Genomic DNA, 249188 nt, shown 5'->3' with positions numbered 1-249188 from the left:
CCAAATAAATGTAGGTCTAAACCTTCAGAGGGATACAGCAGGCTCACATATACAAAGAAGAGTGACTGACATCACACACACACACACACGCACACACACACACAATAACATCCCTTTTATTGGCAGCATCTATTCCTTTCTGACCCCAGAGGGAAGTGGTGGACTGGGCTGGAGATCCCTATCATCGCAGCCCCAGAGACACTGAGCTGATTGTGTGTGCGCGTGTGTGTGTGTGTGTGTCCAAGTTTGCTCGTGTGTTTGGGTGTGTGCGAGTGGAAGACAAGCTGTGTCCCTAGAGAGACGTGGATATAGAGGAGCCTGAGGCCACAGGAAATCCACAGAGACAGACAGACTGAGAGAGTGAAGCCTGTCAGAGTGAGTGCAGGAGACAGAGAGAGAGAGAGAGAGAGAGAGAGAGAGAGAGAGAGAGAGAGACAGAGAGAGGGGGAGAAAAGTGAGGGAAATAAAGGTAGAGAGAGTTTGTCTGCTGCTTTCTAATTAAATATACACAGGGTCAGTGTCAGGTTTGGTCCGTCTTCCAACATCAGTGAACAAATGGTAACAGTGATGTTGGATACTGAATGCTGGTGGAGCTGTTGATCTTCTGCATGTTCATACTGTCACAGCATTTTTTCTAGCAAACACAAAACTTGTCTGATGAAACTTGTCACATCTTTTAGATACAGACTCTTTGTCTGACCAGTTTACGTCATTCGTTTAGCTCTTTATGCTTCATTTTTCCTGTGCGCATGTGGACCTGAAGGCCGCAGTGGAAGCAGCAGGCTCCGATGACTCAAGGCCTTCTGCTTCTCAACACTCAGACCTGCCTTTTGCCTGTCCAGCTATTTAAATCTATTGAAACTTTATTGGGCGAAACGGCCAACCCATGTATGTTTCCCCTTGTGAAAGAGTTGCTTTGTAGAGCGGAGCAGCCAGGCCCATCCACGACCCCTCAGCACGTCTCGGCGGGACACTATTCCCCCCGTCTCTCGCTCTCTTTTTTTCATCCCGGCATATTGTGATTTCATTCAGGCTGCTCCTGCGGTCTTTAACAGTTGTAGAACCTCCATGGCCGTGCGCGCTTGTTTTAGAAGACCACCCACACACACGCATTCATCTGCTGTCTCATTCCCTCCTTTCGTCTGTCTCTTTTATATGAACGCACGCACACTATTAGACAGTGCACTATCCAAACAGAACAATCATCATTCTTGCATTTAGTCTCCATGGTGGAAAAAAATCATATAGAAGGGGAAAACAGGAAAATCTGAAAAAAAGAAAGAGGAAAGTTTGCGTGTAAGATACTTTTCTCTGTGTTTTTCCTTTCAAATTGAACTGGTGGATGTACGCCTTGTCAGTCTGATCAGTGTGGGGACATCAAGTCTCACTGGACTCCATTTGGTTCCTAATCCCTTGCAGTGTAATCTGTTTAAAATGTCTGGCTCTTCCATCTACACCCCTCGCTGCCCCAGGTCCTCACCACCATCACCTGGAGGCCTGAACAGAGATGAGCGCTAGCGGTGGTATGGTTAACGTAGGCAGACCACCACTTGTATTATAATAAAGATTCAGTTATTCAATAATGAATAGACCTCGCTGTGAGTGGGTTTCATCATTTTTTACCTTCAGTATAAAATGATCATTAACAAAAAAGACAGCTTCAAATAAGTTCAAGGCAAATTGTTTGTGTATCACAAATGAAATCCAGCATTCACCTGTATTTGGAATTTTTTTAATTCTTATTTTAGATGCTATGAAGGAAGAATTATGGAATAAACCAAGTGATGTTTCTTTTTCATGCCTTCTTTCTTCTATCTTATTTAGTTGATATCAGTCGTTTTTCTGAATCTACACTCTACATCATTACAACAGGATATAGTGATTTGAAATATAAAATATAGATTTTTATATTTATGTATTTGTGTTAATAGTAGTAGTGGTGAATATATAAATAAAGGGATCACTTCTCATTTCCTTATTCAGTAGGTTTTTTCCGCACATGGTCAAAACCCAGAGGAAACACGCAGCCACCCACCGAGGGGTTTTAGAGCCATGCTGGATATCAGATAGAGGGCAGATCCTCTAAAGCTCTAAAACCGAGCTTGCAAATTACCACCACCTCCTCCAGCCGTTCACATGCATACCCGTGCCTCCTCTCGTTCAATCCCCCTCTTTCCTCCTGCCTCTCCCTCCGTCTCTCTCTCTCTCTCGCTTACTCTGACATGTAGGCTATCATGTTACTTTGTGTAGCTTTCACATGGTTTACAAGACAGTTAAGTCTGGAGAAAGCCCTGCAACTACGACAGGAAGACCGGCGCTGTCCCTGAAAAGGCTTCTCAGTGTCATTGTTTTTCCTGTTGGTTGGAAGAAAAGAAATTCTGCTGATATAAAGCTTGCATTACAAAGGCATGTTTTACTAAGAATCCATTCCCTTTTGCACTGCTTTTTGGTTTTGATGGTGTTGATTTTTTATTTGTTTTGATTTTCAAGCAAAAATATATGAATAAATACAAAAAGACTGTAAATATTATATGATGACTTTATTTATAAAGTCATTATATATAAATATACTTCTATAGAGGAACCCCAACTTTTGGTGATGACCCACAAACCTTCTGTCTGTACAAAAGCAGTGATAGTAGGACAACATTATACGGCAGGATGTCATACTGTTTATAGCTATAAAGGTATCAGTTAACAAAGTGAGACAGACTGGTTGGTCAGATCAGTGTGAATATAAACTGATCCTCAACTTACAATATGACTTTACTCCAACAAATACTGCGACTCTGACAAATACTACTAAAAATATTGCAACTGTATTTCTGATAACTTGTCTGATTATCATTTCTTATTTACTGTTAAAGTTGAAAATTGAGAGGTCAGTGTAAATCATTTTCAGTTTCATAATATTTGATATACTATAGTAAAAGATATGAATAGTACACACTTATTTATATCAACTGTTGTAGGATGAGATGCTGTGGCCTCAGGATGACTCCAGTTCCCACGTACATATATGAAACTATTCACTTCCTGCTTCATTTAAACCCAATGACTCTGTTTGTGCACTTGTATGTGTTTGTGTGTGTGAGTGTTTTCTGGATAGACGTGTGTGTGCTTATAAGAGTCTTCAGGTGTTTCTAAGTGTGCATGATGATGCATGTGTGTATTTTATGTTTGTATGTGTGTGTGTGTGTGTATGTATGTGTGTGTGCGTGCATGCCCGTGCATGACGGACAGAAGACAGAGAGAGAGAGTACCTTGTTAGGTAAACTGTTTGACATTCACGTGGAAGATGTGATAAACAGGAAACAGCGAGACCCCCCGCATTGTCCCGCAGCCACACGCCAGGGTCATACCAAACATCCCCAATATAAACATGTGTGATACACGGACATTTATAGTTATCTGCACTGTCAAAACATCAAAGCTTTACATGGACATTGTCTCCTTGCACACAAAAAAACCCAGATTTTGTGATATGAGTCTGACCCACAAACCCTGACAGCTGCACACCTTCCAAAAACTTAGCAGGTCACATGAAATGAAACTGGATCCAGTGCTCGTGTGACCGGATACTGGGACTGAACTGATACTGAGTGGTCAGTGTTGGTGGGATTAACTGTTGGAGGCTTTAACTGTTTGAATATCAATTCATATTCAAAATAATTTCAGTATGTTAGACAAAATTTATTAGAGAAAATCCCTCCACCACTGTCTTCCAGTCGGTCCATCCTAGAGTCCCTAATTATGGTTGAGTCTCAGCTAAAGGAAAAGAAAAAGAGGAGAGGAGAATTTGTTCTCTACAGTGAAACCTGAGGGCTGAGTTAAAGAGCGAGGCATAAACGACCTGTTTCTGTGTGTGGTACATCACTGTGGCAGTCATGTGGTAAATATTGTGTTTCCTGTCTCCTCCTTAACTGTTTTGGTAATTGGCTTGTGTTAACCCTGTGACCCAGTGACTGCAGGCCCGGGCTCTCTCTCTCTCTCTCTCTCTCTCTCTCTCTCTCTCTCTCTCTCTTTCTCTCTCTCTCTCTCTCTCTCTCTCTGTCTGTGTGTGTGTGTTTGTGTGTGTGTCCATGAATGTTTTAGAGAAGAATAAATGACCATTGTTAACATTCACTAGTTCGCAATAATATAATAATAATTGGTTTGGTAATTGTATCATGCTTTTGTTTGAATTGATTCAATTCTTGCGATTTACTGATTTGCCCTTATTTTGAGATTTGTGTGTGCATCACATAAAAGAGCTTAATTTTGGTATGAACCCTGGTACTGTGTGTATTCTTACCAAAACAACAGCAATTATAAAAAATATAATCAGTACATTATCCATATAATTTTTTCACCGTAGCATTTACGAAATGTTGTCGCATTGCAACAATTCTCTGACACAGCAATAGAAAATGTGATGTGAAGGGTTGCTATATTGCAGTGATAAAATACGTAAGTGCCCGTAAACACACAGATTCAGTAAAGAGGAAAAAAATATACAAAAGCAATACATAAATATACGAGTGGTTTAGTGCCGAGGTTGAGGTCTCATTAAGCAGCAGTTGTGTGACAGTTGTGTTTTCCTGCCCAGTGGCTGCATCAGATCCTCCTCAGTGCTGAAGCTGCTGCCTCACTGTCCTGCCAGGTCCAGTTCAATCAGTCTCACTCTGCCCTTAACCATGTCAACTACTGACTGTGACACTAGTGTGGTGGTTAGTTAACCTTTTAATAAAACAAGTCAGGATAAATTCCCTACCAGCTCATTTTCTATAACAGTGTGAGCTAAGATGCAGATTTGTAATTCTATAACCCACACAGCAAAAATTGTACTCAGCTCAAAGGTCCCCGGTCTGCAATGATTTATATTTTCCATGTCATGTACTTGAGGAAATACGTTTTTGTAACTAAATACCATGATTACAAGTAAACATCTACTGTGTGGGCATCTGCGTGTGTGCATGCAGTTAGGGAGAGCACGGCAAAGCTCGGGGGCTGAGACTGTGGCCAGTTAGTGCTGCTGAGTGCTTGTGAGATACAGAACAAATGAGCAATTAGGGAGCTCCTCTGTTGCCCTCTTTTGTCCTGGGAGGCTGATTAGATTGGCTGTGACGTACTAACAGGCAGAGCTCTTTCAGGAAACCCTCTCGTATCTTCCTCAGCCCCATCTACTCTTCCTCTGGTGTCAAGTTATCAATGTGTGTGGTCAAAGAAGGTCCGTAAAACCAAATCCGACATAAAAGGATTAAAGATTTGGGGTATTTTAGCTAAACAGAGATTAGTCCGTGAAGAATTTTAAATGTTTAAGGGGTGAGAATCATTCATTGATCATATATATTGACAACTTTGAATGTCTTGAAAAGCACTATGTGAACAAAATGTGCAATTACTGCTATTATTTAATGGCACAGAAGTCAAACATGCACAATAACACAAATTCATTCAAATGCAAGCACATAAGTGATACTTAGTTAGACTTGGAGGTTCTCTGAGCTTTTCATGGGTTATCCTGTACATGAATTTTTACAGTTAGTGCACTAACATGTCTGTTATTTATTGAATTGTGCAGACATGCATGTATGTAAATGTTAAAACAATTCCCAACAGAAGAAAAAACTACATAAAGTTAAGTTAGTTAAAATCGCATCTGTTCATGTATCATTAAAGGTAATATATTATAAAATAAAAGGATTTTTTCTTATTCTTTGAAATATTCTTCTTGTCTGATAGCCATTAATAAATAAGGTTGTGTGGAAAAAAAACATGCCCTGCCTGTGCTCACCAGCCGTGCTCTCACATAAACTGCTGAAGCTGAGACAATAGTCACAGAGAAGTCGGCCTCTAGCAGTTGTCAGTCAGTGCGCGTTCATGTGTTTTGGGGGCGTAGCTTTAATGATAGGGCCAATGAGAGGGGGTGGGATGTATCGGTTGCATCTTTTTTTCAAAGTGTTTTAGTTTTTCCAGTAAAATAAACAAAGCTTTAAGTTAACTGATGAATTTCATGTAAAAACATTCGTGCAACTGCCACCTTGTAAATAGCATGCTGTAATTCAACCAACCCAAAAATATGCAATTAATTAAATACTTAATTAGTTCCTCCTCTCTGGGTAAAAGTGCATCATTGGTGAATTTAGTTCCTCCCCACATGTAGCTGGACTGAAAACCTGCAGAATCCTCCACATCATATGGTCGGGTTGTGGCTGAGAGAGAACATTGGTTTCATATGTTTTTTGCAGGCGAAACAGCACAAGCCCGAGCCAAGATGACATCACTAGGGGCCGGCAGTCCAATCGTGTGCCGTTTCAGTAGGTGTCCAATTAGGGCCGCCTGCACCTCCACTCATCCATCCGGCCCTATCGCAGTCAGACATGGAAGCCGGTCCAAAAACAGCACGTCTTTGTTTCCACTGGCACCGGCCACTCCACAGAGCTGGCCTCTCATCAGCTCTGATCGCTAACACCCGCCCCGTCCTCTAGAACTAATTTGAGATTGAGTCCATGTGTACGGGTGAGCGTTTGGTGTTGCATCTTGTGTGTTTGCGTTTACAGATGATTGAGCCTCATGTGATGCGCTCAACAAGTTTTCCACATTGAACGAGACAGGATGTTTCGCAATTGAGAGGAAAGTTTGGCCATGTCAGAAGGATCTGGCGATGTTAAGTACTCTAACTGTTCCCAGACGAATCAAAACACACTATCAGAGCAGCGTCAGATGACAAATGAGCCCGTCAGTCACTCTCCTCTGTGTGTGTGAGGTTTTTTGTCAATAAAGTGTCAGTCATGTCACACATGGAATCAAACCTCCCCAGGGAACAGATCTGATTCCCCCGGAGTCAAGCACTGAGTCATTCTTTGTGTGCCATGTATGGCGTTACCATGACTATTATGGTCAATCCTCAGGGGACATGACAGAGAGATATGAGCGGTATCTGTAACTACAGAGTCCATGACCCCAGTGTGTAAACAGCGGCTTGTGTTATAAGACAGAGAGGACGGAACAGGAGAGGGCTCACGCTCCTGCCAAAAAAATGCCACTCTCCTCTGCTTTTAAATATTGTTGGCTCAGAGAGAGAGAGAGAGAGAGAGAGAGAGAGAGAGAGAGAGAATTAGATGTATTTTTGCATAAAAGTGATCATGTAAGGGAAAGTGAGGATAGATTATACATTTTTAAACACATCAGAGGGACAGGACAGACATACAAAATATTAATTAAATGTTCAAGTGTATTTATTTCTACTATGAAAAAATATATTCTGAGGGGCTGCAATTCATGGTTATTTTGTTCATCTAATAAACTACCAATTATTTCCTCAAATGCCTGATCAATTGCTTTGTCAATAAAAAACTCAGAAAAATACAATTTCATATAAAAAAAAAGATTAACATCTTGTTCTAGCGAGAGAGACTGATTTAATTAATGAGAACATTTGAAAAAACAGGTGGCAGCCGAATACATTTTCTGCTGATCAACTAAACAATCATTTGTTTCAGCACCGATATCTTTTATCTGAGTCTTTTCTTGTACTGTATAGCAATTATTTTCCTTTATAACTTCACCAAAACACAGATACAGATACCTCACAGCTAACTGAGTACAAACTGTTTTTTCTTGCTATAAAACACACCTGAAGAGTAAAATCAGCAACACTTTGAGAAAGATTTCTCGCCTGCAGAATATGTATAAGAGAAAATCCTACTTTTCTTCTTGTATTTTCTGCCCATCTATGTGTCCATAGAAAACTGGTTACGATATTTGTCCCCTTGTGATAATGTATCGGCTTCTTTAAAAATGAATTACATCCAGTCACATGAAAGTTGGGCCCGGCGACACAGCTCTAACATTATTTGTTTTGAGAAAGAGAGAATGCCACTTCACCATTTCCAAAAGTTAAAAAAGAAAAAAGCGGGAATGAAAGAAGTAAATATGAGAGACTGAGAAAACATGAGAGCAGTTACCACTCCACCGCTCTCCTGGGTGGTCCCAGTTCGGAGGAGTATAGACGACAAGCAAACAGGCAGATGTAAACTGTAAACCAGTCCTGCGCTACAATGGCCCAAACTGCTGCGAGCACTGGCCACAGAAACAACATGAGACGACTGCACTGACATGTAGGGAAAGATGATGAGACAATGACAGGAAAAAATAAATAAATAAATAAATCAACCGAGCCGAGGAACATGCTGAACAATACAAATATGATGAGTCACCAGATGCCAGAAAGAAGGGCGGAGGGATGAACACAGTTTCTTGAAGAAAAGAAGAAAAGTTGCTGTTGTACAGATTTCACATACAAACGTTCTATAATTCCCTGGAAACCGTCGGCTGACTGAAGAGATCAGACAGCCACACACACACACAGGCACGCATGCAAACGCACGCGCACACACACACACACACACGTGCACACGCACGCATGCACACACATGCATGCTGAGAGCTAGAACAAGTAGGAAATGACACAATTTGCTTGTGATTCCAACTGTCAAACATGAGGACGTTGACCCCAGCTGAAAGGGAGCAGTGTAATCTCATAGCAATCAACTGTATGTTTAAATGGAGCCGCGGCCCAGCAGTTTACCTTGTAAGCAGCAGCACAGAGTCGTGTGGAGGCGGTGGGGTGGGGGGGGAGCTGGAGGGCTGGAGGGCTAGGGTCGCGCCAGTTAAACATGGGGGAGGGAGCCTCAAGGCTTCAGGGACTGTGTATGGTGACAAATCTTCTCCTGTGGATGACCTGTGGGGAAGCACGCATGTCTGATACTCTGAGAGGAGGAGGTATGTGGAGCTGGCTGGAGGAGACAGGAGAGCAGGCGCTCATCATCCTGCAACACAGGAAATTACAGCAAACAATCAGGACCTTCCTGTCCATGAGACCACACTATGCTCCTATCACTGTTTGTGTGTGTGTGTGTGTGTGTGTGTGTGTGTGTGTGTGTGTGTGTGTGTGTGTATTTGCATGTGCACCATGTGGACCAGCGTGCCCCAACCATTTCAGGATCATCATTTTAGGACAGATAAATAAACTTATAATAATATCCATCATAAATATGTATATGCTTATTCTATAGTACCAATGGGAAGTGCCCTTAGTAAGGATAATGTTCAATTATTTCAATCGATACATTTTTATTTGTTGTCTATTTTATTTCCCTCCTATAGTTTCCAAATGGTCTGATCAGCCAACTTATATTTCTCTCCTTTGTCTCATTTGTGAGGTCAGTTGTTTGACTTGATGTCCTGGTTTAGCTGATGGGTCCAGCTATTTACTTAATTTTCTTATTTTTCATTCCTTTGTATTTTTATATTTTTGGGTGGAATAAATCCCCGTCTTTTGAAAAGTGATCCTGTGCTCGTTTGTCCCTCGACTGCTTGGTCCCTGACATTGTTATTTTCATTATTAATTATTGTGGACAGCCACTGAATATCATTCCAAATGCTTTTAACTCTAAAGTTTAACTCTTAGTGTTCGATAAACTTCTGAATTCAAATATCAGATGCATTTTCTATTCTTGTTCGCTACTTTTCTTCACATATAGCCCGATGCTGCAGGAGTTCAGGTCATTTCCTACATTATTTGTCACTTTGCCAATAGTTTGGATCAAGTTCAACAGAATTAATTAATATAAATTAACAGAATTATAGAGTAAATGCTCACATCACAGTCACAGCTCCCTGCAGTATAATATGAATCTGCCAATATTCCAAAACTTGGTTAGCACAGTTTGTTGCTATTATAAACCCTAACACAAACCCCTTTGCCAACATGTGTATCGATTGGGAATTTTAATTTTCTTTGGTATTATTTGAGCAAATACAACCTAAACCAAATGCCTGTTTAGATACCACTTGGGGAGGAAGGAGAAAATGGGTAATCATTTGGGGGTTATATCCATTTAACAGAGCAAAGAGGGAAAAGAACCTCAGATTTTAATTACTGTCCTCTCCTCATCTCTTCCTCCTCACCTTCACGTCCTGCCCTCTTAATCCACCCACTTCCCCTGCCTTCTTCTGTCCTCCCTCCTTTCCTCGGCTCTTTCTCCCCTGCCTCGCCCTCGGGGGTTCTCAGGTTACCACGCGTCACTGGCCCAGACAAGCTGGGGATTCTTTCAACGAGCAAATTACAGGCAATTAGGAGCCCAAAGGATAACATTTAGTGTGCAGGGGAAGGCTGAAGCAGGAGCGCAGAGGGCCGTGCTGTGGAACACCCAGATCCTGGACGGAGTGGGGAGAGACGTGTGCATGAGTGTGTGTGTTTGTGTTGCATTAGATGTATGTATACATGTGTCGACTAAGTCCTGATAACCGGCTCCCCAGTCCCGAAGATATGGGAATCCAAATCTCTTCCTCCATAGGAGTACGCTGCACACAGAGACACATATGAGAAGAAAGCAAATCCTCAGTGAAGGGAACCAAAAGGACAGATAGGGTCACAATGGGAGTGCCACACATACAGGAGTGTTTATAGTAGCCGTATGGTTAAGTGAACCACAGCCGTATAAACTGCAGCATTCTTCAGGACCTCTGTAGACCCAAACCAATATGTCCCTCCGTTTTCTTTTGGTATACGTGTGTGTGAGTGTGTGTGAAGCAAAGAGAAAGAGAGAGTTAGTGTGTGGACGTCGCGCTGCCATCGTCCATTTACCACTGTGAGAGGAGAGTGAGGAGATTAGATCTGAGCTGGATGAACGAGGAGGAATGGAAAAATGTATCTCAGCATCTCCGCGTGATGGGGTTTGATTTCTCAGAGTATCTCCAATGAGTCTAATTTATGCTTGGGGAGCTTTGTGCTAAATGCACATTTGGTTTGTGTTCCGTTGGAGAGGGGTTCACAAGGTCAACCTCATCTCGCTGCTCACTGTTAGATGAGGTTTCACCAAAACAGTGAGGAGAATATCAGAAAGCCACTCCAGATGGCTGTTTGACCATTTATTGCAGAGCTTCATCCATCTATTAAATCTTCAGGGAAGCCTTTAAGATCTAAATCTTGGCTTATTTCTCATACAAACAGAATCCATGACAACTTTCTGCCCTGTCCAGTCTGGACCATCACATATGGACGCCACTCTCTTGGCTTCAGAGTCATGGTATGTCTTCAATCGGCTCATTTTTTTTTCCTTTCAAGCAGTGGAATTAGCAAACTATTACAGCAAATTATCCTTCATCATAATGAGGTGAAGGAAGAGAGAGAGAGCGAGAGAGCGAAGTGGAGGAGAGCAGAAAAGATGGTGCACTCTACAGCTGTGAACTAACCAGGGCCTGGAAGAGCCAACATCATAATTCCAGGCCTATCATTGTAATCACAGCTCCATCACAAAATGGATTTTGTCAGAGCACGCCAAGTCCACTAAGAGCTGCTCCAGTAAAACATTAAGCAGCTGGTTTCTCTCTCTCTCTTTCTCTCTCTCTCACACACACACACATACACACATGCTTACGTAAAAAATCCACACAAATAAATGGCCGTGCTTTGACTGTGTAGAATGTGAGTATACATGTGTGAGGGTGTATGTGTGTATATATGTGTGTGTGTGTGTGTGTGCGTGTGTGTGTGTGTGTGTGTGTGTTTCTGTGTGTGTGTCAACTGAAGCCTGGGGGCTGGTTTGGATTAGCTCTGTGTCTTGTTCAATCTGACAACAGTGAAGTGTGCCCCGGTGGCCTGCACTATGGCAGAGTGTACACCTTGAATGCCTCTGTGTGTGTGTGTGTGTGTGTGTGTGTGTGTGTGTGTGTGTGTGTGTGTGTGTGTGTGTGTGTGTGTGTGTGTGTGTGTGTGTGTGTGTTTGTGTGTGTGTGTGTGTGTGGTTCAGGTATTACTTATGCTGTGGTACTAGGGTGAAGAAATGTTTTAAGGTTAGGGTTAGGTTAAGGTTAGGTAAGTAGTAGCTATAGTTAAGGTTAGAGTGAGTCTCCAGGAAAACAATATAGGTCAATGTAATGTCCTCTGAAGTCATGGTGGTTGAGTTTGTGTTTGTGTGTGTGTGTGTGTGTGTGTGTGTGTGTGTGTGTGTGTGTGTGTGTGTGTGTGTGTGTGTGTGTGTGTGTGTGTGTGTCCGTGCGTCTACCTGCCGCCTCACGGTTGGCTGGGAATGCAGGGAATGCTCCCGGCTCTGACCCCACCCCTTATCCTGCTGGCCCGGCCCACTCCAGAGGGACACTGATGGGGAGTGATGGGGGATTGCTAGTCGGGGGTGGGGGTGGTTGTAGTGACAGTTCAGTAACACTCACCAGAGCCCGCCGTCCCCTGTCGCAGAGTGGCATCGCCCACCCTCAGTGCCAGAACGGGGAGTTTATTTTTTTAGCTCCTGCTCTCCCTAGCGCTGGCTGCAGAGGACCACCGAGCGCGGGGTCTCTCTCTCCCTCTGCCCTAAGCCTCTTCTCCCCCGGCCGGAAAGAGATTTATTGGGGTGGTGGTGGTGGGGGTATGACACAAAAAATGGTTGTGACCTCCACTTAGCTAGAAGTAAACACAGGGCTGTGGTAGTTTAATCAAAAGTGCACGCTCTTCTCTCTCTGTCGGAGCAGCAGGGTTATGGGAGTGCTGTAAACAGGTTGTTGGCTGTTTTAGGCCGGTGGATGGGAATGTAGGGAGGTCGAGGTATGGGCCTTTTACAATTTCTATAAAATGTGGAGGAAAAGAAAAAACTAAACTAAAACTGAAATTTTATAAAAAAAAAAAAAAAAAGTGAATTATTTAACTGGGGCTGGATGTGTCTCAATAATACCATCCACATTTACATCTGGTTCGAGTGGTGGAATTCTTCTTCATGACTGACTCAATACTTAGAGATGAGATTCCTGTATATCAGCTCACTTTATAATGTGTTTACTCAATGATTATAGATAGCCGGGTATAAAAGCACAACTCATCTTTGAGGATATCTCCGTCTGAAATCAGATCCAATCTTCCTGCTCAGCAATTAAAACACACACCACTAATAACCTACATGTGTTTCTCATCATATTTGTTTTACATGAAGGAAATCCCGAACACTCGTGTGGCTCATTCAGCTCAATGCGTTTAGAGCAAAGCTGCAGCTCTACTTGTTTTGACCAACTTTTGATTTTCAGCTAATTAATTTCCCCTGTTTTAGCATATTTAGGTCTGTACCCTAGTACTTCTAAAAAAAAAAGTAACAGCTAAATATGAATGTAAAAAATCTGTTCTTACTTTTGTGGAATTTCTAATTCCGTATTTTTTATCCTTTCATTTCTACTGAGTGCTGCCATTATGTATTCAAGACTTATCTGATTATAACCCAGTTTACTGTGATATAGCTAATTTGGTACCAAATAATATGCAATACTCAAACAATCAATTCTATACAACACATTATATTGTTGTTGTAAGTGTTGGTCAATTTATTCGTCACCAACTTCAAAACCTCCTGTTAAGCATCCAAAACTAATTTATAATCAGATAATACATTTGTTATAATATAATGCAGCATAGTTGTAATTATTAATAAATATGTCCACATGACTTTTAATCACATTTATATAATTCAAAATCTCAATTTTGTGTAGAGTTACATGATTTAATATATTTTTTTGTAAAAATCTAAGTTTCATTTTGCAGTGTTATAGCATTCGTTAACAGGCAGGGTTTCAAAAGAAGTTAGAATTGTTCACAAATGCAGTAATAAACACTGAGGTAAATATGCACACTATTTGAATGCGTTACAATGTGTTATAAACCTAAGTGTATATACTGATTTTAAATGGTGGCAAAAATGATTTTTGCATACTTAGTTTTGAATATTTAATATTTAAAATGTAAAGATCCTGTGTTATATATTGAGCAGGATTGTAATTAAATGTTACAAATGAATGTTATAGAACATTTCTGGTACAATTACAAAAACACGAATACGTAATTTAGATCTGCTTGGTTGTCCAGTAAACAGTCTGAAACACAGGTGCATGATTCTGCTGATACAGAGCAGGAGTGAAGCATCAGTGTTAAATGTCAGTGATTACACCACTGATCTCAGCACTGCCAACAATTACACAACGTTTTTCAGTGAATACGACAGGTTTTCCTCTGGGACCGCGCGGTAAACTCTTCTGTTTTTCCCTTCACAAACATTGTCACTGATCCCGATCCCACCCTCCATATCTCTACACCTTCCAGTCCACAAAAGAACTATTACAATAACTGTTTTTTCCTCCTCTCAGTTCCACCTCTCTGCTGTGTTTCGTACACTGGCCTTCCACTGACCTCCTCCTGTCTCCCTGTTTCTCCTCACTCCCTGACATTTTCTTGGTTATGGATTCACTCAGTACAGGGCGCAATGTGGACACACAGAGCGATGTCCTGTTCATCTGAAGACCGCACTGACCAATTTTACAGAAGAGGCCGTGAATAGACACTGCTGTAAACCACCAGCACAAAGTCAACAGACCCCTGCTCCTCCAGGGAGCCCGGATCCAGCCCTCGGACCGGCTCCCTTCACAGTGCAGTGGCTGTGTGCGGCCTGAGCCCGGCCTTCCTGTCTAGACCAGTGGAGATAGGGTCGGTGAAATGCTCAGCTCTGTCTGACAGCTGTCTGGACGTCGGCTGTGGCGTCCATCTTCAACTCGTTCCAGCCGAGGCGCACCATCACACCTCTGCATACACCTTTGTTTCTTCCATCCCACCCCCTCGGTCCCTTTCCCCCTCCACTGCCTGCCTCTTTTGCCTCCACCCTCCATCCTCCACCAATAACTTACATTGACTGTCACTGTGGAATCTGCGACCCCCTCCCTCCCTCCCTTGTCTCTTTTGCTCTGACGCATGCGCTCTGTCCTTCCGTGGAGAAGAAGCGTTTATGAGACAGTCCTACAATAAATGGTGGTCAGCAGTTCAGCATGTTGGCTCGTCCAGCTCTGTAAATATGGATGACTGGGCCCAGCCAGAGGGAAAATGTGTGAGCGTCTATAACTGCGGCCGGACGGCTCTGCCAACAAGAGCACCTGGATGGTGTTAATCACAGCTTAACATAAACACCGCTTCAAAATGAGTACACACACACATACGACCAAGTGCACATGCACAGTAACTATCTCCTTTGTGAGGACACATACATGCTAGCGGAGTGCCACACACACACTCGCTGATGTAATACACACTGCACCCACACAGGAGCATCCATCATTTCAGTTAGAGAGCCAAAAATACATGGAGCAGAGCACATCCCACTTACCTGTTGTTCATAAAGGTCATTTTTTTACCACTTCATTACTCAGTCTGGCTTTCAGACTTCTCATTAGCCATTCGCCGTGAGGTGAGGATTTATTTTTGTCCAAATCGCTCACTGGCGACTGGTGTTTGCAGCCACTCTGACATCATTTGATGATATTAAGGTTGCTTTAAACATTTAGCACAATTCAAAAGTACCTGCAGATAAATGGAAGGTTTTTACAATTCTCTTCTGATAAGGTACGTCAAAATGTTCTGATAAAGGATAGAAGCCAAGAAAGTTAAACTGACGCTTCTATTAGTGTTCTCCACCAAGTTCAATGACCTTCTCTCATGTTAAAAACAGATTCCTGACTAAATACGTCAATATTAAATATATCAAGTCTAGATGTTAAACATTTTTTTTCGTAGTATACAGTGCCAATTATTATGCAACAGTCAGCGCAAGTATAAGCTAAATATAGATCACACCGATAATTTAAAGGTAAAGTTTAATGAAACAGAAATAAAGGATCAGTCACAACATAGGATTTTGTTTTCTTCACAGTATTATTATGTATATAAGTTCTAATTTTTATCATTATGGACCAAACTAAATTTTCATTTTTGGTACAGCTACCTTTAGGCTAGATCAGCAGATATTCCTCGTTGCATTGAGGTTTTGCATTCAGTGCTCACGGACTCGACGCACAGCCTCGCACACAGACACACACAAAAAAGAACGGGAGGTATGATCACCACAGTCTGCTCTTCTCTCCACAAACTGAACGCTCTCATGGCACACGGCCATCCCCAGTATTTATCTCTCTGGGACCTCGACTCGACCATAATGGATCATCCTCATTGTCACTTAAGATACAGTCCGCTCTGTAATACATAAACACGCACTGTCACACGTCAGCCCGTCGGCCAAACCTCTCCAGGCTCTCCAGCGGAGGGGGCCCTTGGTCCAGCATCTCCATCCAGACTGGATCTGTGTTTGTCGGGCAAACAGAAGTACATGACTGGCCTGGGCGCTGACAGCAACCATGCTTTATTGTCCAGTGTCTGGGCTGAGATAAACACAGCCAGCATGCCACGAGAAGGTTGTGTGAGTGTGTACGTGTGTGTGCGCATCAGTCAAATAAGAAAGACGTATTATCTGTTTAAACTCCCTCAGTGCAGCCAGGCCACACAGCAGGCCCACTGCCTAGTTCAGCTTACACAATCTGGTCTTCCTCTCATATCTGTAATACTTAACATTTTTTTAAAGCTTACTTACAAATTTCCATCTCTGTGTCAAGTCTCCAGTCTGAAGTTGGACGACTTCAAACTGCCAAAAAGAGTCTGTTGTAGACTGTTGTGTTTCAGATCATACTGATACTCGTCGTATTGATGGTGCATCAGCTGTCAATTCTGTAACATTTTGGAATAAAAACCTTTAAATGTGTTTTCTTTTCTGTCTGTCAAGTTGATCTGTTCTGCCATGCTGTATATTTCCTATCAGACTGACCGTATGACAATCTCTGAAATGTTTGCTTATACCTCTGGTGTAATAAACACACAATCTGGCAAACGCAGTGTCCAAGTCTCAACCACAACAGGCCAGATCTTGGTTTTCAGGAACAGGTCTGGTTTTACTGGAGAAGGACATGATGATGGTGGGGTAAGCATAGCTGGACCAGTATTGAAAGCAGCGGTGGCAGAAGAATTCAGAGATCCACAGTGGAAAAATACTCCAGTAGAAGTTGTGTTATCACAGAAATATGCTAAAGAATCAGAAGTAAAAATACCAGTCCAGACTGGTCACTAGCAGAAACTTGAATTCACTAGATTCAGAGTTGTATTAGGATCTTCACCAAATTGCACACACTAATAAACATCCGTCCCCTAAATGGAAGATGGATTCTCTCCTGACTTATATCGCATCCTTCCACCAAGTTTCGCAGTAATCTGTCCGGTAGTTTTTGTATAATTGTGCTCACAAACCAACCAACCAGAAACAAACGGAGAGGGGTGAAAACACATCTTCCTCGGTGGACGTAAATATTGAATTATCAATAACATAACAAACTATTTTATATAATATTTTATTGTTGAATGTAAAACATAACATATTACAATATTCTACGAGGTACTCATACATTTTGTATGTGAAATATTGAGCTTTTAAAGTAACTGCTGACTATAGCTGCGCCATCAATTCAATCTTGAATCAAAAATAGAACTAAAGTAAAGAAAATAGGTATCAGAAAACCTTAACATAATACTTAAGTACAATAATGCAGAAGTTGTTGTTTCCTCCACTGTCTCTTTGCAAACTTTATAAAGAGAATATTATTTTTTATGTCAATTTTTTTTAATTAGGAGCATGTTAATCATACGCTTTTGCCCAAATTTTCTTAGATGACGTAATGAAAAGAATCTCATGGTCTCCTCTTTGCTCATTCCCACTGTTGCCTATATGTTTCCTCTTTAATTTATGTATGTTGCAGATCATCTTGCATTGCAGGGACTTATGTTTTATGCTCTTTCACAGAGAATGAACCTGTGACCTTCTCTTTGTGGGAGGCACTGCAGTGGTCTCCCTTCTCCTGCGGAGCCAGCTGGAGCCTCTTCGCCTTCAGCCCATTAGCACTCTGTACATCCAGCTGTGTCTCTGTCAGACAACAGGCCCGATGCACAGCACATTACCAGCTCCTCCTGCTCCACCTCTCACGAGAAGATCAACCACACACAGAGAGAGGTAGTAAACCAGGATCAACAAGTTATTCTCAGTGTTTCAGTCCTCACTTTTACCCTGGCGCATACACACACACACACACACCCTTGGCGACCTGTGTGGTTGTGAGGCCCTAGACCAGACCTCCCCCCGTCTGCTCACACATTGATTAACCCTGAGAGTGTTTGGCCATTAGAGCCCGATCTACAGAAATCAAACCAATATGTGAACTCTGTGATTAGTGTCAGAAGTATTACAACGCCTTTCACTCAGAAACCAGAGCGCTGTGCATTCCAGTCCCGCTCCCCATATCTCTGGCATGAAATACAAATACACTACGATGAGGGAGAGAAGCACAGGAGAGATGCGGGGTGGGGGTTATCGAGCAGCTACATTTTTTCCATGTCAATTTGAAGAACATGTCACCCCCGGTGCTCCCGCTCTCCCACCTTCTTTTTCTCTCCCTCTCTCGCAGACAATCAGCTATGAAAATATTTCTCGGTCGTCAAATGTCCAGGGGCCACTAAGGCAACACAGCTCTCCCCAGTGGGAGGCAGATCACAGGAGCCGTGTGCACTCTACCTGCTTTACTGACAGACCTCCCTGAAAAGCACCGGCTGCATTTCACCTGTAAAAGTCTGCCGCAGCGACGTGAATACAAGCCAATAACCCCACAGGGCGAAGGGCAGCAACACAACAGAGTCTTTCTACCCGGTGCAGACTGAGCCCTCGACTCTGAGCACCAGCCAGAGACATATAAATGTCTCCAGTAGCATTTACAGTGACCAAAAAAAAGCGAAGGACAGGAAAGAAGAGGAGACAGCGGGGCAACAGTACAATGGCAGGGGTGATGGAAGGATGGGGAGGCAACAGGAAGACGTTTCACCCCACACTGCGTTGGTGATGAGGACACAGAGGTGGTACAATGACATACGTGTATTTACACGAGGGGTGATTCCTCTGCCCCGACCCCCACCTCCAAGTCAGTGGCAATGTGCTGACTGGAAACTGCAGGACGGTCACTTTCCATTTTGACCAGTCCTGCAGTTTCTGTCCTCAAAATGTCTAATACACCTCAGTGTAGAGGAGTTTCTGACCTCGGGTTGAATATTTCCCCTGGAGACGGCACTTTCTTGTGCAGCATAATAATCTAAATTGCAGAGTCATGATTGAGATATGATATCATGTATCTCTCTCAGGGCTGGCTGGCATGAAGGCAGAGGCCAAGCAGGAAGTTAGCGATAGGAATAAATTGTTAAGAGGAAGGAAATGTTTAAGTCCAGAGGGATGATAGCTGCTGATTCTGCCGTAACACACCTCTTAGGACAGTTTAAGACGCTATCGTAGCTGTGCAAACTATGCTACCACTCTGGGACATGACATATTCAATCATGTTTCATCAACAAGAAAACTGTTGCTGTGTGTCACTTCAGGCAAGAATCAATGCTTGATTCTTCCTAATCCAGTTTTGCAGAATTCATTTACAGAACAGAGCGTCACACGTGTGTTCGGCTTTATGCTTAATTTACACTCAAGTACGCCTGGAGCAAGGACCTGGGACACATTATGGAGCCTCGACGAGTGACAGTGGCAGATCTAGGATTTTTCAAATTCATAGGCCACAATTTTCAGAGGGACCAATGTCCAACATCCACGCACAATTCCTGATTCAGTAATGTCCAAAGTAATTTCTTATTTGCTGTTAGCTCTATAGCTTTGGGCAAAGCAACACATCATTGGATATATTTAAAAAAAATGTTTCCTTGTTCAAGCACATTGAGTTCTTCAAAAAAGCTTAGAAAATAAAAATTCTTCACAAATTGTAACATTTATTGTTAATATTATTAGTAGGTGACTAGTTTATTGAAAAATTAAGACTATTGAGAGGACAGTGGCACCTCAGGGGCTAATCAGATTTCAGTTGGAGCCAGTGCCCCCCTGGTCTTGCTCCTGGATCCGCCCCTGACCAAAACACTTCACATGTGACTGAAATGAACATTCAGATGCACTCCTTCCTTCACACTGTAAAGGAAGGAGCCATGGCAGCTTGTGAATCTACTATGTGTCAGTTTATATGAAAGTGTATAAGGTTTATATGCATGAAAACTGTGAAATATACGGTGCTGTACGAAGAGGCTGGTTGAATGAGTAAACTCCCCCATGACGCTGAACAGGACATGGTTTCCAAAATAGATTGAGTGATGCCATTTGGAATTGTTACAGTGTAGAATACAGTATAAACAGATAGTTAGAGTGAACAGTTGCAGGTTTTATCTTAAGTGATGGCCATGGATTTGCATAACATACACGTCTGTGCCTGAATGACACAAAAACTTAAATTTCTGTGTTTAAAATGGTGCATTTTAATTTCTCCAACTGCAGCACCAAAATCAGTTGGAAAAAAAGACGAGTTAATTCTATGCTCTTTATGAGCTTAAGTGGAACACACTCCCAGAGGAGAACATATTTTTATAAAAAACTAAACTTTCTTTTATTTCTTAGGTCACCTCATTACTCAGATTTTATACAATGGAATTCTTGTAACCCATATTTTTATTTTATTATTATTTTATATTATTTGTACTATTCTATTCATTTATTTCTAAACACTATGAACATTTAACATAACATTTAAATTTACTGCTACTACTATAGTAATAATAACAATAATAATACATTTTGTCTTTGCGTCATGTTAGCTATTATTTTACCAACACAAGAAGGGGCTCACTTAACCAAACAGTCCGGTGGATCCTCACTCCACGCTGTCGTACACTTGATGCAACACACCGGCTTTAATGACAAGTTTCTGTTGTAAATGGGTGTGTAAGGCGGAGTGTGCTGCCCAGGCTGGAGGGTGCACATGTGGGACCCAGCCCTGCAGTGGAGAGCTGAGCCGGTGGAGGTCTGGAGCTCTTCTCTCCACAGGTTTAGTCTACGTGACTACAGGTCAACAGGCACCACATCTGGACTTGACCACCGTCAGCATTAACACAGTGCTGAGGCACGTGCACCACTGTGCCCATCCCAGAGAGTATTAGAGGACAGCACAAGCTCTTATAGGCCCAAGAGGAAGGATGGACAGAGGCTGTTATATGGTTTTCAGTTATAGCAGAGCTAGGATACACAACAAGCTATCTGTTATGTAAGGGTGTTCTGTACTATGTACATAAAGCTTCATATTTAACTTCACCACCACCCACATACAGGAGCACAAAACCTTTAGCTCACTACATGTGCCCCCCCGTGTCGGTGTGCATGTATGTGTGGGGTTTAGTGGGTTAGCAGCTATGATGTGAGGAGCCTCACTGGGGTGTTAGGGGGTAGTTAACAGATATGGAGCAGAGCGGACTCTTATGGTCTACCTACCAGCAGGCCACTCACAGTTCACTACACATAGCACACTGGGGTACACTTTTTCTTCCTCACTTACTGTCTGTCTCACACACACTGTCTTCACCTCTCTGTCCATATGCTTCACCTCACAGCAGGACGGCGTTTCACCGGTAAGAGACAAGTTTGTCCGAGTTCACCAGAATGCGCATTTAGCCGTTTTCAGACATGAACTCTGGAAAAAAACTTTTTGCCTTTCACATATGAGGAACGCAGAGGGAGATTGTCCGGGACAGACGTGTTCACAACAACAGGAAAATGTACGTAACATTCAGGGGAGGGGTGGTGCCTGGGTGGAGCATGCAGGAGGCAGCACATGGCGTATAAATTCTTCTGCTGAAAGCTCAGTGTTTTTGTTTACAGCACATTGACACCAGCATCAGCCCTTATCGCCAGACGCTCTCTGAGCTCTTTCCAGGATCACATCTTTGTTAGCATCTCCTAATTGTACGGCACCTCATTTCCATTCTGAGATATTAGTATTCTTCTAGTTTTACGTCTGTTGCATGTTAGAAAATTTGTCAACATCCCTAGTTGCTGGCTGTGAATTTTCTGGAAATGTTCCTTCAGTATTCTCAAATGGGCTCTCTCCGGAATTTTACTGGGGGTGGGGGGGTGGCTGGAAAAGTTCCAGAAAATGTCCAAACTTCAGTGCGTGTCTGAAAGCTGCTTTTGTAGCATGACAAATGATTATGTATTCTTCAAAGTCAGTAAAGCCTCTGACTCAAGCACTTCTTTTGTCGTACACAATCAAAAATGTAAGAGCCACTACATGGTTTTTCCATCACCTCTCTCTGTCCTTTTGTGACACACGTGGGAGAGCAGGAGCATCTGAAGTCGCATGTGATGGTAAAATTCCTAGCGGGCTCACTCGGATGTCCCCTCTTCCTGCTATTCTATATATGTCACCAGGCCTTTCGGAGGGGGGCGCTTATGGGAGCCGTGCTGCGAGAGATTTGTCTTTGCACACTCACGCACACTTGAATATACACAAGCATACACAGATGCCTGATACACACACACACACACACAGGCACATCCAGAGGGGATGAATGTGTGGGATCGGCTGCAGGGTCCGGGCATGACCATCAGGAATGCCAGCCGAGGGTTGTGGTCTGACACCTCTCGCCGTCTGTGTCGCTGTCAGCCATGGGAAACACTGTAGCCCAGGAGAGCTCTGGCCAGAGGGTGACGTGATGGGGCAGGATGTGTTTCCAGTGGTGAGGTTTAACCATGTATGTGGACATGCTCGGGGGCCTGTAGAGGAAATTCTCAGCACCCCTTGGCCTCCTCATTTAGTGGGTGTTAGTAGCGGTGTGGCCCAGCCGCAAAAAAATCAGCTCCTTCACCATGAAACTGTATACCTATATGTAATCTTCAGTTTCACCTTTTAACAAGAGAATTTTCCGCGACATATTTCTTGCCATTTGGCATTTAATGTACTTTTTCATGCTAAATAGACTCTGACAACCCAGAAGTACAGTGACAGGCCCCTTGGTGGCCATATAGTAGCTTAATAATACTACTTGGAGTGATTCTTCCAGTTCAGCTGTGGAAATTATGACTTCTTCCTGTTGCCCTCTATAAATCCAAGCCATTCATTGACGTTCAAAAGCAATCTGGAGTTTTAGTTGTTCTCGTTGAACCACGCGTTGATTTCCTCTGGCAGGAGTATAAATGGCTTCTGTGCTTAATGGACTGTGACAATCCTTCAGAGTCTCACTACACAGCCACACGTTTTTAATCACAAACTGTACCCTTCCACTCGTTCTGCCCTTTCTTTCTGCCGCTCACACGGTGTTTATATCTCGCTCCCTCTCTGTAACTTATCCCCGCTCTCTTCCCTGGCCCTGAAACCCAGTTTCTTGACCTCTGATAGAATTAGAGAGTCCTTGAACCATGGTGATCAAACTTCCTGAAGCAATTACTATTAAGCAGCGGTGGCCAGAGAGTGTGGCGCGGAGTGAGCTCCAGAGGCGGGAGGCTGTTTATACGGAGCCCAGCGAGGAGCGTGGTGACACCCACACTAGAAGCAGCCAGGGGTGATTTCAGTGGGATGGCAGAAAGAGGGTGGGGGCAGAGCGGTTTCTGGGGGAACCAAACAGTTTACCCGCATGGTATGAAATATTAGGAAATGTTCCATTATTGATTTACTTCAGCTTCACATGGAAAGTCGGAGGTGTAGTAACACAATGTAAATAGAAACACAAGGAAATGAGGTCAGATGAAGAGAGGCAGGTTGAGAAGTGATGCAATAAAAAACAGGGATCCTCACACCCACATCAGTTTGGAAGATTTTCTCCTTTTCACACACAATTTAAAAATGGGTCACACAAGTAAGAAACAACACAATCCAAGAAACATTTGTGTAGAAATTTGTGTTGTCTTGCAGTGTTGAATTATTCCACTCTATTTTGAGACTGTAATAATACCAATACATAACAAAGTTAAAGACTAAACATGACTTGTTTTTCGTCTCTCCTGTCAACAAGGCATCATCCTCCAGTTCATCAGCACATCACTTTTCAACAACATGGTTTTTGAGACAAATACAAGCATAAAGCAGCTGTTTATTTTTGGAATGGTCTGCGCTAAATCTAATTTGTGCAGGATGAGTGCTGGGAGACCCAGGAATCCCCTGCAGCCTTGGAGGAGGAATAAGAGGTATGTGACCCCTGGAGGTCAGCGGTCCCCTCTCCTGGGTTACAGGGGCTCATGCAAAAGGGCTGGGGCAGGGTCACAGGTCAGTGGGCTCGCTCATTCGGCTCTGCCCTGGCGCCTGCCGGCACAGCCCTCAATTTGTAAAGCGGTAGAGGGTGACCCCAGAGGGCCTCTTCTGGCTTCCCTGGCCAAACACAGGTCTTAAACACTACCAGCCTCCCCCTGGTTCGCTCGTCTCCCCTTGACTCCCCCAGCCTAGAACCAGTCTAACACACGTGCGTGCACACACTCAACACCAGTCCATCCTTAATAAGAGGAATTACCCCAGGCAGGGGCAGAAGACAAGGAGAGGCGGAAGCAGGTATGCCGCCATCTCCACCTCATTACTTAGTGGATTTATGTAGGATCATATGCCCTGTGCGCTGTGTGCACTAGGGTGCTTAACTCCTTGACCTCAACTATAAATAAGTAAATTAATAAATACAAAGTCACAGGGGGATAGAGGTGGATATGAGAAATTAAGAAGGGTTACAGCTACCCTCAATTAAGACGACTTGTGTAGCTTGTACTTTGGTAAAAATCCAGGTAGCCTCCAATGCCTGACTGTCTGCTTCTGAGTGACTTGTTTCTGATACTGAATGTTACAGAGAGGCCAATTATCCTGGCCAATGAGGACAGGCCTCTGACAGCATAATTACAGGCAGCCTTGTTGTGCAGCCTGGGTATGGCTCGCAGTCACCCAGCTTTCTGTAAAAGGAGATGAGTGGAAGGCAGAGTCGGAATAGGGGCTGGGTCTGAGGGTGTCTTAATCCACCAGGACCCAATGTCCTCTCTTGTCCCAGGCTCTGGGGCCTCTCCATGGGCTGCTGAGTGTCGGAGCTGGGGCCTGATTTGGCCCAGCTGGAGGAAGCGGGTGATCAGAGTTCAGTTGGTGCAGACAGAAGTAAAGTAAACAGCCGTGGTCACTGGGCAGGCCGTTAGCAGGCCTCGGACAGATGAGCAGGGGGCCGGGAAGACCACACACATACATGTACAGCCAGACCACACAGGGGCCGGGGCTCAGGGGCCTATGCACGCAAGCACACGCCCCATCGGCAGGGATCCCCTGTGGGCAAAAGCATGCTGCAGGTCAGGGCGGAGAAACACTGAGCATAGAGGGAGAACAGAGACTGGCATGGAGCTGGATCAGGACCCTCTGTGAGCCTGGATGAACCTTTACCTCAGTATGTGACAGAAACTGACAGGTCTGACCCAGTCACTGGACACATAATCCTCCTATAGAGCAGAGCGGCTGTAAGGGAGAGTAAACACAAACAGGAAGAGATTCATAAGTACGCTACTTTTCCACTGCCAAATTTTAAAGTGCAGTCTGGAAAGTGTGCGTGCCTCCATGTTGGAGGCACGCACACTCTTCTGGGGAAATAACACACGTACATTAGCTGGGAAATCACATCATGTTGATAAACCAAAAGTCACAGTGGTGACTAATAAACAATTGATGACAAGATTTATTTTTGGGACTTGGAGTTATTTGCTCCGAGTGAAATCAGCTTCATTAAAGGGAACTCGTTTATTATTTTATAAAGTTACATTGAGAGCTTGTTACATCGAGTATTATAAATGCTGTTATATTTATAACTCAATATAATGATTTACCGCAAATAAGTGGATGTGAGTTCAACTTTTCTGGTCTTAAATAGGTGTGAAGTAACATCAGATAACCTTGTGTTACAGTACATATACCTGAAATATCTCTAAATCTTCAACTTTATATTCAATTCACTGAAATGTTCTTTCCAATAAAAATAAGACAGTGTGTCTGTGTGGTGGGGGGGATAAAAAAAGACATTGTACCTGTGTATTAAAACAACACAAATACCTATCCATGCAAATACACTAGAAACATTCATGAGCGATCTAACAATGTTGTTTTTAATATATAATCCTTACATTTTTTTTAGATTAACTGGAAAAACAACCTTTTCTCTCTCTCCCACACAGACAGAGTTAGGACTTCGGCAAACACATTAGGCAAAACACAAATAAATATATACCTCACAAACACACTAAACATACTCTCTCTCTCTCTCTCTCTCTCTCTCTCACACCAACTCTCATTCCACCATTCCACATAACTATCAGTCTCTTTCTTTATCTGGACAGTGTCAGAATGACCCATGGGAGAGGCCGTGCATGTGTGTGTGCATGTGTGTGTGTGCGTGCGCGCTCCTGACATAGGGTGGAGTGTGGAGTAATGCTCTCAATCACAATTACTCCCCACTGCCACCAGTCATGCCGCCTGCCTCACATCACCTTACCTCGCACGCGCATTAACACACATTCGTACGCCTTCACACGGACACACACCAAAACACAAGGTCAGCGTTTCCACTGGAAAGACATGATGTACTCCGAGCTCGGCAGCAAGTCCAAGCTCACCTCCACCGAGGATCTAGTGCAGCTGTCAGGGGGATCAGGCAGAGCAGGGCCGGACTGCACCATCTGCCTGCTTACAACACACACCCTCCTGTGTATCAGTAATCCTCAGCACCCTGCCTCCCTCTTCTTTCATCGCTTATCTCCACATTTAATACCACATTTATGATAACGAATGACAGGTAGCTTGGGCTGTGATCCCTCCTCATCTGGCCTTCATCTCATAATGGTACGAGCTGCATTCTTCCCTCTTGCACGGGGCCGTGCAAGCCTTGATAAATCCCGATGGCAGGGTGGGCAAACCACTGGCTAAAAGTTTTTCTGGCTGTAAAAGAGGGTAGTTGAGAAATAAGTTTGATTTGAAATATATAGCTCACATGTTCTTTTTTTTTTAGTAAGATGCCATATAAGTGAGAGCATTGTGCATGTGAAAGAGAGGAGGCACAACCAGCAGCACTGCTGTATTGTCCCAAGAAGCATTGTTGAGCTGACCCAGAGATTCAAGGTCTTTTGGAGTAAAAGGAAAGACTCCTGAACAAAGTCTGAATTAATGCTGACGTTTGCTACACGGTGGATTTGAGTTACGCAGAAGTTGTCGGTTTATGTCTGGGGGTCTGACCTGACAAGGATATGGTTATGTGCTCGGTGTCTGGGCAGGAGGCCGGGGTCAGGGGGGGATAAGAAGTGGCGGTGATTTGAGGTCATGGATGCATGTTGGAGGAAACGGATTGGCCGTAGTCAGTAAAGATTGCAAATGCTGTTGTTGAGGCAGAAACATGATTTAATGTTGCGATGGTGAGGTTATGTCGGAGTTATGGGGAGTCCAGGGGGTTTGTGGCAATGAGGAGTGGGATTCCAGGGCAGCTGGACACTTGTCTGCAGTGTTAGGAGCTGGTGAAGGTCACAGAGCAGTAATATATGGCTGTCAGGTAGAGGGGAAGAATAACACAGACACTGTCCTTCCTGACTTGCCACAAGAGCGTCTGGGCCCTCACCGGGTGACATGGCGGGGTCACTCGCTGTGTGCAGACTGAGATGAGTCTCTCACACACGTAACTCGATACATGGGAGACACTTAAAGACACTTATTTTACAAAGACTAACTACACAACAAGTGTCTCTGAGACTATAAAAAAAAGGAGAAGACTTTCCTGTCAGAAAAACAGCAGTCATATAGCAATATATTTTTATAATAATAATACTAATAATAATGAGATAGATTATGTTGACAATTAATGTTTTGCATGATTGGAATATATCAATATATTTTCAATCACAAATTGACTTTGTGGCAAAAAGGAAAATTATTTGATTTGAATAAAACCTTTTTGGAAAAAATACCAGGGTATTACAAATATAATATTTCTTGTCTCTTTTTTCAGTTTTAACAGTGTCTTCTATTATCTCTTCAACTGAACTGATAAAATAAAATATTCAAGTTTTTATTGTGCCTATTAGCAGCCATTATGTCAGATTGTATGGGACAAAAATAGTGAGACTTGCAGAAGCCTTGGTCCAAATACCTCAGAGGACAAAACATTAATATAGCCCATAGTTTTCAGAGATCAGAGGCTGTGGTGAGACGGAGCCTGATTGAAAGAGTAAAGACTTTGGCTCTGACTCCTCTATTGTTTGATCGGAGTGGAGAGGTCCTCTGCTCTCTAATTTGGTCCTTAATGAGACTTGCACGTAGGCCACTTCCCTTTGACCCCCAACATCTCCAAGCTTGTCCCGTGGTTCCTCTTCGGAAAGGAGGACCAGCAGCTTGAGGAAACCTTGCTGAGAGAGTGAGAGGAAGAGAGAGACAGAAAGAGAGAGAGAGCTAGAGATTTTTCAAACATGGCCATTTGGTCCTGAAATGTAACAACACACTTCCCGTCAGAGCTGCTGCCAAGTGCTACGTCATTTAGGTAGGACAAACAATGTGTGTGTGTGTGTATGTGTGCAGATGGTGACCTCTGAAAAATCCCACATCTCTACATGATGATATAATTGTTTAAAATATTACAGCCAAGATGTTGTCTAGGTTTTAGAAGTTTGAAATTGGTATGATCCTATTATTATTATTATTATAATAATAATAATTATTATTATTATTATTATCTTACCTATTGCCTTTCTTTACATATAAAATCGATATTAATCTACAGGAAATAAGGCTATTATCGTAGTACAACTTACAATAATAAATTATTTTTCTGTTAGTATTGCTGTCGAACACGTCCAGCACTGTCGACTCTTTGCTCGGGTTATGACCAAACACATTACGCATGAAACCTTAAAGTCTGCTCCTAAAATAGCACCTGGAGCTGAGGAACAGACGGCACTATCGCTCTGTCTAAGAAATGAAGAAAGGAACGGGCCTGTGCATGTCTCATCCAGAATATAATAATTTTGTTATCATGAAAAATAATTGAACACAAGCAAATGTTTAGCCCATAAAGCTTATTTTTCTTATTTTATGTAATAACAGAATCAAACCCAAACAGGCTTAGAATTAATAACAATAATCATATTTTGTCAGATTGAGTAACTATAAAAGATTATATTTCTACTTCGCATTTTGGGGAAGATGGGTGATAAAACTTTGTTGGAAATTCTTTCAATCAACAAAGCATGTAAAAAAAAAAGTTTTTCTTTTTTTGAGGAACTTCTCTCTTTGGCTGTAAACACTGTGACAGACAAATAAGAAACACCCTCACAGTATATGACTGTTCACCATTTAACACCGTTTCAGTGTTAGAGAAAGGTTTACAAATATGACCCTCTAGATGGCGTTAACATGCTTTGAGGGTCTGGTATCTTAAAACAGACACTTGACAGAAACAGAAAAAAAAAATGCATTTAAATGAATTCACAGAAATACCAGAGTATCTTTATTTTACATCTTTATGTCGGCGTTGCACGTGAACATGTTTGTGTGCAGACTGTGGCTGGTTAGTTGCTACACTGACAAAAGTTGCAGTGTAGTATAAAAATATGATTAATAGAAATAAATGCTGTAACTCAGAAGAAACATGTTGTGAATGACATGAAGAAAAGAAAACATATCTATGAAAATAGAAAAATCTGCAACTTAGAGCATCTCATTCTCTCCCTCCCTCTTGTTCTCTCTCAAACAATACACACACACACACACACGCACACACACACACTGACCCGGTCATCATTCAGACACTTTGGTGTGCCTGTTGCCCTTTCACATATTTTCACATATCGGCTGCACTTAATGCTCATAATTGATGCATCTGTCTGTCAGCCGGCAGCACATGATTGGGCTAAAACAGTCCTGCGGAGAGAGAGAAAACGAGGGGGGGGGGTGGGGCGAGGTTGGGTTGGGTGCATGAGGCCGAGTCTCACAGACCCCTTATATCTAATGATTTGGAGTCTGAGGGTCCCAGGCTCCATGGCTGTGTGGTCCTGAGCACACACAGCAGGCTCAATGAAAAGCACCCCCCCCCCCCCTCTGGGACAGAAACAACATTCATTCTCTGGATCAAATAGCAGCACAACACTCGAGTCGACATCAGATCTCGCTGCGGCACAAAAGAACTGTTGTGTCACTCGGTATCAAACAGAGACAAGCATTTAGACAACTTACAAGGTCGGGGTCACCACAATGTGCAAACACCTTCACTGAGTGAAAGGTTTTCACACGTGACTCCAAGTTCCAAAGTTTTGTGTATAGAAAATAACACATTTTCAATACTTTATTTTTGTTATTATTAATTTTTTTTACAAAGGAATATTTTAATTGCTGACTTTTCTCATGTGCACAACTTTTTCCTCCGTCTATTTATAGAAACAGTGATGGAATACAATCCTGAGGCATCCAGAGATGGAATAAAAGCCAAGAGGATCTGAGTGATTGCTACTATAAAACGTCTCCCAGGCCTTGTAGAGCTGTAAAGGACAAAGAGAGATAGTTGGACAGGCCTGTTCTCAGGCTGCAAACAGGCGTCTGGCTGCCTTCAACACTGCTCTGCCTCTCTCCCTCTCTTTATTTATCTCACTTTCTCTTTGTTTCTCTTTTTGTCTTTTACTCTCTTTCTCTCTGCCTCTTTCCCCTCCATACATCTTTCAGCGGGGCTTCTCTGTGTCTGAACTTCTCTCCATATAATGAGCATCGAGCACTGGTCTGACAGGGCTATTTAAAGGTATGTGAGTGAGTGTGTGCGTGTGTGCGTGTGTGCGTGTGTTGTCTGGACTGGCAGTTGTTAAGGCTGAGGTCTGGGGGGAACAGAAACCAGTGTCCCTCAAGTGTTGGATGGGGTCACAGAGAATCAGGGGTCTTCTGTGACCCATCACGTAGAGCAGAGCCGTCGGCAGAGAGTTCTTATCACACCGCACTGTCATTCACAAATCAACTGCTCCACTCACACACACACATGCATAGGAATGACAGACTTTTCCTTGAGTTTCTGTTCAGCTGTTGGCAACACGTCATGAGCTATGGATAAAAAAATGCAACTATCCAACTTTATTTTGTATCCATCCAGTTGACCTTTACAAAAGACACAAACGTGCATGCATGTACAGGCCTACAAACAAAATCAAGTATTGATGTCACATTAACGTGCAATTAAAATTATGTTGAAACTAAAATATGTGCTGTTCACTATTAAGGTCAACAGATAAAAGTTTCTAAATCTGAGTTTTTCTTCACATGCAATCGCTCTAGTAGATTATGAATCATAGCCATTAAATTCAAATTTACCATCATTCCTTTGCACTCATTAGAGTGGAGCGGTGCTTATGTGGGTGATGTTCAAGCACTTCAACTCCAGTGTTCTGTTTGTGTTGCGTGTTCTGCCTCCCTCTCTATGGTTGTGTGAGCGTGTGTGCGCGCGGGTGGTTGGGGGAGCAGCACAATACGAGGAGAATTCATGTTAGTCAGCGCTCAGAGAGCAGGTCTCAAATGTCTGTTTTCCTGACGCGTGATCCATAAATATTTGAAGTGGAATGGGCTGTGCTGCGTTGTAGGACAAATCTAATTAACCCACAACTTCCTCAGGGTTCCTCCGTCTGCGGGGCTGCGTGGGTGTTTCTTACATCGCCAATTCACCTCCCTAAAGGGGTCTGACTCGTCAGTTAGGCCACTCAAACACTGATATATCAATCATTGACTCTGGTCCTGGTGAAGGAGATGAAGACTTGTATCTGTAAATGTTCATCCCACATTCTACAATTGGCTTTATAAGTGTCAAGGATGGACTGAAACTACAGAGTGTTAATATAAGAAATTGTTTAATTATGGTGCAGAGAAAGCATCATGTTGTATTTTGACACAGTAGCGTAAAAGATGATAGTCTGTGTTTGGAGAGTGTTGCCACTGCGGTGAGACAGAAAAGAAAGAAAGAGACAAACATCTGACCAGAGACAACCCTTTTTTCTGTCATTCTGTCCCGTTTCCCATCAGACGATCCTTATAAAGTTCAAATTACGACTTTTGGCATTGTCTTTTACTCCACCTCAGCCTGTGTGTTAAGTACATAACGACAGTAGCCTATGATTCAGTGCATTATACCTCTTTCCCCTCTCTGTTCTCAATCTGACCCAGGCAGGAAACACAGCGCCTCCAAAATACTAAAGTGCTGCTGATTCCAAGATAGTCTTCCATCCTTTTAGCCAGATGAGACATGAGGCCTCTTCTCCTTAAAAACCGACGCTGGAACGCCCAATTGAAAAGACGGCTTGGGTGAGGATGCAGGGAATGAAAAGCCGTGCATGGATCTCATTCCTGAGGCCTGGGGTTGCTGATTTCATTAGAGTGCACCACACTATTAGAGCCGCCTCAGTTTGCTTTGCACTCGCTCCGAGCCTCACATTTCCATAATGCAGCAGGGGATTCAGTTTCACACGAGAGGGCCACGCTCCAACCATTTCCACCGTAAACCGCTTGCTTAAGTTTTTATACTTCTTCACAATAAATATGAAGGGGAATGTGGCCAGCGTCTCGTTAGAGGAGGTTAGCTCAAAAGCCACGTCGACCCACATGGCGTGTTCCTGTTGGTACGGTGTCATGTGTTGACTTAGAAGATCTTGAACCATCTGTCTTTAGCATGTGTCACTATTTTCTTCGTTTCTTTTTTTTAAATCGGATTTTTATCCTCAACTCAATCCTCCGGGCAGGCATATGAGAAGTGTGTGCTCTTTGGCAGCTGCAAGAGTTTAAATAAGGTGAACAAAGGTACTGCGTTGTCAGTTATAGCAGGTAGGTATTCAATTCCATGAAATATCTGCAAACCTGCGAGGAGGAGTCCAGCCTCTTCGGACACCAATGAGCTCTGTTCGAGTCGGCGCTCTCTGCCAGCAGTTATTACAGTCACAGACAGAGGACTAACGCCTGCTCCAGATGTTCCGGCACAAGCAGCAACAGGGAATTGGATGAGACCTTGAATTAAAAAGCATCACACACAGAGCATATAGTTCACTTCCCCTGTGCCTCTTAGAAGTGCTATTCCATTTCACTGCATACCACCAACAGTGTAGTACTGAGGCAGGATAATGAGAAGGGCCAATTAGGAGCTGTTGGACGGGACGAGAAGTTTCAGAACAATACGGCCTTTATTGTAATTTCTCAGTAGTGTCAGCACAGCCAGCGTGTGGGTTCATTGCTAAAAATGTCTTTGGAATATCGGTTTTTATTATTGATGATAATGAAGGGGGAAATCCTATATTGGATCAGGGGGTTCCATTTTTCATCTGAATGTTTTGATTGTATGCATGTAGTACAGCTTTGTTAATTTTGCATGTATACCACATTGTAACAAAGACTAGTGTTACAATGCAGTCTGCTGTACATTTAATCAAGTGCCACAGAGTAAGGTTTTGATGTACGTTTTATATTTCTACTCGACTACATTTCAGAGGAAAACATTACTAAATACTGTGTATTTTACAGTCATAGACAAACAAAACATTTGATCAGAGTTTCTATAGATGAGATTTCTATATGTGATATTTCTTTATATAAAGTTTTTGAATTAAAAAATAAATGCTGCTCTAATTTAACATTAAATGCTGCTAATGAAAGATAAATACTTTGTAAGACATAAAACTTTTTTTTTTTACTTAAAAAAAACTTGTAGGCTTGATTTTAATTATGTAATGTGTCTAAATACGTCTTCCACCACTGGTCTGACAGGTTTAGTTTCTGTTCCTGTCTATCTGCCTCACATGAAAACATTCAAGCATATTCTGTATAAGGGAAACATTTGTATGCTTGACATATAAATTATTTGAGTGTCAGAGTTCACTGTGCACGCTTTCCCTTATAATTCATAATTATATGGATATTGTATGTGTTACGTTGCTTTTAAGCGTGTTTTAAACCAGAGTCCAAACCTGAGTCTGAACATTCTGCTCTACACACAACACATAATTTATGAATATAATGACAAAGACATAAGTGAGAGGCCATCTATTCTTTTTCTGAGCCACCATGCTAATGAAAGGCTACTTCACATAACAAATGAGACATTACAAAGAGTTGTTTAGTCTCAGAGGTTGTTTAGTGCAGACCACCTCAGGCCCTGAATGACAGACAAAGAGAGATTTGGTTGGGGTGAGTGTTTTCTTATGCCTGTACAATAATCAGCCTTGTCATATAAAAAGCAGTTTGATGGTGTGTCTCGTTTTTTTAAATCATTAATTCCATATGTGTTGTACAGTCAGAAAAAATGATGGTAATTCCTCAACATGTTGCATTTTGGTATTGTAAATGATGGATTAATATAAGTGTCTGTCACAGTTATAAATATATATCAACTATACCACAGGTGAAGTCACAATGTGAGTGGATAAATGTCCTGCTTCTCTCACAGATAAATCCTATTTGAGACGTTATTAACTTTTTGTGGGAAGGTGAAAAATCGCTTGGACAGTAATTCACAGCAACTGATTCATCAGCTACCACAATTAATACATCACCAAAATAGTTCATTCTAAGTGGTGCTGCATTTAACCTAATTTGTCAGATAACATAAGATTAAACATCATGTATGAACCGGACGAGCTGACAAGCATCAAAGAATGTCTTTGTAGATAGTCTAATTATTTAACTAGTTGGTGAGACTTGTACCCTAATGGATAAAAACACTGATGTGTGGAACTTGTAATAATAGCTCCCTCTTCCTCCTTTTGCCTCATTTGGTCTTATCTAGCTTGTAGTGCTTGGTGGTGAAACAGTGTCAGATCATGGAGGGAAATGGAGAACATGCTTGCCATGTCATCAAGTCAGATAAGACACGACTCGGAGTGTGTTTCTGTGTTTAAGTGCAAGTTTATGTGTGTGTGTGTGTGTGTGTGTGTGTGTTTGTGTGTGTGTTTGTGTGTGCGGCGTAGGAGAGTCTGGGTCTCAGATTGCCTTTGCCAGGCTTCCCACATTTAAGTGGCCTCTGCCCCGGGGAAGAGATTCCTGACTACATGGCAAAATTGAGAGGGGTGGAGAAAACGACAAGGAAAAGATATGAGAGAAGGGAGTGAAGAGGGAGAGTCGGGGCATTTAGGTGAAAAGGAGTTGCCAAAACAACTCCCAGGCTTCATCTGGCCTGCATCCAACTGTCCGACACACACTTGTAGGGTCTCTCTCTCTCTCTTTTTCCCTTACTAGCACACAAATACATACGGCTTCGCCCTCACCACATGTTCCTAAGTGCGGACCGCACAGGGGGTAGCCCCCTAACCTCCCTGCCCCCATATCCCGTTCCTCTCTTCCCCCTCTCAGCTTTAATTGAGAAGACAAATGGATCTTTCAGAGCCCACTACCACGCCACCATACATCAGTCATGACAATGTTAGCTTTATAACGTTGGGCTTGCTGTGAGCCGAACCATATGTCTGGCCCGCGCCACACGCACGAGCAAGCACCCCAATACCATGCTAATGGCGCCCCAGTAATTGCCTGTTGTTTTATTATTAAAGGTAATTTAGGCCCTAATGGAATTCATTCAACATTGTGCATCAGCCCCACCCAGGCGTCTCTGTGGAGAAACAACTCTTCCTGTGGCAGATATTAGGAAAGCATCTCATCTTTCCTTATGAGTTTATATTAAGAAAGATGCTGCTGAGTTAGATACCGCCTGTGTTCCACTTTAATCCCAGTAACACAGTTATTTTCCCATCACATCTTCTCTCCCTAGGGTTTTCTCTTCATGGTCTAAACTCAATTCATCGTCTTTACTATCAGTTTCTCTTAGTAGCAACAGCAGTTGAGTAGGGGAAAGTTAATAAATTAGTAATGGTTGTTGTCAAAATTACTTATTAGTTTCTACTCTACACTCAAGCAAAGTATGTATTTAGATTTGGTTCTATGGACAGAAAATTTCAATATTATAGTTGATAGTAAAAGATAAAGAATGGGGACATAAATTGACGATTGAAAAATATATTGACAACTGAAAACTTGTGAGAGCCAGAGGAGCACTGTCCTTCCATGATGGAGAAATGATAAATTCTGTAAATGTAAATTCAGACCTTGATTTTTGAACCACAGTTCAGATCACAACACATTCAAATGTTCTCACACTAACTTCTTACTATTACCGGAAGCGGGAACACTTGATCATGAGTGGTCACGAGACACATGCACATAGGAAATGAGAAGCGTAAAGCTTGCCCTAACTTTAATTTGAAAATTAAAATAAAATTTCTTGTTTAACATTTTGTTATTGGGTAAGCTGTGAAATGAAAAGTGAGTTATTCTTGAAACTTGTTTTCTTATAACATTAATAATGTAGTGTGAGCTGCAACTGCAGCAGTGGCAGCAGGTTGTGGTTGGAGTATAAGGATTCTGAGGTCCTGTATCAGGTTACAAGACTGTGGATGTGAGTGATGTAATATCTCAGTTTATTTATATTACTCATAAACAAAGACATTTATTTTATTATTTTGCATCCAAACTTTACACAGTAAGTATTCTTGTCTCCTTCAAGTGCAGTCTGCGTCTGTTTCTGGTGGTGCCACATCACTGCATTAAAGGTAATTTCCCAGATTAAACATTTCCTGTGTATTTCATACAGCTAATGTTAGCTACATTAGAAGTTCTTTACCTAGACTGTATAAAAATGGAGATCAGGAAAGTGAAGCCAATGCGCAAGTGCCTGAAATATGTATTATCTGGAATGACCAGCAGAGGGTGACTCTACTGGCTGTTCCAATAGAATTCTATGAGAAAATTACATAACTTCTCACTTGATTTGTAACAGTATCAGTAAACATTTTCTCATGTAGTTTGTGGTCTAAATCTCTAGTTTTCTAGACTTCTAATTATGGTCCCATTTAGAGTAAAATAGACGATAAAGCACGGTATGCATTGGGGCATGGATATATATGATTGACAGCTAGTGCCGTCCAGTGGGAACAGGTCGGGGGTGTAAATTGGCATGCAGTGACCCCTGCTCCTCTTAATATGCCAAAATGCCATCTCAAGACTTCAAAACGACAGTTCACAAACCAATGAGAGACGTCACAGTGGGTAGCCACTTGGTTCCTTGCCTGTCCTGTGTGGCTCTGCACACTTATTGATATTCAGACAAGTTTGGAGACACCAAAGCAAATGTGAAGAGTATATGTCTGTTTAGAAAGTTAGAAACACATTGTGTCAGAGATGAATTAGGGTAAATTCAAGCCAGTACAATAATGCATTTTGACCCCTTCTTTTCCATTTTGATCAGAAGGGGTGTAAGTAAAAGAATCAGATTAGAACATAGACAAGGACAAGACAGCAGCAACATTGCAGCATGGAACTAGTGCTTAACCAGTCATAAAATAATCATGTAAAACTTTGGCAGATGCACTTGCAGCTTTAACAACGTTGCCTAATGTGAATGTGCAGGTCACTGAGGCCTGATTTATTGAGGGCTAGATACAGAGTTATGCGAGTGTGATAACTCTAAATTACAGCATAGTTATAAAGGAAAGTGATGGATTGTCCGACAGTGGTTCATCTTAAAGAAAAGCAGATACACTCCGACATGTGAGAAAATGTCACACAGACATGAACCAACTGAGAATCTGCCATAAGATTAACTAATGTGCTGTCACACACTGGAGACCTTTTCACCCTCTGTGAGCGCGAGGTCACTTACACATACATACACAGCTCTGCGTGTCCTGCAGAGGCCTTATCAGGTCATCTTTCCCCTCCTTTCTCTCCCAACTGTAATCTCCAGTGAGTTTTCATGTCGTTTAGCTGATACTTTCCCTCACTTCATTTCCATTTTCTGTACCTTTTTCTCCACTTCTCACCCATTTCTAAATCAGGCTCTTTGTTTCCCAACACAGGAAGCCAGCATGGTACCCTGGGATCATCTGAGGCTGTGTGATCATCATCATTGCTCTTCTTCCTGGTCCCTGCTCCCATGGCTTTTCATGACTGGCGTCCAGCATGCCTGTCCTCTGACTGGACTCACTCTCATCTGAGGCCAAAAACACCAAAATAACAATCGCTCCTCCCCTCGTCCGCTCACTCTTACACTCTGGTCTCGTTTTTACTGTTGTTCAGCGACCCGCATGTGGCACACATCTCTGGGATTGTGTTCTCATGGGCTGTGTCACCACGACCTCACGTCACATTATTATCACATATATTTTAAGAATGTTAAGGGGCGTAGTCAGTATTTGCATGTTAGATTATTGTGTGATTCTGTTATTTTATGATTGTTAAAACTCTGTCTTCGCTCTCTCTCTCTCTCTCGCTCTCTCTCTCTCTCTCTCTTGTTCCCAGCAGCATGTGAACATTAGCCAGGGTTTTTTATCAGAGGAGCTTCCAGCAGAGCTCCAGCAAGACTTCCCAAGAGAGGAGGCTACAGGAAGTCGTAGGATGATAAAAACTGGGCCATTACTGGGCCAGCGCAGGACCCCAGGGTTCATTACCCCCCTGCTCATAATCTCAGTCCGCGTCAGCAGCACAACATAGTCCCCAACACACCTCAATATCTTAACGTTATCAAATCTAAAGTTTTGGGCTTGATTCATTCTGAAATTGTGCTTGTGATACTGGAGAGGAATTTGCCTTCCTGACTTTATATTTAGTTTAATTTAATTCACAAATTGAATCACAAAAAATCTGGTATGTGGGAAGGTTCTGATGTCTGGAATTAATTCAGACAAAAATAGCTGAAAGAAAATCCTCTTGCACAAATACATGACAGAGATTAAAAGCCTAGTTTCACCAAAATAATGTCATTCTTTTTTCTTACAAAAAGATAGTAGGGAAACGTAAAATCTAGTTTTAACAAGTAAAGACAACAGGAAAAGTTCCCAAACTATGACTCAGCACTCGGTCAGGCCCTGTGAGTGGGTGCGAGGAGGACATAAGAATAAAAACAGCTGCCTCTGAGATGACGTCACAGCCTTGAACGGCACTGATGTAGCTCCCAAGAATAGTACACAAAAAACATGGAGCTGCAGCTCTTGAATAGTGGCACGGGGAGGCGACACATTAATTGGCAGTGATGGTCATGTGGAAGTGATGACAGCTGATAGAGAGAGAGCAGCTGGAAATGACAGCAACAAGAAGCACTCAGCAGCAACACTGACACTGACAAGCAGAGAAACTACAGCGATGGTGGAAATAGAGGGAGAGAGAAGTATGTTAGTGATTATTACATGCAGGGGCAAGATTAAGTGATCTGAAGTAACTTTTATTTTTACGTTAAATAATTTGTTAGTGCTTTTTACTTTTTAATAAATTATTTAATTAGTTTGTTACCTCTGCCAAGGAGGCTACATTTTGTGTTAACATATCTTTTTTTTTCTAAAATGGAAAAAAAAATATTTTTTAATGTTGCATTTTCAGTAGAGTCACCCTTCTTCATAATGAGTATTCTAGCTCTATAAAATGTGTCTGGTTGTTTTTGACATTCCTTTGCCAATCCAGAGAGAGCAGCCAAATGACCCTGATGCTCTTGGGACCCCCCTGTTCCCCTCCCAGCTCATACCAGCAGATCAACCCAGCTACTATCCTTATCTGTTCACCACTCAATTTCCCTGTGCGGCTGAGGGCATTTGAAGCCTCAGACAAGTGGCCTGGAGGTTACAGTGGGCTGAACTGGGAGGAAGCTCAGGCTGCTGATGCCCTTTTAACCCTCCACACACAGAGATAACGAATGAAGGAATGGGACGTAGTGGCTCAGAGGTAGAAGGAGTTAAATCTACTTAACTTAATTGCAAAAAAGTGTTTAATAAGCAGAAACCGTTCCTCAAATTTCAAACCACACATTCAATGTTTTTTTCTGACTTTCATTGTCTCAAGTGGAGCTTTGGCACATGATGTTTTATAGAACTGGGTTTGTGAGTTTCAGTTAAAGTTTTGCGATATGTCACATATCTCATGTTACACATTACACTGACTCCTCCCTCAGACAATGATGGAATGCTGGCTGATTCTGAGTGAAGCCTGACTAATGGTGTTTAACACGTTTCTGTGAATATGGCCTACCAAATTAAAATTTTCAACTGACATACTTGAAAATTAGTAGGTCATCAACATTTAATAGTGAAGTGATCATATTTTGTGTATCTGACGATACAAATACTGAAAATAAAAAAATAAAGACATTTAAATAGATTTGGGTAAATTATATATTATGAAGTCGATTTGATTTGTTTCAAAATTATAAAATGCTTTCAAGATGGAGCTTCATATAGCGTCAGCAGCTTTTTTTTTTATCTCTTGCTTTCCTAAGTTAGTATTTTTTTAACATGTTGCTCTTGTAACATCTGTGCACTATGGACCAGCACATTTCCCCATTGTAATAATAAGGGATAATCTTATAATAAGATGGAATATTTCATCTTATATAATTATTGTACAATTGATAATTACAGTATAGCAATCCATGTATTTATTTTTATTATTATAAAATGACAAGGAGCAGATGATGGCTGCTCATAGGAGCAGCCATCATCTGTGATAACAACATAAAATAAGTACATCATCATTTTCCTGCTGTGTCCAGTGCAGGTCTGGACTAATAACCTTCCAAGTCAGCTTCCATATTACGTAAGGATTTGACTGGTAATTTCTTTGTACATGTTTTCTTTCATATTGCAGAGGAGCATACATGTGGTTTCTCAAACCTGCTCCTAAGCGCAGGTCTGCATGAATCAGCCTTTTAAACAGAGATAGTCAGAGATGGAAACAGAGGCAGACTGAGCATTAACAGAATGTGACTGTGGTGAATGGAGAGGGGAGGACAGCACAGAGCTTCCATCCCTTGTCACGTCTGTTTCCCTCCTTTTAAGGCTGCAGTGATGCTCTGCTTCGTCCAGTGACGCAGCAGCGGAAAATGAATAAGAACGTGAATAAGAGTTACAGCAGCGAAATGTTTTTTTAGTCATAACTTTTTTAAACAGTAATTTAGACGATTCCCATGCTTCTACACAAACAATTTCGTTCATCTCACCATCTGTCCGTACCTCTGACACCAGAGATCAGGTGTGACTTTGCCCTGTCATGTTATCTACCGTCCAGAGATAGAGACTTTATCTCTCTGTCAACACCCGGCTGCTTCATATAAGCTCTCACACGCTCTGCGACTGGGGTCTTCTCACCTGTCCATCCATCACAGCCAAGATGCTCGGTGGCATCAGTGGGCGTTTGCATGTTTATCAGTAATTAGAGTGGAGGTGTTGAAACCGAAAGCAGCTGTGGGCAATTTGAACTCTGCAGTCAGTCAGTCAGTCAGCTGACACGGGTTTGACCAGGCTTTGACAACAGTGAGTGAGTAGGGGCTCTTCAACATGTCTGCAGCTCACACTACCCAGTGTAATTCCACATGAGCGCTAAGATTATATTTTGCCTCTTAGAGTAATAATCATCGGAGCTAAGGCGATATGCACATGGGAAGTTTTTTATATGAAGCACATGGTCAGCTGGAGCTTGAGCTATCCGATACTGCGCTCAAGGACACTGCAGCAGGGCAGATTATTACTGACATGAGGGTTCGTACCAGAAGCCCTTTGGTTGAAGGGTGGTCTTTCCGCTTGCTGCACCACTCTGCCAGCCCGAATGCCATCAGTAGAGAGAGATTTAAGAAAGACTTTGTAGATTTGTGTATAAGTGCACACTTGGATGTGGGTCCTGTGTTCATGTGTGCAGAAATCCGACTGCAACAATGTTCTCCCCACTCTTTTTTCCTTCATGTGTGTTCCACGTGTTCCAGCCACATTTCTGCAAATATTTATACCGGGTGTAAAACGCTCTTGATCTCTCTCCCCTGTTTACTCTCCTGTTCTTTCTCTCGGCCGACTCACACTGACCTTTTTTCATCCTGACTGAGAGTGACAGGAGGGAGGGGACAAAGAGTCAGGGGTGGGGGGGGGGCAGAAAGAGAGCAAGTGAGCGTAGAGTGAGGTCAGGGGGAACAGAGAGGGAGCAAGGAGAAAGCCTTCGGTGGAGAAAGAGAGAAGTGAGCAAGGGAGCGTTCAACGTGATGGATGACTTGTCAACTTATAGAAATCAAAAGCCCAATCTGCCAAGCCCACTTCTAGCAAAAGCACACAATGCAGTCGTGCAAGGGGGCCCATTGGGCTAATTGTGGAGTAATTTGACATCTGTTGACGTCTGCGAATGAACGTGTTAGCTACTACAGAGGGAGAGAGAGATGCTGTAATGATCCCTGCTTGATTTCTAAATGAGGCACATGCCACTGACCAGGCAGGGTGTGCACGCCTCTGAAATGAGAACAAAAACACGGATCCAGTTACAGGACAAAGTATCACATTTGTGGTCTTTTGTCATCAGCTGAGCTGTGTTCAGAGCAGCAAGATCAATGGCGTTTGTGTAATGATATTTAGCCTGAAACATGAAGTAATGTGTTGCTGAAACTAATGAGCTTTGCAGCTGGGTGGCCCGTTGGACACTGTGAGCACACACGCACACACACACTGCTCATCTTTCTTGCATCCATTTGTGTTTTCTTACTTATGTCCAGTAAAAATGATCAGCTGAGTAAAACTGACTTTAAGCATGAATAAATAAATAAATCTAATGATTGCTTTTTGGGATCAGAAATCAATATTATTTTACAGCTATAAGAATAGTCATATGCAATGAAAGCCAACAAATCCATCATGTAATTCATGTATATTTTGATGAAACCTGTCATCAGATATAAGAGTCCATTCTCATTAAACTAACTGTTAAATCATTAAAATCTCAGTAACAGAGAAAACACGTCAGCTGTCAAGACTGCATTAGAAAAACCAATTTGTGGATTATTTTTCAACAATTGACATTTCATAGCCACTAACAGGGTGCTAACACGTCTCCAGCTGTGACGAGTCCTTCAACTCTACCTCCACATTCTTTCTAACGTGAAAAGGCGGCTGTTCTCCGCCCGTGGAAGGGAAACAGGGCTGGAAGCTGGATTCCTCTGCAGCGTGCTGGCAAAGGCTGTGGAAGAGGCCTTAGGATCATTAGTGAGGCTGGCATGAGAGGTTGAAGGAGATCTGCTAACACTCTGCCATTATTCAGCACAAACGAAGACAGGTTTGTCTGACTCTAATCACAGCGGCAGTTTTATTCTCTTTTAAATGGCAGCTGTCAAAATAGGTCTTTTAACACAGAATAGTCAGGAAGGCCACATATGTTTCAGGGCTCTGCCCAAAAATGAACTGCTGACCATGGCGTGCTGAGGACCTCTTTGCCCTCCCTGACACCCAGATCTGCCAGACTCGCTTCTGTGCAAAGTCGCGGTGAACACCTGACTTAAGCGAAGCAGAATAAATGAAGTTCTAGACAAACGGGGAAAGACAACATGAGCGAGAACAATGTTGTAAGCAGACAAGAGTGAAAACGAAGATTGTGAGGCACAGTGAAAGGATGAGGGAAGAAAGAAAAAAAACACGCTTTCCTCTCCACGCACCAGTACATGACATCACAGCACTCCCAGCTTCCATTAGGGCCTAATAAATGAAGGGCTAACGAGGCAGAGTGGGTGGGAAATATGGGAGGAGGAGGAGGGGAGTGGGGGGTCACCCTGCCACCCCGAGCCTCGGTCAGCACCATCAGGAACACTTGAAGGAGGGCCGGGTGGGAGTAGAGAGAGGTTTGTAGCAAAGCGAGGGTGGAAGGAGGCTAAAAAAACCTCTCGGCCCATTAGAGAAATCAGGCCGGGACTCTAAAAACACCCTGAGAGCAGAGAGGCCGAGTGGCCCTGGTGTAAACATACGGTGGGTGGCAGCCCCCGAGCGCTCTGACAGCCAACGGCGGCCATGATGGATCTATGGAGTTATCTCATTTTCCACTGTTTTAATTAGAGACCAGGCTGTGAGCCTCGGCAGCTGGCTCTGCTGTACTGACTCCTGCAGCCTGACAGAGAAAAATGTCCATCAATACTGCTGCCAAGTTCAGCCTGACCAGAGAAAAAGCTAAAAAATCCATCTGCTCGTGTCCATGCCTCTTTTTATTGAGCAGGTTGCACTTTGGTCAGTGTTCTTCGCTAATATTTTCGGCAGATTTTTTTTCCACATCCATTTTTTTTCTGACAATGTGTTTTTAATTTCTAACTCGATTCAAATGAGAGACGACCATGTGCATAATTTTGAGGAGAGAAAAAAATCACCTATATTTACAGCTAATTAGGGCCATGCATCTGAGATGACAATGAAAGGATGAGTTTTGGTATCAGGTATCCATCCACTAAACGGCCTAGAGTAGAAACCATGCTGCAACCTGTTATTAGGTGGCCCTGTCAAACCCTGTAATCCAGCAGAGCAGCACTGTGATGGGGTTAGACAGGATGAGAGACAAAAGAGAGAGAAAACCCACCTCACACAGTTTCTGAGCCGCTTTGTATCTGCAATTATGTAATCACAAGTGTGATGGGCACAAAGCATGTTTGGTAAAACGAAATAGCTATAAAAAAGAAAATTTGAAATTTCGTAAAAAGATATTAGAGAATATCAAAAACTTTATCAAAATTATCCAATGTAGGTAAACCTGAAATTATTTTTATAGTTCTGTATATTCAGTGGATTATGTTGCTGTTGTAATCTAGTAAAAAATAAATTATCTGCAGTTGTTTTTCCATTTAAACAGATTTAATATGAAACATTATTATGGATAAAGAGAATTAAAGACTTTGTGAAGAAAAGATTGACAATTGTTAATTTTAGCAAACCTACTTTAAAAATAAGTTAGAGCTGATTAGAATTTTTTTTTTTAATGAACTAACTGCAAAGATATAATCTTGTTTTGTTTTCTGCATGAAAATGAAATATCTCCAATGAAACATGTCATGAAGATTACATTTTGTCTGTGTTAGATGGACTTAATGTTGAGATTTTTTTGGTACCTGTGCACATTGATGTAGTAAGGGTGTCATTTAATTGTCAATATCTGAATTAATCTCTGTTTTTTCACACAAGAGCACAATCAGAGTGCTCTTGTATTTCTACAACATATTGCAGTAAAATGGGGAAAACAAGCTGAACATCCTTCTCGTCTTCCTACATTTTGAACTAGAAGTGGAAAGAAAACGCACAAGCGTGAAAGCAGTTTTGCTGAGTGCTGGGAAATAGGAAAATAACATCCTGACACTGTTGTTTACAGTGGACCCCCTCAACTGAAGGTCTGTGTGTGTTCCACCTTTTTCACTGTTTAGGCTGCGTGTTGTTGTGAGTCGGCCTCAAAGGAAATTTTTCAAATTCACCACCATCAGAGACCAATTTAGAGGTTCTTTGCTGTCAAGTATTCTTTGTGTCCAGTGTTCACAGACAAATTCACATGAGAATTTGTTTTTAAATTTTATGTCTTAAAGATGATGACAACATTTCAAGAATATGACATTTTAAAAGGATAAAATACAATAACTCACATACACAAATAAAAACAAATACTATGGTGCCAGCACAAATACAGATGCATATACGCTTGCAAGTAGACACACACACGTGCACGCGCACACGCACACACACACACACACACACACACACACACACACACACACACACACACACACACACACACACACACACACACACACACAGAGGTACATGCACCCACAAGCACACATAGATGCTTTATGACCCCTGCGAGTGACTTAACAATTTTCTCAGGCTCTATGCATGTGTCGAACTTCCTGTTGGCAAAGTTCGGGAACCGGCCTCCAGCTCACAATAGAAGAAAAAAAAACAGTTTTTTTTACACATGCTCAGTATCTCACTCCTACCTTATCTCTACCTTTTCCCGTTCACACTCTTATTGTGTCTCTCACCATGCTGCTGTTGCTCCCTCAGCCTCTCCTCGCTTCTCCAGCATTTCTCTGCCACTCTTCTTCTCTCTGCCTGTTTAGAATGAACAGCGGCCCCCATTGTAGAATGGCAGGGTGTTATGACAGCAGGCTACTGTTAACTGTGTTTGGTTTGGGAGAACAGGGGGAACACACACATACAGACGCCCTGCGATGCACACACATACAGTGGGACATTGACATCTTCATTTTCAGAACTGCCATTTTACAGGAGTATGCTAAAACACACACATACATTGCACACACTCATGCGTATCTGGCATCGGCTTCTCCAGATGGAGCTCATCCCCTGCCTGCCCAAAGCCATATTTTGACTGTTTACTCGGAATTTCTCCATATCTGGCCATTGTTAAGCCCGCTTGGCTCTGTGAGTATGTTCAGAAACATATTTGAAGTGGGAGTATAGTGTGTGCTTCATGTGCCAGTGGAGAAGCCCTGTGTGTGTGCGTGCGTGCGCTTTGGGTGAAAGCGAAATAAGAGATGGGTCATGAATGTGCAAGTGTTTGGTGTCCAAACATATCTGCGAGGCCTCTAAACTTGTGAACTGTTTGACCTGCGCAGGTGGGTGTCATTTCGCGAAGCGCGTCCTGCCTCCTTCGAGACATTTTGTTTGTACACATGATGAGTTAGTGTTAGCTGCAGCAGGATGTTTGGGACCTCGACATGTGTGAGAGTGCACATCAGTGTGTGGGTGGGAGGACGGTTGGTGTGTGCATTTGTTTGGACCCAGGCATTACCATGAGAACTAGCAATGCCCTTAAAAGTCAAAATTCAAGGCAAATTAAAGGCTTTCATCGAGGAGCTTGAAATCTGTCATTGTGTTAAATTACATGCCTCCTATAGTTGTGTAATATACAGTAAAGCATAGCTGCTGCAAAAGGAGGAAAGTAAACACGTTTGAATCTCAGAAAATAGTGGAAAAATGAAATGGTCGACAGAGCGGAGCCTCATTGCGCTATTGTCTTCCTCTTCACATTTTCCACATTTAGCATTGGCTGCTTTGATGCATGCTGAAGGAATGTAGGGTGAGTAATCACAGGGGGGGTGAGGGGGGAGAGAGGTGGATTACACTGATGAACTGAGAAGGTGATGGAGACAATTAAAGAGGCCACAGGGTGAGAAAAGATGGACATTTAAGAAGAAAGGAAGGGAGGACATAGAGGGAGAGCAGGAAGGAGAGGTAAAAAGAGAGTAACTGCAGGGGCCTCCCTGATCGTCATTATGCCGTGTGCGATCATTTGGGTTGATTTGGATTAATGCTTTAATTGGGAAACACACACACACACACACACACACACACACAGACCGCTAACATCTGTATTCCATAGCAGCGGAGTAGCCGCCAAGACAAACCAGCGCTGCGTCACACTGACAGATTCCCCCCAGTAACAAGAGTGCTCAGGCAAAGGCTCTGTGTCAGAGGAGGAACAGAGGTTTAATGGCAAAATAGCCCGGGCTTAAGGCCGGGGAGCTCAAGGTCATTAAACTGGCATTGCCAACCCTGAGCAAAGATCACACACACACACACACAAGGACACACACAAAGAGAGCTGGAGAATGAGTTCAACAGATTTAGATTTGGTGTTTTTATCTTATGATCCTAAAAGCATGAGCCTAAGCAGGAATCAAAACGTACTAAAAACGATCAAGGTTCACGTGTGAAAAAACCAGAGGCAACTCTTAATAATAATGTAATGCAGAGAATGAAGCTAAGTGCAATGTATCTTGATTGAGGTTGAATTTTTCAATCCACAGTTTTTGGAATGTACAGCCGGCCCTTGGCACCAGCAACAAGGAATTTGCAGGTCTTAAGAGGCAAATTGTTGACCTTCATGTTGTGTCAGCAAAAACTCAGTGATATCATGCACCCACCAAAGAAGATACAGTGGCAGTTTGATGGTTAATTCACAATTGCTGGCATCCCAGGTCCCTGCAGCCACATGAGACACAAGCCGTTATCAGACATGACCTCGGGTAAAATCTAGAAGTTTACCCGTAATCTGCCTTTCACACATGCACAACACACAGCGGGAGGTTCTCTGCACAGAAACGTTCACAACAGCATAAAATTCTCTGCTTTATTCAGACAAGAGGTGGAGCAGCCGGGTTCAGCAGACAGAGACAGGAATTAACTCAGCTGCATAGATCACGTGATTTTGTTTACAGCAGCCCGACACCAGCGTCAGCTCTTATCACCAGAAACTCTCTTGACATCTTTGTCGGTGTCTTGTACGTGTGTGTCCCTGCTTTTTCACCGGGAGATATTTGTTTTCCTTTTGTTTTTTTTTCATTTTTGCGTCTGTCGCTTCAACCCCCACTTGTCCGCAGAGAATCCAGCGGGGGATCCCTGCTGTGTTCACACATCGAATACTCCTGGATTTCTATGGACTTAACACTAGGAGGCCAAGGGGTTAAAGTCCGTAGAAAGTGCACAGCGTCTCACTCGGACATTTGCGTTCACACATACACCTCCTCTGGAGAAAATACGGAGGAACTGCTTTGTCAAGTGGATGTCTGAAAGCAGCTATACAGAGAAGCCAGTAAGCCAGTGTGAGGCCTGCTCCAAAGTACATTCATCCAAATGGAAACTGTAGCCTTATACTGTATATATGAAGTCCCAAAATAACAAATCACAAATGTGGATGAAAGGCTTTAGAGTGTGTGTCTTAAATATCGATGCAAGATAATCCATAAATACAAAAATCTGCATCTCAGAAGTACAAAAAATGGCAGCAATGATTCTTTTAGATACTAACATCAAATAGTGAGTAACGTGCCCTTCATGGTGGTCCATTCTGGCTGTATGTCTGTCAGGTCACGGGTGAACGAAACACACACATATGTGTTACGTGTCAACGCTAACAAGCATCATGGCAACTGTCAAGAAAAGAAAACTCGTAAATGAAGTTCGCGGGTAGAATTGTTCCAAAGTGTCAGTTTGTCTTGAAGAAAAGTGACGGAACAAATATACTGATATGGGACAAGATACTTAAGAGACACTGTAAGTTTTTCTCTGATGCCTGCGATGAAATAAACGTAATAAATTCCAGACGTTTGTGAAAGTGGGGTCAGTTTGATATGAGGGGGGGAATTTCTGTCTGTAGCTTGAGATGTGTTTAATAATTTAGCATGTTACAGAAATTCAAATGTTTTACAACAGAAAAAAGATTCCCCACCCCTGTTTTAGAATCTTTACAAATACTTGAGAGAAGAAACCTCTGAGGAACCCAGAGATATATGTACTGAGTAAAAAACGACAATATGGAGTAACAGAATGGCACCATTAATTAAATAAATTAAATATAAATGAAAGTAGACCTTTCCGTCCACGTCTTTAAATGTAGGATGGTTAAGGTGTAAGTTACATTTTATGACATTACCTGATCGTTCTGTCCTTGTATTTCTTTCTAAATAAGCCTACATATATATCTTTGGTCAGTCCATGGCTTTGTATTATGATGGACACTGTAGCATACATGAGAAGTGAAATTCATGAGAACACACATTCTTACAGACAATTGTGAGAAAGTGTTTTCATCGTGACACATCGTCATTTATACTGCCGGGCTGCCTCAGAACAATGTAAGGCTACACACCCTGTCTGTGTGATTCAGTGACCTGTGGGACCCCTGTGCCCCACACTGCCTCCGCTACCCAGACGGGATCCCTACAACACCACTCCAGCTTTGACCCCCCATTCAATTGGACCGACCCTTCTTATCAGCTCTGCCAGTTTTGGTTGTCGCACACAGATGTGTGTAACCAGCCCCTCCTCATTTCTCCTCTCCTCTCCGAACATACACATGTTGTCAAATCTCTCTAGTTTCCTCCTCATTCATTCACACATATCTGAAACTACATGCTGCTGGCAACAATGCTGACTCGATGCTCGTGGACAAAGCAGAGCCGAGTGTCAAGGCCTTAGATCCAGCGCATGAGGCCAAGAAAAGAGACGTTGTGGTGGGTGATTAATACCCAGCAGAAAGCCCTAGATTAGTGTAGGGCCACAGCATCTAGAGAGCATTCCCGCCAGGCTTGGAATGACGATGCTCACACACACACACACAGACATACACACACCAACTGCCAAGACCGTGTTTGTGACTGCTTTCTCTGGTCCCTGTACGGTTTCACAATCACCACAGTGTCTGGTCATGCAAGCCTGTAGCAGTGAAGCTGGGAAATACACACCCTCACACTCCTGAGCAATATGACCCCTTACTCATGTATGGATTAACAGTACTGCCTGTCAGATACACACAGTTGCTCTTTGGCCAGGAAACACACACACACAGTGACCATGTTGGCTCAGTACTGACTTACAGATCCTCGGCATTGACAGTCAAAATTAATAGGAAATTGAAGTTGAGATTTGTTAATGAAAATGAAAACACACACACCACCTAGAACAAATGGCGTTATTCACTGTATAGTAGGCGCTGAGCAAGTGGTAGAGAAAACCCACAGTGTGACACTTTTTCCTGACACTTTAATGCAGTGGTTCTCAAACTGGGGGCATCGAGCCAGTGCATGGGGGGCATAGATAATGAGGGAAAATAAAGAGAAACACCTAGTTGCATTAATATAACTTATGCAGGAAAAAATGTTTGACGGTGCTGTTGTGTTAACTTTTACCTCAATTCGAGTCAATTTGGACCCTTTTTTATTAATTGCTTCTCCTGTCGCAGGTGAAGATTGATTTAAAATGTTGTGGGGTTGGGGGTTTGAACCTTCTGCAAAAAAGTTTGAAAACCACTGCTTTATTGTCCACATCATGTTCACAAGCTTCACCTCAGCAGCCTGAACCTTGCGCTGTCTCACAGGGTCTTTGGTTTTGGAGGTTTTCGGGCTAACCTCATCTCACAAGTGTGAAAATATACCATGCCATCACAAGCCAGCCTCGGCCTAATGAGACCTCTGAGCGCACCGGGGAAAGAGACAGATTTGGCGTTGTTTGCTCCAGTAAGTGGAAAATGCCTCCATATCCATTCTTGCTCTGAAAGACGCCGTCAGAAAGTATAATCACTCACTTCAGTTTTGTAAAGCTGCTTCGCTCAGAGCCTGCCTACTTTTCCACATGCAGCAGCTGGTAAACTGCCTGATTATCTGTATTGTTAAGTTCCTGAAGCTCTGTCACATTGTCACAGATAAACATGGAGGGGAAGGAGAAAAGTATACTGTTGACGATGTAGGAGGATAGCTCTGTTTTTAAGCTGTTGTGAGTCCGTCCAGTGACAGTGATCAGTCATCATTCAACAGCATAAAAACAAAAAAAGATCAGGCAAACCTCAGCGAGAATAAACAAGAGGTGGGCCAAATTACGGGTGCTAAAATGTGGCGGAGAAAGGTGGTTTCTCTGTGTCTAAAAATACAGCAATGCCAACCCAAAGACTGGGTGCCCACGAAGGTATCTGTGCCAGGACCTTTCACACAAAGCACCTTCCCTCAACTCACGAGGCGTAAAGAGCATCTTGAAACGCTCAATTACAGATTTTCTACTAACGAGGTAAACAAAGCATCAAACGCAGCTCAAAACAAAGCGCTTGATGAGGAGTTTGTAGTCAGGTAATACTGGATGTGTCTGAAGCTACGGGGGCGGAAGGTGTTGACAGTGTTTTAGTGTTTTCCCCGAGAGCGGCGCTGGTGTTTTCCTATGTTTACGTCAGTATTTATGCACGCGTGTGTACCCGTCCTTTGAGAGGTTTACATATTGAGGGTAATAGGATAACTCGGGCCTCTACCAGCAGAGAAACAGGTGCTTATCTTGTCATGGCTGTTGTGCTAAGCCAACCTTTGACCCGCTGGTTAAGAGCCAATTGAGAAATTAAAACAAGAAATTTGCACGCCTCCGCCCCCTCCTCGCTCTTTGCTCCCCGGTCTTACAGATGCACTTGCAGACTAACAAACGCGTGCAAGTTGTAAAGGTCAGCCAGATGACGAATAATTTTACAGCTTTTTCCTATGTCATTCACTTCTGTGTTCCTGCCTGCTGAAGAGAGCGGTAAACGAGAGGAGAAAGACATAAACTGAGAAACAGAACAAACAGAGGAGAAGTAAGAGGGCTACACAACACCGGACTGACAGAACTGAGTTTGGGGGTTTCTGGCAGAAAGTGGAGGAAGGGAAGCTCAAGGGGTGTGGGGGGAGGAAGGGAAAAGATCACCGCTGTGTGGGGTCTGTCTTGCGTGCATTCAATGCCGGGGTCTGGGTTATTGATTTTCAGGCATGAAGCGGGAATATTGTCCAGGGTTTTACTTTGCTGTACAGCGCCTGCCAAGCACTTTCTAGCAAGCCTCCTCCAATTACACGTCTCTGTGTCTGACAGACTGACACCGTCTCTTCAGAAATGCAACTGCAAACTGTAAAAGAACCTCATCCTAACACTGTACTTTCACAATCAAAGAAAAATCTGAAAACTGTTTTTCCATCTTGTTCTGAAATTTCTGTCTACTCTACAGCCCCACAGCAAATGCAACTCAGATTTAGTTTATTTGTTTATAGAGGGGCAGTCCAAAGCTGTTTTTTCTCTGTTATTTTAAATGTTTATTTCCCCTGCAATATATATCTACACAAATATTTAATTCTACAACACTTTGCAACACGTCCTGAATGATCTAAAAGCCGTTGAAAAAGTGTTCAGTAAACTTTTTTCAACTAATCCTAAACTGCTTGTGAAATAGTTTCATTTTGTTCCTACAGAAAATAACTCTGCTGTAAAATTCACACATTTGAGAAATATAACAATAATCCACATTTATCATTGAGGTAAAGTTGGATTTAGTATAATCAAATTAAACACACAAACACTGATGTTTCACATTCTGAATAAATTTGAATCATTTAATTTCATTTAAAGCAGACCACGTAGTTATTATTTGGTTAATATGAAATACATCAGTCATATTCACTGACGGATCAGTGGTTTATTTCATAAAAACACTCTTACAGAGACATAAAAGTTAAACAAATGAAAACAGTCCAGTGTTGCCGCTCAAAGAACTTGATGACAAATTTGTGGCCATGTGGAAGATAGTGAGGGCCAGGAATAACAACATGAGGTTAAAAAAATACCTCTTCTATTCATATATTAACACATCTCCTTGGCCTTAACTACTGACTGCTACAAGTTTCCCTTCAAAAAAAGCCAAATTTGGGAGAGAGCGAGAGCTTGGCTGACGACCTGACAGCCTGAATAGCTCTGCTGGTCAGGCCTCCGCCCAGACCTGCGGCTCTGAAAGTGATTCAACTTTTCACACTGAAGAAATAAATGGCTGTTGAACTGATTTGAGGATTTGTTCACGGATTTGTAAAACAAAGAACCTACAGCAAATAAACTCCCTCTAAAATTCTCTGAACTCGCTCCGTTTGTGGACATGAGTATAGAGTTTGAGCCCAACATATAAATAAAATCAGAATAATTATTATTTAAATGTCTCTTTTTTAATTTCATAAATGTGTTATTTCAAACGTCTGAGTACGACAGACAGTTTAAGCCTCCGTCCCACAGAAAGACGCTGTGAAGTGTTGGGGGTTAGTTAAACGCAGCCTGCGTGTCTCCCCAATAATCTTCAGGCCACTGAGAGCCGTGGAAGGTGGATAGCTCCCTGTCCTCGTGCTGCTGCCCGAGGGCTCAGGGCAGATCTGGGACTGAGGATGATAATGAGCAGAGGGATAAAGTAGAGTTATGGAGGTCTTATCACCCTGAGCCCCTGGGTCACACAGCAGTTCTGGTGGTCAGGGCTCCTTAATCATTACAAAATCACACAGCTCAACTCTGCAAACAGGTATCTGCTGTGAATGAAGAGCTGAGTCGGCAGGAAAACTGCATTTTATCTCTCTTAAAGGGGCGATTGATCAACTTGGTAATATGCTGTTTAAGTGATGCTTGAAATCACATATCACCCTTTTAGCACAGCATATTATCGACTTTAATATACCTATTAATACTTTATCATTTGCCTAAAGTATGACTTATAAATTGACATTAAATCAAAGTTCAGTAACAGGGAGTCCAGAGGGCAGCATGGTTTGACATCTGGTCAGTTGAGCTTTATTAACGGCCCCTGGGTGATATCTGTGTTGGGCGCTGCACCCAGTCACACTGAGCTGTGTGGGGGTCAGAGAGGGAGACAGACGAGTGTGGTGTGGGGTTCACCAGACCTCAGGCAGTGATTTGTTAAAGTGCATCAGACGGGAGTCAACCAGAATCTGTACAAATCACCTCAGTGGCACCAGTGACAAAACGTTGATTATCAGTGTGGGTGAAATGTTTCACAGCTTTTACCTTCTCCAGAGAGAGTAGCTTTATATTTTAAACATCCACCTATTTAGGTCAGGGAAGGGCCCTGAGTTAATGAACTTAATCTACAATAATGAATATTTAAGGTATGGTTATCTTATTTCTCTTTGACCTACAGACTTCTTGTTTTCATCTTTAATAAACTGTAACTTCACTGTTATTATTTTAGCAAACTGTATTGAAAACACTGCGGCAACCAACTCTGCAAGGAGAAAAATGTAACACTTTGTCAACAAACACCAACATCTCCTATGATTCATTATTTTCCAACTAACTTAATAGCCAGCATCACATAGATGTCTGTTTAGAAATAGTATATTTGTTTTGAAAATGTAATTAAATGAAAATCAATGATAAATAAATTATATTTAGTCTTTTTGTGACTCCACCTTTCCCCTTTAAGAACTGGAGTTAAACCTACTACCAGGAGTTTTTAACTGGTTATGAAACGGTCTCATTTGAATGTTGCTGCCTCTTTAAGACCTACAACAGCAAAGGAGACAATCAAGGAGAACACTGGCTTTTTCTGTAAACTATTCTCAGTGTGCTGGTTGGGTCGGAGCACCGGAGAGGTGAGGCCAAAGCAGGGTCAGGGTTATTGTATGAACATTACTAAAACAAAATCATAATGTTGTGCTGTTACAGTTATCAATCATACATTTACTCCTTCCAAAACAAATGCACATTCTGGCCGGAACAAGGTTTTTGCGAAAGGAGATGGTGGAAACCAAAATCAACAAAAACTAAAAGTTCCTAATGGGGTCTTTAAATGGAAATAAGACAATAACCTGAATCAGGCAAAGAGTAGTATTGAATGTCAGATTACCTCTAACTCAAATGCATACAATTCAGTGGGGCCACACACCAGCAGCCAAATCATTGAATAACAATAATGGAATCAAAACCTGATGAGACGCACTTTCACTGCAAAGAGCAGTAAAGTAAAATAAGTGTGGTACCTCGGTTCAGTTCCCAGTTCAATGCCTCAGATGACGAACAGGGTGGGTGAGCAGGTGTCCGGACATGACGTCATCTCTCCCGCCCTGGACCGCAGTGGACCATCACAGGTAGGCTACTCTGAGTGTTAGCTGTTAGCTGCTAGCTCGATGACTCCCCCGCAGTCTATTCAATCCTCACGGTTTTCTCCTCGAAAACAATGAACTGTCACCTTCAGCGCTGTGTTGTGTTAGCTGTGAAATGCTAGGGGTCCATTCGCTTTGCTAATGAATGCTAAAAAATACACACGGTTAGCTAATGAGCTAACGTACACATGAGAAGCCAATGCAAACAGAAATATCTCAAGTAAAGAATAAAAAAACCTGACAAACACTGTCGAGTAGAAAAACGCAAACTTTACACCGACTTTTTCCATCACGAATTAGTCAAGCTTCCACATCGCATTCTCACTCAACTTCCTGTCTCCCCACGCCTCTCAGTTACCACCGACCAATGATAGAACAGGATTACTCCTGATCTCATACACTACATCCTCTTACTGCAATCGACCCTTCACAATAAAACAAATATTCGGAACTATACTCCAGTTTCGTTTTTAACATATTTAATAAACTGTACACTTTTAATGGTTCATGAAAAACGTTTTTAACCGTATTCAGGATTTGCTCTTGCTAAACCTATTAATATTACCTAATGTTGTTTTTTAACTAAGTCTTTTAACAAAAAATGTATTACATTGTATGGACTTTTTAACCAGGTTAAATATATATATACATATATAATGCTCCCTCATTGAATATGAATATGCAAAGATTTTTATTTTACACCTACATCTGGACTACTGCATCTATTCACTGGAGGATCCAAGCTTCCACATAGACGATGATCGGTTTCCAAACTATGTCACACATTGTACCTATGTCACAAAAATCATACTTGTACATGCAGGTCTTACATTGAGATTTAAGGTGAGCGAGCAGACAGACATTTTGCCACCTCTGCAATGAATAAAAACAAAAAAGCTTTATTGTTCTGTTCCACACTCAAACATCATTCTGCACAGAGATGGTCAAACATCAGAGTGAGCTAAACAGATTTTGCATGGTGTGGGAGTCTATTGGTCAACATCCTCAAGATACAGAGAAAAGTTAAGGTACTTCCCAACAAATTTGCAACGTTGCACAATACAGGGTTGAATTTGCTCCGGCTCTGCAGAGAACAGAAGGAGTAACTTTGTAGCAGAATCATGCATGATCCCAGCCAGGATGAGACAAGCCAGTATTGTCTTACCATTACTATTCTTACTCCAGGCCAACCGCAGACACTGCAGCTGATGAAAAGATTAATTGGAGCAGGTTAAACAGTCATTTGATACGGCAGGGTTTGATTTAATTATGTGTTTTAGGATTAAAACAGTATCTGCAGGCAGAATGGGTGACAGAGAACAGACTAATCACTAATGCTCCTCTTGTTAGGTAACTTACCTTCTTAGAAATTATTTTTTGGGAAATTTATATTTTTTACAACAAATATCAAAACACATTCAGGGCTAAAGGCTTAAAGCAGAGGTCCATTATCATTTCTATGGCAACAGTGGTGAAAACAGGAGCAGGCCTCCACTTCTCCTCTCATGTCAGTATGTATCCCATTATGGTTGTACAGTGCGGACAGAAGAGCTCTGCCTGCTCGCCACAGCTTTATTTATTTTACTGTCTTTCATCTGCAAACCACCACCAATCTGCATCACAGGGAAATCCACTCTGTGTATCCCATAGGTGTCATTTAGGATTGATTCCCTGGAATTAGCAGACGTCAAAGTGGAACCATGTGGCTGTCTGTCCGTCCATCCGTCTGTCCTGTGCCGACACCTGGGATAAAGCTCTTCAGAGACAGAGAAATCACTGTCATTGGCTATTAACACATTTATTATGAAGCCCCTGATGGTTTACTTCTTGAGTGTCGGTCACTGTTAAATACTGAAGACATAGGTGATGACAAACAAGAGGGTAAAATCAAGAGGTTCCCATGTTAATGCCAAATCTGCCTTAAGAGACAACAGCGCAAACACACTCGGATCTTTTTCTACTTTTTTTTTTGCTGGGAAAGCTCAGATGGAGATTTTTCTTATGGAAGTTTAAGCTCCTCTGGTTCACACGACCTTTTCAGAACCACTGATAAACCAGTGTGAAGCCACTTTTGGTCAAACAGAGACGACTCCTTCGTTAAGGATATAGATCACACACAGAGGCCAATCATTGATTAAATACAGCATCGTTCAGTAGTAGCATCAACTTATTTAGATAAATGGCCGATATGAACATGTGATCCCTGTAACCTGTTGGAGAAAACTAATAAGAACGGAGTGGACAGCAGGACCACCAACAGAGCTGAATTTGTTTCTGACAGTGTTTATCTTTTGAGTCTGCACATCACCACCACACAAAAACACTGAACTCATCATAAAGTCCTTAAGTGGTTTTTCACTTTAATCTTCTTCTTTGCCAAATTCAAGAAGCTAAATTTAGCTATATTAAAGAGGTCACTTGCGTAAAAGTATTCATATAAAGAATGTTAATTACGTTAAAAAAAGTTTTATTTAAAAAGTATTATTTTGCTTGCTTAGCTCCATGCTTCTTTTACAAAAGTTTATAGACTCTTAGAGCGGCTGTGCAATTTTGGACTTGCATATATAAGGAATCAGTACATCAAATTAAAACAGGTTAGGATGAGAACAGAAGAAATCTGGGTAAAGGCAACAACAACTTGGATTAAATGGAAATTTATTGATGTAAATTTGCAAAACAATTCAAAATGAAAATTTCCAAATTGCTCAAAATAACCGAAAAAATATGTTATGTAAAGTTCTTTGTTTGTGAATAGGCTTGAACATGGGGACAATTTTGATAATTATTGCACAAAACCTCCTAATTACATTAAGACATTTAGTATTTTTATGGTGTATGAAAAATTATTTCCACATTATGTAGTTTTATTTAATAAAATTTACATCTGAACATGTACAGGAGACACGGGCTGGTGTATTTGGATTACTGCAATTCAAGCTTGTGTAAAACTAGTAATAACCACTGCTGAGATACATTGATAAGTTTACTATCCCACTGACTGACACTGGTTTGAAGAGAAAGCAAGCACAGTGCTGTCGACACAGGAGAGAACACACTGCTCGGAGTGGTACAGATATTTATGTACGATTTTAGAAGAATCAACCTGTTTATACAGTACATTTCAGAAGACTTAAACATCAGAGACATGAATGAAAATTATGACTGCAGTATAATTTATAGTTATATTTTTTCTTCCTACGTGCAGTTTTACATCTTTTTCCCTTCATCGAGTTAAAAGAGAGAGCGGGAGCAAGCTGACTGGTCCAACATGAAACACCTGCCACCTGACCGATTCCTGAATCAAATTGCCCATAGCTATGGCTCGAGCTCTGGCTTTTCAAAGAGCTATTTCACCCTAATACAGTACATGGCCCATTACCAAATGGCCATTCATCACATTAACCCTGCATCTAGAGAGCAGCCAGTGTCTGCCGTCAGTACAGTGCCACAGTGCTCTCTGTCTCCAGTCAGGACACACTTAGCAGCATGTCCACTTTGCCATGACTGTGTTTACCTCAGGAATACACAAATGCAGCCTGCCGCAGGCTCTATTAACGAAGCGAGAAGAAACCTCCTCTGATACACACAACGTAGGCTGATTGACCCCCCTTGTGTTATACGCTGTGTTGTATGAACATTATTCATCGTTTCGCAGGTTAAATGTGAAAAAGCACATTCGTGAAAGGCAAGATTTTTTTTAAGTCCATGATCTGTCTGATGAGGACACAACAGTAAAGGTTGGTACTAGAGAGGATACAAATGCAACAATCAGTGCACTCTCATAAAAACACAGACAACTGTATTTTAAAAATTCACAAAAATAAACACTTTGACCAAACCTTTAATTAGCTCGAAGCCGTGTGCTTCAACTGGAATTAAGGAGCTTCAGGCCCGGCTGTGGTGAGCCTGATTACTTAATAATATGGTGATAAACACAACTATCAATCAAAGCCACTGACAGGACTTACAATTCAGGAGAGATCAGCCAAAATAAGAGCCGCTGACTCTCTCATTGTGGCGGTGTGTATGGGGGTGGGTAACAGGATACTCGCTATACACTCGGCAATGAAGTTACTTGCACCAGTGTAATGACGGGAAGAAATAAAGTGTCACTTTTATTTACAGAGCGTAGCTGCAGTGACTACAGCTGCTGTCTCTCAACAAAACAACAGTTGTGCAATCTGAAAGTGGCTCATGGGGGAGGACAACAATGGCAGCATGTTTGAAACGCTGGACGAGGCCTCAGTAAACACACCTTACAGAACATAGAGCATCACGTCCTGCAGAGCGCGACGCAACGTGTCCAGTGTGGATCATGCAGCGGTGATACTATACGAACAGTCACTCACATATATAATAAACACATCTTATAACACAAAAATTCTCTTTATAATATATAGTATCTCTAAAACTAACGAGGCATATCCATTATTGTCAATATAAACCAATGCACTAACTGTTGCATTATGTTTATTATTAAGATGATGAAAATTGATTGTCAGATGGCAGAGATTCTCCTTTTATTTTCAACCAAGGACCTTAGAAGATAGAAAATATTCTGGGGACCCTCATGGATGACCCTTGGAATAATTTGACCAAGCCTGTGTTTTTTACACTGAGTTATGTGAACGGACAACATGAGAATTGTCTTAGACATGTTTTAAAAATACAGAACACAGAATACCCACATATGATCATAGCTTTAGTGAATGAACCTGGAAACCTTTCACAGACTCCCAGGGTATCACAGCCCCCATTTGAGAACCACTGCTTTAAGGGACCCCAAACACCATGTCTATGTCTTTAATATAATCTCAGTGTAACTCATACCCAAGGCCTTTATTTTTTTTTAACTTCATTATTTCAGGATATCTACAAACTGAAATGTGTTTGCTCCCTTTTATAAACACTTTTTCATAATAACACTTATCAATGACGTGTTTGGGACCCTTGTTTTCTTACTTCCATAAAATCTACTTAAATTAAATATAAAATATCATAAAAAAAATCTAGACTAATTATATACATTTTTCTTAAATATAGTTTAGCTTGAGCTATACATATACCGGTAATAAACATAATGTCAGACATAGAATATTAGATATGTCTATTTTGCTTTTGAATGAGATCATGGGAAGGTTTTAACATTTTAGACATACTTAACTTTATTCAAGTATTTTAAATCTTGATTTTAATATTATACATTTATGATGATGAAACAAATTTCAACTTGGAGTATTTTTGTTGAACACAATATATAATCAGTGCAAAACCTGAGTGGATTTACGTCTTTTTAAACAAAGTTACGTGCAGTATCATTGCTACAGTGTGACAACCTTGTGATTTAATTTAATAGATACCCTCCCTTTGGCTGAGAAACATTCTGCAAAGTTTTGAAGATTAATTCCATAGTGAGCTGAAAAACTTTTGTTTAAAATAAAGAAATAATAACAATCATGGAATGTGTGGAGATACACCTTTTCCCTCTATTAAAGTTTATTTGTGTGTTTTCCCTGCCTTGATTATCAAGAATTTAGTCAAATTCAATGTACAGATAATTTTCTTGTTGAATTATTTTTATCAGTTTAAATAATATTGAGTATGACATGATGCACTCACATACTGTAAATGTAACTCAGGAACACAGTAACTGTAACTTAATTCGCTTCCATTGGAGTTGCCTTTTCCTTGACAACAGTCCACAGCCCTGATTTCCTCTTGGTTCAAAGTCTTCGCAGCAGAGACGAGGTGAAATAAATTCGGGTTGTGCAGAGGTAAATCACGGCAGCGCTCAGGGACTGCAGCTATTCTCTGTCACCTCGCCACTTTTAGCAGACCGTGGCTGATTTCCTTCCTTGCGTGACTCCGGAGTATAAACACACAGCCAGAGTGACTCATCACTATTTCTCACTTCCATGGTCTGATATAAACACAAGGAGAGGTCAGGGGTCGTTTTGAGGTGGTGAGTGGGTAGGTGGGGGGCCAGTATGTCTCCCCATAAGACATCTTCCATTCTGCTAAGAATTCACAGCTTCCTGTGGCCAAAGCCGCAGGCCGGTCCACTCCAACCTAGAGGAAGAGAAACACAGTTAGAAAGAGGGAGAGGGAGAGACAGACAATTTGGATGATAGATTACCTTCTATGCCACGCTGCTCTTCACCAAAATGGAAAGAATGCAGTCGTGATGAGCCTGTTATCGCTTTTCCCCCAGACAGGGCGAGAGAAAGAGTGATGGTTGGAGACAAGATGGAGGGGATAAAGTTGGATTCAATTGTGTGGCATAAATTACCTTCTGTTTTATCTTGTGGCAAATTGATTTATACGTTGAGAAACCTTGTTTATATAAACCTGTCGACCTGTCTATTAGGCCGATTGGCATTTTATAAAAATGGGATGTCTTGGTTCTGATCATCACGCTGCCCTCTTGAGCACTGAGTTATTGCAGGGGTAGTCAGTGGAAGGGAGGGATAGCCACTTCCTCCCAGGCCCCAATCTGAAGAAGGGCCAAATACAGTGCAACATCAATCACTTTGCACTCCACAGCTTTCCCACTACCATTGTTGTAGAGCAGAGCAACGGAAAGGAGGCCGGTAGCAGGTGGAAATAAAAAGCCCTTCGACAAGTATAGGGTAAGATTCCTCCCAAAATCGTCACAACATTTACACAAGCCAAAGAGAGCAACCTGTGGCTGCCAGCACGAGCCTGGACACACACACACGCACACTCACAAATATTTAGTCAGCAACATTCTCATATGCTCGGATACATGAACTAGTAGCTGCAGTCGGTGTCTGCAGCCACGCACAGCCCTTTACAGACACACAAACCAAAGACTTACACACACCTATTACACACATTGCAGCCATGGACACACATGTTAATGTGCACAGAAAAACAGACACCAAGACACAGGTGGACTCATGTACGCCCTATTATCATTATGGACAAACAAAATCACACGCATAGTATTTTCCCTTTCCCCTTCCCAATCATATACAGTCTGCTGCACTACTCATTGAAACGAGATTAAAATGTGGTCTATTGCAATCAAGTCAGCAACTCCTGCTGCAGATGGAAACATGATTATTTTCTGGGATGCAAATGAGTATGAAGAGAGAATGTGTCCTGAAGAGACACAGCATCTGTATTTTTGTGATATTATTCTATATTTTTTGTCAGCCAGACACAGTTTACCACAAACGTCAAAGCCCTTACCCACAGAGTCATAACTCAGTCTAATGAAAACACACACACTACACACAGACACATACACACACTTCTACAATAGTTAACGTACAATTTTCACAACTGAGATTTGATCCATTTCGAAATAATAGAAGAAAAGCTTCTGATTGCTATTTCTTTTTATGTTAGATTATAAAATCAAGGTAATCACCATCTGCAGCCAAAGCAGCACGGTTTTCTATTTTGTAGATCTGCCATGAGTCAAACAAATAATCCAAAACTACCTTGTTGTGTAGTGTTAAGTTTGACATTCAGGCATTCATCCTCAATGAGTTTTGATGAGTTTTAATGAAATTTGTGCAGGATAACGTTTGACTGATATTAGTCAAGTCTTACCTCATGACAGGACACATGGCACCTAGTGGCTTGACAGGACATCGATGAGTTGAAGTCAGGGAGCGTCTCACAGGCAGGTGCAAGCAAAATGTCTATAAGATAAGAGAGACACCTTATTGTCACCTAGGATTTATCTGATTGTTTAGCCAAATGCTGCCTTTTTGCCCAGTGAAGATCTGACTTACTGTATATATACCCCGTTGTTAATATACCTATTTCTCTCTGTTCATTGTCTATTGTCACTGGACCAATAACATTTACCAGTTCTATTAAAGTCACTTTATACTTGTTTTGAAGGAGGGGTCCTATTACATATTATTTCACTTCATTAATATGGTACAGCTAAACATCAAGGTTTGTATATGAGGAGTGAGGAAATACATTAAACACAGATAATGAAGCATTACTGACAATTTCCAACAACTTTCAGTAAATGCCCAGCGAGTCCAATTGTGTGAAATAAACAGATACATTCAACAACTTCTACACGATACATGTCTCTCCTCCTCTTCAACGTCTGACTGGCTCTTCCTTCATGCTTCACTAACATCTACAGTATTTTTGACTCTCAGTCTCGGCTCTGTCCTCTCATGTCTTTCCCTGGCACTGCCCGCCTCACCCACCACACCTCTCCCACATCTGTGCTCTTTCTCCGCTCCTCTCTTCACTCGGGATCATAGGCTAAAACCTGGCAGGATCACTGTCACACGATGCCCATGCGTGTGATGCTTCACTGGGACCCCCCTCCACTCAGGAAATGCTCTCGGCCTTTTTCCCACCCTAGTGTTCCGCTGTGGAGAGCCGGGCATTACAACCGAATCCAGTTACCATCCCAGAGCATTCCTGACTGATTCCAACCACTGGCCTGGCTTTGGGTTCCCACAGACAATGAGGATATGCCCTCATTTCAAACTGGCTGGAGCGCTGGGTATCAAGTTGTGAACTACCGAGCTGTTTATGGCAGGACAGGGGAGTTTGAGCTCCACAATAGACAATTACCAGGCCCACTCACCCCCCTCCCTCCCCTTCATTCAATTTGTGGTTTGACTGTAGGTGGGTTCGGTTGTGCGCAGATTAAAAATAGCCAGGCCCTTCCAGACTAAAACTGCATGGGACATGGAACACACATTGCACAAATGATATCTCCCATTGTGGTGGACTGTTTGGGAATTCTTAATTGCTTTTTCCGAAGCTGCTTGCCACAGGAAAATCCCCCTTCAGAGTGAAGAAAAAAAGGGCTGGTGAGCTGCGTGTAAACACCATGCATATTATGTAAACACGCGTGTAAACACATACGTAGAAACCCATGTCGCCCTATGTGCACCCATCAAACTGCCATCAGGGCAAAATCAAAAGGGGATAACCTGCAGCAGGGCCGGTTGTGGCCTGCGTCTGCCCTCCCTCTCTCTTTTGTGTTCTCCACTGTGGTTTCTGCTTCGGCTCTTATTATTGATGTCTCTCCCTGCATCACACAGACCATGATGGAGCGGCCCTGGGAGGTGTGCAGGGCTGCAGGGTGGGGCACCAAACAGGCTCCCACTCACTGTGTGGGACCGACTCTTCTTAGAAAAGGCCACAGTAGAGCGCAGTGAAGCAGAGCGCCAAGGAAGTGTCTGAAGGAAAGTCTCCTTGTGTGTTTTGGCCTTATATGGCGGCAGTGCACAATGGTTTTTTTATCTAAACCCTTCTGTTGTCATTAATGCGTTGTACCTGCAGAGGTGGTCACACAAAACTGCTTTCACATCGTAAACAGAGCAATGTTGTAATTCAATTTAATATAATGAATTGCATCAGAATTGAAATACAAATGTTCTTTATTTGGGATTTTTTATATTCTACATTATGAGAGAATCATTAAAAGACACTTTGGAAAAATAGATGCTTAATATGATCCATAAATCCCACAGTGTTTGAATATTCAACATCAACACACAATGAAGCCTTAAAGAAAGAGTTTCTCTGGGATCTCCGTATAACATCCAGTATTATCCGTGTTCTTAAGACCACACAGAAACACAACAATGGAAACTTTAAATTTAAGGGACGTGTAACATTTGATATTTAGACAAAATGACTTTTCATTATCTCAGATGACCACACACACCAGGGATTTTTTTTTCATTTTATCCCTGTCATGTTTCTTATATTATATTTCAAAAATTTTAATATTATCAATAAACCAATTATGTCCTTAAAATCTCCACAAATGCAATTCATTCTAACACTCTAGCAATATCATTAGCTTATATATATTTTATACATTTCATCACATTGGCTTTAATGCAAAGACAGATCATCTGTCCACCGGCCATTAAAAACCAACACTGAACCCACAAACACCTTTTTGTTCACGCATCAACCTTGAAGTCTAAGCTTGAAGCAATTTATATCGGCACATTTTTATTGCTTTAATATTTTTTCTCCGCGCTTTGTGTGTCTTTCGTCCTGTGTTACACAAACGCAGCTTGCCAACTCACTGAAAATACCAATTTTCAGCGAACAGTCTATTTAAATAGGTATTTAAAATTATGGAACATTTTCCCTGCAAGTGCTAACCACATTAGGACAGTTTGGAATTTGTAAAACCTCTGAACCTGCCAAATCCTCCCCACTGCTGTCCTTCATGTCAAATTATGTGGTCCAGCCTATGATCACAAAATAAACCAGAAAGAATTTTACATTGACTATCGGCCTTTATTCTTTTTTTCCCCATTGTCTGAAAGGTTTTCTTCTCAACATCAGACTGTCAAAGGGAGGCGATTTTGAAAACCAAACCAAATCTGCTTTAACGTGTAACAAATGAAATTAGTGAATGCAGAAATAAGACAGAGGTAATCTGACTATTTGAGTGGACTATCTTTAATTTGACAATAACACACCAGAGACTGCTGTGGGAGGCCGGAGGAGGATTCTCACTATATCATTAATGACTCATGTGTTTTATGATGAGCTCTATTTCTGAAGCGCTGTGGCAGTTTTTAACCAAAAATAAATTCCTATTACCTGCGCTAAATGCTCCATAATAGAAGAAACAGATGTCAAAAAGCAAACAACCTTCAACTACTGATCATCTCTGCTGCAGAACAAGGTCTGGAAATATTTTACAATATTTATCATATCTAAATGATTTTATTTTCAATTATAAACTTAAGTGTATAGCTCAATTTATATATGTGCAAATATGAATAAGGAAATTATAACAGTAATATCCAATGCTGTCAATGGTCAGTTATAAGCTGCTTTATTGGCCATTGCTGTTACTGCAGGTGTGCAGCGGAGACATGAGATGTGACACGTGAATTGTACCAATGGGAAGCATTCAGTTATTCAGTTAGCAATAGGGACGTATTCAAATGATGAATGTAAAATGCATTGCAATGTATAAAAGAAATATCAGAGGGGTGGTGATAATATGGTGATGATTGTGGTTACATTTAAATGGGACTGTGTTTAACTGATCCAAACATTTTTGGAATCTGTGGGTCTGTGCGATAAAGTCCTTGTATCAAGCAAATGTTGAATTACAAAGGCACTATCTGGATGTAAGAGATATTCTAAAACAAATAAAGTCAAACGAATAATAACAGTCCTGTATTTTAAAGTAACTGAGTTCAGGTTAATAAACACCTTCCTCTTCCCACCAGGCTGCAGCACCTGCGACATGAGCCACAGCCTGGAAAGATGGACTGCTATTTGGTTCTGGTTTCCCCGGATTTAAACTCAGATGAGTCCGTTTTACCTGAAGCTGTGTGGGGCCAGTGTTGTGCTCGAGGACACTTCATTAGTGTGGATGTTTGCGGACCAGTTATTTCAATTATTTCTCCATATTCCCATACCACACATGCACATTGCATGGAAGTAAATATTTAACAGATGAATACATGTGGGAGTCTGCACCGGGGAACTACTTTACCTCGCGCCTGTACATACAACAAGGCACCGGACAGATATCGCGCCAAGGAGATTAAAAAGCCATAGCGCGCACTTGTGCTGCGGCTGATTACTGGAGAGGGTGGTGCCCATCAGGGGCGCTTCAGACGCACGGAGCGGCACAGTGCGCGCAATCAGCGGTCTGCGAGCAATCCCGTCCTTTCTCGTTCACATAAACACCACTTCAACGAAAATATACACGGCCACCTACAGCGCAGGGAAAGTGATGAGGGGGTGCCCACCTCTCCATGTTACACTGTTTTCAATTAACGCGACAGAGCTGTCCGAAGCGCAGGCGACACTGGAGACACCAAGAGCCAGATGAGTCCAGTCCAATTAGGACGCACCTCAGTCAGAGACACGAAGGTTTCTCGTTCACACTTAAATGTCCTTTTAAAAAACATGTCATACATATCTATAAATAAGATTGGTGTATTTTGTTTTATTGTAGGTTAGAAATGTTGATCAAAATCATCTTTAAAAATCACGTTTATTACTTTCAGGATTCTTATAATATAAAGAGTAGATAAAACAGCAGCAGTTTTTTTTTTTCTATTACACCATTTTTTTTATTTTGGGAGAAAACCGACAGCTTGTCGCCTCACAGAGAGTTGTTTACATTGTTTGCATACTTGTCCCTCCCACTTTAAATCATACATACCATGAGAAAATTAAATCAAAAATAAAAACAGACAAATCTAGGTGTTGTATCGGCCTTTAAAAATATATTTTACTATCCAAATCAAAATCATTTGCAGGCTCTTAGACTAATTCCAAAACGCTGTTTAATTTTCCACATGTTAATTCTTGTTGTGTGTTTTTTAAAGAATACTTCAGTATTAATTTACTTTAAAAAACATTAGTAAAAATGTTAAACTTTTTATCACCACATTATTAAGGGCAATAGCGTCAAATGTGTGCGCAATATCTACATTTGTAGAAGAACGTGATTGGCGTGTTTAAACATTCATAATATAATAATTGTATTTAGTATTATTTATTTATTTTTTAAAGATCGTGCCATATAACTTGACTCAAGTTCAAGGCGGATAAACTCGATCGATCACCTCCAAACAAAGTCCCTCGGCCTCTCGGTGACCCTCGTGCGGCCCTCTCTCACCACCGAGGAGGGAGACTGACTTATTTTTTAAACAAGATCATTTGTTTATAAAAAACAATCAGATTTCTTCTTTTATGCTGTTCATAATCCCTTTGGATGGGGCCTCATCTCACAAATAGTCTTAATCTGTTGCTTGGACCAAATGCTGACCGCTGCTGCTGCTGGATCCATAATCCGCCGGGTGTAATTCGTCTAATTGGTATGAATCAGGAATAATGCTGACGGTAACCGTGTTGTGACTTTCTCTGAGGAAGTGTTGGAGCGTCTGGAGGCGCACAGCCTGCAGTGATATCAACAATATTTATTAAATGTAGAAAAGAGAAATGAATCCTCAGAAATTAGTTACATGATCATAATGGATGCATCGTAAAAACTGGAATAGGCACCGCAGTGATGGTCAGATTGTGGAACACAAGGAAAATGGCTAAATTATATGTTTTGTCCTGTTGGTGCCGTGTGCCATTGTACAAGACTGGGACCAATAAGGGATATTTGTGCCTGCAGAATATTGCAGCAACGTGGATTTGCGGGGGGCCGAGGCTAAAACGCCAGTGAACTTAGTAACAGTACCGTCCGGAAAACCTGTCAGGACCGTGCGCGCTGCGGCGCGCCTCCACCTAAGTGGCCGAGCATTCCTGAGGATGCAGCGCTGTCAAATATTTCATGATGGGACGTCATGGAAAAGTGCACGACTTCGTCTGCGATGCAGCAGCAGGGACGCTCTGACCTTGGGACTCGAGCCTCAGAAATGACTAACACAATCTGCCACCGAATCTCTGGTGGGAATTCCTCCTGCCTTTACCGTTATGAAGGAGTTAAATGTTAATATATATATATATATGGATACCTCCATAAGTAAAGAAATATTTTTGTATTGATGAATGTATATGATTTTGTGAGAATGCGTATTATTGTCAATTGATCATCACTATTTAAAATCAAACTTCAACAGTATGTGAAGAAATAAAAATATTGATTTCGCTGCTTTTTATTTGGTGAAGACAAATGCAGCAGGGAGCAGCGCATCTCCATCCAAAGCTGGTGGTTTTCATAAACATTACAGGCACTGCAGCTTATTGGCATGCAAGCTAAAAATGTGTACACCTCTATATAGGGTATATATATATATATATAAAAAACAAAGAAAGAATAACATGGTATGGGGCGAAAGAGCGAGTGAGAAAAAAAGAGCCATAATGGAATGAAGTCATCATCGGTAATTAAATGCAGTGGGCAGAGGGAGGACGGGAGCGCGCCTGCCCCTGGTGCGCGCTGGGTGGTCCCTTACGCTGATAAATGTGTGGCCCTCACTCCAGGCGAGTGGCCGAGCAGGCACCGGTTAAAACAATACTCACATTCATTTATCCGAAGGTTTAAATCTCCTCTGCAACAGCGAAAACTAACAGTGGCACGTCTGTCACCTTTTGGGTTGACAAAGAAAATTTGACAATTAATTGTTTTCTCGCTTCCCCTGTGGCAAATAAGGACAACCATCCATTCGTGTTTTGGGGCTGACAGTTCAATAAACCATCTGCTTCTGCTCTTTTACACTGATATTTTATTTTAATGTGCTTATTTGAATTTCAAAACATAAATACATGTATATTTTACGCGCAAATGAGACTTTTACGCACAGGCAATGGAGTTGCTAAACATACTCTAGTTTTACGCACAGAGCAAAACATGCAAAGAAGTACCTCCACGGTTTACTCCAGCTTTATATTCCATAATATCCATACTAGCAACCATCATAAGCATCCACTAAACAGTAATGCCGACAGAGATATAGACACAGTCAGCTCATCTAACCGAAGCCACGGAGAGGCAAAAGATTACAGGCTGCAGCGATCGAGATCTCCAGGGAACAATAAGCAACCTACTGTCAACAGTTCTAGGTTATGGACTGATCGTCTTTCAGTAGCTCGCACTGCACAGCTGTAGAAAAGCCAGTAATCGAACTAAAATCATGCTTTTGGACTTTGGAACGACAAACAGATAAACAAACCGGTGCGCATGCTCTTCTGAGCGAATTATAACTTTGTTAAAGGGGGAGAAAAAAAATCGCAGAGCTCAAGGCATGATATGGGCTTCGTTTTTCTAATTATCCTATAACGTATTATGTCACGTGAAACAAAGTGAACAGCTCAGATTTTCCAACGTGGCTCTGAAATAAAGCAGGGCCGCAGTTCTGCTGGTGGCTATAGGACAGAAAAGCATTAAATTCACCTTACTTTATATCCCGGATCATTCGATGGTACAACTGCCTGCCTCCATCTCAGGTCCCAGTCCGAGTTTCTGCGCTCGCAGTTCGGCATGTTCGGTGTTCACTCCTCCTGCGTCCCTGCGTAAATATTATGACTGCGTTACACAAACAATATTCATGCGTAAAAATGTCCTGCATCCGCACAAGACGCAGCGAACACACGGACATATCGCGTCAGATTGAGTATTAGCTGATCTAACGGGGCTTTTGCTTGATTTTTTATTTAAAGAAGGCCAGGGAAAATGTTTACATTCTGCTGTATAAACATCCTGCCCATGTTCCTGTCTATCTCTTACAGAAATCGGGAGGTTGGTTTGGAATATGAAGGGGCAAGTTCTCTGCTAAACTTTTCACGCACCAAAACGTTTTATGAAATATTTCATTGGTTTAATAACCATGACTTGAGACTTGACCTATTTGCCATCTCCACAGCCTTGTAACCTGCAGTGGAGAGATACGAGCCAGCAGGTTTATGAATACACACATTTCATATCATAATATTCAATGTTAAAGAAAATTCAAATAAAGTCTTGTTAGAAAACAAGAAAATCTAATTTGCATCAAAAGGCCATATCGGTGTACTTACTATTAATAGTGTCTAATCATATTATGAGATAAAAAAAAATTTGAATACTCTAATGTAAATGATATAAGCTATAAAAGTTGTTACATGGCCTATGGGATATATATTCCCTAACTTTAAATGTAAGGAAGGGGTAAAACATTCCCCTGAAAAGTGAACGCACACAGATGTGCATACTTACAGCCCACCACTGGAGTAGGAGGGATCTGGGCGGGTCCCAACATTAGGATGGCCAAGACATCCAGCTTCCAATGCGCTGATGGCAACAGATAAGTAAAAAGTGAGCTCCTCGGACGCACGACAACACACCAAGTGAAGTGGAAAGCGGCTCCTGTTCTGCTCCTCATCCCGTACAAGGCGGTCCGGCTCCAGGCTGCTGCAGGACTGAACCAAGGGGACGAAGACACGGTGAAGAAGACAAGTCTCGACTTTTGACTTGTGCGTTAAGTTTGACTTAACGTTCACTTTCGTAGTATTTTTTTACGCTGTATGCCACCTAATAAGTAGCCACCTTTAACGTGTTTATAGGCGGAAAGAAGCAATTGGTTTGTTTACCAACTCGAATACGAAGTTTAACTAATGACGGCAGAGATCCAGCAGCCCCCAGCACAGACTCCTGCCCAGAGCAGCCCCATGTCTGCGCCGGAGAAGCCGCACGGACAGACGGCGGTGATGGAAACCGCCTCCTCCACCACGAAAACCAAAAAGACGAACGCAGGGATCCGTCGACCAGAGAAACCTCCGTATTCCTACATCGCTTTGATAGTCATGGCGATCCAGAGCTCTCCAACGAAGCGCCTGACGCTCAGTGAAATTTACCAGTTCCTGCAGAGCCGCTTCCCGTTCTTCAGGGGCTCGTACCAGGGATGGAAGAACTCCGTGCGTCACAACTTGTCCCTGAACGAGTGCTTCATAAAGCTGCCCAAGGGCCTCGGCCGGCCAGGGAAGGGCCACTACTGGACTATCGACCCGGCAAGTGAGTTTATGTTCGAGGAGGGCTCCTTCAGAAGGAGACCCAGGGGTTTTAGGCGCAAGTGCCAGGCGCTGAAGCCAATGTACAGCATGATGAACGGCCTGGGATTCAACCACATCCCCGAGTCCTACAACTTCCAGGGAAGCGGCGGGGGCCTGTCCTGTCCGCCCAACACCTTGTCTCTGGACACTGGGATTGGGATGATGAATGGACACTTGGCGGGTAACATGGAGGGGATGGGTCTGTCCGGGCACTCCATGTCACACTTGTCGACGAACAGTGGACATTCCTACATGGGAAGTTGTACGGGATCCACCGGGAATGACTACTCCCACCACGACAATTCCGGCTCCCCTCTGCTCACCAGCGGGGGAGTCATGGAGCCTCACCCCGTCTACTCGAGCTCGGCCTCGGCGTGGGCTCCGGCCCCCACGGCCTCGCTGAATAACGGGGCTTCTTACATTAAGCAGCAGCCTCTGTCTCCCTGTAATCCAGGGGCGAACTCGCTGCAGCCGAGCTTGCCCACCCATTCCCTAGAGCAGCCTTACCTGCACCAGAACGGGCACAGCACCACAGATTTACAAGGTAGGTCCAAATGTACTCTGCAAACAAAACTGTACAGCGCTGCGTAAAACTGTAGAAAACTTTTGGAGAAAGGGGAAAACTAAGGGACAAATATGGAGCAGGAATATTTATTTATATATATTTGTCTGTAGATATATTTGTCTGTAGACAGTTAAAAGAATATTTTCTATAGTGTCAAGCATGCAGGTTTGTAGGGTCTAATGCCAACATGGACATAATGGAAATAGAGTTCCCTGAGGTTTTAATTTGCCTTGTATTTATTTTTTGAATCACTAAACACCGGCTTATCACTACTGCACAAAACGGAAGGTTAATTCAAATCAAGATCATCAAGGAAAATGATGCAACCAAATGAAACCATGCATTCCCTTCAAAGTTTCTGGGGGAGGAGAAAGAGAGAGAATGGAGGCACTAAAGGGCAGCGAGGGTCTGCCGGGACAGTTTAGAGCCGTGCCAATCTCCGGGCAAAGACAAACAAGCGCGGTTAGGTCCAGCATGTCTCGCCCCGAGGCCCCACAAGTCCTCCGGGACTGGCGTGCAAGAGGGCCGATGTCAATTATCTCTGCAGAGTCCGCCTCCACTTTGACAATGTTAATGGTGCCTGCTAAATGGGCCTCGGCTCTATGAGAAACACTCACATGCGAGTCAGTGGGGAAAAGATACAGCTTTATTCAAGAAATATATGACAGGCATGTTCAAATATAAAGTTTGAATTATGGTAGACGCCTGTATGAAAAATATCCATTTGGTTATAAACATCATTTATTTAAAGACAGTGATAATAATTATAATATACTCTCCCCACTTGTTATTGTATTATAATTTTTTTAAATTTTAATCAAAGTCAAGGTTATGCCTTCTTTAAGGGACATCCAGTGCGTAAAAGTAAAAAAAAAAAAGAGTAAACCAGACAGTAATTGTAAAAAAAAAAAACATTAAAATAATTGTATTACTTTTTCCACCCAGAACTTTACACAATATTAGAGACTGTAAATATATATTCTCATTTTTGGAAAGTTTCAGGTTTTTAAAAGTTTAAATGAAATCTCCCAATAGAGTTGAGCTGTTTTTAATCCATGTCTTACAACCCCCTGTGTGCAGGTATTCCTCGGTACCATTCCCAGTCTCCCAGCATGTGTGACCGAAAGGAGTTCGTCTTCTCCTTCAACGCCATGGCGTCCTCGGCGATGCACTCACCAAGCAGCGGCTCCTACTACCACCACCAGCAGGTCTCCTACCAGGACATCAAGCCGTGCGTCATGTGATGGGACACGGACACGTCTGCGGACTCGAGCCACGCAGCCGAGTGAACTGAAACTAGAACAAACGAGCAAAAAAAAAAACACACAAAAAAAGAAAAACCACTGAGAGACGCACAGAGGCCTGACGCCGCTGGGCCTGGAGAGCGCTCACTGCGTCGAGTAGACCGGACTACTCCTCTGCGCTGTTTTAACGCAGCGTAAAAGACACGGAGACAGGCCAATCACAAAACAACCACATAATAATAATATATAATAATAAATAAAGAAAAACGTCATGTCATCAACATCATCGACCAGCGGGGTAAAGACTAGGCGCGTGACACCCTGCTGCTGTTTGGTACTTAGTCCTGCAGAGCGGATGACTACAGCCACCACTTCACACTTCTTCTCTCCATGTTTATTCTTCTTGTTAAAATAGGCCAATGTAAAAAACAAAAAAACAAAAAAAAAGCACACTACTTTTCTCTGTCTGAAGTTTTTACTTTTATTCTCTTTGACAAATTAGACTGAGGCTCTTTGAATTCTCTTGCTCTTGAATTTGAACTTTTATGGACATTACGCATATTACTGTAGGTCCATATATACTGTGTAAAAACGATGAAGGCACTTTTTGAATAGCCTATAAGCGCGACTTTTTTTATTTATTCTGTAGGCCTACGTATTTTTAATTTCAGGCGAATTGGCCAAGGAGGTATATGGTTTATTGGCAATATTTGTCAGAACGCTTATTTGTTTTGAAAAATGAAAATTGAGGATATATTGTAAGCACTGTTCTGTTGTTTTTGTGTTAGATACATGTAGATCCATTACTTTCGGCACTGTATATATTATTATATATTGTTAGGAAAATTAGCGAGGGTCCATCAGTGAGGGCTGATTTTTAGGGCTATATATATTACAACAAATGATTTGTAAGAAATAAAATATATCTGTTGGGCTGTTTGAGCCTGCATCCACACAAAAAATGCATATTTCGATTTTTTCACACACACACACACCTATAATCTCGTGTGGAGGTGGGGGGTGGGTGGTACCGCAAAACATGGAAATCTTACATCAACGTAAAATGAGAAAGATTTGAAGAGTGGGGCAATTTGTACCATTTCCTTAATAAATGCTGCATTTATAATAAATTAGCAGCATTTTTACACAAGTGATATTGTAATTGATTAATTTATCAATGTTTTAAAATGTAGCCGTTTACGTGGTTCTGATCAGTCGCAATATTGAAGGCAAACATGTAAAACCCAATGTTCACATGCACGAGGTCTACACTGTTCGAGGGTTTTCACAGTGGTCTCGCAGTCCAGTTCTCACCTGTAGGAGCAACTCGAGACTGTTGTTGTAAACTGATTAGATGTAGAAATCGGATTTCCCACAAAACTATTAGTAATTCATGCAGATTTACATCATGGTGTCAAAAGTTAACTGTAAATTCCTGGATATGTGCGAGTTCAGGCGACACTTGAGGCGTAACGAGTCTCACTCGTTTAGTTACAGAGTGAAAACCTTCAGCACTAAGTTGTTCTGCAGTTGTGCAGGTGATTTTTAAATGTATATATATATATATATATATTTCTGCATAGTATCCTGGTGGGATGATAATAAATGGTGCTGATAGAACTTCATTTTCTTAAATGATATTAAGGGGTGTCCAAGATGAATTAATTAACCGTTGAAAACCTGCACACTGACAGGGCTTTTAGAAAATCAAAATGTGAAACTTCTCAACTAACAACTTATAAATAAGAATAAAAGTTCAATAGGTTTTACATTAATGCTGCAGGCAAAACTCTCATTTCTCGTATTTGAGAGAAAACACTCTAATGTCGATATAAATATCAACATTTATAGTTAATGCACAGGATAAAGGTACAAGTAAACACGCAAACAAATAATGAATAAGTGCAAACATGAATGTCTAATATCACATCCAGGAAACAGTACCATTTAAATTTTTTTTTTACAAAAGGCACAAGATCTAATTTGACTAAATGCTCTTTATCAGAGTCCTTGATTATAGCAGCTGTAAAATCCACTGTTAGTTTTATCAGCTTAGCATGAATAAGTTGCTGCATATAGTTTAGGCAAAATTTGGTCATATTAATCCAAACTGGAAGAAATGAATAGAAGTCTTGATACATTTTAGAATTTGGATCATTTTAGTTTCAGAGAATCTGATGAAGACAACAGGTGCTCATGCAGTCAAAAACATGGCGGGCAGCAATGTATTGCATTTAGCCTCAACATAGTTCACTCGGATTACAGTGATCCTCACCTCATGTAAATTAGATTAGGTCACTGAGATGTAATTTAAGACAAGTCTTGTTAATTTCAATTTGTAAGTCATGCTGTTAAGGTTCATGTGCAGACATATAAAAGGATGTAACGTCCTCTGTTTGGATACATGTGCAGCTTTGTGGGACACAACACTGACCACTGACTGAACCCCAGTAAAATGCCACGGAGCACAGGGGCAGCAGGCCCAGCAGCATGTGGGTCGGCATATTAACTAACTGATGACATTTACCGAGGTTCAGTGCTCTGGCGGGACCGAGGGAGAGAGAGATGGGGCTCCACAGCTGTTCCCCCGGCCAGGCCTGGATGACAGCTCCATAAAAAGCCTGAGACCTGCCCTGTGCAGACAGACATGCTGTGTGCTTGTGTGTCTCAACACAAACGAGACTTCAGAGAAAACAGAGGACACTTCTCTGGCACTGCAGACCGACACGAGAGTGGCAGTTTAACAGGTAATGCCTGTGCAAAAGAAAAACACGAGGGGTACAAGACACAGGCACCAAAGTCTGGATAGGTGGTTTGCATTCTGTGCATGGGATATTGTTGGTTTTTTTAAACTACTGTCTGAAAACAATCTGCTAATATGGATAGAGCTGCTCTCAAATCAAGGCAAAAGTTAAATGTCACATTTGCTGCATGATTTGGTAAAACAGCCTCAGGGCAGTTACAGCAATTCAAAGTTTAAAAGTAGAATTTTGATGATTTGTTCCAAACGATCATCCCTCTGTGTTTAATCAAAATTTCATTAGTGATCTCAGATGTTTAAGTTTAATATTTCACCTTAAATTACTGCCTCATCAGAAGGGTAATTGTGATATAGTCATGATAGTTTGAGGCTTTTGTTACAACTGGTCCGACACTGAAGGATTTTCGAAGTCTGAAAAAAATGCCATCAGTGATTCAACATCCATCCCATTCATTCTTTGCATAAAAAAAAAAGACACCAAGACTGAACAGGTACAGCCAAACTCTTTAGTGTAGAGTGTTACTGTGAAATGCGTTACAAACAGATACATGAAGATTGTAACAGTGCAGCCATGTATCTCTTCTCTCAAACTAATGGTAACTAACCAGAGAGAATGTCATGGAGACAGTTTTATCAATAACGGTACAAATCACTGTTCGAATGCACACACTGAAAAGAAACTTAGCAAGTCGAAAGCACAGAAAACAAAAATCAAGGAGCTTCGGCTCTTAACAATCCTCCAAATGTTTTATTCTTAAATAAAATAAAATAGCTTAAGATATTGATATAATATGCATAGACAATCATGTTTATTTTTAGATGCCTAAATTCTGACTAATGTGCAAATACAACTTAAAAAAAAAAAAAATCCGACTGCACCATTAAATTATGGCTAATTAAATGCATTATATTGCTATAATCAAATTAGGAGGTAGCCTGAAGTTTTGCAGGTGTTTTCCCATCCTCTACATTTGGTTGAAACTGCTTGTGATTTATGGCAACTTGTGTAAAATGCTGAAAAAAGTAGAATAGAGTGGTCATGGTCAATTCAAAATTTTTGTGGTCAAAACTGTGGTATATATATGGATATACTGTATAGTATTAGTAGACAAATTATTATTTTTACTGCCATGCCTCATGAGCCAGGCATTATCCGGGTTATATAAATTGAGTAAGTGGCCACAGGGTGGCGCTATCTGCAACAAAAACTGGCTGGCTCTTCTTTAAATGTATCGAGTTTCAGGAAAATAAGACAAACAGGTCTACAACATGACTTTGGAGGAGGAACTACTAATAGCTGGTTGTGGAAATAAAAGAGAGGAAGCCTTTTTCAAAGAATTACTGAAAAATAAGAAAAAAGAATCACCTTCAGGAAATGAGGGCTCTCGGGACACAGCCCAAGTGTGTGTCATTAAGACAAGGCACTCAGGTGAGTTGGTTAAGTATGAACAAAAAAAATATGTAGTGAAATACTTTGATGCTGCGATTCAGCAGGTATATGTTTACATATTGCTGTTGCACGATATATTCACATATTGTCACTTTCGCAGTCTGTGTTGAACGTTTTTTTTTTATAGAAACGAGGTCCTCTTGTAAATAAATCTAGAAAAATTAAAAACCCAGCTAAACTCTTGGTGGTGAAGGTGTTAAAGGTTGCACCATCCTTAATACTTCCTGTCCTGTGTTATTACTGCTCAGTCTCTTCAGCTGCATCACCCTGGCTATCTGTTGATGCCGCTTTCGGTTTCTCAGTCGCTGATGATCTTGGTCTCCTATTGGACTGTCCGGACCTCTTCCCCCCTCGTTGGCTCTTGGCCAGCTCAGCCTGCAGACTCTGACCATTCAGACTGAGACCCTGCAGAGCCTCCAGGGCCTGCTCTGCAATCTGGGGGTCGCTGTAATCAAGGAAGGCCCTGTGTTGAGCTCCCTGCCAGGTGAGCCTCAGCGGAGCGGCCTCCCTCTCTCTGAGGGCAGTTTTCAGCTCACTAACACGTATCCCTGCAGGGATCCCCCCCAGGTAAACTGTGGTCACACTCAGGGGGAGCTTACGCTGAGACCCGGCTTCGCCCTCCCTTTCCTCTTGGCCCTTCTCCTTCCATCCACTTCTCCCCTTTCCTCTCTCACCGCCTTCTCCCTCATCCTCTCTCCTGCCATCTCCTTTGCTGTCTTTCCTCACTCTAGGTGGACGTGGTCTGGCTTTCTGTTCTCCCTCTGCTCTATTCTCCTGTCTGGATTCCCCCTCATCATCCTGCTGAGTGTTCTGCCTTGGCCTCCTCCTGGTTTGTCTTTTGGGTGGACCAGCGTGAAGACCAGGCTCTGGAGCAGCAGGCACCTCCCCCAGCGTTACATCCTTTCCAAGCTGTTCCTCCAGAGCACGCAGTTCCTTCAGGATGGGAATCTTCTCCAGCTTTTCAGTGTCCAGCTGAAGACACAAAAATGGACATGCTCAGTGAGTCTGAAAGGGGAGGGGTCTCTCTCAGACACACTCACGGCAAACAAACAGCCCTGCTCAGAGCCACTGCTGCATACCTACGAATGACTCAAATTAGAAAAACAAAGGGGAAAGCTGACAAATTAATTACCATTATTCCATCCTGGTCCCAGCCCATGGTACATTAATAACTTTCTTTATAGCAGCAGGACATTACATTTCCCGAGCAGTTAAAAATAAAGACTGCTCTTGATTTGTTGGGTCTTAAAGTGTGTCGGCAGCCTTTGATGCTGACCAGTCCTGTAAAGGATATACGGGGCTATTGTTTTTACACTGGCCTGCTTGACCCGTCGTTCCCCTGCCCCTGCCGAGCCGAGCTGGCTGGGCAGAGGGCGGCTTTGATGATCAGACATGGCCTTCCTGCCTGTGAGGTCACTGGGTCCTGTTTACTTACATGCGTGTCTGAAGGAAACTAAGGTTACACACAAACTCTCCACATGACAAGAATAATACCCAACAATGTCCAATTAAAGACAAATTATCAGGTGGAAAAACACATTGTATCCCGCTGCCAGTGTCAGTAAATCAGAAGCGGATTAAGACGAGATCAAGATAAAGATTAAGTTTTAAGATGAAGTTTTAAAAATACACTCACAGCTGATATTTTTTGGGCCATTTTTCTCTGTTTCACTTTTGTGATTTATAGATGGTTATTTACTGCATAGGCACCATATACACTGTATATAATGTACTGAATATAAAAATAGTGTGAATTATAAGTATTAATAATATACTTGCTTAAAAAAGTGAACAGATTGAATGTAGAGGTCCTCTGCTGCAGTGTGGTATAATGTCCATTAGAGGGCAGTGTCTCCAAAGAGAGGCACTTGACATTTTTTATAGGAGCATCTCTGTATAAAGCTGCTCTCCCCGTTTACATCCGATTTCATGAAAGAGTCATAAAGATGAGTAGGCTGCTCCTTAATCAGATTAGAAGACACCTGAAACTGCTCCACAATATAAAACACTCGATAAACAAGTCTGTGCTGTCAGACAGGTTTTGTTTGCAGTGGGATAATTTTGTTTTAATTGTCGACCCAATATTGATACATTTCAACACCACATACATGATCATAGAGGGTTGAAATGACGTAAATGTACCTGAATGTTTACACAAACCACAAATAACATCAAATTTTAGTTTAATACAAATCAGAGGTTCTAAAATGTAGTAGAGCCTTTAAAAACTCTCACTGGCAGTGGGAACGCATGCACGACACCAGGACCCTGAAATTAGCCCTCAATCTTATCATTGCTTACACCTATGACTTAGCTATTTTTCATTTCTACAATTTGATGTGGCTTCTATACGTCTGCTTCTTTCCACCTGCTGTTAAGCATGTGTGCACTACAGTTCACATAATGGTTCAGATTAATAGTTTAACTATTAAATTATGTAGAAGATACTCTTATTTCGTATATTATTTATCATTGTAAAATATACCTCTGTTTGCATACTCATACACATCCAATACAACTGGTCCACATTTTAGGAACAGAACACTAAATGATTGAAACTATGATGGGTTACCTTTAACTTTGTAAAGTTAATGATTTTGTCTATTTTTCAATACACCTTTTCTCTATTTCTGTTTTTAGGCTTTTTAAGCCGTCATTGGATATATGACAAGAAATAAAGGGAGGAAGAGCAACCAGGGTTCAGGGTTCACAGGTCACCTCTTTGGTTACTATGGTGCCCATTTGAATCAACTAACTTGAATAACAATCTTGTACATTTACAGTAGCACATAACACAACAAAGAAAAGTGACTTAAATGTACCTTAGTCCAGATGATTCCCTGTGGCTTGGTTGACTGGCAATTTGTTTTGATAACTCTGGTGGGAGTGAGGATGTAGTCCACGGTCAGGTCATGACTTTCTATCAGCTCCTCTGGTATGTCCAACACCTAAAGCACAAATATACACATTAGCCCTGACACAATGGTTGATGTATTTTTGCCATTTACTTCTAAATATTACTTTACTCATGTCTGTGTGAATTGAAGACTTGTTTTCTTTTTGTACAATTTTTCAGCATTTTTAAGGCTATAGTGTTTGTCATGTTTTTCATTTGATAAAAACAAAAAACCAAGTTCAATAAAAACAACTTGTTTGTTTAGTAGGGTCCACTGACCTGGCAGTCATGAACTACAGTAACCACCACAGTTGACTCAGTCACAGCTCCCATTGAAGCCATCATGCCATACTCCAGATCAGCGTAGCCCTCTCCCTTTCCAATCCGAAAGCCTACAAGAGGAGCAGAGGTCATGGAAATGTGTTAAAATTAGTTCTTTGTATACAGAGTTCAGCAGTGCACACCTAAGATGGACCTGTGGTATGATTCAGACATTCTACCTTGCATATTTGCATTTGTCTATTCACATATTTTGTATAGATTGGTATCACTCAATGTATAGTAGCTTATACTTTTTACCTTCTGTTTTCCTAACTGTGTTGTGTAGTTACAGCAAAGTATTTTCTCTCGACCAGTGTCACAGATTCACTTCATGTGTATAAAGCTGAAAGTAGCAACATCTGCACTAAGTTCAAAATATAGTGCAAAGAAAAAGGAGTTTAATGTAAAAACTGCACTGAATTATACCACACTGACATGTAAAAGGCAGCTGTTGTAATGTTTTCAATTTATGAAAATAACTTCATTAAATGTAGTCTGATGGGAACATGGATGAACCCAGTGCAACAAGCCCTTTATGAGAACCATGTGGCGGCGTACACTTGGAGCTATTTGGAAATGTATGCATTATGGTAAACATGTCTGTTCCACTGGAGCACGGCACCAGTTATCTCCAGGCATTTTGATGAAGACCAAAATGCATTGTGAGTGATGAGACAATTAACGAAGAGTGGCAAAAACACAGAACTCACAAGGAGCAAAATGGACACACACACACACACACACACACACACACACGCGCCCCTTCAAAATCTCTGACAGGACGTCTCAGTGCTACAACCATCTCAACACAATATTTAACACGAGGACCTTTGTCACACAACTTTCAATCTGTCCCTTCAAATTGTCATTTTCCACAGTGTACTAAACAACCGTTGGAACATTTAACATCAAATTGACAAAGTTCTGGTTTATCAGAGTCTGTTTTTAATAACAGAGTGAATGTGCAGTCATATTCACTGCACCATGACAGTATATTACACATTAAACACGAAATAACACTGATGATTCTGCTTCTCACCGAGTTATACCACTATACGTAAACAGAAATAAATCTGTATGGTGAAAACACTAAAAGTAGTATTTATCGATCATACTTATAGGTATTTTATAGGTTACATTCACAAATACCTGGGTGTATACTCAGTTGACATTACTGATTTTAATAATTTTAGAATGTATTATTTTATTTGACTCTTGTCATATGTATCAGTTTCTCTTATATTTCTGCCCCAACGTTGTGCGATTTTCATATCGTTATAATTTTTTGCCTGAAATCTTAATATGCGTCTTGTGAAGCATTTTCTAATTGTCTTTTGAAAAGGGGTTACATACATTAAGTTTGTTATTATCATTATTAAGTGATCCATGCGTTATCTATACTGCTTATCCTGTAAGAACCATCAAGGGCGAGAGGCGGGGTACACCCAGGCCCGGACGCCAGCGTATCACAGACAATAGAGACAAACAAACATTCAACCTCATATTCAAATCTACAGTCAATTTAGAGTCTCCGCTTAACCTAACCCCAATGTGCATGTCCTTGGACTGTGGGAGGAAGCTAAAGTACCTGGAGAACCCTCCCCCGGAACAAAGGGAGAACACGCAAACTCCTGAGGAACTGGGATTCCAACCGAGGAACCTTCTTGCTGTGAGGTGACAGTGCTAACTCCTGCACAATGTGCCACTCCCATTTAAAGGTCAAATTGGTAACATGTTTAAGCTTGCAGTATTTCATAGAATTGGTACGTTGAGGTTGTGAAACCTTGGGGGAAATGCCGACCTGTTACCTTTTTCCGACACCGCCACCGAGCCAACCACCACCAGATCTACCTTCACCTTTGCATCAAGGCCAACAGGCACACTGAAGTCCCTCACACCCTGAAGGAGAAGGGCAGAACCGATTGAGCAAGATAAAAAAAGAAAATGGAAACAGGCTAAAAGTTTGGGGTTTATGAATCATAAAAAAATGTGTTCAAAATGAGTTCAAACCTGAGAGGAAGAGCATACACGTAGCTGTTCTTTGTTGGCCCCTTGAGGAGGAGTAATCTTGTTGAAAAGACCCGTACGGAGCCGAGGTGTTGGGACCAGTAAAGTCTTCTGAGCCTGCAGAGATTATCCAAAAATTATCCAACAGACATCTGCAGTAATTCAACACGATTGCAGATTGATAAAGGATTGGAAGAAATTCAGTGAGTGATGGTGAAAATAGCTTTTTTGTAGATTCTAATTCAGCAGATGCAAAGTATAGCTGTGCCTTGAATGTCAATCAGATGCTTTTCTATAACAAATAATAAATATCCAATTTAAACCCCTACATGTGGGTCGAATTGACATTGTTACAAAACAGATAAGAAAGCCTAAATCTGCTGTACAGCTTGAGGCTCTGTGGATCTGAGCTTTTTTCCAAGAATGCAGTGCTACCTGCAGCACTGCCAGCCGAGCCCCCTCCAGAGGTTTATCCGGATCCACCTTCACCTCAGGTGTGTTGGTGAACTCCTCCAGCTCAGACACCTTGGCACAGGCTGTGAAGGCCCCCTGGTTGGAAGGAGAGGAGGATGATATTCATATATACACACACAAACAGTTCACTTACTTCCAGTGTGACAAAGCGCGCCTGCTTCTGGGGTGTGTCTGGGTTTACTTTGACTGTCTGGCTGGACTTGAACTCCTGCAGGTCTGCAAGCCTGTCGCATGCTTGACTTGCACCCTGGCCATTAAGTGCACAGCAAAAGAGATGCATGGATGTAGAAATAGCAGGAAAATTAGTCTTTGAAAATTCAACACAATCAGTAAAATACCCTGGTGCCATTATTAGCTCTGCCAAGGTTATATTTTCATCTGCATTTGTCTCTAAATTAATAGGATTACGCAAAAAGTACTGGACGGATTACCACGAAATTCAGAAGGATGCAATATGACCCGAGACAGAACCCATTCAATTTTGACGTGGATCAGGATGCTGATTCAACAGTGTTACAACCGTTCATTTCTCAGGAAAATAATTCATGGATCTTGATGATTATGAGTCTGTGCTGTTTGAATCCAAACAAAAAAATCAGGACCCAGTGAATTTAAATGTGGTTTCATAAAGACACTGTTTGGTTTACGCTCCAGCCATTTCTAATTGTAAGACTATTGTGACATATTTACATCCATAAGCGTCATGTTAACCTAGATACTAACATGCTCATGTACTTTCCAAAATATAAACCAGGACGCTATATAAATAAATGCAGTATTATTGTTGTTAGCTTTATCATTAAAATGATCTTTATTATAAGTTAAGAGTTTATGATGACTGACAAACAGTTACTTTGTTTAAATTCTTGAAAATCTGATACAGCATTGGGCTGTTTGATAAACGCTTTCATATTCCACTTAATGCACTTGAATATTAAAATAAAAAAATAAAAAATTTTAAATAAAATACCACGATGTACTACTGTTCGCCAAGTCGAGTGGTCTAGTCCGTCTCATTCTAATGAACTCTGTGTTAAACGTCTGTCTCGCTATCGCGAGCTTGTGTTTGTAACGTGACTACTTGTGGTTTCCAGTTAACACGTGGTCTCCGTACAAACGGCACATGGAGTAATCCGCCTGCGCGCCTCCGGTCTGAATGAAGGACACGTCCACGGTGTGGACATTAACGTGACCGTGCATCCGCGTTAACTGTTTCGTGTCACGTGGCTCTCGGGAGAAAACGGGCTCAACATGCCTTGAAGTTGGGGATCCTGTTGTGAACAGGCCTCGGGAAGTTGGCCAGGTTCTTCTCCTCGATGTAGTCCCACACGCGCTGGCGGATGTCCCACTTCGACGCCCCTGAGCACAACACACAGCGGGTTTCACATTTTAAACACATTTCTGATCAACTGAAGCAGAAATCGGCGTCAACCGAGTTACAAACATTTACATCGGCTCCGCTGCGACATGTGTCGATTCACTTTCTAACGACAAAACAGACCACGTGACGATGAAACGTACCGGGGTTTATCGTGATAACAGGCTCCATCGTGTCGCTGGTGATTCAGATGATTCTCTATTCAGGTCTCCGCTTCACATCACACAGACAAACCTCACATGTGCGCTCGGTAACATGATACTGAGGGAACAGCTGCCTGTCAGTGTTTATCACTGCTACGGCGGCCCGGGAGGACCAGTCTTAACGAAACGCGAAGCAGAGGGCGGGTTTAGAGTTGGCAGGATTTTTACTTGTGAACTTTTATGTTTGATAACATAGCATGACATGACATAACACGATGACATCACATAACATAAAATACCGTAACATAACATAACATAACATAACACATATGACAATATCACAATATGTTAAATTTGGGACCAACTGATAATCGTTTCTTACTGGAAAATTGTTTAAACATCTATTTTTATTTTATGAAAAGAAGAATGACGTTGGAGTAGACAGTTTACTGTTAATCTAATCTGTTGATGATGGTGTAGTTTATGGTTTTTGGTGGTTTTCTGGCTTGACTCGACCTGTGAGGGTCACATTGCGCCTCTAGGGGGCGATCTCTTCTAGCAGATGGTGCTCAGCAGTTTGAAGATCAGTTTCCGGCTTTTCTGAAGGTTCAGATTTACATCAAGTATCTAAGATCAGTGGATTTATTATCCAGTGCTCTTCTTCTAAATTACACTTTAAAATCTGAACAATTGGCTCATTATCAGGTTTAACAACTTTCCTATAAATGTGTCCATATGGCACTGTCATGCACACACTCATGTATATTATTTTACTTCTATTTTAGCAATGACATTTAACCCCAATTTTGAAAATCTCAACTATATGCCTAATCCTAACCTAAATCTTAATCTAACCCTAAAACCAAGTCGTGTACCTCAAACTGCCTTTTGCCTGCAGGGAAAGGCCAAATGTCATCACTTCCCCAAAATGCCCTCAGTACAATAACCTACACAGGTTTTCACAGCCATCCTTGTTAGGATTTTGCACTGACTTCCAGTCATTTTGGACAGCCTGACCAACACCTTGTATCCTCACCTTAACCATGATCAATTGATTCCTAACTCTAACCTTAACCTAACCACAATTCACATCTTACAACTAACCTTAACCAGGACCTCAAAAATTAAGTTTTCCTTCATTAGGATCAGGCTTTTGTTCCCATGAGGTCCACCGGTCCTAACAAGGTGAGTGCTTATGCTGGAAAAGGTCCCAAAGAGGTAACAAAAACAAGTGTACATACACACAACTCTCTCTCTCTCTCTCTCTCTCTCTCTCTCTCTCTCACACACACACACACACACACACACATGATTGCCCCCTGCAGTAGTCCATAACCCTCCCTGACACCCCATTTCTCTCTCAGTCTGGGCAAACTGCCAGCTTCACCCTCCCTCTCCCTCTCTGCCTACCCCCCCCCCCCCCCCCTCACCCTCCCTCGCTCAGGGTCGCTCTCTGTGTATTCTGTACATACCAAGCCAAACCTCACAATGCTGTGCTCACTACACCAAGTGGCTCAGAAATTGTTTGCAGGGATGTGGCTGTTCGCAGACCTCAGTCCTCAGTGAGGTGGTGCAGCTTTTCTATCACACACACACACACGCACACACATCTCTGATGATGAGGAGCAGGTGAAGAAACCAACATCACCTGTTTGGGAAATATTGAACTACAGAGCACAATATAAAAGAAGAAGAAGAAGAAGAAGGAGGAGAAGGAGGAGGAGCAGTCTTTGGAAAGCTGGGGTCTCGCTGTGTCTACCCACCCCTGCTTTCCCCCCTCATATGCGCACACACACACACACACTCTCACACACACAGGCAGACACAGCCTCCCCTGCCTCTCTTTTCTTCCCTCCCTGTCTGTCTCCTGCACTCTCCGATGCTGGTGTGGTGAACAGCAGGACACTCTCTGCTAAGCTGCATGGAGGCACAGGGAGGGGCAGGGAGCCCAGGTAAGAGCCATTTTCTGTTCTTTCTTTCCCCTGTGTTACATTACACCATGCATGGTTGTTTCAGGGTGTATCTGCCTTGTGCATGACTTGTGCTGTCAATTGTATGTGTCTCTCTGTCATAATTTTTGCAATATGGGAAATATTTTGTGAACGGTTCCTGCACCAATAATACATCCAATCTGCAGGTATTTTTTATATCCACACACTGTAGATCAACCATACAAAAGCTGGATTGATAGAATACAACAGTGGACGTATATGGCTTTTGTGTGTGAAGGCTGTGCTGTGTGGTGACACTGTACAATGCCTCAGTGCTTCTATTGTTCTATAACAGCTAAACACTGAAAAGGCTTATAATTTAACTATGCAAAGTATAGTCAGCTATCTAAGTCATCTGACCTTCCCGTGCTTTGATGGATAATAACATTTGCCTTGATAAATAAAAAGATATGAATCTCATGATGTGCAAAGTGAGGTAAAGCAGTAATAGAGTTTATTTCCTCTGAGCCCACAGTGTGCATTCTACCACAGTTTATAAACCATATGGTTTCTCAGCCATGGCCTGAATGACCTGCCCATGACAAAGTGGAATAACATTTGCTCATTAGGATAAGATTCAATTAGAGGGGTCATCATTATTCTGATGTATTACAGAAAAGGGTCACTAGATGTGAGAGCAAGTGTTCGGACACAGCAGCTATTCTGGTACAGGATTAGCATGAATATTAATATTAATGCACCAAAAACATGACAAACTGTTGAAGGATGCAAGGTAGAGACATAAATCAACAAGCAGCACAATGACTTGGCGAAAAGGGTGTTGAGTTAGCACGATGGTTCTGTCTGAGCTACACAGTGAAATTGGTTTATTGAACCGAGACACTGACTTTGAATTAACTTTTGGCAAATGTACAGAACCTCATTTTCTCACATACCTCTCTCACCCCCCCTCTCTCTCCGTCTGTCCGTCTATGGCATAGCTGATTCACGGGCAGTCATGGCTGACAGCTCAGCACAGGGTCATAGCCTTGCGCCTGGAAAGGGCACATGTGCCATAGCTGACTGTCCTTTACTGGCACTGTCTTATATTCTCATGGTTTACTCAAGCTTCTTTACTGTCAGCTCAGCAGGTGGCAGCTGGATCAGGCCATCTGTGTAAACTTGTCCTTCTTTTCCATGCGGATAATACCGTGACTTACTGGAATGCCCTTTTTCTTCTCTCTGTGAGAGCCAGTATAAATACATAGGCATTCTTGAGGGATTTATTTTTATCATCCCAAGTTTTAATACAAGCACGTCTAGGAAGGCATGTACATCTGTTGTCACCAAAACAATGTGACATCCATCCATACATCTATACTGCTTCTCCTTTAAGTCAGCCATTGCCGGTCACCAATTGCAATGGGCGAAAGGTGGTGTACACCCTGGACAGGTCGCCTGTGTATCTCAGGGCCAACATACAGAGACAAACAGTCATATACACTTACATTCACACCTACTCATCAATCTAACCCCAATCTACATGTGTTTGAAATGTGGCCGGAGTATATAAAACTCACGTATAGGCTGAGAGAGAACATGCAAACTCCCAAAAATCTATTCGAAATTTGAACCAAGAACCTTCTTGCTTTGTGGCAACAGTGATAACCACTTCCCCATCATGCCATCCATGTGACTTCCTGTGAAAAGGCCTGTAACACTCCATTCTGCACTCCACTAATGAAGTGCCTAAATGGCCAGGAAGAGAAATCTGCGGGATCTATTCTCTACAGTTAGTGTTTGCTGAAGAAGGTGATGCCAATGTGAAACCAATGCGGAGCTGGCAGACAGTCTAAATATTGACAGAACATTTCATTATAACAACAGAGGTAATGCTCCTCGCCGGGCAAATCGATCAAACAAGCAATGAGCCTCTCCGGCTGAAATCAAAACCCATCGTTAATTAGGCCTGGCCTTGGATTTAACACACTTCAAGGAGAAATTCAAAAGTTTGGGAACATATTGCAAGTAGAAATTGTACCAGCCATCTGGTGAGGCTCCTCAGGAAACCATGCTGTACTCCCACACTGCTTTTATCCAATCTGCATGCTTTCATAAAAAAAGCCTCACTGCTGACATCTTAACAAATGTTGTCTCTTTCCTTTATTTTTTAAATGTCACTGTTAGAATTGTACACGTTTGTCCGCCATCATTTTATGTAGCCTAGTTGGAAAATTCTAGCTATTTACTAATTTTGAGGATTCATGCCTCTGTGCTCACTTCAGCTGCGTCAAACAGTTGAACATTAAACCTTGATCAGGTTTAAACAATTCAGAATTTGTGCACACTCTTGCATTTGGAGAGATGCTATTTAAAGTGCGTTTCTATTTTCAGACAGCCTGTGTTCAACAGCCTGTGTGGACACGGTTTTCTATTTTGCATGAATGTTTGAGATGTTTTTCAGTTGGCTTGAGCGAAGAGCACAGTCAGGCTCTTAGAAAACATTTTCCTCATAGAAATAACAGTAACCGGGATGACTGTTGAAAAAGATGTCTGCCAACAGTCATGTAAACCAGCGTGAGTGTGAAGACTGATATAGATTTCATGACTGTTCTAAAGAAAGTATTTTAAAAAGGAGAATCCTATCTTGAAATTCCATCCAATTTCTATACCTTATTCTTCAAGTGATGCAGGGGTTAGCCGGAGCCAATTCCAAGATTGGGCCAGTGTATCCCAGGGCTGACATGTAGAGACAAACAACCATTCGCACTCACACCAAGACCATATAGAATCTCCAGTTAACCTATTCCCAGTCTGCACGTCTTTGGACTCTGGGCGGAAGCCGGAGTACCTGGAGAAAACCAACGCAGAAAGATAAACGGCTTTTCTAGTCTTGACGACCACTCAAAGTGCTTTACAGTACAGGTTATTCACCCATTCACACACATTCATACAGTGCATCTATGTGCAGCACTTTTTCTATGAGGGGCCATTTGGGGCTCAGTATCTTGCCCAAGGTCACTTTGGCATGCAGATGTGAAGGACTAGGATCAGACTGCCGACCTTCTTAGAGGACGACCGGTCTACCCCCTCAGCCGCCCCCATAGAGGCGCCATTCAAACTGAGGGTGCTCACCCCTGCTCCACTGTGGAAAGTATAGGATTACTGTAAGGTTTTGATTTGGTTATTGAGTGGGAAAACACACAGGGAGGATAATCACAGATCACGATGGACAGACATTGGTTTCTTTCCATACCTCAGCTCTTTCCTCATTACTCCAATGTCTGTTTCTGCAGATATTTGATGCCTTCAATTATTCGGGGTCATATCTAGACCTCAGATCTGCAGTAGAGTAAATAAGCTAATGTAATCTTCTATGGAAAACCCATTAGCACGACCTTTGACTCCCCTCCCTCTCTTTTTCGGTGCTAATAGAGCCCAATAAAGACATCCAGAAGCTGCTGAAGCCCTCCAGCTCAGCCGACCTATCCAAGGACTTGTTCCAGCACGCAGCAGGGGAGGAGGAGGGCAGCCTGTCGGGGCACACTGCGAGCCTGCTGCACATCACTGAGAAGAGACGTGAGTACCAGGAAAATAGGAGCGGAGAGAGAGTTATTAACAGTGTTGAATATTCATTAGTGGTAAAGAGGTGGGCTAATTATTGTTGGAAAATGCCACAAGCAAGGTAATCAATAGCGAGAGTCTACTTCAACAAAGAAGGAGATGAGGAAGGTCGACGGACAATATCCTCTCTCTGTAAACACTCTCCATAATGGATCAATCTAACTCATAATGAATCTCATAGCTTAGGCCTGTGGGGCATTAATGCATTAACAACAGTTGACATCCTCAAGGTAGATCTTCAGTGATCTTGAAACCAGCTGAACGATCACTGCCTACTTTAGGTATTCTGGTCCCACAGTCTCAGAGGCTGCTGCAGCTTAGCCTTGGTTGAAAGGCCTCATTGTGCATCAGTCCCACACAGAGGCTTCCCTGTACGTGCCAGACTCGGAGCCCAGGGCATAGAAACACGGATACTGGGGCTACATGGGTGACAAGGCCGCCTTTATCTGCTCCACTGACCCAACACTTTTTTTCAGAGACAACTCATCCACAGGCTAATGTGACCCACTATACAGCCATGCTACCTGGCAGGTCAGCTAATAGCATGTGGCAAGAGATGTAGAGGGAGAGAAAGACAGGCCAAGACCAACAGAATGAGAAACCATTGGTGGTTAAAATATTTACACAAAGCTGGTAAATCCTGTCCCAAAGAGGCATGATTTCAACAAAATGACCGGCCCTCTTCCTCATTCTGTGTCATCGAAAGATCAGAAGGGATCAATTCCAACATTTACCCTCCTTTCACATTTTGGAGATTATGGAGATTATTACCTCCACCAAAGAGGTTCTGTTTTCACCCATTTGCTTGTTTGTTGGGTTTTTTGGAAGCAAGATTATGCAAAAACGAGCAGATAGACTACCACGAAACTTGGTGGAAGGATGTGGCATGAGTCAAGGAAGTTTTTAAAAATGTTTTATTTGTATTTTTTTAATAATTTATGGCGACTGCTGTGGAACAGTCTATATTAGAAGAAAATCTCTCTCTCTCTCTCTCTCTCTCTCTCTCTCTCTCTCTCAACTTAAGAGAAAGAGAGATTTTCTATTATTAGGATTATTAATAATAATCCTAATAATACTAATGGGATGGCCGCACACAGTGAATCTGGTTCAGTTCCAAGTGTCTTCCAGTTAATGAGGGAGTTTTTTCCCTCAGTCACCAAAGTGCTGCTCATTGTGGGAACTGGTGGGTTTATCTACATTTTTAAGGTCTCATCCTTAATATGTAAAGAGCCTTGAGATAAAGCATGTCATGATTTAGTGCTGTACAAATAAAATAAAATTGAAATGAAAAGGTAGAACAGAAATATTGGATTCAAATAACATGGTGCAGCTGTTGTAACTCAAAACTGAAACAGCTCATGCAGCTCTCTCTCCAGTGTAACCGTGCTTTATTGGTTTACCAATATTTTTCACCTTATTTGCCGTCACCAGGTAAAAGGCATCATGATGATGATGTACTCCACAAGAGTTGTGTGACATTTTGATAGATTTGCATTGAAGCCTTGCATTATTTATCTGTAAGGTGTTGATTAATAAACAGAGCAACAGAAAATAACTGGAGCCGGTTAATATGTTTATGTTAAATGATGAAAAAAACATGTAATAGAGAAATTAATGTACATTTTGACAAAAGTGTGTCTAATATTTTTCTCTCTGTAGCTGAGCCTTGTCTCAGTCGTCTTCATTCCAACAAGGTCCAGACGACATCATTATGATGAAGCTCTTCAGGCTGCTTGTTGACCTCAGGGCCCTGACGAGTGGGAAGGGGATTACACACTAGTCATTACACACTGACATGCAAGCACCTCCTCTCTGCTCCCTTATTCCTTTTCTCCCAAACGTGAACTCCTCCTTCCCGCCCTCCCTCCCGATCCTTTGTTCCGGCAGTTAATCCATCTGTACTTTTCTGAGCGAAGAGAGAGGAAAGAATGGGACTGAAAATGGAAGCACATCAAATCGAGAGCACACAAACAATTGTTTTTTATTCATGTGATATTCTAAATCAAAGGACCTTTATTTCACTCACATTAAAGTGAGTGGGATTAAGGACATGCTTAAAAAGTGAAGCGGTATCAAGCAGGAATACAGGAACCAGGCTGTATGTTTGCTTTAAGAAGTTTACATCATTCATCTGCCTCAGACACAAAGTCTTCTGTTTTTTGTCTCAGCGTGAATTCTCCATTGCCAGTCGTCCCAGCTGACATCTCAGTCCTCCCCCGACTGGCTTTTCAGATGGAGGCAGTTGTTTCTGCCTGGGAGAGAAAACGCACTGATCAATTATTCAAGGAGAGGGTGTGGGAGAAGGAAGAAGGGAGATGGGGGGTGAGGCGGTAGGAACAAGTGCAGTAGAGTGGGAATAATCATATAACCAGTTCAAAATAAGAACAAAATGTAGGGAACCTATGTAGGGACCCTCTTACACCACTCCACCTCCCACCATCTTTTTCTCCTCCTTTCTCTTCATCTCCTCCTCCACATTTCCCTGCCTCCCTGTTTCACTGCCTCCACTTCCTTCACTCTTCATGAAAAAGGGGTCTGTGCTTGCAGCCGGAGTGGAAGGTAAAACAATATTCACAAAGTCAATAAAAGAACAGATTGTAAATGATGCTTGTCACCACATTGCATTTTGCAGTGTTTCTGCATTGAATATAAACAACCACTTTCAGGTATCAGACAGAAAAGCTTGGAATATAAAATAGTGCAGACTGATGAGTACTGCTCCTGACAGCTTATGTTGTTACCCTACCTTATCTTACCTTACCTTACCTTACCTTACCTTACCTTACCTTACCTTACCTTACCTTAACTTACCCTTTCTTATCTTATCTTACCTTATCTTACCTTACCTTAGCATTTCTTATGTTATCTTACCTTATGTCATCTTATCTATCTTACCTTATGTCATCTTATCTTATCTTATCCTTACCTTACCTTACCTTACCTTACCTTACCTTACCTTATCTTACCTTACCTTACCTTAACCTTACCTTATCTTTCTTATCCTACTTACCTTAGCTTACTTTACCTTACCTTACCTTACCTTACCTTACCTTACTACCTTACCTACCTTACCTAACACTCTCCACCTTAACTTACCCTTTCTTATCTTATCTTACCTTATCTTACCTTACCTTATGTCATCTTATCTTATCTTACCTTACCTTATTTTATCTTATCTTATCTTACCTTACCTTAGCCTTTCTTATGTTATCTTACCTTATGTCATCTTATCTTATCTTACCTTATGTCATCTTATCTTATCTTACCTTACCTTACCTTACCTTACCTTACCTTACCTTATTTTATCTTATCTTATCTTATCTTACCTTACCTTAGCCTTTCTTATCTTATCTTACTTTATGTCATCTTAGCTTACTTTACCTTACCTTACCTTACCTTACCTTACCTTACCGTACCTTACCGAACCTTACCTTAACTTACCCTTTCTTATCTTATCTTACCTTATCTTACCTTACCTTATGTCATCTTATCTTATCTTACCTTACCTTATTTTATCTTATCTTATCTTACCTTACCTTAGCCTTTCTTATCTTATCTTACTTTATGTCATCTTAGCTTACCTTACCTTACCTTACCTTACCTTACCTTACCTTACCGTACATACCATACCGTACCATACCATACTATATCTTACCTTACCTTACACTGAACGTTTTTTATAACGCCAATGTTAATGAAACTGAAATAAACACCCCTTATCCCAATCTGCTCTAAATGTAAGTAGTTCTTCTCTGACCCATATCACATCCTTTCACCAGGTTTTGTGATAATCTGTCCAGTATTTGTTGCATAATCTTGTTTACAAACAAACAAACCAACCAAAAAACAAACACACGGATGAAAACATAACCTCCTTGGCAGAGGTAAATGGAATTGTCCATATAATTTCCTGTGCAGTGTTTCTATGCTGTCCACACACTCTCTGGCGTGATTAAGCAGATTAAGTGGGTCTCTGTGTTTTTTCATCTCTAGTTAAAGAGCCCTGATGCTCATTGCTCAATTCTTATTTGTATTCTCTCACAGTCCCTGCTTCCTTAAAATTGTATCCCACTCGTCTCCTGGCATTTGTGGTGATGAGTGTTTTCACTCATATTTCAAACACGACACCGTGACCTACCAACGCTTCAGCATGATGATCAGCCCTTCTCAAATCAATAGGCGGTCTATCAGGAGGGTGATGCAGGGAATCAAATGTGGGAGCAGAGTGGGCTCTGCTTCTTTTGGCCTGAGGCATCGCCTGAAAACAACACCCGACAAAAACAGCTTTCAACCTGTCACATAACCCATCACGCATTCAGAGTTGATGTTGCATGGCAGCCCAGCATCCACTGATACATTAGGAAATACAAACACATCCATCTCCCTAAGTGAAGAGTCCAAACATTTTTCTCACTATAATGGAGGATCAGTTCAGCTCTGTTACACACAGTTTGCTCCTAACTTAGGGGATGCAGATACAAGCAGATATTCTTGGACCCCTGCATGGCTTTATTTTAGGTTTTACAGAATCTTTGAATACATTATACTTTACATTTGTATCAAAATGTCAGCGTTGGTGGCAGCCTGATTGGAATGCACGGGCTGGCACGTTGATGCACCTCGTACGTGATGCTGAGACTGATGAATGCAGCAGCAGAGAGGCCTGCCCGCTAAAGAGTCAGAGGCGTGTGCAGAAATGAACAAGTGCAACACACCCAGGAGAAAATGGAGCTCACAGTGCATTTAAGAAGTGGCTATTTTCAGTTGAACCGAGTCCAACACGTGTTTCAAGCAAGTACAGCGGCAGATTGAAGAAAACTACTCAGACCAAAATATTCCTGAAGAGGTCAACACTCAGCTTTACAAGAGACGTGCAGATTAAAAGTGGATCAAAGAGTGAAAATGATCTTTGTTGGAATTGATTTTACAATAGAATCGTAAGAGAAAGCTGTTGATATAATTATGAGCATGTCGATATTCAAGAGCAACATTACAACGATGGATTCATGAACTCAGTGTCCATAACAGAGAAGCAATTTATCCCCCACCACAAAGAAATATAATCTGAAGCTCAGTCAGCAAAAACTAGTTAATGATTTTAATCTCTCAACTTCCCTCCAGAATAAAAGCATGGTGTTTTCTCTCTCTCTCTCTGCCTCATAGAACCACTGAGTAGTGTATCTTCATTAGAGGTGCACTTTGACCTCCTGGACCTGACTGAGCTGACTGACATGTCTGACCAGGAACTGGCTGAAGTGTTTGCTGACTCTGATGAGGAAAACCACAACGAGTTCCCAACAGGTAGGACCTGCTAAAACTTTAAATACATATATGTCTAACTCTTCAACTGGGATTGACCCTGACCCTCAAAAGATAAGGGGTGTAGAGAATGATTAATAATAAATACATGGTTGGATGAATGGATAGATTTAAACCTAAATCAGTGTAACAATTAGAAAAACACTGCTAACATGTTAATAGACTTATCATCTAAACTGCACATTTTGAAGCTTTAAGACACAAAGATGTAAACACTGTGTTTGTACATATTGTAAGCAACAGACTGATGCATTAACACAGAAATTGTATTGCTAGTGTGCAGACAGCTCTGCTAATCTGTGGCCTTCGCACAGATTTTTATTTGCCCAACAAAAATATTAAAGAAAACTGCCTTTGCTCACATCATGGCTTTGCAGTTTTCTGAAAGGTAATATTTCACAAATGAAATTTCAGATTTTCGTTAGGAGTAAAACACAAAACAATATAGAGTATGGGCATGTTTAAGGTCAATGATCTATAAGAGCAGGAGGATCTGAAAAATTAAATAAGCACATGTTGTGTTGAGCTGGGATCACACTACACATAGTCATCAAATTCACTATATGGGCGTCATGCACATGTTTGCATTGTAATGAGACAGTTCACTCTGCATGTGTGTCACAGCAGAAGGTATAAAGGTTAAAGCTAACATGTCTCTCTACATGATTTGCAAAAATTAAGACAAAATCGTTCCCATGTTTTATTAATGATCGGAGCCTCATCCTGCCTCATCCTGCATGCGGACAGTGAACTCTCTCCCCCACAATCCCTGCTGCCTCTCAGCATGCACATAGGATGTCAGGGCAACTCAAGATCTAAAGGTCCTCTGACACAGTTTAGACAACGTCGTTTATATATTGTATATAATATATAAAATATACAGCTAGAGCTGTGACCAACTGTTTGTACTGTTTACTTTGAGAACACATAATGGTCTTTCTCCTGGTGATAAAAAACCTTAGGTTGGATGCTGACCTATTTGCAGAGATCGCAACTTGTTTGAATTCACCGAAATACAAGAAACAGATTTGATCAGGTCAAATAGACGTACCTCTCACTCAAAAAATCCTTTATTATAAAGGGTTTTCCTCATATTCGATCTACATTAGATTTCTTATTGTAAAACCTCCTCTTTCTTCAACATCCTCCTCTCCCTACCTCCTCCTATCTGTTTTCGTTTTAATACTAATGTTCCACATAACAGCACAGCTTGTTAGGTGTGAGTTATGATCCCAGTGGACCATCTGCACTGCATGCTGCTGTCTCCATCTCCACAGCCAATAATGTAAATTAAAGATGGTTGCAGCATTTAGTGCAGGGGCGTAGCTTATGTGCAAGAAAGGATTTGTTTTTTCATAAAACCTTAGTTTTAAGAGTGGACAAGTAAAATGTCAGGCAGTATTTCAATTTTTTTATGTACAAAAAATGCTGCTGCTAGTACAATTATAACTGTGGTGTCAGACATATAAGATATAGATAGATAGATAGATAGATAGATAGATAGATAGATAGATAGATAGATAGATAGATAGATAGATAGATAGATGGTTGGTTGGTTGGTTGGTTGGTTGGTTGGTTGGTTGGGCAGTTAGTTGGGGGTTGATTGGTTGGTTGGGTGGTTGGTTGATTGGTGGTTGGTTGGTTGGTGGGTGGTTGGTTGGTTGGTTGGTTGGTTGGTTGGTTGGTTGGTAATTTACATTAATCCAAACACCAATTTGATTCAAGCATTCTCAGATTTGATGCATATTCGTAAATCTTCTGCCTTCTGATTCACTCAACAATCACATCACACCAAAACTCTATCTCAGAGAATTTGATCTATTTTTGATTATGTTTTTCTCAAATAACAGGTTAGTGGATAATAATAACACTTTATAACATACAGTTTTCACCACACTGAGTTCATGTTCCCACAGTCGGCAAGTTTAACAGTTGTAGCGCCTTTCTACAGCTGTGAAAACGCACTACAGATGCAGAACTCTCAGCAGCCAACAGGCTTCAGGTCCAAGGCCTCACAACTGCTGCTCTGCTCTCTGCTAATCAGCATGAAGTCCTGCTGTCATCATATGGACAGCTGTATTCACTGTTATGTGACATGATTGAATTCACACTGTCTTATATCTGAGGAAGAATTCTGTAACGATAAAATTGCTCAGAATGACACATTGTATTTATCAGTTTTGTTAACTATCACAATGAGCAGTGTGTGTATGTGTTTGTGAGAGAGTGCATGCATGTGTGTGAGAGAGAGAGAGAGAAAGAGAGAGAGAGAGAGAGGACTTATCCAAGCAGACTCTGCACAAATCTCAGCTGTGTACCAGCTGTTCTGTTTCATCCGTATTCTCTAAAACCTCCTTCATTATTAAACCTTGTAATTTCATGCAGGGCAAGTTTTCTTGTCTTGAACAAACCTGCTATAACTATAATCCTGAAATACTGTGAACTGAATTGTGACAAAGGCAGTTTCAGAAGAGATAATTGGTTTATTTGCTCATAAGGTCACCAGTCTTCTTAGAGTCGGGGTGAAAGAGTATTTACTTTATCTAATTTGTGTCAAGGTTTGTACTGTCAATGTGGGTCAGGTAATATATAGCTGAGCTGTGTGAGCATTGGGCTCTGTGGGAAACTGCTGAGTGTGTGGAGGGCAAGGTACGAGTTGAAGGAGAGGTTAAAGGAAGTAGAGAGAAGAAGAGGAGAGGAACATGAGACGGGTAAGTGAGTTCATACTAAATGTAGGTCCCTAAATAATTTACTTTTCCCTGCAGAAACAAAGTCCTTCAAAAGCCATTTACACACTTTTCATAATTTGCATAACTACACTTCATTGCATTATTAATAGATACATGTGTCTTGTTTGTTTATGTTGACTCAGTTTTCCATTTTCCTGCTCGATCACTTCCCATGTTCCTCCCCTTCACTTTCAACCATTGGCAGCTTAAAAAGTAAATGTACATTTGATCATTTCAGGGATTTTTCAAGCAAAACGAGTGAGCGTGATCAATTGTGCTTCACAGCTGGACTCCAGAATACTGTGACCATACAATCAATGATTCATCAAGCGTCTCGTTCTAGAGCAGCTCCAGAGGCACTGAACAAAAGGCTGAATTTGTCCAGTTGCTTTGCTCTTTGTTTTTAGGCTCAAATGAGTTTGATGAACCATAAAGTTACATCAACAAACTACCAGGCATGGCTTTCACCTCCTATTCTTTGCTGTTGGAGCAGTAACAGATGACATGGCAAACTATGACCTATTGTGTTTCTGTTGTGTGGATGTTTTCACGGTCAAGTGCTTTAGAGAGGGTGTTTGTTTTAAGGCTTTGAATGAGGATGTCTTTCATAGACGAAAATATGGGGAAAAAATGAATTTGGGGACAAGAATAGGAAAAACTAAATCTGATTAATGACCACAGCATTTGTGTATCACTCTCATTAATAATATGATGTCATTACCCACACCAAGGGGGTTATGTTTTTATTGCTATTTGTTATCATACCAAAAAAACTTGAATATTATCACTACAACTGCACTATTGATGTCAAAGAAGGAATATCCAATCCCAAAAATCTGCAGTGACGTCGCCGCTTTGAATGTATAACTGAAGCATGCTGGGAAGTTTTAGTCCATAGAGAGGCTGTCTCTCTGTCTCATATGTGACTTATCCTTTAGGGAACAATGTATTTTATAGTCCCTCTGTAAAAGCTCCTTTGAATGTGAAAGGTCAGACTCCAGCTCAACTTGCTGCCTTTGGGGCCGCAGCAGGATTTTAATGAGATTCCATATCAGTGTCTTAGAAAGATATACAGTATGCCCCAGTTCAGCAAGACTGGTTGGGTTGTGCTAGGATGAGCATGCACCCAAAATAATGGGCTGAAAGAGATTGTTTGTGCACAAAGATGAACATATAGTGTTGTGCAGCATGTTTGGTCCGTGCCTTCACAGCGTCTAGTGTTTCTGAAACGATAAGTTATGCAGCAACACGCTGACTGAAGAATCTGGATGGCTGCTCGCCAGCGGCACAGACGGAACACAGCAGAGCACCAAATAGCTCAGGGTCTTCAGTGTATGTGACAGAGAGAGAGAGCGACAGACACAAAGAAGAGACAGAAAACACAGAAAATCTATTTATACTGTGGAAAGGTTTGTTCTTAATTTGATTCTTAGATGTGCTAACACTCTGTTTGTGTCTCAATATAATTTTTTACTGAATTCCTGTTCGTCAGTCTTTTTATTTAGATGTCAGGGTACAAACAGGCCAACAGCAGTCTGGACACAACTCACAATGAAGGGAGAGAAGAATTATATTATATTACATTATAGAGACATCAATATAAATACATTGAAGATATGAATCCTTATAATAATATTGAGGTGACCAGTCACCATCAGCAGGTGTTTGTGACACAGAATGCTGCAGACTGCTTTGTGCTGCTGAGGAGGTTGTTGTTGTCCTCCTCATTAAAACCCAGCGGAGAGGCCATCAATCTTCTAAGATCAATATGTCTTTTCCCTCTTCCCCTTCCTCTTCCTCTCTCCAGCGTGTGCGAGGATGTGGACGTGGCTTCGGGGAGATGTATGAGCCACGTACTGAGTATAACATTCACTTAGGAGAGCCAAGATTCAAGTGATGTGGGCAGTGAAAGGTGGAGTGAGGTGTCCATTCTTTATCAGTCAGTCATTCTTCCCTCTGCTGCCTTGTCCTAGTCTCGCTTGGTTGGACACCACCACCAAGTGGTGTGAAGTGGCACTAGCAACAAAACTAGAAAGATGTTTCTTTGTATGGTGAAAACACAACAAAATACTCTAATTATATAAAACGGCGACACTGTTGTGAGTCACTGCAGTGATATTACGTGTGGTATATATTTATATACAGTTTTTTCCATCCATCCATCCAATCATCATCTATACTGCCTATCCATTGAGGGTTGCAGGGGGTCTGGAGCCATTCCCAGTTGATATTGGGCGTGAGGCGGAGTACGTGGAGAAAACCCACGCAGACTTGGAGAAAGAAAACAGAAAACTAGTGCTGGGGGATATGGCCAGAAGTTGAATTAAGATTTTTGTTGTGGTTTTAAACTCTTCTTTATGAGCAGAGAATGACAAAACCTTTCCAAACAGAAAACTTAAGGTGATCTATTATTAAGGTGTTATACCTCCTCATTGTGCTATATATCCATATATATTGAACCTTTGTTATTTTGCTATTGATTAAAATTTTATTGTGACAATTATTGTTATTTACCAGCCCTAATAAAAACTGTATCTTTTTCCCGTTTTAGCCGATCATTGTCACTTTCACAGTTTTTGAGATGCACATAATCAATGTGATATCGGCCATTTTGAATGAACAACAGGAAGTAAAATGATGCTATGGTCTTCCAGGGCCTCAGGGGCATGTCCGAGCTCTGGAGATAGTTGCTTTTAGCTTTGATGGAGCTATGTTGGCAGTAAACATAAAGACAGTTGTATTTTTGAAGCTCAAGCAGTGGGAAACACGACAGGTGTCCTTGTTTCCATGTTAGATAAAATCACTGCGTCTGCATTTACTGTACGTCTAGTGACCAGTTACTGTGTGTGTTTGGTTCCCAGGTTCCCAACAGCCAGTGCTGCCCAGAGGTGGGTACATGCGCTCCCCCTCATGGACGCGCTGCAGCAAAGTCGAGCCCCCACGAGAGAGAAAACACCACAGCGACTCTGACACCGTGGAGCCCTTGATGAAGCTGGAGCGGCCCAAGCAGCCATGACGAGGACATCTGTGGTGAACCAGCCGGACCGCAGAGAGAGAAAAGCCCGAGCCAGAAAGACGCAGCCAGAGGGGGAACACAAAGTGGACCGAGAGGCCCCCCCATCTGCCACCGTGCACTCACATAATGTTTCATGGTGCTGAATAGACGAGTTCAGGTTGAACTCTGGACACTGTGCTCTGCACTTTAACTAAAGATGTTGAGCTGTGCAATACACACTCCCCTCTCTCCCTCTCCTCTCTCTCTCTCACACACAAACACACACGGTCATGGTGTTGTTCATGCAATGGGGTTATCGATGCACTCTGGGCTGCCAGAAGATTTTTCAGTTATTGTTTTTGAATGATATAACAGGGTATGAGGTCAGCAGAGTAATCTCCATCCTCACAGCCTCTCAGGGTGGGAAACAGTGGCTGGAGAGTTGAGATTGGCTCTAACAGTAGCGCCCCCGGCCCAGAGAGGCCAGATCTTCCATGTGACGTTCAGACGCTGGGGTTCACGTTGAAACACCAGGACATGAGCTAAAAAACATATCAATAAAGCTGTTAAATTTCACGCTGAGGCCGTTACTTCATGTGCTGCTTGACAATGTGACAGGGTTTTCTGTTGCCTGTAAATAAGGCGACTTATACAGTGGGTTTTAGTGAGGCAAAATTCTATCCATCAGACCTTCTCCATATCAATAAAGATTTTGTGTTGTTATTTTAAATGGATCAATATAAACATTGCACTTTTCTCACTGAATCATATTTACAGTGCTCTCCAGAATTATTGGCATTAGGTGCAGATAACTAAAAAGATAAACAGACCAAGCAGCAGCTCAGACTTTTGTTAAGATCAAATTCTTTCTATTTTCCTGTTCATTTTAGAAAATGATGGCTGCCAAAGTCACAGCTGCCTAACTCAAGTTGCCAATCCAAAAATCGTCTGGTATTCAAATTCCATTGTTCCTATGAGCTGTCAGGAACGAAGGTATCACATTTGCACGAATGCCAAACAATACAAAGTGCCAACAATTTTGTCATCTTTTCTCAGCTGAATCTGACTTCATGCAATAATTCTGATCTTTCTGAGCAAAGGGAAACAGCTGATTCCTTGATTTATTTATCTCACGTGGAGCTTGTCTAAACCAGCCGTGCCAATAATTCTGAACGCTCTGACACAGCGGATCAATGGCGACACAGGGATGGTGCTGACACAGCACAGTGGAGATGTGAGACTACAGGGATGATAGAAGAATAAATACAAGTCTTGAAAAAGCCTGTGTCTGTGTGACTGATCAAGCTAAATCACTGTGGAGGACACACACGCTGCATCGTTAAGTGATGAGGCACATGTAGAATGTGACAAGCTGCAAAAGATCACATTGGATTCATATGACAGTGGTAAGTTCACAATGAGTAGCTGTGGCATTCCGCCTGCTGAAGTGTCCTTGGGCAAGACACTGAGCCCTGACAGCATTGTGCGAGTGATGTTTGCACAGAGTTGCACTGTATGAATGTGTGTGAATGGGTGAAGAAACGGGTGAATGGGCAAAAACTGTACCAGGACAGGCTTTGAGTGGTCATCAAGCAGACCGTTGACCATATATTCATTTTGGGCACTGTAGATACTGTGTTCTCTGCATAACAAGGAAAACCAAGCTGAGAGAGTGCATTATTGCTCTATAAGCAATTACAAATGATTTTGTATTAACACACTAAATTAGTGGAATAGTTGTGTGGCTTGAACACAGCCAATGTAATCAATACTTAAAATCATTGTACAAAAGTATGCTTTTGTGACACTACAGCATTTATTTGAGAGCATCACACAAGCAAAGTGTACAGTAAAAGCAGTATAAAATTTTACATACATTTTTTTTTTTTTCAATCACATTGTCCCTCAAGAGTAACCGTGACAAAGTGAAGTGACAATAGTTGTAAAAAACGATCAAGTATAAACCGTGCACTGTCAAACAGGCAGAAAACACACAATTTCAAGGTTATCATACAAAAATCAGTCCACTGATGTTTGGATGACAAAATGTTCCAGCGTCACACTGGTCGACGTCTTTTAAAAAGACGAGCCCACATTTCTCACATTACGAAAGAACAAGTTCCAGTCATTTTATTATCAAACCTGTTTACTCAGCAGAGGAGCAACTGGCTCAACAATTAGGAAACTAACATTTGGTTAACAGTGTGTGACCTGCCCAACGAGGGGTCGTTCTCAATGACAATGACAAGGCTTCATGAACACTTATCTTAGCCCAGCTTGCTTATCTCACCAGTTAGGAAAACATTCAAACATAACCCACGACTGACTGAAAGAATGATTTACTGAAGAAGAACAATTTGAACGGTTTCAATATTCTGTGAGCCAGAAGAGGAAATACAGTTTAACCTTTACTTTATTCACTGCCTCCTGTTTGATCGTTGATTGTAGCCTAACCAGACTGTGATATGACAATTGTGAAAAAAGAGAACACTAAGACAGTATCTGATTCATGCCCAGCTCAGTTGTTTCCAGCACAAAGTTCACATATCAACCTTTGGTTCACTAATGTGACTCTTATCATACGAGACACCAACAACTCATAAGTACACGTGAAAATATTTTTAACGTCTGAGCAGAAACTGACTTCTAACAGCTGCCTTTACGTTAATGAGAACGAGGCTGGGGACAGTTTTCAGAAGGATGTGAATGGGGTGGAAATCTTTTAATCTAAATATAAACTTAGAAATCTCTCTGAGTCTGTCTGTCAGTCGATTTTCTCAACGACTGGTCTTCCAATCCAGTTTTTTTCGATGAGTGGTTCCTCAGAAAATTGACAGAGAATCTGTTACTACGGTTTCTCTTGAAATGAGACACAACCTATTGATTAGGTCACTGATTACATCAGTTAAGGCCGAAGGTCGTGCTCCAGCTCGACAGGCACTGCATTGGTGTATTTAAGTTGAGACAAAGTCCCAACTCAGACAGTAAGAATGTCTTCATGAGACAATGATGTGAAGGAAACAGTCAAATGCATCTGAGAAAGACAAGAAGAAGAACATTGTTTCTTCATTACATCACATTACATAGATGAATTGACTTGGGGAAATCTCTACCACAGGCTAAAGAACATAGCCCGTGCACTGAGTGAGGCTGGAAAAGCAGAATGAGCTTCAGAATAAAATGTGAAGATACCAGAACAGCAGCTTCACCAAAACAACATCAGATCATTCAGAGGTTTAGAAAATATTTAAATTCTTCTTCTTTTTTCTGCTTGAGCGCAATAACTCTCTTGTCCATGACTCCCAGTTGTTCTGTAGCATGTTTATCAGTGTCATCACACTATAGGACGGCATCGGACTGTGGGAGCAGGGGAACAGAAGGCACCTCTGGTGAAACGTACGCTACAAAGTCCACTGTTCCGAGAGCTATAGCTCACTGGTTTAAATTCCCCGGATTATAATGATTATGAACTTTTTTGGAATTCCTGCTGGAATATAAAAACTACAATTTAAAAATTGCATGTTTAGAGTCCCGACAGGCTGCAGGCTGGACCAGACGGTGCCGTACTTACTTCAGTTATATTCACCAGAATCCAGTGGAATATTTGGCTTGAGGCAGCTACAAGTAAAGGGCTGATTTATTGTGCTTTTCATTCCCTTTGTTCTCGCTCCAGTTCTTCAGCCCTTCAGGAAGAGAGGTGTCCTCTTCAGATTCACCCAGCCCTTCAACAAACTCCTCATACGACGACTTCTCCTGAAAGGGACGAGGTCCGAGCAGCTCCACCATGTCCGCCTTATCGAGCACCTCTCTTTCCAGAAGACATTTTGCCACCTGCAACAGTAATCAACAAGCATTTTAATTGATAATATCAAATAAGGCTCCATCATCGATTCAAATGCATGTGGTACTAATGAAGAAAGAATTCAAAAGCAGGTATTCTTTTACACTTACAATGTAAAACAGGCTGTGACGCATCAATAGCAGTAATAGATAACTAATATTATAAGTAATAGCAGTATTTTTAAATGATGACACCACAACTTGCTCTTCAACGACATCTTATCCATCTTCCTCGCAATTCTCTTTCACTTTTTGCCCTCGTAATTTGTTGCATCATTCTCTTCTGTGAGCAGCTTCAGAGGAAGACACTCCTCAGCTTTACCTCTCTCCATCTGTTCTCACAGTGAGAACACTGCTCTCACCTTCTCCACCATTTCTTTCTTCTCAGTGACAAGCTGCAGTGTTCGCTGGAAGGCCGCATCTATGAGCAGGCGGACCTCCTGGTCTATGAGCTGGGCTGTGGGTTCACTGAAGGGTTTCTCAGTAACAATGTCGCCCTGCTGAGGGAGGTCAAAGGAGACCTGACCCACCGCCTCATTCATCCCAAACTGTACGACCTAAAAACACGAAGAGAAAAGAGCACTGATGAGAGAGAACCAAACATTTATCTTCTAGATATTTTTCTTTTTGATCATTTACTCAGATGAACTTAGGATAATGTCCAGAGCATCAGACTCTTTTCATACATGTAGCAGACAACAAGAGATAATCTGTGAAATATTCTGTTTGGTTTAGGGGCGGGAAGCAGGATAGAAATCACTACGCCCATTCACATTTTCCTGGACAATTACCACCTCTTTTATTATGAATAAATCCACTAAATAAGACACGACAGAGACTTTTGCACAGGGGATTAAGTTTAATGTCTGGTCCATCTGATTCAGACATTTGAGTTCTCACATACAGCTCCCCGAGGTAACGACTAGAAAAGATCAGGGTTGCAGTGCATGTTTGAAAGTGCATCATTAGGAAAAAAGCGCAAACGTTGCTGCTTCACTTCAAATCCACTACTTGTTATGAGCCTTGTTTTCCAGGCAAGATACTTTTGGCCATTTCACGTTTATTGATAGGACAGTTAGCGTGAAATGGGGAGAGACAGAGGGGAAGACACGCAGCAAAGGACCGGAGTCGTTACCAAACCCTTCGGCCGCTGCAGGGGGACTCAGGTCTCTATATTTATTTTGAGGGTCGCCTGCTAAATGTGTTGAGTGACTTTTAACCGAGCTCCTACAGAAATAACCAGGACTATAGGTTGATCTTCCAGCTGTTTGTCTGCAAGGTGCCGCACATTAAGTTCTAATGAAACAATAATGAATCCATGTTTCAGAAAAATCTGACCTGATCATAATGAAACAGCTAGTTTCCACATTTATTTTTTATTCAGGTATCAATATATATATGTCATGACTACATTATCAGACAGCTTCATTTTTAACGACTTCATGTAGATGAAGTCTACCAATCATTTCTTTTAATCCAGAATCCCCAGTGCCTGACAGCTTTGTGTTTCTATGGACAGGTTTGCTGTAAAACAAGCTGATTACCTGTGCGTAGGCAGATTGCGTGACGTTCCTGAGATCATTGTGGGCTCTGGTGGTGATTCCACGGAGGAAAACCTGCTCAGCCACTCGGCCGCCGAGCATCATGCACATTCTGTCAAACAGCTGCTCCTGGGTGAACAGGTACTGCTCCTGAGGCAGATACTGGACATAACCAACACCCTTCCCTCTGGGGACAATGGACACCTGAGGGAGGAGATTACAATCAATCTAATCATAGGGTGGAGATCTTACTTTCCCTACGGGTGACGACACCAAAGAATATGGTGATTCAGTCTGAATACCTTAAGCAGAGGGTCTGCATGTTCTAGGAACCAGCCTGTCACAGCATGTCCGGCCTCGTGATAAGCCACAGTGGTTTTCTCTGGAAGCTGCAGGAGCCGAGTCTTTTTCTCGGAACCTGAGAAAAAGGGGAAAGTCTTACACTGTTTGTTAAGTTATCAGGGCTGATGTGCTCTCTGAACACAGTTGAGAGGATGTTGGGTTGATGGAGCCAAACATGCACCAAATCTAGAGCCGATACCAATATTAGGGAGTAAAAAACCTGATAAGTGGGACGATATAAATATTTTAAATAATTTGGCAATTATTCCTAAGATGTTGGAGGCTGCATATTTTACAATTTAACCATAAACTTTAACATGAATAACTACAAATAAAAAAAACACAAAGAAATCTAAATATATTCAGTTAAACTTCAATTAAGAAATTACATTTTTTTTATGTAAACACAAATGCACATCGTTCGCATTGTTTAGTCTGTAAAATAAAAGTTTTCATATTGGCAAACACTGATACGTCTGTGAAATGCTCATAGTTGCCAGTCATACTCAAATGAAATCACACTGTCAGTACAGTAAAAAACGTCAAATCAAATCCTAATAGAGAAGCCTGAATGTGATAATATGTGACAGGATGTAATGTAAGTTAACAGCCTATGTCTTTAATTAAAGCACTAAGTTCATATTTATGGATCCATATGAAATGATAACCAATATAAACTAAGAGCATATATTTAGATCAAAACTTTAAGACCATTGCATTCACTGCTGACTGACTTGATTAATGTTTATAACGTCGTTCTATGAGCATTGTCATAACATCAAGTGTATACATGTGGTTGTTAACTTACCTCCAATTACTCTTTCAACTGCCTGTTCAAAGTGCTTCGTGTTGACGTGCTGGTTGAGGTGTCGTGCAGCGATCAGAGCCGCCTCATTACACACATTAGCGATGTCAGCCCCTGGTACACACAAGAAGACATCACAATCAGGTTAGATTGTGTGATTGATGGAGAGACTGAGCTGTGTGTAAATATGTGTTAACATGATCAAATATTTATTGTTCCTACCAGTAAAACCTGGGGTTAGTGCAGCTAGTTTTCTGGCCAGAGCCTCTGCTTCTATACTGGAGTCCAACTTCAGAGGTTTTAAATGCACTTTAAAGATGGACGCCCTTCCTTTAATGTCTGGTGGGCCTGTGGAAAACAAACAAGAAAACAAGAATATCTTTAAGTTTATATCATGTGCCATTCAGAGCATCTGCTTTTTTAAAACAGAGGAACGGTAAGTAGTGAAGAACTGCTACTGCTACAACAACCATAGACACCAAGGTAGTCTGTGGATTCATTTACGTCAACAGCTGCATAAGAGAATAGGTCAAATCAAATTAGGACTTTTAGTGTCAACAGCTAAAGGATGAAACTCTGAAAGACAACGACGACTGTTCTCATGGACGAGGAAAAGTCATAAGGTCAATGGCAATGACAGATCTTTTCTTTTAAACTGATAACAGAGGGTATGAAAGATGTGTGTGTGTGTGTGTGTGTGTGTGTGTGTGTGTGTGTGTGTGTGGGGGGCAATCAGATCTGAGCTTGAAGCAACGTTTGCAGCCCCTTGCCAAAGTGCATTATTCATGCAAGCGAAAAACCACACTTTTATTTTTAAATAAGTGACATAATGATGTGTCAAATTATTTAACCAACTGATAAAACATTAATCATCAAAGTGTTTTAGGCAATATTATCTCACCAACACTGATGGACCGAGGGAACAAAGAAACTAAATGACACAGAGAGGAGCCGGCCGTGTGTCCCATCCCCCCCTCACGTTGGCCTCCACTTATCTAATCCCTCTTTTATAAAAAGCTCTCTCAATTTGACACAGTTTCTTTATTAGAGAGAAAACCGCCCTGCCCACCATTATCCTGCCCTGCTGGTGTAAAGCAAATTAGATCTGCAGGCAGAAAAAGATCCACCATTTAAATAAAAAGTGCACAGTGTGTAATACAAACTTGTAACTGATATAACAAATGAAAAGGTGCAAAAAAATCTAAACATAAGGAAACAGGCTTGATGCAATTTTTCATGGAAACCATGCAGTAAGAGTACGAGTGATCTTAAAGTCAAGCTTACATTCAAACCTATGGTCGGTTTAGAGTTTCCAAATAACCTAACCCATATTTGCAAATCCTTGGACTGTAGAAGTCTCTTGAGAAAAACTATGTAAAGAGCATATTCATATGTATAGTATTAATACATTGACAGAAATGGCTGAGGACAAACTGCGACCTGTCCAGGGTGTCCCCCACTTCTCAACCAATATCCGCTGGGATTGGCACCACACCTGCAGCCCTCAAAGGACAAGCAGTGTGTCTTGTCTTATCTTGGACAAGGTAGAGTTTGTAAAATATCAATAGAATGTTATGTGGTAATAACATTTACTCTGAGCACATAATGAAAATACTAAATTGGAACTGTGGCAATTTCTCAGTGTTTGTGTTATTACCCTTGCTGCCAGAGGGGGGCGACAGAATATAAACACTGTGGGTTTAAGGATGCATGAAGAGAGGAAGAAATTGATAGAAGTGCATCACTGTACCAATGTATACATGTCGATCAAAGCGTCCAGGCCTCATCAGAGCTGGATCCAGGATATCAGCTCGATTGGTTCCAGCCAAAACGACCACGTTGGTGCTACTGTTGAACCCTGAAGAGAAGAGAGGTGTGATTGAGGTCTTAGGACATTTTACACCAGTAATGAGAGAGAAGTTCAAACCCTGACAGAAATAAAAATGACTGCCTACCGTCCATTTCCACAAGCAACTGGTTGAGTGTGTTTTCATGCTCGCTCTGGTCACCAGAGTTCCCTCTCTTCCTGCCCACAGCATCGATCTCATCAATGAAGAGGATGCAGGGGGCATTTTTTCGAGCCTTGGCAAACATGTCCCTTACCTAATACAGGACAGGGCAAAGAGAAATCAGAAATATCATGTTGATACTCAGACAGAGAGAAAGGGAAATGTGTGTTTATAGACTGTACATAAAGATGGACGACATGACTGCTCCCCAAAAGTGAACCCAAAGCGTCTCAATCTCCACCTGGTGGCTGGCTGCAGTATAGGTCAGAAATGTCCCGCCTCCATGTTATTAGATTGGACATGAACCAAAATAAAAAGTTGACTCCAAGTTGGTTTCTGTAACTTTCGGTAGTTCTTATCACACTGATCTATGTTCAATTTTGGGGGCAGAGTCGTCATGCAGCTGAGTACTGACCCGAGCTGCGCCCACACCAACAAACATTTCCTGGAACTCTGAGCCGCTGATGGTGATGAAGGGGACATTGGCTTCCCCTGCAGTCGCCTTAGCGAGCAGCGTCTTCCCATTTCCAGGTGGCCCTGACAGCACTGCACCCTGAGAATAAAGATGTTAAAATGTATTTTTATGTACTGTAGCACAAACTGAAATTTATGGGCTTGGCATTGATTCACCCATTATGAAAATATTTCACACCTTTGGGATCTTGGCTCCGAGGCCCTGGTACTGACTGGGGTTCTTCAGGAAGTTGACGAACTCCAAGATCTCCAGTTTGGCTTCTTCGCAGCCTGCAACGTCCTTGAAACGCACACTGATATTGTCTGTGATTATCTTGGCTTTGGATTCACTCATGCTAAAGGGGTTTGCTCCTCCCCTACCTCCACGTCCACCTGCCATGGGTCCCTGCCGCATGGCAAAAAACAAAAATCCAACCAAAATTATAGATGGGAGAACGCCGGCAAGAAGTGTCCTGTGGAGGAAGAAAGAGAACTTAAATTACACCGGAATCCACAGGAGGAAAAAGTATACAGTATGCATAGAAGTTAAGCTGCTTTAATATGAAAATTCTAGTTTCTCACCCATCGCTTTCAGTGCTGTAGAACACAGGCACTTTGTGGGGGGGGTTCAGGCCTATTTCCTGCTCTGCCATCTTCAAGTTATGTTCAAACGAGTCAACACTGCCAATGTTGAACCACAGATAGCTCTGAAACACAGACAACACAAAACACACTTACCTACTTTATGTGTCTTCCACATTGTCATATAGCAATCATTGTTTTAATCTAAGATGTTTTGTGAACAGAAACAAATATGGTACATGTGAGAAGAAACATGCAGAGTTTAACTGACAGCAACTGACCACTTCCGATGTGTTGACTCCGCCTGCAGGATAAACTTTGACGTACTGTTTGTTGACAACCTCCAGATGATCCACCTGCGTAGATCAGGAACCAATTTGTCCACATGAAACACAAAGAGTTCGGAGACAGAAGATTTCAAGACTCTTCTTCAACTTACCAAGCCTGTGCTCAAGTAGTGATGCACAAAGTCCTGCCACAAGATCTGGACGCCCGTCTCTCTGAAGTAAAAGTAGAGTAAAGCTGAGGCCATGCCTGCTGCACCGATGGCAACGTTCTGCACCACTTTTCTATCCAAGGGGAACTCATCCTGTAAGATAAAGAAGTGTCGTAAGAGGAAGAGTTGGACTGATCGGTTGATTATCTGCAGCGCGTTTCTGTACTTGCATGTGCTGTGACTTTTTGCAGCACATGTGTCGTCATATTGATGAAGTTGTTTTCTAAATTTACACTTGTTTGTTCTATTAGCAGCATGTTGCAAGATGTTGAACCCCGAATGGCCCCTCATAGATGTTGAATGCACTAATTGGAAGTCACTTTGGAAAAAGAGTCAGTTGTTTGCACCTGAAATCTCGTCCACCAATGTGATTCTTTCTTTTTTCCTCCTCTTCGTCTTTCGCCATCATCGTTGTTTGAGTCGCCTCCAGGAAACTCCTGCTCTTTGGGACTTTCATCTAAAAAGTGAAAGGGATCAAACTGTAAACTGCAGCAGATCTGAGGAAGGAGACAATGTACAAATGGTGTTTTCAATTATCACTACCCTCCACTCACCTTCCACTGATTTGTTGACGCCAGCGCTCGCTTCCCTCTTTGGGAAAAACTTTTCAAAACCTGAACCAGTCCAACGACAAACACACAGAACAAGAGAGTTAGAGGCAAATACCTCAAATAGAAGTAAAAAGGCTTTAGGTCCCTCATTCAGCCACATCACACAGGAGGTAGTTTACCTCTTGGTGGTTTGTTGGAGCTGAGTAACCGAGTGAGCGAGACTCTGTGTTGATAATGCCCTGCATGTTTCCTTTGGATTAGTGACGTCTGAAATAACATCAACAGTGTGTGATGAATATTAGCATGAGAGGAAAAGAAGTGCACAGCACAGCAGAGACATCAAACAAACATCTTACATGTAATAGATGTTGATACACCTAATCTCAAATGGCAGTGCTGATGCTTTCTACTGCTGACATGAACCAGTCACGCACACTAGCTTTTGAAATCTGTCCCACCACCTGTTTTCTCCAAACCACATTATATACAGGATGAGTGAAATCTCATTATGACCTGGGTTCTCTCTACTGTGTCACAATCAACCTACTTTCATAAAGTTGTTGAACACAGTCGCAGATAACACACTTATAGGTGACAGTGAGCAGCTGCTACACAGTTCTCATGTTATTAATTTGGTTATTTCTGCAGACCACTATAATAAAGATTACTGAAAATTGAAAACACTGAAAAAAAACAACCTGAGATTTTACTTGTAGCTGTCATCTGTGCATATTAAACATAGATGAAATCCGTCTATATGATTACAGACTGTGGGTAAAATACACTTCTCTTCTACACAAGTGCAAAATATTTGACAAACATCTTGGTAAGATGTATATAAATAAATGATTACATATTTTAAATCATGGAGCAGATGATAACAAATGGTATGAAGTAATACATGATTAACAAATATAATAATACAATTAATCTTGAATGGAAAAAAAATGTTTAACCTAAGGATTCTATTAATTTCTCTACATATCTGGCCCTATATAACCCAAAGCTACAGCTAATATTAGCTGAACATTTACCATCCAAAGTCCAGCAGGCAGAGACATTTCCCATTATAATGGTACAGTTCAGGGATGGTGGTGAAACCAAGGACAGTGTGTTAGTTAGCGTGTCAGCGTGTTACATGTTTTTGTTTCAATGGAACATGTGTCAATAAATGATCCTGCAGAATAAATTCATGGTTAGAAACCTTCAGCAGCTCTTTTAATGATCAGGTCTGAACTTTCAGGTCTGAACTTTCTCTGGTTTGTTCCACTTCAGCAGTCCACAGGAGAAAGTAAAATCTGTGTCAGACAGTAAAACCTCTGTTACATCTTATTTTGAAAAATGAGGTTATTTTGAAAATGCCAGTCACTGAGAAATCAAACCTGCAATTGAAAAAGTCCATTCAGCTGTTAACCCTCACAAAACTATTCAATTACTCATTGTTATTATTGAAGATGCTGTTTACATTTTTGCACGATTGCAAACGTTTGCTTGACCCATTTTTTAAAAAAGTAAATGCAAACCAAGGGGTGATAGCTTGGAAGTATCATCAATGAGTGATACACAAACAGTGCTGCAGTAATTCCAGATGTGCTCTGTCCACTAACATCTGGTCTGAACAGGACCAAAGTAAGTCAGGGCTGCAACACCTGCAACACACCGTTGTTTCGTGCATATTAAAGTAGCAGTTGTGAATAACACAATGCACGAATCTATATTTCTAGAGACGATAGAGAGTTTCTGTAATAAACACAAATGTCACCGTACCGCCTCCAGGGCGCCGCTGCAGTGGAAAGTAGCCGGGATCGTGAACAAGTCTCGGCTCCACGTCCGGACCGACCGCACTCGGCTCCGGAAGGGCCCGGCGCTCACGGAGAGGAGAGCCATGAGGTGCGCTTCTTCTCCCGGCTGCACTTCACTGGACCGCCCGAGCCATGGAGGAGCCAAGAAGACTGGCTGCTGACAAGGAGCACGGTGGTGTCGCGAAGTTGTCTGTGTCAGTGCTGGTCTGCAGGACGGTGCTGCAGGGGGCGTGTGTCTCACACAGGACCCACACAGTGGACAGGGTCAGCGGGGACATTCTGTTCCCGCACCGCAGAATGCACTGCTCTCCATGCGGGACACATTCATGACAACTGTGTGCCACACAGGTCGGGTTTAGGACTCTGACTCTGCACGATGACTGTGTTAAATCTCTACACACCCATGTGGTACACAGTGTACTGAACACGATGTTGCATAAAGACCGGAGGTGTACACTTCAATGTGCTGCTCCACGTGCAGCAGAGTGGGCGTGACCACTCCACATGCTGCCCACCCTATCTCTACCTACTTACTGTACATTTGGTACTTTTTTTTAATTTCTTTGATTTTGAATGACATTGTTTTATTTGCTTCTATTAGTTGTGTTTTCTTGTTTTGATTTGTCCTCCTTGTAAAGGAATTTGTAACAGCTATTTTAACAGATGCTTTATAAATATTTGTATTATTATTATTATAGTATTTTCATTAGATGCCAGTATATATTTATACTCAATTACCCAAACCAGAGGAGATTAATTAGCTCAGCCAAGGAGGTTATTCTTTTGTCTGGTTGCAGATTCAGGAATTTATTTTTCATTTTCTTTCAAATTGAGGGAGAGGCATTTTTCAAACAATGTCCTTAATATAAATTTAAAGATCTCGTTTGTGTCCAGCAGAGTAAGTTGGGAGCGAATTCTTACCTCTCAACTTTATCTGACGGCTGAAGACACTTGCAGATTTGATATTTTGCAAAGAAAATATGATGTATTGTTATAAAATGAACTAGAGCTTCCTCCCATATTCCAAAGACATGCAGATGGGAGACTCTAAAGGTGTAAATGATTGTCTCTATATCTGTGATACGCTGGTGACCTGTTCAGCGTGTACCCCCCCGTGTTAGCTGGGATAGTACAAGCAGTGTAGATAAAGGACAGATGCATGGATGTTATAAATTCAAAATTGTTTAGTTTTACACCCCCGTACCATTGGGCCCAAAATTCATATTCGATCCAATACGTGAAAATGTGAATCTTTGACAAACCGCTGCAGACTTGGTATACTTCCTTTTATTCATGCTCGACTCCACAACAGGGCATGGCTTTAACCGACACTATGTACATCTGAAAAAATACAGTACATCATGCTGAAGATATCACAGCCACGACTCATTATTTTTAAAACAAATACATGAGGTCAACATTTACACGTTATTACCAGAGGTGTCGCTGTAACCTCTGGGTCATCTCTTTGACAAAATGTGCTATAGATACGTTGAGACTGAGAGCTACGTATTATCATGAGGTTAACAGCTGTATGTTACCTGACAATCTTAGGCCCACTATGTTCATGAGTGTTCACATCTATTCACGACACTGACGCTGCACTGAACTGAAGCAGAGAAAACACAGATCAAACTGGCTGACATGACTTCACAGTTCTGAATATAAGGAAAAGAATTTTAAACTCCCATGTTTCTTTTCTTTATCGGTTAAACTTACAATGAAATGTACTGGTAATGCATGCTTTGATTATACGCAATCATTTTTAATTATGGTTTTAAAGAGTGTAGATACAACTTTATCGTCAAACGATTATTATTTTTTCCAGTATCATGGATGGCTAATTGAAAGAATTAACTGACTCAGAGGAGGGCTGTGTTGTGTGGTAATGTACAAACAGGATGCTACAAAGAAATATTGTTTTTAGGGCCTGGGAATATTTGTAAGACCTCATGAAATGTTTCTCAGAACAACAGATTATGACGCTGAAAGGAAATCAGGCACGTAACACAGACGGAGGACGAGTACAGAGTGTTTTGGGGTCAGTGCTTGTGAAATAAACAGTTGGAGGTGAAGGAAGATTATGTTAAATGAAGTTAAACAGAAGTTACAGCGATGTTATGATTAAAGATTTAATCACTTTCCATTTGTAAACAAAGTGGATTTTTTGTTATGCAATACTAACTTACATGACCAAATAAACTTATATAAATTCACAGCTTAGCCTTTCTAACATGTTTGCAAGATTTAGATTATTAAAATAAAAACATAGCTGGAAACTGAAAGGTGTGTTTTTGGTTAATATCATTTTCTCTTTGGAGGCTGAACTTACTGTTACTGTTAAAATTCACAACTGTTGTACATAACAACCTTCAAGTTTAGCATTCAGCAAAGTTGGCAGTATAGAGTATAATGCAGTTGAGGCTTTTAAGGATTGATAAACAGCTTCTGCATGTACAATCACCCACTTCCATGTATCTTTTTACTGTAGGGCATTTATATTGTGCATTTATACAAGCAGACACACTAATGTGACTACCTCACTTCGCACCTACAGTGTTCAGTCGACCAATTACAACAGGAATCAAAAGATTTGCTAAAAATATATATATATTAATTTCCAGATGGGTTTCTGTACCCTGCTTCATGATGTAGTGCACCGGAAAACACTACAGTTTGAACATGTGCACAAATCAAAGGGCGAAAAGCTTCAATCAGTCTTTCTTGACGGGGGTAGAACACAACATGAGGCAAAGTGCAACATCCAGTAACATCGGGTGGTCCCTCTCCAGAGCTACGTGTCTTTCACATCTGACTCGTCGTCCTGCTTCCTTTCAGTCATTCGGGCACATCGCGGACAAGTTGTGGAGTTGTCATAGTAACAATCTCTAAAGAGACAGAACAAACACCAACAATTCGATTGCATTCTATCATAAGAGAACAGCAGATCCTGGATGTTTGAGGGAAATACAATCTGGAAATAATTGTTACATTATCTATACATAATCTAGATATCACATTAATGTATCTATCTGGGTAATGGCTTTTTAAATGATGGTTCAGTGTTGAGGAAATTGTACCATGCTGCTACCAGTTGTGTGGGATGAGCTTGTTTTCTTATTTCTCTGGATGCATGACCAGTCGTGCATTTTCACATACAGCCCCTCCGGGACTTCAGTGCATATCGAAAAGCAGCTCAGGTTAACTGGTAATCTTTGACTAGTTTATACCAGTGGCTTGAGGTGTTTGGGGTTACTAGTAGCTACACACATTCTCTTTAAACTCAACACTCTGATAAGTGGCTGGTTGGTGACTAACCTGTGGAAGACAGCTGAGCAGTCGTGGCAGACTGAGGTATGACTGTCGAAAGGGAACAGGATGTCTCCCTCCTTACACAGCTCGCACACAAATCCTTTGGCTTGACACCACTACACGTACACACAAGTACACAGCACACACATACACACAAACAAAAGAGAACAGAAAGTCAGATTTCTCTGAGGACCACGGGATCTCTACAACCTAATAAGGTGTTATACTTTCTCACAAAGAGAAATCAGCAGTACCATCACATTTGTCCTTTGTGTTTAATGTATGAGCTCACCTCACAATCTAGTTTTATGTGTTTAGCAAATGTAGTATGGATCTCTGTGAGAGAACAGCTGAGTCGGCCACTGGAAATGTCGATCAAATCCTGTAGTGAGTACATGTCGTTGTTCTCCACAAAGTGCTGCCGATCATGTAGCTGGAGAACACACACACACAGTGAAAAACCGCTTCATAAAAATATGCAGACAACCTTGCAGACACAAAAACAGATATGAAACTATCTCATGAGGTCATACTGCAGCAGCCAACATCCAAGATTAACAATTTGTTTCAACATTTCAAATATTCTGAAATCGGAACAGCCAGGTTTATCTGTATAAACTGACGAGTGTCACTGCAAGTTTAACAACAGCAACCTTTCTTAATTCAGTTCCCCACTTCCACCACACTGTGGTGCTGCTGTTGCATGTTACTTATGGGGTACATATACCACTGTCCTGTAGATGACATTGTAAGAGCACAGATCATTTTAATTGTGGTAAATAGATGCTGTAAATCGTTGCCGACCTGTAGCAGTAGCCGAGCCTCCATCGCCTCTTTGCAGGTAATAAAATAAGGTTTCATCAGCAGAATATCTTGACGAAGTTTCTGTGAAGGAAATAAAACACATCCGTCTCACTTAATGCACAGAGCTAGTTGATTTCCTCTTCCAGTGCTCCTGCTGGCAGTACTTGATTCAACAGTTGTTTGATTTTCATCATAACATCATCTGATTGTGTTAGAATGGGTGGCATGACAAAACAACAACAACAGTAACTATGGTGAAGGAGTCAATATTTAAAGGCTAAAACTGAGAAAGCAACCGTCAAATACAACTAGAACTGTGCAATTGGTTTCATTCAGCTTGAGAACACTTTTACTTCCAACTTTTTCTTGCTGGGTTTTTACCAACAAGCCTCCAAACAATTGAAGCTACGCACCCTGATCTCCACCAGTTCCTCCACAAAGTTGAACAGCAGAGGGTTGATTTCTTTCAGCTTTAGCACAGGTCGTGAGATCATCAGGGCCAGGTAGCGCATCGAGGAGCGACAAACCTGAAAAAGGAGACACACCTTCAGACAGCGGACTGGCTGAATATGCCCACGTCAACAAGATAATGGATCTTTCATACCGACAAGGTGACGTAGGTGAAACCTGAATTAGCGGACAGTCGATGTGCCTCATCTGACCCAGAATCGCAACCCTCCTGCCGAACTAGAAAGTAGGTCAGATGCTGACTGGCTTTCATAAACAGGCATTTCTATTACTCTAGTATTGATGTTTAAACAACATTAAGCTGACTCCCTCTTGAGTAAATCTTGTATGACTTGACAAAGCTCCCCGAAAGACACAGAAAACATGATATCACCGGCTGTTTAGTCCTTCTCGTGACCATTAAATTGACATTGACAAGTGAAATTGATGGAGTGGACCCCTGAAGTTTGTTTTATACTGTAATACAATTCAGTGTAATTCTGTTACTGTGTTATAAAGCAGAGGACTACAATTTGAGACTGTTTCAGCAGTTACAGTTAGTGTTAACAGAGACCCTTTTCAGACCAGTGCCAAGTTCAGGACTGAACACACCCAAATGCGTCCCAAATCCGATCAGTCAGACCACATTTTGAGGTGGTCTAGGACACGTGGCCACATTCTTTTCACAGTCTGAAAGCAAATGTGTCCTGGGCCACATATGAAGGACCACCTACTCAGCTGATGTCCTCTGACCTGCTACAGTTCAAATGTATTTTTATGAATCTCAGTTTCCATATATAGATTTGTTTGTAGCCACCACCACAATATCAACAACAACTCATCATGATTGATATTTTTCTTAAATTGGTCAAATCTGTCTTCATAGCTGTGCGCATTCATTCATTGAGCCTTGGGGTTGATTTTCCAATCAGGGAACCGTCAGACCAACAAGCGCCGAATGATGATATTTGCACGTAAGCATGTGTGTGCATGTGTGTGCATGTGTGTGCATGTGTGTGCATGTGTGTGCATGTGTGTGCATGCGCAGTGGATGTTAGCTTAAAAACAAGTGCCATTAGTTGGTATATAAATGAGGAAGAGATGTTTTTACATGTTTTCTGCGGTTCTTGTACCTTGCGTGGTTCAAACTCCCAGTTGTGGATGACACGAGCTGGGACAATGGCCGTGTCATTCCAGTGGCATGTGCTGCAGTAATATTGGCCAGTGTAGTCACACTGTCTGGCCTCAGTTGGCACGCCCCCTACAAGATAAATATGGTACAGTACATAACAATTTGCAGAAACTGGATCAATTGTATCCAAAGCCCGATCAGGCAGCTGACGATAAATAAATCAAGCTTATGACTCTCAGAAATAGAAATGCTACTTCATTAAAGATACAGAATTCACTAAACAAAGAACACAAGACTCCAATCAGCAAAAGTACGGTGGTTTTGAAACCATTTCTCTAGAGTGGAAACCAGGCAAAACGCCTGCAGTGCAAATACCAACATTTTACAGTGAATGACTGAAATAAATCATATTTTCTGATGAATCCATATCTGAGATTTATGGCAGCAACAGATCTTCATACTCACTCAGTGAAATAGGCGTGCGACATTCTGCACACCGGTAGTCTTGGCGGTCAAGTCCTATCTCAGGGCAGATGCTGAGCTCGTACTCCGACTGGTGGCTGACCTTTGACCTCACGCAGGGCTTAGTGATCAGGTTCATACACTTACTATGGCAACGGTAGTAGCAACCTGGGAGGAAATGGATAATTACATGCCGGTGTGACAATTTATTATACGATAATTGGACAAAGTAACATCATGTGAGTGTGACACAGGATTGGTTGTTTGGTTTGGTTGGCTGATAAAAAAAACAGCCGATATGAGCCTCTCACAGACGTTAATGCATGCGCAGAATGACCCGCTCCATGTACCCATACCCGCCCCCACTCACTCGCTCAGAGCGACACACGCAGTGAGACCAGAGCTCGTTCACGTGAAGCAGCCGGTCAGTGACTTTTAGAAGAACAGTGGAAGTGATCAGCGCCGCTGCGTCATGATCAGAGCAGAAGCTGACTAGTTATCAGGACCTGATCAGTACATGAAGTAAGTGTTTGTTTGATTCGCTCCAGAGTTTATGAGGCTGCATTTAAACATCATGAAAAATGACAACATTGTGTGCTCAGTACAACATGAGACGTGACGGTCACAGTCAAGACTCAGTGTTAAAATGAGAGGAGCGACACGCACACATGATCCGACACCATCGGTTCATAACCACACACATGACCGTACGTTTGTCACCTAAATCATCCCAATAAAAAATGAACTATGAACGTGAACTAGTTCATTTTCATCTGCATAAACTGAACTTGGAACTGGTTCTTTTTAAGTGTGAACTGGCTCAACAGTTTCTACAGATGGGCTCAGATTCAGATTTCATATTGACATTTAATTGTGTAAAGGTTTGGTTGTTTGTTTGATTTAAAAAAGAAAAGAAAAAACTTTTATTCAACCATCATATATTTTCATTAAAAAAAAAAAGAGCAAAGGCTAATATGCCCCAATTGTTTAGGATAAAGGTTCTTTGAGTTTGATAAAAAAAAAAAAATTCTAAGTAACATCATACTATGTTTTCTCAGGGGCATAGCAAAGAGACAGCCAAATTTAATTATGGTGTGGTATGTTTTAGTTCAATCTTAATAGCTATCATTTGGACTAACAAATGTTAAATGTATATATCCGCCTTCTGTCATTTATCTTTCCGTTCCCACAACAATATACAGAGAAAAGGGGGACTTTCCGGACATTTAGAAATGGTGATTAATCGTGATTAATCACAGTTACCCTGTGATTTGTGATTAATCTGATAAAAATTCCGTGATTAACCCACAGTTACCCTGTGATTAATCTGATTAAAAATTGTAATCGTTTGACAACCTAATATATATATATATATATATATATATATATATATATATATATATATATATATATATATATATAGACCAATATGTCAGAATCAGATTTCTTTTTGCTCTCTAATATAAATATCGTCCCTCAACAATCCAGATCGGTCGGGCTCTAGCTTTTACATCTCATATGAAAAACCTTGGTTTAGAGCAAGCAACCATTTTTAATGATTTAAGAGTTTAGCACAACATTTACCTTCACAGTGCTGTATCAGACTCATACATTGGATGGAGTGTCTCACCTGTGCATGTATACCAAGTCTGGATAAGGCCCCAGATGATGGCGCTACACTTGTCACACGTCTGTTTCACGCTTTTGCTCTTTTCCTTGGAGAAGCGATGCTCCAGCAGGATTCTAAGATTAGGCTCGTCCTCCTCAGGGTCCTGTCGAGGGACAAAGTACAAACACAAAGTGGAGTCGCAGTTTTAGAATTGTCAAAGACATGCTCTATACGCATACAATATCTGCACAATACCAATTTGTGCACAATGAAACACTGACACCATCTCCTAGACATAGTAAAATCTTCATATTGTACCATAGGTGTTGATATGGGATTTTTTTCCTACATATCTATGTATGCATTTTCATTTCCCATTTGTTCCTCTGCCTTAAGTGCCAAAGACAAACGTTCTGATCAACTGAATCAGCTGCATTGTTATATAACACAAAGTGCTCTGGGAGAAATGCATTTTGTTCACAGCACTGTATATGACGTTCAGCGAATTCACGACATGCTTATAAATTACACAGCATCAGTAGAACACAAGAGGATATGGACACTAAGGAAAAATAAATACTTTTTGCTAATACACAAAGGGCCTGATCTACTAAAGGTTTGTGTGAGTAAAAACGTGTGCAAACTTGATTTCTACCGCAAAAAAACATGCAAGCTGATCTACTAACGGTGCACACTGAGGATTGCTTGCAGAATAACACGCGCTGTCCATTTAGTACGGTTGCCTTAATGAACATACAATATCAGGCTCAATATATATATATATATAATATATGTTGAAAAAAATATATATATAATGCACATGCAATTTACCACTCTTTATTTGGGATCTTAGTCGATCAGGCCCATAGTTAGGTGAGGTCATTCGACAGGTGCAGCCAAATTTATGACAAAGTGCTTCGCTGTTACTGGGACATGCTTGGAGAATTTTGATTGGTTTACAGCAATCAGTCTGACACATTGCCAAGATGCTGCCGAGACACTTTTATCAGTGATGAGAGGTCATGTAAATTGTTGGGCCGCAAAAACACCAGGCCTGGGCCTAGCTCCAAAATAAAACAAATGTCTTTATTATTACTTCCTGTAATTCGAAGAAAATCTTGAGGAGCAGTAACTGTGCTCTCGGAAACATGTTTATCAACTCATCTGTCGTCAAGAATGTCTGCAATGTTTGCTCTCAAGTCTCTGATACAGGGCAATGGCTTAGCGGCCTAAATGTGATACACTACCCAGCCTGTTCAGGGCAGGAATGTTTGTTCCACCACGCCATTTTGTGTATATGGTATGAGCACAAAATGGGGGTGCATTGCTGTTCCGCCTTTATGTCAGCAGCAGACGTACACTGTTACTCATCACACCTCTGATTCTGGGATGCCAGCATGCCATGGAAAGTCAGGGGCGGCAATATGCTGCATTGTTTGGTCCAGTGAAAGCAAAGCTGACATAGCGACGGGTCTTTACGTTAACATGGCGGGATCTCTGTATAGAAGTAGCGACTTAAAGCTCAGGAAAAGCATTACGCGAAATGTGTTGTTGAACATACAGTAATCACCTCATTGTATTAACAGCACAGCAGGATTTCCAATGATCTTCCTGTTTAACTCTCTGACAATGATCACCACTTCAAACATTGTGTGTGTACAGAAATAAGTTAATTAAGATAATGGCACTCAGTAGAGCTCATCCCACCACCAAGGCCCAACAGTCCCCTTAGATTAAATCAACCTGCACCAAATTCCACATGCTCATAGATATCAGTTATCTTAATGTGCCTGACTTCTTTCATCTAGATCATTCCCTGAGAAGATGGGGAAAATGTTGGAAGATGCTCTATCTCGCAATGTAAAAGAAAGTGAAAAAAAAATCTTCTTCTTAAGTTTCACTCCAACTTGGCCAGCACCAGCTATTACAAACATCATGTTATCCACTTCTCAGTTCCAACCTTAAGCTCCTGCAGCTTTAGACGCAGGTGTATAAGTTTCACCACGGTGTCCTTCTGTCTCTCCGAGTGTTCTGGCAGCTCCAAGATCAGCTTCTTACACTCCTCTATGGCCATTTGCAGCTGTTCAATGTCTGACGGCACAAAAGAACCCTGGAAGGAAGGAAGGAAGGAAGGACGTTTTACAATGGAAATTTAATTTACTGTGATTAAGTTGTTAAAAGTTGAGGTGAATTGCGGAAACAATGTTTTACTCACCACAGGCCTCGAGAAGTGATCCTCAGCTAGACCGAGGTCCATGGTCCGGTCTGAGCTGTGGGTTCTGCTCCCAGAGAACAGCTCAGGTCTGGCTTCTAAAAAAAACAAGGGCAATGTGGCATAAAGAGCTGCACACGCACACACACACACACACACACACTATGGTGTCTTAAGTCTCCTTAGTCACACATGCTGATTTTACACTGACCGACAGTCACTGTGTGATTGTGGTCTCTGATCTGACTGTGGCCATTCAACACTCAACACTCAACACAAGTCAGAGAGGGACAACTGCAGGAATCATGGGTAATTGTCTCATAAGTTCTGGTAATGTATAACCAAGACAGCTGACAAGACCGACTTAAACAGTGTGATTAGAGCTGCGGCTCAACCAGGCTGGATGAACTTTGAAATTCTGACTGTTGTGCTAGTATCACATCAGCTTGTTGTTACATAATCATTGTGCGCCGCTAAATTAAATAATAACAATACAAACCATTATCCGACATGTATACATGGACAACTGCTGCTGCTACTGTTTTTGTAAATACAAGTCTTTCACTTGTTTTACCATACAGATGTGTGCACAGATGTTTGTGTGCTGTATAATTTGATGTAGCAAAGTCCTGACAAATGTGAAGTGATTCTGATCCTTTTTAGTAACACAACTTTAACAATAGGCCCAACTTTGAGGATAATACAATGAGTGAAATAACATTTATTGATTATTCACTCAAATCTGCTAGATCAAAGGTTGTATGACACAGAGCTACACTAGCATTCTTTTGGAGACATGTTTCTGTCCACCTGACACACAAGAATCCAATATACAGAGAGTCACATACTTTGTAAATCTGCCTTGATGGTTTCAGTATCAATGCTTTCATTATTGAGTGCAGCTATAATGAGACAACGGTGGGACACTGAACTATGTCCGTCCTTGGAGGTGCTGAGAAATGTCTGTATTTCTACTTCTCATAAGAAGTGTGGGATATGTCTGGTCACAGCAAATACAGTCACAATCCGACAAACCTGTTATAAAAACTACTATAAAACAATGTGCTGTTGCTGTTAAATCTGTGTAAGAGGTGTGTTAATACAATATTGAGATTTTCAAGGCTGTCATATGGAGTGTAGTACAGAAATATATCAGAATACAAGCACTCGTATTTAACTGTTCCCTTGCACTGTATAGCGGGTGATGCTTTTGTTTCCTTTTGTTTTAAAACACTATGTTCTTTTTGGCAACAATAGACACCATGAACATATATGTATATAAATCAAGCAAAATTGTACTAATGAGTTAAAACACGACAGAGGAACTTAACCCTTGAAGAAACATACAAGCCTTTCAAATTGCATCTTTTAAATTATGCATTTAAACCATGCTATATTTTTTAACTTGCGCTGCATCTTACAGACAAATTCTATAATTACCTGCATACAGCTCTGAAGAGAAGGGAATTCAGCTGCTCAGTGTCAGACAGACATGCAAATAAGGCTGTGAAATCAACTCAGCTATAACATAGTGTGCCTGGGCCGGTCAAAGTAATCGAAATGAAACAGAAAAGTTGCATAATTCCTTAATTCTAAAATACAGGAAGTGTTCGTGTGGTACTGCTTTCCCCAATGCTTTTCATTTCCTCTGGTGCAGCCCAAGTATTTCCTACTTCCTTTTCTATGAGATTAGAGTTACTCAGAACAGCCCAGTGTTCTTTATGTTTTAGTATTTATTTGAGACCCTTAATATTTAGTCAAAGTCAGTTTCACAAGGGGGATAGTTCACCAAAGATGAAAATTCACTCATTATCTACTCACCACTATGCCGATGGGGGGGGGGTGGTGAAGTGTTTGAGTCCACAATACTCTTGAGGAGTTTCGGGAGTAAACAGTGTTTAGCCCAGGCGACCTCTTCTTCAGACGTAATAAAACAACAGAAAGAACAAGCCTCGACATTCATATTCGACTCGAAACAAGGTCTTTACACCGTGTTTTAAACCTAAATGTCCAAGTACCTGAAGTGGCGGAGCTAGCGGACGAAGCCACAGGATGTTTTTTACGAGGGTCCGTGAACGCACCTCATAGGAAGATATCAGAGGGCCTTTAGGCTCGTTTTGAGTCGAATATGAATGTTGGGGCTTGTGGACACTTGGATGACACCACAGGAGCAGTATGGAGGCATGTTGTGTTTTTTCTGTTGTTTTATCATGTCTGCAGAAGCGTGCACCATTGACTTCAATTGTGTTGCATTCAGCTGTAACGCTGTTTATCCCTGATGTGGAAAGTGTTTTGTGGACTCCGTAGTAAGTGAGCCACCGTAACACCATAACCGATCGATCAATACAACATTTTATCCTAATGTTCCCAAAAGCAAACACAAGGACAGCTGTGTATTTTACACTGTTCAGGACAGACCTCAGACAGGGGACTTTTGTTATTTTTAGACTAAAATCCTAAATCAATTGGTCTCTTTTCACAAACTGGCCATCTTTTCAGAGCAGAGAAAAACATGTGATGGCTTGATCTCTGCCAAGTGGACTAACCACACTTTCTTTCAACAAAACGTTAGAATGCATCACATTAGAGTTGATTAGTGCTCATTCCTCATCCTCACAGTTTGATTGGCTGCACATAAAAACAGCAGTTCCCCTTTTTTTGCTTTCTCTGATACTTTAGTAACTAGAATGGAGGCAAAACAGAGTTGTGCTTTGCTTGAGTGCTAGTTCATGTATTTTGGCAAATAAAAAGGGAAATACAACATATAAGCTCCAGTTGATTCATGAGGTTTTCGTGAACACAAGAGATGATAAACAAACCCATTGGTGCAGGAAAAAGCAATACAACTTACTGACAGCAATGTTTTTCAGTGTAGCGCTGTTAATGCAGGATATGCCACCAAAAGTGTGCATTGAATTAGATCTAATAAATGACTCGACTACATTTACACCTCTTGGCTCATTGAATTACATTACAGGTGTGAAGGACAGCTCAGAGTGAGGTCAGACTCTACACTTGAGATACCTGAAATGAGAGAAATTCTCATGATTTGCCTTTGAGGAACCAGGGCCAACCTTACCATGCTGCGGGGGTGTCTTGCCTCCTTGGGGACCATCTTCTTCCTCTCCCCGATCAAATGGATTGAGGCGGGCTTGGCGAAAAATTGCGAGTTTCTCGTCATACTCCATTTCTTCGGCTACATCTTGGGAAGACAAAACACATGACAGTCACAATGAGTGGTTGGTTGATCTCTGCTCACACATGACCATCATTTATGCAAGATTTAACTGAAAAAAACTGAACGGATTTCCACAAAACTTGTTGGAAGGATGCGTGAAAGAACTTTGTTGCAGATCCAGGAATTGTTTGTCATTAACATTGCAAGATAGGGTGTTTATCAACATTTTCACTGTTTCCCCAGGGAATAATTCATGGATCTCAGGAACACATTTAGGGGACTGATATTGAATTTGAGGGGACTGTTGGACTTTAGGCAGAGGTTGGTGCTCTCAGTTAGTGAGTGCCATTCTAGTTGTGCAGTGTATTCCCATTCCTGGAGCTGCTAAAGGTCAATAAAAAACCCCAAAGAAAACCACACAGGTCAGAAAGTAAAAGGTACAAATTACACGTTGCATTCAAATCTTAAAAACAAAATCAAGTCCCACAAATCAACATCCAAAGGGCTGGGAAGAAACGTGATTTCAAATGATTCTAATGTTTAGAGGATGCTTGTTGATTAAAATGGCATTAAACTACATTACTCATATTAAAATAGCTGCTCTTTTAAGATGGAGAAAAAACTGCACTTTTGCTAAGCAGGCTGCAAATCTGCCAACAGGAAGTCATTTCAGAACAATCATCAAGATGGACTTGATACAGTATGAATTCAATATTTGTCATCAACATCTTTGCTCAGCACACGGAGTCAATCAAGGAAACACGTTATAAACACAGGCTGGAGCCTCATTTCCCTCAGTGGCAAACCTGCCAGCTTTGTCTTTAACCGTCTCCCTAAAGTCTGTGATAACCTTCATTGTGTTTCCTGCATCACTGCTGCACATTCAGCATTGGCAATCAAATGAATGACAGCTGTGGCACCGACATAAAACATCACTGCACAGATGTCAACAGCAGGCTAACGCTAGCTAGTTAACTCCCCTCGCAGACAACCCGGGTGCTGTGTTGTTTGGATGCTAACGGTAGCTAGCCCGAGTGCTCGGTGCGGCTGGAGGCTTACCACGCAGTTGACCTCACCGATCATGAGGGCAGAGGTCCTGGTGAGATGTGTGAGATGTCAACTCTTGCGGTTTGTACGCGCAGTCCCTCCGTGTTGTTTGTCTCCTTCATCAGCGACATCACAAGGCTAACAAGTCAAAACATCCACATCCGCTCAGCATTGTCAAAATAAAACCCTTCACGCGACAACCAAGCAGTAGCATCGTGACTAATGCGAGGAAGTGAAGGGATTGTGAAGAATGGTTTTAAATTTATTGAGAAACACAAACACGATGGATCTGTCGCTTTCTTGTAATGTAAACAACAGGTTTAGGTGGACGTGATGCTGTATGCTTTTATTTTTGAAAATACTTACTTGACACCCTGTCGTTTTCCTTTTATAACGCTTAAATTTAGATTTAAATAGCTTGATTAGGTTTAGGCCACAAGCGTCTTAAATAGAGTCTAACAATTAAGTTAATAATTGGTAAGTTTGATTTGTCTTTTGGGAAAATATCACATGTTTTGTGAACTGTCATTGTTAAGCCTAGAAGGACTGACTAAAAAGTAAAAGAACAAATATAAAAAGTAATTAAAGGGATAGTTCACCCAAAAATTAACTATCCCTTTAATCTGACTGGATTACTGACTAATTTTCCAAAACTTGAAATCAACAATTTAAAGAAAGTCACAAAGCATGTCCCAGCCAGGTCCATCTCTTGTTGTTTGTACCATAAACAAGTTGTCATGTGTGTATTTGGTTGTGTTGTGTGTATTGAAGTTGCAGGGCGTGTGTTGTTAGATTTATTAAGATATTTTGTTCGTCATAGCTGCCGGCATCATGGGTTGTTAGTCTTTCTTGAAATTTCCCACAAAGGATTACTTACTCTCACGGATGACGTGATTGTTGGGGGTCAAAGGTCAGAGCTCGAGGTCATTGTAGCCTGACAAAAGTTGTTTGTGCTTTGAATGTGACAAGAACAGCTCTGGGAATCCCTTTAAATTTTGTATTACCGTTCACTGGGAATCAAAGATGGTCAAAGATCAAAGTCACTGTGGCCTCACAACACATTTTTGACCCAGCAGTCATGTCTCTCTTAGTTATGGAAGTGGAAGACCAGGACGCAGCCAGGTAGCACAACCCCCCTGGGAAGAACGCCTTCATCTGAATAACTCCAGACCTTAGGAACTAGTAATGACCCTGGGCTGTCCCTACTGACCCATATGCAAGAGGGGTGCACAAACAGCAACACAGATCCCTTGCCTTCTTAGCAGAAGTGAGCGCAAATCAAAATGCAGTATTAATAAACACGAGTCATACAAGCCCGCCTGTGAGGAGCAGGAACAAGATGACTAGCAGGTCTCACTCTGTGGATCTCTCGTAGGACTAAAGGATGGCTCCATGACCAGAAGCAGCTCCAACCATCATGGCCACACTTAATCAGTGTCGTGGTGTTGGGACCTGGTATTTGTGAACTACAGTTCGGCCTACATGTGTAGGCCAAATCCCGAGCACATGTTCTTTGTTCTGGAGACAAACCAGAGCCTCCAGAACTCAGTCTCCCAGGGTGCTTGAAACGTCACACAGAGGTGTGAAAACCAACCGGAGACACAAGTTTCAACCACTATTGGTCACTCTGGGCCCCATGACCCATGAGGTCACCAGGCCAATATAATCCCAGTTCTCCCCACCCTTCTTCCTCTTTCTACGCAACCCTTCGAGAGGAGAAGTGTGGCCTCTCCAGCTCACATCTCTTTCTGCTCAACTTCAATGGAGGAGAGGTGCAGCTTTCCACTCACAGAGCGAGGGAAACCTCCTCCAAATCCAAGCTCTACCAACCTTCAAGCAGGCCTGACTGGAGCAGACTGCTAAAACCTTCCAAAAGGCAGCGACACAAGGTCCTGCCTAACAACTCAACACAAGAGTTGCATCGCACAGCAGAACCACAACCAGCAAGACGACTTCACTGGACTTAAAACAGCACAGCAACCTTTTTTTCCCTTTCCATGGACGAGTAACACAACTGGGCTTAATAATTATACTAGGCTAAGCAAAGACTGTTTATTCGATTCCGTGTGATGTTTATAAGTTTGATTCGTGTTGCTGTGATATTTTGCTTACAAGTTATTTGAAAGTTAATGTTAGTCACCGCTACATGTCGTAAACATACTAGGGGGGGTGGTTTATTGCCCTCATAGGGGCCAGCCGCCATTTTGAAAGCACTCACTCACACAGACACACAGACACACACACGCATACTCACATACACATATATATAGTAAGTACGTCTTTAGTAATTTGTGTTTTTATACTTTATTATCTTCATAATAAATGTTTTTCTTTCACAAATGTTGTTTTAATGAATGTTGCATAAGTGTGAATTTTGCCAACCTCGACACTGTCAAGAACTCTATATCTTTCAACTTTGCTAACTATCTATATGGTAATTTGGGTTATAGCTATTAATTTAATTGTTTATCAGAGTTCCAAATTTGTAGTTAGTACTTTTATGAGACTTAATCAATAAATTGGCTATCTTTTCCCTTCCTTTGAAGGGTGGTGCCCTGAGGTAACTTTAATCAATTAAAGTTATTATTTAATATTAATATTTGTAATATTAATATTCAATATATTATTTTGATAACCAAATTTATTGAATGCCGAAAGGCACACCATTTAATGGTATCACGTTTAATGCATTATTGCACAACAGTGGTTAGCAGCCGTTCAGGGAGAATCACAGAATTCAAACTGCATTCTGCCTGCTTGTGAACGCCAAAGGCCGGCTTAACTGTTACCGGAATTAAGACCCACATCTTGTCACCTCCAGTGACATGCTCTTCTCTTCCTTAAATCGGCAACCCCTTAACATCCTGTCCACTCCTACATTGAGGGGCCCTTGAACATGTTGGTCCGTCAATGGTCGATATATCAGGTTGTGTGTGCTACGCTATAAACAAAACCCCATAGCTCTAAATACCAACAGAAAGAATTTCATGAGCTGAGTTACGAACTGCAGCCGAAGACCAGGGAATCAATTTCTCCACGTTTACCAAACAAAAATCCCTGCACTCAGGGGAGAGATAAAAGGTCCCTGCGTTCTCATGAATGAAGAGATCTTTTGTTCAGTGATGTTTTCTGTCACAAAATGTTGTGTTTGACTGAAACATGTGACCCACTTCAGACAGTGAGAAACAGAATGATCACTTTGTGTCGCAGTTTCCCTCAATAATAATAATAATAATAATAAAGCACAACTTGCCTTATTATCTTATATTCAATTTTTTGCCGATTGAACCCTTTCACCTAAATCTCACTGAACACTGAACCTTTAAACTTCAATCATTCATCTATCCATTCATTATCTATAACATTTAGGGTCGTAGGCGTGGGGTGTGTTGGGGGTATACACTGAACAGGTCGCCAGCATATCCCAGGTCCAACATATAGACAAACTAACTCAACCACTGACTAACATCCCCATGTTCATGTAATGGCCTGTCTTTTCCTCCACCACTGTGTTAAACATATCCAGTTTGCATTCAAAAACAAGGTTGTTCTATTCAGTCGATACACTCGTCAATTTCATCTGAGTCACAGATTAGTCTGTGCATCACTTCAGTTGCATAATTGGACATAAATCTAAGTCGTGTACCAAAGTGCCCACATTGAGGACAGTCTCTCACATCAGATAGTGGCATATATACTAAGAATAAACGACATTCAGCTTCAACTTGCCCCAAAATGAAGAAGTAAAATCTGGTAATGACGACACAATTTCCACACACACACAGATCATGTCAGACACCAGGTAGTTTTTGAATGGTCACTCCGCCCTATTGTTACCACCAAGTAAAGGTGTCGCAATGAACATACGATACAATGTGATACGATGCAATTCAATGTGATACGATACGACACGACAGATTCGATATAGCATGATATGATACGATATGATACAATGTGATGTGATGCAATATTATGTGGTACGATACATTCCACCATTTAGGAGCCAGGACAGCAAACAGTCGTGATTTTGATGAGTGTTTAGCTCGCAGTGAGGGAGCAACAAGCCGATTGGCAGAAGCAGAGCGGAGTGAACGGGCTTGGGTGTAACGTTTGACCATGTCCTGGATGTAGACTGGACCCGATCCGTTCGCAGCACGGTACGCAAGTACTAATGTTTTGAAACGGATGCGGGCAGCCACCGGTAACCAGTGAAGGGAGTGGAGGAGCGGAGTAGTGTGAGTGAATTTAGGTAGGTTAAAGACCAGTCGAGCTGCTGCATTCTGGATGAGCTGCAGAGGTCGGATGGCACTAGCAGGTAGACCAGCCAGGAGGGAGTTGCAATAGTCTAGGAGAGAGATGACCAGGGCCTGGACCAGAACCTGCGCCGCCTTCTGAGTGAGAAGGGGACGTATGGTCATGGGTGGGAGAGCCTTTCCTTGGAAGGAAAAGTAGTTCAGTCTTGTCAAGGTTAATTTTCAGGTGGTGTGCAGACATCCACTGAGAGATGTCAGTCAGACAGGCAGAGATTCGTGCTGCTACCTGTGTTTCAGATTGGGGAAAAGAGAGGATTAGTTGGGTGTCATCAGCATAGCTATGGTAGGAAAAGCCATGTGAGTGAATGACAGAGCCGAGAGAGTTGGTGTACAGAGAGAAGAGGAGGGGACCCAGGACGGAACCTTGAGGGACCCCAGTAGTGAGAGGACAAGGTTCAGACACAGATCCTCTCCAAGTTACCCGGTAAGTGCGGTCATTGAGGTAGGATGAGAGCAGGGAGAGAGCAGAGCCTGAGACACCCAGGTCCTGAAGGGAGGAAATAAGGATCTGGTGGTTCACTGTGTCAAATGCAGCAGAGAGGTCTAGAAGGATAAGGACAGAGGAGAGAGAGGCTGCTCTAGCAGTGTGAAGTCGCTTAGAGACAGCAAGGAGGGCAGTCTCAGTTGAGTGGCATGCCTTGAAACCAGACTGGTGAGGGTCAAGAAGGTTATTATGGTGAAGATAGGAGGAGAGTTGATTAAAGATAGCGCGCTCGAGAGTTTTGGAAAGAAAGGGAAGAAGAGAGACAGGTCTGTAGTTATTTACTTCAGACGGGTCCAGGGTGGGTTTCTTCAGGAGAAGATTTACTCTTGCCTCCTTCAGAGAGTTGTTACATATTTTATGTTATCATACCATATGCTTTATTAATCCCCCAAGGGGGAAACTGAATGTCGCCTTCCACAAAAGAAAGACAACTTGATCATGACAGCAAAACAACCGTTCTCCGGCCCTTCAAGATGCCTTCAATATAATTTGTGTTCTGTGTTAATAATAATTTGGCAGGCCACATTTATGCCCCTAGAATTTTTTTCACATTTGCATTTCAGTGAAGGTTAGTTTGTTTATTGTTCTATTTGTGTCCATCCCTTGGGGTAAGAAGCCATGGTTTCTGGCCATATGGATTACCGCGAGTCACGAAAGCAGAATAGTTTTTTTTTTTTGTTGCTGTGAACAGAGCTGCTTTGTGCAGCCAAACGAAGGAAGAAATCACACTAACAAACTAACATGCTGCTCCCTGTGAAATTATACACACTTTGGTTATCCTTTGGACTAGGTAGAGATACAAAATTGTCAAGTGCCATGTCCATGACAAGTCTGTGTCTGCTTCCTTATGTCATTTATTATTTTATGAATTAATCTACAATGATGGAACGTACTGAGCGTTGGAAAAGGATTTCAGTTTGACTGTGGTAGCTTGACATCTAATCTTGATGGTTCAAGATGGCTGATGTCTACAATCAAAATCTAAATATGGTTGGTATATAGATACCAGACAGACAGACAGACAGACAGATAGATAGATAGATAGATAGATAGACAGATAGATAGATAGATAGATAGATAGATAGATAGATAGATAGATAGATAGATAGATAGATAGATGACAGATAGACAGATAGATAGATAGATAGATAGATAGATAGATAGATAGATAGATAGATAGGGAAATGTCAGTGAGGTTATTTACAGCACTTGATCATGAGTTTAAAAATGGAGGATTTCAATACTGTCTCTGTTGTATTATATATCAATGGCCCTTCTGTCTGCTGGCATCAAATGTCTTGCCTAAATGTTTTCTATGAGGCAGAACAAAATGCTGTTAAAAGTAAATACGTTTAAGTTCAAAGACGTTGGGTTTGCGCCTGCTGTCCTGGCTTATCTACAGATAATATGGACACAGCTGTAAAGATTTAATGAACTGAGACTTTCTGATCTAAAAAGCCATGAACAGCAATTTGCTCTATTGCCGTATTTGGCGCCTGTGACACATCCCATGGTGCAAACTTCACAGCCATTTCTAATGGACTTTGCAGACTCCCGTCTTGTTAGAGTGCACATGAATGAAGAGCTTGGTTTGGATGTTTGGTCTAAAAAATTCTAAAACATCCTCTGTCCAAGCAAAGACACCAAACACACGAGGTACCATTACTAATTATTATCCACAGGCTTTTTTTGTGTTGACCCCTTTATTTGAGACAAACACACTTAAAGGATTACAGACAGTATAACAAACGTTCCTTCTATACAACAGCTGTACAACACAATCTTGTTTCACTCACATTCAAGTAAACATGGGATAAAAGCTGCAGGATTTATAATTATACTCACAGCATTTACAGTTGAATCAGGTTTACTATACCAAATATACCAAAGCAGCCTGCACCATAATCTCCAAGTCTTACTTTTAAAAGAGCTTATTTTATATAGTAGACACATAACAGACGTACTATAAAGTTACACCCATCAGCCTCAGCATTAGAATTGATGGCAGATCAGTGTATTTTTGACCTTTTCAAGTCTTCAAGCCATGGAAGATATTTGAAGACCAAAAATAAATTTCAAATCACATTCCTGATTACTACTAACTCTTACGAAACAGAAATACACCCACCAGGCAAAGCATTAAAATCAGTTATCTCTTTTAATGTTGCGTGGAAAGAAAGAAAGAAATAAGACAGAAAGAAAGACAAAAAGAAAGAAAACCTGTAAATTACAGTACTCAGCAGTAAACTACATTTCAGCCGACATTATTGTCAGTATTAACATGCACTTTTCATTAATGGTTTCCATCAGTAGTCTAAATTGAATTGTTAGCTATTTCTGTCTTTGCAGATAAGCCTTATCATGGGACCTGTGAGTCTTTTCCCCTTCAATTAGAAACCACTGTCGGTAAAACCAACACAAACACTTACGGTGAGTGGGAATTTTTGTAAAAAGATCTAGACTTCATGGCTCAAGTGCAGATTTATGACTGCATTTCCGTTTTTCTAAAGGAAAACATGCATGTTCTATTTACACTGAATCCGTAGGATCAATAAAGATATTATAGGATAAGAAAAAAAGAAAAGAAAAGAAAATAGCAAACTTCTCAATTTCCAGAGCCATAATGTCTCAATAGTTTATCAGTATAACTGAAATCGAGCTCTTTCATTCATCACACATCTCAAACAACCACAAAAACTTCCAGAAATATAACTTTGATATAACTTCTTTCATAAAACCCTCTTGTTGTGCCCTGGGCCTCAGGCCTACCACCAGGCAGGGGCGTTCATGTGATTTAGCATCTTTTTTATTTTTTTATCGTCAGTCATTCAGACATTTATTTTTGGGGGAGTAATTTCCACACAACACCCCCAAGTTGACTGCAACACGCCGTTTGTAAAGTTACATCATACCAAGGCTAAGTACAAAGCTTTCCTTTCATATCTCAGCTATTTCATGTTCTTTAGACAAAAACTTGATGATCCTTTTCAATTTATTCCTACGTGAAATAAATTGTTTTAGCAGCAATCATTTCGGCATCATCCTTCATTGCACACAGTGCTTCTGTTTTTTTGGAGGATGCAACAATCAAATAGTTTCAAACAGCAGTGAATGGAGGCAAGGTGGAGAAAAGGCCCCAGGGTCTGGACATGAAAATAATCAAACACTGGAGCCCAATTCTTTCTCTACAACACATCACATTATCTACAAAGCCATGCATGTTAAAGCCTGGTTTGTTAAGAGCTGTGCTTATTTGACCTTAAGCTCCCTCAGAAATAAATCCAACTTTTTGCATCATAAGGAGACTTTTGTTCATGTTCAGGACATGAAATAGCCCAATAACAAGCACACTAACATTAAGTTATTATTTAATGAAGGAAGAAATTCAGCTCAGAGATATAATGGCCTCAAACATTTTTCTCCACTACGGGTTTTTCGTAAACTTTTCTTGATCAAATTGAATTGTCAATAGGTTTGAAAAGCTGAGAGTTGAGAGTAGATGACACATTTCCACCAACACAAAATTATGTTTTATATACAAGAGTATCATTTACAGGAGGACAAAAACATGAAAAAAACTTTATAAACAAAAAATAAAACGGTCATTAGTTATTATAATTTAGCATAATAACTCTTTAACGAAGAATCTCCTCTGGATTAAATGTCCAGACGTTTCACAGCTTGAACCTGACTCAGGAGTAGTGTAACGTAACAGCAGGCAAAGTAACAGGCGAATAAATCTGCAGCCATGGGTGGGAATAACCATAAAGTCCCCGATGGCATGTGCAATAGTCTTGAACACAGATACAGTCTTGGTCTGTCATGTACAGCGTTGCGCATTGGCGTCTTCCACCATGTATGAGTCAAGGCTCACTTCAGCTTCTGCAACAATAATGTGCATTTTGGAAGAAGAAGAGAGGGGCGACACTAGCCCGACTTGATCTTTTCTCCCTGAATGTAAAAGATGTCAGACGCCGAAGCACCAAGAACACAGGACCAGCTCCTGGAGGGTTTTGCGCAGCTCCTGACTCCGGTACGCGTAGATGAGCGGGTCGATGAGCGAGTTGCAGATGATGAGGATCAGGAAAAGGTTAAAGTTTCGGAAGAAACAGTTGCAGAAGGGGCTGGTGGGGCAGGTGAGGATGAGGATGAGATGGAGGAAGAATGGGCCCCAGCATACAATGAAGACCCCGAGCAGGATGGTGAGGGTGATCGCCCCCTTCATGCTCGTGGTCTGGCGACTGCTTTTATGGAAAGACACGATGCGCCGCGAGTGCACGTGCGCCAGGAGGAACATGTGCAGATACAACACGGCGTTGAACACCAGCGTGGTGCAGAAGAAGGTCACGAGGCACACGATGACCGCGTTGTCGGTGTGGTACACGATGAAGAGGATGCTGGAGGCGAGGCTGGCCAGCCACACCACCACGATGATGATGATGGCGCGCTGCGTGGTCATGATGCTGTGGTAGCGCAGCGCGTAAAAGATGGTGATGTAGCGGTCCGCGGCGATGGTGCACAGGAAGGAGAGCGAGGACACCACGGAGCTGCAGATCATCACGTCGATGACGTTGTCCAGGTGGCGCAGCATACCTGGGTGCACGTCCAGCAGGCCGTGGTCGTGGAGAAGCATGAAGATGGTCTCCACCACGTTGCTGACGCTGACGAGCATGTCGGACACGGCGAGGCAGCAGATGAAGTAGTACATGGGCGAGTGCAGGTTGCGGTTCTTGATGATGGCCAGAATCACCAGGATGTTCTCCACCAGGCTGATGAGCCCCAGCGCCAGGAAGAGCTCCTGCGGGATGCGGATCTGCACGCAGCCCAGAGAGTGTCGCTCACCGCCGGTGGAGTTCGTGTAGTTCTCGTCCATGTAGTCACTGAACTGGCCGAGCTCCACGTGGAGGATGGAGGCAATGTGGGACCTGTTGCTGTCCATGTCTGACTTCTGTATAATGACCGTCTGGCGTAAGGTTTGTCCTGAGGAATGATGGTGAAGCAGACTCATCGGGTTTCTCTGGCGGGTGGTGACCTCTGGTGATGCTTCTGAATCAGCTGCTGCAGTCACACCTCAGCAGGAAAAAGTCAAGGGACTAGTCCGAGTAACTGTTCAGCTTCTTAACACACCAACCCGTTGACTGTTAAATATCCACAAAGCGCAGTTTAATGATATCTAATTCAGCCATTGGTCTGGTGAAGTGGGAACAGTCCAATTTACGCACCGGAGCAGTTCGCGAAGCTGACGTCAAATACAAAACTTGTCCCGCGCAGAAATCCATAAAATGTCCTTCAACTTGAAAAAGTTGCGCTCACAGTTGATGCCTGTTTGACTCTCGTCGTGCGCCGTCCGCCAAACTCCTCAGACTATTCGGACCAACACGAGAGGAGAGTCTGCACAGTGTCTTTGGCACAAAGCTGTGACCTGCTCGAGTGTTTCTCAAAGTGATGCTGACTCCAGATGGCTGGAGGCGACTCCACCTCTCACGCAAACGTCAGCTGGGCTGCAGTCATGGCTCAGCCGCTTCAAATCAGACAGCCGCACACTCTGGATGAAAAGGATAGAAAAGCAGGGAGGTGTTGCTATCGAACTTTGTACAGATGTTGAGCCCGATTTCTCACCTTCTGTTTTCTGCTGTGACTCGTGTATTTGAATGCAGTTTCTTTCGTCGTAACGAATGTGGCTAGATTTTAAAATGAAGCACTTTTACGCACCATGCGCAACAATGCCACATCTTCACATTTTCCCTCGTCTTGGCCGTTTCGTACCCAAAACGTTTTTTTCTGTGTATTGACCTTTTTAATCTATACCTGCAGTCCTCCTCTTATTGAAACCAATCTAATTAAACCATATGGAAGGGTAGGTTCACCCTATATTAGCCCTATCCATAGAAACTGTCAGTGAATCTGTGGAATTCACAGGCCTAGTTCTGTTTAAAACGAGTTCAGTTGGAGTTAATTCTAATCAGACAATTAAAGTGGCATTTATTCTGAAATAAGAGTAAATTTAGAGCAAAATTCCCTCTTTGTGTTTCGGTGGACTGTCCCTCGGCTGAGCTATAACTCCAACTAAAAATAGAACCATTTAGGAAGATATCCTGTTTGTGCCTGAATTTCTTGTATTTCTTGTTTTACACAGAACCGGTAGGTTGCTTATATTAAAGTTATGTTAGTAAACAAAATATGACCTCATCCTTAAATGCAGTTTCAGATTTGAGCTGTGACAAACCTTTTACTCTTTACAGTTGCCTTTTCGGTTCATGGAGTTCTGCAATGAGCGCTGTTGTTTGTTGTTGTTGACACTTCAGAGCCTGTGTCATGCACTCATCAAAATCATTAACAACAAACTCGTGCTTGTGACGTAAAGGGAAGAAATCCTCAGCTGAACAGCGTGGAAATCATATATCGACTATAACGGTCAGAACTTGAGACATTATACAGAGTTAGTGACTCGTAGAGTGGAACAAATCCACGAGGGTGTTTTCTATAGAAGTAGCACACCAACTGTTAGAGGGAACTCAGTATAGAGCAAACTTGTTCACTAATTCTTCTGCCATATATTTGGGTAAATATAAAGAATATCTGGGTACACAGTATAGAAACAGATCCTAAACTGGTCCTTCTTTGACCTATACCATATCCTTCCACCAAGTTGATGGGAATTTGCATTGTAGTGTTTCCATAATCGTTGATTAACAATCAATCAAACCCACCAACAACTGGACAAACATAATCACTTCAATGATTACGGTTGTATAAAACCTTGAACACAGTTAGCTCAGTTTTAAACTCGGCAGCCACTGTACTTGTCTTTTGACCTGAAATTAATAAATACAAAGTTATAATTAGATTTGATGCACAATCATGTGACTCACCTTGAATGGTCGCAGAGTTTCAGTGACGTTTTGGAGGCGTGGGGAGAAATATTGCTTCAGATTGCTTCCACACACACAGCTCCTTCTGAGGCGCCGATGTGAAGGCCCTTCTATACCGTCCGAGCATCACATGAAAACATCTCACAACCTCAACCATAGCTGCAGGTGAACTAGCACAGTCACACGTATCATGTGGCTCACGGAGTGAATAAGTTATTGTATAGACAGCTCCAGTTTGATCAGTATCTCTGGAGTTTATGTCCTCTGTGTGACTAGAGTAGAACAGATGGAAAAGAGATACAGATCAAATGAGGCCTCACACTGCCTTATATGTGACATCATTTTTAACTGCGATGCTACAGAGAGGCCGCCGTGACTGACTGTCACATTAACAGACTCACTGACTGAGCCCCCCCCCCCATTATCAGTTGCTCTAAAAGGGAAACTCCTTTCTCTCACTCATATGTACATATGTTGCTATACGTCAACCGGCTCATTAATGTGAACTCTGTGTGTCATTTTATGCTTTATCGTGTCATATACCAGCTGTACTTCAACAATTCAATCACACGTCATGTGACCCGCAGTCCTGGGATGTCAAGCGGCAGGCGTTCTCACAGGCCCAGTCAGTGGTTGGAGTGGAGTGGTGTGAAAGTCAAAGTCTTGCAAATCATGGCAACTGCTAAGTGCCCATAAGCCAGTATGGGGCCCTTAAAGAAGAAGGGTGTAAAACATGATGCTTATGATTCCATGATGGCCAGGGATGGCTGTGTATCTATGAGACGGAGCAGAGACACACCCTCAACTAACCACATGCATGTTTCGAGATTGAATTGTTATTATTCATTAATATTTTGGATGACTTGCCACAAGTTCTGCACATTTCATCTATTACTGGGCAGTTTTGGTTCTGCTTTGATGTGACGATGAAGCGCAATTCCAACAAGGCCGAGAAGATTAGCCACATGCTGGTGCATTGTCTCTCCCCGCGATTTAAGAGCAGCTTCTGTAGTAAAGCAATATGTGGTGCAGAGATGTGTCCTACCAGAAAGGTGAAGACATCTCTGCTTTGTCTTGGTGAGCGAAGCAATCAAACAAATGAGCTTGTGTTGCTCAGGCCTTCAACTCCCAGTGAAATAATAACGACTCTATCCATCCATTCCATGGCAGTGGGAATTCACCCGAAGAAGAGAGAGGAAGGCGCAAGAGCCAATTAAGCCAGTCTCATCTTCAGTTAAACACATGCCATCATCGGCTGAGGTCATGAGTTATGGCCGAGAGCACAAAGGAAATGTTCAGACAAATCCGGGTAAAATTTGGAATGATTGATTTAATTTAGATTTATCTTACTCTTGCCCTGGATATAAACTAATGAACAGCGTCAGGCTACTGGAAAAATTCCAGCCATTTTCTCTGTGAGCCACAAGTAATCAAATATTGGCAAGTCAGCTCAAACGGAAATGTGAGAATCATTAACTCAAATACAGCCAGAGTGGGGGAGCATAACAGAGCGGGTGAAAATCAGGGGCTAAATTTATAAATATTCTCAAATACCGGATTATTTCTCAGCCAAGGAGATAAGAACCGATGTCCCCTGTAATTTGACATCATTATTTCACTTCTACTTAGTTATGTGAAGAAACAACACCAGCAAAATGTCAAAGAAAGATATAAGATATATAACCTCATATCGTGATGACTTTAATGGATGAATGTGCAAAGTTGTTAGAGAAGCAATGCTCTGCCGGAACATTTCCAAGCTAAAGGAACTTCTCACAGCAAGAGGGGAATTTTTTTTAACCTTGTCTAGTCAATTAATTTACTCTACAAGGACAAAGTGAAATTATGAATAGTCTATTTTATGTCTGTTGATTCATTTGTACACATTATTTTAAAAGTAGCCCTCAATATGCTTGAAAAGAGACCTATTGTGCATTAACCTGTTCACGTGCTGACCCTTTATTTACCATGCTGGTAAATTTCATACTTAGTCTATTTGATATTAACAACAGCAAAATGTTTCACTTCTCATCAACAGCTGTGATTTCTGGTCAGTCTGGTGGTTGGTATGTAAGTCTAAACAACTAAATAGCAAATAATAAAAATACAAAATATTAATAATGATGATAAATTGAATTACATAGCACCTTTCAAAGATGCTTTACAAGTTAAAATTTTAAAGGCAAACAAAGGAAAGAATTAAAAGCAGTTGAAAGATCACACAGCATAAGGGCAGAGATATAAAAATAAAAATGTTTTAGATGAGAAATGAGTGAAAGCAATATGAAATAAAACATTGCAAAAATAATTTAAATAGTAAGATCAAGTTAAAAGGTAAAAAAAAAAAAAGAGTTGAAGGTGAATTCAGAGGAAGCAAAAGGACGAGAAAACCCAACTGGACAGATAAGTGTAACTCCGTTTTAAGGCTGGGTGTTGCAGTGTGAATCAAAATGAGGCCAGTGTGGGAGAAAATAGTGCAGCAGATCCACACCTCATTTCCTCTGGTTGTGCTGCACCAATGAGGAGTAAAGTGGTCGTTATATCTCCATTTACTTCTGTAACCCTTAATGTGTTAGCAAAACAACCTAAATACATGTTTTAAACCCTCCTCCCTACACCGAACAGTTCTTCCTTGTTAGGATCTCTCTTAAGGGCGCAGACGCTTTATGAAAAGGTCGAGTCTTAGCTGTGAACTATGAAGTGAAGTTATTAGAAAACATCATAATCCTAAGTATTCTCTCCAGATATCTACAGGAGAAGCAACTATTTGTACAAGTAAGCGTTAATGAATGCATCTCCCGACATGCTGCAGTAATAACACGATTTACAAGAAGAAAAGTGATTATGTGACATACGTCGAACAAAAATAACCATCTAATGAAAATATTTATTTTTGTATATTACAAAAGAACAGGATTACCAACATCTGCGTTTGACACCTGAAGTAATCATGAGGGTTACAGACTCCAGGATCCACTCACTTTTTGAATGCTTACACGACAGGTCACAGGAGGTTCATTTACACAGTCCCAGCAAAATCTCAAGAGGATTTGTTTGTGATTATTTGTGCGATCAGGAATGATTGGATTTACAACTTTTTCTAAATCATTGTGAGGCAATCCATGTGTTGCTTTGAGCAGTCGAATAATTTATGTTTCATCTGCTCGTTTAGATTTGTTTCCTCCTTTTTTTAGAACTGTAATTAATTATTTGACTGATAATCGCAGTCTGAGAAGTTTTAATGAGATGTGAGCTGTTTAAGTCAGTTAATAATCTTTAATGGTACAAAGCTAAGCTGTAAATTGCCTAAGGTTAAAAAATGGGTTACCAAATATTGATAACTAAATTTCTCATGGATTAAGAAATTGTTTAACCTGCAGCTTTCAGGCAGTAATGGAAGTTAATGAAGTATTGAAAGACTGCAGGATAAATTACTTTATTTTGTTGTGAGAGTGGTAAGAAAATGGCAAGTAACCAAAGAAGACGGTTGGTCAGAGGTTCATCCTACAGGAAGCTAGTGGCTTTAAATGGACGACCAGCACAGTCTGCAGACCCAAGGCCCGTGTTCTCCACTTTTTTTTGCTTTACTTGAAGTTTTGATGTTTGTTTACATTAGAGTGGAGTGTAACGGAAAATTATGGTTGAAATTGACTTTGCCTCCGCAGCTGCTACTGAGACAAGGCCATTAAGCAGCTTCTCTACTTCGTTGCCCAAGCTGCAGGCGGTGGATTACAACCCTTGACTGTGAGCATGCAGTATATATATATATATATATATATATATATATATATTGCAATTATACATCTCAAAAATGCTTGTCTGAACCAATTAGTGCAATTTGCCCGATTTGTTTGGTTGGGTGTTGGGGTTTCATAGATGAAGTCTCTATCAAAGATAGTAAGTGATGAGGAAGGCTATGACTTAATAACATTATGGAAAAACAGATTTATCAGATTTAAACTCTTTATTTGGCTCAGATCAAAACATTTAAAACCATTCATATTCAAGTTAAGTGGCAAATGTGTTGAACTAAATGTTATTTCCCTTTGAATTCACCTCTGCATTCTTAAGCCATTGAAAGTTCACATGGTCATCCCAATAGATTTCTCAATTATACATGATAAGAACAGAGCTTGTTGAATCAAAGCAATGAGAGTAAAAACGTAGTCGTGGGCAAATAAAAACTTAAATGTTTGAAATTATTCTCACAAAAGAAGGTGGTGAAGTGTTTTTGTGACAGAGAAGTTCCACTCAACATAAGAGCTGTAAGAACTTTATTCTTTCATAAAGCAGTCCACTGTGAACATGAAAAACAGGAGGGGGAAGAGAAACACCCATCATCTCACAATGATTGTTTAAAAAAAATTATTAGTGACATGAAAGGTTCAATGAAACAATGTTTTCTTAATCTGGTAAAAGGTTCTGCATGATCATGACCGACTGAATCACCCCTGAGTAACTTTCTCTTTCTAATCGATGCCTCGGAAGCAGAGAAGTGGGCCGTCTCAAGACACCAACTCACTTCTTCCTTTTACTTAAGTCTTCTGAATTTGTGACAATTAAAAAAAAACAAAACATTTATTCATCCCTCTCCATTTCCTCTGAATTATTACAAACACAATTAAATATTCTTTTTCTGTAGAGTCATTGATATTTTCTGTGTCCACTCGTCTCCTCAGCACTCATCTGTCCTCCTAAGTTGTCCTCCTCTCAGTCCCACTCCTCCTCGTCTCTGTAAGGGTTGTCCTCTCTCGGTGGCTCTTGAAACCTGATGTTTGCCAACATGTCCCTCATTGCCACCATAAGACGATTCACCTCCTGGTTCAGCTCCTGTCCAGCTCGCGCCACCTCCATATCGTCCTCCTGCCTTAGTTCACCCTAAACAAGAGAAGAGACTTTTACGAATGCTTCAAATATGAACCAGTTATTTGGCTCCCTCAAACTTTCATTCTTATTACTACATGAATGAGAGCGGATATCTCCACCAAGGCCCAACAGTCCCCTTATGAGACCACATTTAAATTCACTAGATCCAGATTTTTATTCAGATCTGTAACAAAATTCGCACACTAATAAAGAACAATCATCTTAACATGAATGATTTATTTCTTCACGATTCGTGAATTTTCCCCTGACAAATCAATAAAATGTTGAAAAACACCCTTTCGGAATGTTAAAGAAAGTGAAAGAAAATTCCCAGCTCTTCCCCCTGATCCGGATCCAACTAGTTCAATCGCAGGATGTTGAAAAGAAGGATTTGTCCAAGTGTGTAATCAATTTGATATAATTTGTTAAGCAACTAACACAGAATTATCCCACTTGACGGGTGCATAATCTAACACAAATAACAAAACATCAATACCAGGGTAAGCTAGCTTTGTGTTAATGTTGCTTTATAACATGTAACTTTATTTTAAGAGTAAAAAGAGTTGCCTTAACTATATTTCTTTTATCCATATCGTATCTCTTCCTCTCTATAAGTGGATAACATGATCAGGATGGATGGAACTGTCCTGATGGAAACAAGCCTTGGGCCCATCTGTTAACAATAAACATGTATAGCTCTGTGTGTACAAGTACTTGATATGTATGTATCTTAATGTAATGTTTTGAGCAGTCGACTAACGGACCAAAAATGAGACGAAGCTGTGTGATTTTAGATATTGAAGTATCAGTCTATAAAAATGGTGAAGGGTACATAAACAGTCTTTGCAGTACACACTGTTCCATGTTTAGCACGGTCCCCTTGTTTGGACACAACGTGTCTTTATGTTAATCACCAGTACCAGTAATATCGCAGGCTGTTTAGGAAATTATTCTGATGGAAACCTTTTGTTATGAAAATGATATAAGGGTTCAGTATTTGTTGACCCTCGGCCCATTCAACCAAGACTTACATAGAGACATAACCATATTAATATGAATCTACAGACACATAACACAGTGCTGAGTCTGATAACATTTTTCTTTATAAAAAAAAATGCATCGTCACACTCGGCGCTGCTTTTGACCTGATTTCCATACGTCATGGTGAGATCACGCTTTGATGCATTTTTCAACGACATTACCGAAAATGTACATTCACATGGCTCCTCCTTCTGCCATCACTAGACCAGTGATGATTTACTATGGATTTCCTCTACTGTTTTATGAACTCATGTCAGACAGTGTCAGTCCATCTCCATCATGAGGCTGAATGTGGCGAACATGACAAAAATACAGATTAGTTCAAACGTGTTCAAAACTTTTTGATGACCTACGAGTCCTCATACTTGAACAGCAGAGTTGTTCCAAAGTGATCTGACGTGTATATGATTACTGTATGATTGGGGGTTTTAAGGCCAGTGAAACATTATGTTCCCGCTGAATGAGACTTTAGTGGACTGTTGGTAATTGATCAGAGCAGACTGAGGTCTTCACTGTTGAAGTAACATTTAAGTACACTCCAGTGGTCGCCTGGCAACCACCTGGTGCTCTGTAGCGTCATCTGTCAGACGACGGCAGACGCCTGCCTCAGTGAGCACTCATGGTGGTGAAAACTACGCACTTACTCAGTGTGCAGGAGTTACATCCAGATCATTTCTATTGTCCGTATCTAATGAAATCCTGTTTCAGATAATGGTATTTATCGAATCGAATATTTGTATAATACTACTGTTGTGTACAGTACTACTGCAGTGCTTTCAATACTCCGTTAAGAAGCTCTGATGTGATGAGATGTTAACATAAAACTGTCACAAGTGAGTTATGTCTGTGTGACCGCTTGTTCTACGCTGTCAAATGTCCCATACAAGTTAACCTGCAGGGCAAAACTATTTATAAATTCATGTTTTTGTTGGTTTGAAATGTGCGCAACCGTGGACAGAGGATGACAATTCTGCGTCTCACTGTCCTACTTGCCGTCCTGTGAATTTGTCAGACATTCTCGGCCAAACAACAGTGTGTTCTGGGGGAATGAGGCATAAGCAAATAAAGTATAAAGAGCAAACACTCATTTGTTGCTGAGGAAAATACAGACCAAGGATGAGTCAAGGAGAGCAGCAGTTATATTTATGTTCCGCATAAAGAGGCTAAAGAGAAAATGATCTCACTTTCAAACTCTTTAAAATATTTTTATAAATAGTTCAATTAAAGTTTTGTACAATTTTAAATTAAATTTTCTTCCCAGTCCAGGCGGCTGATTGGTTAAGTAGCTTCAATGTTACATCCATTTTTTTGACAAGAAGAATAAAATAATTCACTTCTGCCATCTCAAACACAAAGTAGTGTAAAATCGACCCACATGAGTTCTAGGAAGTCTGGAAGCCACAGATAAAACACAGATTTTAATGTCTGTGTCTTTTCCCCCCTATACAAAACATTGCCCTCTCATATGCAGAAGCAGTCTATTGGTTTTGGAACTTAAAATTCAGCCATGGCGATTAAGGGCTGGAAAAAAAGAGAAGTGCTCAATTAACATGGAAAACATATTATAAAGATCTTGTTCCCTACACATTGACAAAATGTCCCACATTAATTATGGGAAAGGGAGTTGGCCCAATAAATGAAACAAGCATTAAACTTCACTTTCAGGAAAGAGGCGCCCAAACCGGGGCCACAAACAAGTTTGCATGAATGTTGTTATTGTTTTATGTCTTCAACGACACATAGACAAATGGTGGACAGAATTAACTGTAGCAAGGTCATATGCTTTTTTTCAGTTGTCACTCCCTCAGGGGAACCATGAGGGTTTGGAGGAAATGTTTCATCAGTCAAGGATGCGTGTTAGGATGCGTGTTAGGATGCTTTCCCAGATCTTCTGGCAGTTCAGAAAAATCCAGCAGCCCTGGAGGGTCCGGCCACAAATGGGTGTATCTGTGAGTCACTTCTATAACCGGATACCAGGAAACTCAACCTGTCTCCTACAATGAGTTTGGACTGGAAGCTCAGGGACAAAGGTCAACTCAAAGAAAAAAGAAAATTTGTGATAACATCTGTTGACACCTTTTGGAGAAGTCGCACTTCATCATGAATTAATAACTGACTCCGTGAACTCGCACAATTTGTAAAGAGACAACTGAGCTTTATTTGAACGTAGGGCTTCGAGCTATTAATCACATGATGTCCCCACATGCACACCATGGGTTCTTTATTCATGTACCAAGATGTTTTTTCTATTATTCAATAGCGGCAGCACAGAGATTTGTCTTTAAATGACATCACCACAGTTAAGCTCAAGGAAGGACTTGTTTCAGGAAGAAAAACTTAATGTGCATCTTCCATAAAACTACCTCCCAACTCCTGTAGTCGTTCATTAGCTGTGTGACTTCCACCAACACACTGTGACACCAGTTTATCTGAGGAATTACAGTGACTCACAGCACCGAGACGCCACTAGAGAGACTTGCAAACGATTGTTTAACTGCATCGGACAAAGGTCTCTGTGCTTGTCTTGATAGATCTGAAGTGCTGGATTTGACAACACTGACCATCATTGGCATAAAAGGAAGCACAGTAATTTGGTTTAAGTCCTATTTATCAGATTTACTCAAATTTTTGATATGTTAGTTGAAGATCTTAATGTATGCAAAAGTTAGATATGGAGTTCCACAAGGTTCTGCAATTAAATCAATTCTAATCACCTTATTCAGTCTTCCTTTAGGCAACGTTATTAGGTTTAAACTCCAAGCATGCCACAAAGAAATAAAGCCCTGGATTGATTCAGTGTACAGTAACATTATTTGATGATATTGTTACCTTTAATGGCATTACCCTTGCCTCCAGCACCAGCTTAAGGAGTCTTGGCAGACATCATAAAGCAAACCATAAGCTCGAGCTCACTGTCCCCTCTTACCCCACAACAACATTGTGTTATCAGTATACAGGCTAACTGTTGCTTCGTAGAGCCTCAAGTAGAACAGGAGCCAGACTATTCAGTTTTGCTCCAGGAGCCAGACACCCTCTCCGTGTTTAAGAGTCGGCTTCAAACCTTCCTTATTGATAAAGATCATAGTATAGTTGGGGCTGGCGTTGACTTGCCTTGAACAGTCCCCAGTTATGCGGCTATAAACACTGCTTGGGGACTTCCAATGATGCACTGAGCTGCTCTCTCCTCCTCTCTCTCCATCTGAATGAATTCATATGCAATAAGTGCATGTCACTAACTCACCATCTTCCATATTCCACTTTCACATGTCTCTCCTTCTGTTACTCAAATAAAACCGACTTTAAATGACTTTTTCCCCTGTTCACTATAGAACCGCTGGTCAGTTTGTTTTTTCCAGACCTACCTGGCCTGGTCCAATCAACTCACCTGAAGGTTGAAATTTGGCAGCAGTGACCGGAAAAACAGCGACAGTGTACTCTCATTGGATGCACCAACATACTGCCTATTTGCAGACACAAAAACACACATCTCATTAAAGTGGATGAAAATGGATCGATATTTGTATCTTCTCTGACACTATTATGGAATTTCATGTACACAGATGTATAGGTCTTTTACCTCTCTGGTCGGGTATACGATGTGACTGAGTCCAGTGGAGGTAGAGGGTCAAAGCCCATCACAGGCTGAGTGGTCACCTCCTGAGGATGTCAAATAAATAATATATATTACTTATATATATTTGTAATATGTTCATAAACTGCAACAGCTATTAGTTGGCAATTGTACTATTTATAGAATACAGGATTACAGTGAGTTGTAACAACCAGTAAAATCCCAAACATTATTCACACTACATAAAATGTCTGGCCTCCAACCTTTGTCAACAGTTTAAAGGCGAGGCCCGCCATAAAAGGGTTTAGTCTAATTGCTGGAATCTGTTCCAGTGGTGATGACCTTTCGTGGTACGGAGAACAGCAGGAGTCATTACAGTTAAGAAATAAACTTCACAGAAACAAAACAGATGTATCTGGGAAAACATTGCTTGGGGTGAGTTTGCAGGTATGTTATAAATACAGACATTTTTCGAAACTGATTAATTTATCTATTAATCTATTCTGTAATGGTGAGTGCATGACATTGTGGATACAGTGGATTGTGTTACAGCGGTTGTTGATCATTTCTTACAAGAGGCAGACTTGAAGTGGCTTCCTTGATCTCAGAGAGGAGGACGTGGCGATGGATGTTCCTCGGTGCACTCTGGTACCTCTGCTTTCTCCTACAACACAATTACATGTTGAAGGTGAAGGTGTTGAGTACAATTATTTAAGGACGGTGTTAAGACCCAGTTCACCGGGTAACAAATCCTAATCATAACACAAGTCCTTAAGGCTAACTTACTATATCTATTTACCTGTGCTCAGCTTGTCAATGTGGAGCATGATCTTTGATGATGTTAGCAGTGACATCAAGGGTTGGGTCTTAAACATGGTAACCATGGTAACAGCACATAGAGTTTACAGTTGCACTATATAGTTTAAAATAAATAGACATTTCTGACGATTTTCTCGACAACCGCTCATCCAAACATGTTTCTAGTTAAACTTCCTTGGATCCTCAACAATACATCAGCTACAGTTCATCAGATGAGCAATTGTTGAGAAAATAAAAATGACAGTCACACAGAAAGAAAGAAGGAGATTTCTCCATGAGTGGGATGACATCTCTGTTGTTGCTTGGCAGAACTGTGACTTATGGCAGCAGAGGAGGTCCTCGAGGTCTTACTTGTTTTGACAGTCCACCACTAGAGGGTCTTTGGTATCGACTCGATGCAACACTTCCTTCACAGACTCTTCCAACCAAAGCATCACTGCTGCCTCCCTCCACACACTGCAACTCCTCCCCACATACAGAGCAGTCAGCTCAGCCAGAGCTGGCGGCTGCCTACAGACAGACAGGGGAGGATGACTTTTTAAAGTTACAATTGAAGAAAATGTATACAAAATAAAGGCCATGAAAAGATATATAACATTAATGTATTTGATACAACCTACCAGTCAAGTTTTACTACAACCAAATTTATTTCTATTTTTTATTTTGACCTAAGAAGACCAGTTAGTTTTTTCTGAATTGCCAAAACACTAAACCCCATTCTCTAAACAAAACTGTCAACTGGAAAAACGACTTTATCGAATCAATCACACAGTTGGCAAAACTTTAAACACATTCTCATTCACTAAAGACATTTAGCAGTGAGGTGCACATTGACACAGAAATAAACACAGAGGTCCCGAAGGTTAAACACAACTAACACCCTGTTCACACACCAACACTCAAAATTTTCACACATGTCCAATCAGGTTATTTTAGGACCGTACCATGAATGCTTTGCTCAGACATGAGCAGAGAGGTCATGAGCCGGCAGAGCATCCTGTTAATGTTGTCAGTTGGGACAACGTGACCTTTTACTGTGGTCCAAGAATATACATGAATGGTTTATCAATAACCAGTGTTTTCTCAATGTTTGCCTTCCGTCATACACTCCCCTTCCAAACCCTATATAAATGGTTTTCTCAGCATGGCCGTGGAAAGTGTATGATAGAAACCACTACAACTGGAAAATCCTGTAAATTTCCGGGATTAAAAATTGTTTAACTTATAGCTTTCCTCCAGCAAAGGAAGTAAATCTAATCAATTACCATAGATGCACCAACTTCTGTTGATTACTATTTCAAATATCTTTAAACTTAAATGGCATTGTAGATATTGTTTTATCAGTAGTAAAATAAAGCATTTAAAATATTGAATCATTTAGTATCGATAGATTAAATGAAAGAGTTCATTTTCATGGCAATACATGCTGGTTTATGCAACACTAAATAATACATTACCCTATTTGACTCTTTGGCCCAAAGAAAGCATGTGAGGCGACTGTGGCATCTGGCTGCACAGTGCACAGATCCAGCAGAGGCATCAAAACTGCAACACAGGTAGGTGAAAATACACATTTACAACTTCCTTAATGTCAATGTCAAGAAACCCCCACTATTTTACTGAATTTAATCATGCCATAGACAATGGGAGAAAATGAATGAAGGTTGTTAATTTCTAAATAATTGTTTTGATGGTAGTGGTTCCCTGTTTTACCTCCAGGGAACATGATGAGGGCGTTCTGCAGCATTATATCGGCTTTGCTTTTTTGTTTGTCACTTTCTTCGGGATCCATATCTTCCTGCTGACTGAGATGGAAATGACAAAGTGCAGTGGAGAATGCAAAGTTGGGCAGCTGGGACAGATTTCTGTGCTCCTGAAATGAAAAAGGATACATTTCTGCATCAGATCGACACATAAACGTCAAACTACAGTATATAACAACATGTACAAAAAACACATATACACATAATAGCACTCTTTACCTCCCAGTCCTGATATAACTGGAGGAGAGGCTGGTACTCTCTGGACCGCAGCATCAGGAAGTCAATGAGCAGGAGCATGCAAAGTGGGTCAGAGTCTGGGTCCAAACTGAAAAATAGCAGGAGACAAGAAGAGAGGCAAAAGGTTACTGCATGCACTTTACAAACAATAAGAGTCATTAGGAGATGACACAAAACCGAAAAGAGCAGAATATGTACATGAAATCGTAATATTTCCCTCCGTGATAAAGGACTGATTTTTTTCAACTATTAGAAAGGTTAATATCAAAGGCATGTAATTATTTTAAATCGCTGATCATTTCTTTATCTAGTGTTAATTTAGAATGGAGGTGTCAAGTATGGAATTGTTCCATTCAGAAACTTTCCTTTCTCAGAAACCTCAAATAACAAAAGGCTGCACTTCAGCACCTGATGAACATTATTGTGCAGTTTCATGAAATTTTTTGAAACGAAGCGATAGCAGAAGGTCGGATATACACATAAAAACAAAAAAAGACCAAACATCTGAAACCAAGTACAACTCAAGTCTCCCCCCACCCTGCAGGGTGGAACATAAAAACAATCTTTAAACATTTCTTGGTCCTTTTAAAAAGGCAACATTCCTCTTAAATTCTAATGTTACCACTTTGTGTTAAATATATAACACTTCAAAAACCACAGAGGATCAAAAACGTCACTGTACTGCTATTTGCTTTTAGTGTACAGACCCATGGACACTGACCAACAATCACTGATGTGATTATTTTCTCTAAAACAGTGGACTTGCAGGGTTAATCATATCAAACAGTAAATGTGAGGCACTTCTTCAAACTGTGCTTTGAAATATTCTGTTATAGATCACGTTTCCATTAGAAGCAGTGATTTAATCAGAGCAGCATGGAGAGGGACAGCTGTCAGCTTTTATCCCCTAACTGCTGCCTTACAAAAAGGACCAGAACATAGCTGTCATGAAGTCAGGAAGCCAGAGTTCGATGGAAATCACAGATAAGCACTGAACATTACATGGGCAGCCTCTAAATCTCAAGCTATGGCAGACGGATGGTAGCAGTGGGTTGGAAAAGAGGCGTGTTAGTATGTTAAAGCCTTATGTAAGTGGTGTCTGTACCAGCATGACCACAAGCTTTTATGTTGATGTTTGAGATTCAAACAATAACAATGACCGTTAGCGAATTTTTTTATTACGAATGTAAATGTCAATTATGATTTTTTTATTTATATTGTCATGGTCACACAAATCATTTATATTAGGCTGTACTTCACACAAGAATTGTATTGGTTGCGTGTTTTTTTTTTTTTGCTTTTCCAGGATTACCAACCCTAGCTTTAAGTAAAGAGCCTAAGCATTTGTGTGCAGAGCTTAAACCATAAGAATAGAATAACAATGGTGAGAGTTACTGCCATGGTCCCAATATAGGAGCCATCTTTTTCTGAAACTTAGGTTTAAAAAAAGTGGGTGTTTTATATTTCAGGACTAGGCAATTAAATGCCAATTCATTACAACAGATATTCTTTTTGAATGGAGCAAGTGCCAGTGTAGCCAGTGCTAGTCTATAGAGTGTTTTGGAATCTGTCTGCAGTGAGTCTTTCAGAGTTAATCAATTAAGTGTTTGGTTAGTCGAATTGAACCTGCGGTTTCTGAAGGCGGCTGCCACAGACAAAATAGATTTTTCACAAGCAAAAACCAGCCAGAAGAACAATTGGATTTTTCTTAAATGATCCACTGGCCCACCGATGCAGGGGTCCACTCATAATTTCACTGGCTCACCAGCATTTGTCCCAGTATCGATGGCCTGAAAGCCTGTCACAGATGACATGCTCAAAAAGACTACAGATGTCCGACCCAACAAAAACTTTGATAAGCAGCCAAATGCTGTTTGTCACATGATTATGAGCAGATAACAAATATTCAGTTCAAATCCATTCATTAATTTAACCAATGTTATTTTGTGTGGCATACAGTGGGAGCACTCACAAAATTGTGAAAGACTATTTAAGCACATCGCACTCCCTTCATCACTGAGCAGTTGTTCCCCTTACTTCTTGCTCATGTCTACCATCACAAAGGCTCAGCCCTCCAGAACCATAGGGAAACCCCTGTCTAATAGCTGAGTTAACAGTCTTTGAAGACTATTTTCAAAGTGCAATGACTGCTCTCTGTGGTTACTTTATTCAAGGAAATAAAAGTTCTTTTTGTTTAGCGAACAAACCATGTGATCATATGAAATAATTTCCAGTGTGATATCAAATCATCAGACAGAAATGAGTGTCCAAACTCCCACCTTCCTTATTTTGTCAAAATAGAGATATAGCCAAGATAAGTTTTTCACAAAGAGTTCACTGTGGTACCGACTACTAACTAATGTGAGACCAATGTTATTGGTCAACATTTAAATGGAAAAGCTCAAGATTATTTTCTGTAATCTTTTGAAAAATATTATTTCTGACTTTATACCGTGTCTTTTTCCCAGAACCAAAGCTTTTCTCTTAGTACCTTAAGATCAGTTTGCAGTACTCCAACGCCGTCCGTGGGCAACCGCGCTTCTCAAGGAACATCATGTGCTTGTAAAGAGCAAGATAAAATGCCCTGCAAACAGAAAATGATCATTGAATCATTAAATTCCTAAGTCCTTAGAACACAATTTAGGCTCTGAATGATGAAAGCAAGATGTCTACCGAACACAACAAAGAAGGAAAAAGGAGCAACCAACCTGTTTTCTGGTCTTAAATAATCCAGTCTGCTGGTACCTGATGTCAGGTTGAATAAAGGGTGAAATGCGCACTCGAAGCTGTACAAGGCCCTTTCTTAAAAAAAAAGAAAAAGAGAGAAATAATCAGATATTTTTTATATATTGACAACATCCAATGTTCCAGCACATAATGTGTAGCTTAATTCAAACACAGGTATTGTGTACAGTGACGCAGAAGCTGGACAGGGACAATTACATTGGGCCTCATTTACCAATATCTGCTTAAGATTTTTCTTAAATTTGTTCTTAAGATAAGATAAGAAGTTTATTTATTAGTCCCACTGGTTACCTAGTTACCTAGGTTAGGTTACCTAATTTGTTTTACAGCCAAAAAAAGAGGAGGCATCCATCCAAACACAATTCAAAATTATAACATACTGACAGAAAACAAGACCACAAAAAACATGACAAAAAATGACAAAATGCTTCGCCATCAATAGAAAATTGGATATGGCCAAATGTGCAAATCTAGCTATAACCCGTTCAAGTGAACAATTGCAGCTGGAACAAAACTATTTCTGTAGTGTTTTGTTTTACCCCTTGGGACTGTAAACCTTCGACCAGAGGGTAGAAGCTGAAATTCCCCATGCAGAGAATGCGAGTCATCATTCGTAATGGAGCTGGCTACTCTCTGTACCTGTCTGGTGCACAGGGACTCTAGGCTCATCTGAGGCTCACCAATCAGACGACTGGACCATTTCACAATCTGACTCAATGGGGAAATTTGCCGCATTACAGCAGCAAAGAAGGTTAAGAAAGTTCCTAAGAAAACTCTACGTCAGATTGTCTTCATAAGTTCCTAATTAGCATAGGTCAACACCCAACAAGGACATGAGACTGCAGGGCCGTGTGCTCACAGAGAGATCACAGAAACAGAAGGTGGTTGGTGGACGGTTTTACTTTTCTGTCTTATGTTTAAGTTCAACTGATGTCCTGATATCAAATGAACCAAAGAAGACAAATGTCCTTTGTTAACTTATCTCCCTGGTCGTCTACATAAACTATTTTAGGCATCTACACGCAGAAAGGGTCTGTGAGAATAACACAGGTATTGTGGTGTGCACGAAGCCTTGACTTTTTAACAATGGCTGTTTTGTTGATTTATATTGGGGGGGGGATCAGGGATTTGATTTCATTACTTTAGGCATGTTATATAAATGCATTTTGTCAATCTAAAACATTAAGTGAACCCTATACACTATACGCAATACACAAGCCAAAATAACCAGCGATGCCCACAGCACCTAAATGAATGATATTATATTAACCAATTTATTTCTTTTTAGACAAGGATTATTCAGGTCATTGGAGAAAAAAATCTATGTGACAAATTAATAGTAATAAATGCACAGTACATGCCTGATCCTCTTAGACATGATGGAAAACAGACACAGACTTAAAAAGCTTAGTCATGTCTGAAGAGGAGCTGTTATTTCATATCTATGCCAAAATCTGGTGTCTATAAAGGAAGTTTGTAGATTAAGTGGACAATGGCAAAGCCAGAGTTGTTGTACCGAAATTCAATTAAGTTGATACCGTTATTGATACAGGCCTCTTTTTTGAGCCACAACTAAAATCAGCGTTTAGCTCAGACCAGTAAGTCCTAGGGTTAGTATAGTTACTGACCTAAATATGTACGAAGAAGATTCTTCTAAGTGGTTGCAGGCCTTAAACACATTTTTTGTCTCGTCTTTGGTTTAGAACAGTCAACATTTATGAAGGGAGCCAATGATCCTCACCAATGAGGTCCCTGGCCATCTCTTGGTCCTCCTGTATGCGGCAGACATCAGAAAGCTGCAGCAAGGAGTCAATGTGGTAAGGATTGAGCTGTAGCAGAGCCTGCGGGCAAAAAAAGAGACAAGGGTGAAACTGACAGATCGACAAAGACAGTTGATAAAAGTGTTTAACAGAGGAAAGTTGATTGAAATACAAGAAATTAGACTTTCAATTTCAATAAATTCAATAAAAAATGATCAGGCAGTTCAAATATTTCTGCAAGATTATAGATTTGTCAATAAGGTTATCCAAATAATGTCTGTTTGGAAGTTTGCTCATTTGTTTCCTAAGGAAGTGAGGAACAACCTGCCTTGGGGGACTGTGTCAATGTACACCATCTTACACAGAGAGAGCAATTATATCTCTGAAAGTCCTTCTATATTTAACCACAGACTCAGTTGTCTGTAGTGTTCTGATGTATGATAAAACTCCTTCACAGAGCTGTAAATAGATGTTGCTGCCAATTTGTCTGAATAGATGAAGTTAAATTAAAATAAACATGATTTTGTTAGATGGTCGGTGGACTTTGTGAGAGATATTTTAGTTTACATTTATCTTTAATGAATTGTCTGTGTATATAAGAAACCCATATAGGCCATATTGATTCATTTTTATTGGAACGCGAGTCCACACAGCAGGCGCTGTTTAGTTGTTTATCAATTCATGTTTTCATCAACTACAAATGAGGATATTTTATTTTACCACTATGTTGTTGGGATCCATGGACTCTACAGCATCCAGGAACTTGAACTGTACTTGTTGATAGTCCCGACTGTGCTCATAGGTGAAGTAATGCACGCCATCCTTTGATTCCAGTAAAGTCATTGAGATTCCTGTGGAGAGCAGAGTTATAATTATCTTACAACACTTTTTAAACAAAGTTACAACGTGCTTCACAGAAAGACAAAATGAAAAAGAACATAAATTAAAACAAGAGAATGGCAACACAAAGAAAGACACTAAAGGTTGAAAGGAAGTGAGGATACAGTGGCTTTATGAATCTCATAAAATGTTTCAGTTGGCCTCCTCTTCACTCCTCAGACTGACCTCAATGTAAATAACAACTCTCAATAAATGTGGGGAAAACATGGGATCTTTTGTGCATAAACTAATGTTGAAATGAAGATCACTTCTGAACCACTTAATATTGAGCAATACATGTTAAGGGGATAAAAAAAAAAACATTATTTATAATATTTCATATTTCAGACCATTGCTGTTTGTTTGCTGTTTTCACTTTGTGCCGACCCTTAAAATTTAAAGGAGTAAAATCGCAGCATCTCAGGTTGTGCCACGGTTGATCAACAGCATTATTTACAGATAAGCATGATGAGACAAGCTAGATTTTAACAGTGACGCAATGCTATTTAAACATTAGCGAGATCTGACAAGTGGTGAAGCCAATGGTGTTAAAAGCATAACAGTTATGAGAAAAAGATGAATTTTTGCCTGAACTTTGATATTGAGAAAAAGTCTGAGTGAGTAAGCAAATGTCTGAAATAACATTTCCGTGTATTGAAATGGCCGGGTTAGCTACTTTAATAGCTGCCTACATTTGTGGGAAAAAAACATCTAATCGACCGATAGAATGATCAACCAACAGTAAGATAATTGTAAACTACATCAATGGAGGCTTTCAGCGTGAACACAACATGGCACTCTTTATGATGACGTTAGTGTAACAAAAGTAACATTCATCCTATATTATAATGGCTGCATGAACAATCCAGGTGCAGGCAATCAAAGTGATTTGAAAAATATAAAAACCCTTTATTTCAATGGGCTTGAAGCGTTAAAATACACCAACGTGTATCGGCTTATGCCGTCATCGGGGTGTCAACACACCCTTATCTACCTGTGCGGCTGAAGCGGGGCCAGCTGTCCTTGGGACTGGTCATCCAGGTGCTGCGGTGAAACTGCCTGTTTCGGTGTCGAGGTCTGGCAAAAGATAAACAAAAAATGAGAAGAATTTACAGCATAAAGAGTTGAGGAGCTGAACTATCAATTTTCAGACAAACTCCTAAAAGATCCCCTGTTCTTTTTACCTTTGGTCTCCGAGAACAGCTCGAGCCCCGAAATATCTCTTCAGCTCCGTCTCGGAGTTGAGATTCCTGATGAATTCACACAGAAAACAGCAGGTTGACAAATGACAATTTAAACCAGTTGAGGAAATATGGTCCAAGGAAAACATGTTTAGATTTTTCTAGACAAGTCAGTCCATGTCTGCTCAGGAATCAATAAAACAAATACAGACTAATCAATGGTAACATAATTACAATTTCAGTTTTGTGATTTTTAAGAGGCAGCATTTAGTATACATATGCCAACCTAATTAAATAAGCCATTCCATCCGTGATAGTGTTCAAACACACACAAAAAACATGTTTGACTGTATCTTCTGTCAGTGAATTAGAACAACATCAATTTAAGTATATGAGAAAAGTGTGCTTTTTGCCTGCTTACTATTTGGTGTGCAACATATTTCAACAATTTCTAACCTTTCGTGACTCTGTGCTAATTAACTGTAGAGCATCATCAAAGATTAACACTCTCCAAACTGTTTGGAGACACCATTTGTGTGGTGTCAAGCTCCACCACGTGGTGGCAGTGAGGCATCACACTAATATTGAGAATGATCATATAAGCTGTGTAGCAGTGAATGAAGACTAACAAATACTCTATTCAAATAAAAACAAATCTTGTCTGGATGGATTTATTGTGTCAACATGGGGCGTTTGTCTCCTCACCTGTGCTCAACATGTAACACCGATCGTCGCTCAGAGCCTCCGCAATCTTCATTCTGCAAACTCAGGCCGTTGTGCTGCTCCAAGTCCTCCAGCAATAAATCAATGTTATCATCCGGTGCAGTCTTTTAAAAAACACACAGAGAGATTATTTTTAAATAAATAGTGAAGTAAGTGTGACAACATACAATTGTTGAATGGCCAAAATGAGCTACAGTTTTGAATAGTGTGTGCTTACTTTCTTTGTCTTTCAAAAATGATTCTTAGTCAGTTTTTACTCATATTGTCAATAAAATGATTTTCTTTATAAATGTAAAAATGCAAACAAATATATTACTAAAGTGATCAATTACAGGGTGGGTTATCATTTAAGTTTTAGAGCAGATATTGACCACTTCTTAACGTACCTGTCTATCCTCTGACGTCACTTTTGTCTTCTTCTTTTTCTTCTTCTTTTTAACTCTGTCTCCAGACACAGACTATTAAAGAAAAGAGAGATGACAGTTTGAAACATGCAAAATACACATTTAGATCGGTAGAATATTCAAGTCAAAACAGAAGATTATAGAAAGAGGCCCCAACTACCTTCGCTCAATCTTTACCTTTGTAGATGTTTCCTGGGATTTGTCAGTGTCTCCATTTTCATTCCTTTTATTTCCATCTGGTTTCTCTGCCTCCTCATCGGGTGAGATTTTCTCCGCCTCGTTGTCAACATCACATATCTAATAAAATGTGAAATTGGCATTAAAGCGTGCTGGCAAGGAAGTTCTAAATGTGGTTACAAAATCCATAGCTGGATGAATCACTGATTTTAAAAAACTTTACCCAGCATAAAGACAACAACATCTTTCCCTGAAATGATTTCATGGTTACAACAAATCCAGTACAACATCTGTGAGTTCAAGATGTCAAAGTTACAGATACACAAACTCCCTGTTGTGAGCCATGGCTTGTGGGTGGCATGAATAAAACGCAAGCATCATCATCATTGAGTGTAAATTTATGAATCGCATCTGATCTAATATATCATTTAAATTCAACCTGTCCTGCACAACTGAAAGAATTAATTTCACATTGCAAAAAACGCATCCTGGTTTGGAAGAGGTATCTCAGTTTCCCTTAAGATCACAAAGTTATTTTTAAAAAACTGTAAATCTGAGCATGACAGAATAATGGGACGATGATATATTTACAGTCTTGGTTAACATTGATCGATGGCTTCATAAAACAAAGCCCATGTCGTTTTAGGACAGGGTCGATTCAAATGGGAGGAATTCTTTAGTATAAATACAAATTTTATCACAACAAGCTTTTCTACCTACTTCATTTCAAGTATTAAACTACCGATACCATCTTTAACAAAGGTATGAAGGAATCCACATTTCATTGACATCTGTCCTAAACTTTATTTATCTTTCTTAATTGTCTTTACATTACAATTACAGGTAATTCAGGTAAAGTGTAGCTGGAGGGACAGGCTGGATCCTGGGCACGTTTTTAGCTAGGACGACACACAGCGATATGCACCTTGTTGGCAACACAATGACATAATTCATGTGAGCTAACAGCAGGTTTAAAGGTAACAGCTAACACACACCACAGCTCGGTGTTAGCAAGGCTTCCCAACAGAGAGCTAGCTCAACTGACGCAGCAGCTAACAACACGTCGTCGCCTCACCACTTCATAAATGTTGCTGAAGTTCTTCTGAGCCTTGTTCTTCTTCGCCTTCTGGCTGCTGTCTTTCCTTTCGGGCGGCTGAGAGACATTAGCCACGTCCAGCTGCTCCTCCGCAGCCTCAGCCTGCTCCTGCTCCTGCTGCTCCTCCTCAGGACTGACGCTCAAAGTTAGCTCCCCGAGGTCCAGGGCCTCCTGACCCCGCTGTTTGCCCCGGAGCCTCCGCAGAGCCCGGGTCGACATGGTCCGCTACCCACGCAGACACGTACACTGTAATGTTTGCGATTGAATTAGTTTGAGTGAGCTGACAGCCACTGTGTTGACCACTAGATCTTCATCTTCTTCTTCGTCGTCTTCGTCGTCTTCTTCTTCCTTTTCTGATGATGATGATGTTTAACGGCGGTTGACAAACAACTTATCGGTGCATTACCGCCACCGTCTGGAAAGGAGTGTGAGTCAAAGAAGTTCCAAAGAGTGAGACATGGCCCCCAGGGGAGCGCATACTTCCGCCAACAGTTCCCTTATGAAACCACATTTAAATCAAATATAAATATCAGTCCCGTTAACATGTTAGATTTTTTTTCCCATGAGTGTATCTTTGCTATATTTTTTAAATAAATATCTCCTAGACTATTGCAACTCCCTCCAGGCAGGTCTACCTGCTAGTGCCATCCGACCTCTGCAGCTCATCCAGAATGCAGCAGCTCGGCTGGTCTTTAACCTAAATTCACTCACACTACTCCGCTCCTCCGCTCCCTTCACTGGTTACCAGTGGTTGTCCACATCCATTTCCCAACATTGGTACTAACGTACCGTGCTGCGAACGGATCGGGTCCAGTCTACATCCAGGACATGGTCAAATCTTACACTCCAGCCCGTCCACTCCGGTCTGCATCTGCCAATCGGCTTGTTGCTCCCTCACTTCGAGCTAAACACTCAACAAAATCACGACTGTTTGCTGTCCTGGCTCCTAAATGGTGGAACAAGCTCCCCAATGACATCAGGACATCAGAAAGTCTACACATCTTCCACCGCAAACTAAAAACACATCTCTTCTGACTATACCTTGAATAAAAAAAAAATAAAAAAAATAAAAAACTAGTTGTTCTGGGTTTGTACCCTCATGGTTGAATGCAGTTATTGTAAGTCACTTTGGATAAAAGCGTCAGCTAAATGTAATGTAATGTAAAAGCAGGACCATCAAGACAGTAGTATTTATTCTCATACAGCCTGGGTGTGTGGCGACTGTAACTGATTTTCTGTTGATAAATAACTTTTCAAATCCTTCAAACATAACATTTAATTTTCTGTTGTCAAGACTAGGTGGTTGAATTTGTTGAAAACCTACAGAGCCTCAGTCTATGTGTTGTTTATTTAACCACATTCCTTCAAGTCCACGACCCACTGATGCTGGTCCAAAGCATGAATCTTCTTCACCGCTACACTCGAGGTATCTGAGAAAAATGCTTGTAATTTGTACCTTGAAGCATGTAACTTGTGTGTCACATGCACAAATGGGGGATTTGTATATCTGTCACAGACTATGTGAAACCTCACATTTAAAAATATGACTACATGCACACAAAATATTTCTGCAGCTGCAAAACTTTATGACAGATTCAGACCTGAAATTGTGAGAATTTCTACAATTGACGAATTTACACATTCAGAGGTTTTTTTCCCCAAGCACACAAAAGGGGAAGCACAACTGCAGAACGTTACATTATTTGTGAAATTCATTTCATAATTTCAAACTATATATTATTCTTATTGGATTGTATGAAATATCTTATGCAAAATGTTTACTGCTCAGGACTCTCAGTCTGATGATCTCTCAAGCAGAAAGAGGTGGTAACGTGAATAAAAGTGCCTGAACAAGACCGGCAAGTTTTAAATAACTCTTTCTTATGCTAAGCGTTGGTAAAAACGATTGTGTACATGAGACTATAGGACTTTAAGTTAAAAAGCATTCATAGGAGACATTAATGTATAAAAACTCCATTCAGCATGGTACATTGTTGGTGTGTCTCATGTGTTACAGCCCCACAAATTAAAATGAGGAAGTAACATCTTACCTCCTCCAGCTGCTTCACAGGTCAGCTGTGACTGACAAAAAGAAAATCATGTAACATGAGACGAGACATGACACCAACGTGGAACATGTTTGACAACTAGAAGTTAAGCCAAATGAATTGGTCTTTTATTTGTCCGTCATGAGCAAACAATGGATTGCAATGTGACAAGAATGTAAGAAAAGAAACAGTTGAGACTAGAGCAGGAATTTCCTGCTCTAGCAGGAAATTCTGGTATATTGAAAGCCCTTGTTTGCGAAAGGGGGAAGTTGCAAATGTCATCACCTAAAATAATTCTAAGAGGGAAGATTGTAAAATCAGATGCATGAAAGTACAGACCGAAGACATGATGAGCCAGTGGATTCAACAGGTTTATTTACGAGACATTAAAAGTAGAGAAAAAACACAGCTTAAAATACATGGTGGTTTGTTCAGAAACAAATATTGGTTTAGACTTTTATCAAAGCAGTAAAAATACATGTGGTTGACACTAAGCAGCTACATCATTTACATGTATCTCCTCTGTGTTTTGTTCAACAGTAAAATATGTATATGTATTTACATATTTCTTTGCAGGTATAAAGGATGTTGTTCAGCCACCAGCTTCACTAAACCTCAGAAAACTATTTATTTTTCCAGACTCACAGAACCTGGTGATGTCCCACTGTGACTGGCTTTAACATTTCCAAGCTCTCAGTGCAGATACTGGATGACACACAGAGGACGGGACACTGGGCCGGTTACTCATTGTCAGTAACAGAGAAAGGGTTGTCATAGGCGGCTCCATCCAGGTCGTCCACCCGTTTCCTGTGCGTCTCTGGAGGAGGTCTCGGAGGTGGATTCTGAGGAGGGTTCTTCATGCTCTCTGCCGGCTTTCGAACCTCCTTCTGTCGTGGTAGAATGGGCTCCCAGTGTTCACCATGGATAGCTGCCTATAAAAGCGAGAACATGACAAAGAATACCGGTCAGTAATGGTTGTGTGTATTGTAAAATCCAGTTAAACATGATTCAAACTTAGGGTTAATTGCCAAATTTAGACCTGTTGAAGAATTCCGTCACACCCCTGACTGTCTGCTTTCATAACAACAGGGCTGTGTCTCAATAGAGGAATTTGTAATAAAACAATCTCTTCCTTGTTACCATCAACCGGCCACTTCCTTCCTTCAGCTCACAACTTTATCAAGGTAGACAATATTTAACCTGCCTGGCTGGAGAATAATACAGTGACTACTTCCAACTCACCGACAGGTAGATGAGGCTGGCGATGCCGAGGCAGACGCAACCGAGGACTGTGGCGAGCATGAAACCTCCAGGAACACAGATTCTGAAAAAAGACCAAAAGACACAAAGACACTTTCAGAACAAAAGACCGTATGACAAGGCATTCATCATTTGTTGGACAGATTGAATGTCAATGAGAGGAATGCTGTTCAGCAGAGGAAAGAATCTGATAAAGTTCACTCACGCAGCAAGCAGAAATGCTCTGACGTAGTAGTTCCTTGTCAATGGCCCGAATGCTTTTACAACCACAGTGAAGCAGTGCTGACCCCTGATGCAGAACAAGAAACAGAAGTGAACAATGAGCGTTGCAATATTTAACCACAGCGGATTATGTTACAAAAATCTAAAATGTTAAAACATCACTTACGTTCTCTCCATGCTCGTGCCCTTGGACCTCTTGCTTCTGGGATACTCCAGAAGACACACAAACACTCCGGCAGCACTAGTTTTCTGTCAAGGCTGATTCATCTCACATGGTTCAATAGGTCATAATAACTCGATGACTGACAGCAAATCCGAGTGAGTTTAAATAAACATTAGTGGACCTGATGAATTTACTGATTGTTTCTGACAGAAAGGAAAATGTGGAGTACAGTAAGAATTCAGAGAGAACAGTTACTTCTGTCATGTTTTCTTTTCACTAGTGTAAAATAAATCATAACTCTTGTATCTCAGTAGAGGTAGGCACATTTGAGACTTATTAAATATTAGTTCAAGCCTTAAATCAATAGAACATGAGGCCAGGTTTAAATTATAACTTTGCACACAGAGGGTATTTCCGCTCCTATCGATGCTGTTTCCATGTGTCAACTATAAAATACTATAAATATACATAAACTTGATAGGTAGTGGCATCAATTTACTTTCCACCCTATATTTTAGCCTAAATCTAAATCTTATTTGTACTTTTATGCTTGTGATGTATGAATTCTTACACAGCAGGGTATTGTACATTAAGACTGTAAAAATACAAATAAAAAGTCGAAAATCATACAAATTAAAGTTAAATGGAAATAAGTATATGGCTGCAATTTTGATTTATTTATTAATAGCAGATCTCAGAAGAAACACTCTAGAAAATGGAAATGGAACAGTTTCACAATGTAGCAACTTAAACGTGTCTCCTCTTTAGATTAAATTACATTAGAGTTATTCATTTGTTTTTATCCAAAACGACTTACAACTAAAACTTACGTGCAAAGAGTTCTTATCTTTTCAATAAGACAAAGTGTAGGAAGAGATTAAACTCAGTTTTTATGAATTACGAAAAGTTTATAAAGGATACACAGCGTAAGCAGCAAACTGCCAGCCCCTGAACTGTCCGGCCACCCCCACAATACCTCCAGTGAGCAGAACTGAAAGGAGCAAACAGGAAGATGAAATAAAAACGAGAATACAACAAATATAAGTGTGAAAACATACACACTTTACTTGACTCTCAACAAAAAGAAAAGCTCGCGATGAAGTTAACATTTACTTTCAGGCTGCAGTTTTAAGTTCTCACTCAAATAGAAATAAAGTTACAGATGCATGTAAATATTTAATGTTAAAATGCTGAAGCAGAATAATAACAATCCAGGTTGGAATGTGGAAAAACAAAGAGTGGAAATACTCACTGAGTCCTGAAGCCAGAGCCTGCTCATTGGCCCACATCGCCCACTCTATCTTACCCATAGTGTTCACCTCCTCAGCCTCAGTGCTCTGAAACACTCTGAAAGTTCCCTCACTGACTCACAGCTTTCACCGACGCTATCAGGAAGAAGATGTATTTTCCGAGATGTGAGGTGTGTGCAAGTGTGAGCGGGGGGAGGGGCTTCGACAAACCACCACGCCCCATTTGACGTCATTTCCCAAAGGAGCGAGGCAAACCAGACCAGGTAAACTAACAATCAAACAGGTGGATTTGGAGAGTCACTTTTAAATGTGATTAAGTCTAAACACTTTTAAAAGATTTGTCCATAAATGAAGGAATGAGTGAGTTTTCTCAGTCAAACATTTGGCCAATCGAAGTTTTTTCAAAGCACATTTAGCTTTTACACTTTTTAATACGCTTCAAAGTTCAAAAGTTTCAAAAGTAGAAGTTAGCAACTTGGAAATGTATGTAAAATGATGTATAACATTATACATTAACGTTATTTTCATGTTTTGTTGTCATGTTTTATTTATGTATTTATCCAGGAAGGTCCCATACTTCTGTCAAGGAGTCCTGGTCCTGTTTGTTAGTTGCCCCTGTGTTATTATAAAATGCACTGTATGAATGGGTGTGTGAATGGGTGAATGACAAAACTGTACCGGGAAGTGCTTTGAGTGATCAGCGAGGCATTTACAAATACAAGCGGGGACAGATAACATAGAACACATGTTAGACACAGCAAATAAACTAAAGCACACACACAGACACATTTGGGAGTCAATGGTGAACATGAATTATGGAAAAATACATTGTTTTATGAAACATAATAGTAAAAGAACTTTAAACTTGCCTACAGAGTGTAATTCCAAGCTACTTCCTTAAAGAACAAGCTAACTGTAATCTGGTAATGTTATGTCAATATAAATGACTATGCAAAAACAAGAAGGAACCACATTTTAATGACGAAAATATATTTTATTCTATTTTACAGAATAAGATGAACATCACTGAAATAGGTTCTGTATGTTTACAAGTATCCATTTATTGTCAAATAACTATAATAATCAAACACAGCAATGAAAACATAACCATCCTTGGCGAAGGTAATAACTGTCTCTAAGAAATATTGAGAGCTATGAAAAAATATTCAAAGAATACAGTGTGGTGTAAAGACTGAGGGACACCAGTTCAATTTGAGACGTGAAGGGAGAAATATAAGCACCAATAGTAGTAAAAGAGATGCCGGATGTTTGTAAAAAAAGTTATTTAGGACAACAATTGGCTTCTTTATTGCTCTGGGGAACTTTGCTTCTTCAGGTCTGCAGGGCATCATGCAGTCTTCTTAGGCAGACCATCAGATCCAAGCAGATGCTCAGTGGAATCCTCCACAACACACGGGCCTGGTCCAGCCTCGAAAAACAAAACAAGATCTGACTTTTACCAGAGAAGCCTCTTGAAGTGTCTGAGTTTTTAACGTCTAAAATACATCAAAGTTAAAAGCATGAATTACTTCTAAACCTGAATAACAAACGTCAAAGACTGGACTGATTCTCTACTGTTGTGTCTGTAAAGCAGAAGAGCTGCTGTACACCCCCACTATGTGCTACAATACTCAACCAAAGTAGTGCAACACAGTGTTACATAAGCATGTCTAAAAGGAAATGCAGACATGAATCTAAACTTGTGTGTGCGAGTGTGTATGTGTACCTTGGTACTAATAATGTAGCTTATTCCCTTCGGCATGGGCTCTAGACCAATCGCCTGCTTTAGATCCTCAGAAAGTGAAGCACAGGGACCTGGAAGACCCTGAATAAACCTGTAGAAAAAGAAGACAAATTAAAAGGCTGAAAGAAAAACACACCTTAATATTTACAATAGAACAGAAAGGTACTTATCAGAGAACTAAGAGGTAAAGTCCAGGAACTGTAAACTCACTGTCCTCCGTTGGTTTCCGGGGGAAAGAAATGTTGAACCACCTGGACGAACTCAGGAACGTGCTGCTGTAGCGTGAAGATCACTGCATTGGGCCCTGCGTCGAAAGTGTAGGCCACCTAGAAGGAAACAAACCGATGGGGACTGTCATTTAAAGATGTAGAGTTTTTCTGTCTCCAAGTCAGAAGTCTATGACATAAGTTTCACATATTTATTACAACAGCTCAGAAACTCAGCTGTGTGAACAGACTCTCTGTGGTAGTAATATAGAGGTGAGGGGGCTACAGTTACACACACTGTGTGAAATATATTATTACAAAACATAGACGCCATCATATACAAATGATGTTTGCAGTTTGCATTGTTTGCTCTGAAATTGCATAATGCTATGTTACTTTTTTGCAGAGGACTGAATCATTCCTAATCAATTAGATTATTATAATAAAGTGAATATATTTTTTAATTGCTAAAGTTGTGTTATCAATGTGTACATATGCAGTGACAATTGTTTAGAAAAAGGTACACAGACAGTGATCCAGATGGACAAATGTAACACTAGAATAAACAAGTACAACAAGTTCCTGCCTCAATGTTTTCTGTCTTCTAGGAACTGGGTCTCAGAGTTGAGAGGTCACTCACCCTCGTCTCCCCGTAGTGCCTGTTATATCGATGCACCAAGTTGATGACCTGTCGAGACACATTATTGAGGTAGAAGATGGGAGGGTACGTGTCGAGGCAGGTGGCGTGGAACTGGTTACTGTCCTTCATGGTCAGCTCAGCAAACGCAGTGAAGTCCTTTTTCTGCACCGCTTCGATCATCTCCACCATTCGGCCGGGGACAACAGACTCAGCCCGATGCTGCACACAGAGAAAAGAATGGAAATACACCCTCTTGTGAGTATCAGTCAATTGGGTTTAAATGCAGTGTACTGACAGTGATGTTAGTATATTTATTCATGCGTGTTGGAGGGTGAACACATTACCTTTAATAGACAGCTTGTTTGTACACTGGTTTGCATCCCAGAGGTGCTGCCCACTTGTTTCCGCTCAGCACTGGCCTGTGAGAAAACACATCAAATTACACCCGCTGTAACTTTGTACTAATCTCATTTACAGTGAGGACGTGAAGTACAAGTTCAGTCACTTTATGTTTCTATTCTTATTTGTACAAGTACAAATAACAAGCAAGTGCTTTTCACAGTAGAGAACGTATTTGCCAACACATCACAGGCACACCTTTATTCTTTCATTCTCCCACACACATAATCACACTTACCACAAGTACAAGGATTCTGAGCTCAGGCCAGTGAGTCTCTGGCTCCACCTGCTGCGCGAGACTGTCCTTGCCGTCATCTTTTTTCCCCATGATCCACTGCACGAAACCCCCATACATACTCCTGCATGCGCTACCTGAGCCTTGCCGAGCAATGCCAGACAACTCCCCCTCCACGCCAAACACCTGAGCCAGAGTGTAAACTGCAACAGAGACACAGAGGTCTTATTAATTTGTAAAAACTAAATTTCTCCATGAGGTTAAATGATACTTAAAGGGATAGTTCACCCAGAAATGAAAATTCACTCATTATCTACTCACCCCTATGCCGATGGGGTGGGGGGGTGGGTGAAGTGTTTGAGTTTCAGGGGTAAACAGTGTAGCTGATTAGTGACCCTATCTTCAGATGTAATAAAACCACAGAAAAAAACATAACATGCCTCCATACTGCTTGTGTGGTGTCATCCAAGTGTCCGGAAGCCCCGACATTCATATTCTACTGGACACAAGGTCCTTTCCACCTTGTTTTAAGCTCAAAAGTCCAACAGAAGTGGCTAAGCTAGCGGACGTTAGCATTTCCGACAGTCCCTGAATGCACCTCATTGGAAGATAGCAAAACAAGATGTCAATGACCTCGTTTGGAGTCGAATATGAATGTCGGGGCTTCCGTACACTTGGACGACACCACAGGAGCAGCATGGAGGCATGTTATGGGTTTTCTGTTGTTTTATTACGTCTGAAGAAGGACTCACCATTGACTTCAATTGTATTGGATTCTGCTCTAACAAAGTTTACCCCTGAAACTCCAGAAGTGTTTTGTGAACTCAAACACTTTACCCACCCTCCCATCGGCATAGTGGTGAGTAGATAATAAGTGAATTTCCTTTCTATCCCTTTAAGTTTGTGTATCAAAGAATGGACAAATGCAACATAATGTAGTTTGTAGGTAACTGTTGTGGATTACCATTAGTTTGATTATATTCCATTGATTGCAATAGTTTTCTCACCTAGGCAGGCGAATCCAGCAGCGGAGGAGGCGAGTCCTGCAGCAGTGGGGAAGTTATTAACTGAGCAGATGTGGACTTTGTGAGACAAACCGGTCAAATTCAAACCAGGGTCTCCATCGTTACGTCTCTTCCGTGCTAATCTTCGAACTGCGTACAGAACACAGAAGAATGTCATTAGCCTGCACTCTCTCAGACTGGCAGAGGGTGAGACAAAACAGGACAGGACAGGACTCACTCTCTCTGAGACAGGACTGTATTCTCGGATGGGTTATGTCCTCCTCTTTGCCGTTGAGCCATATTCGATCCTCCTGGAATGATCTGCTCGTTGCAACGGTTGTGGTGGTTTTCAGCTAAACAGAAGAAACCAAATCTGTTACAACACGTAGGCCGTCATATAACTGGTATGATGTCAAATTAAAAAACTTGAGCCTCAAGTTACTTGCACGTCACATTATTCAAGCACAATTCAAAGGCAATGTCCATTTAAAAAAATTGGGATCATGTATTCATGCCGAGTTATTTGGCAAGTTAGCTTTTTACAGCAACGTTGTCACACTTTGCCCAAACACCAGCTCTGCTCCGAGACATTTCAAGACAAAAAACTGTTTATGGAGTCTTTACAAGTCTTAAAATGATCATTTGTTTTCATGCCCCTTTGACTTTTTACATATTTATTTCATCTATTTTATCCTTTTGTGTTGTTATTATAGCTTTATAACGTTTATTTTATGGTATTTCACAGCAAACATCAGTCAGCTGTGAAGTACTATGAGCTGCACTAAACTGTATGAAAGATGCTTTACAAATAAAGTTTGATTGATTGATGTGAAAGCAGGAAAACACACTCACTGGACAAGAGCATAAAAGGACATCTGGAAAACCTACTGTTTTCTCTCTCTCACACACTCTCTCACACACACACACACACACTCTCACTCTCTCACTCACACACACGCACTCTCACTCACACTCTCTCTCACTCACTCACTCACTCATTCACACTCACACACACATACACACACACACACACACACACACACACACACACGGTGTTGGTAAAGTGGTTGTTGACTTAAATACCTGGTCTTGGTGCAATGTGACACTCAGGGATGAGTTAATGGGGAGGATTGCTTCTTCATCTCTCTTCCCCCCTGAAAAGCACATGAGTTGAATACACAGTAAATGACTGAGTGTCGGTGTTAAACAGTGTCAATGTGTGAAACAACACAAGTGACCAGTATTTACTAAGACCTGACACACGGGTCACACTCAGGAAACACACGCCTGATCGTTTAAACCGGGTTTGACCCCCAGCACCAGAGAACATACTCACAGTATTTGATGACAGCGATGTTCACAGGAGCGCAGCAGGTCACTGTGTTCGGCTTCTCCATGTTCCCTCCAGGCACAACCTGTGAAACCAGCAGATTGAACTGTACCGGTACTGGTTTAACATTCACTGTCGCTGCTCCTCTCGTGTTGTGCAGCTTCCCTGTCACCGACTGGAGCCTTCAGCTGTCTCCTCATTGGCTGGTGTTGAACATGTGGCTCAGGCCTCCGCCAATCAGAGACGAGCCGTTTTGATGGAGGAGACGAAATAGCCAATGAGAAATCATCTGACCACGGTCGTGCGAAAATGGGGCAAGGACAGAGACCGTCCCCCCCCCACACACACTGTCAACTATTACACATGTACAATTCTGTCATTCTAATGTGTATGTGTATATACTGTATATATATATCAATACATACCAACATAAATACATATATACACACACACACATATATATATATATATATATATATATGCAGCATGAATATAAATTAATATGTAAAGTTTAGCTGAAATACTCAAGGAATTATATTCTGTACTACTCCTATCATACATTCAATTGTAAATATTTTGTAAGTATACTTACACAAAATGTAAATAGCATGAATATCTCATTAAATATACATTAAACTAGTAAAATGACTACAATTGGCACCTTGACCAATTGGATTTATATGTGGCTAAATGCATAAGAAAGAATGATAAAACAGTTTAACAATGGCAGAGGCATTGGTCTGCATAACGATCACTAATACTGTTCTTTGGGTGTTTAATAGGAATGTTAAGGATATGTTTACATGCATTAAAGTTAAGAAAAAAATTAATGCAGGATCATAACTTGTCAATTGTTTTTTAAATTAAAGGATTTTAAAACTTCCAAAGTTTCTGATAAATAAATTTTATGTAGTTTGTCCTTTTCTGGCAGAAGATGTTTCTCCTTCCCACTTAATGCAGGAACAAAATAGTCCAAAGTGATCCTACAGTTAAGTATAACTATATTGTAGTGTTTGAAAAATGGATATCAACTGTAAGCAAACTAACTTGAGACCATGCAACAGTTAAAAAAGTACTTCCTTGGGTAATTGCAGTTCACTGTGATGTGTTAATTGTGGGAACAAAAGTTTGCATATCAACTCTAGTGGCTCTGGACTTGACACAAAGTCTCTCACACATAAAAAATTAAGTCAGGTTTCAGCTTTTTGGTTTCTTAAAAAAAACAAAAAAACTACATGATCAATTAAAAAAACTGTTAATTCTTGATTCTTGATTCTGAACTGAAAACTGTCTGAAAACATTGTCCAACCCAGTGGAACAGAATTTGTGTTAAAACCCAAAATGTTAACCTCTTAAGCGGCTAAAAACTAGAAATGGTTCCCTTAGAAATAAGCAAAACGTGAATTTAAGGCTTCATTTATTTTTATGTAAACCTTCAAGATACATGTCAGCAAAAAAAAAAATCCAAGTGCAACATCCAGGGGTAACAGGACACTGGCCCTGAATAGAAACAATGTATTGTATTAAATGAACATTCTAGATCAAATGCATCAGCAGAGTTTTGCATTTTGTCTAACATTATACATATGAAGAACAGAAATCGACCATGGAGAAATAAAAGAGTAACTACCACGAAGAACAAGAGGAGTCACACAGTGCTGTGAGTTGTCAGGGGTACAACATATACAGTGCAAATTTATGTCAACTTGACTGAAAAAAGGTCACAAAAGACCACCTTATTTGACACTGTGTGTATTCTACCCCCCACCACTGATGCCACAATGTCAACCTCATGTATTGGTGTGTTTTCCAGAGACCCACAGCATCCCATGATTTAGCTAACTGGAATACGCTGGTTAGAGATGCTATCCGAGTCCAAGTAAAGCATTTCTTCTCCCGATTTCTTGGCTCGTTCCAGGGTTCCAATTGAGAGTTAGAAATCCTCGTCATCATCTGAGTCCATCACCCGCTGTCTGTTGAACTGGCAGAAGATTTGAAAAAAAAAAAATGTCAGCTGCACTAGAGAGAAATAAATGCACCAAACATATGCAACATTTCAGAGGCACTTACTTTGACAGTGGTTTTTTTCTCTGTTTGCTGGCTGACCTTTTCGAGGATTTCGATCAAGCCTGACTCAGAAATCTGACAAGAGAGAATCTGGTCATTGCACTGCTGCCATGTGAGAGAATATAAGCATACAGCCACATACACAGCACGTCAAGCTTCAGAAGACATGCTCTTACCTTTCCTCCCAACTTCCCAAAGCGAGCCATCTGAATGAGATAATTTTCAACTGCCTTGGCCTTCTCTGGCTTCACCAAAGCAAGATTGCTTACTGAAGAAAAAGAGTAAACATGATTCATTTCCAAAAGGAACATTTCAACAGGCTAAAATAGGAATTTGAGAGCAGACTTACATCTGGCACGGGCAGACTGGTCAAGAACTTGGGCCAATATAGAGTTCCTCATATCACTATCTCTGTAAATATAAAGTAATTATATTCCCACATCAGCATCTATGAAATACTGTTTGGATATAAGACAAAGTAAAAATAAAACAAAGACATACATCCGGTAGAGAATCAGTTTAGTTCCACGGGTTTAAATTCTCATTGTTTTTTAAATAAACTGCGATTCTGGAAAAGTTGATATTCAATTTAAAGGTAATAAAGAAGTTTCCAGATCTGCAGAGAAGTCAATGTAGAGTATATAAATAAATTAGAATCGCTATAAGTATTGAACACATCTCACCTCTGTTTGGCCTCCTCTCCTTGCTGATTATTTGAAGCATCCTGGGACATGCGAGACAGCAACATGAAAAATACAGTGGGTTAGAGGGAGACTACATTAATGATATGTACAATATACTGTATGTATCAAGGCATTAACTATGTATGAACTCAGTGGGACACTACTTTAACCTCTCAGTACTCACTGGAGAACAGACTATGTAATGGGGCCAGTTTCTAACTCAAAACAAGGTCTGTGATATTTTTTTTCATTATGGATTATCCTGCAGTTTACTTTTTTCAGCAACTGAATTTGTTTTCTCTATAAAATAGCAGAAAATTTCTGAAAATGCCAGCTATCATTTTCATCAGATGAAGGCTCGACTGCACGTCTTGTTTTGTCTGTCAATCAGTTCCAAACCCTCAGTTTAGTATCGTGTGCGACAAAGCAAATGTTTTTTCATTCTTCGCTTTAAAAAAAAAGTATTATCAAAGCAGTTGATTATTTTATTATAAACTATATTTAACAATTAATCATTGCAGTCGTTGACATTTAAGCACTGAAATTCTACTGTGAGACTAAGGTTCAGTAATCTAACAACACACTTTGTGTTTAATGAATGCACTGATTGAAATCTGCTTGAAATTAGTGCTGGGCGAAAGAATTATATCAAGATAAAAGACTCATATTGGTCGATAATGATAATTATCACAATAAATATTGTCACATTATTATTTCTTTCAAATCAAAGACTGATTTTAGCTCCTTAATGATGTATTTTTTACAGTCAGCACTGCTTCACTGTGGTTGTATTAAGACTCCTGAGTGAAGGTAAGAAAAACTCAACTCTATTTTTTGTTTTACAAAAGAATAACCTGATGAAGATACATTTTGTGTTATACCTCCTCACAGTGCTTACACAATACATAAGGATTATGTCAACATATATATTTGATTTTGATTTCACTGCTATTAATGAAAAGTACATTCCCATAATTATTGACAGTGTTTTATGGCCCAGCCCTTCACGATATTACATTCTAAAGGATACCACAGTAAGTATATGTACAATACTCTGGTCTCATGAAGAAAACAGTGTGACTCGTTTATTACTCGTTTAGCTCCAATGAGGCTTCACATTGTCAGATCGCTGGATCACAATAGATTCAAAGCTAGCAGGGAGGCGATGCTGGTGATTATTGAGGTTTCTGTACACCACAGCTGGTTTTAACCGGTTTACACACATTCATCTCGCTTTAATAAGTGAGCATGTGCGGTGTGTTCCCTGTGTGACAGCTTTGTGTTAGTGAGGTGACTGATTTAGCTCCACTAGCTAGCAGCAGCATGAACCCAGCACCCCCTTATAAGGGCGGCTGCTAGCACGCTCCTCGGCTGATGTAGAGTGTCTCACCCCGTGTTTTGCCTGTAGTTCCGACATCCTCTGCCGCCGGATCGCCTCTAACTCGTCGTCCGCCATGGTTTCACAAAGGGGAAAATGGAGCCAAAGGTCCGAGAGGATGAGAGAATGTGTTGAGCTAAAGAAATCTAACTATTCTCCCATCAGAGCCAAGGCCCTACCCAGCCGCAGGAAGAGGAGTCGATGTGGATGAGACTGATCCATCCGACAGGCAGGGGGAAGCAATCGACCACAGAGCAGATCACCAGCAGTAGAGGTTGTGGAAAACAGATTGTCCTGGTTTTGGTTTGAATCATGAGGACGAAGGTTCATCCAAATTAAACTCTTTCAATTAAATGGAATTCAGTTCCTACAATCGATTGTTTTAATATTGTATTTTTTATGATATAGTACTTTTTTTATTGAACACACAAAATGCATGCAACACACTCACAGAGAGCACACACGTGTAAACAAAGGCAACATAAATATTTTCAAGAATATGAAAGCAAGAAAACCAAACACACACGCACACACCCTAACCCCTAACCCCTAACCCTAACTCTCAACCTCACCCTGACCTAAACCTGATTCTACCTCTAACCCTAAAACCAAGTCTTAACCCTCCAACGGTCCTCACAAAGATATAAATACAGTGATATGTTAAGTATACTTAACTTAACATATCTGACCTGAGGGCTAAGTTTATTTTAATGTGGGACATATAATAATTCAGTGCTGGTGATGTTGAAATCACTTGACTGTGGTGAAGTCGTGCTCTTATAATGGGTGTAGTTTATAGTTGTTTTGTTTTTATCAAAAATGCACCATCGCTACTGCACGGATAATTATAAATTTGTGTATATGTATAAAATGTATATTCTTGTGGCATCTTTACTGTACTAAACTTGGCCACTTTTGCCTCTTTACAAACACAGAAAGAGCAAGAATCACTTCCATTTTTACAAAAGAAAAACAAATCTGAAACACTTTATTCGATGGGTCAATAAAAATGTTGTATGTCATAGTGACTGGGAAATAGATTTTAAACATTATGATAGAGCCTAAGTACAGATAATATCAGAAACATATTGAATATGATTGTCACTGCCTGTGTGTGCCTGATAGATGGAGGCAGTCTCAGGACTTCATCCCATCTGAACTCTAGCTCCCTCTGTAGGTACTGTAAGAGAAACGACTCAGCAGCAAGGGGACGTGGTACTTCAGTCCAGGGTCATTTATAGTGAAGACAATCTGCAACAAACAACCAACATGATCACACTGATTGGAAAGACTGTTATCATCTTCACACTACTGGTTAAATGAGGATACACATACGATGTCAACACAAAAATGTTTCCTCACCTCAACATAGGGGTAAAAACTGGTGTCGCCCATACTCGCCCAGTATTGAGCGGTGTCAAAACGCAGTCTGTACACACCAGGGGTGAACAGTTCTTTTGTGATGAGCCCTGGGCAACGTCCATCGTCATTAGTGGTCCTGTTGAGACACAAGATGTAAGATATGTGATGAGGTTCGCAAGAGTAATGTTTGAGACTCTGAAATGAATCTAGGATCTGTTTTTCAGGTTGTTACCCAGTGGTTATCAGTGTCCAGTCATTGGTGGAGGGGACTTGTCGAGAGAGGCTGAGGGCCATGTTGGAAGCAGGGATGCCCGAGGCTGTATTCAGCACGTGAGTGGTGAGCGGACCAGGTGAGCCTGCCATTGCTGTGCTCTACAGACCAAGGGAGTAAGACTTTAAATGGATGAGCTTACATCTCAAATAGTTCTCACATATACTTGACGAGTGACACAATTATATTCAGACAGGCCAAGTTTTCTCAAATAACACTGAATTCATGTAATTTCTAATTATCTGTGCCAGGTTATTCCAAATTGACCACATATAGTCTGAATTTCCACTGGACATCCTTTTTAAACACGACAATTACTTAGAACTAAGAGTTGATGGGAGCATCCTGATGTTTATAAGAATTTTTGAATTGTGATTCTTTGTCTTTCATCAGAGAAAAGCATCAGATTACAACAGACAATATGACAATAATTCTTTTAAATTCTGATTTGTAGTTTTATCTGTCATCAACTAATCTTATACATAGAAAACAAGGATGTGAACATGAACATTTATAACACAATATCCTCAGGATGATTGAACAACAGGACATTAGAGGTCAGTGTGTCATAGTAAGTAAATCAGATTATATTTGTATAGCTCCTTTCACAGACACAAAATCATGGTGCTTTATGTCAGTAAAGATGCACTATTAAAAATAATCAAGGTAAAATCGTAAACAATTGTTAAAATCACCACAACAGTGTTAGAACAACTGAAATGGACCTTTATGGGAGGAAGGTTTCCCACCATGACTTAATAACCACAATACCAGGTAGTTGTTAATCATATCTGACTGTAAAATGTAAATGTAATGTTAATAAATACCCTGGATATAATATTATGTAAGTTCTGTCTCTGAATTTGATGAGTCATTTAACCCAAATGTCTCGACAGCCACAGAGTTCATGTAGTTGCCATATAATACTGTAATCAGTGCAATATAACACTTTCAATGTATAATGCTGTGTAGCAACATTCATCATGTTAAGTCAAAAATCTTCTATTTGATAGAGTTAGTTTAGTTAGAGTTTTGTGCTTACCTTATTTTCAGGCAAAATATGACCCTTCAGTTTCTGCAGCCTGGACACACTCATGTGTGCTGAAGAATGCAACGAGGGAATGAAACTGGGTCAGCAGTTTTAACTGAGGAATGCAATGTTACGGTTTATTTAACAGCATCAGACTTCAGTAGCATAACTTGTGGCCTGTTCAGTAGACATGTGCTTATCTCTTTGTCAACAGACGACCAGTTTTGCAAGAGTCCCTTTAGTCACACTTTGCCTCCAGCACTTTGAACTCAGTGGAAATGAATGATCACAGTCGACTGCATTGAGACGGGGGCTCATTTAAAGTGGCACGATTGTACTAAATTGTAGTTAAAGAAACAGCCTTTTATATTCTTACCTTGCTAGATATCCTCACCTGCAGCTTCCTGCTTGAATTTCCTCACTGACAGGACATGTGCTCTGTCTCCTCCCCCCACACACCCTCAACTTCACATTCCAATGTAATTCACAGCTGAGCGTTTAGTATAATATTCTCAAATTTAAAGTTGCAGTGTGTAGAATGTAGTGACATGAAGTGGTGAAGTTGCATGTTGCAGCTGAATACCCCTCACCTCATCCTCCTCTTCCAAACATGAAAGAGAACCCGTGGTAACCTTCAGTTTTCATAAAAACTCAAAGGGTGTTTAGTTTGTCCAGTCTGGGCTACTACATGATACATGGCGGCCTCCATAGAGAGGACCCCCCCCCCCATGATGTAAATATAAAGTATTTCAATATAAAGGGCCCATCCTAGGGTAAATAAAACCCCAATTTGTATAATTTAGATGAAACCCACTCGTGAAAACATCACTAGGATTATTTTATATTAAATTTCTGTCAATAGATCCCTTTCACCTAAATCTTACACACTGGATCTTTAAGGGATCATTTGGTGCTAAAAGTTGAAAACAAGCAATTCCCTGTATCATGTTTTTTTATGGTGACTCCCCTTTTTCTGATTCTCATGTACCAAACTGTGGTACTCAGCACATCAGAAATGTGTTAAAGTAGTCAAGTCTACTGTGTGTTTATTGCTGTTTAATAAATGATATGGTAAAACTTTGAGAATGTCAGTAAATGATCTGGTCAGAGAGTTTGTCCCTACACACATCAACCACCAGACGGCTTTGGGGTAAATGTTATAACTCAATATCTAATTTGCCTTCACTTGTGGACTGAACTGAATTCAATTTACAACAGTTTGTTGAAAATAAATTAATTAATCTCAATAATTAATCTGAATTGGTTAAAACTGTATTTCCTCATGTGATTGAATCAACATAAAAAAACCATTGTACCTCATGACTTCATCAGAAGAAAAATATATATAATGGAAATATTATAAATGGCACTGAAGCTCACATTTGTCTGCACCACACATTGTGTATTCTTAAAATTATGAAATACTCTTCCTGTTAGGTAATACTTCAAAAGCTTTATTGTATGTGCTATTGCTTCTTTCAACTCAACAGTAACAAATAAACATCTTAACCTTATTACTTTTATACTTTATTCACCATCAACTATTTCCTTTCTGTGTGGCCGTAGCATCTCAGCTTTATAAATCAGTTCTTTTCTGTCTCAGATATGTAAGTTGAATTTCCAGAGTGACAGCAGGTGTTGAAGAGGCTGACGGTAAAATTGTCCTTTTTTACGATTTGTGAGAAATTTGCCTGATTCTGTTTCCGAGCCTTGACTCCTCAGCATGTGCAAGAGTGACAGACTGAAAAAAATCTCACAGAACTAATTGACTCATTTCATTTTGTGACCTGTTGCTGGATTATGACACCGACTGAGTTTTAGATTTGATTCTTTTCATGGGAAACATTGTCTGGGTGGAAAATGTTGCAGTGTGAGTCTGGTTCATGTTGCTGATATCGCACACAGTCTCCTGTGGGTCAGACCTTTGCTGAAACCATCTGAGCAGTAGGTTCAATATGATATGTCACTATGTGATCAGTGGCTCTAATGATCCACTCTGTCTCAATGTGATGTATTTACCATTATCTTACCTCCCATGTCCTCCCCAGTTCAATTACTATACAATATATTTTCTCCATATATAATTTGCACACCTCAGATTGTTGCGTATGTGGTCTAGTTTGGTAACATGAGCAATTTTATATTTTCCTGTTTTCACATAATTTCCAAATGTTTGTTTCTTCTGCCATTATTTCCTCTGTTTCTGTCAGAATAAAACACACTGGCATGAACTGCGTTTATAGTCAATATGAAAATACTTTTACTACTGTGACAATGAGTATTTCCACTTGGCTTATCTTAAGATCGCAAACAAAAACATGTAACACTATAAGAATTATAATAACATCATCATCGTCTTTAAAAAAAACATACGAGAAGTCCTAAAGCAAGACTAAAATCAGACAGCAGAACAGTTACAGCAAAGTTTTACAATAATACACAATATTACACACTGATCTGGGCCTTTTAAGTGCCAACAACAGAGGGGAAGAGAGCTGCAACATTCCTCTCACACATTTAAAGTAGAGAAACTACTAGTATGTCTAAACATTATAAGGTTGTCTGTATAATACTTTCAGAGAGTAGCAATCAGATGTAGCGTACCTGAAACTTACAAGCAAAAAAACATCAAACTCGTTTTCTCTCCTGAATGATCAGCATGTACAAGCAAGAGCAAGAATTAGTTGACTGTCAACAAAAGGCTGCCATCAAAGATCTTATTCTTTTACAAGTCGAAAATACTTTGAGACACACAGATGTATTTCTTTCATTTACACTACATGCACACAATATTCCAGTTTGACCCTTATTCTGGAATTGACAATGATATTAAAGTGGTTACATGATTAATTCATATATCCAGTTTTTGAATAGTTTTCTGCATAATTTAATTAATTGTGCTTTGTGAACATAAAATGTTAAAGAGAAGAGTAAAATGCTTACATTTTCCTTAGAGACATTGTTTTTTAGATCTTTCTTTTCTGGTATAAACTGTTGAAGCAGCAGAAAAATTCTTGTGCCATAAATAAACATTTTATTATTATTATTTTAAATTATTACTGTGTATTACTGTTTATTCTCATTCTGTCTTTTTATATGAAGAAAAATTGAAAGGATAAACCGTTAAGCAGGTTACATAACGTTTAATCAGACAGCTGTATTGTCACATTTGGATTAATACTGGAATATTGGTGTTGGTGCAAAGCCACTCACACAGAAGAAAACGTTAAATGAACCTGCTTCCAGCTCGTCTTTATAATTACTTTCTAGATAAGATCCCGCCTCATTCTCTCAGGCCAACATTAACTCCTGTCAATCACATCCACATCTGTGTGTCTGTGTGTGTATAAATCCCCCGTGTCAGCCATTTCACGTTAAAGTATAGTCACGCAAACCAAGCTGCTGCAATACAATTAAAAGTACTGTGTTATCTGATATGTACACCCAGTTGGGGAATGAAGCCTCTGGTATGAGCGTTGGCTCGGCTGTGGTCGTTCTCTTCCTCAGTGTTTGGCACTTAATCCACATCTCCTACATTTCGTCCGAGTTTCCTCCCTCATATTTCCTCCTCTGGATCAGAGCTGTGGTTGCTCATCTGTGACAGACAAACAATGAGACAGAAGAGAGAGAGACAAACAAAGAGACTTTTTATTTAAACTGCAAGCTCAGAATGACTAAGTAGAATTTCATTATGCATGTATAATCTGATTTCACAGTAGACACGCACATGTGCACATGCGTCACAAGACTGAGACCTCTAGATGTCTTGTCTGTGCAAAGGACAGTTTTCTAAAAATAAAACTGAACTAATCAATTGAAAATATAATTTGGTCTCTGGACATATTCAAGTTTTCTAATTATCTCTGCTAAGGAGGTTATGTTACCACCCATGTCTGTGTGTGTTGGTTTGTTTGTAAGAAAGATTAAGCAAAAACGATTACCACTAGGTGGAAGGATGCAGTATGTGTCAGGGAAGAACCAATTATGTTGAGGATCTGCATCTGGGGGCAGGTCCAGGAACATTGTGTTTTCAAAATGTTTGTTAATTTATCAGAGAGTATATTTGGGAACATATTTATGAGTGTGTGCAATTTTGTGCAGATAAGAATAAAAATCTGGCAAATGAATATGTCTTCATCCACAAAAAGGCCCAGACAGAGTAAGAAAACTGCTGCACCATTTTTGACCTTTGTCATGAATCTCAATGTTAACAGCAGAAAATGTGTGTCATGCTGCATAAGAGCGCTGTCCCCCCCGCTGATACATTTTGTATTAACTCCTGAAGATGTGTAGATGTGCATTTACCGTGTGGTGGTCATCATCGGGCTCCCTCAGGCCAGCGCTCTCCCTGTGGATCCGATGGCGGGAGCTGGGTGGAGAGAGGGAGGAGGGGGAGTGCTCCGGGCTGCTGGCGGACAGAGCATACGGGGAGCAGGCCGGACTGTCCTCTCTCAGGGGAGACCCTACCACACAGAAACCAACACACGGGAGTTAGGGGGAAAACTATGTGGTTTGGACCTTATTCCTTATCTTGAAATGTGTGTGAAGAAATATGTTTACTGTGGCTCACAAAGTGTCTGTGCACTGACGTTGTACCAGATGACAGGAAACAAGAGTGGGAGTGACAGGTTGAAGGACAGATGAGGAGGAAGCACGGGGGAGGGTGGGGGGAAGCGAGAGACAGCAGGCTAGATAGTGAGAGACAGGGGAATCAAGTGGAGCCGGAGATAAATTAATATGAAGATGAGAGCTATCAATCGTACAAGGTCATTCAAAGCAGAGGGGAGAACACACACACATGCGTACACACACTTTTCTGCAGCACACACACAGACACACACACACCCAGCTGCTAACCTGCAGCCGCAGCTGTCACTTTGTCTGTTTAGTAAATTGCTTTGTTATAAATTCAGCACAATGTTTTGATGATGACCTTTAGAATCAAGGTTAAAGAACTGTCTTTGTGTATAAAAAATAAATAAAGCGTTTTTAGTGTGGTAGCGACTGAGGACAAAGTGCTTAGCGGAAGGTGGACTGCACCACATGAGTGTTGTAAATCCTGTTTTTTACGATTTGTGATTATTTTAATTAAGATTGCAGTAAAAAGCAATTTCCTTACGAAGGATAACAAAGCTTTGATTCATTCATCCTCCGAGCTGGGAGTTACTGTGTTGTGCTTTAACGTCCACATGAGGGCAGCAGCAGCTCTTTCCTACACTGAGCCGCTGTCGTTCTGATATTTGTTTTTATCCTGAAGCTTCATCCATCAGTTACTTTAAACAAACCCTTTGTTCAGCATGTTCAGTCTTGACGTTCCCTACTCCAGCTGATTTTGCCATTGATTCAAAAAAATGTTTAAAACCCTGACAAGACGAAAAATAATTGATTTGTCAGGTATAACAGGAGCGACTCCGCTGGCACAGTGTGTTCCCCAGCCAGCAGTCTCCCTGCGGCACGGGCCCTGAATCATTCTGTGACTGGTGGAGCAAATCAAGCAGAAACCTGAAATTGGCGTACCACCGGAGTCCACCTTAAAATGTTTTTGATGCGCGAATGGATTATCCATCATCCAGTTTCACACCGACCCGCCTCCGCCGTCTGCCTGAATGAGCGTCTCACCTTTGTGGTCACTCTTCTGTGTGTCCATCCTTTCAAGACTGTCGAGCAGCCCATCGATCTGTGTCTTTATCAGAGTCAGCTCCTTTTTAATCACCTGCAACTCCTCCATGCCCACTGCAGGGACACAGAGACACAGAGAACGTGAGGGACACTGGGACATTACACAACCCGAGAGAAAATTATCTTCAGAGAGAACTTTGAAGGAAGAGCTCAACACATTTCAGAACATTATTACCATATCTGAAAGCTTTACAGTTTAGAGCTGCATATGGCTGAAGCGAGCAGCTGATTAGCTTAGTTTAGTATAAAGACTTAAACATCTTGAGGTCAAGAAAAGATGTGAAGTAAAATTCATAAGGACATAAGAGGAAGACAGACGCCTTGGTCAGTGCTGTGCTAAAGGAGATAAGAGGCGAACAATTGAAACATCTTTCCAAAGCATTTAGAGAATTCGACCAGCTCTTATCAACGTCTGGGCCGTTTCAATCAGTTAGGAACCGTCCTGAGCAAGACAGACTTTTTCAATCTCAGGCCTGAAGTCCTCTGGTCACCCTGAGACAGTGGGATGTCACCGATGTTAAGCCTTAAGAAACTGTCTCCTGGCTCCAGACGGTGGCATCAACCTTCTCATCAATTTCTCAGAGAGTAAGTGTTAGTGTCTGTTTCTAAAAATGTCTAAATATTACTGAAAAATGCTACTATTGAAGTATGAATACAATGCACAGGAGTTTGTGGTTGTTTACATTAAAAACAATGCACCCTGAAATTATATTTGATGTGATACAGGTTATTTACATTTCTGATCTGCTACTCAGGCTAATGAAAGCAACATCAGAGAAATGAGGATGCTGCCCCCTGGGGGGAAAGAAAGAACCACTGCAGGCGTAATCTCTATAAACAGATTCTGCTTGTGAATATGCAGAACCTGTAGACAGAGAACAAGATTTTGGGGCAGGAAGTTTTCTGGTTTCCGTTTTTTTGTTTTATCAGGTTTGAGCAGGCTTTGGTTGCCCGCAGGTAAACAGTCCATGTGGAGAGAGAAAGAGGAGGAACACATTGACTCAATTGCATCGGCTATAGGCTTTTTAATTTAGAAAACACCTAAAACAAAAAAGTATCACTGTTTGTGTTTTATATGGAGAAACGTTCAACTTCCACTGTCTACAACGGAGGCCTCAAAATACTGGCTGTTGCTCCCTGAGGCTAATTTGTAATCAGACAACAGCCGATGGGCTTGGAGATTGCTGTGGGGGCAACATGGTTGACTTGGGTAAAAATATGGAGCGAAACGAAGTTGAGTTAAATTCATTTATGTAGAAAAACTAAAGATCTGCTAACGCGCTGATCTTTATTTCCCTCAAATTCAACTTGGATCCTGATTTCATTTGTTGCTTCACTGTTTTTTAATAATTGATAACAAATGTGGATTGGGGGGGGGCTTTTTCCTGCCTCTGACCAGTAAAATGCTTGTGAACCACTGACCTAGAATCGGTGTGTGTCGAGTACACACAGAATATTTGGCCTGTGATAACTTTGTGCTGAAGGGATGAGAAGGTACGGATCCAATGAGCCTGACTTCCTGTGTATGAAACAGTGTGTGGCTGCTTTTTATCAGAAGCTTTAGCTGTAATAAACATTTAATTCTAAATGCAGAGAGGATGACCATTGCATTCAAGAGCTTCGGGCAAACGGGAATCATCTGACGCAGCCTGTCGTCATGACCTCGACTGAATACAGCTTCGAGCCTTAGTTCAGACACATTACTCACACTTGGCTGTGCTTGAACTAGTGGAGTGGGCTCTGGAGCTTTTGGAGTGGGCTCTGTCTCGACTGCGTCTGTGGCCGGAGGAGTGGGAGGAGGAGCGGGGTCGCTTGGCCACACTGGGTCCCAGGGGCAGAGGAGACAGGGATGCCGGCACACGCTGGTAGTCATACACCCTGGAAATACAAAAGTGTTATGATGCCCAGTCCTCACACAGAGCAACAACAATATACTCAGACAACTAAAGTAAGCATGTGACGGACAGTGGAGATAGTAATTGTTCTGCAGGCAGTGGGAGCTATCCACAGCCAGGACAAAGCTTTTAAAGCCATCTTCAGGTGGCAAGCGTTTACTCACAAGATCACCTCACTCTCCTTCCAGATCAATACACAGCATGCTACACACACTTTCATCCCCCTGGCCTATAGTGTTGTGTAGTTTGAGAACATCATCAAAATAGAATCGTTCATGTTAATTTTAGACTATTTCTTTTTTTTGTTTGTGACCTGATTCGTTTTTTAATCAGTTTGACATTAATGCATTCCCTGATTAAAGATAGAGCAGTGAAGTGTGAGTGCCTGTTTATTCCCTTTATTCAGTCTTTTCCTTGAACCTTTTAAAAGGTGAGTGAACACACAAGTCTCCTGGATACAGCGACAGTCAAAGGTTCGTACTAATAAAACCGGTTTGCATCACTTTAACTTGTGCTGCTTCAGACAAGCACTGAACTCCGGACATTTTCCTGAAATTATGCAGAGGGGCTGTATGTGACAAAAATGTGCGAGTCTGTCGCTCTTGACATTCTCCCAGAGCTTTTCCTGCCAGCCCCAAAGCCAACGTGAGAATTCACAGCCAGCAAGAGGATGCGTGGATGACGTTTCTAACCCGCGATGGAGGCAAAACTGGAAAAAAAAAGAGGTTCCACAGATGTAGAAGAGAGCTTTTGTTGATTAGAACCAACGCCAGGGTTGATGCGCTGTAAACAGTAATGCGTTATCTGCAGCTGAATTTATACATCATGTCCTGCCTCCTGCGTGCTCTCTACCCAGACGCCACCCCTCACCTGAATGTTACGGACATCCCCTGCTGTTATGAGCACGTCTGACTTAGACAATCTCCTGCTGCGTTCTTCATATGCGAAAGGCAAACACCCTAAAATGTACAGACCGAATTGTCCGACCCAATTCATGTCTGAAAACGGCTTCAGCCTCATAGAAGTCCTGGTATTTGGTTAATAGAAAAAAATAGTTTTATGAAATAAAACATGTATTTCTGTGGGTAAGGTGTCTAAACTATTGACAACTATTGAATGGCCTATCTCAAACCAGGGAGTGATACAGGTTAGTAGCTGACATGAAAGAATATATATAGATGTATGTGTGAGTGTAAAAAAGCAGCTATTCAAGTATCTCATATATAAAGGTGGATGTTTATTGGATTCTACCTTCATTTGTCTTTTACTTTCTGCCTTTGTCTCTCTCTCTCGCTCTCCTGTGCTCTGCCATTGCCTCGTCCCTGTGGACAGCTCCATGTTTCTATCTGTCACTGAATGTAATTGGTTCTGTCAGGGCCAATCAATAGCTCCCCGCCATGCTAACAGCACTGGCGACAGGAGGTGTATCACAGTCAAACGCTATAGTGGTAACATAAATGAAACTGTGTTTGTGCCTGTGTGTGTGTGTGTTTCAATAGAAATAGAGATGATGTTGTGATTCACTGACCCACTGACCAGGTGAAGCCCAGGTACAAGGTCAAAACTGACCAATGATTGTGGGGCAAAGCTGCAGAGAGGGTGGGGCCCGGGGCAAACAGAATCTACCATTTTACAGAGGTTTCTGTGGATTTGTAGCAGCAGCAACTGAGGAACAGATTGTTAATAATTTTTTTTTTAAAAAAGGTCAAATGAGTTACAAAGCTACGGTCAGGTCCAGAACATTATAACTCCCGGTGGTAACAGCAATCCAAACGGATATAGTCTCAATCTGGATAAATCTGGATGAGGGACAGACTGAGCCCAGCCTGGTTTCTGCAGAGCCAGGAGAGGGAAAGACTCCTCTGCTGTATATCACAAGCCAGCGACAGGGAGGCAAGCTGTCAGCTGCAAGGACTTTGACTTGGACAGTAATGTAGATTTACTGATTGAGCTGTTAGCCAGTCAGTCACTGGAAGCTTTTCTCTGTTGTTTTTCTCCTCTGTTATATTCTGTGAAGCCGCTCTACCTGATACAGAGATTTCTGCAAACGACCTGTTCACGGATCTGTCAGCCAATAATGTCGTTCGAAATTAGCATTTCACTGTCATATCAGTATTGTAGTTTATGTTTGATAATATGCACTGATGAAAAATTATATCGATAATATAAAAATTATATCACAAAAAGATGTGTATTGATGTTTACATTTAACATAAAATGTTTTAATTCAGGTTCTATATATTTAGTTGTATTTTTGTAATTACAGTTATTAATAATGAAATTCATGGTTAAACTTCAATTACATTTCTTTGTCATAAGAGTTTGATAACGACATATACCAATCTTTTAAAAATACAGTAAAAACATTGGCTGATATGTCGGTATCGCTAATTCTTTACTCCCTAATACCACAGACTGTAGATAAAGATGGACAAAATGGCTGCTCCCAAAAAGTGAAGCTGAAGCATCTCGATCGCCACCTGGTGGCTTGTTGCAGTATAGGTCATCCATGTTAGTGGGTGGGATATGGATCAAACTAAACAGTCAAATTAGTTGTTTCATGCTATTAAAATGGTGTAAAAACGTCATGATTGACAGCTGAGAGTGACTTGTGCGTGTATCGATAGCACCTTGCCACCGCGGCTCCACACCCTGATCGCTACTACGCAGACTCTGTCTCCGAATGAAATCAGCGCAAGATGGCAGCGTTCGTATCTGGGATATTTTGGTTACATTTCTGGCTAGTGGGAGGAAGGGGAGATGCGTTGTCCATCTCTATGTTCAATCTCCATATCAGTCGGGCTCTAATACACACACAGACACACAGGTATGGCAGTGTCACATAAGGATGAAGTGTGTTAGACCACCAGAAGTGTGTAAGATTAGAGGCTTTGAGCAGAGACCAAATACTTATGGGAGTTTAAAGTACTTTAGAGCAGTTTGCAGGGGCAGATAGACAATGTGCTGTTACACCGACTTTGAAGTGTCATCTCAGAGAATGGCGGCTCAGACAATGAGAGACTGTAGACGAGCGAGGATTACAGAAAAGTGTGTGAGTGCGTGTGAGAGAGAGTTTGTCTCTATGGATTAGACCCCACACCAAAAGCCGCTTTGTAAACTCGGACTGTTATCTGTGTGCTGAAAGACACTTTTCTCCATTGTTTGCTCAAGAGGACAGCAGACAAAAACAGTCATTTCTCTCCTCCCCACACACACTGTCTCCACCTCACCCCGAGGCAAACACATGTGTGCGTACACACACATAAATATCCACACACAGCTGTCAGTGGTGCTAGCTAACAGAATGGGAAATAATCATGCACTGTGTTAAAAACAAATTAAAAATCCGAGGCGAGTATTCCCCCCGGAGCGAAGGCAGAAAAATGCAGAGCAAAGCAAAGCAAACGAAAAAAGATGACGGTTAATACTTAGAGCATCAGAGCGTCGATATGTTCGAGAAAGAGGCAGTGGAATGAGGTGTATCTTGCATTGTGTGTGTGTGTGTGTGTGTCTGTGTGTGTGTGTGTGTGTGTGTGTGTGTGTGTGTGTGTGTGTGTGTGTGTGTGTGTGTGTGTGTGTGTGTGTGTGTGTGTAAGTGTAAGTGTAAGTTTTATTCAGATCTGCTGAGTGGAGTGTTTATGAGTGAGGCCTGGGGGATGCAGGAGGGTCCCTGAGCAATTTCAGTCAAGGACCAATAGCACAGAGCTCAGTCTGAATACTTCAGCCATGTAACCACTGCACTTTACTCTACACGGCACAAGAATCTATTCTGCTCATTCTCACAGATTGTAAACCAACTGATGGTGGTGTCTGAAATAATCAGAAGAAGTTTGTTTACCACTGGGAAAAATCACTGGAACGCCGCCTCAAGTCAGAACCACAACCCCGGAAAGTCTGCAAAAATGTTGGTACACCAGTTGCTGACGTCATCACTTATAAACCAATGAATATAATTTTACAATCAGCTCTGAATGGTAGCTCCTAATGTTTAACTTGCGTGTTGAGTGTTCATCTCTCACAAGCACCTAAAACCACTTTTTAGCCAATACAGACGTTTTTATGATTAACGTGCATTTGTTAGAAATTATTTATACTCCTGTCACACCTGAACCTTTTCTTTGCTCTTCATTATTATTCAAATATTGGTAAGGTGTTGTTTAAATGCTTTAAACCAATAAATACAACACATTTTGTTTACAGCGTCCACAGAAGAATGCCTTCACAACTTGGGAAAGCGGACCATCCCAGGAGCCTGTGAATGCACAGTGAGTCCCAAATAATATGCTCAGTTTCAGTATCTACATGGAGCATTACATAACCCTAATGTCTGGTTGTTGTTGTTTCCACAGCATTTCTACGAAGAACTTAACCTGAAGTGACAGTGGCTTATAACCTGTGACATTTTTCAACACAGGCCGTGAAGTTTGGCATTCATTTTCAATCTACTATTAGACTGACTGAAAACAAATCTGCTTCAGTCGTTTCAAGCCTTGCTTGGTTTAAATAAAGTCAATGGAAAGTGAAAAGGTCTTTTGGTGAAAATTATTCTTTTTTCTACTTTTAAGTCTGGACACCAGGAAAAAAAGCAGTTTATGTTGCAGTGATTCAGAAACTGGTTTTGTAACTTTTGGTTGACGAGTCAATTGCACAAATAACTTAACTTTTCACACTGACAAAGAAAATAGCCATTTAAAACATCAGTATGTACCAGGACTGCCTCATGACTTAACCTTTATGGTAAGGTACAGAATGGAAATCAGTTGTTGAGTCATTTTAGGTAGTTCTTGTCACGTCGATTTATGTTCAAGTACACATTTTTCTGCTCAGTTAGGTTTAGTTATTTGATGCGATAAAAGCGCTGTGCTTGACAGCTGAGACTGATTGGTCGACTGCGTGCATCAGCAGGAACTAGATATAGTGGTTCCATCCCTCGTTCACGTCATCGGCACAAGAAGGCAGCGTATGAATCTGGGATATTATGGCTTCATTTATGGATAGTGGGAGGAAGTGGAGACAATTTGTCCATATTTATATACAGTATGGGGCTGGGCAATATGACTTTAAATCAATCTTACCATTATTTCAAACTTTAACCTCTATTACGATTAATTAACGATTATCCCCTCCCCACCGGGTCGTGATCTAATCCCCCCTGAATATGCGTCAGGGTAACACGCCACTGCAAAATGAACGTAGTGTAAACCCGACAGTTCATAAATGCACGCATTGGGGGAAGCATTAACCAAATTAACTGACATGAGCAAGATTAATGTTTAGAGGTTATAAATGTCAGTCTTGATACATTTTCGGTTAATGGCCCAGCCAGTAGTCTATGGACAACATCTCATGACATTTAAGTGTTTGACTGTCACTGCCTGAGGACATCAATTTATTTTGTGTATGTCTGCATATTTCCATGTCCACATGTGGGTGAATGTGATGAGTGAGCTGCTGGCTGTTTAAGCAGTAACAGGCAACAGCGTAAGCAGAGGGCGGATGACTGACAGTTGCGCAGCAGACCGCGATGGGAAGCAGAAACGACTGAAGACAGCAGGGATGAAGAATGTGCTTCAGCCTCATCCTCTTTAGCCTCCTGTGACACACAAGCAATAAGGTGTGTGAGCTGCCATGCATAGCTCTCTGACAGTACCTGTCATAGTAGTCCTCGTGATAGCTGTCGTAGTCCAGGTCGAACTCAGATCTGCAGGAGAGGTGGAGAGGGAGACAAAGAAGGAGGAGGTGGTTAGAAAAAGTATTTGTCGAAGTTACATGATACACTTTTACTCAGCTTTCACAGATTTCTCTTAACACACAGCAAGCTTGGTTGGCGTGTCAGTGTTTAAAAGTGTGTGTGTGTGTTTGAGCTGCAGCAGGGTTATATGGTGCTATCACTTCATCTGGAAAGAATACAGTGTTCATGATCTCCAGCCAGCTGGAAAAAGACATTGGATTTGTTCTGCTGCAACATCAAAGCTGGAAAATCCATAAAAATTGTCTCATGCTCCAACTGTACCACCCACTAAACACCTCTGTGCACGTATCAGCTTAGTGAGGCAAGCTGTGAGGCATGCGTGTGTGTTTGTGGGAGAATCGGTGGCAGGTGAGTGATGTGACAGGGCTGAACTTATACGAGGTGGTAGCTGATGTGTACCTGAGGAAAGAACCGGAGGAAGTGGAGGAGAGAAAAGTGACACTAAGCCAAAGCGAACATTCTGGTGTGTCAGACCTCAGCATTCCTCCCTAATCCCAGCGCAGAGTCGCTAATAATCCCTCCATGTTGCTCTCCCTCCCCGTGTCTCTCTCTTTGTCTCCCTCGCTGACTCACTCTCTCTATCTGTCTTTGTCATTCTTTCACTTATCTGTCATGCTTTCCCTTCGTTTCAAACTGACCTCACTCTCTCCAGTTCTCCCTCAACCAGTCTTCAATTCACTTCCGTTCAATTACATTCAAATCAATTCAGTTCAATTAAATTGTTTTACTTGCAAGATAAGGATTTCAGGCATTGTAAATGTGATTAAGTAAATATTCCTGCACACCGGGTTTCATTGACAGGTACTGAATCAGTACATAGAAATGTTTTCTCATATTCTTCGATTCTGCAAATATAATGTAAACCCCGCAATACCCTTTCTGGGCACCTGGGGCTAACAGAAAAATAATACATTTCACCTTTTAAGATGAAACATAAAATGCCGAAGCATTTCACGTTAATTCAAAGTCAAGTCTCTATACACCTGACAAACAAAGTCCAATATCCACTCTCTTATAACTCCAATTTTGGTCTCCACCAACTCCTGAGGGAAACAACTTACATTCTTTAGCTGTTACATACTCTTACAACAGCTGCCATAATGCCAAGGGGTCTGCAGATTCACATTGTTTTTTTCACACTGTCATCTATTTTTCCCTAGAAATTTCAGCCTGCCACGGCTTTAGTCTGTCTGCTGTTTGGTGCTATAGGCAGGTTTTGCACAGTGGGTTTATCAGAGCTTCTTTGTTAAGTAAAGCTGCCTGCTACAGGTAAAAACTCTGCTGAGGAGAGAAGGAGAAACAAGACACTAAACTAGTGGCTGAGAAAACCAAGACAATAAGTTGTAAGATACAAAACAGAGAGGAAGTGCAGCGTCCAATGATGTTTGTGGGTTTGTCACCATATGGGTGAAACATTGGACATACAAGTCATGTGAATAATTGTTAATAAAAATATTGTTTATGTTTAAAGGTCAGCAAATATGAAAAAACGAAATAAAGTTGCCAGACAACAAAGTGAAAACTATTGAGCAATTTGCGTTAACAGATGAGATCAGACACATTTTAGAGCTATTTTAGAGATATAACAGCTCGTATTCCACAAAATATTGAAATGAAAACAACACGATTGTTCAGGTGACTTATTTCGGGAGAGTTACATAACACACTCACTGTCCTTGACATCTTTGTATCTGTCACAGAGCGAGAGTTTGTGGCTGCAGTCCCCTGATGCTCATCTCCTCCATGAGACGAACATCAGGGGACTAAAACCGAATTGCACAGACAGAATTACACACTTGTACAAATATACAAAGACAAACATGTCAGCGTTGGGAGAAGACCAAACCTCTCAACCTCTGTGTGTTTGTGTGGATCTGAAGTGTGGACCTATTTTGGAGTGGACTGTAATCATGTCTCCTCCAGTGTTACTCTCCGGGACACTTCTCTGTCTCATACCAGCTGGTTTTCAGAGGTCACTGCCAAATTATTTATAACAAGTGCTCATGTCTGAACTACACGTGTGCCAAGGATCCAACTTAAGTTCTGCCTTCACACTTTGAAATAGTGAAATGTGTTGTTTTAGCTCATTTTGTCAAACCATTTGAAACATATTGATTCATATGCTTTCCAGGACATAAAATAAAGAGGTGTGTATTTCAGGTAAATTCTTCTTTTTCACCCTCCACCAGCTAAGAAAACACGGAGAGGCACGAGAACAGAGGAGGAGAGCAGCATAACTCCACAGCTCCTCAGCTGAGCCGAGCTTTCTGTTCTCTAAGTGAAGTCTGCCTGAAGAGAGAGAGAGAAAATAACAGCTATTCTCCGAAATCCTCTCTGAGGGAGAACTAAGCTGCTGTTCACTCTCTGCCTGTTCCTGTCCCAGTGGCGTTCACACGTTTACCTTCATCACAGTGGAGTCTTCTGGGCTTAGAAGCAGACAGAATAATTCATATTTGTTCGCAGTAAATACATTTTGTAATGTGAAGCTTTTATTCTGTTTTTATCCCTGTATTTGTTGTTATTTTAATTAGGCTGAATATATTACACTTTGCAGGATTTCACTTCTACTTTACTCTTTACATCAATTATTAGCAATAAATGTTAAATAACTGTTAGATGTTATATGTTAAATAACATATTAGGTTATTAATTTGTAATGATAGTTGGGTCATTGGAAATGTCACCGTGGTGCCGTAAATATCTGTAATTAACAGATATTTAAATGTGATCCATTGTAGATAAATCTGTGACAGGTAAGCGTAGCCTCCATTTGGACTGTATTTACATCCACACTGAGCAGCCAAGTGCCAGGGTCACTGTGTATCCTGAGCATAGCTAAAAACGTGTGTGTGTGTGTGTGTGTGTGTGTGTGTGTGTGTGTGTGTGTGTGTGTGTGTGTGTGTGTGTGTGTGTGTGTGTGTGTGTGTGTGTGTGTGAGAGAGGGAGGAGGGAGGAGGAGAGAGAGAGAGAGGTAGATGGACAGCAGGGTCACTAAAGGCTAATTAATTTCTTTTTCATAATTTCTCAAGTGCCAAAGCAATCCATTATCATGGCTGGCCATAAATCATTTCAGCCTCAGCATGCCTGTGTGTATGTGCATGTGTGTGTGTGTGTGTGTGTGTGTGAGTGTGTTTGTGCATTAGGCAAAGACAAGTTGCTTTTTGTGAACAAAGATTTCCTCCATCGTGCACACGGAACAACCACCAAAGGCAGAAACCCATCAGAAAAACCTTTAAGGTGTGTGTGTGAGAGAGAAACTGTGTGAGATGAAATATTATAGATGTAGTTCAATTGGCTTAGAGCCTTGACAGATGCAATTTAAATCTCACTGACAATAAATCAAAGTGACACTTAATGTGTGATTCTTGTTTTCTTGATTGTGGTGACATCAAATCATCATTTCTTACAATCACTACCAGCTCTTAGTAATCAGACTGGACAGTTAAATGATTATGAAAGTTAACAGTATGTTTACAAATGATAGTGAGCAACAGCAGAAATCCAGCTGTTGCCTGAAAGTAACCACAGAGATGGCGAAAAGCAGACCAAGGTTTGTGTCTGTTTTATTCCATTACATCAGAAGTGCCACAAATGTAGACCTGCTGCTGGATTTAGAAAAACATCTTAAAAGCAGCAGCTAAGTTTAGGTTCTATCTGAACGTCTTGCTAAGTAGATTTCAGCTAACAATAGCAAAATCTCACCCAAGTGAAGAGCCACATCTGCATCAATCCTCGGTGCCTTGAATGGATTTGAAGGTAAATCTTGGAGTTTGAGTGGGAGCTTGTCCCATTTTTCTCATCGCAGCAGCTAATGACAACGTAATCTTTCTTTACACATCTCCTGTACATGCACATCATGTTCCCGCACACCCGTGACTTTGTGTAATTAGGTGTGCACAGATACACACACCTACTGTCAGATATATTACTCATACAATCCATGAAGCAAAGTGCAGCGTTACACTAAAACCTCCCAGAATTAATGAAATTTTGTGTCATTCGTCATAGTACAAAGAACGAATTAGTTCCAGTTACTTCATTTCAACACCTATTATGTTCTTCCCCTTCTCTCCCTCCCTCTCTCACTCTCTTTCTCTCTCGCTCGCTCTCTTCCATGAAAATGTGATGGCCATTAATTTACATTTGCATGCGGTGAAGGACAGACGTGTTTAACGACTGTGCTCCACTGAGAATTCAGATTTATTTTAACATAAGTTTGTCCCTAAATCAGGTTGGAAGCGGCAGGTGAAGTATGATGGATTTCCAGATCATATAAAAAGCAGGTGTGAATATTGCATTCATCACTAGTAATGAGCCATTGAGAGGAGAATATATTGAATCTATGCAGGAAAACCCACGTGGGCACGGGGCGGAAAGACCCAGGCCAAACTGCATGGGTTTCAAACCAAAACCCTTCTTGCTGTAAAGGAAACAGTGCAAACCACTGTACCACCATGCTGCCCCCCATCTATTAATATAGAAACACATTGTTTGTGTGTCGGGAAAACTCCCATCGAGCAATGTGGCAACAGATTTATGATCGCAAGTCTCATGTTATACATGTGTTGGCGTTTTTATTAGTGTTTATAGGCTCCCCATTGTGTTCCATTATGCACTGTACCCACACCTGTTGTTACATTATTAGTCACATGAACAAATGCAGACAGGCTGTGAATGATGTTGTGTCAGTTGGTCGTGATTACAAAGAGGCGTTCCTAATGTCTGTTGCTACCAAAGGATCTGATGCTCACGTTTTGCTCTCTCAAAATGAACAGTGTAATAAACAGGACAGGTTCCAAAGATATGCCGTAAAACAGTAAAACTCAGAAAACCAGATCTTCTCCTCTTTCATCCAGCCATGTCTTCGCCTGTTAAGAATCAGTTTGATGATGAGATGTTCTCTCCTTTAGAGTGTTGAGATATTTATCCACACACTGAGCTGATGAGTCACAGTTTTCTTTCAGCTGGTTCAAACCAGAGACTGTATATAAATATGAATGACACGTCTCTACTTCCTCCCTCTCTCCAGAAATGTCAAAATATCCCGGACAAACGCTGCCAGTATAGCAATCGAGGTATTGGGGTCCAGACAATACACATGCTTGACCAATCCCGAGCCAATCTCAGCTGTCAATCATTATGTTTCACCCCGTTTTTAAAGCATCAAATGATTGAAACAAAAATTGCTCGAAAAGTAAATGTAGTTTAAGTAAGAACTACTTCAAATGTCAGAAATCATCTTTGAGAAAAATCTATTCCACGTGTACTTTCACTTTTTAGTTTGATCCATCTCCCATCAACTAACATGGAGGAGAACTATACTGCAGCCACCCACCAGGCGGAGATCAAGATGCTTTGGCTTTTGGGGAGCATTTATGTCGTCCATCTTTAAATACAGTCTATGGTTCAAACTAACTACGACAAAGCACAGGAAGCACATTGCTCTGCATTGACCTCACTCCATTATCTAGTGTGGATAAGAAAAAAATTAAGGTGATCACCTGTCAAGTAGAACCCCAAGGTGATGTACCTCAGTTTATTTCTAAATTGTGTGAGGAAGAAATTAGATTTTGTGTAAAAACTGGGATTTTTCTTGTTGCCCAGCTATAACATCAGAAAATATTATTTGTGTTCACGGACTGACTGTTAGAGGAGAGACAGAGGGAGACAGAGCAGAGACACCACGGGATGTTGAGGGTGAGTATGATGAAGATGAAAGCGTAGCAGCTTTGATGGGGGACGAAGGGAAGATGAAGGGGATGCTGGCAGCTTGTTCTCCCTCTCAAACACTCTCTAAGGACAAAATCTGAGCTAATCTACTCCCCCTTAGCCTTTCATTTAATCACTGTCGCTCCTATTCTCTTCATTTCAATCACATTCAAAATCCCTTCTTCTGTCTCTCTTGTTTTTTAAAGCCACGAGTGATGCTCCATTTACGCCCCTCTGCATTAAATACACTGAATATGCACATGGTCAAAATTAATAACAAAACTGTATGGTATGTTATAGCTCATATGGAGTCATATCATTTATGTTATTTGTATCACAACGCATCATCAATTATCTCTAGTTTAGAGTCTGTTCTAGTTTAGAGTCTGTTCTAAACCTGCCTGTTTGTTTGGCCTGTGGTGATGCTGGTTGCAGATTTCTTTCTGAAACAGTAAAAGTGACCTGCAGTTACTGAGTCGCAGCGAGAAGAGACCGACTGCAGGACTCAGTCCACAAAACCACGAAGCTACGCCACTGCTGCTGCATAAAGAGCTGTTCACCTGTTTATTCAAAGTTCAGTGAAGCTCGACTCATGTAATGGAAATTTACTTGATAACTTCTTAGTTTATGCTTACAGCAGACATTTCAATCTAGGGTACAGCTCAACACAAACTTTATGGTGCACCCACTGTCTAGCATGTGAGCCCATTGTCTATTCATGTCTTGCAGAAGTTGATCCTGATATCACCTTATCATGTGACCTTTTGCTCTACTCTGGTTTAACTGTGTGTGTCCTTTGTTTGAAGAACTCAGCTGACACCCTAACCATACATGATACTATTTCCTCTCCAACACATTTAGGATGGAGCCTATCAGTCACACCTTATCAGACGATAAGTTCCAGACACAGAACAATACGTTCACACAGCCCCCTCTTCGTATTTTTGGGTCAGGAGGAGACACTTAAATATGAGCACAGACACTTCACATTTCATCTCACTTGCAACCTCCACCTTGCCTGTGTGATCCTTTCTGCAGAAAGCGTTTTACAAATAAATTTACAAAGACAACTTGTCTCAGAACCTCGTTTGTTGACCAAAATTTCCACCACACTCACAATCGTCAATCAGGAGTAAAAATCTGTCTTCAAACTTAAATAATAATATGACATTTATTGGGATAATTATCGATATCGACTGATGCAACATTTTTTATCGTGATATAATTTAAAAAAGGACTTAATCCCCCTGGTTCAATCGCAGACAATATTAAAAAATATATATATTTGGTTGCATCATCTATAAATAATTGTCTTCCGAATTATCGTGGTATATACAGTCAATAACTTTCACACATGTGGTAGCTTTCACGTTTCATCCTGAGGGAGACTTAACATTTGACAAGGAGCATCTTTATTATTTCCTGATTACCCACTTAAACATGCAGCGATCACACACTCTGCTGCTTTAATCAATGGCGTGAAGGAAAGCAGCCGATCAATAACACATCACCATGTAATCTGCTCCTTGACATCCATTACTGCTTGGCCAACTGGTTTGCTTCATTCGGATATACTGCATGTACCACAGGGCAGTGATATACAGCTACAGGCCGTAGCACGAGAGGCAGTGGAGTAATGGAAACTCGTGGAGCTCATAGATTTATATCCTTACATGCATCAAGGTTAAATAATGGCCTTAGAGCAATTTATTCAGTCTGAAAATATATGGAGGTTTATGTGTCAGATTGCACTCATCGTTCTTCACTTTGGTTTAAGTGTCTCTGAATGGCTGACGGCCCTTTAGATTTGATTGCAGTCATACCATCAGAAAGAGGAGCTCGAGAGCAGTGGGCTAAGAGAGTGCAGCTGGGGGAGACCTGCTGCATCATGGGAGCAGAGCTGCAGCCTCAGAAGCAACACGTATCACGCCAGGGACACACCGGAGGCGGAGGCGCCAATTCTCGTGCGAGCAACCGCCTGGCTATTCACACCGGAAGCGCATTTCTCCGTGCCGCTCAGCCCGCGATTCTGTTTCTTCTGCTACTTTGTAATGACACATATAGCTGATATTTGTCATGAGTAAGTAATAACTTAATACTTAACATGTGACTTCCTGGATAATAACTGTAGTACATGTATGTCTACATCTTGAGCGCATATATATACAGTGGATGGGCAGAGGGGGAAATTTGGGGGGGAAATCGGGGAAATAGAACGGCAGGAAAATCTAAAGTATGGGATGCATATTTGATCATTAATATCATATATAATATATCATTTATATTGTTCAAAATAGATTTTCAGTGGGTTTTCTGGCACGATTCGCCCGAACAGACGCCGAAACCATTGCGCCGGTGTGAACAGCCCAATCGATTAGGAAGCGGACAGCATTTCGTGGTGCTTCGCGACGCTTCCACCACTGCTGTGTGCCTGGCGTCAGACAACAGGGAACTGGAGAGTGAACCACAGAGGAAAGACATTTTCCTCTTTGATCAGAATAAATCCTTTATGTAGCCTCATAGGTGTGCAAGAGCTCTTTAACAGGTAGAGATGTTCCAATACCAGCATCGGATACTTCCAAAAAGGCCGGGTCGGGCATCCGTGGGTACGCAAATCTATGTGCCAACCTGATACCACGTCTTTAAAGTTAAAGTATATTAGTTTCACACAGATAGAACTGCAATTTTCTTTTCCTGGAAATCCCTTCTTTGCTGCTCCAAAACGGCAGCTGCACTGTTTTTAGAGTGTTGAAGAAGAAGTGATTTTCAGTAGTGTAGCGTTAGTCAGGAATACGGTCATATTTCATGCTGGAAAGTCCCACAAATAAAATGGCGACATGCACCATTTGCAAGACTTCAGTAAAAAAGCTTTTTTAAAGGTAGTAATTGTGGTGTATTTTCAGTTATGACTGTCAAACTAGATAATAAAAGAAGTTCTAACCTGAGCCAGGTCATACACCCATGACAGCAACCATCATTTCCATACAGTGTTAGAAGCATACAGCAGTTGAAATACATTATATAAGTTGTTAGCTTTTTAAATGCACTGGTACTTGATCGGTAAGATCGGCCGATGCGCAAAGTGCAGGTATCGGTATTGGGAAAGGAAAACTGGTATTGGAAAATCGCTACCGACATGAGTGGATAAAGTGGAGGGGAAAGGAGCCGAAGAATGAGCGAATGGAGAGTTTGTGGAAGAGACAAGGAGGAAGGGGACAGAAAGAGAAATGAGTCAGATTCTCCCACAGCTGTCAGGGTGTGGACATTCCTGACTGATGCAGCGGGCTCGTAGGATCAGCCAAGGCAGGCACGAGGTGTGGCAATTCAACTGTCATCGTGAAACAGCCTGTGTTTTAATGTGCCGGAGAGCCGCTACAACTGATGGGAAACTGAAATACATCAGTTCGACACAACTGAGTCATTGAGGAGAGTGTATTTAAATGCTTTCCCACATAGGACAGAAGACAGTTGCCCAGTTCAGACCTGGTATTAACACGAGTTCTGAGAGACTCGATCACAAGTGGACAGTGTTAAGTATATCTGTTCACACCAGGTATTAAAGACCATCCTGAATGTGTCTCCTGTGACCACTTGTGATCGAATCTCACTTCCTTGCTATGTGGCCCAGCCTGCATTTGGGTTCACACTAAAAAAAAAGGCTCGATCTTGTCTGTAAGAGGAGATGAGACAAGAGGAAGGAGAGGAGACAAGAGGAAGGAGAGGAGACGAGATGAGATGGAAGGAGCTGAGGAGAGGAGAGGAAGGAGAGGAGACGAGAGGAAGGAGACGAGACGAGATGAGATGGAAGGAGCTGAGGAGAGGAGGGGAGACTGTTAATTGCCGTGGACTGTCGAAACAAAAGATTAACATAATCTGCCTTTCAAATCAGACACTGGTTTCTGCTGTGATTAAAAGCCCAAATTAGCTTTTATATTAATTGCTAATTTAGCGATCTTGCAGGACAGGGTGTAAATAAATGAATCAAGCTGCCCGTGTTCTGTTGTCGCAGATAAAAAAAAATCCCCTCATAATGTAATAATGTATAATCCAATCTGATCAGATGCAGCTGACCTCTGTTTGACGCTGGAAAAAAAAAGATCACAGCGGCTGAAACTCCAACCTATGAATTTAAATCACTGAAAGACAGTATAGCCTACATTTCTATGTGTGCTACAGTGAATTCTATGGAGTGTACAGTATGTGGGCGTAGGTATTTCTTCACAACATAAATATGTGCAAAAGTGTGGGTTTAACTCTGTGTGTATGTGCACTGCAGAATCCCCTCAGTAGCGTTGATGATGTGGCCTAATCCTCCTGGAGGCACAGTGTTTGGAATGGGATAAGTCTGATTCTTCTGTGTGACTTAAGACCATCTGCAACAGCACAAAACAAACTGAGCCAATGACGCTTCTTTATACATTTTGTTTTTTTTGGACCAACTTAGACGAGGTCTTCAGAATTTCAGCTTGTAGTTAGAGCTCAGTGGGAAAAGAGGGCTGGTTAACATGTCATCTTCCTATTATTGACGCTGTGCACGTAAATACCTCCTCATACATGTATATATGTGGCCTCTCTGCAGGAGGGCCAACCGCTTTAGCTCGTTGCCATTCATCAAAAGTGCCGGGTCTCGCTGGGAGCAGTAATTGGAAATTTCAGAGTTCAGGACACTTAGCGCTAATTAGCTGCATTACACAGCGGTAAGGTGACGGGTGACATCCAGAGGCCCCTCCCCCCGCACCCATTCCCCGTAAAGAGCACGAGGAGCATGGATATCAAGGCGCTTCCTCTAACAGGGGTGACTATCCCCGTCAAAACTGGCTAATACAGCGCAAAGTTAAAAAGGTTACCCGAGGCTGCCCGGAGTAATTAATCCTTCCAGCCTTTTCAACTCTGTTGAGCTCCTGCATCGTCTCCGTGTCCTGAACTGTGCTGTTGTCCTGAAATCATTGAAGAATTAAAAGCTAAAAGTCCTTTAGGCTCAATCGCATGAAGGGCAAAGCAGCACGCGCTAAAATGAACTTCTTTGCTTCCATTAAAAGTAAAAAAGACAAGACCTTTTCACAAAAATGCCAAAGGTTTTGGTGTGTGTGTGCGTGTGTGTGTGTGTGTGTAGCTGTGTCTAGTTTGACTTTGTCATCCTGCAGAACAAATCCTCTTCTTCTATCGGACAGCGACAGAGGATCAGAACATTTAGGGGATATCTAGAGCAAATAATAAGCTGCCATTCAGAAAGGGTCTCCTGAGAGCTGTCTGTGTTTTTAACTGTGATCGACAGGACTGACATTTGCTAAGTCAACCTCACACTGCAGTCTGCGATCCTCACTGGGCAAAAGTTTAACCTCAGCCAACAGCGGCCGTGCTCTGTCAACAACCTCCCTGTGTTTGCCTCATTCTCGTTAATGATGGAGAAGGAAAGAGGCTGAGGAATCAAAAGTGAAGACAGAGAGATGTGGTAAAAGGAAAGGAGGGAGACATGGCTGCCGATGGTGACCCAAGGTTCTGTGCTAGTTTCAGACTCAAGCCCTTTTTCCACTGGTCACCAAACCCACTAATACCCACTAACATCTGGCTTCTGTCTACAATGGGAAAGGATACAATCGGCAAATGACTCTGCAGTATTTTTATCAGCTCCGATCAGCAGTGATGGAAATGTGACACCCGGATGAATGCGCTGTTTTGGCAAGACAGCGAGTTGAGAGAGCTTCTCAGTTTGTGACGTCAACCATGAAGCACCGGGGAAAAACTGTGAAGTCCACTGACAATGGTGAAGGAGGGACCAGTGCCCATGTCGTTTAAAAAGCAAATGCACATGTGCCCCGTCTGAACACTCATGGGTGTGTTGGTGTTAAAATGAGGCGTGGTCAGGCCTGTTGTTGTTGCTGCAATATCGTGGTGCTTTCAATCGACAACAACCTCAGTGGTGGGGTATTTAACTGTTATGTTTAAAATAGTAATACGCACTTACACAGGCGGGTTGCAGTATGTGCATACACACTACTTGTAGCACACAGGGATGGTCTGCTTGTGCGCTTTAGACCGTGCACTTAGATTGTTTAAATAGAGCTCAATGTGACCGTACGGCTGTGAGAATAACAGTGTGGTCGTGCAGTGAAGAGGCCATTAGTAGAATTTTGAGATCCAAGAAACATGCAGCCGAAACAAAACACTAAAACAGAAAGTCCACAGTATTAGACAAAGTATGAGGACAGAAGATTTTCAATAGCATGTATGCCATCCTAACAATCCTTCTGATAAATGTAGCTTAAACACATGTGGTTGTAGTATGGCTCTGTAGGAAATGTATGTGAATATGAATGTGCAGGGCTGACTGGACACAGTATTGAGATTATAGAACAAATATCAGTGATGAACTACTTTGATTTGCCATTTATTAAAATTTTTGGACTGCATACTGCCCCATATATAATTTTAAACTTCAACAACCTTTTGTTTGGTTTTTCCAGAAATAATATTATTTCATTTTTAATATTATATTGAATTTGTGATACAATGTTACACACTGGTTATTTTTTTATACTGAACGGAGCTCTTATGGTGCGTTTAGACAGAACAAGGCAGCGCGGTCGATTTGTCCATGGCAGAGCAACTTGGAGTGAAGATGCAACCATGCAAGTTTTTCAACTTGATCTTTTCCTGGGACTTTACAAATCATAATCATAAATCATAAACATTCAAAAACAAGAGGAAAAAGACAGAATAGAGAGACATAAAAAGATGTTGTAGATGTACCAAAGCACAAAAAACCTGCATGTGTCGCTGGCCATAGGTGCACGTGTGCCCACTTCCACAATGACTGAGATATAAAAAAAAACATAACCATGTGAACATACAGTTTTACTAATCTAAAAATAATACATGTACTGTAAATATTTTTGTGTGTGTATTTTGACGAAAACAAGAAACACTTCAACACACGTGTCTGTTGCAAGCTACAGCACAGACAACATGGGTACAGTAAGTCCGCTTGACGTTTGGGGCAAATATCCGAACAGTTCAGTTTCTGCTTGACAATGGTTTAGGGTTCCCAATAAAATGATATTTAAGTAACAGTAAAGGCTGACGTTTGACATGTGGTAGTTATAGGCTTTTGTTATAGGGTAATGAAATCCGTGAACGGAAGGTCGTCGTATAGACAGGATGAAGGGCATTCATTGGTTGGTATCGCAGGTTAGACTGCAAGAATAAATGAAGTATGAAACTGTGGGGAGGTTGTTAAGTGTGTGTGTGCGTGTGTGGAGGCCAAATGTCGAGGAGCATGTCTGGCCTGTCTTTGCAGAAGCATTAATTAACATAAGCTGGTCATCAGAGAGTTTATGCACTTGGCACCGAGGCAAGAGGACAGCTAAACCACACCAGGGTGTCCTGGTAATGATCTGTCTTTCAATTTGCATCTGTCTTGGTATCACGGCAGCTGATTCATGGGAGGTGCTGGTTTCGATCCCCAATGAGACTTTTTAAATTATAAGATATGTTCCGCTAAAAACTTTTTACCTGAAATTCACTGAATGCTCCAGTTTTTACAGGGAGACAATTATTTGGAATCATGAGCGCTGGCACAGTCAGCTCACTGTAGTGCTGATAATCACTGGGGTCATTGTAGTATTCTTTGGCACACGCAGCTACTTGTACCCACACACTCGCACTTTTTTTATACACTCACACACTCATCTTCTCTCCCTCTATTCCCCCCCACTAACCCCCATTACCCCTCAGTGCTGACAGAGAGCTTTTCCAGTCCAGGCCACAGAGAAAGGTCTCTCATGCTGCCTCCCAAATGCTGACTTGCTCAAACACCCTGACGCTCAGCCCTCACTCTTTTCCACTGCACTGCCCGTATCGCTCCCCTCACCCCATTTTCTGTGTCACACTGCAGCTCTCTCTGACGTCAAAATGAACTTTAAGTTTCCTGTGCGTTCTGGTCCCTGGCCCTCGTTCTGTTAAGTTGCTGCCAGCTTCAGGTTCTGGTGACCCACACAGCGATGAAAAGTGAGAGAAAGAACAAGCAAAGTCCACAAACATTTGCCTGGAACATTGAGGCGAGGGGAGGTGTCTGGGTAGCTCATGCAGAATTTCTACGACGTTCTACAAATTCCACTGCGGAATGCACAATGAAGCAAACATTTTGCATCGAAAGCCTGCCAGGATAGAGATGGTTGGAGGATCTTTTGTTGAGTTTTCTGACCGAGGCTTCGCAGTGATCACAGTGTAAACAAGTGGAAATAATTAGCAAATAAACTTTCTGTTACAGAGGCAAACTTGAAAATTTGAGCCATTTTAAGATATAAACTCTGGAAAATGTCTGGAAAATTAGGTCTGGATATTTTCCGGACTTTGCCTCTCACATATAAAGAACGCAGCAGGAGATTGTTCAGGTCAGATGTGCACTTATTGCTAAAAGCTGCATGGATCACACCTCTCTTTCACCCTGATGCATCAATTTGCATGTTAAAAACATCCTCAACATTTCGGTCATTTTACTTGGGGGCTGGGAGAAAAACTTTGCGAAAATCCCAGAGCAATTGACTGGGACATTTGCCTTCTCACATACAGAACCCCTGGAAAATTTCAGGAAAATGTGCGGACTTCAGCTGCATCTCGGCTGTGGCTAAGAGGGGGCCAGTCGTCCTCCAACCAGAAGGTCGGCAGTTCGATCCCAGTCTTCCTCATCTGCATGCCGAAGTATCCTTGGGCAAGATACTGAACCCCAATTGCCCCTCATAGAAAAAAAAAGTGCTGCTAATAGATGCACTGTATGAATGTGGGTATGAATGGGGGATTGGCAAACTGTACTGTGAAGCGCCTTGGGTGATCATCAAGACTAGAAAAGTGCATTATAAATACAGACCATTTACCATTTATCCCTGAATGCAGCTTTAGAAACACACACGTGATACAGTGATCACAACACACAGGAGTCTAAAAATTACCTCGAGTAGCAGGACTTTTCATTAGAGCACACACAGTCACTGAGTTGCTACACTCCTGTGCTGGACTTTCCACGTGCTTCCAGAGATTCTGTTTGGCGAGAGTCACTTTTGAATGATTGTTCATATGGTTTTATTTTTACTGGGCCTGGAGAGGCCGGCTGCTCCCCTAAGCTGACTGACGCTCTAAATGCAAGACGGTATATTGATCGTCTTTCCTCCGGCCTCTCACACAGCCTTGCTGAGGACACATTAAATGTGTTATAAGTCATTAAGAGCTCGAGGCCTCAAATCTTACCTGTCTAACCTAAAATATATTGACACATTGTGCTCGCACAAAGTTTTTATTTTTTAAAGGTAGCCTCTGGGTGTGTGTGCTGATGCCGGTGCAGAGGGTGTGAGAGCTTGTGTGAGCCAGTTTGTTTATGTGACTGTGTCTATACACAGTATCTGTACGGTGCTGAACACTGGGGAGCATGTGTTGTGTGGGGGTTGTGTTGGGTACACGCAGAGACATAGTGTGTGTGTGTGTGTGCTTGCATGCAATTGCCTGTGTGTGTGAGTGTGTGTGTATACAGGGAGCAGGCTCGTCCTCTTGCTGCCCCGGGGGCTCAGAGCCCATTTCCTGTTGTGCAGTGTGATAAGTTTCCCTGTCAGATCCTCCCAGCACCACTATATTTCTGATAAGCTCCACTGCTAGTTTTCCCGACCTCTGGCACAGAGATCAATTTGAGATTGATTCAGAATGCCCTGCTGGGCCGAGCTGGAAGATCAATTTGAGATGGATTGTTCCCGCCAGGGGGCCAATGACACGCAGTGCAGTGCTCACTTGCTTTGCCTCCTTTGCTTTCCTCACCCCTCACTGTTACTCCTTTCTCCCTCTGCATTTTTTCTCCGCTATCTGCTCCTCTCTCTTTCAATTGTTTCACACTTGTCCTCTGTGATGTCGTTCACTCCGTGTTGCACCCTGCACATTTGCATCAATCCTCATCCATGCCTCCATTTCTCCCTCTCCCATCTGCTTCCCTTACTTTTCTCCTCCCAGCGTAGGGTAGTCAGTGTAGGGATAGAGATGACTTCATTAGCAGAGGGACCAACTCCTGCAGAGTGATAAGTCTGCAGGACAGGGGAGATAGCTCATGTGACTTGCTATTGCACACAGCCACAGAATATATGGATATAAACTACCATGCACACATGCACACACACAGTGACACATAGAAAAACATCTTTTTGATTTTCTCAGTTATGTGATCGGGGTCACTGTTGCCATCATGCTCTGAGCTACTGGTGTCACCACCACCTGCTCATGACCTTATCTCCACAGAACATGATTTCCACCACCTCCCTCCCTTTCCTCATACCTCCCCTCCCTCCATCCACACGTCTCCTATCTTCAGTTGTCCTCTGCCGTCTCGGAGGCTTTGGCTGTGGCCCCCGACACCAGCAGGTGCACTCTCCTCCCTGCTCTGACCTTTTCCCCAGCAGTATGTCCACCTCTGACTGCACTGACCTTTACCTATAGTACTGCCCCTCATGTCGTCTCCCACAGGAGCAGACCGTGGACAGCAAATCCTCTGTGCATCCATGCAGAGAGGAATCCGACAAATGACAGGAGGAAAATGAAAACAGCAAAAACGAAAAGCAGCAGTTACACCCTGAAATTGCTGCTGGAGTGAAAGGGGAAGGTACATCAGGCTTTGGTGAATAGTTAGTGGGCTGTTTTTGGCCATGGCACAAGCAAAAACTGCCACCCAATTGATAAGCTTGCCATTCAGGGTCCCTGGCTCACCCACAAAGGGATAGTGTGTGAGGACGCTGTCGAGGCTGCGAGCTTCAAACAAAATCGTGCGCACAAAGTGTCATGTGAAGTAATTTAAAGGCAAATATTTGTACTGTAGCTGTTCTACACTGCCACACTCTAAGACAGGGTGAAAAACCTGTCATCATGGAGAGTTGACTATTCACAGCAACTGCATAGCTACAATTACTGCTCCGCGTTTCTATGCCACCAACATCATTACTGTTTAGTTTCCATGCATTTTTTTCTAGATTCATATGAGGTCACTGTGACCTTTGACCATTGAAATCGAATTAGTTAATATTTCGTTCCAAGTGACAACTGGTCAAAATCTGAAGAAATGCCGTAAAGTCAGACTTCAGATATCATGTTCAAGAAGCCAAGTTCATGTTTTTGAGGTCACAGTGACCTTGAGCTTCGACCACCAAATTCTGATCAGGTCATCGTTGAGTCCATATGAAAGTTTGTGTCAGATATAATTAAATTCTCTATGGGTGTTCCTGATGAATCACATCATGCACAAGAACATGAGATCACTGCGACCTTTGACCACCAAAATCGAACGAGTTCATCTTTGAGTCCAAGTGAACGTTTGTGTCGAATTTGAAGAAATTCCCTCAAGACGATCTTGAGTTATTGAAGAGATCAGACGGACCACCTGAAAACAGAGTCCTGTCGCCAGCACACAGGAGTACAAATCACTCTTTACAGCAAAGATAATTAAATAAGTGTATGTGTAACTATCAACGTTATTTCTTGGCTCATAATCAAAACTATCTTGGTCAATAACAGACCTGATACATTTATTTGAACGGGATCACATACTCCATGTCTGTACAATCTTATCTTTGGAAAGGACTCACAATAACACCTCCATTGATTTCATGTCACACTCAAATCTCGTTGTGTTGGGAATGAGAAAGTTTCATTCTCGTTTCACAGTTTGTCATAAGAGCTGATTGGTCACGTTGTGTCTGACATGGCCAGAACAACACTGCTGCTCACAAAGCAAACACTGATATATTATTCACACAGGCCCAGAACTCTCTCCACACTTCATTAAACTTCATTTTACAAATGTGCCGACATAAGCAGAATGCTCTTGCTATTTGTGAAAAACTAAATGGCACGAAATTCATCACTGTGAGCTGCAGTGTACTCTCAAGTGCTTTTCAATGTACAACAATGAACAAGGAAAACCACGGTCCCGCTGCAGTGGGTGATTTTTCTCCTGTATGTATTTTTCTTGTTTTATTATTGACTTTTTCAATATGTATAAGAACAATCAAATATCAAGTACGCACTACAATGACTGAATGTGGTGGCCTGCAGGATGTGTTTTGTACCATTCACAGAATCACACAGCACCAGTCATGAGCTCACATCACACTCCTGCATGAATCATGAGGAACCACTTCACATCATAACCTGACAGCCACACTGGAAAGAGGGTAACAAGCACTATGTCGTCTCTGTATTTTATGGTTATTACCTTTGTCAAGGACGTTATGTTTTTGTCTGTGTTTGTTTGTGTGTTTGTTTGTGTGCATGAACATGGCCCAAGGACGAACCTGTCTATTTTGGTGCGGATACAGGATTTTTTTTGCCCATCTTCTTCATCATTGTGAGCTTTTTCAACATTTCCATGGATTTCTCACAGAACATTCATGGATCTTACTGATACACATGTTTATGAGAGTAATATTTATGAGTGGGTGTCATTTGGTGCAGATCCCCAAAAAATTTGTTAAATGTAGATTCATATGGGCACTGGTTTGTTAGCTGGTTTTTCAGTAGGATTACAGAAAAACTGCTGAACAGATTTCCACAAAACCTGGTGAAAGGATGGAACATGGGCCAAGAAAGAATCCATTAAATTTTGGATCTGTACAAAGGTTCGGATGCCAGAATATTTTTTATAACTTTGTGTAACATTGCTAGATAGAGTGTTTTTTTAAAAACATTTTGACCAATTTGCCAGCGAATAAATCATGGATCTTGAAAAAAATGTTTGGGGAACTAATATTTATGGGTGTGTGTAATTTTGGGCAGATCCAAATAAAAATCAGGATCTAGTGAATGTGCTTTCATAAGGGGACTGTCGAGCCTTTGCTGAGGAAGGCGCTCTACTGAGTGCCATTCTAGTTTTATGGGTTTTTCCAAGCAAGAAAATGTTGTACTAGCTGTCACAGTAGGAATAAATGAATGTGAATGTAATCATAGTGTATTAAATGATTAAATACATCTGCCAGTATGTGGCCCTGTTTAACATGCACCTCATATGTTTAAATAATGGTTATAGCTTGTAAAAAAATGCCGTGATGTGTGTGTAGATTTAGCTGTGGGTGGATATCATAGCAGCTGGCAGGCAGACAGCTGTGTTGCGACAATCAGAGTGATGTTAGAGAAACATGTCCAGAAATATATGTTGTTTTCTTTAGTGCAGATTGCCTCTGTTTGCCCTCTCACTGCCTGTGGTGGTGCACAGATGTCAGCTGGCCATTCCTCAGGCGACACACACAGGAACAATTGAGATGAAGAAACATGTGACTGAAAAAATACAGCATACAGTAACTTCACAGATCTATTCCCAACGCTGGAACATTGTCTGTAAAAGAGGATCATTCTGTTTTTTTCAATTTATTTTGATAGTTTTGGCCTGAACTAGATGAGATATATGCCTGCTGTGGACGAGAGGAAAATGGGACTTCATTCTCTAACCCTGTGTGATCATCTACTATTCTTCTTCTCTCATCACACATCTTTGTGGTGATGCTGACACATTCCTAGATCTCAGCAATTCCCTTAATGAGTACAAAGTTATTGAAAGCAATAAAAATAACAGCCAAAACCATGTCAATAAGACCCACACTGTAATAAACTGGAGTTATCTTTAATTAATCGCCCTAGCATGAACGCATGTGACCCATTTCCTGTCAACCTCTTATCATCCTTGTAATATCTCTCATCATCAGATTAGGCTTCAAGTTGTGTCCCACTGTGTCTCACATAGGACAAATCACCCACTGCTCCTGACAACTCGCACCATGATGCCCCCACCTCTGCTGCTCCCATCAGCCTCTCTGAGCCCATTTGACAGATGGTTCTACTGCAATGTTTCCGTCCTAACTCAAACTCGCCTCTGACCGGCCCCACTGACAATTAAAACCGATGAGAGAATATTAAAAGAAGCAAGTTCATGGAGAAATCAGACGAAAATAACAGCGACCAGATGCTCACTTCACATTCTGAGTGTTCAGGCCAGTCCCCTCTCCGCCCTCTCTCTGCCTTGCTACTGCTCCTCTCCACCGAGATGCAAAGTGGAGCAGTTATTAAAATGAGCGCTTTAATAACCCAGACACAGGCTGAGCATTTAAACTGAGGAAAGCTATGACTGCGAGTAGCTAATGTCTGAACAAGGCCAATATTTGTATACAGACACAGGGTCGCCCCCGTTATCCTTGCTGGCACATTGGAATGACTTCCATTCATTTTGGAGAACCTAACCAAGACTTTTACCAATCCACATTTCCAAGCTTTGGTCCTCTTGAGATCTACTGGTCCTGACAAGGTCCAAAAGAGGGAGCAAAAAACAAGTATACAAAGACACACACTCACACAAACACATTCTAGTCCCTCTATCTTAGTGAGTGCACTCACTGGCAAAATGCATTCCCTTGCCCCTTTCCCCTTATCTTAACCCTCACCACTAAATGCCTAACCCTAACCTAATTCTAACCCTAAAAACCCTTAAACAGCTAATTGAAAGGCCAAAATGTCCCCACTGTCCCAAATTGTCCTCACGCCGTAGTTGTGAGCTCAAAATGGTCCTCACAAAGATATCTGTACACACACACACAGGACTCTTCCTCTGGCACCTGAGCCTGACTATACAGGCCACACACTACAGTGAACTTTTGTAGTAGTGCACTAGAGCGCGTAAAGGCCGCGGCTGCAGCAGCATCTGGGCTGTGAAACGCACGCCGCTCCCTCCACCCAAACCCTCCTACCACAGCTGGGGCTCGCCAAGCTAGAGGGGAAGTGTGACAGTCAGGAAGCGTGAACGATAAATGATGACAAAACCCTCATGTTGTCTGGGGTCAATGTTAAGCAAATAGCCAGGGGAAAACACATGAGAGAGAGCCAGTGGGACGAGCAGCTGGGGGTGGAAACATGCCTGCCGTCGTGAGACAAGATATTACTGGGAATACATGAACATACATTCAACATAAAAGCTTTTATTGGGATTAACTGCAGATAGAAGTTGAAATTTTTTTTTAAGCTTGATAATCTTTTTTTTTTTTTAAAGCAAGAATAACAGTTCAACTGCTGGCAATGTGAATGGTGTTGCATCAGTAGATTACACTACTTTCTTCGACATGGGTTAGAAAGTTTTTCAGAAAGTAATCTAGGCCACAGGCGGTGTTTAGCTTGCCAGCTCGGTGAGAACAGTGGGAGGAGGGAGGAGACGGGGCACAGCGCTGGCAGCAGCACAGAACAGGATTATTGGAGTCTGGACAGAGAGATTTTTGGTGGCTGTCGCTACACAATTTACATTTGTGACATGCGCTATATTGTAGTTTCTGTCTCTAGGAAATTATCATGATTGTTTGTGTCGGAGAAAGAGCTGTCTCTTTAGCTGCAAAACGCTTTGCTGTGTCCAACAGCTAGGTTGTCGTTGGGTGCTGAGCAGACATTATTTAATTAATTTTAATGCCTTTTTGCTGCAAACAGCTGCCTGTTGCCGAAAATAGCTCTATAAGAGTTGATTAGACTGAACCAAGAGAGCCTGCGTGTCACATCTGAGAAAAATCACGGGCCCAAGCTTTGCCAGGGCCGATACCTCAGGTGGGCTCCATTTGTGGTTAGTCATTTAGTGTGCCAGTGTGTGTGTGTGTGTGTGTGTGTGTGTGTGTGTGTGTGTGTGTGTGTGTGTGTGTGTGTGTGTGTGTGTGTGTGTGTGTGTGTGTGCATGGTGTATGACTAAAGCTCATTAATGCATGCTTGCACGCGGTTGAATAACTACATGGCTGAATGGGCAAATAATGTTTGGGGGTTTAAGGTTAGTCAGACATGGTCAGAGGGAGCACAGGCGGAAAGCTACATTAACTGTTCTCAAGGACACACTGGGGACATAATATAAATAATATTGTACACTGGAATATGTATACAACTATATACAACTGTATATCTATATAGAACTGCATGATTTGACGAACCTAACAGAGGGACAGGAAAATTGAACTGTCAGGAACAGAAAAAAAGCATCAGTATTTATCGTGATGCTGGAAAACATATGTGGAGTCCCAGTTACACAGAAGCGCATAATAATAATAATCACGTTTGCTGATTATGCTTGTGACAATCTGTTCATATTTATTTCCTGCTCTTGCTCATATTCCTAACCCCACTCTGCATTTTGGTGTCCTCAGGCAGATGTCCTGCAAACTATTCCAAAATTATTTATTATGTTTACCCAGGCTGCTTTAATGTGAGCATCTCTCCTCTCATTGTCAGCAAAAAGCCTTGTGCCTGTATGGATGCAGCCATTCACAGCCATTTTCATTATCCTTTTTTCGGCATCTATACTCTATGTTTTCACAAACCCAATATATATTCATCCTTTTGCATACTGTTATTGATTTAGTGATGCTTCCTAAGTGCATTTTCTTTTTGTTTCTGCGTCGTGTTCAGTATGGCGGACGATATATCGACATGCAGTGGAAAATGTACTAAGAGCGGAGAAATGAGAATCAAGCCTCCCACAGACGCAGAGTATTTTCTGTGCTTTATGTTCATTAGCGGAGCTCAAGCCTACAGAGCTGCAGCTGGGGCACAGGGTGCAGTGCAGTTCAAGGGAGTTGGGGGGTGAGAGTAATGAAGGCACGGATGAATTCAAACAAGTCCACACACTGTTACGCTGTCTCTCTCACCAGCGATCCAAGCATGCGGTTAATGTTAGTGTGGCTCTATGGCGCCATATCGAACCGCCAGCAATAAAGAGTAATCAACCCCAATCATATGTGTGTGCTGCATTAACAGATGGATTAAAACATTGAGTGATGGAGACAGCACCTCTGGCTAAAATCGATACCAGCTTACATTCACAGCTCGTATGAGGCTAATAAGGAATAATACTGCACTGATTACAACACTAAGGTGCAGCTATTGAGTTACAGATAAAGGGGCTCCAGCAAATAACAGAGTGCATGATTATCTCGGAGTGTGCAGGGGTGGGACTGTGTCTGTGTTTCCTACTCACCCGTAAGTGGTGTTGCTGGCTCTCTTGCTCCCCGCCCTGGAGCGGCCGGACTTCAACTCTCCACTCATGCTCGTGTCTGCATAGAAGAGCAACCAATTAACGTTGTGGTGATACAGGAAAGAGCATCACTGCAGGGCTACAAAGCCCAGGCTCACAGAAGCTGGTTCAGATGATGAACTAAGCTGTGCACTGTCTGCTCGCGTTCAGCCTCCACTCACTTCCTCTCTTTACTTCAACAAAATGAACCTAATCTGGTGTAGCTGTAGTCATCATTTGACATGATAATGACTGGAGGGCTGGCTAACACTGACAGTGGCTGTTTTTCTTGTCCATCCTCTATCACTCTCCATTGATTGCTTCTGCCACTCCGGACCAGCTGTTTACGTTTTTTGTCTCCAGTTTGCACGCCTACAAAACCAGGTGCAGCTTTAGAGACAAAGCCAAACCTTATTTCTCTGTATTTTGTATTTCTTTTCTTTGTATAGCTGTTTTCAGGCTGTGTCCGAAATCCCTCACTAATCATTATATATTGTAGTGTACTATATAGTGAGTCCGCCATTTTGTAGTGGTGTCTGAATGTTGTCGTTGAATGACGTTTTTTATTTCCTATATAGTGCACTCATTGTTGCCCACAATGCATCGTGAAAAGTAGTGTACAACCGATGGTCACTAACCGAGCAATATCTACCATCATGCATTGCGTTCGAGACGAGAGGAGCGAGGGCAGCAGAAACAGCCTGACCTGTCGTATAATGTTAATTTGAGCAGAGCAACACATCACAGCACAAACTGCGGGAAACTAATTTATTTCCACATTTAAATATGGTCATTCTAAGTGTAAAATAAACGATTAAAATTTGCAGGCATTTTTTTCTTCTTTTCCCGATGAGCTCACTGTATAGTGAAGCAGGGAACAGTGGCTGAGTGATTTCAGACACAGCCTTGAACTCTGGAAAATGTCCAGACCCAATTATCTGGACATTTTGCTGAAATGTAACATTTGTAAATGTGTTTACAAGGACAGGACAATGTTGGGGAAATATATTTTGCTGTGGATATCTCATATTTCATTTACAGCACATAGGCAGAGACCTGCCTATGACAATTAAGCTATTTTCAGACATGAATTCTTGAAAATATCTGGATAATTGCGTCCAGACATTGGTCGGGAGTTCTCCTTTTACATATAAGGAGTGTAGGGGGAGATTATCCGGGTGAGACGCTTTCAAAACAACAAGAAAATGTCAAACACCCTTTTGGCCCTTGTGCTAAAAGCTCTTGTTGTCCTCATTGTTCCAATTTGACGTCTTCCTTAGTGTCTTCTACGAGTATGTCTCTCATCCGGAGATGTTTTTTTTTCTATTGGGGACATTATCCCACTGGCTCGCTGTGAATTATCCTGCTGTATTCTTCTCACATGGGTTCACTCAGACATTTTCCAGACAGCTTACTCAGGGAATGGCAAGAGAAGTTCCAGATAATATCCGGATTGCCTCAGCATGAAGTCCAGTGCATGTCTGAAAGCAGCATGTGATTCTCCATCAAATACCTCCATACATATGGGACAATTAACAAGGATCCAAGATGTGCCAGCATAGCAGTGTTCAGGAGAGGAGAGGAGAGGAGGAGAGGAGGAGGGAGGAGAGGAGAGGAGGAGGGGAGAGGAGAGGAGGGAGAGGAGGAGAGGAGAGGAGGAGGAGAGGAGGAGAGGAGAAGAGGAGGAGAGGAGGCCAGACTGACATGGACAGATGGGTGGTGAATGGAGCGTGACTGGGCCAGCTGCACGTACACTCACACAGCGTGGCTGTCAAATGGCTGGAAACTACAATTAATTAAGTATGGATCTGAATGTGTGAAAAGAGGTTTGGACACGTGTATGTTCCTTTACCTCCCACAGCAGAGATCACTCTCTGGCAGTTTATAGTCAAACTCCTCGATGGCCTCTCTGCAGCCAACAGAGCTGGTGACGACCTGACCTCGGCTGCTGACACACTACAGAAACTTAGACTTCAGCTGATGTGTGTGAATGTTTTAGGAATGTCCGGATTTTACCGTAACCCCGGTTTTAATAACCGTCAGAATTGTAAAAACTGCGCCATCTAACTATGGTGTGTCGCATCTCGTGAGTCACGGTGTGTGTGTGTGAGAACACTGAACTGAAACGCTAGTTGAGAAGAGGAAACTGAGGTAACAGACTTATTTCCACCAGCGATGGACTAACAACTCCATCGGAGGAGTTCACAGCGAGAGGAGAAATGTTGTTTACTTTCGGTTTCTGACCAGAAGGAGCGGCTGACACACACACACACACACAGACACTCTCTCTTCCTATTAACCATTATAATGTAGTCAAGAGTTTACTTCACCTATACTGAGAGGTAGCAGTATAATAAGGATACGAAGAATGTGCTTGAAGCAGGACAAGTTCACAACTAATCAACACTACGCTCCCAATACAGAACAACTTCCGTTGGTGAGCCTTCAGAATAAAAGTATGCTTATGATGAAAGGAAACACGAATTCACTGACCAACCTTCCACAATAAGGCAACTAAATAAAACAGCTTCCATAAATTATTTTTAAATACCCAAACGTTACACAATAAAATAACTAACTGGATATAGTTGATGATAATAATACATATTTTAGTTCATTAGCTATATTATTAGCTATATATTGCTTGTTGTGTGCCTTTTTCCTTCTACGATAATTGTGGAAACCGTGATATTTCCTCTGACAATAATCGTGGTATTTCATATAATGACATCCCTAGAATCTATGCACATCTGGACTCCCAGAAATTACTATTGTATAGCAATAGAATAAGGTGCATCACACACAACTCGTTAAAAGCATCCTGGACTCTTTCCTGTCCGCAGACTTGGTGTGAAAGGAAAACACAAAACTGTGTATTAGGTATTTTACTGAGCAACATGACGTCTGTATGACTGCATGATGACACAGAAACAGAGGACAGGACGCTGCTGAGTCTCACGCTACAGGGGCCAAACATCAGGAGGTAATCAGACTACTATTCTGTAAACAAAATCCTATACGGTACAATTAGCTTCTCTAGCTTCACACACACACACACACACACACACACACACACACACACACACAGATTAACAACTTGGCCACTTAAACACACATACAAATCCTTTTAAGGCATGGCTTCAGTGATTACTCATATCAGTAACACTAGATTAACCTACCCCTTCTAATCACTATACAAACAATTATTAATGCTATATAAAACACTATTATGTAGTTGTACACATACATAATAGCATTGTTTTTTGATGTGCAGTATTTGTCAAAATTATAGGTCATAAATCCCACCTCCTCCATGTTACTGGATGGGACATGGACCAAACGAAAAAGTGGAAATACACATCAAATAGATGTTTTCTGTCATTAAAGGTAGTCCAAACGGATGCATCTTCAAGTGTTCCTTTATCCGATAACTTTTGTGTTATTTAGTTATTTATGATAAAAAGAAGGAGTGAAACCTCATGGTTGACAGTGGAGACTGACTCATGATTAGTCAAGCGCATGTATCTACGGAACCTCACTAATGCGGCTCCATCCCCCATCGCTACTGCATTGATTCTGGCTCATAATGTGCAGGAAGGCAGCGTTCATTTACAAAATATTTAAGCTCCATTTCTGGATAGTTGGAGGAAGTAGAGACATGTCGTCCAAGCTTTATATTGTTTTAAAACCCTAAATAGGGGCCATTGCTGGCAAATGAGTTTAGTTTATGTAAAAAGATTAAAATAACACTTTTTTACTAACATTGTTAATCAAGGTTGGTGTGATTCTCACTGTAGAACAACAGAGACAAGCCCAAGTAACTCCAGCTATAAAAGGACACATGGATCAAACAATAGTCCAGCATGTTTTTAAAATAGGAGCAAAGGGCACGAGAGGACACATCAAGGTCACACACGATCAGTTGTAATGAGCTCTAAAGTCCCAGACACACAGTTTACAGTCTGTCACCGTGCTTCTTATCAATGCATGTCAGGTGCCAGACAGTCGCGTCACACCGAGCCAAAGTAAGCGCCGACTTAATCACACTACCTGGAAACAAAATCAAACAGTAACAATGTGGAGAAGCTCTACAGGGCGCTGCAGCCCCTCAGTATCCACCCTGCTGATGATGTGTACTTTACCAGCTCCAGGAACGCTGGTCTGTCTTATATGTTTAGTGTACTTTCTTTCAGCTAGATATTTCATGAGGTTTGTTATTATTATTTAATGTTTGTATGTTTTTTGAGAACAGTTCATCAATAAAACTTCACAGAGAGGAAGGAAAGAAAGAAAGAAGGAAAGAGAAAAAAAAGACTTCACAATTTTGTGCATGGTACTAAATCATAATTTTCTTTCATTTTACTTCTAAATCACAAAACTCGATTCAGAACAGAACATTATGTTTCAGCTGATGACTCGCACAAAAATTGTTTTTGTGCTTTTTAAATCTAAGAAAAAAAGCCATGTTTTGTGAACCTCCTCTGACATTTTTCTTTTTTTTTAAATGTTCCATCCAAAAACACAAAAATATGTAGCAATTATGTCTGAATGACTGCGACAGTAATTCAAACAAAGTCAGCTGAGGTTGTAAAACTGATTTCACTGCTTTAGAAACCATTCCAAAAATTGTTGAAAAATTATGCTTCAGTAAGATATTTTTCTGAGCTTTACTTTTTTCCCCATATTTTTAATGGTTTAATTCTAAAACATACTATCGTCTCTAGTTTCTATATTTTTTTTTTATTGTATAGCGACAGTGCTCATTAATTAACAGACACAGATACTGTAAATGAGCCAAAACGTACTGTACAATTTTCATCATAAACAAAATAAATTTAAATTAAATTACCGATTATGTAGAACTACAAATCTCTATGATTAATTCATGTTCGTTATGCATAACATCAACACTGACAGTACAACATTCCCATGACTAAAACACTACGGCCGATAGAAAATAGCAACTAACCCACAATTAAAATACATTATAATCAATATGTTATATGTTTAGTTAATTGTGTAAAATGGATTTCTACACCCGTTTATTTTTCACATGTATTTAGCCTTAAAATAATGAATTTGTTGTACTCTGTACTCTATGCTCTGTTGCATCCCATCATGCACTTCAACACTTCATAGATCAGAGAAAGCCCATTATAGGCTGGTTTCCATATTAATGTGCACACAACTTTTTAGTCCTCACTTGCCACAGAATGTATTTTTTGTTCACTTGAAAGAGAAAGTGATTTGTCAAATGTGGGAGTAAAACTAGTGTGTGCTTGCCTCTCCTTTGCTCTGTGTCATGCTGCATCTTCTCCGTTTCATGCACCTCAACTGACCTCAGGTCAGAATTAGCACCAAGCGATGATAGTGAAGCATTCATTTACACTCTCAGGGCTAAATCCCAGGCATCTCTGTAATCGTAAAACATGGATTATAATCCCAAAGGATAAAGAGAGCGATTACATGAATGGATGGCATTTTCAGAGTGATGCTTGTGTGATCTTTACACGGCAGCTGTGGAAAAAGATGCAAACGAAAGCTCTCTCTTGCATCACAGTTGGAAAGATACAGTAGTACTATCTCTATACACTATATATATATATGTCTCATATAGAGGCTAAAAGATCCCACAATACAGTAAAACAACTCATAGACAGAGAAACACTTTAACTGTCCTGTCTCTGCAGACTTTGCTTTACCAGACGTGCAGCTTTGTGAGCAGAGATCTATTTCTAAAGCTATTTCGAGTGTCGAAGTTGTGAGAAGTACACGTCTGGTTTCATTTAGTGAATATTTAATCTGCAGGAATATGAAATGTGTATCTTCACTCCGTCACCACAGAGTAGGATTATAACATAATTAGACCAGTGGTTGTTTCTGTCTCACAAGCCTTTACGCCCGCAGAGAGGGGGCTGACCTTGCCAAAGTGACAAGACAGGATGAGCTTTCATCATGTGAACCTCACAGTCAAGAAGTTGTGCACGAATTATAGGGTTTACATCATAAAGTCTTGTATTGTATTCCACAGACTGTCCACTCAGGGCTGAAACCCACAGAAAACTGCCATGAGACAAAAGTGAAAAGGAAGCTGGGGTTGAAGTCCAGAGAGGAGCAGAGGAGGCAGAATGTGAGGAGATGAAGCTTTGCAGATGTGTGGGATGAAGATGAAGGGGAAGAGCAACACAAACACACTGGAAATTATTGTCTCTCAGAAACACAGTGCTGCATGCAAACATCTGCACACACGCGCACACACACACAATGATAAACCCTGGTATACTCACATCTGGGGCTGAACAGGGTCATATCAGGGAAGCAGACCAACCAGCAGACTGGACAAGGATGTCTCCCTTTAACGTCCTCTCTGTGTAGTGTGTGTGTGTGTGTGTGTGTGTGTGTGTGTCTGTGTGTGTTCAGCCTGGTGCTCGACTGACTGACTGCCGCGATCCTACTGAGTCAGGGACAAACCAGCGACAGGAGCACTAATGGGATATACCAAGTGTGCTCCTGTGGCAGGGGTGGACGGCGGGCTGTTCCATTAGCAGGAGGTGCTGGCAGGAGGATTGGATGAGTGTGCAGCTGGTTTCCCCTCAGCAACAGGAGCCTGGCTGCAGCTCAGGGCTCACACATTCCAGCCAGGCGATGAGGAGGCTGCCAGTGCGTGTGTGTGTGTCTCTTAATGCACTTATCAAAAGAGTAGAAACCTTGAGTCACATTTCATGGACACATGCAGGCCAAACAAAATGATAAATACCCATTCAGAAGGAGGATGAGGGGGGTCATTAATTGAATATTGAATATTATTAAATAAAGGCAGTAAGGGAAGAATATATACAGTAAGAACATTAGAGCCCAACTACAACCAGTATATAAAGATGGATGACGCCTCTCCACTTCCTCTCACTGTCCGGAAATGAAGCAAAAATGTCCCGGATACGAATGCAACCATCTTGCGCATTTAGAGCCAAGGCAATCATGACGTTTTGTTTTTATAGCATCAAATAACAACTTCAAACCAAACTTAATGGAACAATTTAATAGAGGACATACATTAGTTTGATAAGAAAAAGAAAATGTCGTTATCAAACACTTATATAATAATATATTTATATTTTACTGTTTAAACTTTATTATAAAAGGAAATCACAAATACAACCAAAATCCTCCTGTTAACATATAGTGTAAATATAAATGCACACCTTATATCAGCCGACATAAACACCAATACTCTGACTATACTATGACAATATCTGTTGATATTATCAGGCAACGGATACATCGACTGGACTCTAAAGTCAGATGCACACATACACACAAGGTGAAGAAAGAAATGTCTTTTCACCAGTGTGATTATGTAACACAGCCAACAAAGGGATTAATGGCATGTACAGAAAGTATATTTGACAAATGAATAGGTAATTACAAACAGTGATGTAATCTCTGCACTGATCCTGAACTATAGATAAGTGAGCTAAATGTAAACAAAGTTGGAGAAAAACTGAATATCAAGTAACATCATTATCATCACATGTCACCACATCATTTCCATCACTGTGATCTTGATAAAATTTGATACAGCACCAGCAAACAAGTGTGGGTGCTGTCTAATCGTTGCAGTTTTGTTGTGCAGTGTTTGAGTAGAGAATACACCTGAGGGGGTTTAATCTCTCTGGCCCCTGAGGAGAAGCTTTCATGTGGGTTTAATTAGCTTCTTTAACAACCAACACAGGGTAGGACTGGCTGCAAGCCAAAGTTTAATCTTAGTCAACTCCAAAATGATTATTACCTCTTTTTACACTACACTTAACCCAGGCACAAGTGCCTTATTAAGCTGTTAACCCTTGGGTAACTGTGATCTGAGTGGTGTGACAAGGCGCTAAATTAGCCCTGGGCCATCGGCCTGTAAGGTACAATAGTACTGAGTTAGAGAATATATAATGTGAACCTAATGTTTCTGTTTGACATATAAAGAGCTTTATTGTTTTAATGCTGATGGAAACAAGTGTAGTCAGCGGTAGTTGTTTTTGTGCATTTTTTCATATCAACTAAACTACTACATCATTCAGTCATAAGTGAAAAGTCAAGATGAACATGAAGTTGTATTGGCACAATAAAAACATGGCATAAAACATGAGGTAGATAATAATACATTATAATATTTTACATTATTTTATTATATATTGCATACAATGTAATATAATGGGTGTTCCCCTCACACACAAAGGTTGTGACTCAACGCTCCCCCTCTAGGTAAAGCTTTGGTCAGTGTTAGTAAATAAAAACAGCAAAAACAACTTGATCTCTGAAATTTTAGGAAACATATCAGTGAATATTCTCAATTTACCAGTCAAAAATGTTGGAACAGCTAAAATTCTTCATAAAGATAAATGATTTTACAAAAATAAATGCTAAGGATTCCAGTGGTGTCAAAGCAGCCCACCCTTGCTACAATCTGATGATGTCCTGTCCCTTCCTGTTACAGTTCATCACCTCGTGTGCACCACTGATTGACTAGAAGAGTGAGATGTATCATGGAGCCTCAGAAAGATACCCTGTAAATCTGTAAAAGCCACTTTTGGCACGTGTGTCATTTCAGTGTATATGCACAGTATAAAAAATCAACTAAAGGATAAAGTGGAAGCCTGAATGCAGGGAAAGAAAAAATGAAGCTATATGTACCATGCGAGAGGCAAAGCCTGAGTGGAGCAGTGGACCAGTGGTTGGCACTGTCACCAGCAAGAAGGCTCCCGGTTTGATTCCCAGCTTTTCTGTGTTAAGTTTGCATGTTCTTCCCATGTCTGTGTGGGTTTTCTCCAGCTTCCTCCCACAGTCCACATTGGGATTAGGTCCAACATATCCACCGTGATGTGTTCAGGTTGTACCCTGCCTCTAGCCCAATGTCAGCTCTGATTGGTTCCAGCTCCCTCTGCGACACTCAAATGATAAGTGGTTTTGGTAATGGATGGATTGTCCTGTAGGCGTCACATGAACCACAGTTTGGACCGTGACCATTTTTCATAAACCTGCCCTGTCTTATTCCTGGAGGTTTTGTGACGCAAACAGTAAACCAGGAACAGTTCTCTACATAACGTATGTGTGGGAAAACACCCAACTTACTAAACACACTCACCATATATAACCTTTCCAACTGTAGATGTAAGGTTTCAGTTGTTAATGGCTCTGAGTTCATGCTGTACTTGCAGATAAGTGCATTTGGGTTCTGTCGGAGGAGTTCAAACAGCTGAGAGGTGAGGGGGTTGGGATGGTGGTAGAGGGACAGTAGGGAGGGAAGGAGGTAGTGGAGCAGAACTCGGCTTGATGCGGCCCAGTGGACTGACTCACCAAAACAGAGAGGGCTGAGGGGGAGGGTGGAAGCATAAAGAGAGAGGAAATTAGCCTGCAGTCTCAGAAAATGGCTGTGATGAGTTTAAAAGTACAGGGAATAATGAGGAATATGAAAAAAGAAAAACTCTTGGGTGCAGGAGAAAAACCTTGAGCTTATATGTTATATAAAGCAGGCTCTGACCTTATCAGCATGCATGCAAATAGATGAAACCCCATTCAGGTTGAAGGTGCTACAAAAATGAGGAATATATTTGTGTCATCCCTTATTTCACTAAAGTCATTGGTAAACGTAGCTACTTGTTGAAGTTGGCTCTAATTGTTTTTTCCAAGTAAATGGGATATAAAGCCGTTTATTGTAATATACTCGGCTGTAAAGCTGCAGAAAAAGGTTTGTTTTAGCCAACGTCCTCAAGCTGTGATTAGCCAACTGACAAATTGACCACATTTCAAAGCCCACATGGGCTCAGGGCTGTTTTACTGTTGATGAACCCTCACGGGGAGGCAGCCAGTCGAGCTGAGGTTCAGCAGTCAGCTCCTAATGACTAAAAACAAAAAAAGATTTTTTGGCACATGGGCCCTCCAAAAATGTTTTTTTTCTGTATAGAAACATCAACTCAGAAAAACAGGACCTTGAGAAATCAGTGCTAGACTCTTAACCCATATGTCTTTTTTCTTATTTATAGTGAAACCACTAACTACTGCTGCAGTAATTTAAAGTCAAGTCATGACTGAATTCTCATAAATACCATTAGCTCTTTAATATTGATTTTCAAGTTTCCAATGTGGTAAAAGTACTACTAAAACTAACAAGTTGAAAATTAGAGCACGAGGACCAAACAACAAAGAGCTGATACAATTTAATAGGGGTCACGCTGGTATCAGAACTCAATTAAATTAGAACTTGGAAATTAAAAAGAAAGTTCTTGTTGCTTTTTGTTTTGCTTCAGTTTTTTAATCTATATATAGACAGTTTTTTTTATTAGTTTCTTCTGCTCCCTGGAAAATATGGCATCAGAAATGTTCAGCTGCATCAGTACAGAACACAAACCAATGTCTTTGCAGTGTTGAGATGCACTACAGAAGTTGCCTCTAAAATTCAGTTATATACAGCACATACACTACCGTTCAAAAGTTTGGGGTCACTTAGAAATTTCCTTCTTTTTCAAAGAAAAGCACTGTTTTTTTCAATGAAGATAACATTAAATTAATCAGAAATACACTCTATACATTGTTAATGTGGTAAATGACTATTCTAGGTGGAAACGTCTGGTTTTTAATGAAATATCTACATAGGTGTATAGAGGCTGTAAGGAAATGTAACATTTTGACCACAATATGATCATGTTAATTTCCCTTTGATTGATCATGATTGAATCTCATACAATGTAACCTTGATCATGCTGTATCCTGTACAACTGAATGAATCTTGGCCTGATTGCTTTAACTAAGGCATTGTTGCCTTGATGTCATCAGAAGATCCTGACCTTTGACTTTGTAACAAACCCAACCAGAGTGGAGGATGAGCCAAATGTATAAAGACAAAGAACTGTTTCCATCGTGCATATTACAAACTAACCTTTGTCGTATGCACATGCTCTGAGCATTAAAGTGACAATACTGTAAGAGAATTGTGTCTCGTTCCTCGTTGTCAGAGTGGGATTGTAGAATTGCCCGTTTGGGGCTCTCCGGGATGCCTAACTCATTCACGCTTCAAACCACTTTCAAGACCAAGTATAAATCTGCGCGCAGTGGTGAGGGGATTCTAAATTGCCCAAGAACCAGAAGTCTTTCTCTCCTGAGGGCAAGTCAATCGACTCCCAGGGTGAGAAGAGGCTGCTTGTGAGATCTTGGAATGAAGATAGTTCGATCGGCATCTAAAAATTTTAAGGAGGATACAGTATTGAAGACCACGGGGTGACGTCTGAGGTAGAGTGACATTACTTAGGGGTGACCATTGATAAAGGAAATAATGAATAATATCAATGAATGTCATGTCTGAGAGAGATCTCTGTTTGCTGGTAAGTGAGTGACTGCAATTAATATCGAAATGGGGAAACTTAGTAGCAAACCTTTACTGAAGTTTCTGATCTAATGGGATGTGAAAATTATGTGTGAGAAACATGGTGATGACTCTGTAAACAGCTTCTGTTGTGGTAGGAAAGTTTGAATTTTCTGAGAATGGTAGTTTTAGTATAAATCATATACAGACGCTCCAAAATAAATTGGAAATATGACAAAATAAAGGTAAAACAAAATAAATCAGAGCATTTATGATGTGAATCAGAAAAAATAAAAGACACCGACAACAAAGTAGTGAGCAGGGCAGAGGGAGGGGAAACTAATCAATGTCCTCAGCTCTCACATTCACAGAAAGAACTGATCTCCTCCTGCCTCAGCAATCAAGTCACCTGAACCAACAGCCTGCTATCTCATACCGAGACATCCAAGACAGTCGGCGCAACAGAACCCAAATCGGGAGCATCCGCTCCAACCCCATAGTGCTGCAACCACGCGGCACAAGTCCCATATCCACAGAACAAGAGCATGAGACGTCCCAATCCAAATGATTGAGGTGCTAATCCAAGAGCACGCCGATGCAGTGATGTATGTCTACGGCCTGGACACAGAGGAGATGGCTGAATTTCCAGTGACCTGCCAGACATAGCCACACAAGGATGGGCTGCAGTTGAGTACTGGCCCAAATTGTAAACAGTAAAGGCATTGAGAACCAGAAGTCTCTTGCTCCACAGCATGAAACTGAAATGGGCAAAGTATAAGGAGACTGGCCAGAGACAGACATGCTATGACTGGAGACAGATGCTGTTTATCGCGACATGGGGGACTTTATGAGAACAGTCTGCTGAATAGGTGGTCAGATTGATGAAAGTCTTCAAAGAAAACAGCTGAATGTTGCCACCAGAAGACCTGAGCACTGTGCGAACTCAGAACAAGGCTGAAAGGGATCACTGGACTTCTTTTCACTTATCCCAGAGACTGCACAGAGGATGAGGCATGGCGGGAGGCAGAGGAGACTCCAGATTCAGGTGAACGCACCCCCAACACCACATACAGTACAAACATTACAAAGAATTGTTTAACATGACAAAAACAAGTGGATCTGAAGTTTTACCTGAAATAACTCTACAGGTAGCAGGAAAATATCACATTTCTGGTTGATTCTGGCCATAAAAAAATGATCTTCCAAATTTGAGTGGTATATATATTTTCACTGTTGGGGCATCAGGCACCACAATTAAATAATCATATACCACACCACTGTTGTTACCAAAACAGATGGGATATAAAAGTAAATGTTGACTTGTAAATTTGTTAGCAAGAGACCTAATGTGTGTTTTGCTTATTTTGCATTATACAGAGGAAGGTTAAAGTCACCAGAACATGAGATATCCCAGGTGAATATGTACAACCAGATCATGGTAAGCCACTGTACATATACCAATGGGACCTGTTACCTCAGGGCCCAGTACATAACCTAAGATCTGTTGAAATAGCACACACACGACGTCATGCAAGCACCTGATTTACATTGCACAGCCACAGTTAGTGAAGGACCAGACACAGAGTTTGAAAAGCTGGTTCAGGAAGATAAAGAAGCAATTTTATTACTAGTGATTGGGTGTATCATAATAGAATGTGGCATTGACTGTTGTGTTAACAGTAGCCAAATTCTTTAATATACATACTCATCACACATGTGTCTCTAGCTAAAGCAAATGATGTCAGTGAAAATTTGGCACCCTGGGTCACTTGCGAGATTGTATGGAGGATAGGGAAGAAATTCAATATTCACCCCGAATGCAAACATACAGATGCCCATTTCAGCACTTTTCTGGGGAAAACGACTGTGCATTTAGCACAAACTGCTAAATTTAAACAAAAGGTTTGGATACATTTTCTCAGTTAACCATTGACTCTTCAGAGTTACAAGAAGTGCAACAAAGTTATGGCTAATGATAAGTATGATCTGGGATTAGTTAAAGAGACTGAACCTCTCAATGTGACACCAAAGAGCACATACCGTTTATGTCAAGCACAACATCCACTCAAACCAGAAGCAGTAGCAGGGATAACACCAGTATTTAAAAACCTGGTAAAAACCGGAGTCATCATTCCATGTGCACACTCACCAGTAAGAATGCCTATTAAATGAATTAAAATTTAAAAAAAAGAGAGAAAGATAATATACAAGTTTCTTAGTTCACCAGAAAGCACGTGTTTTTTTGTTTTCAATTGTTGATTTGGCTAATGCATTTTCAGTGTCCCAGTTCATCCGACTCTCAGTATTGGTTTGCTTTCACATTCAGGGCAAATCATATACATTTAGATGTATGTCCCAAGGTTTTGTGGAATCCTGCAGTCGACTCACAGGTGTTATATGCAAGTCTTGAGGACTTGTAGTTACCAGAGGCGCGCTGATACAATATTGATGATTTGATGATTGTTCAAACAAACAGGCCTGTAAAATCGCACAGTAGCATTGCTAAAATATCTGCAGACCAGGGCCACAAGGCCAGCCTGGCTAATGCAATTTGTCCAGAAAAGTGTAACTTTCCTAGGACACGAAATTTCTATAAAACATTGAGCTCAAAACGAGTGGAAGCCATCCTCAAGATTTCAAAACCGCGCCAAAGACAATTAATGTAATTTTTAGGATGACAGGCTACTGTAGACAGTGGATCTGTGATTATGCATCCCTGGAGGCTCCACTTGTATGTTATGTGGCCAAGGACTGACCAACAGACAACCTGACGTGGACGACAGCGCTGACAGCATTTACCCAGCTACAACAGACTGACTTCTACCTACACTGGGACTACCGGATCAAACAGATCATTTACAGACTGTAAATGAGAAAGGGGGTTTCATGACAACAGTAGAGTACAACGACCAGTGGCGTATTTCTCTAAAAAAAATTTAAAAAAATTAGATAGCTTGGCATTGGGTCAGCCTCTGTCTAAGCAGAAAGGATATCAAGAGGTCACATTGTTAGTGCCATATTCTGTATCTTCTATTCTGCTAGAGCAACAACCTAATTCTATTAACAGCCATTTACTCCTACAGCGATATCTGTCTGTAAGTGTGAGGCTCACTAAAAGTGATTCTGTTTCAACAGGTAATGCTCAAGCAGATACAGCAGCAAAGGAAGCGCACAACTAACCAACATACTGTAAATGTCACAATTGATTGATACTCCTCTTGCCTTTCTCTCACAGATTTAGCAGAAGCACAGAGCCATGCTAACAACATAGAAAACAGCCTGTAAAAGCTGAATGTACATATGTTAAAATGTATGTCAATCTGAGGAGGTCGTCCATGTCTGTTTAAATGTTTATTTGTTGTTTGTTTGTTTTTTGTTAAAATTGTCGGTTTCACAAATTACTCACAATGTTTTTTTCCAAAATGTTTAATTTGTCTGACAAGCAACACTACAAGAGGCCAGGACATACAAGCCCTGCCAACCGTTGATCACTTGCAAATGGATTTCATTGAACTAACACCATGTGAAGGAAAGAAATATTGTCTTGTGGCTGTTGACATGTTTTCTAAATGGGTTGAAGTTTTCCTACAGGTAAAGCAGATGCCTCCAGTGGCAAAGGTGTTAGTGCGAGAATCATTTCCCATTGGAATCCCACATAAAATCAACAGTGACGGAACTTTTGTAAATAATGCAATAATCAACTTTCAACATTTTTGGTATCAATCTGAAACAGCATTGCACCTATCATCCACAGAGTGGTGGAGCAGTTGAAAGAGAAAATGGAACAATAAAAACAAACTGGTCAAATGCTGTGATGACAGGACTCTCATGGAAAAAGCACTACCGGTAGTGTTAATGGCCATGAGAGAGGGAAGGCCAGAACAGGTCTGTCACCATTTGAAATTCTTCCAGGCAGACCTATGAATATCGGGATGGCCTCCCCAAGAAAATCAAGTCCTCAACTCAGAACTCTAGAAGATGTGATGCTTAGTTACTGTGTGCACTTAACCAAAATGTTGAGCCTTATACACACAGGTAAAGCAACACTACCGCAACCAGCAGAGGCCAGTTGCATAACCTGAAACCAGGAGACTGGGTGCTGATAACCTACAGCGGTTAATGTGAAAGAAAGAACCACCGGGACACCCAGCCATTGCAGAAAGGTGCCGCCACTTGAGACGGAGGCCGAGGAGAGAGTCCCGCTCCACTCACAGACAAGGAACAGAAGCAGAAGAAAGACGGCTGCTCTCACTGAGGTGTAAAAACCTACCAACAACCAACAGCTGTTGCAGACCAAGGAAGAAACAGCAAAAAGAAGACAGAAGGAACAAAAAAAAAAAAAAAAAAGGGGGTTTAGGGCTAAATATCAATGCTGACTACAGACTCCAGCACCCTTTGGGAGACAGTCCGTGATCTTGCAGACAACATGTTGCCGTACATGATCTCAACACAGCTAAATATCTGAAACAATCTGTAATCTGGTGTCAAAACACAAGGGCGACCTACATGCCGTATGGACGCCGATTGGCCACCAGGGCACCAGTCACAAATTTGTAAAAACACAACAAAGTCCACACCTCCTGCAAATCAACAATACAAGCGAAGGAGACGATACATAATTGATAAAGACAATTTAGCCATCACTATGATGCAAGTATGGGTTACTGCCCGAAACATTTCTGATTGCTGGATCTGCCAACATTTACCTACATCATCACAGACACCTATGGTAATGCCTGTACCATTATCAGTAGCAGACCTTAAAGTATTTAAAGTTGCAAAATTACAGAGACCTTCTCAGACTGTTATATTCCAGGGCTAACTCATCATAACCGACCTGAGTGAAATGGACATCATTTATTTTATCTTATCAGAATTTAACAGAGCGCTACAGACCAAGTGAGTTAAAAACTGCAGTACTGTGGAAAATATCCAAGTTCGAGACCATTGTGCATGCAATGGTCCAACATCGTAGAATTCTAGCTGTGCCTGCTAGCTGCAATGAGACAGAATGCTGGCCAGTAAGCAATACAGAATATACTTATAGCATCATGGCAGGAGTGTGGATAGCCCGTGGAAAACTCAAACCCAAATAATGTTCTTAGGATTTAAATGTACGTAATTGTTCAAAGCCTATATTTTCAGCTAAATCCTCAGCCCGCAACTGTTCAGTCGCTTGGCCTCCCTGCGAGTGCATCCTCTGTCAAATGTTTCTTTATGTGTACAGGATCCTAGCCACATAATTACAGCAAATATTACTTATTGTAATCAAACAAAGACTGTTTCTTTTAACAGACAGTCCATTTTTAGTACCCTAATCAGAGAAGTATCTGCAGCAGAGCTATCATCACTCCACCGCAGGGCCAGACGCACAATAACAACCACCCAACGTGTATTAGGACTCCTAATACCCTCATATGGGGTGTTTATGTCCCAAGAAGAGATTCAGTCACTATCCACAGTGTTAGAACGTCACATGAATCTTTCTACAGTCACCATAACAGCTACATCAAGGCGCTAGACGATGTAGCACGGTAGCAACAGAAAACAGAATGGCCTTGGACCTTTTGCTGGCCTCTCAGGGTGGTGTATGTCAAGTTATTCATACTGAATGTTGTTCCTATATTGCTAGTAATGACGCAGAGATAACTAAGCTAAAACAGAATACTGAACAAAGGATAAAGATCTGCATGATGTGCATGGTGGGACCCTTTTTCAAGGTGTTTGGCCCCTGTCATCCATGGGTACATCGTTCTTTCGCACATTGATTGTAAGCATTGTCATGTTTTTGATTGCTATTTCTGTTATCACTTGTATGATTGGTCTGATACGCAAACAATGCACTAAGGCCATTGTTACTGCTATGCAAATTGACCTCTACCCTATCCCAGACTGGATTCCACCATCTAATGTTGATGATCTTGGCACACAACTGAAGTAACCTCAATCGGTCAACCCTGACAGTGGGATTCCCCCACCTTATAAAATGTTTACTTTAAGCGTTGATCCAACATGATCAAAGGGGGATTGTAAGGAAATGTAACATTTGACCACAATATGATCATGTTAATTTCCTTTGATTGATCATGATTGAATCTCATACAATGTAACCTTGATCATGCTGTATCCTGTACAACTGAATGAATCTTGGCCTGATTGCTTTAACTAAGGCATTGTTGCCTTGATGTCATCAGAAGATCCTGACCTTTGACTTTGTAACAAACCCAACCAGAGTGGGAGGATGAGCCAAATGTATAAAGACAAAGAACTGTTTCCCATCGGGTGCATATTACAAACTAACCTTTGTCGTATGCACCATGCTCTGAGCATTAAAGTGTGACAATACTGTAAGAGAATTGTGTCTCTTCCTCGTTGTCAGAGTGGGATTGTAGAAATTGCCACAAGGCCCATTTCCAGCAACTATCACTCCAGTGTTCTAATGGTACATTGTGTTTACTAATCGCCTTAGAAGACTAATGGATGATTAGAAAACCCTTGAAAACCCTTGTGCAATTATGTTAGCACAGCTGAAAACTGTTTTGCTGGTGAGAGAAGCTATAAAACTGGCCTTCCTTTGAGCTAGTTGAGTATCTGGAGCATCACATTTGTGGGTTCAATTATACTCTCAAAATGGCCAGAAAAAGAGAACTTTCATGTGAAACTCGCCAGTCTATTCTTGTTCTTAGAAATGAAGCCTATTCCATGCGAGAAATTGCGAAGAAGCTGAAAATTTCCTACAACGGTGTGTACTACTCCCTTCAGAGAACAGCACAAACAGGCTCTAACCAGAGTAGAAAGAGAAGTGGAGGCCCCGTGCACAACTCAGCAAGAAGACAAGTATATTAGAGTCTCTAGTTTGAGAAATAGACGCCTCACAGGTCCTCAACTGGCAGCTTTTTAAATGGTACCCGCAAAACGCCAGTGTCAACGCCTACAGTGAAGAGGCGACTGGGATGCTGGCCTTCTAGGCAGAGTGGCAAAGAAAAAGCCATATCTGAGACTGGCCAATAAAAAGAAAAGATTGATATGGGCAAAAGAACACAGACATTGGACAGAGGAAGATTGGAAAAAGTGTTATGGACAGACGAATCAAAGTTTGAGGTGTTTGGATCACACAGAAGAACATTTGTGAGACGCAGAACAGGTGAAAAGATGCTGGAAGAGTGCCTGACGCCATCTTCAAGCATGGTGGAGGTAATGTGATGGTCTGGGGCTGCTTTGGTGCTGGTAAAGTGGGAGATTTGTACAAGGTAAAAGGGATTTTAAATAAGGAAGGCTATCACTCCATTTTGCAACGCCATGCCATACCCTGTGGACAGCGCTTGATTGGAGCCAATTTCCTCCTACAACAGGACAATGACCCAAAGCACACCTCCAAATTATGCAAGAACTATTTAGGGAAGAAGCAGGCAGCTGGTATGCTGTCTGTAATGGAGTGGCCAGCGCAGTCACCAGATCTCAACCCCATTGAGCTGGTGTGGGAGCAGCTTGACCGTATGGTACGCAAGAAGTGCCCATCAAGCCAATCCAACTTGTGGGAGGTGCTTCAGGAAGCGTGGGGTGAAATTTCTACAGATTACCTCAACAAATTAACAGCTAGAATGCCAAAGGTCTGCAATGCTGTAATTGCTGCAAATGGAGCATTATTTGACAAAAGCAAAGTTTGAAGAACAAAATTAATATTTCAAATAAAAATCATTATTTCTAACCTTGTCAATGTCTTGACTATATTTTCTATTCATTTTGCAACTCATTTGATAAATAAAAGTGTGAGTTTTCATGGAAAACACAAAATTGTCTGGGTGACCCCAAACTTTTGAACGGTAGTGTATAGATAACACAAAAGCACAGGAAACCAAACGGAACTGTGGACATTAGCACGGGCCTGCTTTTAAAATAGAAATCAACTTTCACTTTGAGACATTCATCAGTTCCGGCTGTTCTGTTTCTGTATATTTCCGTTACTTTTGCCAAAGGGTTCATGTTTTCTTCTATGTTTATTGGTTTGCTTGCCCCTCTGTTTGTTGGTAGCTACTGTACTGCTACCATGAAACTAGGATGTTGTATGGGCCAGAAAGAGAACCCATTAAATTTTGGTGTGGATTCTGGATCGCCACTGTCTCAGAGAACAATTCATGGATCCGGATGAAGGAAATCTGTCATGTTTAGGGGACTGATATTTAAGAATGTTTGAAATTTCTGATTCATTTTAAATGTGGATTCATTAAGGGACTGTTGGGCCTGAGGTACATGCACTCTACTGAGTTGCCTTTATAATCCAGACCAAATATACATTTCCTATACTTTATTCTACGTATAGTGGACATACACTGTATAAAATGTATGGTATTAGCTGACTAAACACAAAACAACATGTATGTGCAATAGATGTGTTTCAGCTGTGACTCTGTTTACTTGGGTTGCCAACTGATTTACACAGCAGTTATATTTTGAAGGCACCGTATAGTAACACCAACTGCATTATTTTTTCAATCACTATACACAGGAATTTTTAATGACGTGTCTGGAAAGTCACAGAAAAAAAAACGATTCATGAATCTGCAAAATATTAAAGAAAGACATTGTCTCACTGTTTTCACAAAGCTCATTGATAATCATGGAGAGACTGTGTAGCTGCATGAGCCACAGAGGAAACGATCAGGGGTGGTGTCTTGTTTTGACTCAGCTCTGTGACTTTATAAGACGACCTATAGAGCCAGCACGTCCCGAACACACACACCCTCCTCTCCTGCTTAGTGCTCCTGCTCCAGACAGACAGAGCACAGAATCAACACCCAATGAAAATCAGTGTTCAGCGAGGTATTACTGTATCTTGACATGATAATCTTCTTTTTAAATGCACCACTGCACTCTTTCCCTCCACCATGGAGCACTGCAGACAGCTCATATATTATCATTGAGTGCCTTTCCTCATTCTTTCTCTGTGTCACTTCTCATGAGCCCGAACACACACACACACACACACACACACACACACACACACACACACACACACACACACACACACACACACACACACACACACACACACACACACACACACACACACACACACGCTTGTGTCTCCATGACTTCAGAGGACATTACATTGACTTACATTGATTTCCTGGAGACTTCAGCCCTAGTCACATATACGGAAATGTATCAGTGGCAAACCTTCGCCTCCCGGTTCCTTTCCAATCTGAGCGAGCGAGAAGGCCAAAAAAACCTTCACCTCCTGTGACTTGGCAAATTGCAGTGTGGCTTCACATGGAGTTCAACATTGATGAAATTTGACCTGTGATATTCGCTTCGCATTTGTGCATGTGTGCCCAGACCCTTAGTCTAACCTTTACCTTAGCTTAAAGCCAACCTTAACCTCACCTTAAACATGTGTTCACCTTAAAATCCAATAATTTACGGTATGGGGACTTTTCGGCCCCAAGACGACAAGTCCACATAATGTGATTGTGTAAACAGATTTAGGTCCCCACAACATAAGTAATACTTGAAACACCCCCCCCACACACACATCTTCACACACACAGTCCTCCCCCACCACTCTCTAACTGAAGTGTCTCAGTGTGAAAACCTCATTACGTTCTGCCACTGGACCTGCAAACTCAACTGGACAGAGAGAGTCTGGGTCGGAGCCTGTGTGTGTGTGTGTGTGTGTGTGTGTGTGTGTGTGTGTGTCTGTGTTGTGTTTTTGTGCAAATGTGGATGCTCATGCCCTCATGTTTGTTTGCTTGCATGCAGGTAAAGGTATACGTGATCAGTGGTGAATACGTAAGGCAGTGCTTCATCAGTGTGACAGTCCCCAGGTGGAGATATTTCCCCCCTGTTTTGAGTTCTGGGTAACTATGGCAGAATTAATTCATGAACCGGCCGGGCTGATGATAAGAGGCCTGCGGGCCAGCTACACATTTCACAAGGCATTAACTGGCACCTCATTCACTCAGATTCCCCTGCCGGCCTTCAGCTCTTGAACACTCTCTTGTTTAATAAAAACATTCTTTCGGAGCAGCCTCTTTTTTCACCGTGCATCGGTATGGGGATGTATTGTTTGCATTTGTAAAGATGTGAAAGTTTCGAAAATTGGATAAGATGGAGAAGAATCAATGTGGAACTGAGCACTGGCGCCTCTCAGCAAGAAGGTTGTCGGTTCGAATCCCGGTTCTTTCTTTCTGTGTGGAGTTTGCATGTTCGGTCCCTCCACCCCTGAGCAATGGAGGCTCCACCCACCTGGTGATCCTTCCCAGCCCAAAATATCCCATGATTCATTGCGCCATTGTGACGAACTGTTTTTCAAAGAGCTAATGGCAGTGGCAAGTGATGCGAAAACATATATTTTGAAACCTAAGTACTCAACCAAAGAGCTATTGTTTCAGCGTTTTTAATCAACTGAAGAACATTTTAGTCAATAGCTCTGTTGCTAGGCTACGGCTGCGCAATAGGATGAGCAGACCATCTCATTTCGGTTCGGGATGAAGACCAGGTCCTCCAAAGGATGCGGCCCCTGAATTGAGACACAGCCTCTGCGTGTCAGCCCAGTTACATGCTGATGACCTGCCCAGTATGTACCCCGTCTCTTGCCCACTGTAAACTGGGATTGGCTCCTGCTCCCCCCATGACGATGGATGGATGGAGAAGAATCTGCAACCTCAGAGTCACATCTTTTTGCTGTTGTCACTGGAGAACGGAGGTGAGTGTAGTGTGGTGTAAAACATTTTGGTAAAATTTGGTTTAATGTTGACCATTTGAATGTGAGATAACAGTGGCCTCTGTCCAGTTTGATCTCCATTTTGGATGAAGGTCTCTCTCCCTGGAGCGCCGCTCAGACACAGAACACACATACACTGTTTCCAACCGTGTGAGGTATTGAACAAAGATAACTGGCTCAACTAGGAGCAGCAGTGCAGGTTCTTCTGAGGATAATCCAACTTAAATTGGCCAGTCTCTGATGAGTTATTAGAAGGACGATTCAATTATGCTCAGAAATAGTGAGAGTGTGAAACTCAGTTAACTCCGCTTTAGTGCCTTTCTCCTGTTCTCCTGCCGCGAGACAGACGGAACGTGTGTGGCTGAAATGAGCAGCATTCTCTAACAGGCCCATTCATCATCCCCCACCGCCCTATCTTCCGTTGTCAGGGATAAGCTTGTTCACTGAGGCCGCCCAACTGTGATGAAAACAAAAATAAAAAACACCTCTTAACTAACCGGACGTTTCAGCGTCAGCCAGTGAGCCTGACAGAAAACAGAGCAGAGGGAAACATATGAAAACACTCAGGAACAAAACACTACAGAAGGAACATGAAAGTGCTTAGAAACATCAGATGACATGTTCATAAAATACTGACTGATCATTATCTCTCTATAACCTGCAGAAATAGTTTTCTGCAGCAGCAGCTGTTCAACAAGCTACACACACAGAATAATGATGAAATCCCTTAATACCTGAAGAATATACGTGTGACTGATTTATATTTTATACACTGTGTCAACCCCTGATGGAGCTGAAAAGTCTTTCAAATACAGTATATTATAATACAAATGTATAACACACAAGTAAATTATTTTGAAAGGGTTCAGGCCTGAAAATATCAGCACTGTGGATACATTTCAGGAAAATATAGTATTTTAGTATTCAAGCAAATATTATCAAAGATTATGAAGCATATTCAATTTGATTCAGAACCAAGTAAGACACACAAGTTGTGTAGGCTTTAGAAATCTCAGAGTCCTCTTTATTAATGACAAGTTAAATTCTCAAGCAGCTTGTAGTCGTACTTGGCTTTGACCAGCAAACTTTAAAATAAATGCAACTGTGTTATTGTGTTATGTCTCCGGCTGCCTGACTAATCTGTTTTATCTCTTTTAGCTCTCCACCAACTTCTAGTTTATAGCGTTTTAGAGCTTTCACTGCTGAAAACATTTGCCTTAAGAATGTCAGGAGCAACTGACGTGGACATTTGCGTTTTCACATACAGCCATAGAAAACTTCAGGCTGTTCAGTGTTAGTCTGTGAAACCTGCTTTAGAGAAGCTTGAGAGTGTAACACAGTATGAAATCTGGACGGGGATATTTTTGCAGAGCGTCAAGGCCACACTAAAGTGTCTTTTAACTGGTTCCACTGAGAGTAAGGTTGTTGTCAAAAGAGAAATGGGAACAGCCGCTGGCTTGGAAAGTAGTTTTCCCACTTATAATTTGCATTTGCAAAATAACATCACGATAATCACAATGTTACAACCCTGAATTATTTAACAGAATTTTGTGATTAAACTTTTCCCAGGGGTAAGAAATGTTTCATCTTGATAAAATCGTTATCTCTCTGTGTTGATGCAGTAATAAGAAAACTGTTTGTTATAGCTGCAGGATTCATTCAAAATGTATCATCTTAAAGTGAATTGATCCACAGTTTTCTAAATTTATCCAACAATATTCTACAATGCAGATTCACAACTATTATATCAATGACTCAAAGCAACAACAAAACACACAAAGAGATCCAAATATACAAGAATCCTCTTCTATTCCACTCTTAGGAAACCAAAGGAATCATATAACTAGTCCACACAGGGTGTGATCAATGCATGATTAAAGTTTCACACTGGGATTTGCAGAAAGTCCAAATGTCAAATGTCTCCTGTTAAAAATGAAGCAGCCATAGATTTTCCATACAAAGCATAGTAGTAGACTTAATTTATATTGCAATTTCTATACAGAAGCTACAAAAAGAGTAGAAGGAAAGTAAAGGATGGAAAGATAAAGAAACATGGACACAACCTAAAAATATCTATCAACAGAAAAGAGTTGTTTTAGAAACAACAATTTATCAACTGAATTATAGGGTGCATTAAAAACGTTATGGTGTTTTTCTTATCTTAGGGAGGTTCTGTATGTCTGGGTGCTGTGTTGTAATGGAGAGGACATTACTCTGAACTCCTGAAGTCCCTTACTGCTGACTGTTATTAGAACTGATTTCAAGACATCATTGATCAGGTTTTTTTTATTGCTCTATGTTACCCTGTGCGCTGCCAGAAATCCTCAAATGTTTTTGGACGACTAAAGCTAAGCCGTCACCTGCAAAAATCTAGGTTTTGAAATAATCTAAATAAAAGAGATCAGGGCCAAAAAGGTGTAATTTACGATCCAACTAATCTTAAAAGCTAATGCAATTAATTAACTTCTAGTCAGTCAAATTGGCCAGAAGTGTTGGATTAGATACTGTTGAGGAATTTCTGACCATGCTCACTCATTACATGTGACATTACATCTGAACACCATTCGGAGAACAGTGCCTGTCTAATTCCACACATACTCCTGTCTCTCCCAATACCCAAGGTCAGGTTTTAGATAAAGGGCCAACTAGCAGTACATTGTAATGTCTACGCTCATGGACTGTCGTATCTAATTCAGATGCCCCAGACAGAGAGGCACCAAACTCCAACTCTTTTGCGTATTTCACCAGTGGCAAGACGTAAGGACACAATGTGATTTAGGTATGCCGACTTAAGGCTTAACTATCCAATAGGATGTGAACACTTACATGTAACATAGAGAGTGACAGCAATTCTAGCCATTCATGGATGTGCTGTTACAATGGGTGGTGCAAGTGGAGGGAGAGATATGGGGATGCTGTGTGAGACATCTTCAGACTTGGGGGTGACAATTGCTCATGTTACTCTGTTAGCGTTGTTATATTGTTTCACCTTCTGGTCTCCTTGATGCATCAAACATTAAAACCTTCTGCATAAGACATCAGCTGCTGCCTGAGCTTTCCTTTCACCAGCTTCCAGAAAACTTCCAAAACTGCTATTGTCTTGTGACCATGTCTGACGAGAGATAGAGGACACATCCAGGCTACGTTTTAGTTTAGGTAACATATCACTGATACTACCTTTACACCTGCCATCCACACTACTCTGGATTTTACGAGAGCATTAAACTGAGATGTCTGGGAACAATGACACGGATTGGTTCCTATTAGTCTCAATTGGACAACCAGCAGTGAAGGCAAAATATTGTAAACACTCATTGTTGCTGCCTTGATGTAGGAAAACAGATGCGTCCATTTCAGAAAATGTTAACATACTTACATGCATCCATTACGTTGGCATGGTTTTGAATTAATACATCCACTAGAAGGCGCACAGAGGCGAGAGTTTCTGACAATAACTCGCTCCTGGTGGAGGAAGCTGTGATAATGTACGATGCAAAAGCGACATAAATGCCTTTAGTTGTTTGTTGACTCGCAAAGTTTCTCCTCAGAAAAGATACGCCATTGCTGAAATTTCCACCTGGTGTCCGACGGTCGTCTCACTTTAACTACTGGCCAAAATGACCAGTAGACCAGTGTGTGTGTGTGTGTGTGTTTGGCTTGTTAAAAGGACAAAGTCCGTGTCAGTGTCGGCTGTGTCAGGTCAGAAAAGCAGAATTTCTTTTTTTTATATTTGGCATTATAGCTGTAAGCGTTCTGCTTTCTGTCAACCTCCTAACAGCCTCCATGACAATACTGACTGATTATTTAACCACTCATCCACCGACCAACAGCTCTGTCTCACACACACACTCAGAAAATCATTGCAGCAGATTGTTCTCACCCGACACATCAGTCCTCTTCATCCTTCGCTCCGCTCCTTCTCCATTCAGCAAATGACACACTTCCACCACCAGCTCCGCCAGGCTGCATCGCTCTTTGAAGTTAATGAGTCAAAACTATCAGTTGATACGCTTTTAATTAGGAAATGGGTGGAATGATTTTTAATTTGGACATTTTTAATTGAAGCTGTCATTTTCAATTAAGATATGACATCCATGAGATGCTCCCTCCTCTCTCAACTCTTCATTTATTCATTTATCTGCAGCCTCCTCAAGATGTTCCATTCGTTCGCCTCCTGATCTCTTATCTCCTGCTCTCTTGCTGGTATAGGACCCTTTTCATCAGTGGATGGGGACAAAGATTCCTCTGTTGTCAAGCACTACTGCTTCCTCTCCAGATTCTTTCATTTTATCCCTCATTATACTGATATTTTTTCACGTGTTCTTTCCGTTGGTTCATTTCTCAGTCTGCTCATGCACCTCTCTTCTCCCTCCACATAACATCTTATTCTGCTTCTTCCGTCCCTTTCTGTCTCCTCTTAGATAAATGGTTCAATTAAAAAACTTAAATTGAGTTGATTTTATTTGACCACAAAATACTTTAGAAAATGTGTTTGGCATGCAAACAAGACATATAGGCAGCACAATACAAAATGCTACAATGCATCACATCTCATTAATGTGTTGCATGGTTTACGGAACAGAAAATGCAGACTCCAGGCAAAAAGGAAGGTTGCTACATGAAGAATATTCAATAAATAAACAGGCTTACGGTCTCTGGAAGGCAGGTTGGCAGGTTACAGGCAGTAAATTCCAAAAACCTGAATGAAGAAATAAATAAAGGGCTGGAGGAATCACCAGGGAGTTGAACAGAAGAATGAGGATGAAGAGGAAAGATGAACAAGGAAATGTAACTGGGGAGACAAACAAACAAAATGATAAAGAGCAACTTTGAACACAAACTATATACACAAGAAGGCAGGGATAAATGGGCACAGGTGAAACAAAGAGCGGAGCAGACAAACAGGACAAAGACAGGAAGTGAAGCAAATAGGTGAAAAAATACAAAGTAAAACAGGAAATAATAAGTTCAAACCATGGATGGACTCTTCATAAAGATGGATGACTTGCGTGCTCCCCAAAAGTGAAGGCAAAGCACCTTGATCGCCCCCTGGTGGCTGGCTGCAGTGTATGTCATAAACTCCGCCTCCTCTATGTTAGTGGATGGGACATAGACCAAATTAAAAAGTCAAAGTACTTGTCAAATACATTTTTCTCAAAGATGGTTTCTGTCATTTTAGGTAGTCCCTATCAAACAGATGATTGGGCAAATTTTTCTAATAAGTGTGGTTTTAATTTGTTACCTGGTGCAAAATAACGTCATGATTGAAAGCTCATACTGACTCACAATTAGTCAAGTGGGTGTTTTGTTGGGACCTTACTACAGCGGCTCAGATCCCCAATCGCTACTACACAGACATTGGCTCCAAATGCGCAAGACGACAGCATTGGAATCCAAGATGTTTTGGTGTAATTTCTGAATAGTGGGAGGAAGAGGAGGTGCACCGTCAGTCTTTATATAAAGTCCATGGCCCAAACTAAGAGTCCAAAAAATAAGCCTTTCAAGTACAGATTATTAGAGAATGATGAAGAATCCAACTAGGTAAATAGATTAAAAGTAGATTTCATCTTAAATTCAACTGTATAAACTGTCTGCAGTCTTTTCTTCTCAAGTCGATATCCCTAACTTTAGGTAAAAAGGCTTTTCTAAAATCAGTACATTTTGAACCCAGGGTTGTTGCATCCTCTCCCAGAGGCAATTTAAAGGGAAACTCTAGGTGAGAGTTTTCTCTGACAGCAAAGACCAGTCTTGTAGATTGAGGAGAGGGAATAACCACTGATTTTGGATGCAGTTCCTTTCACAGATATTAACTTTTCCCGGAAAATAATTGAACCTTTGCCACATCTAATGTTCAAAGGTGCTTCACAACTCTTGTAAATACAAATTGTACCACTGGGACAAAAAATATATTGGTGGGGTATCTTTGTGATGTGTGAACATTGCTTTCCATTGACAGCAGATTGTAGTAACACAGAGCTCACCAGAACGAGGCTGCTGTTGGTGATCAGGAGCAGAATTGTTGATCTTTCTTGCCAAATGCATGCATGATAAATAAAAAGCATATTCAAGACAGCTGGATTTCAAATCAAAGTGTCAGCTGGTTTTATGATGGTTGAAATGTGTCAGTGGATTCTGGTTGTAAATGTCTTATTCATTTTATATTTGTTTGCTTTAGTTTAATATTAAAAGACATGTCTTGTAGCTGGTCTTTTATAAAGACACCAGTTATTTAGTAGTGATATATTAGCTGTTTAAAGGAGTGGTTTTATCATTGTACAACTATTTAGCATTGTTGCGTGGTTGATTTGTAGTAAAATAGTGAATGCAGGTCACTGACTTGCTGCTTATTCTGTCTGAAATCTTCATGAAAGGACCTTTTCCTTCAGCTGTGTGATACTCTATGGCTTTGGATCGGATATAAGATGAAGTGGATGTCATACAGCATTTCTCCCCTCCAATTGCATCTGAGCTGAACAGAGCAGGTCCTATACCTCCTGTGAGATGAAGTTCAGGAAATTATATGAGAGCTATATCCTGCTTCAGCAGAGTGGAGGGGCACAGCTTCGAGAAGTCTAAGACCCAAGCATAAGGAGAAAATCAGAGGAGGAGATAATGGCGCTAGCAAGCGACAAGACCAAGACAATCTGTTGCTTTCACTTTTAAATACAAGTGCCGGCTTCAGCTCACTTGAACATTTAACAATACACATGTTAAAAAAATCAAGGGACATTAAAACTTTCTCGACAAGTCCAACTGAGGCTCTGTTGCTAGGCGACAGCGATAAGGGTGGGAAAGACTGGTGACGCAAACCACAGACATCCACCGGAGTCATAACCGTTGTTTTGGTCTCCACGGTCTACGACGTAGACCGTGTAGACTCTACGTAGTTTGCGTCCTCTGAAGGAGGCGTCCCCTGGATTGGGACACAGCTTCTGACTGCGAGACACTGACTTGCTGTAACCATCATCATGGAAGGTACCAGCATCCATTCTGATGTCTGAGCTCCTTGTTGCTGCTCAACTGATTATGGCTCCTACACATTATCTTAGCATGACACTCCTCTCCTCTCCTCCTTTCTCCTCTTCTTGCCTCTCCTCCGCTCTCCTCTCCTACTCGATACCTGGAGGAGTGGGTGGCTGCAGCTCTTCGCGGTCCATTTCCTGGTGAGGAGGCTCTTGAGTGCAGCCCGAGCCATTCTTTGCCCGCACAATGCTGCGTTCTCATTAACTCTTATCAAAGTTCATCTTGCATCCAAATGCTGTGGGCCGCTCAATACTGACTGCACTGAAAAGAGAAAATGAAAAAGACAAAGCCAGCAGCGGAGACAGAGGGAGAGAGGGGGAGGGAGAGAGAGAAAGGACGGAGAAATAATGGTGATTGAAGAGGGACAGAATAATGACTGCAGTCTGACTAGTCTGAATATTGGTTTGATGTAAAATTTAACAGTTTATATATGAAACTCTGATAAGTATGTTTTAATGTTTTTCTTTCTGATACAAACCAATACTTTGTCTTTGTCTATTTGAATTTGTTACAGCTGTAAAAGAATAAATGGCTCGGGCAAATAATTGAATGGAATTCATCATCTTAATTCAATCTTACCCAAACAATAGAGACTCTTTGAATGCCCTTGTGTTATTTGCTTTCAGTCTGCCATCGATAGAGAAATGCCAGTGGCAGCGCTCACAAACCATTACAAGGAGCATGGCAGAGATGAAAACACCGGCCTGGTTCGAGTAAATAGAGGAGACGAGCAGATGGAGACATGAAGCGAGTACTTAACGCAACCCTTACGTGATTTGTTCGCGTGATTACAAATCACCCGGTAATTCTGTCCTCAAGCATCATCCACCTCTCTTCATAAACACACACGGTTACTGTCGTCCTCCTGTCATCAGATCCCACAGTGCAGCTGCATTTCCCGTTCGAGATGTAAAGGGAGATAATTAGAGGCTGATTGCAGCTTTCAGTGATGATCACAAGATGCTTAAACACATAAGAGCTCTATTTACAGTAAGAAAGAAATAATCCTGTCTGATGAGAGTTTTCATCTAAACCAGTGTCTTGTCTGATGGACAGATACGTCTGTTGCTACCTGTGAACACATCTGTTAACCAACAGGGCGTCAGATATTCGTACCGTCCTTTAAAGCTGTTTTACATGAGACATGAACTCCAGAAGTTTCAAGAGTTTGTCTTTCACATGTGAAGAACGCAGCAGGGAGAGTCTAGTTCAGACAAGTTCACAACAACAGGAACATTCAGCCGCCTGGGTAGAGTATGAAGGACGTGACGTATAAATTCCGATGCGGAAATCACATATATTTGTTTACAGCACAGTCTTCCAAAGTTGACGTTCTCGTTGTCATTTTCTACATGCATGGCACCTCTTATTCATCCTGAGATATGTCTTCCAGTTTTGTGTCGATCGCTCGCTCTAAACTTCGTCAACACTCTCACTTGGCTCATTCAGATGTCTGGAGGCCATACTGTTTCTACAACTGGATGATTTCATTCATGTTACAAGCTCACAAGTCATACTGTCTAACTATGGACCCAGTATTTGGTGCAATACAAATGGATGAAAGGATAGGGTTGATGTTATTCAGTATTTTTTTTCTGTCAATGAAACCCAAGCAAAGACCAAAACCAACATTGTTAGACTGCTTTGCCAATACTTTCAATAGATTGATGTTTGTTGAGATGTTGATCTGAATAAATGGGTTTTATTTTGAAAAGAATGATTTTTTTTGCAAACATTTGTTGAACTTTTAGTTTGGTGCCTTAGTGGGTGTTTGAGCCTGCATGGTATTCTATCAATAAATATAAATAAACTACAGGGAATAAAATAAGTTCATCTACATATGATCAGAGGAAACGACTGTCTCAACGTGTTGTTATTACATTTGAGCTTTTTCCTGTTCAGTTGATGTTGACAGAGCTCACACAGTTCAATGTGGTAAAAACACATAAAACACATAAATACAAAAGATTAAAATTACATCATCGTAGCTTCACACGTTTGCATAACATAAAAAAACAGCAATGAAACAAGACAACTGGAGAACAACTGGAGAAGTAAATGCATTGCCAAAAAATCTAATATTGCTAAACTAAAGTGACTGCAGGAACAACCTAAGTGTTGAACACTAGCAAGACATCAAGGTAGAGCTAGAAACGGAAATAATAGATGTGTATATTCATTTGAAATGTATGTTAACAGTATCATAGAATGTTTTCCCATTTTAAAAAAAATAAGGGAGCTTCGAGATGGAGAAAACGTATATGAAGTAGCGGTGGAGACAAAAATGTCTGGGAGGGAAGGTGGCTTCAAAATAAACGAGGCATTCAAAAAGAGGCTTTTTTTCTTCTTTTCTTTTTGGAGAATCTCTGAGTGATCGTCAGTTCTGCGGCGGGTGATTATTATTGCTTAAAAACAAACTTTATCTGGCCCAGTGGACTTCTTCCCAGCTCACGGCTCTCAGGGCCCCACAGCTCCCATCCACTTCACTCGCAGCACAGCAGTGTGAACACTTTCTAAACCCTTCACCCTCCATCCTGACTCTGCCTCAGCTGCCAGATAAACACCCAGAGGAGACTGTTTGATACCATAAACAGCACCACAAAGAGTTTCACCGTGATGGATGCTGTTGGAGAGTGTCTGCACTTTGCTCTGGAGCTCTGTCCCACTATTATTCCCCAACTATAATATTAAGGCGTTTTCGAATCAGCTAGTGGTGTTTTAGAGTCTGTGCACATGTGCATGGTGCTGAATATAGCTCTTGAGTCATTTAGCACAAACCTCTTTTTGATACTTACATTTTTTTCATTTCTCAACACAATATTTTTACATTGTTTTATAATGTGTGTTTGTGTGTGTGTGTGGTGTGTGTGTGTGTGTGTGTGTGTGTGTGCGTGCGTGTGCGCGTGTGTGTGTGTGTGTGTTTAGAGACAGCTTTGGGTCTCTGGGATGGCACTGTTCTGCTGCTCCCACTTTAATTGGCTGCTGGCCCCTCAGCTTCGCCTGAATGGAGAGTCATTTAGGGACCTTTCACTCTCACAGAGGATTGTCGGTTACCGCTGCAGGAGAAATTGCATTCCTGTTTCCATACAATGGGCTGGTCTGAGTTGGACGGGGCAAGAGTATCACTGTCATTATCATGACAATGGGAGCTAATTCCACCGCCACTGGCATCATTCTGAAACCCTCTGCAGCACCAGCTTATCAGGGGGCACCATGAGACCAGCGGGAGGCTCCGTGAGCGCCGCGTCTGAGGTGAAGATCCACACATACAGTACACACACTCCCAACAGACACACACACAAACACAGTCAGGGCTCATACTTGGCTCAGAGAGTCTGTTGTTGGCATGAACCATCACATCAGCAAAAAGTTTATTAGGCCGCACATCCCATTAAAATAGCTTTCAGTTTGGGAAGTCTTCCTGATGTATTCTCACATCTGCTCACTCAAAATTGCCAGAAAATGTCCAGCAGCTGACTCAGACACAGAAAGAGACAAGAAAAAGAGATGCCATAATCAAATAAGATGCTGACCTACATGTCAAGATTTGAGAGCTTTGGCGACAAAGGTCGACGCCAGTGCTTTCCAAAGCAATATTTATGTCACGTCCTGCCTTCTGCATGCACTAGCCAGTGCTTTCCACTCACCTGAATGTTCTGGACATTGTCCTGTTGTTGTGAATGTGTCTGAGCAGGAAAATCTCCTGCTACATTCTTCATATGTGAAAAGCAAACTCCAGAAAACATTTTCCGCAGTTAAAGTATGAAAACAGCTTTCATGACAATCTGTGTCCAAACATTACTTTATTTCCCCATAAAATGTGTTCAACCTCTCCAGCCTCATACATTTTTAATGTAAATGTGTCTGAAATGATCCATAAAACATCAAGGATCATTTTCATTTGTTGGAATGGTAAATCCAGAGAAAACCTTGACTATTGTGTTAAAAATATCTTCTTAAAAAATAAATATGATGAAGATGATGAGGATTGTATATGATGTCTAACAGAGAGGGTCAGTTTGACAATTTGGGAACTATTTCCTTTATTCCAGTTAGAAGATCAATACCACTTTTATGTTCGTTTGTGCTCCAGCCCCCCCTGCCACCCTTAAAGGATGAGTGTATAGATAATGGATAGATGGATGTTTGTTTGAGTTAGGCCCCAGAGACGCATAACTTAGCTTAGCAGAGAAACTGGACACAGGATAAAAACATAGACTGTGTATAAAGATGGTCGACGTGGCTCCACTTTCTCTCACCATCCAGAAATGAAGCCAAAAAATACCTGATATGAACGCTGCCATCCTGCCCATTTGGGGGATTGAGCCATGGTAGCGAGGTCCCATGCACCGATACACACGTACAACCAGTGGTCAGTCAGTCTGAGCTCAGGCTGCCGGCTTTAGAAATTACATTTACAGAGAAGAGTGGTAAAAAGAGCTATATAGAGCTTTTCTATCTGTGAGCAAGAATAAACCTTTTTTCCTAAATGTTGGACTATTCTTTGACAGTAACAGTAGGGTCTATGGGAGCCTGTTTGAATCACTAAGAAGTGAACAAATCTGATCAGCTCGTGTTTTGTGGACTCACAGTATAAGACTGAGTCCCAGGTGAAAATCTGACTGTGAATGCACTGTGAGATGGACCCGACATCTCTTAGAGGTGCTGCAGAGGGAAAAATATAACGTGTTCAGTAAAGTGGAAACCCAGTTAGGCTGAAAGACCTCATTCCGTGACCTCATCCTTGTTTTGTTCATTTGTATCATTTCACTGCAGCTCTGTAAGTTGGTCTGACACCATTATCTACAGCCTGCTGCTTCATCATCTACCATCCAGGGTCTTCCTCAGCTTACTGTGAGTCGGACCTTGTAGCCGCCATTGAACACTCACTGACCTTATCCTCGCAAACACGCACACCCATACACACACACAGGGTTTTCAATCTACAGGTCTGTTGAACAACTACAGACAACTGATTTATTTAAGGTCATGTCTTGCTCTGCATCGTAGGTCACGTTTTCAGATGCCCACTTCCTGCCCTTGTGTTCCCTGCTTCTGTGATAAGCTGTGTCTCAATTCAGGGGCAGCATCCTTCGGAGGCTGCATTTGAAGACCAATTGTGTCCCAGCAAATGCGTCCCCCCCCACCCCGAGTAACGGAGGCTCAACCAGGTGAATCCTCCGTGGCCCAACCTATCCCATGATTCATTGCGCTTCTGTGACAAACTATTTTTCAAAGAGGTAATGGCGGCAAAAAACCAGGCAAAAACGTTAGGATTTATTTTTAAATGTAAGTACTCAACCGAAAAATTAATGGTAAAAAATATTGACATGGTGGTGACGCAATAAGAGGACCACACCGTCTCATTTCGGTTTGGCCAACGCGGTGTACGCAGCGGATGAAGGTTGCAGCTGAACTCGGCTGAGTAGACCGGGTCCTCTGTAGGATGCTGCCCCCGAATTGAGACACAACTATTCAACTGTCTGTCCTGCCCTGATGTGTCTGGTCTAATTGTCTCCCCCTCTTCTTGTGTAGTAACACTGTTTGTTCTCTGCCTTCTGTGCCTGTTTGTATTTGATCCAGCTCCCAGTGTACCTGCATTTTCTGGTGTTAGTCATCCGGTGTTTTTGCTTCATTAGTTCCTCGACCTTGAGTTTGCCTCCTTCTGCCTGTGTACTGAACGAGCAGAAGTAAATAAAGACTTGCAAAGCCTGAGCATTTTTGGAACCTGTTCAGTCTTGAGGAATACTTGCCCTTGTGGTTGTAGGTTGTGATATTTAGACTAATAAGGCAAACACACACAATAACACAACAGAGTAGTATTTCCTTGACATTTTG

General features: G+C 41.3%; 12 protein-coding genes and 3 long non-coding RNA genes across 19 annotated transcripts; 3 read left to right on the top strand and 12 right to left on the bottom strand.

Moving 5' to 3' along the window:
- Positions 1-52448: 52448 nt before the first annotated feature.
- LOC118111290 lies at positions 52449-55341 on the bottom strand. Its single transcript, XR_004697077.2, has 2 exons — positions 54881-55341; positions 52449-53269 (listed from the first exon to the last, which is right to left on the bottom strand). It is a non-coding gene; the product is annotated as an uncharacterized LOC118111290 (long non-coding RNA).
- A 4171-nt stretch (positions 55342-59512) lies between these two features.
- On the bottom strand, positions 59513-70779 carry LOC124851658. The gene is made up of 5 exons (XR_007032628.1): positions 70662-70779; positions 69866-69975; positions 62585-62676; positions 61140-61202; positions 59513-61072 (listed from the first exon to the last, which is right to left on the bottom strand). It is a non-coding gene; the product is annotated as an uncharacterized LOC124851658 (long non-coding RNA).
- On the top strand, positions 70750-74915 carry foxf1 (forkhead box F1). The gene is made up of 2 exons (XM_047339712.1): positions 70750-72038; positions 73140-74915. The coding sequence occupies exons 1-2, from the start codon at positions 71060-71062 to the stop codon at positions 73301-73303; spliced, it is 1143 nt and encodes a 380-aa protein (XP_047195668.1). The 5' UTR covers positions 70750-71059; the 3' UTR covers positions 73304-74915.
- Positions 74916-76556: 1641 nt separating this feature from the next.
- mthfsd (methenyltetrahydrofolate synthetase domain containing) lies at positions 76557-84895 on the bottom strand. Of its 2 annotated transcripts, none has more exons than XM_035153786.1 (8): positions 84734-84895; positions 84468-84571; positions 83346-83459; positions 82742-82855; positions 82540-82630; positions 80690-80802; positions 80337-80462; positions 76557-78486 (listed from the first exon to the last, which is right to left on the bottom strand). In XM_035153786.1, the coding sequence occupies exons 1-8, from the start codon at positions 84759-84761 to the stop codon at positions 77752-77754; spliced, it is 1425 nt and encodes a 474-aa protein (XP_035009677.1). In that variant the 5' UTR covers positions 84762-84895; the 3' UTR covers positions 76557-77751. The 2 variants fall into 2 exon arrangements, with proteins under 2 accessions (XP_035009677.1, XP_035009668.1); XM_035153777.1 differs by lacking the exon at positions 83346-83459 and adding an exon at positions 83174-83287.
- A 1341-nt stretch (positions 84896-86236) lies between these two features.
- dbndd1 (dysbindin domain containing 1) lies at positions 86237-102611 on the top strand. Its single transcript, XM_035164975.2, has 4 exons — positions 86237-86685; positions 90100-90243; positions 95452-95589; positions 101198-102611. Exons 1-4 carry the CDS (start codon positions 86655-86657, stop codon positions 101350-101352), a joined length of 468 nt encoding a protein of 155 aa, XP_035020866.1. The 5' UTR covers positions 86237-86654; the 3' UTR covers positions 101353-102611.
- A 592-nt stretch (positions 102612-103203) lies between these two features.
- On the bottom strand, positions 103204-114198 carry LOC118122002 (AFG3-like protein 1). The gene is made up of 17 exons (XM_047339464.1): positions 113718-114198; positions 112130-112217; positions 111954-112013; positions 111747-111856; positions 111343-111492; positions 111185-111259; positions 110904-111028; positions 110521-110794; positions 110284-110421; positions 109815-109962; positions 109610-109717; positions 108082-108207; positions 107863-107973; positions 107015-107130; positions 106716-106916; positions 105534-105728; positions 103204-105162 (listed from the first exon to the last, which is right to left on the bottom strand). Exons 1-17 carry the CDS (start codon positions 113835-113837, stop codon positions 104950-104952), a joined length of 2358 nt encoding a protein of 785 aa, XP_047195420.1. The 5' UTR covers positions 113838-114198; the 3' UTR covers positions 103204-104949.
- An 825-nt stretch (positions 114199-115023) lies between these two features.
- def8 (differentially expressed in FDCP 8 homolog) lies at positions 115024-128143 on the bottom strand. Its single transcript, XM_035160431.2, has 12 exons — positions 127968-128143; positions 126810-126932; positions 123734-123828; positions 123479-123628; positions 121540-121681; positions 119913-120077; positions 119449-119576; positions 118282-118395; positions 117869-117949; positions 117357-117497; positions 117071-117180; positions 115024-116640 (listed from the first exon to the last, which is right to left on the bottom strand). Exons 2-12 carry the CDS (start codon positions 126916-126918, stop codon positions 116547-116549), a joined length of 1329 nt encoding a protein of 442 aa, XP_035016322.1. The 5' UTR covers positions 126919-126932; positions 127968-128143; the 3' UTR covers positions 115024-116546.
- Positions 128144-134512: 6369 nt separating this feature from the next.
- On the bottom strand, positions 134513-137924 carry mc1r (melanocortin 1 receptor). Its single transcript, XM_035155764.2, has one exon. It carries the CDS (start codon positions 137758-137760, stop codon positions 136720-136722), a length of 1041 nt encoding a protein of 346 aa, XP_035011655.1. The 5' UTR covers positions 137761-137924; the 3' UTR covers positions 134513-136719.
- A 5957-nt stretch (positions 137925-143881) lies between these two features.
- Positions 143882-161250, bottom strand: tcf25 (transcription factor 25 (basic helix-loop-helix)). Its single transcript, XM_035155763.2, has 18 exons — positions 160866-161250; positions 159791-159910; positions 159596-159667; positions 159192-159313; positions 158490-158555; positions 158300-158382; positions 157147-157277; positions 156408-156507; positions 154630-154723; positions 154413-154505; positions 151904-152009; positions 151635-151794; positions 151379-151466; positions 150273-150431; positions 149676-149766; positions 149109-149188; positions 148917-148992; positions 143882-144502 (listed from the first exon to the last, which is right to left on the bottom strand). The coding sequence occupies exons 1-18, from the start codon at positions 161103-161105 to the stop codon at positions 144335-144337; spliced, it is 2049 nt and encodes a 682-aa protein (XP_035011654.1). The 5' UTR covers positions 161106-161250; the 3' UTR covers positions 143882-144334.
- Positions 161251-163292: 2042 nt separating this feature from the next.
- Positions 163293-165995, bottom strand: LOC118110200 (cytochrome b-245 light chain). Its single transcript, XM_035157880.2, has 6 exons — positions 165832-165995; positions 165501-165570; positions 164583-164657; positions 164400-164483; positions 164177-164258; positions 163293-163866 (listed from the first exon to the last, which is right to left on the bottom strand). The coding sequence occupies exons 1-6, from the start codon at positions 165887-165889 to the stop codon at positions 163675-163677; spliced, it is 561 nt and encodes a 186-aa protein (XP_035013771.1). The 5' UTR covers positions 165890-165995; the 3' UTR covers positions 163293-163674.
- Positions 165996-166802: 807 nt separating this feature from the next.
- mvda (mevalonate (diphospho) decarboxylase a) lies at positions 166803-171598 on the bottom strand. Its single transcript, XM_035157848.2, has 10 exons — positions 171394-171598; positions 171141-171211; positions 170296-170410; positions 170061-170207; positions 169057-169256; positions 168764-168838; positions 168420-168638; positions 167784-167899; positions 167556-167664; positions 166803-167258 (listed from the first exon to the last, which is right to left on the bottom strand). Exons 1-10 carry the CDS (start codon positions 171452-171454, stop codon positions 167178-167180), a joined length of 1194 nt encoding a protein of 397 aa, XP_035013739.2. The 5' UTR covers positions 171455-171598; the 3' UTR covers positions 166803-167177.
- LOC118110194 lies at positions 169853-170891 on the top strand. Its single transcript, XR_004696894.1, has 2 exons — positions 169853-169912; positions 170065-170891. It is a non-coding gene; the product is annotated as an uncharacterized LOC118110194 (long non-coding RNA).
- A 1189-nt stretch (positions 171599-172787) lies between the features above and the next one.
- On the bottom strand, positions 172788-175740 carry pdcd5 (programmed cell death 5). The gene is made up of 6 exons (XM_035157861.2): positions 175528-175740; positions 174138-174178; positions 173804-173865; positions 173631-173722; positions 173458-173529; positions 172788-173368 (listed from the first exon to the last, which is right to left on the bottom strand). The coding sequence occupies exons 1-6, from the start codon at positions 175591-175593 to the stop codon at positions 173321-173323; spliced, it is 381 nt and encodes a 126-aa protein (XP_035013752.1). The 5' UTR covers positions 175594-175740; the 3' UTR covers positions 172788-173320.
- A 748-nt stretch (positions 175741-176488) lies between these two features.
- uraha (urate (5-hydroxyiso-) hydrolase a) lies at positions 176489-178644 on the bottom strand. Of its 2 annotated transcripts, none has more exons than XM_035157041.2 (5): positions 178555-178644; positions 178191-178249; positions 177110-177249; positions 176878-177013; positions 176489-176766 (listed from the first exon to the last, which is right to left on the bottom strand). In XM_035157041.2, exons 2-5 carry the CDS (start codon positions 178242-178244, stop codon positions 176677-176679), a joined length of 420 nt encoding a protein of 139 aa, XP_035012932.1. In that variant the 5' UTR covers positions 178245-178249; positions 178555-178644; the 3' UTR covers positions 176489-176676. The 2 variants fall into 2 exon arrangements, with proteins under 2 accessions (XP_035012932.1, XP_035012922.1); XM_035157031.2 differs by having other exon boundaries at positions 178191-178293; positions 178555-178612.
- Positions 178645-180414: 1770 nt separating this feature from the next.
- Positions 180415-235293, bottom strand: si:dkey-234i14.2 (heterogeneous nuclear ribonucleoprotein C). 3 transcript variants are annotated; one of them, XM_047340619.1, is made up of 8 exons: positions 235275-235293; positions 220545-220663; positions 214222-214297; positions 191403-191453; positions 185566-185735; positions 183798-183911; positions 182484-182641; positions 180415-181773 (listed from the first exon to the last, which is right to left on the bottom strand). In XM_047340619.1, exons 2-8 carry the CDS (start codon positions 220564-220566, stop codon positions 181735-181737), a joined length of 630 nt encoding a protein of 209 aa, XP_047196575.1. In that variant the 5' UTR covers positions 220567-220663; positions 235275-235293; the 3' UTR covers positions 180415-181734. The 3 variants fall into 3 exon arrangements, with proteins under 3 accessions (XP_047196575.1, XP_035016764.1, XP_035016773.1); XM_035160873.2 differs by lacking the exons at positions 220545-220663; positions 235275-235293 and adding an exon at positions 216588-216699; XM_035160882.2 differs by lacking the exons at positions 220545-220663; positions 235275-235293 and adding an exon at positions 216110-216469.
- Positions 235294-249188: the final 13895 nt, after the last annotated feature.

This window comes from Hippoglossus stenolepis, chromosome 1 (genome assembly GCF_022539355.2).
Source record: "Hippoglossus stenolepis isolate QCI-W04-F060 chromosome 1, HSTE1.2, whole genome shotgun sequence".
Classification (NCBI taxonomy): domain Eukaryota; kingdom Metazoa; phylum Chordata; class Actinopteri; order Pleuronectiformes; family Pleuronectidae; genus Hippoglossus; species Hippoglossus stenolepis.
Note: the sequence above shows the minus strand (reverse complement) of the source record. Positions and strands in the feature narration are given on the sequence as shown.

Bases quoted from the DNA above. Each gene is read 5' to 3' on its own strand.
- foxf1 (XM_047339712.1), top strand. From the start codon at position 71,060: ATGACGGCAGAGATCCAGCAGCCCCCAGCACAGACTCCTGCCCAGAGC. The intron at 72,039-73,139 runs GTAGGTCCAAAT...CCCTGTGTGCAG, and splicing joins CAGCACCACAGATTTACAAG to GTATTCCTCGGTACCATTCC.
- mthfsd (XM_035153786.1), bottom strand. From the start codon at position 84,761: ATGGAGCCTGTTATCACGATAAACCCCG. The intron at 84,572-84,733 runs GTACGTTTCATC...TGTTGTGCTCAG, and splicing joins TGTTATCACGATAAACCCCG to GGGCGTCGAAGTGGGACATC. The intron at 82,631-82,741 runs GTTTGAACTCAT...CTTCTCCTTCAG, and splicing joins GTGTATGCTCTTCCTCTCAG to GGTGTGAGGGACTTCAGTGT.
- dbndd1 (XM_035164975.2), top strand. From the start codon at position 86,655: ATGGAGGCACAGGGAGGGGCAGGGAGCCCAG. The intron at 86,686-90,099 runs GTAAGAGCCATT...CGGTGCTAATAG, and splicing joins GGGAGGGGCAGGGAGCCCAG to AGCCCAATAAAGACATCCAG. The intron at 90,244-95,451 runs GTGAGTACCAGG...TCTGCCTCATAG, and splicing joins GCACATCACTGAGAAGAGAC to AACCACTGAGTAGTGTATCT.
- LOC118122002 (XM_047339464.1), bottom strand. From the start codon at position 113,837: ATGGCTCTCCTCTCCGTGAGCGCCGGGCCCTTCCGGAGCCGAGTGCGG. The intron at 112,014-112,129 runs GTAAACTACCTC...GGACTGGTTCAG, and splicing joins CTCCAACAAACCACCAAGAG to GTTTTGAAAAGTTTTTCCCA. The intron at 111,857-111,953 runs GTGAGTGGAGGG...TTCACTTTTTAG, and splicing joins CGTCAACAAATCAGTGGAAG to ATGAAAGTCCCAAAGAGCAG.
- def8 (XM_035160431.2), bottom strand. From the start codon at position 126,918: ATGGAGTATGACGAGAAACTCGCAATTTTTCGCCAAGCCCGCCTCAAT. The intron at 120,078-121,539 runs GTGAGACACTCC...ATTTCCTCCCAG, and splicing joins GACTTGGTATACATGCACAG to GTTGCTACTACCGTTGCCAT. The intron at 117,181-117,356 runs GTGAGCTCATAC...GTGTACGTGTAG, and splicing joins ACATAAAACTAGATTGTGAG to TGGTGTCAAGCCAAAGGATT.
- mc1r (XM_035155764.2), bottom strand. From the start codon at position 137,760: ATGAGTCTGCTTCACCATCATTCCTCAGGACAAACCTTACGCCAGACG.
- tcf25 (XM_035155763.2), bottom strand. From the start codon at position 161,105: ATGTCGACCCGGGCTCTGCGGAGGCTCCGGGGCAAACAGCGGGGTCAG. The intron at 159,668-159,790 runs GTAAAGATTGAG...TTTCTTTAATAG, and splicing joins CCCAGGAAACATCTACAAAG to TCTGTGTCTGGAGACAGAGT. The intron at 151,467-151,634 runs GTAAAACAGGGA...CCTGTGTTGCAG, and splicing joins CCTCATCATGTTCCCTGGAG to TTTTGATGCCTCTGCTGGAT.
- LOC118110200 (XM_035157880.2), bottom strand. From the start codon at position 165,889: ATGGGTAAGATAGAGTGGGCGATGTGGGCCAATGAGCAGGCTCTGGCT. The intron at 164,658-165,500 runs GTATCCTTTATA...ACAGAAAACTAG, and splicing joins CAGTTTGCTGCTTACGCTGT to TGCTGCCGGAGTGTTTGTGT. The intron at 164,259-164,399 runs GTGAGTGAACTT...GTCTTTTTTCAG, and splicing joins AGAGCATTTCTGCTTGCTGC to AATCTGTGTTCCTGGAGGTT.
- mvda (XM_035157848.2), bottom strand. From the start codon at position 171,454: ATGGAGAAGCCGAACACAGTGACCTGCTGCGCTCCTGTGAACATCGCT. The intron at 169,257-170,060 runs GTGAGAAAACTA...TCTCTGTTGCAG, and splicing joins TGCTGGATTCGCCTGCCTAG to TTTACACTCTGGCTCAGGTG. The intron at 167,900-168,419 runs GTGAGTGACCTC...GTTTCCTTCTAG, and splicing joins GGCACTACGGGGAGACGAGG to GTGGCCTACACTTTCGACGC.
- pdcd5 (XM_035157861.2), bottom strand. From the start codon at position 175,593: ATGGCGGACGACGAGTTAGAGGCGATCCGGCGGCAGAGGATGTCGGAA. The intron at 174,179-175,527 runs GTGAGACACTCT...CGCATGTCCCAG, and splicing joins AACTACAGGCAAAACACGGG to GATGCTTCAAATAATCAGCA. The intron at 173,723-173,803 runs GTAAGTCTGCTC...CTTTTTCTTCAG, and splicing joins CCAGTCTGCCCGTGCCAGAT to TAAGCAATCTTGCTTTGGTG.
- uraha (XM_035157041.2), bottom strand. From the start codon at position 178,244: ATGAGTGTGTCCAGGCTGCAGAAACTGAAGGGTCATATTTTGCCTGAA. The intron at 177,250-178,190 runs GTAAGCACAAAA...CTTGGTCTGTAG, and splicing joins ATATTTTGCCTGAAAATAAG to AGCACAGCAATGGCAGGCTC. The intron at 177,014-177,109 runs GTAACAACCTGA...GTGTCTCAACAG, and splicing joins TGGACACTGATAACCACTGG to GACCACTAATGACGATGGAC.
- si:dkey-234i14.2 (XM_047340619.1), bottom strand. From the start codon at position 220,566: ATGACCCTGTTCAGCCCCAGAT. The intron at 183,912-185,565 runs GTGAGTAATGTG...GTGTCCCTGCAG, and splicing joins TAGTTCAAGCACAGCCAAGT to TGGGCATGGAGGAGTTGCAG. The intron at 182,642-183,797 runs GTGAGACGCTCA...TCTGTGTGGTAG, and splicing joins ACAGAAGAGTGACCACAAAG to GGTCTCCCCTGAGAGAGGAC.